Source organism: Oncorhynchus mykiss, chromosome 27 (assembly GCF_013265735.2).
Source record: "Oncorhynchus mykiss isolate Arlee chromosome 27, USDA_OmykA_1.1, whole genome shotgun sequence".
NCBI classification, from domain to species: Eukaryota; Metazoa; Chordata; class Actinopteri; order Salmoniformes; family Salmonidae; genus Oncorhynchus; species Oncorhynchus mykiss.
This window is the reverse complement of record NC_048591.1, coordinates 22,722,542-22,979,124: the sequence shown is the minus strand read 5'-3', so window position 1 is coordinate 22,979,124 and position 256,583 is coordinate 22,722,542. Positions and strand designations below refer to the sequence as shown.

General features: G+C 42.5%; 6 protein-coding genes across 27 annotated transcripts; 5 read left to right on the top strand and 1 right to left on the bottom strand.

Annotated features, from left to right (window-relative positions):
• The first annotated feature begins 60,634 nt into the window (after positions 1-60,634).
• On the top strand, positions 60,635-168,458 carry ncam1b (neural cell adhesion molecule 1b). Of its 12 annotated transcripts, XM_036964746.1 has the most exons (23): positions 60,635-60,915; positions 135,850-135,924; positions 136,284-136,493; positions 137,782-137,925; positions 138,391-138,528; positions 138,723-138,840; positions 139,857-140,017; positions 140,309-140,451; positions 141,901-141,924; positions 147,847-147,876; positions 152,760-152,910; positions 153,245-153,432; positions 153,852-153,948; positions 154,093-154,263; positions 154,550-154,678; positions 155,278-155,292; positions 156,830-156,832; positions 158,098-158,222; positions 159,314-159,494; positions 163,928-164,120; positions 164,603-164,719; positions 165,714-167,117; positions 167,915-168,458. In XM_036964746.1, the coding sequence occupies exons 1-23, from the start codon at positions 60,864-60,866 to the stop codon at positions 168,021-168,023; spliced, it is 3,978 nt and encodes a 1,325-aa protein (XP_036820641.1). In that variant the 5' UTR covers positions 60,635-60,863; the 3' UTR covers positions 168,024-168,458. The 12 variants fall into 12 exon arrangements, with proteins under 12 accessions (XP_036820641.1, XP_021443727.1, XP_036820642.1 ...); XM_021588052.2 differs by lacking the exon at positions 155,278-155,292; XM_036964748.1 differs by lacking the exon at positions 165,714-167,117 and having other exon boundaries at positions 60,638-60,915.
• A 2,483-nt stretch (positions 168,459-170,941) lies between these two features.
• zbtb16b (zinc finger and BTB domain containing 16b) lies at positions 170,942-198,814 on the top strand. 2 transcript variants are annotated; one of them, XM_021588035.2, is made up of 8 exons: positions 170,942-171,119; positions 171,539-171,652; positions 174,335-175,616; positions 180,389-180,489; positions 183,136-183,222; positions 194,822-194,992; positions 196,401-196,568; positions 196,735-198,814. In XM_021588035.2, exons 3-8 carry the CDS (start codon positions 174,430-174,432, stop codon positions 196,962-196,964), a joined length of 1,944 nt encoding a protein of 647 aa, XP_021443710.1. In that variant the 5' UTR covers positions 170,942-171,119; positions 171,539-171,652; positions 174,335-174,429; the 3' UTR covers positions 196,965-198,814. The 2 variants fall into 2 exon arrangements, with proteins under 2 accessions (XP_021443710.1, XP_021443711.1); XM_021588036.2 differs by lacking the exon at positions 171,539-171,652 and having other exon boundaries at positions 170,943-171,119.
• A 1,633-nt stretch (positions 198,815-200,447) lies between these two features.
• LOC110507792 (G protein-activated inward rectifier potassium channel 3-like) lies at positions 200,448-204,770 on the top strand. Of its 2 annotated transcripts, XM_021588033.2 has the most exons (4): positions 200,448-200,544; positions 201,721-201,869; positions 201,988-203,083; positions 203,300-204,770. In XM_021588033.2, exons 2-4 carry the CDS (start codon positions 201,723-201,725, stop codon positions 203,641-203,643), a joined length of 1,587 nt encoding a protein of 528 aa, XP_021443708.2. In that variant the 5' UTR covers positions 200,448-200,544; positions 201,721-201,722; the 3' UTR covers positions 203,644-204,770. The 2 variants fall into 2 exon arrangements, with proteins under 2 accessions (XP_021443708.2, XP_036821680.1); XM_036965785.1 differs by lacking the exon at positions 200,448-200,544 and having other exon boundaries at positions 201,267-201,869.
• A 508-nt stretch (positions 204,771-205,278) lies between these two features.
• LOC110507791 (transmembrane protease serine 5-like) lies at positions 205,279-224,951 on the top strand. 2 transcript variants are annotated; one of them, XM_021588031.2, is made up of 13 exons: positions 205,279-205,503; positions 206,725-206,875; positions 207,359-207,445; positions 207,730-207,843; positions 220,735-220,870; positions 221,109-221,222; positions 221,333-221,376; positions 222,868-223,030; positions 223,240-223,424; positions 223,610-223,708; positions 223,856-223,998; positions 224,362-224,514; positions 224,654-224,951. In XM_021588031.2, exons 1-13 carry the CDS (start codon positions 205,501-205,503, stop codon positions 224,660-224,662), a joined length of 1,401 nt encoding a protein of 466 aa, XP_021443706.1. In that variant the 5' UTR covers positions 205,279-205,500; the 3' UTR covers positions 224,663-224,951. The 2 variants fall into 2 exon arrangements, with proteins under 2 accessions (XP_021443706.1, XP_021443707.1); XM_021588032.2 differs by lacking the exons at positions 220,735-220,870; positions 221,109-221,222; positions 221,333-221,376.
• A 948-nt stretch (positions 224,952-225,899) lies between these two features.
• LOC110507134 (PIH1 domain-containing protein 2) lies at positions 225,900-235,291 on the top strand. Its single transcript, XM_021586992.2, has 4 exons — positions 225,900-226,035; positions 233,979-234,207; positions 234,400-234,700; positions 234,899-235,291. Exons 1-4 carry the CDS (start codon positions 225,900-225,902, stop codon positions 235,013-235,015), a joined length of 783 nt encoding a protein of 260 aa, XP_021442667.1. The 3' UTR covers positions 235,016-235,291.
• Positions 235,292-235,380: 89 nt separating this feature from the next.
• Positions 235,381-251,934, bottom strand: LOC110507790 (dixin-A). 8 transcript variants are annotated; one of them, XM_036965182.1, is made up of 15 exons: positions 251,340-251,932; positions 246,612-246,769; positions 246,294-246,526; positions 243,401-243,490; positions 243,081-243,134; positions 242,922-242,972; positions 242,572-242,676; positions 242,364-242,417; positions 242,163-242,252; positions 241,983-242,057; positions 241,572-241,736; positions 241,338-241,404; positions 239,579-239,687; positions 239,202-239,310; positions 235,381-235,751 (listed from the first exon to the last, which is right to left on the bottom strand). In XM_036965182.1, the coding sequence occupies exons 1-15, from the start codon at positions 251,360-251,362 to the stop codon at positions 235,668-235,670; spliced, it is 1,467 nt and encodes a 488-aa protein (XP_036821077.1). In that variant the 5' UTR covers positions 251,363-251,932; the 3' UTR covers positions 235,381-235,667. The 8 variants fall into 8 exon arrangements, with proteins under 8 accessions (XP_036821077.1, XP_036821076.1, XP_036821078.1 ...); XM_036965181.1 differs by having other exon boundaries at positions 241,572-241,739; positions 242,163-242,249; XM_036965183.1 differs by having other exon boundaries at positions 242,163-242,249.
• Positions 251,935-256,583: the final 4,649 nt, after the last annotated feature.

The window sequence follows — 256,583 nt, the reverse complement described above, 5'->3', positions numbered from 1 at the left end:
CCCTGAGCGAAGCAGTTTGTAGTAGGCAGTATCCCTATAGGCTACACTATATGCGATTCAGTTTTAAATGTGTGTGTGTGTGTGTGTGTGTGTGTGTGTGTGTGTGTGTGTGTGTGTGCGCGTGTGCGTGTGCATCCAGTCATTCCACCCCAAACAGCACAATAGTCTGACCGAGTCCTACAGTCTCAGGGACTAAGAGCATCACCAGACCAGGAAACCTTGTTCAGTACAAAACAGGTAATTAATGTATTTCAAGCACATGTCTATCTAGAGGGTTAATCTCAAACAATGGTTTTGCTAATAGCTAGGCAATAAACAATCTAGTTCACCAGTTTGCTCTCTAAAAATAGCTGATAGAATATTCTACACAGTGCCTTTGCATCTCTCTCTCTCTCTCTCTCTCTCTCTCTCGCTCTCTCTCACTCTCGCTCTCTCTCTTCTCTCTCTGCAATAACTACACTTATCAGTCTTATCTTCAACAAATAGACCTGGGTGAAATAGTGTCACAAGGAAGTGTGCATGAAGGAGTCTGCATGATAATGTTGAATATCATTTATCTTTTATGGTGTCAAAAAGAAGCCAGGACAGCTAATCTATTCTCTGAGAGTTTGTGTCAGTCCTCATTTCAGGGGATGAGCAGATACCATTTTAGAACTTCACTCTAATGTCTGAGCCGTTTCTATTGCTACAGATTGAATTCCCTCCCATAAAATTCATTTCTGATGTCATTATTCCTGGCAGTTTGCCAGCCCTGCCTGTCACTCAGATATATACACAAGGTCTTTTCCTGCTGCTACTTTGTTTACTAGGAAATGAGATGATAGGCAGCTGTCAGGGATTGTATTGCACACATTATTCTGTAATAACCCTGCATTTACATTATTGGATTTATTAGAATATTTCTGGTAGAGTTATTCTGAGACAGTTTTGTGAGCTTGAACATAAACAAGGGACTTTGTTTATGCCCTAAAACAAACCATAGGGTTTAATGTATGTCAGAGTCTGTTGCCTACTTCTGATGAGAATCCAACATGATTTTAAATGATCTTTCATATATAACCTTGCAGAGTCCTAGAGAAAATTTTTGACAACAAAAGGCAAGTTTTGGACAGAACTATTTATTTGTTATTGCACTCCCAAAACTCACACATACATCCAAACGTATGTTGTACCGGCTTCTCTCTTTTGCAGTTTTGCAGGCTCCTGCCACTTGTGTGTGTCTTTCCTGCGCTCATGAGGATAGATGGGGTTCCTGGGTCTCTCTGAGGTGCCGACCGACCATCTTTCCACCAGCAAGATGAATAATGGATGGGACTGGATCAGATGACTGGCACTCTTCATGTGGGTCCTCTGTAGTAATGACCAGCCTCAGTCTACTGTGTGTGTGTGTGTGTGTGTGTGTGTGGTAGAAGGTGACCATGGTGTCATTGGGTTCTCTGGAGAGAAAAGAACCAACAATGCATACAAACAGAATTGGTTCAGAGTTTGTTTTTTGATTCTTGTGTCTATGGCTAGACATTATTGTAAATGTTTTATTTATCAGATCATCTCTATCAATGTTATCTATGCAGTGCAGTAAGTGCCATGTTCATTTGGATAGGAGCTAAAATAGTTGGTTGAAAACATTCTAGTTAAAAATTAATCTGACCCCTCCAATAAACATTTGATAAGAAATGCAATGCATTTTAAATTAACAAATTTCTGTTGTTTTTCTTGAAATCAATCAGCAAACATGAATTGAATTATTTGAGTTGGTTATCTTTTTAGCTAGTCAAACAGTTTTACCATGAAAACAAGTTACTTCTGAAAAAATGATTCAATCAGACCTTTAAGAGAACCCCAATAGCATGAGAGAGAACAGGGCTTATAGAAATGAAATGCACATTTTATCTTGCTTAAACCGTGTAAGTAGGTTGGAGGTGCATATGATACATTCAATTTGCAACGATTGATGTCACCTCTTTAGTAAGTATGTGTTACACCTGTGCTGGCTTGTCCATTTCATTAGTCAGAAGGTGTTTCACCTGTGCTAGCCCAGGTGATATTTAGTGTCTGGCCCAGTGTTTGAGAGCTTGAGAAATGTTGGGAGAGCTACACAGCTGAGTTGAGATTTCGAGCTCAACCTATTTAAGTTTGAAAGACGCCGGATTTTTGTTGTTTCCCTTGTTTGTTTTGCACCGTATTCCAGTGTTGTGAGTTTTCCTTTTAGTTTGTCTTTTCGGATGCAAACCTAGTGGGTTTAGTGTCTTGGTGTTGGGTGTCCTTTAGAACCCCTTACTAGTGGCTTTGGCAACTTTCAGTGGACACCCACATTAGTGCCTTTCAGAACCCCTTTCAAACATCTTTCTGTTTTGTTTTGGTTGTCTTTGTTAGTTCCCTTTGTTGTGAAAGACATATTGAGTTTGTCTTGTGGGAATATAACAATTGTACCTGAAAAAGGAATATGTGTGTGTGTGTGTGTGTGTGTGTGTGTGTGTGTGTGTGAGAGAGAGAGAGAGAGAGAGAGAGAGAGAGAAAAGGGGAGGGAGAGAGAGTAAAAGAGAGAGAGAGTGACATGTAGCATCCTATCTCTGATCAAATACATTCACTAAATATAATTTAATAAATAAATAAATAATTAAATCAATTCTAGTTGACCAACTGCTATACAACAACATTCAGCTGGATTTGATTACCTACCTTAGGTTACCCTTCTACTTGACAGTTGTCAATCATGTTAGATTAGCTCAAAGCCTGAACACATTTAAATAATCTCCCACATTTTCCACTACTGTTTCCCCCAAATGTAGTTGATTATTCCTGAAAACTCTGCATACATTTTTTTTATATAAAAGTAGGATTGATAGAAAGGTCAAACAACTCCTGGGCATTTATTCATTGGTTTAATTTGCATAAGAACATTAGCTCTATGTATAATGAAGTATCATAAACTATAATTACTTTAGTGTTCCGTCATATTCACTGCCACATTTTCCCATACTAATTGATTAAATCATTCTATAAAATTAGGATAGGAAAGGAAATCCCTTCAGACTTTCCCGTAGTCTGGTTTTATGACCAGTTGCAGAAACTCCGTTACAGATTTTTGAGAAATTATTTTACGGATTGGTAACGGAATTTAGAGTTTTAATCACTCAATAATTCATAAACAAAATTGATATCAGTAAAAACACTATAGCTAATTAACAGGTCTCCCTTTATTGTTACTTTTGTTTACTTTCATTATCCTCCCTCCACATGAGGGAGAGAAAATAGATTTTTGTAACGGAATTTCAAGGAGTAGATGTCCGGGAGGTCCATGGGGCGACGCACAATTGGCCTAGCGTCGCCCGGGTTAGTGAGGGTTTGGCCTGTAGGGATATCCTTGTCTCATCGCGCACTAGCGACTCCTGTGGAGGGCTGGGCGCAGTGCACTCTAACCAGGTAACCAGGTGCACGGTGTTTCCTCCGACACATTGGTGCAGCTGGCTTCCGGGTTGGATGCGTGCTATGTTAAGAAGCAGTGTGGCTTGGTTGGGTTGTGTTTCGGAGGATGCATGGCTTTCGACCTTTGTCTCTCCCGAGCCCGTACGGGAGTTGTAGCGATGAGACAAGTTGGTAACTACTAACAATTGGATACCACGAAATTGGGGAGAAAAGGGGGTAAAATTACAACTTAAAAAAACATACAGGTGTTATATATCAAAATACAGCTTAACTTCTTGTTAATCCAGCCACCGTGTCAGATTTCAAAAAGGCTTTACGGCGAAAGCAGACCATGCGATTATCTGAGGACAGCACCCCGCATACAAACACAAGAAAATACTATTTCAACCAACAAGGTGTGACACAAAAATCAGAAATAACGATATAATTCATGCTTTACCTTTGAAGATCTTATGTTAGCATGCCAAAATGTCCCAGAAACGTCATAAATGGTCCTTTTGTTTGATACATTTTTTCTTTATATCCCCAAAATGTCCTTTTATTTGGCGCGTTTGATTCAGAAATACAGAAATATACGTTATTTCAACTCCCCAACATGCCTACAAAGTATCTAATAAGTTACCTTTAAACTTGGTCCAAACATTTCAAACAACTTTCCTAATCCAACTTTAGGTAACCTAAAACGTAAATAATTGATCAAATTTAAGACGGGATAAACTGTGTTCCTTCTTAGCTAATCTGTGTTCCTTCTAAACTGTGTTCCTTCTTCTTAGCAGCCGAATTGATGTCGGACCACTTCTTTTTAACGGTGTCACTGTCCTTTGCCATACACCCAACGGCAGAAATAGACTCGGCCAATCTCGCACATCGTCTCTTTAGCGTCTGCAGTGACCCCGCAGTTATCAAGTCTCCCCAACAGCAACCTTTTCCTGGCTGCTATTTCCTTCACCATCACTTCAAGCTCTTGTTTGCTGAAGTTTTTATTGCGCTTTCCTTGGTTATCCGTTTTTGATTTTGATGTACAGTAGCTAATGTTAGTCTGCCTATAATGTGTGAAAAATAACTATTTATTTTGTGTGTATAAACGGTTCATGAGCCAACTAAAACATGTTTATCCTCTAGACATAAAGCAAAAAAAGAAATGTAATAAAATGTAAATATCAACACTTTATTATAGTGGGCCAAATCCTATCATCCCTGGCCCATAGGCTTATTTATTAGTTACAAGCACGTCACTAATGTCAATGCCACATAAGAAGATATTTACGAAGTTCTTAAGAAAGATATTTACAAAGTTCCTAAGATAACTACGAATTCCTAAGAATATTTACAAAGTTCCTAAGATAACTACGAATTCCTAAGAACATTTTGAGGAATAGCATTTACAAACTATCTTATGAACTTCTAATTTTTTGTCTTAAGCAGCTTCTTAAGTTTTTTTGTAAGTAATGTTTTGTGAATCTGGCCCCAGGTAATGTGGAAAAGTAATCTTTAGACATGTACTTTTGTTAAATGTAGTTTTGGAGTTGACTAAAATAAACAGACAATGGGGTAACCTAGGTAACAACAGGTGGTTTTCCCCACAGGCGGGCAGGGCCTCGACATTCTATCTAATAACGACTGGGACTACGAAGATAGACCAAAAATGCTTCTCCAATAGAAATTTCTGATCACACTTGTAAGTGATGTCATGTCAATGTTGGCTAGCTAAGCTTAAGCCGACTGCTCATGTGCAGGCAGTCAAATCAAAGGCACCCCTCCGATATGTTGTTTAAGACAAAAATGAAAACGCATCAGTTTTTCACTTTCACGAGGTTGGAGTAATAACATGTTCAACTACTTACGACATTGGCTCGAATCTAGGTTGTGCCTTTAGATATCGAGAAAATGAACAACTAAAGAAGATTTTTTCACTTCTCTCATTGACTTCTCAAACCTCAAACCTCGGCCTGGTCTTCTTCAGGAAGTTTCGCGATGTCGTGCCTCTGAGTTTCCAAACTCTGTGCTACAGCTGTGTTTGTCAGACAAGGAGACATCCCTAAAAATTAGTCTTCTCACAAAAAGGTCTGTCAATTCCGAATAGTTTGAGTTACAAAAGTCTCATCTGAAGTGCCTGGTACTTTTTCCTATAGCTTTCCAATATCTCTTAGATGCATTTTAGACACCTCAAGCCATACATCCTTTTGATTTATTTATGACCATCTATTTTGCCATGTATGAATGTGTTATTCAATATGTTTCTATGGGCTAATAGCAGTAAGGCCAAGCAAATTCAAAATCAAATAGCTAAATGATCCATGCTATGACCGTTTTAAAACAGTTCCATGTTAGCTTAGTGGAGGCTTAGACTCTTAGAGTCCCCTGATTGATTATAGACCCATAAATTTAATAAATTGTTCTATTAAAATAATAACAAAGCTCATAAGCAATATAATGGCAAAAGTCTTACCAGACTTGATACATATCAATCAAACAGGGTTAATTAAATTAGACACTTATAAAACAAATACAAGAACCAGTAGTGGTGTGTGGGTAAAATCGCTGGGGAAGCCAATCCTGAAAAAGAAAGCCATATTACAACCTATGTGTTGTGATCATTGCATTGTTTGCTCTATAACCTGTTAGTTCATATGTCTTGCGACCGTGATAAATATGCGTAAGGCAGAGACAATAAGAAGAGACAGTGTCAGAATATATTCAACGAAACTGGAAAGCAACCTCTTTGTCCAGTGAAGTCCACAAAGCATATTGCGTTTAACAGACAGTTACAGCAGTTACAGCACGGTCAAGCAAGTTGTTTCTGACATTTTGGGACTACTAAATAACTATTGATTAAAAACGACATAGATTTACTGCAAGTCATAAAGAAAACAGGAGCTGCCTCCACTATTCCAGCACCATTTCAACTTTAACATTTCAACAACATAAAAAACCTGTGATGGAAATGTGCTTTTCTTATAATTCATTTCTGTGTTCTATTCATGTGTTGTTCTAATAACCAATTTCTGTATTCATGCAAGTAACTGATTTAACTAAATCATGCAAATATTACTTGTCTGTGTATAGCCGTATATAAGACAACTGCTGGGACTTCCCAAGCAGAGCTCCTGATTGACATGTGTACTATGATGCATTGAGTTGGTTGGAACCTCTCCATCGCGCTGACAATAAACAATGATTCATATTAAGATTTACTTCAAGTGTCCCTGTGTAAGAATTTCCTCAACTAACCTATGCTTAGTCTAATACAGTGACAACTAAAAGATACCAAAAACAATTTAGTCCAATCAACGAAAGCTAAATATGATGTGGTTCCATGGTTCTGATTTGTGTGTGTGTGTGTGTGAGTGTGTATGTGTGTGCGTGTGTACATGCGTTCGTGCAAGTAGAAAAAACATGTCGACTACCCCTACCTATAGAGAAACACTGATGCCATCCCCTTCTCTTTCATGTTGACAAAACGGTCTATGACTCTGTCATACAGTACACACTTTTATTTTTTGTTGTCCAAGGCTACCTGGCTAAAATGCTTGCTTGCTAGCCTAACTTCCTTTCATGGGCAACATTAACTAGTTATTGGATCAGAATCGCCAGAATCGCCATTATAATCATTGGCCAGTACGGAGAATTAAGTAAAACCACAAGTCCAAATCTTTATCTCCATCTATGGTTAATTTAGGAAAGGGACAATTTTAGCTACCAGAGGACAACAACACAACGAGATGCAACAATTCAAGTTGTTTCTGTCAATTACATATTGCTCTCGATGTGATGTGAATCCAAACTGGCTTCCCTTGGCACATTTCTTGTTGCGCCCGGACCATTCACAGTTGAGCTCACTCAGTTCACCTCAATTCTGATTGGCTATTATTTTATTTAAAAAATGTATCAGGGGAAGCCAAGTGATTGCTGTATTCCCTTGAATTGAATGCTACAGGGGGCAACAATGTCATAGTCTTTTTGACCAGACAGCATTAGATAGATAGCCTACACATCGCTCAGATGCTTTTTCCGGTAAGAAACATTCAGCCTTTTGCGAATTGAAAAAAATGTATGAAACACAGATAGACAACAGACGCATTATTTTCTATGTGTTTTCTTTTTTTTCTTGTTAATTTCTTTGGCTTCCCTTGGCATCCATCAATACATGCCCCTGACAATACAATTTTTCAGCTTAATACAATACGCAAAAAAACAAGATATCGATTTATCAATAATGGCTGTTGATGCCGGAAAGTCTTTTGACCAACTTGAATGGCCTTTTCTATTCAAAACTTTGGAAACTTTCAACTTTACAGCTTAAATAATACATTTAATAAAAATATTGTATAAATGTCTTGAAGCAAAAATATTCACAAATAATACATTATCTGATGTAATTGCTTTAGAAAGGGGCACAAGACGGGGATGTCCCCTCTCTCCTCTCCTGTTTGCACTGGCAATTGAACCACTTGCAGAAAAAATTAGACAGGACCCAAACGTAACAGGTATCAGTGTTGGTAAATATGAATATAAACTAAACTTATTTGCAGATGATCTCCTGATATATTGAAAACTCAATTACCCCTTCGCAAAAAAAAAGATTTCAAATTACAGGATATAAAACGAACATGAAATAAATAAATAATGGCTATAGGATGAAAAACAAATTACTCACAGCGATCCTTTAAGTGGACAACCATTTTATTTTTGAAATACTTAGAATGCTTAATAAGTGACAAACAACAAATATATAAAGATAACTTTATTCCATTACTCAACAAAATGTTAACAGATCTAATTAAATGGAGTAATCTTCCCATAAATCTTACAGGTAGAATATAATTGTATTTTTTTAGTGCTAGATCAGCTTAAATATTGCAGATAGAATAGAGCTTCCATCAATGTAATTGTCTGCATAATTTCCAATCCCCCATATATTTTTGTAAATGTATATAATGTATATAAAATATCTTTAAAATATATTTTCCTTTATTATTTTCCTCTAACTCTACCACCCCTCCCCTAATTGATGTAAACTAATGGACAACAACACTTAGGCTTCTACTTCCAGCTTATAGAAGCTACATACATTTTACGAACACAATGTATTCTCTGAAGACTGTGCAGTTTGATTTCTATTTGCCATATACAAATATATATCTGTTCTGTTTCACAACATTTCTGAACCTATATACATTTTACAGACACAGTATATTTTACATTAGTTATCTTGTTTTTTTTGTCCCACTCTTCAGCTCCACTCAACCACTCCCATCTATCGCTTAACACCATTCATTTTTTATTTCTATTTGCCATATTTTTTTTTAACTGTGCTGTGATGTTTCACAAATGTTCTGAACCTTTCTATTCTCATAGTTTCACAGATTGGAAATTAAAGATAAACATTTTTGTTTAAAGCATTATTATATTATTGATAAATTGACTATGACTTTTCAAACCACTCAGCAGTGCTATTTGTACAGTTAGCTGTAATGCTTGTCCTCTTCTTCGGACGAGGAGTTGCAAGGATCGGACCAAAGCGCAGCGTGGTACATGTTCATGACGATATTTATTCAACTCAGAACACTAAAACAAAAATAACAACGAGAATGATACGAAACTAAACAGTCCTGTCTGGTGACATACACAAAGACAGAAAATAAACACCCACGAAACACAAGTGGGAAAAGGCTACCTCAGTATGATTCTCAATCAGAGACAACTAACGACACCTGCCTTTGATTGAGAACAATACCAGGCCAAACGCAAAAACACAACATAGAAAACGGAACATGGACAACCCACCCAACTCACGCCCTGACCAAACTAAAACAAAGACATAACAAAGGAACTAAGGTCAGAACGTGACATGTACCCCCCCCCAAAGGTGCGGACTCCGGCCGCAAAACCTAAACCTATAGGGGAGGTTCTGGGTGGGTGTCTGTCCGCGGTGGCGGCTCTGGCGCGGGACGTGGACCCCACTCCACCATAGTCCTTCTCCGCCTCTTTACCCGCCTCCGTGGCCTCATTAACTCGGCGACCCTCGCCGCCGACCTCGGACTGGGGCCCCAAGCCACGGGTCCCAAATGGATGGGAGATTCCGGCAGCACCAGACAGGCGGGAGACTCCGGCAGCTCCGGACAGGTGGGAGACTCTGGCAGCGCCGGACAGGCAGGAGAACCTGGAGGAAGGAGACGGAGACACAGCCTGGTGCGGGGGGCTGCCACCGGAGGGCTGGTGCGTGGAGGTGGCACCGGATAGACCGGACCGTGAAGGCGCACTGGAGGTCTCGAGCACCAAGCCTGCCCAACCCTACCTGGCTGGATGCTCCCCGTAGCCAGGCCAGTGCGGCGAGGTGGACTAGCCCGCACTGGGCTGTGCTGGCAAACCGGGGACACCATGCGTAGGGCTGGTGCCATGGCCCGAGGAGACGCACTGGAGACCAGATGCGCTGAGGTTCATGGAACCTGGCTCGATGCCCAACCCAGCCCGGATGATACGAGGTGCTGCTATGTACCGCACCGGGCTATGCCTGCGCACCAGGGACAACGTGCGCCTCACGGCATAACACGGTGCCTGCCCGGTCCCTCTCTCTCCAGGGTAAGCACGGGGAGTTGGCTTAGGTCTCCTACCTGACTTAGCCACACTCCCTGTGTGCCAGCCCCCCAATACATTTTTGGGGCTGCCTCTCGGGCTTCCAACCGCGCTGCCGTGCTGCCTCCTCATACCACCGCCTCTCGGCTTTCGCTGCCTCCAGCTCAGCCTTGGGGCGGCGATATTCTCCAGCCTGTGCCCAGGGTCCCTTGACTTCCAGAATCTCCTCCCATGTCCAGGAGTCCTGTGATCGCTGCTGCTGCTGCTGCTGCCCGTTACCACGCTGCTTGGTCCTTTGGTGGTGGGTGTTTCTATAACGCTCATCCTCTTCTTCTGACGAGGAGTTGCAAGGATTGGACCAAAGCGCAGCGTGGTACATGTTCATGACGATATTTATTCAACTCAGAACACTAAAACAAAAATAACAACGAGAATGATACGAAACTAAATAATCCTGTCTGGTGACATACACAAAGACAGAAAATAAACACCCACGAAATAAAAGTGGGAAAATGCTACATAAATATGGTTCTCAATCAGAGACAACTAACGACACCTGCCTCTGATTGAGAACCATACTAGGTCAAACACAGAAAAAAGAACATGGACTACCCACCCCAACTCACGCCCTGACCAACCTAAAACAAAGACATAACAAAGGAACTAAGGTCAGAACTTGACACATAGTGGCAAAAAAAATTCAATTTAGCAATTAAACACTGGAGTTTTGGATGTGCAGAAGATGAATAGTAGAAAGTAGAGATACTGGGATGCAAAGAAGAAGAAGAAAATAGGGGGATGAGGTAGTTGGGTGGGCTATTTACAGATGGGCTATGATCTGTAAGCTGCTCTGACAGCTGATGCTTAAAGTTAGTGAGGGAGATATGAGTCTCCAGCTTCAGTGATTTTTGCAGTTTGTTCCAGTCATTGGCAGCAGAGAATTGGAAGGAAAGGCGACCAAATGAGGAATTGGCTTTGGGGTGACCAGTGAAATATACCTGCTGGAGCGCATGCTACGTGTAGGTGCTGCTATGGTGACCAGTAAGCTGAGATAAGGCTGGGCTTTACCTAGATAAGACTTATAGATGACCTGGAGCCAGTGGGTTTGGCTACGAATATGAAGTGAGGGCCAACGAGAGCATACAGGTCGCAGTGGTGGGTTGTATATGGGGCTTTGGTGACAAAACGGATGGCACTGTGATACACTGCATCAAATTTACTGAGTAGAGTGTTGGAGGCTATTTTGTAAATGACATCGCTGAAGTCAAGGATCGGTAGGATAGTCAGTTTTACGAAGGTATGTTTGGCAGCATGAGTGAAGGATGCTTTGTTGCAAAATAGGAAGCCGATTCTAGATTTAACTTTGGATTAGAGATGCTTAATGTGAGTTTACAGGAGAGTTTACAGTCTAACCAGACACCTAGGGATTTGTAGTTGTCCACATATTCTAAGTCAGAACCGTCCAGAGTAGTGATGCTAGACGGGCGAGCAGGTGTGGCAGCGATCGGTTGAAGAGCATGCATTTAGTTTTACTTGCATTTAAGAGCAGTTGGAGGCCACGGAAGGAGAGTTCTATGGCATTGAAGCTTGTCTGGAGGTTTGTTAACACAGTGTCCAAAGAAGGGCCAGAAGTATACAAAATGGTGTCTTCTGCGTAGAGGTGGATCAGAGAATCACCAGCTGCAAGAGCAACATCATTGATGTATACAGAGAAAAGAGTCGGCCCGAAAATTGAACCTTGTGGCAACCCCATAGAGACTGCCAGAGGTCTGGACAACAGGCCCTCCAATTAGACACACGGAACTCTGTCTGAGAAGTAGTTGGTGAACCAGGTGAGGCAGTCATTTGAGAAACCAAGGCTGTTGAGTCTGCCGATAAGAATATGGTGATTGACAGTCGAAAGCCTTGGCCAGGTCGATGAATACAGCTGCACAGTATTGTCTCTTATCGATGGAGGTTATGATGTTGTTTAGGACCTTGAGCGTGGTTGAGGTGCACCCGTGACCAGCTCGGAAACCAGATTGCATAGCAGAGAAGATACGGTGGGTTTCGAAATGGTCAGTGATCTGTTTGTTAACTTGGCTTTCGAAGACCTTAGCAAGGCAGGGTAGGATAGATATTCTCTTCTCATCATTCATCTTGAAAAAATGTATACTAAAAACGTAGAAATCAATCATTCCGCCATCATTAAGACAATGAAAAAATCAAATGATTTATTATTCAAATATTTAAAGTGCGTGGGCTACGAGAGAATGTGAAGGAAAGTGATGCAGGCCTAGAGATGGGTGTGTGTGCTTGTGGGTCTGGGTAGGTGTGTTATAGTTGATGTTTGTATGATGTTGCCATTTGTATGTGTATTTTTTGTGTAATTTATCAAATTTAAAAGAAAATCAGGGCTCTTTACTTTAACAATATTGTGTTTTGATATATTTCTAATACCTTCTAACTGTAACGACGTTCGTCTGTAGAAGGAGAAGTGGACCAAAAAGCAGCGTGGTGGTTACTCATGTTCTTTAATGGAAAATGAACGATACATGAAATAACTTAAATCTACAAAACAACAAACGGAACGTGAAAAACCTATACAGCCTATCCTGTGACAACAAACACAGTGACAGGAACAATCACCCACAAACACACAGTGAAACCCAGGCTACCTAAGTATGATTCTCAATCAGAGACAACTAATGACACCTGCCTCTGATTGAGAACCATACTAGGCCGAAAACATAGAAATGCCCCAAAACATAGAAAAACAAACATAGACTGCCCACCCAACTCACGCCCTGACCATACCAAATAAATACAAAACAACGGAAATCAAGGTCAGAACGTGACAGTACCCCCCCCCAAAGGTGCGGACTCCGGCCGCAAAACCTTGACCTATAGGGGAGGGTCTGGGTGGGCGTCTGTCCGCGGTGGCGGCTCTGTTGCGGGACGCGGACTCCACCTCATCATTGTCTTAGTCCGCCTTATTGTCCGCCTCCGTGGCTTTCTCACCATGGCCACCCCTCTCAATGACCCCACTGGACAGAGGGGCTGCTTGGGACAGAGGGGCAGCTCGGAATAGAGGTGAAGCAGCTGCTCGGGACAGAGGGACAACTGCTCGGGACAGAGGGGCGGCAGCAGCTCGGGACAGAGGGGCGATAGCAGCTCGGGACAGAGGGGCGATAGCAGCTCGGGACAGAGGGGCGGCAGCTGCTCGGGACAGAGGGGGGGCAGCTGCTCGGGACAGAGGGGCAGCTGCTCGGGACAGAGGGGCGGCAGCTGCTCTGGACAGAGGGGCAGCTGCTCGGGCGGACCCTGGCTGACTGGCGGCACTGGCGGCCCCTGGCTTACTGGCGGCACTGGCGGCCCCTGGCTGACTGGCGGCACTGGCGGCCCCTGGCTGACTGGCGGCACTGGCGGCCCCTGGCTGACTGGCGGCACTGGCGGCCCCTGGCTGATGGGCGGCACTGGCGGCTCCTGGCAGACGGGCGGCACTGGCGGCTCCTGGCAGACGGGCGGCACTGGCGGCTCCTGGCAGACGGGCGGCACTGGCGGCTCCTGGCAGACGGGCGGCACTGGTGGCGCTGGGCAGACGGGCGGCACTGGCGGCGCTGGGCAGACGGGCGGCACTGGGCAGACGGGCGGCACTGGGCAGACGGGCGGCACTGGCGGCGCTGGAGAGAAGGAAGGCTCTGGAAGCGCCGGACTGAGTAGCTCTCGTAGCGCCGAACAGGCGGGAGATTCCGGCAGCGCTGGAGAGGAGGAAGGCTCTGGTAGCGCCGGAGAGGCGGGAGACTCCGGCAGCGCTGGAGAGGAGGGAGCCCCTGTAAGGATGGGCCGGAGAGACAGCCTGGTACGGGGGGCTGCCACCGGAGGGCTGGTGCGTGGAGGTGGTGACGGATAGACCGGGCCGTGCAGGCGCACTGGAGCTCTTGAGCACCGAGCCTGCCCAACCTTACCCGGTTGAATGGTCCCGGTCGCCCTGCCAGTGCGGCGAGGTGGAATAGCCCGCACTGGGCTATGCAGGCGAACCGGGGACACCGTGCGCAAGGCTGGTGCCATGTAAGCCGGCCCAAGGAGACGCACTGGAGACCAGATGCGTAGAGCCGGCTTCATGGCACTTGGCTCGATGCCCACTCTAGCCCGGCCGATACGCGGAGCTGGAATGTACCGCACCAGGCTGTGCACCCGCACTGGGGACACCGTGCGCTCCACCGCATAACACGGTGCCTGCCCGGTCTCTCTAGCCCCCCGGTAACCACAGGAAGTTGGCTCAGGTCTCCTACCTGGCGTAGCCATACTCCCTGTGAGCCCCCCCCCCCCCCCCCAAGAAATTTTTGGGGCTGACTCTCGGGCTTCCATCCGCTCTGCCGTGCTAGTTCCTCATAATGCCGCCTCTCTGCTTTTGCTGCCTCCAGCTCGGCCTTGGGGCGGCAATATTCTCCTGGCTCAGCCCAGGGCCCTTTCCCGTCTAGAATCTCCTCCCAAGTCCATCTCTCCAAGTAGTGCAGCCTCTCCCACTGCTGCTTTTGCTGCTGCTGCTGTTGCTCCTCCTGCTGCTGCTTTTGCTGCTGCTGCTGTTGCTCCTCCTGCTGCTGATTTTGCTGCTGCTGCTGTTGCTCCTCCTGCTGCTGCTTTTGCTGCTGCTGCTGTTGCTCCTGCTGCACCAGTCGCTTCTCCTGCTGCTGCTGCTGTTGCTGCTGCCTCTGTTTACCACGCCGCTTGGTCCTTGGTTGGTGGGTGATTCTGTAACGACGTTCGTCTGTAGAAGGAGAAGCGGACCAAAAAGCAGCGTGGTGGTTACTCATGTTCTTTAATGGAAAATGAACGATACATGAAATAACTTAAATCTACAAAACAACAAACGGAACGTGAAAAACCTATACAGCCTATCCTGTGACAACAAACACAGTGACAGGAACAATCACCCACAAACACACAGTGAAACCCAGGCTACCTAAGTATGATTCTCAATCAGAGACAACTAATGACACCTGCCTCTGATTGAGAACCATACTAGGCCGAAAACATAGAAATGCCCCAAAACATAGAAAAACAAACATAGACTGCCCACCCAACTCACGCCCTGACCATACCAAATAAATACAAAACAACAGAAATCAAGGTCAGAACGTGACACTAACACTTTTGCTGTTAGATGTTTTCTAAGACCCCTTTCCATACCTTAATTGAAATAAAATATAGATTTAACTTTCATTTGAGTCCCAATTTGACATTCTCTTATTAACTTCAAATTGCTGCTCATGGGTCCTTTTACATGGAACTGACCTATAGCAAATTAGTCATGGTGCAATGAGATGGGCTTTGAAATCAGAGTATGCACATCATTCACTGAGTCAGGGCCATTCATATTCAACCCATAAGAGCTTTGGTCATCCACGGGTATATAAGGCATTCCATGAATGGCATCCACAGATGAGTGGATGGAGAGGGAAATAGAGGATGCTACAGTGTATAACTAGACTACTACAGTGTTAACAAGACCACCATGATGATGATTAATTTAAAACCAGCCAGTTAACAATTGATAAGACGCTTGTAATAATTTCACTAGTTTGTTCTCATACAACACCAAGACAGCATCGCCCCTTATAATCCCAAAAGACACACTTCCTGCCTGCCTGCCCAGCCAATCAACACCTGCTCTGGCATTCACAGTCTGACCGTGTCTGTCTCTATGCAGCCCACAATCAATAAGGCCAACAGAAAACGTACGTGGCATTTCCTCATCATCACTCGAGAGAGCAATGAACCGGACACTAAATCAATGCAAATGAAGGAGGCCACAGCACATCAGAATGAGAGATATGACAACTAGGCATCACACAATCACTAGGTCTCATTACAATAACTAATCTGATATTGAATTATTCAGCTCGCTGGGACCAGATAGTAGACTTGTGTTTGGAAAGTTTCCATAATTATCCCAATCTTTTATTAGCAAGTTTGAACTCCTCTGTAATTGTTAAAATGGCACTGGAGAGGAAGGCAGATGTTTGACATGTCCCCAACCGATTGTGTTTTTTGTTTGTTTATTTGCGTTGATTTACTTATTTTGTACATAATGTTGCCGCCAACTTCTCTTATAACCGAAATACCTTCTAGACATCAGGACTGCGATTAATCACCACGGACTAGCAAAAAATATTTTTTTCCTTTCACGAGTCTGACGAGCCCAATGCGAAGGGTATACTGCTTTCTCGGGAACAGACCCAGATCCCCGGGATTTGTGTGAAGAGGAGGGGCCGAAGGGTGGGCTGACTTCTGAGAATTCGTAGGCGATTGAAGAAACCCCCACTTCCTTCCATGCTGCTAGCAAACATGCAATCTTTGGAGAATACAATCAATGACCTATGCGGAAGATTTAACATTAAAAACTGTAATATCTGAACAACGACACTATCAACTTACAGCTGGCTGGTTATACGCTGTACCAGCAGGATACGGACAAGGGGCAGCGGACTGTGTATTTTTGTAAATAACAGCTGGTTGACAATATTGAAGGAAGTCTCGAGCTATTGCTCACATGAGGTAGAGTATCTCATGATAAGCTTTAGACCACACTATCTACCTAGAGAGTTTTCATCTGTGTTTTTCGTAGCTGTTTACATATCACCACAGTCAGAGGCTGGCACTAAGGCAGCATTGAATGAACTGTATTCCTCCATAAGCAAACAAGAAAATGCTCACCCAGAGGTGGCGCTCCTAGTAGCCGGGGTCTTTAATGCAGGGAAACTTAAATCTGTTTTACCAAATTTTATTAGCATGTTAAATGTGCAACCAGAGGAAATACATTCTGGACCACCTCTACTCCACACACAGAGACGCATACAAAGCTCTCCCTCGCCCTCCATTTGGCATATCTGACCATAATTATATCCTCCTGATTCCTGCTTACAAGCTAAAATTAAAGCAGGAAGCACCAGTGACTAGATCAATACAAAAATGTTCAGATGAAGCAGATGCTAAACTACTGTTTGCATGCACAGATTGAAATATATTCTGGGATTCCTCCGATGGCATTGAGGAGTACACCACATCAGTCATTGGCTTCATCAATAAGTTCATCGATGATGTCATCCCCATGGTGAGCGTACGTACTGTGGCATACAGCAGGTCAGCCACCAGGGGGACATCAGGAGGCGATGGCTCCATCTGATGGACGTGTCAGGTCTCGACGGGATCTCCGGCCAGGACTAATTGGGGCTGATTGGGGATTGGTGAGTAATCAAGGGCTGGTTGCTCACCAGCTATACAAGTCCCATAAAGCTGCCAGAAGGGCAGCACACAGGGGAGAGAATGGGGGAGGAAAGGACTCCCATATAGTTGGGGACGGTACCAGAGGTAACAGGAGGGAGTACAGTTTTTGAACCCCACAGGATACAGCAAGACCCGAAGCCCAGAAGACGGTATCCGGGAGAGGGTCTCTTGGGGGAGACCTATAATTTTCTTTTGCACTATTATTTTAATAAACACCTTTGAAACTGAGCTAACTCTGTCCATGTCTGATCTGTATAAACGTTTCGACCCAACCCCCTGGTCTGCCACAAGTGGTGGAGAATGCGGGCACTCTGACAACGTGGTCAGATCAGGGTTGACGTTTACGCAGCATCCGGGCCCAACAAGCCCAACAGGCAGTGCAGGAAGGAACACTGGAGGAACAGCGGCTACAAAACGTCCACCTCATTGAGGAAATCAGGAAGCTACAAGGAGGAGCGTCTACTGAATCACATCCAAACCAGTTTTTAATCAAGCTAACAGAAGATGATGACATCAAAACCTACCTCTGTACTTTTGAATGGACAGCACTACGGGAAGAATGGCCAAAGCAGAAGTGAGCCAGTCTGCTGGCCCCGTTCCTCTCTGGGAATGCCCAAAAGGCATATTGGGACCTGAACGATGAACAGGTGGCTAACTACGACGGACTCAAATGGGAGATACTCAGCCGCTATGGGTACAGCCTGGCCCATCGGGCTCAACTATTCCACAACTGGAGGTTCGTAGCCGACGCATCCTCCCGAGCCCAGATGAGTGACCTACTATGCGTCACCAGGGGATGGCTCCTAACTGACTTACCCACCCTCTCCATCTTACACAAAGTGGTCCTTAATCGTTTCCTACGGCACTACCCCAGGACATGAAGAGGGCAGCAAGTCTATGCGCGCCCCAGACCTTGGAGGGCCTCCTGGAAGCAGTGGAGAGACGGCTGGGGTAGGGCCGACCCGCCACCGTCAACCCCAGATAGATGGAGACCAAAGGAGGGGTTCTGGAATTGCCCGGCTCGAGAGGAGTCAATGCCATCAGCAAGCCCTGGAAGCGAGGTGGGTCACGCAGTGAACTACGTCACCTCCTGTTGGGCACACCACAAATCAACTGCACCCATTGTCTCGGTGAAGGTTGACGGACACGACACAGAAGCTCTATTAGACTCCGGAGGTATGGTTACTCTCATAACCACGAGCCTGCTGAACCAGGAGACCGAACGGGGTAGGGAGATGTCCATTCCCTGTGTTCACAGGGACACCAACCGTATGGGCCAACATCATGACGCCACAAGGGAACTGCCAGATGATGGTGGGTGCAGTACCAGAGTTGCCGGTACCTCTCCTAGTGGGACGAGATTGTCCACTGTTCGCGGCCCTGTGGGAACACGAGCTGAGGAAGGAGGTACGAGCCATCCGAAGACGAGAGCAAGGACGACCCATCGCCTGTGTGGCCCAGAATCAAACGGTTGACCAACCTGTATCTATGGGTCCGGAGTTGGAGGGGGTGCCGGAACCCGACCCCCCTGGGGAACCACAGGAGGAAGAGCCCAGCCTCCCCCTCCTAGATTTTGAAGGGCCAGTCGAGACACCCCCTGGAGGCCAACTGAGGGGACAATTTGGGACAGCCCAGTGGGAGGACCCTAACTTGAAAGCCGTCGCAGCCCAAGTGATAGTGGTGGATGGACAGCTACTTCCGGGGGTGAGTGACTGGCGATACCCCCATTTCCAAATCAAGAATAACCTTTTGTATCAGATGTTGCGCCAACAGAGGGAACTTCGAGAGGTATTGTTGCTGCCCAGACAGTACGTGGGAACTGTTGTTCAGCTGGCCCACACCCACCTATTGGGGGCGCATCTGGGAATGGAGAAGACCCGGGAACGAATCTCCGCCCAATTTCACTGGCCCGGGATGAGGAGGGCCGTGGAAGACTACTGTCGCAGCTGCCCGGAGGGTCAAATAACTGCCCCAAAGGCACACTTCCGAAACCCACTGGTCCCCCTACCGATCATCGGGGTGCCCTTTGAACGCATGGCCATGGACATAGTGGGAACCCTGGTAAAAACAGCACGAGGACACTTGGTAATCGTAGACTATGCCACCCTGTATCCCGAGGCCATTCCCCTACGGGCAGCGATGTCCAAGGGAATCGCCCGGGAGCTGTTCCACCTCTTTAGCCGGGTGGGCATCCCGAACGAGTTCCTGACAGACCAAGGTACTGAATTTATGTCCTGTCTTTCACCCGCAGATGGATGGGCTCGTCGAGCGGTTCAATACAACGCTCAAACAAATGCTGCGGAAGGTCATCGAGCAGGACAGGAAGAACTGGGACCAGCTACTACCCCACCTAATGTTCTCAAGTACCCCAGTCCTCCACAGGGTTTTCCCCTTTTGAACTCCTCTATGGGAGGAGGCCACGCGGCCTACTGGACCTAGCCAAGGAGGTGTGGGAAGCCCAACCGACCCTCTTACGCAGCGTGGTAGAGCACGTGGAGACGATGAGGGAGCGGATAACAGCCTTATGGCCAGTCGTGAGGGAACAAATGGAGAAGGCCCAACGCGCCCAAGCCCAGGTCTACAATTGGGGAGCCCAGCCCCGAGAATTCCAGGTGGGAGACAGGGTGTTGGTCTTGATCCCCACGGCCGAAAGTAAGTTCTTGAAAACATGGCACGGGCCCTACGAGGTGATCGAGAAGCTGGGACCTGTAAATTACCGCGTACGGCAGCCTGGGAGACGGAAATCACACAGATGTACCACGTGTTGAAGAAATGGCACGAGAGGACATCCTTGGCCATGTTATGGTTGGGACCCAGGACGTCAACGTTACCAGTGGTGGTCCCGAGCAATGAGGACCTCGACCTGGCCCAAAAGCAAGAGCTCAGGGAGCTAGTCGAATGGAAAACGGCGGTGTCCTCCGAGAAGCCTGGCCGCACGACCCTCATTGAACACCACATCCATACCCGGGCTGTGGAAACTGTACAAAAGAGGCCCTATCGGATTCCGGAGGCCGTAAAACAGGAAGTGGAGGCTATGCTGAGGATGGGGGTCGTTGAAGAGTCTCACAGTGCATGGTGCAGCCCCATCACATTTGTGCCCAAATCAGACGGTAGCCTGTGCTTCTGTAATGATTGGGAAAGGCCCGGTACATCAGCACCCTTGATCTGACCAAAGGATATCGGCAGATAACGTTGGCAGCCTCCTCCCGGGAGAAGATGGCGTTTTCAACAACAGACGAATTGTATTAGTACAGGTACCAGGTGCTCCAGTTCTGTCTCCACAGAGCCCCGCCCACATTCCAGTGACTGATGAACAAAGTATTTTGACCACACCAGCAGTACGCAGCGGCATATTTGGATGATATCATCATCCACAGCCAAGGTTGGGAAGAGCACCTGACGTGCCTCCAGGATGTCCTGGACGCGCTCAGACAAGCCGGGTTGACCTCGAACCCCAAGAAATGCAAACTAGGGTTCGAGGAGGTGGAGTACCTGGGGTATTTGATCGGACGGGTAACGTCAAGCCCAGGAGAGGAAGGTTCACGCAATACGTGATTGGCCTGTTCCATGCACCAAGACACAGGTCAAGTCCTTCATGGGACTGGCAGGATACTATAGCCGGTTTATCCCCAACTTTGCGGCTATAGCTTCCCCCCTCACCGATCTAACCAGGGCCTGCGTCCCAAAAACTGTGAAATGGATGGACGAGACAGAAGCGGAGTTCAGCCACCTGAAGGAAGCGCTGTGCTCCCATTCGAGTCTTGTAATGTCCGATTTCCAGGTGCCGATGTGGGTCCAGACAAATGCATGTGACACGGGACTAGGGGCCGTTCTGTCCCAGATACACGATGGGGAGGAGAACCCCATCATGTACATCAGCCGAAAGCTGATACCCAGAGAGACAATATCTCTTTCATCGTCACTCTATGCACAGGTTTATCCCATTGTATTCACATCCTACCATACCTTTGTCTGTACATTATGCCTTGAATCTATTCTACCGTGCCTAGAAATCTGTTATTTTACTCTCTGTTCTGAACGTACTAGGCGACCAGTTCTTTTAGCCTTTAGCCGTACCCTTATCCTACTCCTCATCTATTCCTCTGGTGATGTGGAGGTTAACCAAGCCACTGCAGTGCCTAGCTCCACTCCTATTCCCCAGGCGCTCTCATTTGTTGACTTCTGTAACCGTAAAAGTCTTGGTTTCATGCATGTTAACATAGAAGTCTCCTCCCTAAGTTTGTTTTATCCACTGCCCTAGCACACTCTGCCAAATCAAATCAAATCCAATTTTATTTGTCACATACACATGGTTAGCAGATGTTAATGAGAGTGTAGCGAAATGCTTGTGCTTCTAGTTCCGACAATGCAGTAATAACCAACGAGTAATCTAACCTAACAATTCCACAACTACTACCTTCTACACACAAGTGTAAAGGGATAAAGAGTATGTACATAAAGATATATGAATGAGTGATGGTACAAAACGGCATAGGCAAGATGCAATAGATGGTATCGAGTACAGTATATACATACACATGAGATGAGTAATGTAGGGTATGTAAACATTATATTAAGTGGCATTGTTTAAAGTGGCTAGCAGGCCTTTCTAATTGACCTGGCCCGGGTATCCTGGAAGGATATTGACCTCATCCCGTCAGTAGAGGATGCCTGGTCATTCTTTAAAAGTGCCTTCCTCTCCATCTTAAATAAGCATGCCCCTTTCAAAAAATGTAGAACCAGGAACATATATAGCCCTTGGTTCTCTCCAGACCTGACTGCCCTTGACCAGCACAAAAACATCCTGTGGCGTTCTGCATTAGCATCGAATAACCCCAGTGATATGCAACTTTACAGGGAAGTTAGGAACCAATATACACAGGCAGTTAGGAAAGCTAAGGCTAGCTTTTTCAAGCAGAAATTTGCATCCTGTAGCACAAACTCAAAAAAGTTCTGGGACACTGTAAAGTCCATGGAAAATAAGAGCATCTCCTCCCAGCTGCCCACTGCACTGAGGCTAGAAAGCACTGTCACCACCACTAAATCCACTATAATTGAGAATTTCAACAAGCATTTTTCTACGGCTGGACATGCTTTCCACCTGGCTACCCCTACCCTGGTCAACAGCCCTGCACTCCCCACAGCAACTCGCTCAAACCTCCCCGATTTCTCCTTCACCCGAATCCAGATAGCTGATGTTCTGAAAGAGCTGAAAGAGACTGTTCTCTCTGCTACCGCACAGCAGCCGCACCGGAGTGCCAAGTCTAGGTTCAAGAGGCTTCTAAACAGCTTCTACCCCCAATCCATAAGACTCCTGAACATCTAATCAAATAGCTACCCAGACTATTTGCTTTGCCCCCCCTCTTTTACACCGCTGCCACTCTCTTTTGTTATCATCTATGCATAGTCACTTTAACAACTCTACCTACATGTACATACTACCTCAACTAACCGGTGCCCACGCACATTGACTCTGTACTGGTACCCCCCTGTAACGGAATTCTTCGTCCTCCGCCGACGAGGAGTATGAAATGTCGGACCAATGCGCAGCGTGGTATTTGTTCATGATGTTTATTAACTGAACATCAAAATACAAAATAACAACGTGAAATAAATGAAAACCGAAACAGTCCTGAAAGGTGCAGAAAACACTAGACAGAAAATAATCACCCACAACTCAACAGTGAAACCAGGCTACCTAAATATGGTTCTCAATCAGGGACAATGATAAACAGCTGCCTCTGATTGAGAACCATCCCAGGCCAAACACAGAAATCCCAAAACATAGAAAAAGGAACATAGACAACCCACCCAACTCACGCCCTGACCATACTACAACAAAGACATAATAAAAGAACTAAGGTCAGAACGTGACAGTTACAGCTCCGGGCTGACTGGCGGCTCTGACAGCTCCTGGCTGATTGGCGGCTCAGGCAGCTCCTGGCTGATTGGCGGCTCAGGCAGCTCCTGACAGGCGGACGACTCTGGCAGCTCAGGACAGACGGGCGACTCTGACAGCTCAGGACCGATGGGAGACTCTGGCAGCTCAGGACAGACGGGAGACTCTGACAGCGCTGAGCAGGCGGGAGCACCTGTAGGAAGGAGACGGAGAGACAGCCTGGTGCGGGGGGCTGCCACCGGAGGGCTGGTGCGTGGAGGTGGCACCGGATAGACCGGACCGTGAAGGCGCACTGGAGCTCTCGAGAACCGAGCCTGCCCAACCTTACCTGGTTGAATGCTCCCCGTAGCCAGGCCAGTGCGGCGAGGTGGAATAGCCGCACTGGGCTGTGCTTGCGAACTGGGGACACCATGCGTAAGGCTGGTGTCATGTACCCCGGCCCGAGGAGACGCACTGGAGACCAGATGCGCTGAGCCGGCTTCATGGCACCTGGCTCGATGCCCACTTTAGCCCGGCCGATGCGAGGTGCTGCTATGTATCGCACCGGGCTATGCCTGCGCACCGGGGACACCGTACGCCTCACGGCACGGGGAGTTGGCGCAGGTCTCCTACCTGACTTTGCCACCCCCCCCAATACATTTTTGGGGCTGCCTCTCGGGCTTCCAGCCGCGCTGCCATGCTGCCTCCTCATACCGCCGCCTCTCAGCTTTCGCTGCCTCCACTCTGCCTGTGCCCAGGGTCCTTTGCCTTCCAGGATCTCCTCCCATGTCCAGGAGTCCTGAGATCGCTGCTGCTGCTGCCCGTTACCACGCTGCTTGGTCCTTTGGTGGTGGGTGATTCTGTAACGGAATTCTTCGTCCTCCTCTGACGAGGAGTATGAAATGTCGGATCAATGCGCAGCGTGGTATGTGTTCATGATGTTTATTAACTGAACAACAAAATAACAACGTGAAATAAACGAAAACTGAAATAGTCCTGAAAGGTGCAGAAAACACTAGACAGAAAATAATCACCCACAACTCAAAAGTGAAACCAGGCTACCTAAATATGGTTCTCAATCAGGGACAATGATAAACAGCTGCCTCTGATTGAGAACCATACCAGGCCAAACACAGAAATTGGTTCGGGGCTCGCAAGTAAGCTTTTCACTGTAAGGTTGTATTCGGCGCATGTGACTAATACAATTTGATTTGACTTGATTTGAATTGGGTTCTGAGAATGTAATGTTGGCAAATACCTTTCTAGACCTATTATTATAACATCATGCATAATGCCTTACTCAGTACAGGCCGTGATTAGGCATAGACCGATTTAGCATAAATTAGCATCTCTAAAACATTGGTCATATGCACACTGTACTGTTTCTACAATATGAACAAAGGAAACATACTTATACTGAACAAAAATATAAACGCAACATGCAACAATTTCAATTATTTTACTGAGTTACAGATCATATAAGGATATCAGTCAATTGAAAGAAATGAATTGGGCCCCAGTCTATGGACTTCACATGACTGGCCAGGGGTGCAGCCATGGTTGGGCCTGGGAGGGCACAGGGCCACCCTCTTGGGAGCCAGGCACATCTACTGGGGTGCCAGGCCCGGCCAATCAGAATGAGTTTTTCCTCACAAAAGGGCTTTATTGCAGAATTAAATACTCCTCAGTTTCATCAGCTGTCCGGGTGGCTGGTCTCAGATGATCCCACAGGTGAAGAAGCCGGATGTGGTGGTCCTGGGCTGGCGTGGTTACATGTGGTATGCGTTTCTGAGGCCGGTTGGACGTATTGTCAAATTTTCTAAAACGATGTTGGAGGCGACGTATGGTAGAGAAATGGAAATTCAGTTCTCTGGCAACAGCTCTGGTGGACATTCCTGCAGTCAGCATGCCAATTGCATGCTCCCTCAAAATTGAGACTGTGGCATTGTGTTGTGTGACAAAACTGCACATTTTAGAGTGGCCTTTCATTTTTTACAGTTGCACCTGTGTAATGATCATGCTGTTTAATTAGCTTATTGAAATGTAAACACATTTGTGCACAAATTTGAGAGAAATAAGCTTTTTGTGGAACATTTCTGGGATCTTTTATTTCAGCTCATGAAACATGGGACCAATACTTTACATGTTGCGTTAATATTTTTGTTCAGTATACATGGGAAAATCACTAGCTTAATTCAGTTAGGAAGCAATGTTTCCCCGTCTATTGACATACTTTCAGATTATTTAGATGTGCCATCATTATCTGAGGAAAATTATATTGAGATGTTTTTATCTCAAATATTGATCAGAGTACTTGAGTCTGGCAGTTTCATCATAACGTGGAAACATGGTAGATTCTGTTTGGTATCAGGGGATGCACTGTATGTGCAAATAAAGGGAGGGAATTAGTTTAATATTATCTCAATGAGCTGTCAAAATGAAAATTCTAACTCCCAAAAACAATACTTCCTTTGTATAGTATGGCACCTTTCCCAGTAGATGAAAGCACTACAGGGTGATTTGAATGAGGTCAAATAGAAATAATTCTGTTTGATTTTACCGTTGTTTTCTTCTGCACATTTCTTTAGTGTCTCAACACTTCAGCTGGAGCGCTCACTAAACAGTTCTGATGCTCTTCCTCTCTCTCTCTCTTCGTCTCTCTCAACCTCTCACTCTCTTCCTCTCTCTCACCCGCTCTCTCTCTTTCTCTCTCTCGCTCTTCCTCTCTCTCTCTTCCCCTATCTCTCTCTCGCTCAGTTATTCTTGATATGATTTTTGTACAAATATGAATTTGGACGAGTGATTTTTATGTTTCTGCACTTGCATCAGTGGAGGCTGTTAATAGACATCAGTTTTAGAGCCTCAATAGAGAGCCTCAACAAGAAAACCATGTTTCAAATGACTATTATTGACCTGTTTCTTTACTCTACTCTCTATTTTGTCTACCAAACGCAGCTAACTTCACACAGTTGACTGGGGCGTTGTGAAATATTTATCATCATCATGGTAACTACCCCTGCTGAGCTTGTCAGCCCTTCACAGTGGAGAGGAGACATGTTTTATCTCTTTATCAGCAGTCTCATACACTGAATTGGAAACGGTTTACACACATACTTATAAACAAATAAACAAGGCCAACAAACAACATACAGAATCTATGAAAATATTATTTACTAATCTGCAAATTGCTAAATTATTACAATGCAATGAAGCTCACTGAGATTCTGTGAAATTAGATGGCTGGTTTTGGCTGGTTACGTGTTCACCTTGATAACACGTTGCCTTCATTGCCTCTTCACGTCAACAGTGAAGAGGCGACTCCAGGATTCTGGCCTTCTAGGCAGAGTTCCTCTGTCCAGTGTCTGTGTTCTTTTGCCCATCTTAAGCTTTCATTTTTATTGCCAGTCTGAGATATGGCTTTTTCTTTGCAACTCTGCCTAGAAGGCCAGCATCCTGGAGTCGCCTCTTCACTGATGACATTGAGACTGATGTTTTGCGGGTACTATTTAATGAAGCTGCCAGTTGAGGACTTGTGAGGCGTCTGTTTCTCAAACTAGACACTCTAATGTACTTGTCCTCTTGCTGAGTTGTGCACCGGGGCCTCCCACTCCTCTTTCTATTCTGGTTAGAGCCAGTTTGCGCTGCTCTGTGAATGGAGTAGTACACATTGTTGTACGAGATCTTCAGGTTCTTGTCAATTTCTCGCATGGAATAGCCTTCATTTCTCAGAACAAGAATAGATTGACCAGTTTCATTAGAAAGTTATTTGTTTCTGGCCATTTTGAGCCTGTAATCGAATCCACAAATGCTGATGCTCCAGACACTCAATTAGTCTCAACTAGTTTTTAATCAGCACAACAGTTTTCAGCTGTGCAAACATAGTTGCAAAAGGGTTTTCTAATGATCAATTAGCTTTTTAAACTTGTATTAGCTAACTCAAAGTGCCATTGGAACACAGGAGTGATGGTTGCTGATAATGGGCCTCTGTACGCCTATGTAGATATTCTATAAAAAATCTGCCATTTCCAGCTACAATAGTCATTTACAACATTAACAATGTCTACACTGCATTTCTGATCAATTTGATCTTATTTTAAAGGACAAAAAAAATATGCTTTTCTTTCAAAAACAAGGACATTTCTAAGTGACCTCAAACTTTAGAATGGTAGTATAAGTATAACTCAACTCAAATAACTCAATAGGTCTGCTTCAATAGCATTCTCCAGATTGACCAACAACCCAATAGTGAGATATTCTCAATTGGTACTTGGCCATTTCAGAATGCATCTTTGAGAGGAAAACATTCCTGAGTGTCTGACTAGCTAGTTAATCCACAGGGACAAAGAATGACTTGCACCCCAAGGAAATGTTGATCTGTTGTAAGCTCTTGTATTAAGGGTCCACTGAGATTTTGCTCTCTAAAGTCATTATGTTTCTTCTTTGTATAAAATTGAACTCCACTCAACTGTGAGGCACAGAGCAAATTGACTGAAATATACACATTCAATCATAATGATAGATTGTGCAACACCACCTCCATTCTCAAATGGGAATTATAGTACACGTTCATTTTGGTTCCATTTTTAACATATCAATCCAAAAGCAAACTGTTTTTCTCAACATTGCTTGGTCCCTCCCTAGATCAAGTTATGGGAGTTGTTTCTTGTTCTGGTACTACTGGTGATTGCTTTTGAAAGGGGGTTGCCTCTCTCTGGGGTTTTTGTCTCTCTGTCACTCTGACAATGTGACAAAATTGTGAGACGTCTAAAACATGTCAAACTCAACACAATTTAAATTGAATTGAACATGTCCTTCCCTCCTCAGGGAAGTTTGATGAAATCAATCTTTAGCACCCATGCTATGGATGAATGTTAAGTTGGTGATGCGTCTTGCTTCATATTTCCCCAGTGAGATATCAGGTCCCAGTGGAACATATTGATGAAGCCCCTATGCCCATCTCACTCTCTATCCCTGTTCACATGTGCGTGCATCCATTGATGATGGATAAAGCAATTATAGTTCAATCTGAACGATCCATCTGCCATACAAAAAAATAAAGAATAATCTTTCCAAAAAAAAGTAATGTAAAGTCACACAAAAACATTCAAGTGTAACAGTCTGTGATATGTGTGTTGTGTTGGAAGTGGATGGATTGGACAGTAAATTATGCCAAATGCCTCTAACTTATCCTAAACATGAATGACCTCACCTACAGCTGATGCTATATGGCATAAACACAACAGTCACAGACACTAAGTATTAGGGTTGAATATTTTCCTGGTATTTTACAAATGTTCCATTCCGAGAACAAACCGATAGTGTCATTCAAAAGCATTATAAAGCATATAAATGTCTGGATTTGACTAGAGCATTAAAACCTGATGCTACCTGAGTCTGATGAGACCTATATCAAATACTGTTATGAGCCCCACATTAACAACATTTAATGAGCCCTACATTAACAACATTTAATGAGCCCTACATTAACATCATTTAATGAGCCAAAGTCCAAAAAAGCCCAAATGATCGTGCTTTTATCCAATACATGTATGATATTTGTATGGTTTGTTGTTTTTTGTCAGCGTCATTCTTTAATAAAGTCATATGTACGCTCACTACGCTGCTCCTCACCCTTCAACAGCCGTGACAACACATATATAAAAAATACATAACTCATACAAAGTCAAGAGTTGACTATAACATGAGTACAAACAAAGTAAGTGTTTGTGTGTGTATTATAATTTCCCATGTATCCCCATTCCTTAATTTAATACCTTCATCGATACCACAAAATAAAAATCAGTCTTTTTCTCCAATCTGGCAACCCTCATAAAATGCGACATAACCTTTTATAAAATGCATTATGAAAGAAATGATGTAATATACATGAAAAAGTGGAGCCTTGTATTAAAATATGTAGAAAGAAAATTGTTCAATGTAGGCTCCACAAAATATGAAATACTTTATGAAGAAAATTGGCAACAGTGGCCTACTGTAATGTGTGTGTCACACTCTGACCATAGTTTGCGTTGTTTGTTTCTAGGTTTTGTTTGGTCAGGGTGTGATATGAGTGGGCATTCTATGTTGTATGTCTAGTTTGTCTGTTTCTATGTGTTTGGCCTGATATGGTTCTCAATCAGAGTCAGGTGTTAGTCGTTGTCTCTGATTGGGAACCATATTTAGGTAGCCTGTTTTGTATTGTGGGGTGTGGGTGATTGTTCCTGTTTCCAGTGTTCCTGGTTTGGTATTCACGTTACGGGACTGTTTTGTCTTCGTTCCTTTTGTCGGTTCATTGTTTTTGTTCGTTGTTTAAGTATCCCATTAAAAATGGATAATCATCACGCTGCATTTTGGTCCTCCTCTCATTCACCCAACTAAGATCGTTACACGGTGCGTGTTGGTGACAGGGAAGTCAGGCGCAGGAGAATGAACTTGGTATAAAAGGAGTCATTTAATAAAAGTTAACAAAACTCCAAAAAACAAAATATATAAAATATTCAAAGTGGGTACAAAACCCGTCGTGCACCAACACATAACTTACACAATCAAACAATCACCGACAAGGACGAGGGGAAACAGAGGGTTAAATACACAACATGTAATTGATGGGATTGGAACCAGGTGTGATGGAAGACAAGACAAAACCAATGGAAAATGAAAAATGGATCAGTGATGGCTAGAAGATCAGTGATGTCGACCCCCGAACACCACTCGAACAAGGAGAGGGGCCGACTTCGGTGGAAGTCGTGACACCTACACGAAAAATGGGCCTTTCTGACTACAAGTGCACCGGTATCCCAAAGTATTAAGAGAAAACAAGCAAAGAAAACAAATATGGGACACAATAAAAAAGCCAGTGTGGCACACCATTGCCCGTTATGCATTGCTCTAATAACTTTCAAAATATTGTTCTGAAGTTTTTCCAACGAATTAAGTCGCACAAAAATATGTCTTTTCGCACGAATTAAGCGTTAAAAACATTTGAAATCTGCTGAAATACTCTTTGCACAGATTTGCATGAATTGAGTGTGAGATTGTGTTGTTGTGTGACAAAACATTTTAGAGTGGCCTTTTATTGTCCCCAGTGCAAGGTGCACCTGTGTAATGATCATGCTGTTTAATCAGCTTCTTGATATGCCACACCTGTCAAGTGGAGGGATTATCTTGGTAAAGGATTAATGCTCACTAACAGGGATATACAAAAATGTGTGCACAAAACTTGAGAAAAATAAGCTTTTTGTGTGTATAGAACATTTCTGGGATTTTATATTTCGGCTCATGGGACCAACACTTTACATGTTGCGTTTATATTTTTGTTCTAAATATAAGGCTAATACTGCATTGAATATATTACCTGAAAGAAGTATGCTAGGAAATCTAGGCCTATATATAGGGCTATAGTTTATTGATTATCAATCTAGAACACGATTATCTATTTTGGATGCAATTTGAATGTAGTTGATGGAGAGAGAGAGAAAGACTGCGAGAGAGTGCTCAAGCGTGCACGGATTTAAAGCAACCATATTCGAGTGATAGGCTGTTTTAAAACTCTACAGCTGCAAGGAAAAAATAATCTCTACAATTAAAAAACAAGGTGACCCCCGAAAACCAGATGGAGGTGGATAAATTAGACGCGCATTCAGTCTTTATATTAATGCAGCATAGGCTATGCTGCATCAAATCTAACCTACTTGTCACAAGAAAAAAAGTTATCATGAGATGATAGGTCTACATACTGTACATTGTGAACTGCACGCTCCATACTGTGATGGGTCTGTCCCCACAAGTGTTGATTCATCATGCAGAGACCGTAGAGAAGCCAGATTTAGACATCGCATAAAAGCTGTTTTTTTTTTGTGACTTGAATTGAGTATACTGTATACTGTATGGATATTGTTAGTATGCCAAAAGTTCCCAGATGTTGTACTAAATTCACCAAAATATGAAGTATACAGGCAGAGGACACTATTTCCATACTTTAGGGCCCATAATGCCATTCTTCAGGAAATGGGCAGGGTTCACAACGTTTTCAGATTTGAAGAAAATGGCAGAAAATATGCAGCTGAAGTACAACGAGAGCAGATACAAATTCATTGCTTTAACTAATTATGACAAATGTTAAGAAAATGTTGAGCAATGTAATATAGTAATGACTTCAAATAAGTTACCTTACACGTTATGTTGGCTGACAATTTGATAGCTACGCTGTCCTTACAAAGCACATAGCATATCATTACAGCAGTATGTACCGGTATGTTAGCTAGCTACCTAATTTTAGTTGGCTACTTATACATCAAACTTGCCAGTATATTAACTATAGGCTATCTAATTACCCAATGTTTATTGACTTGATTATTCCCATCATTCTTATCTTAGCCAAATGGTATAGTTGTTGTGCGTTCTCAATGGACATTTGGGTGCTTTTGTAAAGATCAGAATATTGAATTTACAGTGTTTCAACACCCGTTGAAAGAGGCCAGTGTCAGTAAATTATGGCAAAAAAAAAGCTAAATTAAATTGTTGCCATTAGCACAGTCACCAACGCTCTGGGTAACATAAAATTGCCTAACCAGCTCTGCTAGGGCGAGTAAAATGGTCAGAGTGGTCTCTTTTGTGTCTGGAAGTAGCTTGCAAGCTAGCCAACTTTAGCTTGGGTGCTTGACTGCCGTTGTAAGGCCAGAATGCTCAAATCATCCCTTCTCCTTGGCCCAAGTGTCCCGAGAGCGAAACTCTCTGAATTTACAAACGGACAATCTGACAATGCTCTGAATTTACAAGCTGACTCTGGCACACCACATTGAATTTAAGAACACACCCGAAGTCCTAAAATGTATAGCTAGTAATTTGTTATGCTAACTAACTAGCAAGAGGTTGCATAACAGCAGCATCAACTTCCGGTAGACAGGTGAAGAGCTAGTACGCTCAACTGAAAGCATACTGTTCGTTTATAGTATACTAAAAGTAACTAATAGTATATGATATGTAGTATATACTCATGAAGTATGTAGTATACAGTATGTTAGTATGGGTATTCAAACACAGCTATAATTTAACCGTTCCATTTCACGCCATGCTGTTCACATAAATCATTTATAATAATTTCCAGGTTTCTTGCAGTTATTCATCCCGGGGAAAAGGGAGTTGTTTTGGGTAGTAAATCCTGGTAAATATTGTTAACCGAGCTCCCGCCATTCAACTAAGCATACTAAGCATACACAACCACACAATACTGAGTTACCATATTGCACCTGTAATTGCATCCTTTGAGGCGCTACCATAGAGAGCTCCTTATTAAACAAAACATTATCAATTGATTTGACTTGAAGATAACCTTGAGCTGCTCTGTGGCTGTGGCAATGTTCCTTTACTTGAATGGAAATGCAGGGGAAGATTTCAGAAAGGGACAGGCATGCACCCCCTAGATAAAGGTGACCTCAATTTGTTAACTAAATTAACTTATAACAGTAAACTATTAATTAGAAACATGCTTTGCTTTAAGGTATGTAACTGTTGGCTGCCCAGACTCTATTCCCAATGGGAAGACAATAAAATACATTTAAATGCAAATGAAATGCCTAAGCTAATCAGAGGTATCCATGGTTAAGACCAAAATAAGCTGCACATTTTTAATTGCAGTTTTTACAACTGGTGTTAAAACATAAACCTACAGAAGTTAGTTTTTTCTTCAGATGGGCCTGATCAAAGCATTCTGAGTTTAGTCTTAACGTTCTGATAACACAAATGTAACCTTTATTTCAGACTGATAATTGATTAATTATTTGTACAACAGATATATTAATCGGTTGAATTTCCAACCATCTTTATGTTGTTCTGGTTTACTAGTGTCCCACTTCTTATTGGGCTATATTTTCTCAGAATTTACTTGTCTATTATCCTAATAATTATACAAGCCTTATTCTTTCATTTATCCATTATAAAGGTACTCACAGCAGATCTTAAGTATTATCATTCAATCTGAATAGCTGAATGTTGACTAATATGAAACATCTTTAGGGCCCTGGTCAAAAATAGTGCACTACATAGGGAATTGGGGGCCATTTGGGATGCAGTCATAGATTTCTGTAAAATCTAGCATTTTTCCTTTCTCACCAGTCTCTTATTAAGTCTCCCTGTTAGTCTGTCACTCATATCTCATACGAGACCAGAACTCAGTGATGGACAATACTGATAATGACACATCACAGGCCTCCTATGAGCCTCCTCAGTTGGTTTCAGCATATTCTCCATCCTTAATATCTGGATTCTTATCCATAGGATAATGGTTTTGCCTGTATTATCCTGAATGGGATGAATCTGATGAGAACTGTCAGTTTGCAGCTCTGCTGGTGTGTTGTTTAGTATACTCTCAGTCCCAGCCACTGATGAGAAGCTCTGCTCTACAGGTTATTGGACCACACAGGGACTAGAAGTACTTCACAGTCACATACTGTATATATCATTTATTTTTGTAAATAATTGAGAACATGGTCAAGGGAGAGATTGCCTTAATCACTCTCTTATTACACACTACCAGTTCAGCTAATTCTGTCACCGTACAGTAGCCACATGAGAATATGCCATTGCACTTCATCAGTATTTTACACCCATCGTTCTTCATCAATCTCTCTCTCTCACCTAAGAGCAAATATGCACCCTTTAGTGTTCAATATGTTGAGTTAAAGTTTTTCTCAATTGCTAAAACACAATTTCTGAAACCTTGCTCCATTTCATGAAGACATTAAACACAAAACCTCATCTTCAAGCACTATTTACATTACCTCTGACTCCTCTTGCAAAATTAAACATTCGCCTCAAAACAGTTTTACCTGTGTTCAAAATCAAACACTGCTCTCAAATCATAAACAAAGTGACCAAAATGATATACACTCGCAAGCAGTCAGTAAACAATACACCGAAAAATAGAAAACACATTGTTCAAAACATACAATTCTCAGGGAGAAGTACATTTTTAATCTAAAAAAATATTCATATGTTTCCGTCATTGTCTTTTGATGAACGAAAACATGTTCTATCGTAGTAGCTCAAAATTGATCAGAAATTACTACTCTGCTTTGCTCTTTGCAATTTTGTTTTTTGTTCTTCATCCTCCTTGTACCCCTATTTTTACAGTACTGTACCCTGCATCTCACAAACTTGTCCTTTGTCTCTGTGATACTGTAATTCTTGTTCTTTGTTGATATGAACCTGCAACCAGTCAAAATCTATTGAGCAGTCAGTACTGTTAAATGGAAAGCACAATGTTCAGGGCCATACAATTTGTCCATTGTACAGTATACAGTCTACAATGCACTGTACTACAGTATCCATTCTCAGACTTTCTCCTTCCCACCTTCAACAACCTGTTTGCTCTCTGAACTGGCTTATATTGGTTGTGTTGCATCATTTGAAACAGGTTAAATCAATTTTGAGTGGTTGTGTTCAATCAATGACATACGTTCTCTATTTGTATTTGATTGTTGCCACTTGTGTTTACCAGTATGGATGACATGTGCATTAGAGTGAAGAATGTGTTTTGAGAATGAGAATGTGTTTAGAGTTTTGCTGAAAAGTCTAAATGAGATCTGCAAATTGTGTTTTACCATGTGAAATGGTTTAAGGTATTAACAACAGACTGCATAATTAGCTAAATGAGTCCAGGCAACTGAGAACTTTGTTCAGCCAATGGGTTTTCATGTTTTAGCAATTGAAAAACTGTAATACAGATGGTTTAATATACTGTTATATATTTGCAATGGAATCATATTGTGGTAGGTTTGACTAAAATTGAGAACTAGACTTTAATATCTTGAGGAAGCAAGCTGAAGGTGATGTGAATAATAAAGCCATTAAACGGTTCATTTGTGACACATCAGTTAGCATATTGTTCACCTGACACACAACTCATATAGGTCTTTGTGCTACTGTACTGTATTAACAACTTCATTGAAGTTGTCTGACAGGACATTAGAAATAGTTTAGTATTTTATTCTGTGATGATCATTGAATTTCTCAGAAAAAGCATGAAAGGCTGGATAGACATAATTGATGGGGACAGAGCTAAATTCTAGAACACACCTTAGGTCTAGAAGACAATGAGTTCTCATTAGAAAATACAGCATCAGCGATTTGTTTGTATTACTACTGTTCGTTATGGAGGTGATTGACATTTTTTATCCATTTACTATAGGCCTATATGGAGAGAACACTGATATTTGTATAGGCAGACACTTGATAGGATAAGATAAAAAATAAAACAATTGGATTTAAAAAATGCATGTGAGGATGATGAGGATGTGGATATGCTGACATAAGATGGTGTAGCTAGCTGACTTCAATGTAAGTTTTTGTTTTAGCAAGGATCGGACCAAGATGCGGCGTGGTAAGTGCCCATGGTTGTTAATTTAAAAACATAAACTGAACACTCAATGAATACAAAACAATAAACGTGAACTGAAACAGTACCGTGTGGCGAACAAACACAGACACGGAAACAATCACCCACAAAACAACGGTGCAACCCAGGCTACCTAAGTATAATTCTCATTCAGAGACAACTAACGACACCTGCCTCTGATTGAGAACCATACTAGGCCGAACACAGAAAACCAACCTAGAAACACAAAACATAGAATGCCCACCCAACTCAAGTCCTGACCAACTAAAACAAACAAACAACACAAGAACTAGGGTCAGAACGTGACATTCAAAGAGCAAAGTGACACAAAGTACTTTGTCCATGTCCAATATCCATTCACTGTGAAATGAAACATAATCTAGTCTTACATAAAATACTTACAGGATCAGGATCACTTACAGAAGCAGTCTTTTTCTGACTTCAAGTTTATATTAATACTTTTTAAATGGGTACTGATTTCACTGACCTCTCTGTTTCAACATTTCAAACAAAGAGATTTGATCATAGTGCTCGCCTCCAAATAATGAATTCCTTTTAGTGTTCGACAATGCTTTCAGAGAAATTACCCATGACCAACCAATATCCAGCCACTGATGTTGATAATGTGTCATCATGCAGCATGAACTAAAATACATAAAAATATAACACATTAGGTAGGGGTTCTGTTCAAGTTAACACATTTGAAACAATGTAACTTTTCACACGCAAGCAAGCAAGCACGCACGCACGCACACACACACACACACACACACACACAGGTCCTCAGTACCTCAGTTGTTAGAGCATGGCCTTTGCAATGACAGGATAGTGGGTTTGATTCCCAGGACCACACAGTCTTAAAAATTTTATTCACTCATGACATGACTGCAAGTTGATTTGGGATAAGGGAGTGTGGCTTAATTTGTGTGAAAAGACACATTTTTGTGTGACTTCATTCACAGGAAAATGCATTTTTCTGGGGCAAACTTCTGAACAATCGTTTGAAAGTTATTAGAGCAATGCATGATGGGCAATGGTGTTCTACACTGTCTTTTTTGTGTCACACATTTAAATAAATAAATAATAATATGTTTTAACAACCCAATATTGTTAATCAACCAGGTTGTCACGGAATTAATTATAATGTAATAGTAGCCTTTTGTTAATGTCAATACTGTTTTCTATGCTTGTTTGTTTTAATACTTTTGGATACTAGTGCATTTGTAGTCACAAAGGCCCTTTTTTTCATGTAGGCAACAGCAGGTCAACACGATTTTCTTCATAAAGTATTTCATATTTCGTGGAGCCTACATTACACAATTTTCTTTATAATGCATTTAATATAAGTCTCCACTTTTTCGTGTACATTACACCATTTATTTCATAGTGCATTTATACAAGGCTATGTCGAATTTTATGAGGGTTGACAGATTTTGTTTGGTATTGATGAAGGTATTTGATTGGGAAATGGGGATATATTTTTATGATGGGAAATTATAATACACACCATAATACACACACGCACACACTCACTTTGTTTGTACTCAGTTTAGTATTTAGTTGTCATGTATTCATTATCTTCAACAGGTGAAATGTTAGTAGTTTGCATGTTTCAGTAATGATTAACATGGTTAACATTGCTTTTGGTATATTTAGCATATTTAGCATTTTTATACATATTCTGTATTTCCACTGAAGAAAGCAATAATTGATCAATACACTACTGTAAAACAATTGACACTACCGGTTATAAAATGGAAATTTCTCTCTGTAAATAAATGGTGAGAAATTCTGTCTGTAGCCACTTGGCTATGTGTTTAACAGCCCTACAGTTGCAACTGTCACACCAGCCTGCGCTTTGGCTCCCCCTACTGTTCGTGACTGAGGGTGATCTAGTTTATTTCTATGTGGTGTTCTAGTTTATTTTCTATGTTGGTGATTTGTATGATTCCCAATTAGAGGCAGCTGGTAATCATTGTCTCTAATTGGGGATCATATTTAAGTAGCTGTTTTTCCCACCTGTGTTTGTGGGATATTGTTTATGTGTAGTTGCATGTTAGCACGCAATTGTCGTCAAGGTTCGTTTAGTCTTTATTGTTTTGTTGTGTGGTTCACTTATTTCTAAATAAAGATGTGGAACCCAGATCACGCTGCACGTTGGTCCGAGTATGCTTCCAACGAACGTGACACTGTCCAGCTCAGGCATTCCCCTCATAATTTAGCCTACTGTTCTGACTTAGTGGTGCACATGTAGCCTATAGCCTGTTTTAGAGAAACGGAATCATTGAATATTGTAAGAGCCTTCATTGTCTGCTTATATGCCCCCTTTATTTATCCTACGGTTCTGACATGGTGTAAAGGGAGAATACTGTAAGAATGGCCCATGTTCTGAATTCTATTGCTGAATATTTCAAAAGTGCTGAACAAATAATTATATTGATTACGTTCGTTCTAGCTTGTTCATTAATGCATTAATCTAAATTACAGCTTGCTTTTTATCCACTCGTCATCCCCTTATGCAATAGTTTTTACATCTCCATTGTCAGTAGATATCACATTTGTTTAAGCAAGTCAGCCATATCAGCTATGTTTTTTTTAAAGGCAGTAAATGAGGCTGAATGAACTGCTTCGCTGCCAAATCAAACCAAATCAAATTTATTTATATAGCCCTTCGTACATCAGCTGATATCTCAAAGTGCTGTACAGAAACCCAGCCTAAAACCCCAAACAGCAAGCAACGCAGGTGTAGAAGCACGGTGGCTAGGAAAAACTCCCTAGAAAGGCCAAAACCTAGGAAGAAACCAGGCTATGTGGGGTGGCCAGTCCTCTTCTGGCTGTGCCGGGTGGAGATTATAACAGAACATGGCCAAGATGTTCAAATGTTCATAAATGACCAGCATGGTCCAATAATAATCAGGCAGAACAGTTGAAACTGGAGCAACAGCACGGCCAGGTGGACTGGGGACAGCAAGGAGTCATCATGTCAGGTAGTCCTGAGGCATGGTCCTAGGGCTCAGGTCCTCCGAGAGAGAAAGAAAGAGAGAAAGAGAGAATTAGAGAGAGCACACTTAAATTCACACAGAACACCGAATAGGACAGGAGAAGTACTCTAGATATAACAAACTGACCCTAGCCCCCCGACACAAACTACTGCAGCATAAATACTGGAGGCTGAGACAGGAGGGGTCAGGAGACACTGTGGCCCCATCCGAGGACACCCCCGGACAGGGCCAAACAGGAAGGATATAACCCCACCCACTTTGCCAAAGCACAGCCCCCACACCACTAGAGGGATATCTTCAACCACCAACTTACCATCCTGAGACAAGGCTGAGTATAGCCCACAAAGATCTCCGCCACGGCACAACCCAAGGGGGGGGGGGGGGGGGGGGCGCCAACCCAGACAGGATGACCACATCAGTGACTCAACCCACTCAGGTGACGCACCCCTCCCAGGGACAGTATGAGAGAGCCCCAGTAAGCCAGTGACTCAGCCCCTGTAATAGGGTTAGAGGCAGAGAATCCCAGTGGAAAGAGGGGAACCGGCGCAGGCAGAGACAGCAAGGGCGGTTCGCTGCTCCAGAGCCTTTCCGTTCACCTTCCCACTCCTGGGCCAGACTACACTCAACCATATGACCCACTGAAGAGATGAGTCTTCAGTAAAGACTTAAAGGTCGAAACCGAGTTTGCGTCTCTGACATGGGTAGGCAGACCGTTCCATAAAAATGGAGCTCTATAGGAGAAAGCCCTGCCTCCAGCTGTTTGCTTAGAAATTCTAGGGACAATTAGGAGGCCTGCGTCTTGTGACCGTAGCGTACGTGTAGGTATGTATGGCAGGACCAAATCAGAGAGATAGGTAGGAGCAAGCCCATGTAATGCTTTGTAGGTTAGCAGTAAAACCTTAAAATCAGCCCTTGCTTTGACAGGAAGCCAGTTTAGGGAGGCTAGCACTGGAGTAATATGATCAAATTTTTTGGTTCTAGTCAGGATTCTAGCAGCCGTATTTAGCACTAACTGAAGTTTATTTAGTGCTTTATCCGGGTAGCCGGAAAGTAGAGCATTGCAGTAGTCTAACCTAGAAGTGACAAAAGCATGGATACATTTTTCTGCATCATTTCTGCATGCATTTTTGGACAGAAAGTTTCTGATTTTTGCAATGTTACGTAGATGGAAAAAAGCTGTCCTTGAAATGGTCTTGATATGTTCTTCAAAAGAGAGATCAGGGTCCAGAGTAACGCCGAGGTCCTTCACAGTTTTATTTGAGACGACTGTACAACCATTAAGATTAATTGTCAGATTCAACAGAAGATCTCTTTGTTTCTTCTGACCTAGAACAAGCATCTCTGTTTTGTCCGAGTTTAAAAGTAGAATGTTTGCAGCCATCCACTTCCTTATGTCTGAAACACATGCTTCTAGCGAGGGCAATTTTGGAGATTTACCATGTTTCATTGAAATGTACAGCTGTGTGTCATCCGCATAGCAGTGAAAGTTAACATTATGTTTTCGAATGACATCCCCAAGAGGTAAAATACATAGCGAAAACAATAGTGGTCCTAAAACAGAACCTTGAGGAACACCAGACAAAGCTCCTCTGATAACCAGGTATAGCAGTGGTAAGATGTTGGGACTGCTGTTGGGACTCTGCTGTTGGGACAGCTGTATGTAGGCCCTAACAGTTTGTGGGAACCGTTTGTCACCGTTATAGTCCAAATAATGTATTGTTTAGTGCTGTGTTGTATAGTGTCTTTGCTAGCATGCGTAAAATCTTGTTTTTTTTGGTTTGTCCCACCAAGGTGTACATGTTAAATCGCCACTGCAGCCCTATAATAATTATACAAGTAGGAGAGTCTGAAATGAATTAAATACCTTAACCCTAAGCTATGTTCAATGTCAGCAGCAATTCCCAGTGAGAAATGCTCAGTCTGAAGCCATTTGGCTATGGGTTTCACAGCCCAATAATAATGATGCAAGTTCTATCACCTTATAAAAATGGTTTATTTATAACCTCTGGGGTATAACATGATGGGAAAAGTGGTACAGGAGAGTGACATATAACCCCTAACTTGAGTTCAGTTTTAGCCAACCAAGAGGGGCCTAGCTTGATCCTTTATGACTGGGAAAGGACTTGATTCTAGGCCATATAAAATCCTACATCCATCTCATTAGATCAGAACAGGATGGATCAACATATTACTGGTTTACATCCTAAAAAAAGGCTAGTTGTGTTTTGCTGCATAACACACTTACATTATCTGTCTACCCATATGATGTGGATCATTGAAAGGATATTAGATGTATAAGCTTCAGTAACAAAATAACACCATGGTTGTAATAACACTTTATACAGATCGTTTGTAAATGTGTAGAATGTGTTTGTTTTGGGTCCATGCTGGTATGGCAACTATGTAAATTAGAAAGTCACAGAGGATTTTCTTCTGAATAACTGGTCAGGGCATACCACTTTCCATTTAGCTTCAGGCAACTTTGATGTAAGGCTTGATCACACCTGTAGTGACTACTTCTATCAGTCATGTCCATTGTTGCTTATCCATTGTTCACTAGATATATTAATGTAATTACACCCAACACAATGTTGAAAAACAGAATGCTTCCAACCACTAGTTCACATAACTAGACATGAGCTAGGCATGATCCCAACACTTCTACCAATGTAGCGGAAGAAAGTGAAAGCTGCAACAGGGACTCTAACCAGAGCTCATACGTAGCAAAGTGAGCTCTAACGGCCGTTGACATGAAAGCCCAGTCGGCCTCTGGGCAGAGGCAGTAGGCCTACAATGCTGTCATATGCCTTGTTACAACAGCCTAAGTACATAACATGATTGATATGACCGTAATAATTATCATGAAATGGCCTTGGAAGTGCCATAAATGTAAGCCAACATAATTCATTATTTTCCATGAACCTGTTTAACTACATTGATATGGCTTAATTGATCATAATCCAGACTCGTTATAGTTGCAAATACCATGCAGTTGTGCCTGGGGAATTTAAACCAAACAGATTGTTTTTGCAGGTCTTCTTTTCTCCCCACATTTATTGAGGAATTAACTTCCCATCATGAAAATGTATCCCCATTCCCCAATCAAATACCGAAATCGATACCACAAACAGACAGACAAATACAGGTTTTCAATCCAATCTGGCAACCCCCATAAAATCCGACATAATACTTTGGGATACTCGTGCTAAGTGAAACAAGCATAGAAAACAGCATTGGCATTAATAAAACAATTATATGACGTAAAGCTACTTTATATAATAAGTATTTCGGTGACAACATGGTTGATTAACAATATAGTTTTTTTTAAATAGAAATCCATGTGGAACACAATAAAAGTCAGTGTGGGAAACCATTGCCCAAAATGCATCTGCTGATATCATTTTTGTACATATTTGCACAAATTGTGTGAGATTGCGATGCAATACTGCATCTGCTAAATATAATCTATTAACATATAACACACAAGATCATGGTGTGCATTTATCAATAATGAAGGTATCAACCGGAGCCCGCATTCCCACACATAAATCCAGTCTGTCAGATTGTTTGAGTCATGTTAAACTTTGTTAGACTTTTGTTTATTGTGTTCTCACAAAATATTGCAGTAGTAGAAAAGCAGAGAAAAGCTTTTTTTCAGAAGAAAGATGAGAATTGGAAATAAGAAACAAATGATATTTTTACCTGCCCACAACATATCACACAATCAATGGAATTGAACAGAGGAAAAAAGAGGTCCCTTCAAAGTCCGGCTTATGCTGTTTGTAGCCTTTATTGTACTCTGAAGACTAGAGTTATGCCAGGGCACATGAATGAGTCATCACAGGCTTGTCTCTGACTTTTGAGTATGGGTATGGTTGAGCATGTATAACGTGTCTTCACATTCCCAGATGAGGCCTATCAGGGTTGGGTTTGGTTGCTTTCTAAACGTAATACGTTACAGTTAATAGTTACCTGTCCAATGTTGTAATCAGTAATGTAACTTTTGTATAACCCAAACTCAGCAACGTAATCTGATTACTTTCAGTTACTTTTGGATTACCTTCCCCTTAAAGGAAAACTCCACCCAAAACTATATTTTGGTGTTGGTTTCCTTCGTCCATGACATAGTCCCAAAATATTTTTTTTTGTCAGCAAACAAGTTTTCAAGATATGTCACTTTCAAAATACAGAACTCCTCCACATTTGATGCATTTTGCGCGTTTGCGTCATATGATGCAAAATGGATGATGGATGATTTCTGTTGTTGATTTCTGTTGTTTTGAGGTTGAAATTTCAACCACAGAATTATGTCATGGTAACCAATTTTCAACATAGACAAACTTTGTATAAAATGTTGAATTTGTACCTTTGAAACCACAAGGGGTTGGTGACACCTTAATTGGGGAGGACGGGCTTGTGGTAACGGCTGGAGCCGAATTGGTGGAATGGTATCAAAAACACAGTAGCGTGCTGTGGGCCTGGGCCTTCAGTGAAGTCCTACACAGTCCCACCCGAATTAATCCACCTCTTATTACCATCATTATGGTAATCATGGCTCTAGACACTATACATTTAAACAGAAACGCAGTATAACCAGGCGTTGCGTCACCTTGAAATTGACATTTTTATTCAGGGAAGAGTACAATACCTTTTCATTGTGCAGCTTCGTTGCCCTGCGCGCTTGTTCGTTGAGCTGTAGATCCACTCGGGTGTCCCCAAAAGTTTTCAAAAGCACCATTGCTTGTAAGTGCCCAGCAGTACTTTGGTGTCTCGTTGCTGCCTTGGTTAGACAACTCAAGTTGCAAAGCCAGTGTGGCTCCAAACACCAAATCGATCACTTGCAAATAATAGGCATTCCCAGCAGTACAGTTTGCAGTGCTTCTCGGAGCCTGTGAGCCATTGATAGCGCTCGTAGTTAGAACTTTGAAAGTGGCGAACGAACCCCTTTCCCGCCTGTGACAGGCTTTGTAGCGTCGGCGTCGACCTCTCCTGACAATGTCTAACTTTTCTTGAAAAGTTTGTCTTGAGAATGGCATTATAATTATATCCTCGACCAAATCGATATCTTCTCCTTCCGCCATTGTGGGTTGAAAAAACAGCTTAGTAGTACGCAAATTAATTTGTTTATCAAATTCAGTTTCCTAGTTCGGAGATTCTGCATAGACCTGCCCATATAGGACCTGCCTCTCAATATTGGTAATCCAATCAAAAGACGTGCACGCACTACGCCTGCTAGCTGGCTCCTCTGTAACACTGGAGCCAGCCAGCAGGCGTACAATAGCCAACTCTAAAGCTGATTGGTTGACACTAAATTTAATTTCCATTCACTTTAAACTACAAGCGCCCGCACTGTTGATTCTGAAGGCCTGAGGGCAGATTTTAGACCCCTGGCAACACATGATGGCTGAATATGATTGGATAAAAGATCTAACATAAAGACCAGCCCTCCAAATCTCAACCTGGGGCTGGAAGCAAGTGCAACCAAGAAGAAAGCTATGAAATGAAGAGTATAACTCTTACTCTGGGGAATAATTTAATACATATTTGTGGGAAAATATATTTAAAAAAAATATATATATTCTGATGATGTTTAGGCCAGCAGAGAAGGCCTTGCTGGCCCTGACGGCCCACCACTGCAAAAATATCAAACACATGGTTTCCATGTGTTTGTGCCATTCCATTTGCTATGGTTCCGGCCATTATTATGAGCCTTCCTCCTCTCAGCAGCCTCCACTGTTTGAAACAACATCAGATCTTACCCATTATATCCACTATCAGAAAAAAAACAATAGGCTGGGCAGCACCTTCTACTGGAGAGTTGATCTATATACAGATATCCATTTGGTCTCCCATCCAGGGTTTTAACCAAGCCCAGACCTGCTATGATATTTGTCTTTGACTACTACCACTACCAATGTGCTATCGTGATAATCATTACTGAGAGATCTCTTAATAATTAAATAGATTCACTGTTGCCATCAAATTCAAATCAAATCAAATCAAACTTTATTTGTCACGTGCCGAATACAAGTGTGGACTTTACTGTGAAATGCTTACTTACAAGCCCTTAACCAACAGTGCAGTTCAAGAAGAAGAAAATATATACCAATTAGAATAAAATAAAAAGTAATAATAAAAAGTAACACAATAAGAATAACGAGGCTATATACAGGGGACACCGGTACCGAGTCAGTGTGTGAGGGTACAGGCTAGTTGAGGTAATCTGTACATGTAGGTGGGGGTGAAGTGACAATGCATAGGTAACAAACAAACAGCGAGTAGCAGCAGTGTACAAAAGGGAGGGGGTGAGGGGGTCAATGTAAATTGTCCAGTGGCAATTTTATGAATTGTTCAGCAGTCTTATGGGGATAGAAGATGTTGAGGAGCCTTTTGGTCCTAGACATGGCACTCCGGCACCACTTGCCGTGCGGTAGCAGAGAAAACAGTCTGAAGTCCCTGACAATTTTATGGTCTTTCCTCTGACACTGCCTATTATATAGGTCCTGGATGGCAGGAAACTTGGCCCCAGTGATGTACTGGGCCGTTCGCATTACCCTCTGTAGCGCCTTGCGTTCAGATGCCGAGCAGTTGCTCAGGCGGTGATGCAACCGGTCAGTATGCTCTCGGTGGTGCAGCTTTAGAACCTTTTGAGGATCTGGGGATCTATGCCAAATCTTTTCAGTCTCCTGAGGGGGAAAAGGTTTTGTCGTGCCCTCTTCACGACTGTATTAGTATGTTTTGACTATGATAGTTCATTGGTGATGTGGACACCAAGGAACTTGAAACTCTCGACCCGCTCTTCTACAGCCCAGTCGATGTTAATGGGGGCCTGTTCGGCCCACCTTTTCCTGTAGTCCATGATCAGCTCCTTTGTCTTGCTTACATTAAGGGAGAGGTTGTTGTCCTGGCACCACACTGGCAGTTCTCTGACCTCCTCCCTATAGGCCGTCTCATCGTTGTCGGTGATCAGGCCTACCACTGTTGTGTCGTCAGCAAACTTAATGATGGTGTTGGAGTCGTGTTTGGCCACACAGTCATGGGTGAACAGGGAATACAAGAGGGGACTAAGTACACACCCCCTGAGGGGCCCCAGTGTTAAGGATCAGCGTGGCGGAAGTGTTGTTGCCTACTCTTATCATCTGGGGGCGGCCCGTCAGGAAGTCCAGGATCCAGTTGCAGGGGGAGGTGTTTAGTCCCAGAGTCCTTAGCTTAGTGACGAGCTTCGAGGGCAATATGGTGTTGAACGCTGAGCTGTAGTCAATGAACAGCATTCTCACATAGGTATTCCTTTTGTCCAGGTGAGAAAGGGCAGTGTGGAGTGCGATTGAGATTGCATCATCTGTGGATCTGTTGGGGCGGTATGCGAATTGGAGTGAGTCTAATTGAAGTGTCCGGGAGGATGCTGTTGATGTGAGCCATGACCAGCCTTTTAAAGTACTTCACGGTTACCAACGTGAGTACCATGGGCGGTAATCATTTAGGCCTAAATAGCATTTGCGAAGTCATCACCAGCTGTTGTTTCAATTCATCCCAGGGTTCAACTAAAAATAGACAATACATTCATGCCTAGGGTTTCAAGCTTTGGTTGATGTCAAATGTAGTCTTCAAGTTAATAACGAATATGTTGGATTCGCGTCTTAATTTCAACCGAAAATCTAAGTTAAAGAACAGGACAAAATCAAATATAAACTTTATTTAAAGTGAATTTAAAGTTTGATCTGATTTGATTTAGTCCTAATAACCATGTATCTATCTGGTCTAGGAACAGATTTACAAAGTCCCAATCCTGAAAATATGAAAAAAACATGATCCTTCATCAGTGGTTATGATGCACCATCCCCTGCAGATTGGAGGCCAACAAAAATTCCAGTAACTCATCAATATGGAATTAGCAACAGATATAATTGCCACCTACTCTGCAATCCCATCTGCTATCTTATCCATAGAGATGAAATGTTGATACAGTGGTTGCTACAAATGTGAAAGGTTGCTTTAAGATTTTGGTAAATACAATTCAAGAGCAAGCATGTAGCTGTGGCCAAAGGCATCATGCCCATAGGGGGCAAAAGGGCACCCCCTCACATTTGTCCTGTTAAAGAATACATACAGTACCAGTCAACAGTTTGGACACACCTACTCATTCAAGGGTTTTTCTTTATTTTTATTTTATTTTCTACATTGTAGAATAATAGTGAAGACATCAACACGATGAAATAACACATGTAATCATGTAGTAACCAAGAAAGTGTATTTTAGATCTTAGATTCTTCAAAGTAGCCACCCTTCGCCTTGATAACCATTTTGCACACTCTTGGCATTCTCTCAACCAACTTCATGAGGAATGCTTTTCCAACAGTCTTGAAGGAGTTCCTACATTTGCTGAGCATTTGTTGGCTGCTATTCCTTCACTCTGTGGTCCAACTCATCCTTAACCATCTCAATTGGGTTGAGGTCGGGTGATTGTGGTCAAATAGCCCTTACACAGCCTGAAGGCGTGTTTTGGGTCATTGTCCTGTTGAAAAACAAATGATAGTCCCACTAAGCGCAAACCAGATGGAATGGCGTATTGCTGTAGAATGCTGTGGTAGCCATGCTGGTTACGTGTGCCTTGAATTCTAAATAAATCACAGACAGTGTCACCAGCAAAGCACTCCCATACCATCACAGTGGGAACCATACATGCAGAGTTCATCCGTTCACCTACTCTGCATCTCTGTGTTGGAACCAAAAATCTCAAATTTGGACTCATCAGTCCACAGGACAGATTTCCACAGGTCTAATGTCCATTGTTCGTGTTTCTTGGCCCAAGCAAGTGTCTTCTTCTTATTGGTGGCCTTTAGTAGTGGTTTCTTTGCAGCAATTCAACCACGAAGGCCTGATTCACGCCGACTCTTCTGAACAGTTGATGTTGAGATGTGCCTGTTACTTGAACTCTGTGAAGCATTTATTTGGGCTGCAATCTGAGGCTGGTAACTCTAATGAACTTGTCCTCTGCAGCAGAGGTAACTCTGGGTCTTCATTTCCTGTGGCAGTCCTCATGAGAGCCAGCTTCATCATAGCGCTAGATGGTTTTTGTGACTGCGCTTGAAGAAACTTTCAAAGTTCTTGAGATTTCCCATATTGACTGACCTTCATGTCTTAAAGTAATGATGGACTGTTGTTTCTCTTTGCTTATTTGAGCTCTTCTTGCCATAATATGGACGTTTGTCTTTTACCAAATAGGGCTTCTGTATACCCCTCCCTAACTTTTCACAACACAACTGATCAAACGCATTAGGAAGGAAAGAAATTCCACAAATTAACACATTTAACAAGGCCAACCTGTTAATTGAAATGCATTCCAGTTGACTACCTCATGAAGCTGGTTGAGATAATGCCAAGATTGTGCAAAGCTGTCATCAAGGCAAAGGGTACTCTGAAGATTCTGAAATATAACATATATTTTGATTTGTTTAACACTTTTTTCGGTTACTACATGATTCCATATGTGTTATTTCATAGTTTTGATGTCAATCAAGTTAGAATAGCTACCATAGTATGAATGTAAAATAGTGCAATAAGTGTACAAGCATGTAAAGTACTATTTGCACATGTAAAATATGAGTTGCACCTGTATAATCAGTTTTGTAGTTGCAAAAAAGATTTGAAAACACATATTCTCTTTTGAGAATAAATGCAACAACACTTGCAAGCACATAATGGGATGTGTGAAGAGGAGCACATGGAGCGCTGTGCGGCCCCCCAAAGAAATGCCACCCCACACCAGCAGACTTGTTTACGAGTTGCTGTGCGTTTTGTTGCCAACCTATTTTGCTACCTGACAACTTTACGGTTTTTACTTTTTAATTACCGTTTATATTTTTGTTTTTTCCCTCAACTTTTTCACTCCGGACGCTTTATCTGGACACGGTTCGACAGGACCTCCAACAGCCGAAGCTAAGTAGTAACATTAACATGATGCCTTCTAATTGCAGTCGCTGTACTCATAATATACAGGAGAATGATCGCCTTACGGCGAGGATAGCTGTGCTACAAGCCCAGCTTCAGACGCAATCGTTAGGCAAGGGTAAGTACCAGTAAGCCACCAGTAAGTACAGATAGTAGTATAAATCCCCTGGCACAGTCCCCGCAGCCGGACAACTTTCTCACGGTTTCTGGAAGGAAATGCTGTAGGAATGCTCAACCGGTGTCGCTCATTCAGCCGACAGAAACTTTCAACCGGTTTTCCCCATTAAGCAGCGAGACGGAGTCAGAGGCCGAGTCTTCTCTGGTCTCTACTCCTCCCGTTACGGGGTCTGAGACGCCGAAGCTTCCCACCATTAGCTCTGACAAATTGAAAACTCTAGTCATTGGCGACTCCATTACCCGCAGTATTAGACTTAAAACGAATCATCCAGCGATCATACACTGTTTACCAGGGGGCAGGGCTACAGACGTTAAGGCTAATCTGAAGATGGTGCTGGCTAAAGCTAAAACTGGCGAGTGTAGAGAGTATAGAGATATTGTTATCCACGTCGGCACCAACGATGTTAGGATGAAACAGTCAGAGATCACCAAGCGCAACATAGCTTCTGCGTGTAAATCAGCTAGAAAGATGTGTCGGCATCGAGTAATTGTCTCTGGCCTCCTCCCAGTTAGGGGGAGTGATGAGCTCTACAGCAGAGTCTCACAACTCAATCGCTGGTTGAAAACTGTTTTCTGCCCCTCCCAAAAGATAGAATTTGGAGATAATTGGCCCTCTTTCTGGGACTCACCCACAAACAGGACCAAGCCTGACCTGCTGAGGAGTGACGGACTCCATCCTAGCTGGCGGGGTGCTCTCATCTTATCTACCAACAAAGACAGGGCTCTAACTCCTCTAGCTCCACAATGAAATAGGGTGCAGGCCAGGCAGCAGGCTGTTAGCCAGCCTGCCAGCATAGTGGAGTCTGCCACTAGCACAGTCAGTGTAGTCAGCTCAGCTATCACCATTGAGACCGTGTCTGTGCCTCGACCTAGGTTGGGCAAAACTAAACATGGCGGTGTTCGCCTTAGCAATCTCACTAGGATAAAGACCACCTCCATTCCTGTCATTATTGAAAGAGATCATGATACCTCACATCTCAAAATAGGGCTACTTAATGTTAGATCTCTTACTTCAAAGGCAATTCTAGTCAATTAACTAATCACTGATCATAATCTTGATGTGATTGGCCTGACTGAAACATGGCTTAAGCCTGATTAATTTACTGTGTTAAATGAGGCCTCACCTCCTGGCTACACTAGTGACCGTATCCCCCGTGCATCCCGCAAAGGCGGAGGTGTTGCTAACATTTACGATAGCAAATTTCAATTTACCCCCCCAAAAATGACGTTTTCGTCTTTTGAGCTTCTAGTCATGAAATCTATGCAGCCTACTCAATCACTTTTTATAGCTACTGTTTACAGGCCTCCTGGGCCATATACAGCATTCCTCATTGAGTTCCCTGAATTCCTGTCGGACCTTGTAGTCATAGCAGATAATATTCTAATCTTTGGTGACTTTAATATTCACATGGAAAAGTCCACAGACCCACTCCAAAAGGCTTTCATCATCGACTCAGTGGGTTTTGTCCAACATGTCTCTGGACCCACTCACTGTCACAGTCATACTCTGGACCTAGTTTTGTCCCATGGAATAAATGTTGTGGATCTTAATGTTTTTCCTCATAATCCTGGACTATCGGACCACCATTTTATTACGTTTGCAATTGCAACAAATAATCTGCTCAGACCCCAACCAAGGAACATCCAACGTCGTGCTATAAATTCACAGACAACACAAAGATTCCTTGATGTCCTTCCAGATTCCCTCTGTCTACCCACGGACGCCAGAGGACAAAAATCAGTTAACCACCTAACTGAGGAACTCAATTTAACCTTGCGCAATACCCTAGATGCAGTTGCACCCCTAAAAACTAAAAACATTTCTCATAAGAAACTAGCTCCCTGGTACACAGAAAATACCCGAGCTCTGAAGCAAGCTTCCAGAAAATTGGAACAGAAATGGCGCCACACCAAACTGGAAGTCTTCCGACTAGCTTGGAAAGACAGTACCGTGCAGTACCGAAGAACCCTTACTGCTGCTCGATCATCCTATTTTTCTAACTTAATTGAGGAAAATAAGAACAATCCGAAATTCCTTTTTGATACTGTCGCAAAGCTAACTAAAAAGCAGCATTCCCCAAGAGAGGATGGCTTTCACTTTAGCAGTGATAAATTCATGAACTTCTTTGAGGAAAAGATTATGATTATTAGAAAGCAAATTATGGACTCCTCTTTAAATCTGCGTATTCCTTCAAAGCTCAGTTGTCCTGAGTCTGCACAACTCTGCCAGGACCTAGGATCAAGAGAGACGCTCAAGTGTTTTAGTACTATATCTCTTGACACAATGAGGAAAATAATCATGGCCTCTAAACCTTCAAGCTGCATACTGGACCCTATTCCAACTAAACTACTGAAAGAGCTGCTTCCTGTGCTTGGCCCTTCTATGTTGAACATAATAAACGGCTCTCTATCCACCGGATGTGTACCAAACTCACTAAAAGTGGCAGTAATAAAGCCTCTCTTGAAAAAGCCAAACCTTGACCCAGAAAATATAAAAAACTATCGGCCTATATCGAATCTTCCATTCCTCTCAAAAATTTTAGAAAAGGCTGTTGCGCAGCAACTCACTGCCTTCCTGAAGACAAACAATGTATACGAAATGCTGTGAAGGACCTCGGCGTTACTCTGGACCCTGATCTCTTTTTTGAAGAACATATCAAGACCATTTCAAGGACAGCTTTTTTCCATCTACGTAACATTGCAAAAATCAGAAACTTTCTGTCCAAAAATGAAAATGATGCAGAAAAATGAATCCATGCTTTTGTCACTTCTAGGTTAGACTACTGCAATGCTCTACTTTACGGCTACCCGGATAAAGCACAAAATAAACTTCAGTTAGTGCTAAATACGGCTGCTAGAATCCTGACTAGAACCCAAAAATTTGATCATATTACTCCAGTGCTAGCCTCCCTACACTGGCTTCCTGTCATGGCAAGGGCTGATTTCAAGGTTTTACTGCTAACCTACAAAGCATTACATGGGTTTGCTCCTACCTATCTCTCTGATTTGGTCCTGCCGTACATACCTGCACGTACGCTACGGTCACAAGACACAGGCCTCCTAATAGTCCCTAGAATTTCTAAGCAAACAGCTGGAGGCAGGGCTTTCTCCTATAGAGCTCAATTTTTATGGAACAGTCTGCCTACCCATGTCAGAGATGCAAACTCGGTCTCAACCTTTAAGTCTTTACTGAAGACTTATCTCTTCAGTCGGTCATAGGATTGAGTGTAGTCTGGCCCAGGAGTGGGAAGGTGAACGGAAAGGCTCTGGAGCAACGAACCGCCCTTGCTGTCTCTGCCTGGCCGGTTCCCCTCTTTCCACTGGTATTCTCTGCCTCTACCCCTATTACAGGGGCTGAGTCACTGGCTTACTGGGGCTCTCTCATGCCGTCCCTGGAAGGGGTGCGTCACCTGAGTGGGTTGATTCACTGATGTGGTCATCCTGTCTGGGTTGGCGCCCCCCCTTGGGTTGTGCCATGGCGGAGATCTTTGTGGGCTATACTCAGCCTTGTCTCAGGATGGTAAGTTGGTGGTTGAAGATATCCCTCTAGTGGTGTGGGGGCTGTGCTTTGGCAAAGTGGGTGGGGTTATATCCTTCCTGTTTGGCCCTGTCCAGGGGGTGTCCTCGGATGGGGCCACAGTGTCTCCTGACCCCTCCTGTCTCAGCCTCCAGTATTTATGCTGCAGTAGTTTATGTGTCGGGGGGCTAGGGTCAGTTTGTTATATCTGGAGTACTTCTCTTGTCCTATTCGGTGTCCTGTGTGAATTTAAATGTGCTTTTTCTAATTCTCTCTTTCTCTCTTTCTTTCTCTCTCTCAGAGGACCTGAGCCCTAGGACCATGCCCCAGGACTACCTAACATGATGACTCCTTGCTGTCCCCAGTCCACCTGGCCGTGCTGCTGCTCCAGTTTCAACTGTTCTGCCTTATTATTATTGGACCATGCTGGTCATTTATGAACATTTGAACATCTTGGCCATGTTCTGTTATAATCTCCACCCGGCACAGCCAGAAGAGGACTGGCCACCCCACATAGCCTGGTTCCTCTCTAGGTTTCTTCCTAGGTTCTGGCCTTTCTAGGGAGTTTTTCCTAGCCACTGTGCTTCTACACCTGCGTTGCTTGCTGTTTGGGGTTTTAGGCTGGGTTTCTGTACAGCACTTTGAGATATCAGCTGATGTACGAAGCGCTATATAAATACATTTGATTTGATTTGAAATGACTGACCCACCGCCAAACCGGTCATGCTGGAGGATGTTGCAGGCAGCAGAATGTTCTCCACGGCGTCTCCAGACTCTGTCACGTCTGTCACATGTGCTCAGTGTGAACCTGCTTTCATCTGTGAAGAGCACAGGGCGCCAGTTGCGAATTTGCCAATCTTGGTATTCTCTGGCCAATGCCAAACGTCCTGCACGGTGTTGGGCTGTAAGCACAACCCCCATCTGTGGACGTCGGGCCCTCATACCACCCTCATGGAGTTTGAGCATGGAGTTTGAGCAGACACATGCACATTTGAGTGTGGTGTCAGGAAAACAACCTCACACTCAACGTCAACAAAACTAAGGAGATGATTGTGGACTTCAGGAAACAGCAGAGGGAACACCCCCCTATCCACATCGATGGAACAGTAGTGGAGAGGGTAGCAAGTTTTAAGTTCCTCGGCATACACATCACAGACAAACTGAATTGGTCCACTCACACAGACAGCATCGTGAAGAAGGCGCAGCAGCGCCTCTTCAACCTCAGGAGGCTGAAGAAATTTGGCTTGTCACCAAAAGCACTCACAAACTTCTACAGATGCACAATCGAGAGCATCCTGGCGGGCTGTATCACCGCCTGGTATGGCAACTGCACCGCCCTCAACCGTAAGGCTCTCCAGAGGGTAGTGAGGTCTGCACAACGCATCACCGGGGGCAAACTACCTGCCCTCCAGGACACCTACACCACCCGATGTCACAGGAAGGCCATAAAGATCATCAAGGACATCAACCACCCGAGCCACTGCCTGTTCACCCCGCTATCATCCAGAAGGCGAGGTCAGTACAGGTGCATCAAAGCTGGGACCGAGAGACTGAAAAACAGCTTCTATCTCAAGGCCATCAGACTGTTAAACAGCCACCACTAACACTGAGTGGCTGCTGCCAACACACTGACACTGACTCAACTCCAGCCACTTTAATAATGGGAATTGATGGGAAATGATGTAAATATATCACTAGCCACTTTAAACAATGCTACCTTATATAAATGTTACTTACCCTACATTATTCATCTCATATGCATACGTATATACTGTACTCTATATCATCGACGGTATCCTTATGTAATACATGTATCACTAGCCACTTTATACTATACTATGCCACTTTGTTTACATACTCATCTCATTTGTACATACTGTACCCGATACCATCTACTGTATCTTGCCTATGCTGCTCTGTACCTTCACTCATTCATATATCCTTATGTACATATTCTTTATCCCCTTACACTGTGTACAAGACAGTAGTTCTGGAATTGTTAGTTAGATTACTTGTTATTACTGCATTGTCGGAACTAGAAGCACAAGCATTTCGCTACACTCGCATTAACATCTGCTAACCATGTGTATGTGACAAATAAAATTTGATTTGATTTGATTTGATTTGATTTGTGTCCTGCTGGAGGTCATTTTGCAGGGCTCTGGTTGTGCTCCTCCTGCTCCTCCTTGCACAAAGGCGGAGGTAGTGGTCCTGCTGCTGAGTAGTTGCCCTCCTACGGCCTCCTCCACATCTCCTGATGTACTGGCCTGTCTCCTGGTAGCGCCTCCATGCTCTGGACACTACGCTGACAGACACAGCAAACCTTCTTGCCACAGCTCGCATTGATGTCCCATCCTGGATGAGCTGCACTACTTGAGCCACTTGTGTGGGTTGTAGACTCCGTCTCATGCTACTACTCGAGTGAAAGCACCGCCAGCATTCAAAAGTGACCAAAACATCAGCCAGGAAGCATAGGAACTGAGAAGTGGTCTGTGGTCACCACCTGCAGAACCACTCCTTTATTGGGGGTGTCTTGCTAATTGCCTATAATTTCCACCTGTTGTCTTTTCCATTTGCACAACAGCACGTGAAATGTATTGTCAATCAGTGTTGCTTCCTAAGTGGACAGTTTGATTTCACAGAAGTGTGATTGACTTGGAGTTACATTGTGTTGTTTAAGTGTTCCCTTTATTTTTTTGAGCAGTGTATATATATTTTTAGATAGAATTAAGCAATTGATTACAGCTCTAGATTGCAAGAAAAAGCTGTTTCATGTGTTTGAAAAATGCAAAATTCCCCAATTCACGCACTTAGTGCCCCCTCAGATTTTTGGGTGCATGACACACCTGGCTGTGTCTCGACGTTTGTGAATGAATTACCAGTATTTGCAATGTAAGAATAAGCAATCAGCAAACAAAAATACCTGCTGAGCATGAATCAACATGAGAAACATTAAAACAAAGAGATGAATTTAAATTAAGTGAGTGGCTTGTCATACATCAGGAATAAACTGACAATCCCAGACAACATTCTAGAGAGATTGAAGACGTGAAACAAACATAATGACATTGCACATTAGCTATGAATACTGAGTACAAATACCATATTTCTGAGGACTGTCGCATCTCACCAAAAAAAAAAAAGATAAACTCCACTGCATTGTCCGTTAATCAATAATGTCTGTTATGTCCTTCATCCAGCTAGATCGGATCATTTGGATGCTTATGTTTTGACAGATTTACGATGCTAGGCAGTTCTTCACCACCTGTTCAAACAACACAGCTGTGATGACGCCATTTTATGTCATTATCAGATTGTAATTTGGATCTGTATTTCAGTTAGTGTAATTTGGATTTATATTTCAGTTATCCATCACAATAATCGAGTGGCAAAGAATTACTTTTTTTTCTCCTCTGGTATGGCTGCTGCTGTGTGAGTGAGTGACTATGATTGTGTGGTAAGAGTGTTTGTACTGTATGAGTGTGTTTGATTCAGAGGCACTCGCAGTAAGTTGTCCTGTATGGCTCAGTTGGTAGAGCATGGTGCTTGCACTGCCAGGGTTTGATGTTCACTTCAAGCGGCCACCCATGTGTTAAAATGTCTGCTAAATTGCATATATCATTATGAGGATACTACATATGGAAACGTGAGAGAGAAATTAAGAAATTATTTTTTATATAATGACATTGTTCTTGTTGTAAGGGGACAATGCACTAAGTGTATTTTTGTATCAGAGAAACCTTTATATTGAATTTAATCTTGGCTACACTCTTGATAATCTGAGGTAGACTTGTCAACGAACAGCAGTTATGTCTCTTCATATTCCACTGATTAGTAATTGGATGAAAACAATGCACATTTTCATTAGCTTTTTAATTTATGGACCCTATGATGGTGTCATGTGTTTTATTGTTTTGTTTTCAGACCAAATCAATGCTGCCAGTTAATTCAGTAGCAGTCTCTCTCGCTCATTCATTTGTCACTCCAAAGTAATTATTTTTTTGTAAAGCATGATAAGATTGCAAGGTTGTTTCAAACAGAGTGTGTCATTTATTAAATGGAAAATAGAATGCATTATCAGAAGGTAAGCTTTTTAGTCTCTCTTATTTAGAGTGCCATTTTGTCTCTCACTCTCTCTCACGTGTGTGTGTGTGGGTGTCAGACAGAAGTGGATGTTCATTTTGTTGGGATTTTTCAGATCCAGGGGTAAAGTGTAGAACCAGAGATGAGATCAGACAACAACGTGAAAGAAAAAGTAAAGATTTAATGCATGGTAATGGAGAAAGTACATGGAACCACTATCTTTCAAGACAGCAGGGCTGTTACAGTGGGTGGGTCTACAGTATATTTGTCTATGGATGTCTCTGTCTCAGGACTGTCCTAAATGTACCTTGTATTTATCATTGAAACCTATCAGTTTTCTATAATAAAAATGTAGACAGTTGCTGCCCCCAAAAGACATCAAGGCAGCATTGCAGGAACATTGTAGATCCCTGCTGAATCCTATGGAAGCCCAGAGAGGACATAAAAAAACAATTCCCTTGTTATGTCGAGATCACTAATTATTTATCTCACGGTCACTACATAACATGACAAAAGTTGTTTTGTCGAGCTCACAATATAAACTTTACTGGATGTACTGATGATAGATCGACAGTATGGCTGAGGCAGCTGAGACCACAGTAGATTAGCACATACGTTTTATTGATTGCTACACTAAGGGATGGTACATTTCATGTTAACATTAGGCATTCATTTGTATTTATCAGTTTATAAGTTAGAATGTTAGCAAGCTAAATGTCCCCTACCTTGAGCTAAGAGTTCATGGGACAGCTAAGCTCTTGTGGGGCATTTAAGCCTTGACAATGCTTGACGGGCAAACCAGTCTCCCAGGCTGTGTGCCACTCCCAAGACCACTGCCAATCGCATGCAAGCAACAACTCAGCTAACTTGGTAAATCTTGTGAGTGAGCGAGCTAGCTAGTTCGTTATAGTCTTGTTATCTATTCTGGCTGTTTGCTTGCTTCACTGATATGTATATAATTTACAGTGGGTGAGCTCCATTCCTGACAGGCAGATCAGATTCAATAGCAGCCTCAGAGGCTGATAATTCACCATGCTGCCTTGTAGGATGTTTCATATGTAAAGCTCCTTGCATGCAGATTAGGACTCAGTGCATTATGTATATGATCAAGAGAGGGTGTGATCTATTCCTGGCAGATGGATCAGACTCAATAGCAGCCTCAGAGGTGGATAAATCAGGATGCTGCCTACTGCAAGGAGCTTTACCTATGAAACAGCCTAAAAGGCAGCATCCTGACATCAGTTTTTTGAAGCTGCTATTGAATTTGATCAGCCTTCCAGGAATAGAGTTTACCCCCTGGATCATATACACATCTGCCAATAAAGCACTCTGACAGCTAATCTGCCTGCAAGGAGCCTTACCTACGAAACAGCCTGCAAGCATCCTGAAATTGAAGGCTGAAATGTAATCTTATCATCCTGTCAGAAATTGAGCTCACCCACTGTGAATGCAAATATTATCCACAAAATACAAAGTGACACATAACCGTTATGCAAACAACCAGTATAGATTTCAAGCTAGCTTGCTAGCTAACTAGCCAACAAGACTACCTAGCTAGCTCACAATAGCTGCGATGTGCCTTGCATGTGATTGGCTGTGGTCTTGGTGGTGGCACACAGCCTTGGAAACAGGCAACGCCAGGCAATTGCCAGACAACGCTCTAACCATTAGGCTACCTACCGTCCTGAACAAATGAATGGCTGATGACAACTTTTGTTATGTAGTGATCATGAGATAAATGGGTCATGATCTCGACATTACAAGGGAATCGTTTTGTTTATATGTCATCTCTGGACTTCCATAGAATCCGAGATTCTCGACATGTTTATTTTCTGCAACAACATCTGTGGCATTATACTACCACTAGATGGTAGCAGATACTCAAAATTATATCTAAGTGCTGTTGAGTCGAGTGAGAAGCAGGCTCAATAGTAGTTCCTCGGTGCCTCTGTCCTCTGATTCTTCCTGTGCAAGGCCTGTCATATTCTTACGAGTTTTAATTAGGATGAAACACAGAATTCAGACACAAACAAGAGAGTGGATGAAGGGTGATATAGTTTCAGTTGAATTGCCTTCAGATGTCTCATAGGTAGCTAGCTACATTGCTTTAAGATATTAAGATTATATTAAGATATAACAAACAACAATGACAATCATAGTGGCAGTCTACTGTTTGGTGTAGCTTACAAAGTAGGGCACTGTATTTGGAGAAGGACATAGGATGTCGGGACCATGGGCGTGATGAGGTCACAATCATTGCATTAAGCTATGGGCATATTAACACAGTACCAGAAAATAAACTAATACAAAGAAGCTCATAAAAACATGAGATGCTCAAAGCTGCTGAGAGAACAGGTCATCTAGGCACTGAAAGATCAACTTAATCATCTCTCTGTTTTGCCAGATTTGTTCAATGTTTCCCATGTAGATTTCATGTAATGAAAACATGCGCAGGGCAGACCACACCAGTTGATGATTTCACATCGAAGTACCATAGGGTTATCAGTAATCTCTCAAAATAATATCCAAGCTACTTCACCAGTTCCGGATCAAACTGTAATGCATGCTTTTAACCTCTGCATTAACTGTGTCATGGGAGCCAAGCTTGTGTGCAAGTATTTTGGGCAACATTCATTATCAATGTAGGATAGAGCAGATTGGTTCCATAGAGGTCTATCTACAGCCCTGGGCCCGTATTCAAATGTAAGAGTGCTGATCTAGGATCAGGTCTCCCTTGTCCATGTAATCTTATTCATCATGATCTAAAAGGCCAACTGATCCTAGATTAGTACTCATACTTACGACGCTTTATGAATACGGGCCCTGGCACTGACCCTTTCACACAGCATTCATAAAGACAAACCCATGCTCTGTCTTCTAAGACGTCATCTTACCAACGGATACAATAGCTCTGGTAAGATGTAAAGCATTCACAGAATGTCTGAACTGTACTTTACACAACAACCCCAAACATGCTAGATAGGAGCAAAGGTGATGACATGTTTGGCATCATTATGGCTGACCAGTGAAACACTGGCCAACTATGTAGTGTAACGAAGAGCCCTCTGTCGACTGGGGTGATAGCTCTGGTAAGGGTTATCAGTAGGTAGCTTCCACCCGGTTACATAACCCTGCAGCTTAAAAGCTGCTTCCCTATATACATAGACTTGTAATCACTAGCCACTTTAATAATGGAACATTAGACACTTTAACATGAAAATACATAGTATAACCTCTAATGACATAAACATATATAACTCCTTGAGCTAGATACGACATCTCTAATTTGATGGTAATAACAAGCCAGTTGCAGTGATACCAGCTTCTCATTTCCTTTAAAGACTTAGGAGAATTGCGTTTGTGTTTGTGTGTGCATGCACGTCAGTGTGTGTGTGTATGTGAGACACAAGCAGTCTCCTCCAGTTCTCTGCCTTCCCAGATTAATATCAGGCCTGTACAAAGGGGCCCTCTATGCCCCGCAGGACGACTCCCAGGACAATGACTCCACTGTCTGACAACACCATCGCTAACTCCTGCTAACTGATACATGTGCAGATATCGCAGCTCTGAGATCACAGGGAATCTTATCCTTCAATTATACCTGTTCTTCCTGTGATACATAGTGATAACAAGGTTCATGATGATGGCGTGACCAAACCTTTCACTAGCATATCAATTAATCAATTTGATTTGACAACAATACACGGAGCAAGTTGACTTATAGCACTTTGTGACATCTGCTGATGTAAAAGGGGCTTTATTAATACATTTGATTGATTGACTTTCTTTTTCATATGTATTACTTGTGCATTGTCTAGAAATACGAATTTTGAGGTGGAATAAGAGATGTATTCTGTTTTCTGTCAGAGATGACAAAGAGAAAGAATTTGACTTCACAGATAGAGATAAGATATGTCTATCTAACCATCTGATCTGCTTGAACTTCAGCTGCTGTATGTATGCCTGCTATGTTTAGGCTTTTACAGATGTTTTATATTAATACAGCAGTTGTTCCCGAAATCAACAGTAGCTGTTGGAGAACGTGTGACAATCCTCCTTGTCTGCTCAGCAGCAGTAGCCTACACCTGCACACAAATCTACAAGAAATAAAGTGCATGAACTCAGAAAGTGTCAGTCTAGATCTTCCCTCTGTTAGCATCATATCGCAGCTTTGTAGTTTGATTTGAAATGGATATTTTGAATACGTCAAAATGTTGAATAATGGTATGCCGATTCGAATAGACGTTTAGTTTATGTTCGACCTATTTTGAATAAAAATGTAAGAGGTCCACGGACTACTGCGCATAGCGCACTATTTTACAGCAAATCCTTGTGATTCAGATTGGGCGGATTAATTCATGTGTGTATGGAGGCAGTGGCTTTGTCACTCATTCGTTGAACAGTGTGCTGGCGCAGGTCTTCTGCCGTTACTACATCGATAATAAACTAGAAATACTACCAATTTGCCATACAAAAAAATAAATAGCTAGCAATATGGGAATGTATTGTTTTTGAAAATATCAAGAACAACCACATCCTACAGGGACCACATTCTTTATTAAGCCATTTGCGTGGTCTAATCAAGGAGTTGCAATGATCCACGCGAAGGATATCATTTTAGCCTTCCTTCTCGTGGGCTCTACAGGTAAGATGGCTAAGCTAATGTTACTGTTTTTCCTAATGGCTGCTATTCAGGCCATGTATTTGATAAAATACTCGAATCAGGAAAAAGGTGGACTGTGCGTCCATGACAATCCCCATCCATTGAAGGACTGTGTACAGTACATGTCCCTCCCTCGGCAGTAGCAGGTGGATGGATGGATGAAGGAAGATTGTACAATAAATACAACGTTTTTGAATGAGATGCTATTTTAATGTGAATTGGCTGGTTAGCTGCTGCCACGCAGTTAGGGATGTTGTTAACATATTCTGCCATGGTGTACACGATTAAACATTTTCTTAGTTAAAAATGCATTACTTTATTTGATATATATAGCAGGTTGTTTTATCATATTCTTAGGACAAGTGTAATTTTTACAACTGTTAGCTAACTAGCAACCCATCAGCATTGCTCCTTCCAGCAAGGCATTTACATTCTGCTAAAACAATTTGGCATGCACGTGTGATAGGTTGAAGTTAATCTCATTACATTAAGGTTTATATTTTATCGTCATATCACTAGTAATTGCATTGATATAGAATACAGTATGGATGTGTCTATTGGATGGATAGCGTTTAAGACACTGCTTACGTGCGTACATCAATGCATATGTTGCTACTCAGTAACTCTCCTCCTGGTCTTCTCTCCCAAACATCATCATGACTCTGGTCCTCGAGCCTAGTATCCGTCCGTAGGCGGGAGAGCGACTGCACGCAAATAGAAATTTTGCCATCACTGAAGGATTGTGTGAAATTGAGATTAAGCTACTGTCACAAGTGTGGCTACTTTCACTCGCTTACATTTCATCAGCATCCATTTAACCTATGGTCCAGATCCACACCTGTGTGGTCCAGCCCTATCAGCAGTTTTAACAACAATTTCAAAGATTTACAGTTCATATAAGGAAATCAGTCAATTTAAAATAAGTAATTAGGCCGTAATATATCGATTTCACATGACTTGGAATACAGTTATGCATCTGTTGGTCACAAATACCTTAAGGTAGGGGCATGGATCAGAAAACCAGTCAGTATCTGGTGTGACAACCATTTGCCTCATGCAGCCAGACACATCTACTTCGCATAGAGTTGATCAGGCTGTTCCACCTGTGGCCTGTGGAATGTTGTACCACTCCCCTTCAATGGCTGTGCGAAGTTGCTGGATATTGGCGGGAACTGGAACACACTGTCCTACACCTCAATCAAGAGCATCCTAAACATGCTCAATGGGTGACATGTCTGGTGAGTATGCAGGCCATGGAAGAACTGGGACATTTTCATCTTCCAGGAATTGTGTACTTATCCTTGCGACATGGATGGGGCATTGCATTATCATGTTGAAACATGAGGTGATGGTGGCAGATGAATGGTACAACAATGGGCCTCAGGATTTCGTCATGGTATCTCTGTGCATTTAAATTGCCATCAATAAAATGCAATTGTGTTAGTTGTCCGTAGCTTATGCCTGCCTATGCCATAATTCTACCGTCACCATGAGGCAAACAGCGCGCCCACACAACGCCATCTGCAGATGAGCTTCCCTGAGACGGTTTCTGACAGTTTGTACAGAAATTCTTCGGTTGTGCAAAGCCACAGTTTCATCAGCTGTCTGGGTGGCTGGCCTCAGACAATCCCCCAGGTGAAGAAGCCGGATGTGAAATGATGTTGGAGGCAGCTTATGGTAGAGTCATGAACATTCAATTAAAAGGAAACAGCTCTAGTGGACATTGCACGCTACCTGTGTTGTGTGACAAAATAGCACATTTTAGAGTGGCCTTCTATTGTGCCCAGCTCAAGGTGCACCTGTGTAATGATCATGCTGTTTAATTAGCTTCTTGATATGCCACACCTATCAGGTGGATGGGATTATCTTGGCAAAGGAGAAATGCTCACTAACAGGGATGCAAGCATTTGAAAATAATATTTTTGTGCGAATGGAACATTTCTGGGATCTTTTATTTCAGCTCATGAATCATGGTGCCACTTTACATGTTGCGTTTTATATTTTTGTTCAGTATAGATTGTGAATAAAAAAATTGTACTTCAATGGGTTGATATCACTCATGATGGTCAAGCAGAGATAACTCTTTCGATGTTACTGAGCTATGAATCCAGCAAGGCTTCTCATTCAAAACAAAGTAAAGCCCCTAAGATTACGATTAAGATCACTTTATTGGTCAATTGCACGCACACAAGGTCCAACAGAAATTTGACTTCAGCTTTTAACACACCCCCTCCGAAAGACACACATACTGTACACTACCGTTCAAAAGTTTGGGGTCACTTAGAAATGTCCTTGTATTTGAATGAAAAGCATATTTTTTGTCCATTAAAATAACATCAAATTGATCAGAAATACAGTGTAGACATTGTTACGGTTGTAAGTTACTATTGTAGCTGGAAACGGCTGATTTTTAAATGGAATAACTACATAGGTGTACAGAGGCCCATTATCAGCAACCATCACTCCTGTGTTCCAATGGCACGTTGTGTTAGCTAATCCAAGTTTATCATTTTAAAAGGCTAATTGATCATTAGAAAACCCATGTTTGAAAACTGTTGTTCTGATTAAAGAAGCAATAAAACTGGCCTTTAGACTAGTTGAGTATCTGGAGCATCAACATTTGTGGGTTCGATTACAGGCTCAAAATGGCTAGAAACAAATAACTTTCTTCTGAAACTTGGTAGTCTATTTTTGCCTTACAAGTCCTCAACTGGCAGCCTCATTAAATAGTACCCGCAAAACACCCGTCTCAACGTCATCAGAGAAGAGGCGACTCAGGGATGCTGGTCTTCATTCAGTGGGGTGAAAATCTGTTCAAGTTAGTATACAGACACCCTTGTATGTTTTTATAGCCTACCCAATCTATTGGTGGTGCATAGGTGCAGGAATCCCAGTATTTCCCTACTTGATTACAAAACATGGCCCCTATTGTCGTGTGTTATAATAAAACATAGGCCTATGTATCGATAAATAGGCTTCTTATCTTGGGAATCTGTGATTGCATCTCTCTTTGTGTCTCACTTTGGCTATAAAATCATGTTTATGATGGTCATATACATGTAGCTAGAAGTGTAATAAATGCTTAGTGAACATACTAGATCGTTACTGAAGGTTTCAGTGGTGATGCTCACTCAACAGTACACGCTGTGTGTGACTCATCTCTGTGATGTCACCTCCTGATATGGTGACGAGTTACGGTCCTCAAGCTTTAGCTGGGATGGAGGCTGAGCCTGCTAATAATGCTACTACATGCCTCCCAGGAGCAGAACACTGTGTTACTCCCCTGAGATTCTATAGTAGTGCGAGAAGGAGATGCTAATTGGAAATAGACCTTTGCTTATCATGTCAACAAGCAATGCTGTTGTTCCTCTCAACATATCCACCATTTGAATATACATTTAGGCTAGAATATCCTCAAATGCTGTTAACTTTACTGTAAAAAAGTAGGCCTTTTGACGCTTTTCCACATCTGTCGATGGTTTCATATCAATATAATCTCATAGTTTCACGTTGGAATTTGCTTTAATTGGATTTTTGAACGGCGAATTATGCGTGGTTACAGGGTTAATTCCATGTGGTTACAGGTAGGGATGCACGATATATCGGTGAACATATCAGAAATGGCCAATATTAGCTAAAAATGCCAACATTGGTATCGGCCGATGTCTAGTTTAACGCCCCGATGTGCAAAACCGATGTCAAAGCTGACGTAATTACGCCACGTAAAATTTTGCTCTATATGTGCAACACAGCATTCCTAAACTAGCCCACAATGTCTGCTGTGTGGATCGAGCAGTCAACAAGTCGAGTAGTCATTTGAAAGAGTAAGAACATTTCAGCGAGACAACTCAAAGGTGAAATCCGTTAAAGCCAAGATAATGGAATTCATTGCCCTTGACAATCAACCCTTTGTCGTGGGTGATGTTGGCTTTCGCGGACTGGTCGAGCACCGGTACACACTACCAAGTGAGCTATTTTTAAGATGCTGCCCTACCGGAGTTACACAGTAATAGCGTCACTGCTATTAGCTTCACGACATACATACTATGGTACGCCATTTGTGTCTTTGCGTGTCAAAAAAGATACAGTAGCACTGTCAAAGCTGTACAAAAAAGTTTGCAAACAAGCAAACACCGACCACGAACGATGTGTTTACAATACCGCATTGGTAATAAAGCATCATTTGTTTGACCGCAACTTCTAGGGTAGCTAGTTTTAGCTTGGTACCTAGCTAGCACCAACACAACCAGCCTGAAAACAATGACCAGTGGAACCTGCAGTCATTTTCATTATTCTTAGCAATGATTTAGGAATCTTCGTGAGTAAGTACTCACAAAGTACTCACTTCAGTTCATGAAAATAAATAGCTAGTCAGCAACTTAACCCTGTTGCCCAAAGCTAACGTTATAAGCAGCCAGCTAGCTTCATCTGGCTAGTGAGGCTCGACCGCACTGGGTTTGTTGTTGTTGAAGTAAGCCACAATAAGGGTTAGCCACAATAAGGGTTAGCCACAATAGTGACATTTGCAGTTTGCCTTCAAAATAAAAGTATGTAATTGACAGTGATGCAAATGAATACAAATTGTAGAATAATGCCATACTTTTATTTTGAAGGCTAATCGCAAAGTCCACTATAATGGCTAATCAAATAAGAACTGTCTTATAAATTAGGGTTATTTTAGATGATGACACCAAGCTCTATAGTTAGCTAGCTAACTATAGCTACTGAAACAGATGTTGTGTTATGTTGCATCTTTTTTGACATGCAAAGACCCAAACGGCGTTTGGGTCTGCATGCATGCATGCATGCAACTGAGGTGTGGATCTTGTGAGGCTGGCCAAATAATCCACAAGGAAATCCTGGTTGAGAATGAAACGACTGAACAAAGGAACAATGAAACGACACACCAAGTAAGTGAAAGAAATAGGTTTTGATTATGTTTTACTGGTAATCGGGACATACGTGAATGCCAACAAAATAACTTTTTGGTGTGTGTATGTGTGTGTGTGTAACCTTTATTTAACTTGGCAAGTCAGTTAAGAACAAATTCTTACTTACAATTGACGGCCCGGATGACGCTGGGCCAATTGTGCGCCGCACTATGGAACTCCCAACCACTGTCGGATGTGATACAGCCTGGATTCGAATCAGGGACTGTAGTGACACCTCTTGCACTGAGATGCAGTGCCTTAGACCGCTGCGTCCATGTGTGTGTTAACTATTTAACCGTACTAGAATGCTTAAAAGGCTGCTAAAATTGTAAATATCGGTATATCGGCGAGGAAAATATTGGATATCGGTATCGGCCAAAAATGTCATATCGGTGCATCACTAGTTACAGGGTTAATTCCATGTGGTTGCAGGGTTAAAACAGAAACAACTCAAAAGGTTAAGTTTAGGTATTAATTCCAAGTGGTTAAGGTTAGGGCTATGGTTTGGGAAAGGTTTAAAACAAAATAATTGTTTCCATTAAGTACCATCAAGTACTTTCCCTGCTTGCTAGGGAGAGTGACCATTGGGTTCTTGGTCACCTCCGTGACCAAGGCCATTCTCCCCCGCTTGCTCAGTTTGGCTGGGAAGAGCTCTAGGAAGAGTCTTGGGGGTTCCAAACTTCTTCCATTTAAGAATTATGGAGGCCACTGTGTTCTTGGGGACCTTCAATGCTGCAGACATTTTTTGGTACCCTTCCCCAGATCTGTGCTTCAACACAATCCTGTCTCAGAGCTCTACGGACAATTTATTCGACCTCATGGCTTTGTTTTTGCTCTGATGTGCACTGTAAACTGTTGGACTTTATGTAGACAGGTGTGTGTCTTTCCAAATCATATCCAATGAATTGAATTTACCACAAGTGAACTCCAATCAAGTTGTAGAAACTGCTCATGGATGATCAATGGATACAGGATGCACCTGAGGTCAATTTCGGGCCTCATAACAAAGGGTCTGAATACTTATGTAAATAACGTATTTCTGTTTTTATTTTTTAATACATTTGGGGGAAAAAAATCAAAAAACTTGTTTTCGCTTTGTCATTATGTGGTATGGTGTGTAGATTGACGAGGAAAAAATGTTTATTTAATCCGTTTTAGAATAAGGCTGTAACGTAACAAAATGTGGACAAGTCAAGGGGTCTGAACACTTTCCGATTGCACTGTAAGATGGAGAGAGGAGGTTGGAAATGACAGAAAGAGTCAATACGTAACCTGACTCATAATGCTTTTGGAGTAACATCTCCATTTCGAGGTTTGTGTTTAGATAAATCAGCGGTATGGAGGTTGAAGATTACAGTCCTGAACTTGGTGATGCTGGTTAGCCTTCTCTCTATCCAAGAAAGAATATCCAAGAAGTAATATCTCAAAGTAGAATATTGGCAGAGGCAGACACAGACGTAGGCTATGCCTCATCTCTCCATGGACAATTTTAGTTCCTGCTGTGACTGTCTGCACTGTCTTATGAGTGGTGATTTTGACAACAACACTACAGCCAATCATGTGAGTGGATGTTATACTCCAATCTCAGTTGCCATGGAATCATAGGATAATCTTTATTCAGATCATAGCTGACCACTTACCAGCATTATCTACTAAAGCTGTGTTTGTTTGTAAACAAATCAGGACGCAATGGCCAGTGCTCTTTCTTCATATTGAACAGCATGGACATACCTGCAGTGAGCTTTCACCCAGGGCTCCTCCATTACAACCTTCTCTGAGAAGAATAAGCATATGCACAGAACGTTATAACACACTTACTAGCCTACACTTAGTTGCTGGACTGCTATCTTTAGTTCAGCTGGTGTTTGAATAGCATGTGTTACTTAAGCTGTTTATGGCTGGGATCCCTCTCAGACCAGCTGGTTGGCACCTTGGAGCACTTAGCATGTACAGTGAAACTTTTCTTTCAATATGGCTTTTAAGTAATGTTTATTAATCCTATTTTATGGCTGTATTAACAATATACCTTAATACCTGTATATTTGATGTGTTGTGGACTAAGTTGTTGGATCAAGCCAATATTCATATCTGCATTTTATCCTTAAAGCCCAGTTGGCATCTGCCTTTATTCATCCTCAACCCTGTATAGGCAGCTGTGAGTGTGTGTGTGCGTGTGTGCAACTGAGGTGTGGATCTTGTGAGGCTGGCCAAATAATCCACAAGGAAATATTTACCAGTACAAAATGATGATGATCTCAGATTGACGACCAGACCCAACTGGGACCATGGGGTGTTTGAATTCCTCTTGGATGGAGGAGCTACAGCAATGGATGGATATGGATGAAGGATCTAGGAGGACTGTATGGATGAAGGATTCATTAAAACCAGAGTATGCACTGTTTGATATTCTGGATATCCAGCAGAGCAGAGCCTCTCTCAGAGGGGTAGGAGAGGACTGCTGCAGCCTTCCTCAGCCTCCTCTTTGATGGTGAGTGGAGCAGACAGATCCGGGCCTCTGAGAGATGAGAGATGCTTGGCCCTAGGGGACTAAAAACATGACGTTACACATGCACACTAACTCAGTGTTCTGACTAACTCAGTGTTCTGACTACACACAAAACAACACTCACAGTGACTAGGGCTGTGATGGTCATTTTATTTTGGATGACAGTTATTGGTCAGTCAAATGATCGCGGTCACCGTTATAACTGTTAGAATAGCAAAGACGCACATTTTCTCCTCTCCTTCGCTCCTGACTGCATGTGCTGCTGCTGCAGGGAGTTTTTTTTTGCCTAGGCAACCAAATACTCATTTGCTACAACATCTTGCTTGTTTCAGCAAGGAGCAACAAAGTTTCATCACTTTGTTAATATTCCATGTTAACGCAGAAACAGACTCAAATGCCATCCCATCTTTAGTCAGCTGTTTGTTTCACAAAACAATATATATATATATATAATAGAGGTTGACCGATTAATCGGAATGGCCGATTAATTAGGGCCGATTTCTAGTTTTCATAACAATCGGTAATTGGCTTTTTTGGACATCGATCATGGCCGATTACATTGCACTTCATGAGTAGACTGTGTGGCAGGCTGACTACCTGTTATGCGAGTGCAGCAAGGAGCCAAGGTAAGGTGCTAGCTAGCATCTTATGTAAAACAATCAATCTTAACATAATCACTAGTTAACTACACATGGTTGATGAAATTACTAGGTCATCTAGCTTGTTCTGCATTGCATATAATCGATGCGGTGCCTGTTAATTTATCATTGAATCACAGCCTAATTCGCCAAACTGGTGATTTAACAAGCGCATTCGCAAAAAAAGCACTGTCGTTGCACCAATGTGTACCTAACCATAAACATCAACGCCTTTCTTAAAATCAATACACAAGTATCTATTTTTAAACCTGCATATTTAGTTATTATTGCCTGCTAACATTAATTTATTTTAACTAGGAAAATTGTGTCACTTCTCTTGCGTTCTGTGCGACAGAGTCAGGGTATATGGAGCAGTTCCTAACAAAGACAGCCAACTTCGCCAAATGGGGGATGATTTAACAAAAGCGGATTCGCAATCGTTGCACGAATCTACCTAACCATAAACATCAATGCCTTTCTTAAAATCAATACACAGAAGTATATTTTTTTTAAACCTGCATATTTAGTTAAAATAAATTCATGTTAGCAGGCAATATTAAACTAGGGAAATTGTGTCAGTTCTCTTGCGTTCATTGCATGCAGAGCCAGGGTATATGCAACAGTTTGGGCCACCTGGCTCGTTGCGAACTAATTTGCCAGAAGTTTACGTAATTATGACATAACATTGAAGGTTGTGCAATGTAACAGGAATATTTAGACTTATGGATGCCACCCGTTAGATAAAATACGGAACGGTTCCGTATTTCACTGAAAGAATAAACGTTTTGTTTTCTAAATGATAGTTTCCGGATTTGACCATATTAATGACCTAAGGCTCGTATTTCTGTGTGTTATTATATTATAATTAAGTCTATGATTTGATAGAGCAGTCTGACTGAGGGGTGGTAGGCAGCAGCAGGCTCGTAAGCATCCATTCAAACAGCACTACTGCGTTTGCCAGCAGCTCTTTGCAATGCTTCAAGCATTCAACTGTTAAAAGGAACCACCAGCTATCATATATTCTCATGTTCTGAGCAAGAAACTTAAACTTTAGCTTTTTTACATGGCACATATTGCTCTTTTACTTTCTTCTCCAACACTTTGTTTTTGCATTATTTAAACCAAATTGAACATGTTTCATTATTTATTTGAGACTAAATAGATTTTATTGATGTATTATATTAAGTTAAAATAAAATTGTTCATTGTTCATTCAGTATTGTTGTAATTGTCATTATTACAAATATATATATATAAAAATCGTCCGATTAATTGGTATCGGCTTCTTTTGGTCCTCCAATAATCGGTATCGGTATCGGCGTTGAACAATCATAATCGGTCGACCTCTAATATATAATGGTTCCTCGTTTACACGTTTATATGGTAATTGTGCCAGTCCTAACAGTGACCCTCTCAGGAGTGATGGGGGAAACAATGGATTCTGTTACATATTGGGATATTATTTTTGATGATATATCATATCGTTTTGACAATAGCACATAATAATGCTTGTGCTAATTGGCTGTACCGGCACCAAAACAGTATTTTTCCATCACAGCTTGTTCTCCATCTTCTTTAAGTAGGGAGCCAATTTGTTTTCAGCACTTTTATTTCCATGATTGACCAAAACTAGTTTTCTCAAGGGTCTCTCTTGTCCTTCTGCAGCAGATACAGTGCATTTGGAAAGTATTCAGACCCTTTGACTTTTTTCACATTTTGTTACGTTACAGCCTTATTCTAAAATGTATTAAATTACAAAAATCCTCATCAATCACACAATACCCCATAATGACAAAGAGAAAACAGGTTTGATATTTCTTTGCAAATTTTTCAAAAAACAACAACACAGAAATACCTTATTTACATAAGGTCCCACTGTTGATAGTTCACGTCAGAGCAAAAACCAAGCCATGAGGTCGAAGGAATTGTCCATAGAGCTCCGAGACAGGATTATGGAAAAAGTCAAGCGGTCTGAATACTTTCCGAATGCACTGAATATGATGAGCAATATGTTTGAAACATCGAATCTCAATATAATCACAGTATCGGCACTTAGGTATCGTGATAATATCATATTGTGAGGTCCCTGGCAATTCCCAGCCCTACCTCTCAGACACTATCAGAGGGATGACTTCTGACCCCCAGGGTTGCTGTGTGCTACACAGTGCCTGCTGCTTTTGCCACTGATTAGAATAAGAATAGTCTAATCAGTGACTAATCCCCTGTCATTTTCATTAATAATATTATATAGCAAGGGCTAGTTTTCCATTGATCAGCAGCTATTATAAATACAGTTTCTTGTTGTACTCTTTTCTACCTTTCTACATAGTTGTCTTGTTTCACTGTTTGCCCTTCAGGCTGAAGGGAACATAAAGTATATAAAAGCTGTCTGACTTGGTCGATGTTTTGTCAAAGCAGCAGCTGGCTGCTGATATAGTCTAGTTGGAGCACAGATTGGGTTTTAGCGCTTCAGATAATACAATTAGACATAAACGTATAATGGTATTCGCCATTTCACAAGTAATGGTTACCTTGGTATTGGCAGATCATTTGGCATTAGATCAGGATTTCTAATCAGACTTGGCAATGGGGCGAAAACAACCTGTCTTTTCAGAATAGCCACTTTCTTATTACCTGTTTGAGCTGTTGATTAGATGGTATTCTTATCCGACATAACTCATTGACGGTGTCAGTCAGATTGGTCATGTTCTTGAGCTTTGGGTTAGGGTCCACCACCATCTCTGTCCTTTTGCGGCTTGTTTTGATGAGAGCATCCCATCAGTCCATATTACATAATCGTATGATGATGGTTGTTATAGAGGAGCAATTAGAGAAGTATGGGCCATGATTAGGGCTGTTGCAGTGACCGGGTGGCGGTGACCGTATTACCGGCGCACCAGCAGTCATGAGTCATGACCTCAGTAAAATTCCACGTGACCATTGAGTCATGGTAATCTCCTTTTATGCACCCTGGACATGCTTTGGTAGTACCCAACTTGCTAACTACCATCAGGTCCTAATGGCCTGCTACTCAGGGCTCTATTGTCCCTCTAAACACTCTGACATCATTGCAAATGAAATGGAAAATCACATCAAACACTTATCATCAAAACAGTAGGCCTATCAAACTCACCTCACTGTGTTGATCAATTTGAAGAAAGCAGTTCAAAAGCAGGTTTAAATGTTGTGGATGTATTTTCAAACCACAACACAACGAAGTGGACAACGCTTTCTAAGGTGATGGTTATTTCAAAACACCCATACGCATATTAGAGCTTATGCATATGCATAGGTTTGTGAGCCCAAGCCCCCAAAAATGTCCCTGAATTAAAATTAGGATTGTGCCCTTTTACCATACATAACCTGCCGCATATTGCAGATGGCAGAAAAACATAAAACAAAAATGATTTAAGAGGTATTTGGTACATAATTGGTCTAGCCTTTGAGTGTGGACTGTATTATTATGTACACTGGATGGACTGGTTACCTTATGCTACACTCCAACATTTCTATCCATGAGTCTGGGAGAGAACGTATAGCCCTAAGCGATGCTGTTGGTTCAAATTTGTATTTGATTTTGAATAGCCTAGGAATAGGGATTTTTTAAAATATTTTAATAATTAATTGGGTGACACATTACCTTTAGCTATACAGAATATCTCAACACCGTGCATTTCCATCTCCTCTCTCTCCTTTATTCCTTTCTCAAGCGTGCAGACGGTCTGTCAACAATGTGTTTCTTTGAGAAAACATGTTACTATCAATGTTCCCAAACAGACTTCACTTGGTTTCCTAAATTAAGCACTGGGTAGCTGCAGGAACAATGTTGGAGAGGCCATGGCATACAGAGTTTGGGTGGAATATCCCCTGTCAGGCAGTGAGAGCATTCTACTCAAACAGGAATATCCCCTGCCGGGCAGTGAGAGCATTCTCCTCAAACAGGAATATCCCCTGCCGGACAGTGAGAGCATTCTACTCAAACAGGAATATCCCCTGTCAGGCAGTGAGAGCATTCTCCTCAAACAGGAATATCCCCTGCCGAACAGTGAGAGCATTCTACTCAAACAGGAATATCCCCTGTCAGGCAGTGAGAGCATTCTACTCAAACAGAAATATCCCCTGTCGGGCAGTGAGAGCATTCTCCTCAAACAGGAATCAGTGAGAGCGTTCTCCTCAAACAGGAATATCCCCTGTCGGGCAGTGAGAGCATTCTACTCAAACAGGAATATCCCCTGTCGGGCAGTGAGAGCATTCTACTCAAACAGGAATATCCCTTGTCGGGCAGTGAGAGATTTACATTTAACTAGGCAAGCCAGTAAAGAACACATTCTTATTTACAATGATGGCCTACACTGGCCAAACCCAGACAACACCCTATGGGACTCCCAATCACAGCTGATTGTGATACAGCCTGGATTTGAACCAGGGTGTATGTAGTGACACCTCTAGTACTGAGATGCAGTGTCTTAGACTGCTGCGCCACTCGGGAGCCAAGCAGAGAGGAAGTCCAGTCCAAATCTCAAAGTTTTTCAATAAAAACTTCAGCGGCAGTCTCTCAGTTTCTCTCTGAGCTAACATAATAATGACTGTGTGTCTCATCTAAGCTAAAATAATCCAGTGGGCTAATCTTCAGGTTGATGATGAGCGTTATGCGTCATTTATGTGGTGCTAGGTAGGGCTGGGAATTGCCAGGGACCTAACGATACTTAGGTGCCGATTATGATAGTATTGCGACTCTCAAGATTCTATAAGTATTGCGATCAAAGTTCCCTCTAATTTCTTTCGGCACTGAGCCTAATGTAGGCCTACCAGAGTGGCCTAACATCAAAAACAATGGAGAAAATGCATCCCATAACATTTTAACATGGAAATAGCTATTCTAGCCATTCAACCTACAGTAGCCATTCAACCTACAGTAGCAGCAAATGTGTGGTGCTCAATGTAGGCCTATATGCCATGAGACGTTGATTATTCAAGCCTGTCTCAAAATACAACACTGCCGCTTTATGACAGAAAAAAGCTTTTTAACTGACTTGCTTTTCAAAGATGTCTAGAAATATACACACTTTGTGCTGTAGTAGGAAGCAATCCCTCCCTAATTGCTGACTACAAATGATCTATAACTGGGATAATAACTCACTAACTAGCAAAGGATATGAAGAAAAATTTGCACGTGGCTACATGCAGCTCTTGCTTTGATCTCAAAACAAGCGCATCTACTCAAGATCACAGCTGTAAACACAGTCCAGTTCATAGTAAATGGCACAGATCCATATATGGCAATGGTCTATTTGTACAGTGCCTTGCGAAAGTATTCGGCCCCCTTGAACTTTGCGACCTTTTGCCACATTTCAGGCTTCAAACATAAAGATATAAAACTGTATTTTTTTGTGAAGAATCAACAACAAGTGGGACACAATCATGAAGTGGAACGACATTTATTGGATATTTCAAACTTTTTTAACAAATCAAAAACTGAAAAATTGGGCGTGCAAAATTATTCAGCCCCCTTAAGTTAATACTTTGTAGCGCCACCTTTTGCTGCGATTACAGCTGTAAGTCGCTTGGGGTATGTATCTATCAGTTTTGCACATCGAGAGACTGAAATTTTTTCCCATTCCTCCTTTCAAAACAGCTCGAGCTCAGTGAGGTTGGATGGAGAGCATTTGTGAACAGCAGTTTTCAGTTCTTTCCACAGATTCTCGATTGGATTCAGGTCTGGACTTTGACTTGGCCATTCTAACACCTGGATATGTTTATTTTTGAACCATTCCATTGTAGATTTTGCTTTATGTTTTGGATCATTGTCTTGTTGGAAGACAAATCTCAGTCCCAGTCTCAGGTCTTTTGCAGACTCAATCAGGTTTTCTTCCAGAATGGTCCTGTATTTGGCTCCATCCATCTTCCCATCAATTTTAACCATCTTCCCTGTCCCTGCTGAAGAAAAGCAGGCCCAAACCATGATGCTGCCACCACCATGTTTGACAGTGGGGATAGTGTGTTCAGGGTGATGAGCTGTGTTGCTTTTACGCCAAACATAACGTTTTGCATTGTTGCCAAAAAGTTCAATTTTGGTTTAATCTGACAAGAGCACCTTCTTCCACATGTTTGGTGTGTCTCCCAGGTGGCTTGTGGCAAACTTTAAACAACACTTTTTATGGATATCTTTAAGAAATGGCTTTCTTCTTGCCACTCTTCCATAAAGGCCAGATTTGTGCAATATACGACTGATTGTTGTCCTATGGACAGAGTCTCCCACCTCAGCTGTAGATCTCTGCAGTTCATCCAGAGTGATCATGGGCCTCTTGGCTGCATCTCTGATCAGTCTTCTCCTTGTATGAGCTGAAAGTTTAGAGGGACGGCCAGGTCTTGGTAGATTTGCAGTGGTCTGATACTCCTTCCATTTCAATATTATCGCTTGCACAGTGCTCCTTGGGATGTTTAAAGCTTGGGAAATCTTTTTGTATCCAAATCCGGCTTTAAACTTCTTCACAACAGTATCTCGGACCTGCCTGGTGTGTTCCTTGTTCTTCATGATGCTCTCTGTGCTTTTAACGGACCTCTGAGACTATCACAGTACAGGTGCATTTATACGGAGACTTGATTACACACAGGTGGATTGTATTTATCATCATTAGTCATTTAGGTCAAAATTGGATCATTCAGAGATCCTCACTGAACTTCTGGAGAGAGTTTGCTGCACTGAAAGTAAAGGGGCTGAAGAATTTTGCACGCCCAATTTTTCAGTTTTTGATTTGTTAAAAAAGTTTGAAATATCCAATAAATGTCGTTCCACTTCATGATTGTGTCCCACTTGTTGATTCTTCACAAAAAATACAGTTTTATATCTTTCTGTTTGAAGCCTGAAATGTGGCAAAAGGTCGCAAAGTTCAAAGGGGCCGAATACTTTCGCAAGGCACTGTATATAGGCCTACTAGGGTTGCCCATTTTGGGGAATATTCAGAGGTGGAAACTTTCCGTGGGAATTAACGGGAATATATGGGAATTAAATGGATTATATGGGAATTTACGTGAATATATTGGAAATAACAGAAATATATGTAAATTAATAATAATTCTATTGAAATGTTAATGTTTTTTTGCATTGGATATATTTACCATATCATATGGAGACAGAAACATAAACCTTTTACCTTATCATAAGGACACATAATTGCAAATGATTAAATTCTTCCAATAGAAATTTTAAAAACAATTTTGTTACGAATTGAACTTTAATTAAATGAGTTGACTCTTCACAATGGATGATTTCACTGAACAACAAAATAAATTGAATATTGAATGATCTCCAATTATCCATCGCATCTCCCCCAAAAATGTTTTCAACATGAAAACTAAAATGAAACTAAAGAAACTGAAGCTTTGGTTGTCTTCCTCTCAAGCTTCCATGTCTTCTCCCTGGACCTCCTCAATGTCCACCTCTTGAACATCATACTCTTAGGCCTCATCTTCACTGTCCCTTTCCAACCTTGTTGAGGATGGCTCGTTTTCAGACTCAAAAAGCCTCAAATTTGCACTGATGGCCACCAATTTTTCAACCCTTGTATTGGTCAGCCTATTGCGTGCTTTGGTGTGTGTGTCCCCAAACAAGTACCAGTTGCGCTCTGAGGCGGTTGATGTTGGTGGGATTTGGAGGATGATGGAGGCAATAGGGGAAAGAGCCTCAGATCCATAAAGTCTCTTCCACCAGGTGGCTGATGAGATATGTTGGCATGACTGCCATAATTGCATCTCCATCCCAAAGCCCTTGCTTGGAGGTGTACTTCGCCAGACTGCCAAAGAACCTTGCCCTCATGCAAGCCAAAGTGGCGAGACATGGTAGTGATGACACCATAGGCCTTGTTGATCTCTGCACCAGACAGGATGCTCTTGCCAGCATACTTGGGGTCCAACTTGTACGCTGTAGCGTGTATGGGCTTTAGGCAGAAGTCTTCACGCTTTTTGATGTATTTCAGAACTGCAGTTTCCTCTGCTTGGAGCAACAATAAAGTGGGCAGGTCAGTACGGATTTCTTCTCTTACATCTGCAAGCAGAGTCTGAACATCAGACAAGAGGGCATTGTCTCCCTCAATCCTTGCAATGGCTACTGCTATAGGTTTCAGGACTGTCAAACATGATGACAACGTCATTCTTCTCACTTTGCTTGGTGAGGTAGATTGCTGCTATAACTGGATGACCCTTCATATTCCTAACCATTTCCTTGGCTCTCTTGTAGAGTGTAGCCATTGTTTTTTGTTCCATGATGTCCTTGAGGAGCAGATTCAATGCATGAGCAGCACAGCCAATGGGTGTGATGTGAGGGTAGGACTCCTCCACTTCAGACCAAGCAGCCTTCATGTTCGCAGCATTGTCTGTCACCAGTGTAAATAGCTTCTGTGGTCCAAGGTCATTGATGACTGCCTTCAGCTCATCTGCAATGTAGAGACCGGTGTGTCTGTTGTCCCTTGTGTCTGTGCTCTTGTAGAATACTGTTTGAGGGGTGGCGATGATGTAGTTAATTATTCCTTGCCCACGAACATTCGACCACCCATCAGAGATGATTGCAATACAGTCTGCGTTCTCTATGATTTGCTTGACCTACACTTGAACTCTGAACTCTGCATTCAGCAAATTAGTAGATAAAGCATTTCTGGTTGGAGGGGTGTATGCTGGGCAAAGAACGTTCAGAAATCTTTTCCAATACACATTGCCTGTGAGCATCAGAGGTGAAACAGTTGCATACACAGCTCGAGCAAGACATTCATCAACATTTCTCTGACTACGTTCCTCCATTTAGTCAAACAACTTCTAATTCCAGGAGGACAATGAGCTGTTGCTATCAATAAGGTGTAATTTTCACCTCGAATAGAAGTAGAGGGACTTTTTTCAGAGGTTGCTTGTTGAGGGAACTTTTTAAAAACCCTAGAAGAACAAAACCAACCCTAGATGAACAAAACTAGAATACCCACTCTAGTCACACCCTGCCCTAACCAAAATATAAAGAAAAAACATAAATATCTAAGGTCAGGGCGTGACAGCGAGATCTTGAGAATCAGCTGTGCATGTGATGGAAGAGTGCACTGTGCATGTAGAGGGTTGCAATTCCATTGAATTGGGGATAGTTTAACCAAAATATGCCACAAGACCTAGAATTGCCTTGTGTATCCCACAAAAAAAGGTTCACTGTTATAAGATAACTTTTTTTATGAATTTAAGCAAAATTCCCATAGAAAATGTCCAGAAATTTACTGGAAAGTTTCTGACCCTTTGCAACCCTAAGGCCTTCTGCAGATCTGATTGGTTATGCCGCACCTGGTCTGTGTAGAGTACGGGATGAGTCGTGCACAAAATAATCCTACTCCGGTGTGTTCTGCCTACCACAAAATCTCTTGAAATGTTGTTTTGTTTTGGTACAGTGGTTGCTCCACTAAATGTTTTGTGATTATGCTGCGGTACTTAGATGTAATTTGTTGTTTAGTACGGTACCCTGCGTCACCACTTCATTGCTCCAGACCAGCGGAAGGGGTAGTTAGAGCTCTGATTATGCTTTTGGGTCCTACTGTGTCTCTAACTGACAATGAATGGGTGACATAAACCTAAATAGACACTGATAATTGTGCACGACTTCAGCATTACTTACTAAAACTGTTGTTACACTAAGGTTTTTATTATTTTATTTTGTTAGGATTACTTGCTTAGATGGAGGCTAGGGGGAGAATTCTATTTTCAAATGTATTTCTAAGTTAAGTATTATTATTATTATGTATCACATCCAACTGTGATTGGGAGTCCCATACGATGGCACACAATTGGCCCAGTGTTCCTCTCCCTCTAAAAACATACATTTTTTTGGGGCCTTTATTCAGATTACAATCGCTCACATTCATTATAAAAAAAAAAATGTTTAAAAATACCTAACGTTGTATTACAAAAGTAGTTTGAAATATTTTGGCAAAGTTTATAGGCAACTCTTGAAATATTTTGTAGTTTTTGTAAGTTGTTTTTTTCTGGATCAAACGCTCTTTATAAATGGACATTTTCAATATATATGGACGGAATTAATCGAACAAAAGGACCAATTGTGATGTTTATGGGACATATTGGAGTGCCAACAAAAGAAGCTCGTCAAAGGTAATGCATATTTTATATTTTATTTCAATGTTTTGTGTAGCGCCTGCTATGCTAGCTCCTTTGTTTACTGCTGGTGCAGATGGCACAGGCTATCAGATAATAGCTTCTTATGCTTTCGCCGAAAAGCATTTTTAAAATCTGACATGTTGGCTCTATTCACAACGAGTGTAGCTTTAATTGAGTATCTTACATGTGTGATTTAATGAAAGTTTGAATTTTATAGCATTTTATTTGAATCTGGCGCTCTGCACTTCCCCCAGCAATTGACCAGTTGAGACGCTAGCATCTCCCCTATCCATAAGAGGTTTTAAGAACAAAGTCTTATTTACAAGGACAGCCTACTCATTCCTCCCCATCAGGGAAATGAATCCCGGTCTCCCGCATGCCCACGTACGATACAGGGATTCTTTGGCTAAATAGCCCAGTAGTGTGTAGCCTATCCTGACCGTCACGTTGTACAGCGCCATATTTCACGTTCCATCCCATCGGAAACCCAGAGAGTTTAATAGAATAGAAACACCATAATAACCATAGAATAGAAACACCATAATATTAATCAAATGAATCCCAAACTCTAAAAGTAATTGGAAAGGTAGATACAAATTATTTGTGACATTGTGGTTACAATAAGAATGTAAACCAGATGTAAACAAGATGCTGTGTTTTTATTTACAGTAGTGATGGACAGCTGGTGGCATTTTGAAAACAGGTTTTCAAACACTTGTAGCCTAATTAGCAGAACAATACTCTTTCTATCCCGGCTACTGTAGGTGTGAACATCCCCCTACCTGCAATTCGATGCTTAACAACTCTGAAGTCTAACTCAAAACAGCGGTACAGTATTTCTTCATCAACATCTTTATGCTTTCGTTAATAAAATAACTAGAAAATAGACATTCAAAATGCAGATGGTTATTTAAACTACAGTTTAGTTGCACTTCCACCCTGCTCCACAACAACACAGGTAAAACCTTGCTGAGATGATCAATATATTATCGTCAATTTCTCTAGCCAAAACGTCTTGATGGCCTCAAAAGTTTGGACACCTACTCATTCCAGGTTTTTTTTCTTTCCTTCCTCCACATCAGGGAATTGAACCCCGGTCTCCCGTGTGCTCGAACAACAAGGGGATTGTTTAGTTAAATAGCCCAGCACTGTAGCCTATTCCCGACCATCACGTTGTACAGCGCCATCTTTTCCATTCCATCCTAACGGATATCCAGAGGGTTTTTAATTTTTCTTGGAATAGAAACACCATAATATTAATCAAATTAATTAAGCAAAATGTCTTAAAATCAGTCCCATATACTATGTTCTTACAAAAAAGGTTTTAAATTCTCAAGTACAGCCATTACTGAAGGCTATCAAATGCTTCTCAAAGATGCCCTCTGGTGGTCAAACTAGCACCAACGAGCATTAATGGTACCAGTGGTTGGCACTTAAATAACGTGCCATAGAATTCTGTGGCACCACGCAAGCTGTGCTGTGGAACGCTGCAATATTTAAAGGACGAAACACTGTATGTTGCATTGGAAGTGGCTAAAATTGCTTTGATTCCTTCAAAATTGCCTCAGTAAAGGGAAACGTTGATAGTGTTAACTAACAGGGAAAACTCTAGAAGGTTAAGTGAAGTTCTATCTTGTGCTTCTCTCCATGGGCTGATATTTGTTCGGAGCTCTGCGGCAGTCCTCTGAGGGAGCTGCGTGGCCGTCTCTGGCTACTGTGCATGTGCAGCTTAGAGGGAACATTGATTGCGATTCGATACTGTGATTTTTTTTGCGATTCGATGTTCCAAACGTATTGTTCACCATGTGTCTGCTGAGAAAGATCCATGAGCAAATTGGCTCCCTATTTAAAAATAACATGGAGAACAAATTATGAAGGAAAAATACTGGAGTTTTGGTTCAGGTACAGCCGACTACTGTCTTTTGTATTCATGCATCCATGCACAATACTGCTTTTATGCATTTAATAATAAAACACTATAGAAGATAGTACTGCCAGCCCAGCTGCCTGTACACAGGAAACATGGAAAATAGGGATTGTTCCCCCTCAGGCAGTTACACAGCAACATCCTACCCATCATCCCAGAGCTAAGATTAAACCTTTAGTCATCCCTTGTCAGTGTATATTTCCTGTATATATACTGTAAACTAGCCATCCTAAACATGTTCAGGATTTTGCACAAGGCTTATGCTAAACCCTGAACATGTTTAGCATGACAAGTACAAAATTAGAAAATCAGTGAAGCTGAAAGCGCATATTAACTAATGGAAAATAACAGTGTATGTGGGCGATGTTGGGCCCTAATAATTAGGGTTTATTAGAGCTGCTGGGTTCTGGGAAGGCCATTCTAGGTGTTGACAGACAGGGCATTATCTCCAGAGGAGCAATAGTGTAGAGACTCTGCCCATCATTAAACATTAAAACACAATTATCCAGGCACACTAGTCACTCCAGCTGAATCCTAAATGAGTGTAAAGCTTAATAAGAAATTGCATGAACATTCATCTTGGTGTCTTTGAGAGACTTGGCAACTAATAATCCTGAATATCTTAGCAGGTCAACTCCTGATTTAACTCAATAATAACAGTGAAATTAATGATTAGGCCCCCCCAAAAATGGCACAGTAATTTATTCACAGTTTAATTATTCACACGTTTCAGTAAAACATTCTTCAGCATTTGGTCAAACTTCATCATGACATAACACAGGGCCACCGTAGACCTTCAGGGTCCACTTTGCCCTTTTTCGTTTCTAAAACACAACCATGGCTGTTGTGTTCCCAATGAATAATGAATGACGGTTGTGGTCCTTCTCTCTCTCACCACCACCACTGTTTGCCTCTGTGCTTGACCACTCTGCAATGCTCAGGAGAAATACTGCTGTCACACTGAAGCTGTAAGAAAGTTTTTACTCACTGCCTGTTCATTTCTCATGCAAGCCAAGTGTGTGTATCAGCGTTTAATGCTCTTAGGAGAGTTGTGTACAGCTAGGTGCCAGAGAATAACAAGGTCCCTAAAATAAACGAAACGTTACCTTGCGGCGGCTGTACGCTGTGGCATTTCAGATTTTTGCTACGTCTGACCTTGCACACTCCATTAACAACATATGACATTGTTGAGGAGAAAGAATGGCTTTGAATAAATGAAACGAACAAATGGAAAAGTTACTTTTTTCCATCTGCCTGAAAATTGGATGTCCATGTGGAGGCTTTGTCGGGCTGATGAAGTGTTCATAGTTCTGCTCCACACACCCATGTTTGGCTGACTCAACCTTTCATTTGGCAGCTGAACCTCATGAATTATGAAGTGATGCTGGAAGCTCATGGCAGCTAAATGAAAGGAGAGAGGGAGATGTGGGAGAGAGACATAAGGAGAGGGGATGCTCGCAGAGAAGGATAAGAAAGTGGTAAGCCCTACACTGGTAAACCAGCTAGCATGGAGTAGATAGATGGAAATCTTCTCCAATCCAATCTTCTCAGACCTTCTTCTCAATCTTCTCAATATCTCAACCAACCAGAGGCTATTCTAAACTAGCATATTATGTTGTATATGCTTACAGTACTGTGGTTTGTGTGATACAGTACACAGCATTTATTTGACAGGAAAAGCATAGCATCTTTTAATGCCTTTTTAACTCTGAGAAATACTTGCTTAAACTCTGGAGCAGACATCCTCTACTTAACGTGGGTTCTGGGTTTTTGCTGTGTAGATGACAAACGCCTGCAGCATTCAAATCGCCGTGCAAGAAGTGGAATGTGATCTCTCATCTGAGTCATACAGGGCCAATAAATGCAGTATCATTGTCTTATCGCTAAAGGCCAAACATCTAACTTAACCTTTACTTTCATGTGTATATTTATTGATTGAGTACAACTCAAGTGACTTCACTCAAGTGACTCCCCTGATAGGTATTTTTAAGTTAATATGCAAGTCTAGAGTAGAGCATCAAAGCATCTTGTCTATTAGTTATTCATGTTAATAAAACATCCCACAATTTGGTTCCATGCAGGCTTAAATGAACTGTGGTCCCCCAAACTAGATTAAAAAAGCTTTATCATGATGACCAAACCGATGTAATATTCTCTATGAGGACTAGGTTCCATAGACCTGAACACCAGCAGCCCAGTGACTGAGATGATGTCTGAGAGCTTTTTAGTGAGACTGCTTGAGGGGCATTAAAGTCTGTTTTTTCTGCCTGATTATAGGATGATTCCATGTTTTTCATAATTCTAGTTCCCTATTTAGACTAAATAAATGCTTTGTTCAGCTGGCATGTCTCATCACCCCTCTTTTCCCCTCTCTCTCTCTCTCTCTCTCTCTCTCTCTCTCTCTCTCTCTCTCTCTCTCTCTCTCTCTCTCACTCTCCCCTGAAAAGTCTGTCCTCAGTGTGACTCATTACCCTGCTCTGCCTGGAAGCCCTCTTGCTCTCCCCTCGCTCTCCCCTCGCTCTCCTCTTGCTCTCCCCTTGCTCTCCCCTCACTCTCCTCTCGCTCTCTTCTCGCTCTCCTCTCACTCTCTCCTCTCCTCTGGCTCTCCCTTCCTCTTGTTCTCCCCTCGCTCTCCCCTCGCTCTCCTCTCACTCTTCTCTCCTCTCGTCCCCTCTTCTCTTGCGCTCCTCTCACTCTCCTCTCGTTCTCCTCTCGCTCTCCTCTCGCTCTCCTCTTGTCTTGCTCTCCTCTCGCTCTCCTCTCACTCTCCACTCCTCTTCTCTCCTCTTGCTCTCCACTCGCTCTTCTCTTCTCTACTCTCGTTCTCCTCTTGCTCTCCTCTCGCTCTTCTCTTCTCTTCTCTCGCTCTCCACTCCTCTTGCTCTCCTCTTCTCTCCTCACTCTCCTCTCCTCTTGCTCCCCTCTTGCTCTCGCTCTTCTCTCCTCTCGCTCTCCTCTTGCTCTCTTGGCCAACATGAACCGGATGTGTCATGAACCCCATTGTTCTGCCTTTGCACAGATGCCATGGAGTGCAAGATAGGCTGATGACAGCTGACAGCCAGGGCCATCTGAGGGAAATCAAACTATCTTACAGACAGTCACAGATCAAGCGACCACTGAGAGATGCCAGGGTCACTGCCTTTTGTCTTAGACGAGTGGAGCTCAACACAGTGAGCCCTACTGTTACTAAGTCACTCTGAGATATGCACTAAGTGGGAAAGTTTCCCACAAGTTTCCCTTTTTTTCTCCTCCTCACATCTTTTATTATGGAAGCTAGTTGGTTTGAGGGAGCTGTATGCGGCAGTCACAAATGTGCTTCTTGGTCTGCTGCCAGCGTAGTAGGAAGCCCTTCCATTTCTATGAATGGCCACCCGGAGTCCCTACATCCGCTGCCACGAGAGATTCCTTGGTTCATCAGGACCAACCCACATCCCCATCAAGAGGCAGAGGGACAGGAAGTCCCCACGTCAGTCCCTTTCTGACCAGATCTAGTACAGCAGTCAGAGCACAGTGCTGTTCCTTCTGCCTCTCTGCCCAGACTTTTGCACAGTGGAAACTTAATATAACTGAACAGGATCAACTTTATTTCTCCTTGACTAGAGTGTTGATGATGTAGACAAACTGTTGGGCATGGTTTATGCTACTGAAATGCTATGAATTCATATGGAGGAGGATGCATTGTGTCTGTAATGTGGCTATTTATAAGTCTAGATGCATTTGGTCATTAAACGCAATGAAAAACCCCTGGCATCACAGCATGAATGCATTTGAGGCATATGCTTGAGACCAGAGCATATATGTATGGTTCTACTTAAGACTAGCTTCTGTTGTGACTATCCTGCTGGGTAGAATCGATGGAACAGTAGTGGAGAGGGTAGCAAGTTTTAAGTTCCTCGGCATACACATCACAGACAAACTGAATTGGTCCACTCACACAGACAGCATTGTGAAGAAGGCGCAGCAGCGCCTCTTCAACCTCAGGAGGCTGAAGAAATTCGGCTTGTCACCAAAAGCACTCACAAACTTCTACAGATGCACAATCGAGAGCATCCTGGCGGGCTGTATCACCGCCTGGTACGGCAACTGCTCCGCCCTCAACCGTAAGGCTCTCCAGAGGGCAGTGAGGTCTGCACAACGCATCACCGGGGGCAAACTACCTGCCCTTCAGGACACCTACACCACCCGATGTCACAGGAAGGCCATAAAGATCATCAAGGACATCAACCACCCGAGCCACTGCCTGTTCACCCCGCTATAATCCAGAAGGCGAGGTCAGTACAGGTGCATCAAAGCTGGGACCGAGAGACTGAAAAACAGCTTCTATCTCAAGGCCATCAGACTGTTAAACAGCCACCACTAACATTGAGTGGCTGCTGCCAACACACTGACACTGACTCAACTCCAGCCACTTTAATAATGGGAATTGATGGGAAATGATGTAAATATATCACTAGCCACTTTAAACAATGCTACCTTATATAATGTTACTTACCCTACATTATTCATCTCATATGTATACGTATATACTGTACTCTATATCATCGACTGTATCCTTATGTAACACATGTATCACTAGCCACTTTAACTATGCCACTTTGTTTACATACTCATCTCATATGTATATACTGTACTCGATACCATCTACTGTATCTTGCCTATGCTGCTCTGTACCATCACTAATTCATATATATTTATGTACATATTCTTTATCCCCTTACACTGTGTGCAAGACAGTAGTTTTGGAATTGTTAGTTAGATTACTTGTTGGTTATTACTGCATTGTCGGAACTAGAAGCACAAGCATTTCGCTACACTCGCATTAACATCTGCTAACCATGTGTATGTGACAAATAACATTTGATTTGATTTGATTAGATGTACATGGAATATTGTCTAGATATGGGACATTTTTCAGCTACCAGACCCATGTGACAACCACGACCCTCTGAAGGCGCCTCTCCTCTCCTGTATAGAATCTGCCTGTCTGTGTAATGCAGTGCGGTCATGATACATGGCACCATACAGGCATGCCAAATGCCAGGATTTATGGTGGTACCATATAAGGACATTTCTGTACTGGTGCCCAGGTACAATGCTGTGCCAATGTGGGAAGGAATTGAAAAGGATTCTCTCTTTGTGGCCCAGACTCATGATAGTTGCTGGGGATTTTAGGTTGGTCTTAAAAGGGTCTGTGAGGTGATTTTAGACTGCAGTTTGTTTGATGTACGAGGACTCTGTATGAAACTTCAAAAGCAAAGCTTCACATCAAAGTCAAAACCAAGTAGCAACCAAGAGAAATTGGGGAGGAAAAACCTGTTTAAATGAATATCTTGCTACATGATGCGTTGGTTATTTGTTGTTTTTCACAGCTGAATATGGAAACAGGCTCTGAGATCCGTCGTTTGATCGAGGCATTTACAAAAATCACTTCTGAAATGGAACAGAACTTCAATTTCAAAACTTTGTGTTGTTGACTGAAGCCTCCTCATGTTTCTTTACCTTCTGATGTTTTAGTTTTTTGACATGCAGCCCATGACTTTTTCCTTACCCACCTGCTTTTCCCTCTCGCTGTAATGAGCTCAGAATGTGTGTGTGTGCGCGTGCATCCTGTCGTGCATGTGATCTCTGCTGTGGGCATTGTGTAATCCTCCTTCTCAGGCACATCTTTTTCTTATTCTGTTTGATCAGTTTATATTGGCTAGCTCCTACAATAAGCAGAGCAGACCCATACTGCTGCTATGAATCCTAGCAGGCAGCAGTCTAATCCTGGGATAAAACCACCTCACAGACCTCCCCACTAAGACCTCCAATGTGTCAGTTGAGTCATCACGCTGCTCTGTAGTAGACTCACTAGACTAGTCAGTCAGTATTAGACTGATGTGCAGCTCAAATGGCACCCTATTCCCTATGTAGTGTACTACTTTTGAACAGGGCCCATAGGGTTCTGGACAAAATAGTGCATATATACTGAAGAGTAGTGATGCACCGATATGATATTTTTGGCCGATACCGATATCCAATATTTTCCTTGCCAAAAAAAACGATACCGATATTTAACATTTTAGCGGCCTTTTAAGCATTCTGGTACAGTTAAATAGTTAACACACACATGGACGCAGCGGTCTAAGGCACTGCATCTCAGTGCAAGAGGTGTCACTACAGTCCCTGGTTCGAATCCAGGCTGTATAACATCCGGCTGGGATTGGGAGTCCCATAGTGCGGCACACAATTGGCCCAGTGTCATCCGGGCCGTCATTGTAAATAATAATTTGTTCTTAACTGACTTGCCTAGTTAAATAAAGGTACACACACAAACACACACACACACACACACACCACACTGACCAAAAAGTTATTTTGTTGGCATTTCCGTACGTCCCCATTACCAGTAAAACATAATCAAAACCTATTTCTTTCACTTACTTGCTGTGCTGTTTCGTTGTTCATTTGCTCAGTCGTTTCATTCTCAACCAGGATTTCTATGGAACGCCATTTGGGTCTTTGCGTATCAAAATAGATATCAAATAAGCTTGTTGACCAATCAAGACCTGAACTTGACTGCACGTCACATAATAATGTGACGCATTCATACATTTTTACGTAGTTATTACACATTGATTACACTATAACTCGTATTGTATATGTCACAACGATACCTATGCTATGATGCTGGTAAAGTTGTCTCGCGCACCTACAGTGCTGGTCATAAAAAAAGCTAGCTAGCTCATAGATGCAAACAATGTTCTTCCCCAAAAACATAGCAAAACTACATAATCTAGGTGTCGTCATCTAAAATAACCCTAATTTTATAAGACAATTCTTATTTGATTAATGGTGGCCGGACCCATCTATGTGAAGCTAGCCACAAAAAGGATTAGCCACAATAGTGGACTTTGCGATTAGCCTTCAAAATAAAACTATGGCATAATTCTACTATATGTATTAATTTGCATCACTGTCAATTACATACTTTTATTTTGAAGGCTTACTGCAAATTCCACTATTGTGCCTAATCCTTATTGTGGCTAGCTTCACAACACATAACCCGGTGCGGCCGAGCCTCACTAGCCAGATGAATCTAGCTGGCTGCTTATAATGTTAGCTTTGGGCAACAGGGTTCAGTAGCTGGCTAGCTATTATTTTCATGAACTGAAGTTCAATTTCAATAGTCGAACAACAAGTGGCAACCTAGCTAATACTTACTCACAAGGATTCCTAAATCATTGCTAAGAATAATGAAATGACTGCAGTTTCCACTGGTCATTGTTTTCAGGCTGGTTGTATTGGTGCTAGCTAGATACCAAGCTAAAACTAGCTACCCTAGAAGTTGCGGTCAAACAAATGATGCTTTATTACCAATGCGGTATTGTAAACACATCGTTCGTGGCCGGTGTTTGCTTGTTTGCAGACTTTTTTGTACAGCTTTGACAGTGCTATTGTATCTTTTTTGACACGCAAAGACCCAAATGGCGTTCCATAGTATGTATGTCGTGAAGCTAATAGCAGTGACGCTATTACTGTGTAACTCCGGTAGGGCAGCATCTGAATGATAGCGCACTTGGTAGTGTGTACCGGTGCTCGACAAGTCGGCGAAAGCCAACATCACCCACGACAGAGAATGGTTGATTGTCAAGGGCAATCAATTCCATTATCTTGGCTTTAACGGATTTCGCCTTTGAGTTGTCTCGCTGAAATGTTCTTACTCTTTCAAATGACTACTTGACTTGTTGACTGCTTGATCCACACAGCAGACATTGTGGGCTAGGTTAAGAATGCTGTGTTGCACGTCTAGCGCCAAATTTTACGTGGCGTCAATATGTCACGTTATGTAGGTATGCACGGTAGCTTTGACATCGGTTTTTACATCGGTGTTAAACTAGACATCGGGCCGATACCGATGTTGGAATTTTTAGCGAATATCGTCCGATTCCGAAATGTTCACGATATATTGTGCATCCCTAGTGAATAAAAAAAATAAAAAAATGTATTTCACCTTATTTAACCAGGTAGGCCAGTTGAGAACAAGTTCTCATTTACAACTGTGACCTGGCCAAGATAAAGCAAAGCAGTGCGACACGAACTACACAGAGATACACATGGGATAAACAAAACGTACAGTCAATAACACAATAGAAAAATCTATATACAGTGTGTGCAAATGTAGTAAGATTAGGGAGGTAAGGCAATAAATTGGCCATCGTTGCGAAATAATTACAGTTTAGCATTAACACTGGAGTGATAGATGTGCAGAAGATGAATGTGCAAGTAGAGATACTGGGGTGCAAAGGAGCAAAATAATAAATAACAATATGGGAATAGGGTACAATTTGGGAAGCACCCTCTGACTTTTTAGTCAGTTACTGGAGAGACAGTTGATGTAGATCTGACTACAGACACAAGCCCAGTGGGACCTAGAGTGTAGCCTACAACTCTCTGGAGGAAAGCCTTGTTCCCATTACAGACTATTTTTATCGCCCAGCTTCTGATTGGTCAGTAAGGTGTGTGTGGCTCATGTTGTGTGATGAGGTGCTTCTCTGCCATCTGTCGTCCTGCTCTCAGCCACACTGACAACAGACCATGTCTAGTCAGTCAGTCTCAGGCCTGCAGGGAGGGCAGGGAATCTTTTTGGGTTTCCCTTGTTACTTGTTACAAACATTGTATTAAGAAGAGTGTAGAACAATTTAGTATTGTAACGCTCATGGCAATGTGATGAATGTTATAACCCCATGTCACTCAATATCATGATATGTTTGGCTTGACAATAACAGCAATGGAGTAATCAAGAGCAGGAAGGTCTGGGACCAGGCTAAGGTTTAGCTGCTTATTATAAGCCAACCTGGGGTTTGTTTGGCAGTGACCGTGTATTACAAAGTTACAGTAGATGTCTTACATTATACTACAGTATGTCTAATCCAGACAGGGACAAAGAAACCTCTTCTCAGTAGCACTGCATTGATCTTCAGGGTTGCAGATGAAGTGGAGGGCAAGGCAAGCCATCTGCTGTGCTAACAACAGAGCAGCTCAATATGTCCCATCTGTAGCATGCTGCCATTTTGTACACACAAAGGGATTAGAAACCTTAACCCCAGCATGACTTCACTGAAATCTCTATCACAATGAATCTATTGTTGCATTCTAACCAGCAAAATAGATTCACATTTTACATTTTAGTAGATGTTCTTATCCAGAGCGACTTACAGTAGCATTTAGGGTTAAGTGCTTTACTCAAGGGCACATTGACAGTGTAGGCCGTCATTGTAAATAAGAATTTGTTCTTAGGGCTGCAATCCTGTTAACGGGATTGATATGACAACAGCCAGTGAAAGTGTAGAGCGCCAAATTCAAACAACAGAAATCTCATAATTAAAATTCCTCAAACATACATGTATTTTATACCATTTTAAAGGTAATCTTGTTGTTAATCCCACCAAAGTGTCCGATTTCAAATAGGCTTTACAGCGAAAGCACCACAAATTATCATGTTAGGTCACCGCCAAGTCACATACAAATTCTGCCATTTTTCCAGCCAAAGAGAGGAGTCAAAAAAAGCACAAATAGAGATAAAATGAATCACTAACCTTTGATGATCTTCATCAGATGACACTCATAAGACGTCATGTTACACAATACATATGTTTTGTTCGATAAAGTGCATATTTATATAAAAAAAATCTCAGTATACATTGGCGTGTTACGTTCACTAGTTCCAAAAACTTCCGGTGATATTGCAGAGAGCCACATCATTTTACAGAAATACTCATAAATGTCGATGGAAATACAATTGTTAGACATGGAAATATAGATACACTTCTCCTTAATGCAACCACTGTGTCAGATTTCAAAAGAACTTTACGGAAAAAGCAAACCATGCAATAATCTGAGTACAGCTTTCAGACAACAAAGCAGCCAAAAAGATATCCGCCATATTGGGTAGTCAACAGAAGTCAGAAATAGCATTATAAATATTCACTTACCTTTGATGATCTTCATCAGAACGCACTCCCAGGAATCCCAGTTCCACATTAAATGTTTGATTTAGTTCAATAATGTCCATCATTTATGTCCAAAGAGCTACTTTTGTTAGCACGTTTGGTAAACAAATCCAGAGTCATGCAGCGCGACTCCCATGTTCCAGACGAAATGTCAAAAAGATCCGTTACTGTCCATAGAAACATGTCAAACGATGTATGGAATCAATCTTTAGGATGTTTTTAACATAAAACGTCAAAAATGGTCCAACCGGAGAATTCCTTTGTCTGTAGAATAGCAATGGAACGAGAGCTAACTCTCTCGTGACCTCACCTCAGATCCTGTGGCAATCTGCCAGACACCTGACTCATTCCTCTCTCATCCGGTCCCACTTCACAGTAGAAGCCTGAAACAAGTTTCTAAAGACGGTTGACATCTAGTGGAAGCCTTAGGAAGTGCAACATAACCAATCCCACTGTGTATTCAATAGGGGCTGGGTTGAAAATCGACCAACCTCAGATTTCCCACTTCCTGTTTGGATTTCTTCTCAGGTTTTTGCCTGCCATATGAGTTATGTTATACTCACAGACATCATTCAAACAGTTTTAGAAACTTCAGCGTGTTTTCTATCCAATACTAATAATAATATGCATATGTTAGCAACTGGGACTGAGGAGCAGGCCATTTACTCTGGGCACCTCTGGGCACCTTTCATCCAAGCTACTCAATACTGCCCCTGCAGCCATAAGAAGTTTTAACTGACATGCCTAGTTAAGTATTATTATTATTTTTTAATTTACAAATTTTTCACTTAGTTGGCTCAGGGATTCAAAACAGTGACCTTCTGTTTGCTGGCCAACCACTGTAACCGCTAAGCTACCTGATGCCCATACACAACACAGCAGCTCTGTTGACCCAAGCTACCTACGATTAAAGGGATATTTCAGGATTTTGACAATGAGGCCCTCTATCTACTTCCCCAGAGGCAGATGAACCATGTTTATGTATCTGCGTGCAATTTGAAAGAAGTTGCTAACTAGCTCTAGTGCAATTAGCAGATTAGCATACCCATGCCAAATATTTCCAGTCATTGCACTAACGCTAGTTAACATTGGCTCACAAACTACCTCTAACTTCCTTCATACTGGACACAGAGACAAAAATTGTATCCAGGAGTTCAGCTGACTCTGGGGAAGTAGATAACGGGCCTCATTGCCAAAATCCCCAAGTATCCCTTGAAATGGGCAATCTGCAGTTGCCACGTCCATTATTCAAATCAAATCAAATTGTATTTGTCACTTGCGGCGAATACCACAGGTGTGGTATTCACTTTACAGTGAAATTCTTACTTACTTACGAGCCCCTAACCAACAATGCAGTTTTAAAAATACAAAAAAGTAAGAGATAAGCATAACAAATCATTAAAAAACAGTAGTAAATAACAATAGCGGGGCTATATACAAGGGGTACCGGTACAGAGTCAATGTCAATGTGCAGGGGCACTGGTTAGTCGAGGTAATTGCGGTAATATGTACATCTAGAGTAGAGTTATTAAAGTGACTATGCATAGATAATAACAGAGAGTAGCAACAGGTTCTGGGTAGGGGGGGGGGGGGGGGGGCAATGAAAATAGTCTGGGTAGCCATTTGATTAATTGTTCAGGAGTCTTATGGCTTGGGGGTAGTAGCTATTTAGGAGCCTCTTGGACCTAGACTTGGCCTTCCGGTTCTGCTTGCCGTGCGATAGCAGAGAGAACAGTCTATGACTAGGGTGGCTGGAGTATTTGACCATTTTTAGGGCTTTCCTCTGACATCGCCTGGTATTGAGGTCCTGGATGGCAAGAAGCTTGGCCCCGGTGATGTACTGTGCCATTCGCCCTACCCTCTGTAGTGCCTTGTGGTCGGAGGCCGAGCAGTTGCCATACCAGGCAGTGATGCAACCCGTCAGGATGCTCTCGATGGTGCAGCTGTACAACCTTTTAAGGATCTGAGGATCCCGTGCCAAATATTTTCAGTCTCCTGAGGGGAATAGGTTTTCTCGTGCCCTCTTCATGACTGTCTTGGTGTGCTTGGACCATGATAGTTTGTTAGTGATGTGGACACCAAGGAGCTCTCAACCTCCACTACAGTCCGGTTGATGAGAATGGGGCGTGCTCGGTCCTCCTTTTCCTGAAGTCCACAATCATCTACTTTGTCTTGATCACGTTGAGGAAGAGGTTGTTGTCCTTGCACCACACGGTCAGGTCTCTGACCTCCTCCCTATAGGCTGTCTCATCGTTGTAGGTGATCAGGCCTACCACTGTTGTGTCGTCAGCAAACTTAATGATGGTGTTGGAGTCGTGCCTGGCCGTGCAGTTTTGTACTTAAATTAGTGGTAGGGTTAGGGTTAGGGTTGGGCGGTATCTAGACCCTAGGGTTGGGCGGTATCTAGATTTTCATACCATCATACTGTTTCTGTACCATACTGGGTCATACAGTATTAAGTATTAAAAAAATAGCACCATCATTTTTCTCCTAGTGTTAGGCAACAGGGATTTAGGCAACAGCGATCTTGATCCAGGAGGGGATTGAATGTCTCTGCTGTGACCAATAAGATTCATCTTAACATCTACACACTTACTTAGCAAGTGGGAAAACCTGAGCTGGATATAATTTATTTGACACATTTTACTTTTCTTATAGTTATACTTAACTTATAGTTCTAATAAGTGGCGTAGTACTCAACCCCGCAAGGCTGTTTTTATAAATAAAACGGTATTGAAAATCATACCGTCGGTATTTAGAAATACCTGGGTATACGGTAAAAATGGGATGTGGCCCATGCCTAATGTACCCATTGCTAATGTACCCATTGATTCTTAAATAATCTATTTTACACTATAATATACACTGAGTATACAAAACATTAAGAACACCTGCTCTTTCCATCACATAGGTTGATCCAGGTGAAAGCTATGATCCCTTATTGATGTCCCTTGTTAAATCCACTTCATTCAGTATAGATGAAGGTGAGGAGACAGGTTAAAGAAGGATTGTTAAATCTTGAGACTATTGAGACATGGATTGTGTATGTGTCAGATGGGGAATGGGCAAGACCAAACATGTAAGTGCCTTTTGAAGGGGGTATGGTAGTAGGTGCCAGGTGCACCGGTTGTGTCAAGAACTGCAACGCAGCTGGGTTTTTCACGCTCAACAGTGATTGTACTGTATGCTTTTCAAGGTGACGCCAGTGTCACTGGTGGCTAATCAGTCCGAGCTCAACACATTTTTGAGGAGCATTGCAAAGTGGCCTAAGAGCACACATGGCCTGCTGTTGGGGATTAGCATAATGAGATGTGGCGTGGATTAATGAGGGTTGTCAAGGACAGGCTCAATTAATCCAGTGCAGGCAGCAGGCTAAGGTAACATGCTAGCGACAGTGTCACTCCAGTAAAAGTACAACAACACTAGAAGACATAGACATTAGCTGATTCATAGCACAGAATAGTGTAGTAATCAGTTGGTGTTAGCAGCAAGCTAACATGCTACAGTAATAGGTTGCATCATGTATTACAGTACAACAACACTAGGGCTAACCCCAATTACTCAACTGGTCTATTGTTTGGTCGACCAATATTTTTTTGGTCAAGCAGTAGCAAATATATGTATTTTTTTATGGCACTTGAGACACTTGTTTGAATCGCGTCCATCTCAGTCAACTAATCCATTGCGGAGGCCGAGACTAATCCATTGCGGAGGCCACTGGGATGGCACAGTCCAAGCAGAATGGGAGTGTGGCTAAAATATACAATGCATGTCTCTCTCCAGAATGTGCTCTCTCCCGCTAATTTGTGCACATTCATTGTTTCATAACTTCATTGTGTGAATTGTTTGCGTATTATTGTTAGTGTCTATTAATTCCCTGTTACATATATCACTAGCAGTACATCTATCATTCATTCCTATCATTTCTAATCTACAATGTTTGTTTGGTTACACAAATCTATGTTAATGCTTCAGTATATTACTATTCCAGTCTTTTGCAGTTCTCATTGTCTGATTGGACACATTGTTTTCAGAGTGCACAACCTATGCTTGTTGGAAACACGTTTTGGTTTATTTTTATTCCATTTACTAGTTTTGTCCATTTAGTCATTGTCTTTTGTTTGGCGTGCTCCTGTCAAGGACGTGCACCTGATTACACATAGAAGTAGGTATATAGGCTACATGGCCATTTATAGGCTACCTGCTCATTTAGGGATCTGATAGTATTTCTGATTGGCTTAATGCACCACCACTAATGAGCTGTGGAGCACCTCAAAGTAATGTTTTCTTCACCTCAAACAGCAAGCAAACAAAGTCTGTTTTTACATCCATTGAGAATGACAATAGTTCCTCAATGTATTTAAAACATATTTCAAGCTCTCTCCCTTTCGATAACCACTCAGCATGAATGGGAAAAACGTCATGCTCTGATCCAGTGGAAACGTCATAAAATAAACCTACCTTGATGACGTCTTATCCCTTGCGCAAATAGCCTACAGCTGTGTTTGTCCAGAGCTCACTGGCACGAGAAACTCTGGCCCTGTCTAGACTTGACAGTTCATGCAGATTTTGTATTCTGATCATAGAGTTCTGATCATGGAATTCCGAACGAGTCATGCATCTAAACCTACATTTAAATCTGTCTACCATGTCCACAGTGTGTCCGGATTCCCCTTTTCCCGTGCTATGTTCTAATGCCAGTATGCATTCTACAAATGGTGGAATAGGCAAAATATAATAACAGAACAACAACTGATAGCAGTAGCTAACTACTGTAGCTAACTAGCCAGCTAACCTCTGTAGCTCCAGCCAAATATTTTTTTTATTCTAAATTTTAGCTAGCTGGCTACCATTGTTTGAGGCCAGCAAACACTTTCCTCACACACTAGGAACGTATTTCCACCAACATTATAATGAACGGGTGCCTCTCGGTCCCAAACACACAAGTTTTCTGGAGACTTGTGGGAGGAGTGCTGATGATGTCATCCAGTGTATACTCTTTCGGTAGTCTGAATGCGTCCAGACTGAGGATAAATCCATACACAATGCATCCCTGACCACCTCCTGAAGTTGTCAGCCAGATCTGAACACAATCAGACCACAAAGCGACTTCTGCGTGTATAGACCCGTCTTTTCAAAGCGATCTTCATATTCTGATAGCAGAAGTAGCATGTAAGTGTAGACATGACCTCTGACTGAAGGCCCAGAATATTTCATACAATGTTACAAGTTTGCTAGTGCAAATTTCCAGCCAGGCCCAAGTTGATAATTTATACAATGTTTAAAGTTCATTGCAGGCAGGCCATGCGAAGCCAATGTGATTTTTAGGATATATTTTTTTATCTGGATATTTTTATCTGCAATGTTTTTATTTATTGGCTTTATGTCTGCTATTTTTTACATAGTTGTCAATGGCAATAGAAGTACTTTTTAGATTTGTATCATTTTAATTTAGATTTGGATCGAATTTTGATTAAAGGAAAGGTTAACACATTTTGAGTGTTATATTGTTTTTGTGCATCTCTGAGTGATGTTCTATTGATTCCCTGGGTCATTTCATGTTTTCATGTGTATCTGAGTTATTGTCGTTCAAAGCAGGCAGAAATCCGGCCGGTATGACTTAACACTGTGATAACGTCGCTCTCACTACACTGGAAGTTATTAGGTATACGACTTTTAGATCTTGAAAATGTCTTATCATACATGTCTTCTCTCGAATGAGCAATTAATCATATTTTTGTGATATTCCTACCTCGAGAAATGTGAAATTTAACGGAGAGTCTAGCACATTTTTCCTATTTGTCTGCCTCTTTAGTCCAGGATGCATTGCATGGTGCCGTTGCCAGAGATATTATAGAAAGGAGATAGGAATCCAATGAATGAAGGAACCTATAACGCCCCACCCAGCAGACTGTCGACCGATTACATTCACGTTGTCAAACTGCGTCACGCGGTTGCTAAGCTAATCGTCATGCAATCCCTTCTCAAAGTCAGTGTATACAGTGCCTTCGGAAAGTATTCAGACCCCTTGACTTTTTCCACTTTTTGTTACGCTGCAGCCTTATTCTAAAATGTATCTAGTAAAATAAAACAACTCAGCAATCTACACACAATACCCTATAATGACAAAGCGAAAATTGTTTTTTATTTTGCAAATGTATTAAAAATAAAAAAGTGAAATACCTTATTTACATAAGTATTCAGACCCTTTGCTTAGATGCATCCTGTTTCCATTGAACATCCTTGAGATGTTTCTACAACTTGATTGGAGTCCACCTGTGGTAAATTCAATTGATTGAACATGATTTGGAAAGAAACACACCTTTCCTTATAAGGTCCCAAAGTTGACAGTGCATGTCAGAGCAAGCCATGAGGTCAAAGGAATTGTCCGTAAGCTCCGAGGCAGGATTGTGTCATGGCACAGATCTGGGGAAGGGTATCTACAAATTTCTGCAGCATTGAAGGTCCTCAAGAACATAGTGGCCTCCATCATTCAAAACAATCATAAGTTTGGAACCACCAAGACTCTTCCTAGAGCTGGCCACCCAGGGCCATTTCTGCAGAAACCATTTCTGCAGAACTCCACCAATCAGGCCTTTATGGTAGAGTGGCCAGATGGAAGCCACTCCCCAGTAAAAGGCACATGACAGCCCGCTTGGAGTTTGCCAAAGGGCACCTAAAGACTCTCAGACCATGAGAAACAAGATTTTCTGGTCTGATGAAACCAATATTGAACTCTTTGGCCTGAATGCCAAGCGTCACATTGGGAGGAAACCTGGCACCATCCCTACAGTGAAGCATGGTGGTGGCAGCAAAATGGTGTGGGGATGTTTTTCAGCGGCAGAGCCTGGGAGACTAGTCAGGTTCAAGGTGAATATAAACGCAGAAAAGTACGGAGAGATCCTTGATGAAAACCTGCTCCAGAGCTCTCAGGACTTCAGACTGGGGTGAAGCTTCACCTTCCAACAGGACAATGACCTTTAGCACAGCCAAGACATTGCAGGAGTGGCTTCGGGACAAGTCTCTGAATGTCCTTGAGTGGCCCAGCCAGAGCCCGGTCTTGAACCCGATCAAACATCTCTGGAGAGACCTGAAATTACCTGTGCAGCGACTCTCTAATCGCTGCCAAAGGTGCTTCACCATAGTATTGAGTAAAGGTTCTGAATACTTATTTAAATATGATATTTCAGTTTTTCTCAAAAGAAGCAATGTCACGATTCCAGAGCTGACCGATACTACAGATAGCAAGTTAATTGTCTCACATCTCGGAAAATATTTGTAATGATGTACTTCTAGTGGACGGAATTCGTACTAATGATGGGGTTTTGAGCTAGCAACCGATACTTCCATTCACTCCTTGAAGGAGAACACTCCTTGTCCTAGAATCTCCCAGAATGCACTGCACGACCCATTGACATAATATGGGCAACGCTAGACTCTACTGTGAGGCACATTGATCTCCAGGTTGAACATGGTGAGATTGTAGAATCCTAAATTGATAGTGCAGTTTGTTTAGGCGATTTTACAGCTTACTAACTTCATTACATGCTGATATTGTCTTTGATATTATTGTGTGTAGCGACATTTTCTAGCTAGCTAGCCAGGCAGCCCATAGAGAGAGCATTGCATGGATTGTGGATGTTGTAGTCGAATTGAGCTGCAACAGATTTCCAAACCGATTTTTGCTTTAACCACATGACAATGATTTTGAGATATGAAGACTGTTCCATGAAAATGTGCATATGAAAACCATAACTGGAATGCAGATTGGTAGAAATTGTAAGATAAATTGAGAAAGGTTGCCGACTCCTCGTGTAGCCTATTACTGGAAACTTCAGGAGAGTAACGGCGGAATCTGCCAGCAGAAGCGAGAGGAGCATGGTTGGGTCAAGTTACGTTTTTTTTATTCCGGTTATCTTAATCTTTGGCTCCCTCTTCAGTCATTTGTGTCTTATTTCATCAAACAGTGCTTAAACCATCAAACAAGCTCAATACATATAGTTGATTTTATTAAAACACATAGGGTGTATCTATATATAGAAATCGGTTGGTCAAAAGAACAGACGACTTTCGGTCAACCAAGATTTTTTTTGTCGGGGACAGCCCTAAATAACACACAGATTTACAACACAGCATGTAGTAATCAATTGGTGTTATGCTCCATGTTTGCAACATTATGTCACGCTCTGACCTTAGAGAGCCCTTGGTTCTCTATGGTGTAGTAGGTCAGGGCGTGACTAGGGGATGATCTGGTATATCTAATTCTATGTTGGTGCTAATGTGGTTCCCAATTAGAGGCAGCTGTTTATCGTTGCCTCTGATTGGGGTTCATATTTAGGTAGCTATTTCCCCACCTGTGTTTTGTGGGATATTAATTGTTTGTTAGTGTGTTTGGGCACCACGTCCTCACGGTCTTTGTAAGTTTTGTTATTTTGTTTTGTTAGTTTCACTTTAACTTCTTACGGCTGAAATTCCGTTAACGGGATCGTTTTGACAACAGCCAGTGAAAGTGCAGGGCGCGAAATTCAAATAACAGAAATCTCATAATTAAAATTCCTCAAACATACAAGTATTACACACCATTTTAAAGATAAACTTGTTGTTAATCCCACCACAGTGTCCGATTTCAAAAATGCTTTACGACGAAAGCATACCATGCAATTATGTTAGGTCAGCGCCTAGTCACAAAAAACACAGCCATTTTCCAGCCAAAGAGAGGAGTCGCAGAAATTGAGATAAAATGAATCACTAACCTTTGATGATCTTCATCAGATGGCACTCATAGGACTTCATGTTACACAATACATGTATGTTTTGTTCGATAAAGTTCATATTTATATCCAAAACTCTCAGTTTACATTGGCGCATTATGTTCAGTAATGTTTTGCCTCCAAAACATCCAGTGATTTTGCAGAGCCACATCAATTTACAGGATTACTCATCATAGACATTGATGCAAGATACAAGTGTTATGCATAGAATTAAAGATATACTTCTCCTCAATGCAACCGCTGTCAGATTTCAAAAAAGCTTTACGGCAAAAGCACACCATGCAATAATTTGAGTACAGCGCTCAGTCACCATACAGATACCCGCCATGTTGTGGAGTCAACAAAAGTCAGAAATAGCATTATAAATATTCACTTCCCAGTTCCACAATAAATGTTTGTTTTGTTCGATAAAGTCCATAATTTATGTCCAAATACCTCCTTTTTGTTCGCGCGTTTAGTCCAGTGATCGAAATGCACAAGGCACGAGCACTAAATCCAGACGAAAAGTCAAAAAAGTTATATTACAGTTCGTAGAAACATGTCAAACGATGTATAGAATCAATCTTTATGGTGTTTTTATAATATTTCAACCGGACAATTCCTTTGTCTTTAGAAATGAAAAGGAACACAGCTCGTGCTCACGGCCGTGCGCGTGACTAAACTCAAGTCTTTCTGTCAGACCCCTGATTCAAACGGCTCTTATTCTCTCCCCCTTCACAGTAGAAGCCTGAAACAACGTTCTAGAGACTGTCGACATCTAGTGGAAGGCTTAGGAAGTGCAATCGTACCAGATTTACACTGTATATTGGATAGGCAATCACTTGAAAAACTACAAACCTCAGATTTCCCATTTCCTGGTTGGATTTTTCTCCGGTTTTTGCCTGCCATATGAGTTATGTTATACTCACAGACATCATTGAAACAGTTTTAGAAACTTCAGAGTGTTTTCTATCTAAATCTACTAATAGCTTCTGGGCCTGAGCAGCAGGCAGTTTACTCTGGGCATGCTGGGCATGCTTTTCATCCGAACGTGGAAATAGCGCCTCCCAGCCATAAGAGGTTAATAAATATGTGGAACTATACTCACGCTGTGCCTTGGTCCGCTCATTTCCAAGATCGTGACACGTTGAATGATCTCTGTGACATATACAGTATTACCCACGTCATGTGCTACAGTACACATACAACAACACTAGGAGAAATTACACACAGCGGCACAAAACAGCATATAGGAATCAATTGGCGTTATGCTCCATGTGAGCAGAATAGAATGATCCCCTGTGACTACTATTTGTTCCATAACCTTGAGATGCTATAGCAAAGCCACAAGCCACCAGCAGTGTGTCATACTGTGTCATACTGTGTAGGCCCATACTGTATAGGGGCTATATATAGTTTTTTCCTGGTTAGGTCACGTGTGTAGCCAGGAACAATTGAGACCCTGTACAATTCTGAGTGAAGATATTACATGTACCGTACAGAACTGTCCTATCATTCCTGTGACTGCTCATTTAACAGTTAGCTTTTCAATGTGTTTAAATCTAATGGATGTTATGTTTTAATGGTGGAAGAGATGAGCCCCATTGGAGATAACCCGAGATCTGAGGGCCAGCGTACGGTACTGTGGTACAGTCAGACTCAGTCTGCCTCCCAAATGACACCCTATTCCCAATTGAGTGCACTATTTTTTACAAGGGCCCATAGGGCTCTATTCAAAAGTAATGCACTATATACAGAGTGTAGTGCCATTTGGGACAGAACCTGAGAGGCATATTTCCAGGCTTATAGATCCAGAGATCATGAAGATGAATGGAGCTCATTAGAGAGGGACTCCACGACTCTGTAGAGATGGGGAGATTCTCTTCTCTGCTCTTCTCTGCTCTGCCTGAGGTGAGACTATCATTGGCCTCAACTGCCGGCAGAGGAAATGCAGCATCTCTGCCTCAGAGACAGGGTGTCAAATCTAAAATCTATATCAAACATGAATCTCTAGCAGGGAAGCGAACAGAAACAACACGCCACATTACCTCATATTGCGTGGGGTTTTACGTGGGAATGAGGATTGATTACTGACTAAGTAGGATCGTACACTGCTAGGGCTGTCAGATTTTTTACTATGTTTGTCTTTTATCTCTCAAATTGCACCACAGAGAATTGACATGCCAGACATTGACATGCCTTTCGTCTAAAATTGAAATACGGCAGATGGTTCTCCCTTTCATTTTGATTACCAATCTGTTCACCTCCATCAAAATCAATTGTTGCGTTTGCAGTGGATGAGTCACGGCCTTAATAATACACATACACTGAGTGTACAAACATTAGGAACACCTGCTCTTTCCATGACAGACTGACCAGGTGAATCCAGGTGAAAGTGAGGATCCTTTATTGATGTCACTTGTTAAATCCACTTCAATCAGTGAAGATTAAGGAGAGGAGACAGGTTAAAGAAGGATTTTTAAGCCTTGAGACAATTGAGACATGAATTGTGTATTTGTGCCATTCAGAGGGTGAATTGGCAAGATAAAAGATGTAAGTGCATTTGAACAGGGTATGGTAGTAGGTGCCAGGCGCAACGGTTTGAGTGTGTCTAGAACTGCATTGCTGCTGGGTTTTTCACGCTCAACAGCTTCCCGTGTGTATCAAGAATTGAGGCTGTTCTGATGGAAAAATTGGACGCAACTCAATATTAGGAAGGTGTTCCTAAAGTTTTGTCCACTTTTGTGTATTTAGCAAGTGTGCTCTGCTCTGCTAGATCTGGCCTTTAAGATGGTTCTCTTCAGTGCTTCATGTTGTTCTTCACTCCTTGAAAAAGGGATTCTGTTTGCTCTTCAGTTGGCAACCTAAGTGGCATTCAATGATTCACCAATGACTGCTCGCAGTCAATCATCTTTCATCACAATCGAAGCACTGTTTAGGACTAATATAAAAGTATGACTCAGGCAGAGAAGCAGCAGACTGTGAAACCTTGAACTGAACTGTTGTTCTAAGGCAGACTGTGATGTTGTTCTTTTTTATTTATTTTTATTTATTTCACTTTTATTTAATCAGGTAGGCTAGTTGAGAACAAGTTCTCATTTACAACTGCGACCTGGCCAAGATAAAGCATAGCCGTGTGAACAGACAACAACACAGAGTTACACATGGTGTAAACAATAAACAAGTCAATAACATAGAAAAAAATATCTATATACATTGTGTGCAAAAGGCATGAGGAGGTAGGCAATAAATAGGCCATAGGAGTGAATAATTACAATTTAGCAGATTAACACTGGAGTGATAAGTGATCAGATGAACATGTGCAGGTAGAAATACTGGTGTGCAAAAGAGCAGAAAAGTAAATAAAATAAAAACAGTATGGGGATGAGGTAGGTAAATTGGGTGGGCTATATACCGATGGACTATGTACAGCTGCAGCGATCGGTTAGCTGCTCAGATAGCAGATGTTTAAAGTTGGTGAGGGAGATTAAAGTCTCCAATTTCAGAGATTTTTGCAATTCGTTCCAGTCGCAGGCAGCAGAGAACTGGAAGGAAAGGCGGCCAAATTAGGTTTTGGCTTTAGGGATGATCAGTGAGATACACCTGCTGGAGCACGTGCTACCGGTGGGTGTTGCCATCGTGACCAGTGAACTGAGATAAGGCGGAGCTCTTCCTAGCATAGACTTGTAGATGACCTGGAGCCAGTGGGTCTGGCGACAAACATGTAGCGAGGGCCAGCCGACTAGAGCATACAGGTTGCAGTGGTGGGTTGTATAAGGTGCTTTAGTAACAAAACGAATGGCACTGTGATAAACTGCATCCAGTTTGCTGAGTAGAGTATTGGAAGTTATTTTGTAGATGACATCGCTGAAGTCGAGGATCGGTAGGATAGTCAGTTTTACTAGGGTAAGTTTTGCGGCGTGAGTGAAGGAGGCTTTGTTGCGAAATAGAAAGCCGACTCTAGATTTGATTTTGGATTGGAGATGTTTGATATGAGTCTGGAAGGAGAGTTTGCAGTCTAGCCAGACACATAGGTACTTATAGATGTACACATATTCTAGGTCGGAACCATCCAGGGTGGTGATGCTAGTTGGGCGTGCGGGTGCAAGCAGCGAACGGTTGAAAAGCATGCATTTGGTTTTAATAGCGTTTAAGAGCAGTTGGAGGCCACGGAAGGAGTGTTGTATGGCATTGAAGCTCGTTTGGAGGTTAGATAGCACAGTGTCCAAGGAAGGGCCAGAAGTATACAGAATGGTGTCGTCTGCGTAGAGGTGAATCAGGGAATCCCCCGCAGCAAGAGCAACATCATTGATATATACAGAGAAAAGAGTCGGCCCGAGAATTGAACCCTGTGGTACCCCCATAGAGACTGCCAGAGGACCGGACAACATGCCCTCCGATTTGACACACTGAACTCTGTCTGCAAAGTAGTTGGTGAACCAGGCAAGGCAGTCATTAGAGAAACCGAGGCTACTGAGTCTGCCGATAAGAATATGGTGATTGACAGAGTCGAAAGCCTTAGCCAGGTCGATGAAGACGGCTGCACAGTACTGTCTTTTATCGATGGCGGTTATGATATCGTTTAGTACCTTGAGCGTGGCTGAGGTGCACCCGTGACCGGCTCGGAAACCGGATTGGACAGCGGAGAAGGTACGGTGGGATTCGAGATGGTCAGTGATCTGTTTGTTGACTTGGCTTTCGAAGACCTTAGATAGGCAGGGCAGGATGGATATCAGTAAGTCTGTAACAGTTTAGGTCCAGGGTGTCTCCCCCTTTGAAGAGGGGGATGACCGAAGCAGCTTTCCAATCCTTGGGGATCTCAGATGATACGAAGGAGAGGTTGAACAGGCTGGCAATAGGGGTTGCGACAATGGCGGCGGACAGTTTCAGAAATAGAGGGTCCAGATTGTCAAGCCCAGCTGATTTGTATGGGTCCAGGTTTTGCAGCTCTTTCAGAACATCTTCTATCTGGATTTGGGTAAAGGAGAAGCTGGGGAGGCGTGGGGGGGGTAGCTGCGGGGGGGGGGGCGGAGCTGTTGGCCGAGGTTGGCGTAGCCAGGAGGTAGGCATGGCCGGCCGTTGAGAAATGCTTGTTGAAGTTTTCGATTTTCACGGATTTATCGGTGGTGACCGTGTTACCTAGCCTCAGTGCAGTGGGCAGCTGGGAGGAGGTGCTCTTGTTCTCCATGGACTTTACAGTGTCCAGAACTTTTTGGAGTTGGAGCTACAGGATGCAAATTTCTGCTTGAAAAAGCTGGCCTTTGCTTTCCTGACTGACTGCGTGTATTGGTTCCTGAACAGTTGCATATCGCGGGGACTATTCGATGCTATTGCAGTCCGCCACAGGATGTTTTTGTGCTGGTCGAGGGCAGGTCTGGAGTGAACCAAGGGCTATATCTGTTCTTAGTTCTGCATTTTTTGAACGGAGCATGCTTGTCTAAGATGGTGAGGAAGTTACTTTTAAAGAATGACCAGGCATCCTCAACTGACGGGATGAGGTCAATATCCTTCCAGGATACCCGGGCCAGGTCGATTAGAAAGGCCTGCTCGCAGAAGTGTTTTAGGGAGCGTTTGACAGTGATGAGGGGTGGTCGTTTGACCGCGGACCCGTAGCGGATACAGGCAATGAGGCAGTGATCGCTGAGATCCTGATTGAAGACAGCAGAGGTGTATTTGGAGGTTGGTATTTGAAGTTGGTAAGGATAATGTCAATTAGGGTGCCCATGTTTACGGATTTAGGGTTGTACCTGGTGGGTTCCTTGATGATTTGTGTGAGATTGAGGGCAGTTCTAAGGCAGACTGTTCTATTGTTCTAAGACAGACTGTAGACAGACTGTGATGTTGTTCTAAGACAGACTATGATGTTGTTCTAAGACAGACTGTGATGTTGTTCTAAGACAGACTGTGATGTTGTTCTAAGACAGACTGTGCTGTTCTAAGACAGACTGTGCTGTTGTTCTAAGACTGACTGTGCTGTTGTTCTAAGACAGACTGTGCTGTTGTTCTAAGACAGCCTGTTCTGTTGTTCTACGGCAGACTGTAGACAACCTGTGCTGTTGTTCTAAGACAGACTGTGCTGTTGTTCTAAGTTGGGTTGCACGTTTTGAGGAATATTCAGAGGTGGAAACTTTCTCTGGGAATTAACGGGAATATATGGGAATTAATATTAATACTATATAAATGTAGATGTTTTTTGCATTGGATGGTCCATGGTCATTGATGACTGCCTTCAGCTCATCTGCAATGTAGAGACCGGTGTGTCTGTTGTCCCTTGTGTCTGTGCTCTTGTAGAATACTGGTTGAGGAATAGCGATGATGTAGTTAATTATTCCTTGCCCACGAACATTCAACCACCCATCAGAGATGATTGCAATACAGTCTGCGTTCTCTATGATTTGCTTGACCTTCACTTGAACTCTGTTGAACTCTGCATCCAGCAAATGAGTAAATAAAGCATTTCTGGTTGGAGGGGTGTATGCTGGGCGAAGAACGTTCAGAAATCTCTTCCAATACACATTGCCTGTGAGCATCAGAGGTGAACCAGTTGCATACACAGCTCGAGCAAGACATTCATCGGCATTTCCCATGACTACGTTCCTCCATTGAGTCAAAAAACTTCTGATTCCAGGAGGACAATGAGCTGTTGCTATCGATAAGGTGTCTGATTCATCATTTTCACCTCAAATAGAGTAGAGGGACTTTTGTCAGAGGTTGCTTGTGAGCCTGTGGCATTTTTTTGTAAAGATTACGGGAAAAATGTGTTTAAAAAAAACTAATACAATTCCATGTACAGATAAATATTTAAGCAGTTAGATGTTTTAAAATGAAACATGTATGGAAACAGGCAAATTAACTATCCTCAGATAAATCAAATCAAATCTAATTTTATTTGTCACATGGTTAGCAGATGTTAATGCGAGTGTAGCGAAATGCTTGTGCTTCTAGTTCCGACAATGCAGTAATAACCAATGAGTAATCTACCTAACAATTCCAAAACTACTACCTTATACACACACAAGTGTAAAGGGATAAAGAATATGTACATAAAGATATATGAATGAGTGATGGTACAGAGCGGCATAGGCAAGATGCAGTAGATGGTATCGAGTACAGTAAATCAAATCAAATCAAATTGTATTTGTCACATACACATGGTTAGCAGATGTTAATGCGAGTGTAGCGAAATGCTTGTGCTTCTAGTTCCGACAATGCAGTAATAACCAACAAGTAATCTAGCTAACAATTCCAAAACTACTACCTTATACACACAAGTGTAAGGGGATAAAGAATATGTACATAAAGATATATGAATGAGTGATGGTACAGAGCGGCATAGGCAAGATGCAGTAGATGGTATCAAGTACAGTAAATCAAATCAAATCAAATTGTATTTGTCACATACACATGGTTAGCAGATGCTAATGCGAGTGTAGCGAAATGCTTGTGCTTCTAGTTCCGACAATGCAGTAATAACCAACAAGTAATCTAGCTAACAATTCCAAAACTACTACCTTATACACACAAGTGTAAGGGGATAAAGAATATGTACATAAAGATATATGAATGAGTTATGGTACAGAGCGGCATAGGCAAGATACAGTAGATGGTATTGAGTGCAGTATATACATATGAGATGAGTATGTAAACAAAGTGGCATAGTTAAAATGGCTAGTGATACATGTATTACATAAAGATGCAGTAGATGATATAGAGTACAGTATATACGTATACATATGAGATGAATAATGTAGGGTATGTAAACATTATATAAGGTAGCATTGTTTAAAGTGGCTAGTGATATATTTTACATCATTTCCCATCAATTCCCATTATTAAAGTGGCTGGAGTTGAGTCAGTGTGTTGGCAGCAGCCACCACTCAATGTTAGTGGTGGCTGTTTAACAGTCTGATGGCCTTGAGATAGAAGCTGTTTTTCAGTCTCTCGGTCCCAGCTTTGATGCACCTGTACTGACCTCGCCTTCTGGATGATAGCGGGGTGAACAGGCAGTGGCTCGGGTGGTTGTTGTCCTTGATGATCTTTATGGCCTTCCTGTGACATTGGGTGGTGTAGGTGTCCTGGAGGGCAGGTAGTTTGCCCCCGGTGATGCGTTGTGCAGACCTCACCACCCTCTGGAGAGCCTTACGGTTGTGGGCGGAGCAGTTACCGTACCAGGCGGTGATACAGCCCGACAGGATGCTCTCGATTGTGCATCTGTAGAAGTTTGTGAGTGCTTTTGGTGACAAGCCGAATTTCTTCAGCCTCCGGAGGTTGAAGAGGCGCTGCTGCACCTTCTTCACGATGCTGTCTGTGTGGGTGGACCAATTCAGTTTGTCTGTGATGTGTACGCCGAGGAACTTAAAACTTACTACCCTCTCCACTACTGTTCCATCGATGTGGATAGGGGGGTGTTCCCTCTGCTGTTTCCTGAAGTCCACAATCATCTCCTTAGTTTTGTTGACGTTGAGTGTGAGGTTATTTTCCTGACACCACACTCTGAGGGCCCTCACCTCCTCCCTGTAGGCCATCTCGTCGTTGTTGGTAATCAAGCCTACCACTGTTGTGTCGTCCGCAAACTTGATGATTGAGTTGGAGGCGTGCGTGGCCACGCAGTCGTGGGTGAACAGGGTGTACAGGAGAGGGCTCAGAACGCACCCTTGTGGGGCCCCAGTGTTCGAGGATCAGCGGGGTGGAGATGTTGTTGCCTACCCTCACCACCTGCAGGCGGCCCGTCAGGAAGTCCAGTACCCAGTTGCACAGGGCGGGGTCGAGACCCAGGGTCTCGAGCTTGATGACGATGGTGTTAAATGCCGAGCTGTAGTCGATGAACAACATTCTCACATAGGTATTCCTCTTGTCCAGATGGGTTAGGGCAGTGTGCTGTGTGGTTGAGATTGCATCATCTGTGGACCTATTTGGGCGGTAAGCAAATTGGAGTGGGTCTAGGGTGTCAGGTAGGGTGGAGGTGATATGGTCCTTGACTAGTCTCTCAAAGCACTTCATGATGACGGAAGTGAGTGCTACGGGGCGGTAGTCGTTTAGCTCAGTTACCTTAGCTTTCTTGGGAACAGGAACAATGGTGGCCCTCTTGAAGCATGTGGGAACAGCAGACTGGGATAGGGATTGATTGAATATATCCGTAAACACACCAGCCAGCTGGTCTGCGCATGCTCTGAGGGCGTGGCTGGGGATGCCGTCTGGGCCTGCAGCCTTGCGAGGGTTAACACGTTTAACTCACCTCGGCTGCAGTGAAGGAGAGTCCGTATGTTTTGGTTGCGGGCCGTGTCAGTGGCAGTGTATTGTCCTCAAAGTGGGCAAAAAAGTTATTTAGTCTGCCTGGGAGCAAGACATCCTGGTCCTTGACTGGGCTGGTTTTCATTTTGTAATCCGTGATTGACTGTAGTCTCTGCCATATACCTCTTGTGTCTGAGCCGTTGACTTGCGATTCTACTTTGTCTCTATACTGACGCTTAGCTTGTTTGATTGCCTTGCGGAGGGAATAGCTACACTGTTTGTATTCGGTCATGTTTCCGGTCACCTTGCCCTGATTAAAAGCAGTGGTTCGCGCTTTCAGTTTCACGCGAATGCTGCCATCAATACATGGTTTCTGGTTTGGGAATGTTTTAATTGTTGCTATGGGAACGACATCTTCAACGCACGTTCTAATGAACTCGCTCACCAAATCAGCGTATTCGTCAATGTTGTTGTTTGACGCAATACGAAACATATCCCAGTCCACGTGATGGAAGCAGTCTTGGAGCGTGGAATCAGATTGGTCGGACCAGCGTTGAACAGACCTCAGTGTGGGAGCCTCTTGTTTTAGCTTCTGTCTATAGGCAGGGAGCAACAAAATTGAGTCGTGGTCAGCTTTTCCGAAAGGAGGGCGGGGGAGGGCCTTATATGCGTCGCGGAAGTTAGAATAGCAATGATCCAAGGTTTTACCAGCCCTGGTTGCGCAATCGATATGCTGATACAATTTAGCGAGTCTTGTTTTCAGATTAGCAGTGAATGCAGCCTCAGGATATGTGGATTCCAGTTTGCAAAGAGTCAAAAAAAGTTTGTTCAGAGCCATCGATGTGTCTGCTTGGGGGGGAATATATACGGCTGTGATTATAATCGAAGAGAATTCCCTTGGTAGATAATGCGGTCGACATTTGATTGTGAGGAATTCTAAATCAGGTGAACAGAAGGACTTGAGTTCCTGTATGTTGTTGTGACCACACCACGTCTCGTTAGCCATAAAGCATACGCCCCCGCCCCTCTTCTTACCAGAAAGATGTTTGTTTCTGTCGGCGCGATTCATGGAGAAACCAGCTGGCTGCACCTACTCCGATAGCGTCTCTCGAGTGAGCCATGTTTCCGTGAAGCAAAGAACGTAGCGGGCTCAAGCAAGCTAAAACCCACATGGTAGCAGAAATTGTTAACAAGTTAGAAATGATTTAAACACACTTTGCTGTAGGCTACTATTTACTAGTTAACAACAAATCATGTATTTCGTATAAAATATATTCACCCCACTCAGTATTGTAATCAAAACTTACCAGAAAGTATGTAGTCCTAGGCTCAGACAGTAGTGTGGGCTCAATAGCATCTCATTAGTGTGCAAGATCTTGAGAATCAGCTGTATTTGTGATGGAAGAATGTACTGTGCATATTTTAATTATTATAATTTTTTTTTTTAATTACTTCCTTTTTTCTCTCCAATTTCGTAGTATTAAATTGTTTTTAGTAGTTACTATCTTGACTCATTGCTACAAATCCCGTACGGGCTCGGGAGAGACGAAGGTCGAGAGTCATGCGTCCTCCGAAACACAACCCAACCAAGCCGCACTGATTCTTAACACAGAGCGCATCCAACCCGGAAGCCAGCCGCACCAATGTGTCGGAGGAAACACCGTGCCCCTAGCAACCTGGTCAGCGTGCACTGCGCCTGGCCCGCCACAGGAGTCTCTAGTGCACGATGAGACAAGGATATCCCTACCGGCCAAACCCTCCCTAACCCGGGCGACGCCAGGCCAATTGTGCGTCGCATGGACCTCCCAGTCTTGGCTGGCTGCGACAGAGCCTGGGCTCGAACCCAGAGTCTCTGGTGGCACAGCTGCACCACCCTGGAGGCCATCACTGTGCATATTTTAACCAAAACATGCCACAAGACCTAGAATTTCCTTATGTGTATCCCACAAAAAAGGTTCACTGTTATAAGCTAACTTTTTTGATGAATTCCCCAAATTCCCGGGCTTAACTTACCATGGAAATTTACTGGAAAGATTCCGACCCTTTGGGACACTAGTTCTTCTGTTGTTATAAGACTGATCTGTTGTTCTAAGGCAGACAGTTCTGTTGTTCTAAGACTGGTCTGTTGTTCTAAGGCAGACAGTTCTGTTGTTCTAAGACTGGTCTGTTGTTCTAAGACAGACAGTTCTGTTGTTCTAAGACTGGTCTGTTGTTCTAAGGCAGACAGTTCTGTTGTTCTAAGACTGGTCTGTTGTTCTAAGGCAGACAGTTCTGTTGTTCTAAGACTGGTCTGTTGTTCTAAGACAGACAGTTCTGTTGTTCTAAGACTGGTCTGTTGTTCTAAGGCAGACAGTTCTGTTGTTCTAAGACTGGTCTGTTGTTCTAAGGCAGACAGTTCTGCTGTTCTAAGACAGACAGTTCTGTTGTTCTAAGGCAGACAGTTCTGTTGTTCTAAGAAAGACTGGTCTGTTGTTCTAAGACAGACAGTTCTGTTGTTCTAAGACTGGTCTGTTGTGCTAAGGCAGACTGGTCTGTTGTTCTAAGACAGACAGTTCTGTTGTTCCAAGACTGGTCTGGTTTTCTAAGGCAGACAGTTCTGTTGTTCTAAGGAAGCGTAGAGCATCAGCAGCAGCCAGAGGGGAGAGTGTGTCATGCTACACCCCATAATGAGTGCTCAAGTGCTCCACTGCATTCCCATGCCCTCCTCAGTCCCCTCCCTGCCCGCCTCCGTTCTCTCTCTCTGTCTGGCTACATCTGAATCAGTGCTTCCCCTCCTATTGATCCTCTCTCTGGTGGACTCCCATTCTGGCTTAGCCGACACGCCCCATCCTCCAGCTTCCCTGCCTGCCTGTCTGCCTGCCTGCCTGCCTGCCTGTCTGCACACGCAGAGAGCCATAAATGGTACCATGTTCCCTACATAGTGTAGGGACTAGGGTGCCATTTGGGACGCAACCAAGGCAGCTTGTGGCTGAGTGGTCATTGTCCTTTCTCTCTCTCTCCCTGTCTGTGTTTTTGTTAGTCACCAGAGGTACAATAGAAACTGGTCAATCTGTAGCTACCTACATGCTTGAGAGGACAGCTGCTGCGTGGGCTCATTGTTTTGCCCATGTGATGGTGTCGTGACTCATGAAGAGGGACACTTTGATTACATTTTGGCAATGAAGAATCAGATGAATATTTTTATGTCTCTGCGTGCAATTTGAAGGAAGTTGCTAACTAGCGTTAGCGCAATGACTGAACGTCTATAGTAACTGCTAGCATGCTAGTAGATACCAAAGACTTCCAGTCATTTTGTTAACATTAGTTAGCAACTTCGTTCAACTTCCTCTAACTTTCTTCATACGAGATGCAGCGACATAAAAATAGTATCCGTGAGTTTATTGGATTCTGGGGAAGTAGATAAAGAGCTTCACTGCCAATATACCGAAGTATCCCTGTAAACCTCAGAATGACTCATCTTCTATAGCCAGAACAGATTTGAGCCGGCAAGGTGAACAAATGTGCTGTCCTACCCTAGAGCAAGGCAGTTAACCCCCAACAACAACTGCTCCCTGTGCGCCGATGACGTGGGTGTAGATTAAGGCAGCTCCCCACATCTCTCTGATTCAGAGGGGTTGGGTTAAATGTGGAAGACACATTTCAGGTGAATGCATTCAGTTGTGCAACTGACCTTTCAGGAGCTCTATCTCTATAAGTGCCATTTCCTGCCTAGCCTACCTATCATGGCCTGTATTCAGCCTACTAAATGTTGTCTCATTACAGAAGAGCTCATCGTGCCATGATGGGCTACAGATGCTCTGCTCCCTCCCTGCTCTCTCCCTCCTCTCTCCCTGCTCTCTCCCTGCTCTCTCCCTGCTCTCTCCCTGCTCTCTCTCTGCCTCCCTGGGCTTTTGTTGTGCTGTGCACAGCTGAGGCAGATGCTGAGGGGCACTCACACTAAATTGCCTGATTATTGGTGAATCTCATTGGCTACAAGCAGCAGCTCACAGGGCATTGAGTCACTGCTAATCTTCAACAATGAGGAGAAAAATAACCTGGCAATTATTCAGAGACTTCGAGGGGTATTGCTAGCTCTGATTTCTGTTAGTTTATTTGAACCTGGTCTGGCTCATGATACGCTACACAGCCAAAGTATGTGGATTCGGCTATTTCAGCCACACCCGATGCTGACAGGTGTATAAAATCGAGCACACAGCCATACAATCTCAAAAGACAAACAAGTGCTGTTAACGTGAAGTGGAAACGTCTACGGCTCAGCCGCAAAGTGGTAGGCCACACAAGTTCACAGAACAGGACTGCCAAGTGCTGAAGCGAGTAGCACGTAAAAATCGCCTGTACTCGGTTGCAACACTCACTACTGGCTTCCAAATTGCCTCTGGAAGCAACATCAGCACAATAACTGTTCATCAGGAGCTGCATGAAATGGGTTTACATGGTTGAGCAGCCGCACACAAGCCTAAGATCACCATGCGCAGGGCCAAGCGTTGGCTGGAGTGGTGTAAAGCTTGCTGCCATTGGACTCTGGAGCAGTGGAAAGAGTGATAAAGCACTCTTCACTATTTGGCAGTCCGACGGACAAATCTGGGTTTGGCGGATGCCAGGAGAACACTACCTGCCCGAATACGTAGTGCCAACTGTGAAGTTTGGTGGAGGAGGAATAATGTTTTTCATGGTTCGGGCTTGGCCCCTTTGTTCCAGTGAAGGGAAATCTTGAATCTTGAAGTTACTGCAGGAGGTTTATGATACAAGCGGGTAAGGCTGGGAATTTCTGGGACCTCACAATACGATATTATCACAATACTTAGGTGCAGATACGAAATGTATTATGATTCTCCCGATTCTATATGTATTGCGATTTGATATTGCGATTCGATGTTCCAAACATATTGCTCACTATATGCCTGCTGTAGAGGGACAAGAGAAAACAATTTTTTTAGATTTTACTGAGATGGAATGGCAATAGAAATCAAATAGACAATCCTACACAATGATAGGGCTCAAAATGATCCACCTTGGGGCAGAGCAGTGCTTGGTTTTGACCCTCTTCCTTATTCTAATGTGCACAGCTAGGTTACATAACCTATACATATGCTGCCCTGTTATGTCAACTGTTGTTTTTATGCTCTCTTTCACTTACAGTACATGCAACATCCAGCTGCTACTGCAAACAAGATTGGTTGTCTGCTGATGATTGTAGTAGAAAATAATCTCTCTGAATGTAGTATTTTCATGTGTAAATATGAAAGCTTTTTCATGATAATGGATTTACTGTTAACAAATAACGTCTTCCTGGAATGAGCAGGCTGGGAAGCCTCGGGCGGTTGCTTTTATATGTAATGACATTAAAGAGATTTGTTCTCTGTGCAAAGCTGTCATCAAGGCAAAGGGTGGCTATTTGAAGAATCTCAAATATAAAATAAATGTTGATTTGTTTAACCTCTTGGAACCTACCCATCCCGGATCCGGGAGAATTGTCATCAACTACACTAATTAGCATAGCGCAACGGTCAAATAATATTACTAGAAAATATTCATATTCATGAAATCACAAGTGAAATACAGTGAAACACAGCTTAGCCTTTTGTTAATCACCCAGTCATCTCAGATTTTGAAATTATGCTTTACAGTCAAAGCAAGACAAGCGTTTGTGTAAGTTTATCGATAGCATAGCATTATGTCCAGCTAGCAGCAGGAAGCTTGGTCACAAAAATCAGAAAAGCAATCAAATTAACCGTTTACCTTTGATGATCTTTGGATGTTTTCACTGACGAGACTCCCAGTTAGACAGCAAATGTTCCTTTTGTTCCATAAAGATTATTTTTATACCCAAAATCCCTCAGTTTGTTTGTCAAGTTGTGTTGAGAAATCCACCGGAAAAAGCAGTCACGACAATGCCGGAATTTAAAAAAAAAATGATATCCATAATATTGACAGAAACATGGCAAATGTTTTTTATAATCAATCCTCAAGGTGTTTTTCAAATATTTATTCGATAATATATCAACCGGGACAATTGGCTTCTCAGTAGGAGCGAGAGGAAAAATGACTACCTCTGTCTTTTACGCAAGAATCACTCTGAGAGCCCTCAGCTGGCCACTTACGCAATGTAGTCGTTTACGCTCATTCTTCAACATAAAGGCGTGAAACTACGTCACAATGCTGTAGACACCTTAGGGAATACGTAGAAAAAAGGAATCTGGTTGATATCCCTTTCAGCGGCCAATAGGGGTGCATAGGAACACAACGGTTTCAAAAGATGAGTCACTTCCTGATTGGATTTTTCTTAGGCTTTCGCCTGCAATATCAGTTCTGTTATACTCACAGACAATATTTTGACAGTTTTGGAAACTTTAGAGTGTTTTCTATCCTAAGCTGTCAATTATATGCATATTCTAGCATCTGGTCCTAAGAAATAGGCGGTTTACTTTGGTAATGTTATTTTTCCAAAAATAAATAATAGTGCCCCCTAGTTTCAAGAGGTTAACACTTTTTTGGTTACTACATGACTCCATATGTGTTATTTCATAGTTTTGATGTCTTCACTATTATTTTACAATGTAGAAAGTAGTAAAAATACAGAAAAACCCTTGAATGAGTAGGTGTTCTAAAACCTTAGTGTATATTATTATTATTTAAATGTTGTTTAAAGATTTTCTTCTCAGCTTCTGACTGCATGTGCTGCTGCAGCGACTGGGCATTGCCTAGGGAACCAAAGTCTCAATTGCTACAACACCTTGCTTGTTTCAGCAAGGATCAACAAAGTTTCATTACGTTGTAGAGTCCATGTTACCGCAGAAACAGACTCAACTGCACCAATTCCCGGCTGTTCCTTCTTTAGTCGGCTGTATGTTCCACACACAAAAAAGACTGGTTATTTATTTTTTCGTTATTTTACCAGGTAAGTTGACTGAGAACACATTCTCATTTGCAGCAACGACCTGGGGAATAGTTACAGGGGAGAGGAGGGGATGAATGAGCCAATTGTAAACAGTTATTTTATGTTATGGCTGTCTTCATCCATAACTGTCGGTTACATGGCTATAGTTATAGAGTAATTGTCCCGGACCTGTTAATGCCGCTCATATTAGAAACCCAGTTATATGTTCTATCCTGCTTTCTGTTGTGCCACTTCTGTTTTTGGCTAAGAGTAAATGCACTAATTAAATGTCCTGGGTTTGTTTTGAGCCTGGTAGATATTGATGCCTGTGATTTCAACTGAAGGGCACAGTATGTATTGACAGCACCGGCTGAGCCTCAAATGATACGTAAAGTATTGCACTTCTTCAAAGCGCATCGCACCCAGATTACATGTTCTTCAGAGTAATGGACCAGTGTGTTTTCTCCTGATCAACTTGTTCAGACTTTGGACCATGAATCAACCCAATGCCCCATGATGTTGACCACATGAACACACACTATCTACTAACACCCTGGCCATGTCGATGTTAATCCACTTCCTTGGAGGCCGTGTCCTTGAATCAGACATGGCTGTGGAGTGAGAGGGAGGAGTGAAGGCGGATGAGAAGAGCGAGCTGGGAAACATGTTTCCATAGCAACTGGTAGCAGTGAGTATAACTGTGGTTGAGAAGCATGAGCAGCAAGCAAATTCCCATCCGCTGGCTCCCTCCCTAACCTACCCCTTTTAATACAGCCAACTAACTGCACTGTCAGATGAGCTTTGGGAGGCAAATGTTTACTTGAAACCTATGAGAGATCAGTGCAGTGGTTTTATTATTTTGTTAAACAAAACCTTTTGTAAAAGTCAGAGGAGTTCACTTCAAACAGTAACGATATTGCTTCTTTGCTGGTGTGCAGTGACAAATTGATGGTATTTTAGCCTATTTTACAAGTCAGTAGCTACAAGCTGATATAACACTGAATTATCTGCTTCACAGCTGAGTTGAAAATAATTGCCCCAAAAAGCTGTTGAGATTGGATGCCCACATCATCCACACTGTATTAATTGGTGTCTTGTAAATTGATTTGTTTGATGGGCCACCCACAGAGAGGTTCCATCCTCCTCTCCCTGCTGTTGTGTGACAATTTGTGTTCCAAATGGCACCCTATTCCGTATATAGTGCTCTACTTTTGATCAGTTCCCAATGGGCCCTGGTCAAAATAAGTGCACTATAAAGGGAATGGGGTGCCATTTGGACATACCCATGGAGTTCTGTGGATTAGAGTCTGTTTGACAGACAGAGTTATGTGACCTGGCTGTGACAGTCAGCCTGTCACACGAAGGTTTAGTCCGGTGAATCTGGGTGTCCCTGTCCCTGACCTGTATGCCTGAAAGGAGGCAGTGAGGCACATAGATAATAAGATTCATCCCAGCACACACAGCCAAGGGAGCAAGACGGGAGGAGAGTTCAATGCAGAATCCTAATAACAACATAACTAGGGCCTGTATTCGTGAAGCGTCTCAGAGTAGTAGTGCTGAATCTGATCCGGGATCAGTTTAGCCTTTTATATTATAGTGAATTAGGGCTGACCCCATTTAGTCGACTGGTCGATTGTTTTGTTGATAGGCTGTTGGTCAACCAAGATTTCTTTAGTCAAGCAGTAGCAAAAATAAATAAATCACGCCTGTCTGAGTGGAGGCCATGGGGATGACACAGTCCATCAGTCTAAATCAAAGCCTTTTTTTCATTAGACCAGCCTCTCTTATCAGGAATCAAGGTAAGACCCAAGTGCAGGCTGTGTGAAGTAACAATGTTTATTGTAACAACAGGGGAAGGCAAACGACAGGTCAAGGCAGGCAGGGGTCGATAATCCAGAGCAGAGGCCAAGGTACAGGACGGCTGGCAGGCTCAGGTCAGGCAGAGGTCGGTAATCCAGAGTAGAGGCCAAGGTACAGGATGGCAGGCTCAGGTCAGGTCAGGCAGAGGTGGACCAAAGGTACAGGACGGCAGGCAGGCTCAGGGTCAGAGACAAACAGAGGTCGGTAATCCAGAGCAGAGGCCATGATACAGGATGGCTGGCAGGCTCAGGGTCAGAGACAAGCAGAGGTAATGAATCCAGAGGTAGACCAAAGGTACAGGACGGCAGGCAGGCTCAGGTCAGGTCAGGCAGAGGTCGGTAATCCAGAGGTGGACCAAAGGTACAGGACGGCAGGCAGGCTCAGTGTCAGAGACAAGCAGAGGTTGGTAATCCAGAGCAGAGGCCAAGGTACAGGATGGCAGGCAGGCTCAGGGTCAGAGACAAGCAGAGGTCGGTAATCCAGAGCAGAGGCCAAGGTACAGGACGGCAGGCAGGCTCAGGGTCAGAGACAAGCAGAGGTCGGTAATCCAGAGCAGAGGCCAAGGTACAGGACGGCAGGCAGGCTCAGGGTCAGAGACAGGCAAAGGTCGAAAACCAGGAGGACGAGAAAAAGAGAGACTAGGGTCAAGTAACATCAATCCAAATATGGAGTTGATTTGAATAGATTTATGGTGATTGGACATTCTTTTTTAAAACATACTCACATGCCCCTATCACTTCCATTAATTGTTAGCTTGTGGTGGCTAAAGTTAGCTGAAGTTTATAGTTGCTGTTTAAGGAAAACTGAACCATGCATTACAGTTTATCCTGGTCCACAGACTACGTTCTAACATCAAGTTGTAAAATAGTGAACTTCTCCTTTTAAGCTAATTTCCTGCAATTCTACATGTTTTGCCATGGAGCTGAAATAAAATGTTGCTGTTTTAAAGCCACATTTCCTGCAATTCTATGCTTTTTGCAATACTTTGTTCTTATGCTTTGTTCTTATACTCAAACATAATCACAAAATCAATGGGGGCCTGACTGTCTAGCTTTTATTTTGTTTATTGTAAATTGTAAATTATACAGTGCCCTCCGTAATTATTGGGACAGTGAAGCATGTTTTCTTCATTTGGCTCTATACTCCAAAATACTCCATTTGAAAATCAAACAATGACCACGAGGTTAAAGTGCGGACTGTGAGCTTACCTTTGAGGGTATTTTCATCCATATCGGGTGAACCGTTTAGAAATTACAACACTTTTTTGTACATGATCCCACCATTTTAGGGACGCAAAAGTATTGGGAAAAATTCACGTATACAGTGCCTTCGGAAAGTGTTCAGACCCCTTGACCTTTCCACATTTTGTTACATTACAGCCTTATTCTAAAATGTATTAAATAAATAAAAATCCTCAGCAATTTACACACAGTACCCCATAATGACAAAACAAAAGCAGGTTTTCAGATAATTGTTAACAGAAATATCTTATTTTCATAAGTAGTCAGACCCTTCACTATGAGACTCGAAATTGAGCTCAAGTGCATCCTGTTTCCATTGATCATCCTTGAGATTATTCTACAACTTGGATTGGAGTCCACCTGTGGTAAATTCAATTGGGTGGGACATGATTTGGAAAGGCACACACCTGTTTATATAAGGTCCCACAGTTGACCGTGCATGTCAGAGCAAAAACCAAGCCGTGAGGTCGAAGAAAGTGTCCGTAGAGCTCTGACACAGGATTGTGTCAAGGCACAGATTTGGGGAAGGGTACCAAAAAATGTATGCAACATTGAAGGTCCCCAAGAACACAGTGGCCTCTATAATTCTTAAATGGAAGAAGTTTGGAATCACCTCTTCCTACAGCTGGCCGCCCGGGCAAACTGAGCAATCGGGAGAAGGGCCTTGGTCAAGGAGGTGACAAAGAACCCGATGGTCACTCTGACAGAGCTCTGGGGTTCCTCTGTGGAGATGGGAGAATCTTCCAGTTTGACAACCATCTCTGACACACTCCACCAATTAGGTCTTTATGGTAGAGTGTCCAGACTGAATCCTCACCTCAGTAAAAGGCACTTGACAGCCCGCTTGGAGTTTCCAAATGTCACCTAAAGGACTCTGTCTGATGAAACCAAGATTGAACTCTTTGGCCTGAATGCCAAGTGTCACTTCTGGAGGAAACCTGGCACCATCCCTATAGTGAAGCATGGTGGTGGCAGCATCAAGCTGTGGGGATGTTTTTCAGTGGCAAGGACTGGGAGTCAGGATCGAGGCAAAGATGAACGGAGCAATGTACAGAGAGATCCTTGATGAAAACCTGCTCCAGAGCGCTCAGGATCTCAGACTCGGGTGATGCTTCACCTTCCAACAGGAGAACAAACCTAAGCACACAGCCAAGACATCGCAGGAGTGGCTTCGAGACAAGTCTCTGAATGTCCTTAAGTGGCCCAGACAGAGCCTGGACTTGAACGCAATCGAACATCTCTGGAGAGACCTGAAAGTAGGTGTGCAGCGCCACTCCCCATCCAACCTGAAGAGCTTGAGAAGATCTGCAGAGAAGAATAGGAAAAACTCCCCAAATACAGTTGTGCCAAGCTTGTAATGTCATACCCAAGAAGACTAGAGACTGAAATTGCTGCCACAGGTGCTTCAACAAAGTACTGAGAAAAGGGTCTTAATACTTACACTACCGTTCAAAAGTTTGGGGTCACTTCATCTGACTCTGGGGAAATAGATCAACCTCATTGCCAAAATCCCAAACTACCCCTTTAAGATTATAGCACACTGCATATCCCTAAGCCTGCCTTTCCCTGATTAGTGCTCCTCCGTTGGCCATCTACTGCCTACGAGCAAGTTTTTCTATTTGCCCTCCAACTGGACTCTAGCTAGCTGGAGATACTTTAATTTATTTTAAGTGAACTGTTGATAGGAGAACAATTAGTATGCCCTCCATTCATCACTGTCTATGCAGTGGAGCTACTGTGAACGGAGAACCAATTAGCGCTTGCAGTTTAGAAGTATTTAAAATCCCAACTCTGGGTAGACTACAGCAGGTGTGATGGTGTTTCTGTATGTTAGTGCAATGGGGAATTGGGGGTGGAGAGAAAATCTTCAGATGCAATTTCTGTCATTGCAGTGTGTTTGACATGCAGTCCATACAGCAGGAGATGAAAAGTGTTACTAATGAATAATCTTAGAACATTTGTTAATTGATGAATAATGTTGAGGCAGAGGGCTAACATGTTGCTTCCATGTTGGCAGTTTGGCGTCTCTGCTCCACTCCAGTGGTCTTTCTTTACAGTAGTGAGAGGGAGGGAAGAGCAGAGCTAGCGCCATGGGGGAGAATTTACTTGGCCAGCTGTTAATGGATTATTAAGCATGCACATAACCATTGTCAGTAATTGTGAATGGGATGAATTCCTTCCAAGTGGACTTTTTGTTTAAGTTGTTAAGAGTTATTGTATCACACTTTAGGCTGACAGGCATCATTCATTTCTTGGAGCTTTAAAACACATCTTAAACATAATCCCTTCACAGAACAGCGCAAACTGGCTCTAACCAGAATAGAAAGAGAAGTGGGAGGCCCCGGTGCACAACTGAGCAAGAGGACAAGTACATTAGAATGTCTAGTTTAAAGGCCAGCATCCCGGAGTCACCTCTTCGCTGTTGACGTTGAGACTGGTGTTTTGCGGGTTCTATTTAATGAAGCTGCCAGTTGAGGACTTGTGAGGCATCTGTTTCTCAAACTAGACACTAATGTATTTGTCCTCTTGCTCAGTTGTGCACCGGGGCCTCCCACTCCTCTTTCTATTCTGGTTAGTGCCAGTTTGCACTGTTCTGTGAAGGCAGTAGTACACAGCGTTGTACGAGATCTTCATTTTCTTGGCAATTTCTCACATGGAATAGCCTTCATTTCCCAGAACAAGAATAGACTGACGAGTTTCAGAAGAAAGTTCTTTGTTTCTAGCCATTTTGAGCCTGTAATCGAACCCACAAATGCTGATGTTCCAGATACTCAACTAGTCTAAAGAAGGCCAGTTTTATTGCTTCTTTAATCAGGACAACAGTCTTCAGCTGTGCTAACATAATTGCAAAATAGTTTTCTGATGATCAATTAGCCTTTTAAAATGATACACTTGGATTAGCTAACACAACGTACCATTGGAACACAGGAGTGATGGTTGCTGATAATGGGCCTCTGTTCACCTATGTAGATATTCCATAAAAAATCTGCCGTTTCCAACTACAATAGTCATTTACAACATTTTGATGTTATTTTAATGGACAAAAAATGTGCTTTTCTTTCAATAACAAGTGACCTCTTTGATTTGTAGCGTTTGTACATTTGATATTTAAATTTTTAATTTTTAATAAATTAGCAAACATTTCTAAAATCCTGTTTTTGCTTTGTCATTATAGTGTATTGTATGTAGATTGATGAGGAAATAAGGCTGTAACCTATCAAAATGTGGAAAAAGTCAAGGGGTCTGAATACTTTCCGAAGGCACTGTATGTGTATTAAACTAGTAAAAAGTGAAGTATTTGGTCCTATAATCATAGTACTCAATGACTACATCAAGCTTGTGACTACACGCATTTGTTGGAAGCATTTGGTGTTTGTTTTGTTTGTGTTTCAGATAATTTTGTGCCCAATACAAATTAATGGTAAATTATGTTTTGTGTCATTTTGGAGTCACTTTTGTTGTAAATAAGAATATAATATGTTTCTAAGCACTTGTACACAAATGCAGATGCTACCACGATTACGAATAATCCTGAATGAATAGTGAATAATGATGAGTGAGAAAGTTACAGACACACAAACGTCACACCCCCTGCAAAAATGCTAACCTCCCCTATAGTTGTAATGGTGAGAGCATGTCTTGGGGGTTTGATATTTGTGCATCTACGACTTTCTCACTCATCAATATTCACGATTAATTCAGGAATATCCGTAATCATGGTAGCATCCCCATGCTTTCTATTTGGTTTTAGTCATTTAAGTTAACTCTGAAAGCATTTTTCAAAATATTATTAAATGATCATCCCATGACCCACCTGGACCCCTGTCACGACCTGCAAGTGGGTCCTAACCCACAGTTTGTAAGCCACTGGCCTAGACTTTCTTCCTAGTACTAAATACTGAATCGTATGGGCCTCTCAAAGAGGACATACACCATGGTAATCATTAGTTCATTACCATACTCTATAGGGTACACACACACAGGGTGCCACCACTTAGCTGCTGCTAAGTAACAGAGGGATCCCAAAGGGAATGTGGGAGCTTGGAGCAGGGCATCGATTAACTTGTCCTTGTACAATAGAAGGAAAGAAACCCTTGGGTTAAAACGTAGGCTACTTTACTCTCTCCTCTGTTTCTAGAATGGAGGAGGTACGCTATGACAGTCAATTGATCAATTACTGCTGCAAAATTACTTTTACAATATAACAGGATACAAAGTAATATATTTAGTTATTTTCTGATATAAACTAAGCCCTCCTCAATCCAATATTGGAATGGAAATGCATGTCGTGCCTATTCAGAATTCAGATGGAGATGCATGTAGTGCCTATTCAGAATTCAGATGGAGATGCATGTAGTGCCTATTCAGAATTCAGATGGAAATGCATGTAGTGCCTATTCAGAATTCAGATGGAGATGCATGTAGTGCCTATTCAGAATTCAGATGGAAATGCATGTAGTGCCTATTCAGAATTCAGATGGAAATGCATGTAGTGCCTATTCAGAATTCAGATGGAGATGCATGTAGTGCCTATTCAGAATTCAGATGGAGATGCATGTAGTGCCTATTCAGAATTCAGATGGAGATGCATGTATTCATAGAACCCTGAATTATTACAGCTCGCCAACTGTCAAGTAGGGGTTGCATGATCTGGCTGGATCCAAATGTGTCAATCCCCGTAGCTAAAGTGTTATATCACACTGCCAAGTCCTCTCGTGTTGGGATTCTTCCTGTGTTACTGTTTTACAGTATCTCTGTTCTGTACCTACAAGAAGCTCTTTACTTTACTTTACTGTCCTTTGCCTAGATTTCTCTGAAGGCTATGAAGTTTAGCCTAGCCCTCACTGTTAACAATCTATCTCAATATTCTCAGTCTGCTAACATGGGTCGATAGAAAACAAGTCTTAATTTGTTCTTCAGGAGATCAGGACCAGAATTATTCATTTCTGTGTGGATGATAGGCTAGATCTCCTAAAATGTTCATGCTAACCACAGGTTTGTGTACTTGTTTTTTATTTTTATTTAACCTTTATTTAACCAGGTAGGCCAGTTGGGAACAAGTTCTCATTTGCAACTGCGACCTGGCCAAGATAAAGCAAAGCAGTTCGACACATACAACAACACAGAGTTACACATGGAATAAACAAACATACAATCAATAATACAGTAGAAAACGTCTATATACAGTGTGTGCAAATGAGGTAAGATAAGGCAGGTAAGACAATAAATAGGCCATGGTGACAAAGTAATTACAATATAGCTGTCACGTTCTGACCTTAGTTCCATGGTTTTGTCTTTGTTTTAGTATGGTCAGGGCGTGAGTTGGGGTGGGCAGTCTATGTTTGTTTTTCTATGTTGGTTTCTATGTTCGGCCTAGTATGGTTCTCAATCAGAGGCAGGTGTCGTTAGTTGTCTCTGATTGAGAATCATACTTAGGTAGCCTTTTCCCACCTGTGTTTCGTGGGTGTCTATTTTCTGTCTTTTTGTATGTCGCCAGACACGACTGTTTCGGTTTTCGTTCGTTCACTTTATTGTTTTTTGTATTTCAGTGTTCAGTTTTGATTCATGAAATATTACATCATGAACACTTACCACGCTGCAAATTGGTCCTCCGATCCTTCTCGCTACTCCTCCTCAGAAGAGGAGGACGAGATCCGTTACAATAGCAATTAAACACTGGAATGGTAGACGTGCAGAATATACAGTGCCTTGCGAAAGTATTCGGCCCCCTTGAACTTTGCGACCTTTTGCCACATTTCAGGCTTCAAAAATAAAGATATAAAACTGTATTGTTTTGTGAAGAATCAACAACAAGTGGGACACAATCATGAAGTGGAACGACATTTATTGGATATTTCAAACTTTTTTAACAAATCAAAAACTGAAAAATTGGGCGTGCAAAATTATTCAGCCCCCTTAAGTTAATACTTTGTAGCGCCACCTTTTGCTGCGATTACAGCTGTAAGTCGCTTGGGGTATGTCTCTATCAGTTTTGCACATTGAGAGACTGAAATTTTTTCCCATTCCTCCTTGCAAAACAGCTCGAGCTCAGTGAGGTTGGATGGAGAGCATTTGTGAACAGCAGTTTTCAGTTCTTTCCACAGATTCTCGATTGGATTCTGGTCTGGACTTTGACTTGGCCATTCTAACACCTGGATATGTTTATTTTTGAACCATTACATTGTAGATTTTGCTTTATGTTTTGGATCATTGTCTTGTTGGAAGACAAATCTCCGTCCCAGTCTCAGGTCTTTTGCAGACTCCATCATGTTTTCTTCCAGAATGGTCCTGTATTTGGCTCCATCCATCTTCCCATCAATTTTAACCATCTTCCCTGTCCCTGCTGAAGAAAAGCAGGCCCAAACCATGATGCTGCCACCACCATGTTTGACAGTGGGGATGGTGTGTTCAGCTGTGTTGCTTTTACGCCAAACATAACGTTTTGCATTGTTGCCAAAAAGTTTGATTTTGGTTTCATCTGACCAGAGCACCTTCTTCCACATGTTTGGTGTGTCTCCCAGGTGGCTTGTGGCAAACTTTAAACAACACTTTTTATGGATATCTTTAAGAAATGGCTTTCTTCTTGCCACTCTTCCATAAAGGCCAGATTTGTGCAATATACGACTGATTGTTGTCCTATGGACAGAGTCTCCCACCTCAGCTGTAGATCTCTGCAGTTCATCCAGAGTGATCATGGGCCTCTTGGCTGCATCTCTGATCAGTCTTCTCCTTGTATGAGCTGAAAGTTTAGAGGGACGGCCAGGTCTTGGTAGATTTGCAGTGGTCTGATACGCCTTCCATTTCAATATTATCGCTTGCACAGTGCCCCTTGGGATGTTTAAAGCTTGGGAAATCTTTTTGTATCCAAATCCGGCTTTAAACTTCTTCACAACAGTATCTCGGACCTGCCTGGTGTGTTCCTTGTTCTTCATGATGCTCTCTGCGCTTTTAACGGACCTCTGAGACTATCACAGTGCAGGTGCATTTATACGGAGACTTGATTACACACAGGTGGATTGTATTTATCATCATTAGTCATTTAGGTCAACATTGGATCATTCAGAGATCCTCACTGAACTTCTGGAGAGAGTTTGCTGCACTGAAAGTAAAGGGGCTGAATAATTTTGCACGCCCAATTTTTCAGTTTTTGATTTGTTAAAAAAGTTTGAAATATCCAATAAATGTCGTTCCACTTCATGATTGTGTCCCACTTGTTGTTGATTCTTCACAAAAAAATACAGTTTTATATCTTTATGTTTGAAGCCTGAAATGTGGCAAAAGATCGCAAAGTTCAACGGGGCCGAATACTTTCGCAAGGCACTGTATATACATGTATGCATATATATATACATTTTTTATTTCACCTTTATTTAACCACCTTTATTTAACCAGCTTCGACCTGGCCAAGATAAAGCAAAGCAGTGCGACAAAAACAACAACACAGAGTTACACATTTGCAAATGTAGAAGATTAGGGAGGTAAGGCAATAAATAATTACAATTTAGCATCAACACTGGAGTGATAGATGTGCAGATGATTATGTGCAAGTAGAGATACTGGGGTGAAAAAGAGCAAAAGATAAATAACAATATGGGGATGAGGTAGTTGGGTGGGCTATTTACAGATTGGCTATGTACAGGTACAGTGATCGGTAAGCTGCTCTGACAGCTGATGCTTAAAGTTAGAGAGGGAGATGATTTTGATTTTTGCAATTCGTTCCAGTCATTGGCAGCAGAGAACTGGAAGGAAAGGCGGCCAAAGGAGGTGTTGGCTTTGGGGATGACCATTGAAATAAACCTGCTGGAGCGCGTGCTATAGGTGGGTGTTGCTCTGGTGACCAAAATCCCACTAAAGCAGGTGTGATGGTGTTTCTGTATGTTAGTGCAATGGGGAATTGGGGGTGGAGAGAAAATCTTCAGATGCAATTTCTGTCATTGCAGTGTGTTTGACATGCAGTCCATACAGCAGGAGATGAAAAGTGTTACTAAAGAATAATCTTAGAACATTTGTTAATTGATGAATAATGTTGAGGCAGAGGGCTAACATGTTGCTTCCATGTTGGCAGTTTGGCGTCTCTGCTCCACTCCAGTGGTCTTTCTTTACAGTAGTGAGAGGGAGGGAAGAGCAGAGCTAGCGCCATGGGGGAGAATTTACTTGGCCAGCTGTTAATGGATTATTAAGCATGCACATAACCATTGTCAGTAATTGTGAATGGGATGAATTCCTTCCAAGTGGACTTTTTGTTTAAGTCAGTAAGAGTTATTCTATCACACTGTAGGCTGACCGGAATTATTGATTTATTGGAGCTTTAAAACACATTTTACACCATGGGCTTGGACTGTAAAACTCCAGTTGTTGCCATGGAGATGCCTTCTTTAGCCTAAATTCTGCTGTGTTGTTGAGCAGTTCTGATGGGCTGACCTTATTTCTGTATAAATACACTGCTAGCAAAATAGGGAGGAGATATGCTTGTCTGGGCATTGCTGAAGCAGCCATCTCTTGCTCTCGCTCTCTCTATCTCACCCCCCCCCCCCCCCCCCCCTCTCTCTCTTTCTCACCCCCGTATCTCTCTCTCTCGCTTTCTCACCCCGTCTCTGTCTCTGTGTGTGTGTGTGTGTTTGTGAGATAACATTTATCTGCTGGCCACTGTGCTCAGCCAGGGCTTGACTTCATATTGTATTTGGATCTTGTCTTTAAAGCCCCCTATCTACTGTAAACTATAAATTGCTCTCCTCTCTCAATCCAACACAATCTCACACTCAATTCGTATCAAAAGTATTTCAGCAGATATTGTGTGTTTTTGTGCGTTTTTGTGTGGCTTAATTCGTGCGAAAACACTCATTTTGTGCAACTTAATTTGTAGGAAAAGACACACATTTTTGTGCGACTTCATTCATAGGAAAACCATTTTTGGGGGGCAAACTTCGGAACAATCTTTTGAAAGTTATTAGAGCAATGCATGATGGCCAATGGTGATCTACACTGCCTTTTTTTGTGTCCCACATTTATTTACCAAAGCACTCACTTCTGTCATCATGAAGTGCTTTGAGAGACTAGTCAAGGATCATATCACCTCTACCTTACCTGACACCCTAGACCCAATTAAATTTCCTTACCACCCCATTTGATCTGCAGATGATGCAATCGCCATCGCACTGCACACTGCCCTATTCCATCTGGACAAGAGGAATACCTACGTAACAACGCTGTCCTTTGACTATAGCTCAGCCTTCAACACCATTGTACCCTCCAAGCTCATTATTAAGCTCGGGGCCCTGGGTCTGAACCCCGCCCTGTGCAACTGGGTACTGGACTTCCAGATGGGCCGCCCCCAAGTGGTGAAGGTAGGAAACAACACCTCCAATTTGCTAATCCTCAACACAGGGGCCCCACAAGTCTGCGTGCTCAGCCCTCTCCTGTACTCCCTGTTCACCCATGACTGCGTGGCCACGCACACCTCCAACTCAATCATCATGTATGCAGACGACACAACAGTAGTAGGCCTGATGACCAACAATGACAAGACAGCCTACAGGGAGGAGGTGAGGGCCTTGGAGGAGTGGTACCAGGAAAACAACCTCAATGTCAACAAAACGAAGGAGCTGATCGTGGAATTCAGGAAACAGCAGAGGGAGCACACCACTAACCATATCAACAGGACTGCATTAGAGAAGGTGAAATGGTCCACCCACACAGACAGTGTGGTGAAGAAGGTGCTTTACTCACCTCATATGTACATACTGCATTCTATTCTACTGTATTTTAGTCAATGCCACTCCGACATTGCTTGTCCTAATATTTATATATTTCTTAATTCCATTATTTTACTTTTAGGTTTGTGTGTATTGTTATGAATTGTTAGATACTACTGCACTATTGCAGCTAGGAACACAAGAATTGTGCGACACGGGCAATAGTATCTGCTACATATATGTATGTGACTAATACGATTTGATTTGATTTGAAAACAAACGTGTTAACAACCCAATATTGTTAATCAACCAGGTTGTCACCAAAATAATTATAATATAATAGTAGCTTTAGATTGATAGTTTTTATTCAGAAAGGCCCTTTTTTCTCTGACCATCGCCCCTGGTGAGACAAAACGCGACTCGTCAATGAAGAGCAGCTTTTGCCAGTCCTGTCTGGTCCAGCGACTGTGGGTTTGTGCCCATAGGCGACGTTGTTGCCGGTGATGTCTGGTGAGGACCTGCCTTAAAACATGCCTACAAGCCCTCAGTCCAGCCTCTCTCAGCCTATTGCGGACAGTCTGAGCACTGATGGAGGGATTGTGCGTTCCTAGTGTAACTCGGGCAGTCGTTGTCGCCATCCTGTACCTGACCTGCAGGTGTGATGTTCAGATGTACTGATCCTGTGCAGGTGTTGTTACACATGGTCTGCCACTGCGAGGACGATCAGCTGTCCATCCTGTCTCCCTGTAGCGCTGTCCTAGGCGTCTCACAGTACGGACATTGCAATTTATTGCAATTTATTGCCCTGGCCACACATGCCTCCTTGCAGCATGCCTAAGGTATGTTCACGCAGATGAGCAGGGACCCTGGGCATCTTTCTTTTGGTGTTCTTCAGAGTCAGTAGAAAGGCCTCTTTAGTGTCCTAAGTTTTCATAGCTGTGACCTTAATTGCATACCGTCTGTAAGCTGTTAGTGTCTTAACGAACGTTCTACAGGTGCATGTTCATTAATTGTTTATGGTTCATAGAACAAGGATGGGAAACAGTGTTTAAACTCTTTACAATGAAGATTTGGATTTTGGATTTTTACGAATTATCTTTGAAAGACAGGGTCTTGAAAAAGGGACGTTTCTTTTTTTGCTGAGTTTAGTTGTCATGTATTCATTGTCTTTAACTGGTTAAAGTTTGTAGTTTGCATGTTTCAGTATTGATTAACATTGTTAAATAGTTGTAAATCTCTGCTTGATTTATCTTTTGGTATATTTGGCATTTTTATCCATATTCTGTATTTCCACTGAAGAAAAATAATAATTCATCAACATGCTACTGTAAATAAATGGACACTACCTGTTATAAAACAGAAATTGCTCTCCGTAAATTAATGGTGAGAAATGCTCAGTCTGAAGCCATTCGACTATGGGTTTCACAGCCCTATAATAATTATACAAGTTATATCACCTTAAAAATGGCTTATTTACAACCTCTGGGGTATAACATGTTGGGCAAAGTGGTACAGGAGAGTCTGACATATAACCCCTAACTTGAGTTCAGTTTTAGCCAATGAGAACCAAGGGGCCTAGCTTCGTCCTTTATGACTGGGAAAGGACTTGATTCTAGGCCATATAAAATCCTACATCCATCTCATTAGATCAGAACAGGATGGATCAACATATTACTGGTTTACATCCTAAAAAAAGGCTAGTTGTGTTTTGCTGCATAACACACTTACATTATCTGTCTACCCATATGATGTGGATCATTGAAAGGATATTAGATGTATAAGCTTCAGTAACAAAATAACACCATGGTTGTAATAACACTTTATACAGATCGTTTGTAAATGTGTAGAATGTGTTTGTTTTGGGTCCATGCTGGTATGGCAACTATGTAAATTAGAAAGTCACAGAGGATTTTCTTCTGAATAACTGGTCAGGGCATACCACTTTCCATTTAGCTTCAGGCAACTTTGATGTAAGGCTTGATCACACCTGTAGTGACTACTTCTATCAGTCATGTCCATTGTTGCTTATCCATTGTTCACTAGATATATTAATGTAATTACACCCAACACAATGTTGAAAAACAGAATGCTTCCAACCACTAGTTCACATAACTAGACATGAGCTAGGCGTGATCCCAACACTTCCACCAATGTAGCGGAAAAAAGTGAAAGCTTCAACAGGGACTCTAACCAGAGCTCATACGTGGCAAAGTGAGCTCTAACGGCCGTTGACATGAAAGCCCAGTCGGCCTCTGGGCAGAGGCAGTAGGCCTACAATGCTGGCATATGCCTTGTTACAACAGCCTATGTATAAAACATGATTGATATGACCATAATAATCATCATGAAATGGCCTTGGAAGTGCCATAAATGTAAGCCAACATAATTCATTATTTTACATGAACCTGTTTAACTGCATTGATATGGCTTAATTGATCATAGTCCAGACTCGTTATAGTTGCAAATACCATGCAGTTGTGCCTGGGGAATTTAAACCAAACAGATTGTTTTTGCAGGTCTTCTTTTTCCCCACATTTATTGATGAATTAATTTCCCATCATGAACATTTATCCCCAATCAAATTCTTTCATCGATACCACCCCAAAAAAACTGACAAATACAGATCTGTATTCCAATCTGGCAACCCTCATAAAATCTGACATAGCACAAGTATCCCAAAGTATTATGCGAAAACAAGCAAAGAAAATAACTTTGGCATTGAACAAATGTAAGGCTTCTATTATATAATGTGTTTTTCAGTGACAACCTGGTTGTTAAACAATATTGGGTTGTTAACACATTTGTTTGTTTTTTACTAATTAATAATTGTGGGACACAAAAAAAGGCAGTGTAGAACACCATTGCCCAAAATGCATTGCTCCAATAACTTTCAAAAGAATGTTCTGAAGTTTGCCCCCAAAGAATGTATTTTTCTATGCATGAAGTTGCACAAAAATGTGTGTATTTTCTCATGAATAAGGCTGCACAAAAACGCATGAAACACTTTTTGTACATATTTGCACGAATTGAGTGTGAGATTGAGTGACACAATCTTACATTGGCTTCAAGTTCCCGTGGCCAGAGCAGACTTCACGATAACTTACAGTATCTGGAGCCTATATTCTCTCATGTATTAGAGGCTATCTCTCTCAGAAATCTGATCCTTCCCTTCCCTTGTGGGGTGCCTTAGTAAATTGACTTCCCCTAATCCAGTCTACTGCAGCCTAGACAGCCAGATCCTTAATATCACCCATTTGGTAATAATGCCCTCTGCAATTAGACATATTTACATTTCAAAAGCAAGCTAATCTTGCATGCACAAATGGATATCGCCATGATACCTAGCTACCGTTGTTTTTGTTTTGATGGGACATTCCATGCTATGCGCTTATACTGGATGACAGAGTGAGAGAACCTAATCTTACTGAACATCTGTAGCTAATACTCTACTGGTCATCTGGAGCTTTGATGTTTGCACACAGAGATACAGTATGTATCACAGAGGCAAGGATTACATGTCTCACTCTCCATCAGAAACCAACCGGATATGCATAGTTCATCTACTGCTTGGTACTTGATGTTAGTTTTGCTTGGCTTATGATGTTTCTGCTTGCCCTATATTGAAAATGACTACTTACTTGCTATTCTTGGTGGTGGAGACCCCATTATAGCTGTGTATCTTCCATACGGGCTGGCCCAGACAGAGGCTCCTCAGAGAAAACTAGCTAATTCAGGAGCCCTTTTGATAGGTCAGGGCTGAGTCCCAAATGGCAGCCTATTCCTTATATAGTGCACTACTGTTGACCAGGACCCATAGGGAATAGAGTGCTATTTGGGATGCAACCCCAGGTCTCATATTGGCCCTCTCATCAGGCTCCTCACAGCATCACTCTGGATAACCAGACAAAAGGCTGGTGAATGAGACGATAGCTGCCTGGCCTCGGAGGGCTGTCTTCTCCAGTCAGAAGTGGGTGGTGCTTATGGTGTGTGGGAGAACGCTGAACGTATGAATCTATCCTGTTAAGTGGAATGGAGACAGACATTTGCTATGAGTTTATTTTCTGGTGTGATGTTGTTTATTTCCAAATGGCTCTATGTAAATTTGATATTGATGTGTCTTAATTTGTTCTTCGAAGTGGACGAATATGTCATGGGATTTGTCTAATTGAAAGCTGCAATATAAGTAAGGTGTTTTCCCCAAATAATTGATATGAAATCGATTAGCACGAGGTTCTTCCAAGGGGCGGCTAATGAGTTTGTATAACCAGTTTGTTTTTATGCCGCTCGTTGTCTTCACGATTCCAGGATACTTGGAATGTCGTTGATGTTTTGGTCAATTATCATTTTCCATACTCAGTGGACTATCCCAATCTGCTAATGTTTGGCTCTTAACTTCTATTTGGAGCTTTATAAATCTGATATCAGAGCTGTTGACAGTGTTATAAATTAGTAGTGCCATTTCCAGAATGTTATTTCTCTGGGTTGATACATTTGGCTTATATGGAAAGTAGATACCATCTCACATCAATCACCTCTGATGCAATCAAATGTTTTATAGGAAATATCCAACAAATACAGACTGATATGCTGCAGGCCTTTAATACCGTGTCGCCTTCTCTTTTCAGCATATTACTATCAGATGGTTGATGTCTATTCCCTTGTCTTTAAAGCCTTGTTCACAGTGCAGACCTTAATGCTCAAATTATTTTTGTTTTTCAAATCCGTTTTGGAATACTGACTTTCCAAACAGCAAGTTACGAGTGACCAGATCAGATATGTTTTCAGACTGACATGGCTACGCTAGTTGTCATAGTGATGTCAAGTGTGTGTGTGTGTGTGTGTGTGTGTGTGTACTCAAAAGTTGTAGTGTAGCAAGCTAAGGTGACAACAATGCCTGCCACTGAAGTCTCCCTGTTGCTTTGAATGTTTGAAATCATAGTGTAAGAGCAGTTTTAAAGCCTCAAAGGATAAGATGATGCAAATTTGTAAAAAGGAAAAAGGAGAGGCAAAAGTCGAGAGCCGTGCGTCCTCCAAAACACAACCCAGCCAAGCTGCACTGCTTCTTGACACAATGCCCGCTTAACCCAGAAGCCAGCCGCACAAATGTGTCAGAGGAAACACTGTGCACCTGGCAACTGTGTCAGCGTGCATTGCATCCCGCCAGCCACAGGAGTCTCTAGTGCACAATGGGACAAGAACATCCCTGCCGGACAAACCCTCCCCTAACCTGGACGATGCTGGGCCAATTGTACACTGCCCCATGGTCTCCCGGTTGTGGCCGGCTGTGACAGAGCCTGGACACGAACCAGGATCTCTAGTGGCACAGTAGGCACTGCAATGCAGTGCCTTAGACCACTGTGCCACTCGGGAGGTCCAACTTTCAAAACATGTCACTTTTGGCTAGCCACAGCAGTCAACTAGCTAACTAGGTATCTGTTTAGCCTGCTAGCACATTCTTTCATTGTTTGTAAACAATTAACAAGCTACCTCGTGTTCTTGTCAAACTGTCAACAGTGTAGCTAGCAAGCTACAAGGTATGCCAAATAACAGTACAAATCATTTAAGGGCAATTAAATCAGATTTGACCATTCAGACACAGGTGACATGGCCATGAAGGTGGTTTAAAATGTGGTTTGAAATATTTGATTCCTTCTTGTCTGTTTAGACTGCAAAAATATGAGATTCAAATCAGATATGCAAAAGAAAATGTGTCACTTCATACTGCCAGTGTGAACAGGGCTTTACTCTCTGCGGGTGTCAGCCAAGTGCATCGTCTTAACGTGGTCTTTCAATAAAGCAAAGCCTCAATCAATCTGCCAGAGGTGCTTCTCTGAGACATGAGCCATGGCTTAGAATAGATTTCTGTGTTGTGATTGAACTATTGATTTGGAAGGGGCATTTTTTCTCCCCCCTTGCCTGCTCCACTGTCAATAAGAGCAGTAGAACCTTACCTACCTACCTACCTGCTTGCTGCTATCAACACCTCTGAGATGGAGGCTACTGTTTCACCTCTGCAGACAGTTTTCTCTTTGCTGTGTTTTGTTTACCATTTCCTTTTCTTCCTACTGGTTCACCCGAGCTTGGTTTACAGTAGGATATTGTTGCTGTGGAGGGGTCAAGGACTGCGTCCCAAAATGAATTATCCTATGGGGATAGCCGAAGAACCCTTTTGTGAGCCTTTTTTTCTAAGTGTAGTGCACTATATAGGGAATAGGGTGCCATTTGGAACTCAACCCAGGTGATATACAGTAGACCCAGAGTAGTAGCCTATGCCCATGTGGTTGCAGTAATAAAGCCAACTAGCTTTCTATTTCGTCTGTCATGGTTTGCTGTGGCAGAACTGGAGGTTTCCATCAAATCAAATCAAATTAATTTATCAAGCCCTTTTTACAGCAGAACTCAGCCTAAAAGCCCAAAGAGCAAGCAGTGCTTTCCATAATGACAGGCTGCTGTACTAGCAGAGAGGATAAGGAGACTACTGATAAGGAATGAATGAAGAACACTGGGAGACACAGGCACAGCGCCTGAATTATAAATTATAAGCAGCACTGCAGACATAAGCTTTAATATCACATGTCATTAATGGAATGTTGTCTCACTCTGTTCTCTATCATTCCCCCTCACACACGTGCATGCACGCACACACACACACACACACACAGACACACACACAGACACACACACACACGCACGCACGCACAGCACACACACACACACAGACACACACACACACACACACAGACACACACACACACACACGCACGCACGCAGGCACGCACACACACACAGACACAGACACACACACACGCGCATGCACGCACACACACACACACACACACACACAGACACACACACAGACACACACACACACGCACGCAGGCACGCACACACACACAGACACAGACACACACACACGTGCATGCATGCACACACACACACACACACACACACAGACACACACACAGACACACACACACACACACACACAGACACACACAGACACACACACACACACACACACACACACACACACACACACACACACACACACAGACAGACACACACACACAAACGTAACATATTGCTTCCAAGTACTGCTCTGTCTAATCTGATATCTATTTTGTTCTGTTGTCAGTTTGTCTGGAAGTGGAGATCACCCCCACCCAGGGAGAGATCAGTGTCGGAGAGTCCAAGTTCTTTCTGTGTGAAGGTAAGCTTGCCCTTGTATCATTATACTGTAGTAGTCTACTGTCTCTTTGTAATTGTTTAGATCCCATTGTGCAGTACTGCATATACACTGACCTTTTGTGTCCTGTCCTGATATGCTGTGCGTAGACAACAGTTGTCAGGCCACTAGACAGGAACAAGGTTGCTGTAACCTTCTCTAGGATAACAGAGTACTATTTCCTAATAAGGTGTATAGGTTGTTTCCTAGGTTGATACTCTTCTTTGTGGCTCTTTATTTGTCTTGTAGAGCGACTCAACATTGTGAAACCAATATGTGATCGTAATGATTTTCTAGTTAGATACAAAAACAAACACATTTAACTGTCTCTTGTCTCTGTGCAGTTGTTGGGGTAGCAAAGGAGATTGACTGGTATTCGCCGAGCGGGGAGAGGATAGAGCCCAACAAACCAGAGATCACCGTAACCCGAAACGACGAGTCCTCGTCCACACTCACGCTCTACAAGGCCGGGGTGGACAGCGCTGGGACCTACAAGTGTCTGGCCACCAACGGAGACCAGTCAGCAGAAGCCACCGTCAACGTCAAGTTCTACCGTAAACTGCTCCTCCTTCTTCATTCTCTAGGGATGTGTCCAAAAGGGCATCCTAATCCCTCCCTATAATGTACACTATTCCCTATATTGCGCACAACTATTTTTCTCTTCTACCCCCAATTTCGTGGTATCCAATTGTTAGTAGTTACCAACTTGTCTCATCGCTACAACTCCCGTACGGGCTCGGGAGAGACAAAGGTCGAGAGCCATGCGTCCTCCGAAACATAACCCAACCAAGTCGCACTGCTTCTTAACACAGCACACATCCAATCTGGAAGCCAGCCGCACCAATGTGTCGGAGGAAACACCGTAGCATATTACACCTAGCGACCTGGTCAGCGTGCACTGCGCCCGGCCCGCCACAGGAATCGCTGGTGCGCGATGAGACAAGGATATATATCCCTACCGGTCAAACCCTCCCTAACCCAGACGACGCTAGGCCAATTGTGCGTCGCCCCATGGACCGCCCGGTCGCGGCTGGCTGCGACAGAGCCTGGGCTCGGACCGAGAGTCTCTGGTGGCACAGCTAGCACTGCGATGCGATGCCCTAGTCCATTGCGCCACCCGGGAGGCCTCTAGCGCACTACTTTTGACCAGAGTCCCATCGGAGTTCCGTGTACTATTTAGGGAATAGGGTGCCATTTGGGACGTAGGTTAGATGTCCCGTTCAAAACCAGTGTGTGTTTCCTTTATGAAATAGTATAATCTCAGGGGGATGTCCTGATCACAGAGCGTTAAATGGTTATATTAAGAACCCCAAGCTTTCTTTAAGGAGAATTAGATGATTACATTTCCTCAACCTTCAGTATAGTGTTGACGGAAAAGCTCGAACATTTTATTGAGGGCTTGAGGGCAAAATGTCTATTATTTTCTGTTTTTCAGCTGGAGATGGATTTTTCCATCAGTCAATAAACCCCTCCAAAGAGCATTAAAACAAGGCCTAATGAACCTGTCTGTGGTGCATGTCTTCTGACTAATGGTTTCTACAGCTAGACGCTGCCAAGCATCAGAAGACGTCCATCACTTCAACCCTTTATGGTTTCCCACCAGGCACAACATGTTAATGTGATCAGAACGAAGGCAGTTAAGAGGCTGAGGTGTAGAGGAAAACAGTTAAATGAACCCCTTGCTACATCTCTAATGGCACACTATTCCCTATGTAGTGCACCCTATGGGTCCTGGTCAAAACTAGTACACCATGTAGGGAATAGGGTGCCATGTGGGATACACCCATTATGTTCTTCATGGTTTTAAATGGTTGACTAACATTCTTGTATTTTGTCTTGTAGAAAGGATCACCTTCAAGAACGCCCCCTCCCCCCAAGAGTTCAATGAAGGGGACAACGCCAAAATTGTGTGTGACGTCATCAGCTCCCCTCCCCCCACCATCATCTGGAAACACAAAGGAGCTAAGATTCAGATGGAGAAGGATGGTGAGATAGATGCCATTTAGCCAGGAGTAGGGTTGCACAATTCCAGTAACATTCCCAAAATCTCCATGTTTTCCAGAAATCCAGTTTGAAGGAATTAGGATTTCCTGCTTAAATCCAAAAGCAGGATTTGTGTAAAGTCTGTGAATTTGGGGAAAGTTATCAGAGTTGTGTAACCCTAAAGGGTACCTACATTTTTCCTGTTTCCACTTTTTTTTTGTCTTTGACTGTCAGTCTTGTCGCCATTTTTTACTCAACCATGTCAGAAAGTCCCTCTACAGCTGTCAGACAGTGTTCCATTTGAGCGATTCTCTGACTAATATTATAACTGCTGGGTATGAATATGAAGCTGTTTAATTAAACAATTTACATAGAAAGGGAGATTTTCTGGTGTACAGGGATCTCTGTCTGAAATCCCTTTTTTCCCTCATCCATTACATATTCATTCTGATTTGATTCTCCTCTCAGTCCGCTTTAAGATCCTTCCCAACAACCACCTGCAGATCCGAGGCATCAAGAAGACAGACGAGGGGTCGTACACCTGCGAGGGCCGCCTCATGGCCCGGGGAGAGATCGACCTCAAGATCATCAGGGTCATCGTCAACGGTCAGCCTACTTCTTCCTCCCTCTCTATTCCCTTGTCACTTTATTCATGGGTTTGCCAACATTTTGTGGTGTTAAGCCATCTATCAACATCCTAGATAGCAGACGACTGTGGGCTGGATTTCTGCAGTAGTAACTTTGCTGACAGGTAGTCTTATGCATGGTCTCAGGTGTGTTAATATGTCTCCCTCCCTCAGTGCTCCCTACCATCCGGGTGTGGCAGTCTGAGGTGAATGCCACAGCAGGCGTGGGCCAGTCTGCCATGTTGACCTGTGCAGCTGATGGATACCCAGAGCCCATGGTGACCTGGGCAAGGTAAACTGGAGCACATATTCTCTCTCTCTCACACACACTCACACACACACACACTCACACACACACACACACACACACACTCGCACACACACACACACACACACACACACACACACACACACACACACACACACACACACACACACACACACACACACACACACATACACACACACACACACACACACACTCACACACACACACACTCACACACACACACACACACACTCACTCACTCACTCACTCACTCACTCACTCACTCACTCACTCACTCACTCACTCACTCACTCACTCACACAACACAATACACTCACACTCAAGCCTGGTAGACTGATATACCACTAACCACTGTTTTGCAGATATCCATCTGACCATGGAGCCCATAGGCTACCAACACCAATGCGAGTGATAGTCCCCTGCCCTTGGTTTTCTGTTGGCAGTGTAGTGTGTTGTTCTCACCTTCTTAAAAGAGTTAGAGGAGCTGTTTCCCTTGTTGCTAGGTGATGGAAAGGACTGGTGTGAACTCCATGTGACACTTGTCTTTGGATTTGAGTCTTAGGTAAAGGGGGAGGATCTATTTTAACTCACCAGTCAAGGTGATAGGCTCTGCCCTCACTCTCACAATCTCTCTCTTCTGCTCAAGGTCCAAGAGACTACAATGTAATTATCTGTGGTCAAACCTTGACCTTAAGGGTCATTGTCATTGCCAAGAAGTAAATGGTTCTCTGTTGATTGAAGACTGGAAGAAAAATATTCATTTGGAAAGAGCGATTCAATGTCACACTGAAACATTATTTTGATAAAACTGAATTGTGCTAATATGAATTAAGTCTGAGTTAATTCAAGGGGAAAAATACTTGTTTTGAAGTCTTTTATTATATTTATTTGATACAAATGATCATCAAGCGTAGTTAGCAACTTAGTTGTGTCGTGAAGGTCGCTTCTTATCGTTTCATTAAAGCTGATTGTAAATCAGAGTGTGTGTATGTGTGTGTTCCCCATCTCTTCTCCCCCAGGGCCGGTGTTCTTCTGGAGTCAGGAGACAAGTACAGCTTTAATGAGGACGGTTCAGAGATGACCATCATGGAGGTGGCCAAGCTGGATGAGGGAGAGTACACCTGCATCGCTAAGAACAAGGCTGGGGAGAGCGAACAGGAACTCAGCCTCAGGGTGTTTGGTGAGGGACTCCTCTCACTTGGTACTGACAGATGATTGACTGTGTGATGGGTTTCTGGTGGTTTATCAATGGTTTATCTATATTCACTTTGGGAGGATTTTAACAAGGGATTTTTTGGGGGGGTTATGTTGTGCTGATAGCCATAGGTAATAAGTACTAGCATCAGATATAGCAAGTGCTGCTTGTAATGGGTGTGTGCACACTGTGAATGTAGCTCTACTGTAGGTCATACAGGTGAGTGTCACTGCAGGTTGGTTATAATGGCTCTGTGTGTGTCTGTCTTTGCTACAGTGAAACCTAAGATCACCTTCCTGCTGAACCAGAGCACGTCTGAGATGGAGGAGCAGGTGACTCTGACCTGTGAGGCGTCAGGGGACCCCACCCCCACCATCAACTGGAGCTTCGGCCTACGCACCTTCACTGAGGGAGAACAGGTACAGTCAGCACACAGAGAGAGGCCAGCCTGTGGCTGTGTCCCCACTGCAGAGGGACACTCAGAGGATGTGTTTCACCTAAACATGGCAAGGTTCCCATAGCCAGGTTCATCTCTACTGATTAAGTATGGCCCCAGAGCAGCAGCTAGCTAATAGAAGGTCACACAGTAAAGTTCATATTACTACCTCGTAGCTAACTAGTTACCATCCCACCTTAGACCTTGTCCCTATAGCACCTTAGACCTACACTACATGACCAAAAGTATGTGGACATCTGCTCGTTGAACATCTCATTCTAAAATCATGGGTATTCATATGGAGTTGGCCCCCCCTTTGCTGCTATAACAGCCTCCACTCTTCTTGGAAATGCGTTACACTAGATGTTGGAACGTTGCTGTGGGGACTTCCATTCAGCCTCAAAAGCACTAGTGAGGTGTGGCACTGATGTTGGGCGATTAGGCTTGGCTCGTGGTTGGCGTTCCAATTCATCCCAAAAGTGTTCGATGGGGTTGAGGTCAGGGCTCTGTGCAGGCCAATCAATTTCTTCCACACCGATCTCGACAAATCATTTCTGTATTTGCTTTGTGCAGAGGGGCATTGTCATACTGAAACTGCCAGATGGTGAAGAGTGATTCATCACTCCAGAGAACGCGTTTCCACTGCTCCAGAGTTCAATGGTGGCGAGCTTTACATCACTCCAGCTGACGCTTGCGTATGGTGATCTTAGGCTTGTGTGTGGGTGCTCGGCCATGGAAACCCATTTCCTGAAGCTCCCGACGAACAGTTCTTGTGCTGACGTTGCTTCTAGACACAGTGTTGCAACCGAGGACAGATGATTTTTACACGCTATGCCCTTCAGTACTCGGCGGTCCCGTTCTGTGAGCTTGTGTTTCCTACTACTTCGCGGGCTGAGCCGTTGTTACTCCTAGACGTTTCGACTTCACAATAACAGCACTTACAGTTGGTGGGGCAGTTCTAGCAGGAAAGGTGGAAAGGTGGCATCCTATGACACTGCCACATTGATAGTCACTGAATTCTTCAGTAAGGCCATTTTACTGACAATGTTTGGCTATGGAGATTGCATGGCTATGTGGTCGATTTTATACACCTGTCAGCAATGGGTGTGGCTGAAATAGCAGAATCCACAAATTTGAAGGAGTGTCCACATACTTTCGTATATATAGTATATGTTCCTGTAGCAGCCTCTGCTTGTCCCCTGCAGACTGCTCCATACAGTAATCAATGGATCTTATATTTTCATATAATGCCCCATTGTCCACATAGCTAGTTCCCTATAGTACCAATGACCTCATCTAGTCCGATAGACAGGTAATGGTGGGGCCATTCCATCAGAGACAAGCTGTAGGGACCTGTACACTATAGGGGGAGTGTAGATAGGCGGAGCCGCCGGGAAGGTCGGTTTACATCGCTACATTCTCTCCCCTGCAGGCGCATCTTAACAGGATCTATCAGGTATGAAATCAGCGTGGCACAGAAATGGAACAAAATCAATTGATAGAACAAATCACGTATGGGGTATGAGATTCAACAAAAACCCTGATAGAATGTATTTTTATGGAATTTTCTTGTCTGCTCTTCAGTCAATATTCCTTGAAAATCCTCAAGATATGATCTCATCAGGGTTTATGAAATCGATTCAAAGTTGCATGTTTTCCAAATATAGCCTGACTATTGCCTGACTGTTGCGTTGCAAGAGAGTGGTTCTGAATGGTTCAACTTTGGGGGTTTCCTCTGCCTTGTCTATTGAGGTCAGAAGAAAGCATGGTTACCGTAATGACATTTAAAAGAGGACCTCCTCATTTCTGTGTTGCCATTCCTGGTCCGATCATCTCCGTCTCCTTCCATCCACCGGGGCAGCCTCATGCCCTACTGCTGCTCAGTCTATGTCTCTCTCTGTCCTCTCATGTAGACGATCTGTCTCACTGCATATCTGTCATCAATTATCAATCATTCTGTCAAGGTTGAAGCTAAAATCAAAATGCCTAAGTCTGTATCTGTATCTGGTCTGTGTTGTACTACTACAGCCGTCTCTCCACGGTGGTGGGTGAAGAAATTATTAGCAGCCTCCATTGAATTATCATTAGGAACAGGAGCTTTAATAGAAACCCCTTCACAACGGTGGTCTGGCACTGTGGGTCTCGTGGGCAATGATCCTGAGGTCATGTCTTTACTAGCGAGAAGCCAGGATAGTGTGATTTGGAAAATGGCTGCTAATTGTTTTTGAACCTGGCTGTGGCTCATCTGCCATGCTAGCAGCACTAATCATAGGACAGGTGAAAGGGTAAGCTAATGATCAACTCTCACATGAAATATGTGCCATAGTCTTCTATCTATCCAGCTACTATGGTGACTTGTTTATATGGGCCTATTATTTGAATCAGTGCTGTTGTTTTGGCTCATTGGCTATCAGCATGACAATTGCAGTTTTGTTTTCCCCGTGTGGAATTGGTGTTGAGGGATATTTGTGAGAATCGTGTCTGTGTTACAAGTGTGTGTGCATGTGCATGCTGTGGTGTGCTATTTCGCTAGTGTGTCATGCTACATATATCATTACCACCTCTCTCAGTGCTTAACGCTCCTTTACATTCTCCAGTCTGCTGACTGTTGTACTCATAGACATGAACGTATTCATAATTCCTGCTGTAAAGAGGTGCTGAATTACCATTATCTCTGTTGACAGGGCATTCCAGTGTATTATTCCCTCAGCTATCTTCCACTCGTCTTCTGAGTCTGACTGTTGTCTGAGGAAATGTAGGCTATAGGCTGAAAGGTTTTTATAAAGGATAGGGTTTCTTTTTTATTCAACACAGCATATTCTCTCCCTATACGTTTACAATAGTGATGGCAGACAAATGAACCCTGTCACATGTTTATAACTACAGAGATATTGAGATGTCAACAGAGAGGATCAGATTGACAAAATGATTGAAACCATAGAATAGCCTAAATGTGGGTAACACATGCCATGGTAACATTGTGTTCCAAGAGGACACTATGCTTTAGCTATTACATAAACACGTTTAAACCAGCTTACTCTTCTATTCTAGTGCTCTCATACTCATATTTGTTTTTGAGGAAAGGTTTTTGTTTGCAAGGTTTTTCATTACATTGTTGTTTCAGCCCCCTTATTTGTTGTAACAATTCTTAATAACTAAAATGTAAATGAAATGTGTATGCGTGCTTAGGACATTATCTCGCAAAATGAAAGGCTGGGTTATTTGAATATATATGAAATATTCTACTTGATTCACAAGGTTTGCGAGCTGCAATTATCTGAGAACATTCAGGCTCTGGAAAGGAGCAGCAAACGTGCTTGAAAATGGGTTTCTTCAAAGCTCATCAGAGCTCAAACGTGGTACAGATGACCAGATATTGAATTGTTCAGTTGACAGCATATGCTGTAGATTACTGTGTATTGAATCTTACTGGAGCTGCCTAATTTATGATAATGTGCTCCACTGAAGCACAATGAGATCGGTCTAGTATTCAGATAGTTGAGCGTAGGAAAGAGAGTAGGAAAGTAGCTATTAACTCTTGGGAGTGAACATTTGAAGGTGAAGTGTTCTGAATGATCAGAGAGCTCAATCATGTGGTGCTGCTGGCTGCTGTTGGCTGTAGCACTATAACGTGATTGGTTCAGGGAGGGGTGTTGAAACAGAACAATGCTTTCAATCCAAGGGCCTGCTTTACTAAGCACTGGTAGAGTAGGGACCTACTATAGAGAGGCTCTTGTTCTCTAGCTACTGTTCCAACACAATGCTCATCAACAGTGGGCTCCAAAATTACTGGCACTTCTGACTGGCAATGCACAAACAATACTTAAAAAAAATATCAACAATATAATTATAGAGATAAACTCAAAATACCAACATGTGAGAAATACTGTACTTTATTAATGTTTCAATGGAACCCACCAAAATAATTTATTGATTTAATTAAAAATCAATTTCCTCCAAATCAAGATTTCACAATTAATTGCACCCTTAAAGATTATTGTAAATAACATCTACCAAAATTAAACCAGGAATTAAATTCCACTTATTGAAGTTTATCTAAGTCTTAAGGAACTATATTGAGCCATTACATCACTTCCTGTTCCACTAAATGAGGTAACACGCGTGCAATATCCCTTTGTCATCCAACACCATGAAGAAAACAAAAGAACTGGCATTTCAAAAGAGACAGATGGTTGTAGACCTTCATAAACCTGGTAATGGCTACAAGAAGATCCACAAACGATTGAATATACCACTGAGCTCTGTCAGGGCAATTATAATTTTTTAATCCAAAGATATGGAACAGTTGAAAACCTCACGGGTAGAGGACGCAAATGCATTAAGCCCCTCAGGATAGAGAGGAGGATGGTGAGAGAAGCAACAAAATCCCAAAGAATCACTGTGAAAGAATTGCAGGCCTTGGTGGCGTCTTGGGGTCACCAGGTTTCAAAAAGCACCATCAGACGCCACCTCCACAACCACAGGCTCTTTGGAAGGGTTGCCAGAAGAAAGCCCTTTCTGACCCCAAGACACAGACGTCATTTAAAGTATGACTGGAAGAAGGTGCTCTGGTCAGATTAGACCAAAATTGAATGTTTTGGTCATATACAGCATCGGCATGTTTGGCATCGAAACAGAGATGCATACAAGGAGAGGCACCTCATACCCACGGTAAAATGGTGGTGGGTCAGTGACGTTTTGGGGCTGTTTTAATTCCAGAGGTCCAGGGGCACTGGTTAAGATTGATGGCATAATGAATTCCAACAAGTATCAGGCAATTTTGGCTAACAATCTGGTTGCCTCTGCCAGAAGGCTGGGACTTGGCCGTAGGTGGACTTTCCAACAAGACAATGACCCAAAATATACCTCAAGATCCGCACAGAAATGGTTCTGTGACAACAAAATCAATGTTCTGCCATGGCCATCTCAGTCACCGGACCTCAATCCAATGGAAAACCTTTGGGCTGAGTTGAAGAGTGCAGTTGACATGCGCAAACCCAAGAATGTGAAGGATCTTGAAAGGATCTGCATAGAGCAATGGTCCAAAATCCCTCCAAATGTGTTCCCTAACCTTGTCAAGCATTACAGGAAAAAATGCTGTTATCCTTGCCATAGGTGGTTGCACTAAGTACTGAATGAGGAGTGCCAATAATTATGAAACCTTGACTTTGGTTAAATGTATTTTCTATTAAATAATTGTGGGATTTTGGTTCGTTCCATTGAAACATTAATACAGTACAGTATTTCTCACATGTTGGTATTTTGAGTGTATCTCTATGATTATATTGTTTATAATTTTTTAAGTATTGTTTGTGCATTGCCAGTCAGGGGTGCCAGTAATTTTGGAGACCACTGTATGTGCCTGTCTGGTCAGTGGTGGTACAATGTGGTTCTCTGGACATTGAATGGCAGTTTGTTCTCATGGTATGACAGTTGGAATTCTGCTAGCCAGGATAAATGATGGAGAGCTTCCTAACTGATCCTAGTCAGGGGTTATCAAAAAACACTTCCCCAGCCCAGTCCTGTAACCTTACCCTGCTGTTGGGCTGTTTATGACTATAGAGAAGATGCCTTTTGTGTGGTGCTGGGTGTGATAGTTATGTGAGTGTTTCCTCTGGAGAATCTCCTCTACAACAGTGCATCTCTTCCTCTCCCCTCCATACCTTCATACTCTAGAGGGAGAGAGAGGATCGCTGCTCACTGCTTACCCAGGGGATGAGGAGTGCTGCCTGGAAATTAGATTTGTCTGATGGGATGTTATTTAGTGCTGGTTGCACTAAACTGATTAGATGCATGGTGTTTACAGCTCTCACCATCATTTGCTTTTGGTCCACGTCCCATTGTTTAAACAAAAATAAAACATGGGTCTGACAGTGATGTGTCAACTCAATTGCATACCTCACAGTGCTGTGTCAGACCAGCCAGGACCAGGGGTGCTGTTAGTTATGCGTCCTGTAATAATGAGCAGCAGCTCCTCCTCTGCGCTGTGGGGTCTGGTCCCTGACTGCTTTTCTGACATCAGGTGTTACATGTGCCTGTCTTGCTATGTGTGTCTCTCCTGTCTCGCCACACCCAGGTGGACCGTGAAGAATAGTGATATCATATGACCCGTCCAGGGCGGACACAACTCTTGTTGTTAATACATTCACTATCTACATTAGCTACATGCCATGGCTAAATATACAGTACACCCCTCCCTACTTAGGATGACTCTTCACTCAGGATATTTTACTTGACATATTATTAGTTTGTTCTGTTAATGTGTCTGGTTCTGCCCTGCAGTGTGACTGAAGCTTTCCCAGTGTTAACTAGTCTCTTGAGAGATGTGTCTGTTGTGTTTCTCTGTGACAGGCAGTGATTCTACAGTGGTATAGGTAAGCCCTTATTGAAGATAGAATCCAGATGAATTCACTCATTATTCACTCATCTGTGAGTGATTGGAAGGCGTCCAGCTCGAAACGAGAGAGGATGGTCTGGAAGGAATGTTAAGATTGACTGGATTAATAATGAATTGGGTTCTGGGCCTTTTTGCCTGCAGTACGTTTCAGCAGATGGGACACTTGGTTGTTTTCTGTATCTGATGGAAAGCTGTTTACCATTTTGCTTGTCGTCTGGCTTCCATACTCCATTCCATTCATCACTACGTCGTCGTCCATTATCAATTATCTCTCCTTCATGCCTCTTGTTTCTCCTTAACATTAGGAAACCCATAAAGCATGCTTTTTATAATATGTATCATGGCAGAATTCAGAGAAAATAAATCCTCTGTAAGTAAATGTATTTCAGGTGGACAATACTTTTTAAAATCACGTTTAATTATCTTTTGTTGGACTGAATTAAGTGTTAAATGTTGTGTTGATTATATAACTTCATATTAAATGTGGATTCATTATAATTCATAATCATGAAAACAATTCTTAATAATTTGATTTTGAAGATGATATATGGAGAAATGTTTCTATGATTTTTCTCTCTTTCAGCATCCCTCCATGCTAGCTAACTCCAATGTTATGTCTATTATTTGCACATGAACATGTACCCAGCAGGCTAAAGGGGTTGAAATGACGTCATTAAAACCTGTTTAGCTCGCTGGCTAGGCTATTTATAGGTTCATGCTGAGTAGTTTAATACCACTGAGGAGCGTAAAGGTTGATGAGTCAAATTGTGTCAAAAACAATGGAATGGCGTGTTTGGGTTATAGTTTTAGCCCATTTCACTGGACTACAGCAGCACGTTCTGTACAGGAGTGGGGAAGTGTTGTTCAGTTGCATGCTCGTGCAGTGTTGTTTGTTCCATCTGTGAGGTACTGGATAAGGATTCCTGTCCAAGGATTGCTTTGCTTTTTGTTGTTGTTCTATTCTGTCTGTGTCCTCTACAGGCCTCTTGGACTCGGCCCGAGCAACACAAGGTATAGCTTCTATAGTATACCCAATACCCATCACTATCTACCATATACCATGCCCATGCATCCTCTTTCACTCTATTGAATTCTCTTCAACACTGTTTTCTATGGTTGCTGTAGTCATGGAAACTGATGGAGAAACTCTTATCAGTCCTTTTTGGTTTGTTAGAGTGGCTTTGCTCTGTGAACCATCATGCTGAAAAATTATCCTTGAAACCTGAATGTTCTTTTTCCTAGCTCATCCATTTTGTAGCCAGGTATCAGAGAACTGGTGAAGGATGTTTGTTCCCTTTCTTTCCAGGGAATAAGGTCTAGGGTGCACAAATGATCGAGCTAAGCAAAAATTGCTTGATGTTTCCAATAGGCACCACCACCCTGCATTATTAATAAACTCTCTGTTGTTGAAACCCATAGTTATGAAACTTTAATGAATCTATGTTCTCACGTTGCATATGAACAGAAGGAGATGCTCTTCCTCTGGACAGAATGAGATTGTATATCATGGTCTGGTCTGCCATGTGGTTGTCCAGTCTTTGGCCACGATGATGATTTGCAGTTGACCCTCTTTGACCTTACAATACAGCCCAAAAACAGGGAACTGAATGTTCTATCTACACTACAACAAGATTGTATTAATGTGCCTGGTCTATATTTCTTCATCAAGAAACACAATAGGACCTGCCTGTACATAAGGGGTGGCATATGTGAGAGCAGCACAAGGCTGGCGGGACACTGTCACACTCTCTGGCCACCCTTTCAGCTCTGATGTAATTATCCCTGTCAGTGTTTGGAGAAGGTGGGGGGTGGAGGGAGGAGGAAGATGGGGGTGGAATGAAAAAGGGACTGACTGCCGTGTCTGTGTTATGTAAGCGTTTCCTCAGGCATACTTAATGCCCCAGACATGCTGCTTCTGTTGAGTTTGAATACAGAACTAATGAGCGCTACTCCTCTCTTAGTTAGTTTCCCAAATCCCACCATATCCCCTTTGTAGTGCACTACTTTTGACCAGGGTCTATAGGGCTCTGGTCAAAAATAGTTCACTATGTAGGGAATAGGGTGCTATTTGAGCCACAGATTTAGTTTGTCCCCCAGACTGGTCCCTACTGTAGCTAATTGAACAGCATGAGATGGTTCACTTGCAATGTGTGGGTGTTGAACTTCAAAGCCATGCAAAATAAAATGCAGAGGTCCCCAGAAGTTCAGCTCTTCTACGACACCTAACATGAGTTAACAGTGGTTTGGACTGGTGTGAGAGTAGCAGACCCAGACTGTTCAGTGTCAACAACAACAAGAGTAGCAGACCCAGACTGTTCAGTGTCAACAACAAGAGTAGCAGACCCAGACTGTTCAGTGTCAACAACAACAACAAGAGTAGCAGACCCAGACTGTTCAGTGTCAACAACAACAACAAGAGTAGCAGACCCAGACTCTTCAGTGTCAACAACAAGAGTAGCAGACCCAGACTGTTCAGTGTCAACAACAACAACAAGAGTAGCCGACCCTGACTGTTCAGTGTCAACAACAACAACAAGAGTAGCAGACCCAGACTGTTCAGTGTCAACAACAACAACAAGAGTAGCAGACCCAGACTGTTCAGTGTCAACAACAACATCAAGAGTGGCAGACCCAGACTGTTCAGTGTCAACAACAAGAGTAGCAGACCCAGACTGTTCAGTGTCAACAACAACAACAAGAGTAGCCAACCCTGACTGTTCAGTGTCAACAACAACAACAAGAGTAGCCGACCCAGACTGTTCAGTGTCTACAACAACAACAAGAGTAGCCGACCCAGACTGTTCAGTGTCATCAACAACAACAAGAGTAGCCGACCCAGACTGTTCAGTGTCAACAACAACAACAAGAGTAGCCGACCCAGACTCTTCAGTGTCAACAACAAGAGTAGCAGACCCAGACTGTTCAGTGTCAACAACAACAACAAGAGTAGCAGACCCAGACTGTTCAGTGTCAACAACAAGAGTAGCAGACCCAGACTGTTCAGTGTCAAAAACAACAACAAGAGTAGCCGACCCAGACTGTTCAGTGTCAACAACAACAACAAGAGTAGCAGACCCAGACTGTTCTGTGTCAACAACAACAAGAGTAGCAGACCCAGACTGTTCAGTGTCAACAACAACAACAAGAGTAGCAGACCCAGACTGTTCAGTGTCAACAACAAGAGTAGCTGACCCAGACTGTTCAGTGTCAACAACAACAACAAGAGTAGCAGACCCAGACTGTTCGGTGTCAACAACAACAACAAGAGTAGCAGACCCAGACTGTTCAGTGTCAACAACAACAACAAGAGTAGCAGACCCAGAATGTTCATTGTCAACAACAATAGTAGCAGACCCAGACTGTTCAGTGTCAACAACAACAACAAGAGTAGCAGACCCAGACTGTTCAGTGTCAACAACAAGAGTAACTGACCCAGACTGTTCAGTGTCAACAACAACAACAAGAGTAGCAGACCCAGACTGTTCAGTGTCAACAACAACAACAAGAGTAGCAGACCCAGACTGTTCAGTGTCAACAACAACAACAAGAGTAGCAGACCCAGACTGTTCAGTGTCAACAACAAGAGTAGCAGACCCAGACTGTTCAGTGTCAACAACAACAACAACAAGAGTAGCAGACCCAGACTGTTCAGTGTCAACAACAAGAGTAGCTGACCCAGACTGTTCAGTGTCAACAACAACAACAAGAGTAGCAGACCCAGACTGTTCAGTGTCAACAACAACAACAAGAGTAGCAGACCCAGACTGTTCAGTGTCAACAACAACAACAAGAGTAGCAGACCCAGACTGTTCAGTGTCAACAACAACAACAAGAGTAGCAGACCCAGACTGTTCAGTGTCAACAACAACAACAAGAGTAGCAGACCCAGACTGTTCAGTGTCAACAACAACAACAAGAGTAGCAGACCCAGACTGTTCAGTGTCAACAACAACAATAAGAGTAGCCGACCCAGACTGTTCAGTGTCAACAACAACATCAAGAGTAGCCGACCCAGACTGTTCAGTTTCAACAACAACAACAAGAGTAGCAGACCCAGACTGTTCAGTGTCAACAACAACAACAAGAGTAGCCGACCCAGACTGTTCAGTGTCAACAACAACAACAACAAGAGTAGCCGACCCAGACTTTTCTGTGTCAACAACAACAACAAGAGTAGCCGACCCAGACTGTTCAGTGTCAACAACAACAACAAGAGTAGCAGACCCAGACTGTTCAGTGTCAACAACAACAACAAGAGTAGCAGACCCAGACTTTTCAGTGTCAACAACAACAACAAGAGTAGCCGACCCAGACTGTTCAGTGTCAACAACAACATCAAGAGTAGCCGACCCAGACTGTTCAGTTTCAACAACAACAACAAGAGTAGCAGACCCAGACTGTTCAGTGTCAACAACAACAACAAGAGTAGCCGACCCAGACTGTTCATTGTCAACAACAAGAGTAGCCGACCCCGACGCTAAAGGTTACGTACATGACTGTTTATTTGGACCTTGTGTATCTGGCGTTAAGGAATTAAAGTAGTGTATTTTGAGACGAACATGAATCTTATTTGCCATTAGCAGGGTTTCTGCTCTAGTTTTAATTGGCAAGGACTTGAATGTATCGGCACGCTATGTTTTTGCCCTCTTCCCCATTTCACATGCTTTCGTTCTCCTTCTGAACCCTTATTGTTCTACTTCTGAGTCTTAACCCTTATTGAATTTAGTCAGCATGGTATTGCTTTAGAGTTACAGAGACAGTGACAGTTTGCACTGCTCTGACTAGGTAGCTAGTTAATTCCTAGGAATAGAATCATTTTAGTGAGTTGACATTTCATGGATCAACCACGGGTTTTGTACAGTACTAGAATGCCTGCCCTATAATATGTATACAGTAGATGTATGAACTATACATCAGACAGTATGTTGCTGTTGGGAAACACAAATAATTCAACACTTAGTATGTCAATATATTATTAATGTCTAGTTGAATTTCACACGATAAAGTGAACCACTCAGCAGGCTGTGTGTGTAAAAGTACAAGCTAGGCATGTTATCCTGTCTACAGGAACCACTACTATACACCAGTAGCGTTTAACAGGCTGAGACCTATAAAGCTAGGCATGTTATCCTGTCTACAGGAACCACTACTATACACCAGTAGCGTTTAACAGGCTGAGACCTATAAAGCTAGGCATGTTATCCTGTCTACAGGAACCACTACTATACACCAGTAGCGTTTAACAGGCTGAGACCTATAAAGCTAGGCATGTTATCCTGTCTACAGGAACCACTACTATACACCAGTAGCGTTTAACAGGCTGAGACCTATAAAGCTAGGCATGTTATCCTGTCTACAGGAACCACTACTATACACCAGTAGCGTTTAACAGGCTGAGACCTATAAAGCTAGGCATGTTATCCTGTCTACAGGAACCACTACTATACACCAGTAGCGTTTAACAGGCTGAGACCTAAATAGCCTGCAGTATCTGATTTCAGCCACCTCACTCTACAGCCATTGTGTGAAAAGCTCTTGATGGCTCCATCCATACAGCTTCTTGAACCATTAGTGATGTGCTCTGCTACTGTACACATCTCTACTGTACAATACAGAGGGTTGTGATCTTTCTCTACAGTATATCTGTCTCTCTCGTAAGGGCAGGCCATGTGTTGTGTCATCACCTTTTGATGTTACAGCCATAGGAAAAGCACTCAGTGCTACAATGGTTTGTCTCCAGGCTCCAGTTCAATGTTACTATTATATAACTACAGAGTGTTATAATGTATTGGTTCTCAATAATGCATGGATCACAATGGGGTATGAGGTTAACATTGATGTACTGAAACAGAGGTCCTTTGTTGCTTGCTACCCTGTGATTTCCTGCCCTATAGAGTCTGGATGGGAACGTCGTAGTGAGGAGTGATGCTCGTGTGTCCTCCCTCACGCTGAAGTACGCCAAGTTCACCGACGCTGGCCAGTACCTCTGCTCTGCACGCAACGCCATCGGAGTGGATTCTCAACCCGCCTACCTGGAAGTCCGCTGTAAGAGCTCTACATGTCACAGGGCTGCATCTGAAATGGCATCCTATTCCCTATAGTTCACTACTTTTGACCAGAGCCCTACACCCTATAGTGCACTACTTTTGCCAGGGCCCTACACCCTATAGTTCACTACTTTTGCCAGGGCCCATAGGTTCCCAAAAGTAGTATACTATATAGGGAATAAGGACGCAACCACTGTCTCTAGTGTTCAGTCTTCATCAGGCCTGGCATACTGCCTGCAGCTTTCAACATTTGAGCCAAAACCTACTCTTTTAAATATTTAAGACAAAAGACAGAAATCTCTTATTCACATTGCTGGTTCATTCCTCCATAGATGCTCCTAAGATCCAGGGCTCAGTGACAGTGTATACCTGGGAGGGAAATGCAGCTAACATCAGCTGTGAGGTCCTGGCCCACCCCAGTGACGTGTCCATGCTCTGGCTGAGGGACGGGTTTCAGCTTCCCAACGCTAACGTCACCAAAGCCAAGGTTTTCCAGAGCCCCACAGCCAGCTACCTGGAGGTAGAGACCCACTCAAATACACACACACACTCGCATACACATAGGCATACTGCACACACACACACACACACACACACACACACACACACACACACACACACACGGATGCATGAGCACACACACATGCTTGAGCACACACACACACATGAATACACACACAGAATTAAGAACACTCTACATGTCATAAAGATTTAATGTGTGACAGCTAGTATTTGCAAGGTTCTCCCCCAGTTCCATTGTGGGGAGACTGAGTGTGTTTTCATTATTCAGTAGAGGGAAGCACAGAGACAGAGGAATACAAACAGGCATCTCTAATGGACAAACAACAGTGGAACAAACTGACTCATGCATCTTAGTCACCTTGTGTTTGTAATGCTTTTCTGCCCACTTTCATGCATCGATTCTCTCCTCTGTTCCAGGTCACCCCAGAGTCTGAGAATGACTTTGGGAGCTACAACTGTACTGCTTCCAATGAGATGGGCACAGAATCCAAGGAGTTTCTCCTCATTCAGGCTGGTCAGTCACAACCACAATCTGTAGCTAATTATCCAAAATCGTAATGCTTCATTACTGTGAATCTAATATTTAATGCCGTCATCGAATGAAATGTACTGTAGTTCTCTAATGAGTACCTTTATGTGTGATTCCTCTCCTCTCTAGATGTCCCGTCAGCCCCGTCCCTCGGGGAGGTGGAGCCGTTCTCCAGCTCAGCCAGGGTGGAGTTCCAGGAGCCTGACGCCACCGGGGGTGTACCCGTCCTCCGGTACCGGGCTGAATGGAAGACTGTGGGCAGGGGCAGCTGGGTGCAGAAGGTCTATGAGGTCCAAGGAGGTGAGTACAGGGGCAGGACGGGGGTGCTACGAGGGTAAAGAGAGAGGGATGTGAGGGATAAAAAAAGGAAATGTGCTTCTTTATGTTTATTTTTCTCATTCATTGGCCTTTTTTAAATGAAACATGCGTCCTATATAATAATTTAGCTAGTTGGATTTACCCTCTAATGAGGAAATAAAGCAAATGTTGTTGTCTGTAATCATTGCATCCCTGTTACTTGTCAAATGGATTGAGTGCAGTTTGTTGTGGATTTGTCAGTAATTGTAATTCTCACTTGTATCCTCAGGAACTCTGAGTGAAGTTACCATCATAGGCCTGAAGCCTGAGACCAACTATGAGGTGAAGATGTTAGCCATCAACGGCAAGGGAGAGGGTGAAACTAGCCCCGCTCTGGTCTTCAAGACAGAGCCTGTCCGTAAGTCACACTTCCCACCTCCCTTCTCACCTCCCCAACAACCACCTTGCCACTGCCCATTGCACTTCCTCATTAGAATGAATCAATACATTCAGCCCTGTTGATACAGTCTGTTTGTCAGCTCCACCATAGACATATTGGTCAGCACTGACTTAGAACCTTCAGATCAAACATATTTGCCCTATGCTTCGCTTGTAAATCTAGGAAGAAGCTTTTACTGCACAACTGGCTTGATTTCTCACTGCTAGGATGATGAGACAACCCTTGTTCTCTCTCTCTCTCTCTCTCTCTCTCTCTCTCTCTCTCTCTCTCTCTCTCTCTCTCTCTCTCTCTCTCTTTCTCTACCGCTTGCTCTCTCCTTACCCTTGATCGCCCCCTGTTGGTTGTAAATGTCACTGGAAGTGGAATGTCTGCCCACTCCTAACTCAGGAATATTATTGAGTTGAACTGATCGTTTGGTATCCGAGGACATTCTGATTGGTTGATGCTGCTATCATAAAGCCTTGATCGTTTATTTTCTTTATTTTTTGTCACACTCTTGTTGTGTAGTTTTCTGTTTATTCATTTTCTCTCATCTGTTTTTCTGTCGGACCGCTCAGGTTATTCTTACGCAAGTAAGTGCCTCATCTTCATACACACTCATCATCATACACACTCATCACCATACACACTCATCATCATACACACTCATCATCATACACACTAAGCATCATACACACTCATCATCATATACACTCATCATCATATATACTCATCATACACACTCATCATCATACACACTCATCACCATACACACTCATCATCATACACACTCATCATCATATACACTCATCATCATATACACTCATCATCATACACACTCATCATCATACACACTCATCATCATACACACTCATCATCATACACACTCATCATCATACACACTCATCATCATACATACTCATCATCATATACACTCATCATCATACACACTCATCATCATACACACTCATCATCATACACACTCATCATCATACACACTCATCATCATACACACTCACTCTGAGTATTAGTTTGAACTTTGGACAAACTTTCTAAGTGTTTGCAAAACAGTCTGTCTCCAGTTCTAAAACGGTCTAGTCTATTTATACAGTCAGTGGATTTCATGTGGCTTTCATTTGCCTCTGCATTTTCCATTGAGATTTGGCAGTCATGAACTATTGTTTCATGTTTCTTTTGCTTTCTGTTCTCTCAATTTCACCTAAATAGTTGAATACCTTTAATCTGCAGGAATATTATATTGCAGATAACAGATTTGTACAGACATACTAACAATTTGTTTATATATATGACTTCTTAGATGGCATTTTTCATTTTTTCACTGAGGACTCAGGTTTGTTAGGCGGTTATTAGGGATTACGACAAAGATCATAGTTATTATGAGTAGTTAGCATGTGACTTAGACTCTGTTATACCAAGACAAGTAGCCTAGAACACCCCCTATTACCTGCTGCTCTTCTTACTGAACAGTACCTACATGACCTATGGTAATTTACTGATACAACTTAACTCTCCCTAAATATTATTGTGTTGTCGTGTCATGTGTAGGTTGTACATGTACAGCTGATACTACAATGTCCGTCAGTATTAGCAATACTAAGTAGTATTAGGAATACGTCTGTGTTTTTGTCCCCTTTTTCAATGCTGCTGTTTTCTGTCAGTATTTCCAATATGTATGTCTTTGTTGGAAATACCGCAGCGTTTCCTCTGTTGTCAATCATTTTGTCTTGCAGGAGAAGGATGGTTTGGGATGTACCCTTTTCCATTTATTACCATATTTTGAAAGTTATTTTATTTGAAATTACTGTAAATCTAGAGCATTAGCCACAGTAGCTGAAGTCATAATTTCTCTCAGAGGAAAACCTGTCATTTGTCCCTGCTTGTGTTTTCAGTGTTGTCAAAAGTTCACTGTTGTTTTGTGTTAGTCTTCAGTTTCTGTTTTGTTTAATTTTGTCTTCAAGTCTTATAACTGTGTTTTTCCTGTCCATGTTTACGTTGTCTATTTTTATATCTTTCATGTTTCCACTTTGCTTTCAACCAATCACATGCGTGCGTTTCATGTGACTGTTATCATGTGGCTTGCATGGCGCTGATGATGTCATCACTCTGCAGAAGGTAACTTTTCGTTCCCAACTTTCATCAGAAGAATCTTAGTTTTACTGGAGAGTCATTCATAACATAAATACTAAATGTCCCAATTCAATAATGTCCCATTTATTTCCATTTATTTTCCATCTTGTTAACCCATCATGTGTAGCCATTCACCTGTCGAGACTGATTGTAGCTCCCTGTAACTGTCAGTTATTTAGCAAGGAAGTGTTCCTACTGTAACTCCTCTCAGTACTGTGAATGACTGACCTGCAGAGCTGTTAGCTCAGTGATATATTTTACTGGATTCTCTATCCACAATACTCATTTGTGTTAGCTACTGTATATATCTGCAGAAATCCCATGTATTTCATTTTGTGCCACTCCAAAAAAATCCTTCCTGCTTTGAACGAAGCAGGCCTTTTTTCAACTCCAACAAATACATTTAAAATATGAGCCTGTCTTAAATGATTTTATCCTAAGCAAGTTTGTAATCTCAGAAGTGCATGTCATCCTCTCCTATGAGCGTGGACTTTTCATCCAACTTGTCTAGCAGTAATTATTGACTTGCAAGGCATTTGTGAAGTAAAATTGGCTTCTACACATTTTTTTGAATATCATTAGGCCACTGACTTAGATCTAAATCAAGTTTCCTGAAACTAGCTCTGATAGTCTTACATTTTGTCTCAATTAACTTCCTTGTTATGCACCCCCCTATTCCCACTTTTCCTGTTTAGTGTGCTGGATGTTTGTTTCAGTGGCGATCACTCTCACAGATTGTAATGGGAGTTATTCATCCGAATAACGTATTTATTCATTCATTCAACAAACAAATACACCTTCTGATATAACTTTGAATTTATCCCAACAATTTCACCGATTTATCACATTGTATTAACTTTTTTGCACTAACCCTCATTTGTCCCCCTCAAGTAGTTGTACAGTGTACAAACATCCCCCCTACTGGCTGTGTCCTGACCAATCATGTGTAATTGCTGTATAAATGCTACTTTCACTTTAGCACTCCACAGTAGTCTCACAGCTTGTTCATGAGCACTTTTAGTTGGAGAGGCAGACAAGTGCCTCTAGTAAAACAGTATGGAGGAATGGTGCCATCTGGAGAACACTAGGACAGAATATTAACAGCTTTCTTCACGTCTTTGAAACAGGTTTAGGAGAAACCAGTTAAGGGTTTAACAGCAGCTGCTGACCAGCTGTAATACATTCTACGTCTTCAGAATGACCACTTCAGCTCACCAACTAACCTTGATATCACTCATGTGTTTGTTTAGGGGAACCTGAACCGCCTAAGCTGGAGGGAACACTTCAAACCAAAGGCAACTCCCTCAAAGTCAACTGGATCAAGCAGGACGATGGAGGCTCCCCCATCACACACTACCTAGTCCGCTATAAACCAGTGAGTACTCACACTACCTAGTCCGCTAAACCAGTGAGTACTGCTACTACCTAGTCTGCTATAAACCAGTGAGTACTGCTACTACCTAGTCTGCTATGAACCGGTGAGTCCTGCTACTACCTAGTCTGCTATAAACCGGTGAGTCCTGCTACTACCTAGTCTGCTATAAACCGATGAGTCCTGCTACTACCTAGTCTGCTATAAACCGGTGAGTACTCACACTACCTAGTCTGCTATAAACCAGTGAGTACTCACACTACCTAGTCTGCTATAAACCAGTAAGTACTCACACTACCTAGTCTGCTATAAACCAGTAAGTACTCACACTACGTAGTCTGCCAAAAAGCAGTGAGTACTCACACTACCTAGTCTGCTATAAACCAGTGAGTCCTGCTACTACCTAGTCTGCTATAAACCGGTGAGTACTCACACTACCTAGTCTGCTATAAACCAGTGAGTACTCACACTACCTAGTCTGCTATAAACCAGTAAGTACTCACACTACCTAGTCTGCTATAAACCAGTAAGTACTCACACTACGTAGTCTGCCAAAAAGCAGTGAGTACTCACACTACCTAGTCTGCTATAAACCAGTGAGTACTGCTACTACATAGTCCGCCATAAACTGGTGTGTACTCACACTACCTAGTCTGCTATAAACCAGTGAGTACTACCACTACTACCTAGTTCGCTATAAACCAGTGAGTACTCACAATACCTAGTCTGCTATAAACCAGTGAGTACTCACACTACCTAGTCAGCTATAAACCAGTGAGTACTCACACTACCTAGTCTGCTATAAACCAGTGAGTACTGCTACTACCTAGTCTGCTATAAACCAGTAAGTACTCACACTACCTAGTCTGCTATAAACCAGTGAATACTCACAATACCTACAGTAGTCTGCTATAAACCAGTGGGTTTGGGGCACTGTACAAAGCACCATAGACAGTTGTAGACAATGTGCATTCTTATATGCAAAAAAATGATGCTTATGTACCCATGTCCTTTCAAGGAATACATTCCTAAATGAGGCTGTCAGGTACTGTATTGTATCATTAAGTTGACCATGGATTGTGTGTGTCCTTTAGAAGCATCAGACCGACTGGAAGCCAGAGATCCGGCTGCCCAGTGGCAGTGAGTATGTGGTTCTGAGCGGACTGGAATGGAACACAGAGTACGATGTGTTTGTGGTGGCAGAGAACCAGCAGGGGAAGTCCCAACCTGGAACCCTGACCTTCAGAACCTCTCCAGAACCCGCTGCCATCCCAGGTACCCACACCGTGCACAGGGCACTCACAATGGCACTGCCACACACAGCTGAGGCAGCAAACTCGATCATGTCCCAAACAGGAGCATTTTCTGTTCTCCCAACCACATAAATCTGACAGTACACTTAATAAGAATTAGACGTCTAGATGTTCTCAGCAGGCAAAATTAAGAAAATCGAAAAACAAGCCAGCTGTTGATCAGAGATGTTCGTGGGTGTTCGCTGTGCAGCAGGAAATGTTCGAACTAGAACTCTCCACCGTTAGTCCCAGAGGGTATGTGAAGAAGGTATTGTCTGTCCCAGAGGGTATGTGAAGAAGGTATTGTCTGTCCCAGAGGGTATGTGAAGAAGGTATTTTGTCTGCGAGGACCACCCAAACTAACACTTATTTTTGACCATGTCCAGAGTTTGTTTTTAACAGTTTATTTTTTGTGATGTTGGCATACATCGCACAATTTGTTTCTAATTTCCAATCTGTTAGATTTAAACTCCTTCACCGAAGTTGTGTGTGACCCACTGTATGAGTTTGCCTTCTCAGTGTAACAACAGGCTGCCTCCGCTATGGACAAATGCTATCCTCCTACAGTGATGGGTACAGTATGTAGATGGATGGTCTATCCTGCTACTGTGATGGGTACAGTATGTAGGTGGATGGTCTATCCTGCTACAGTGATGGGTACAGTATGTAGATGGATGGTCTATCCTGCTACAGTGATGGTTACAGTATGTAGATGGATGGTCTATCCTCCTACAGTGATGGGTACAGTATGTAGATGGATGGTCTCTCCTACTACAGTATGTAGATGGATGGTCTATCCTGCTACAGTGATGGGTACAGTATGTAGATGGATGGTCTATCCTACTACAGTGATGGGTACAGTATGTAGATGGATGGTCTATCCTGCTACAGTGATGGGTGCAGTATGTAGATGGATGGTCTATCCGGTACAGTGAAGGGGACAGTATGTAGATGGATGGTCTATCCTACTACAGTGATGGGTACAGTATGTAGATGGATGGTCTATCCTGCTACAGTGATGGGTACAGTATGTAGATGGATGGTCTATCCGGTACAGTGAAGGGGACAGTATGTAGATGGATGGTCTATCCTGCTACAGTGATGGGTACAGTATGTAGATGGATGGTCTATCCTGCTACAGTGAAGGGGACAGTATGTAGATGGATGGTCTATCCTGCTACTGTGATGGGTACAGTATGAAGATGGATGGTCTATCCTGCTACAGTGATGGGTACAGTATGTAGATGGATGGTCTATCCTACTACAGTGATGGGTACAGTATGTAGATGGATGGTCTATCCTGCTACAGTGATGGGTACAGTATGTAGATGGATGGTCTATCCTGCTACAGTGATGGGTACAGTATGAAGATGGATGGTCTATCCTGCTACAGTGATGGGTACAGTATGAAGATGGATGGTCTATCCTGCTACAGTGATGGGTACAGTATGTAGATGGATGGTCTATCCTACTACAGTGATGGGTACAGTATGTAGATGGATGGTCTATCCTGCTACAGTGATGGGTGCAGTATGTAGATGGATGGTCTATCCGGTACAGTGAAGGGGACAGTATGTAGATGGATGGTCTATCCTGCTACAGTGATGGGTACAGTATGTAGATGGATGGTCTATCCTGCTACAGTGATGGGTACAGTATGTAGATGGATGGTCTCTCCTACTACAGTGATGGGTACAGTATGTAGATGGATGGTCTATCCTTCTACAGTGATGTGTACAGTATGTAGATGGATGGTCTATCCTGCTACAGTGATGGGTACAGTATGTAGATGGATGGTCTCTCCTACTACAGTGATGTGTACAGTATGTAGATGGATGGTCTCTCCTGCTACAGTGATGGGTACAGTATGAAGATGGATGCTCTTTGTCCGTGTGTGTGGATGCAGTCTGCTTCTACATATTTTGGCCTTAACTGTTACAGCAGCGTTCCTGTTCCATAGCAGGTCTTAGCTAGCTGAAACTGACTGCTGACACCCACAGACACCTGTGTTGCAACACTACACAGCTATGATGCAACAAATCCCTGCCAGGCCTCAGGCGATGCAGAGTGCTTTACTGAAACATAGCAGGACTTATCCCTCCTCCTCACTTCTCCTGTTTGTGCTTTCCTTTCTAACTCATCTCCCAGACAAACTCGCATCCCATTCACAACCGTTCAACCCCCAGTTTCTTTACTCATGGTTTGGGGCGTAGTCCTCTCTCACATGCTGTGCTTTTGCTTGAACTTGCTTTAAAGCTAGAATCCTTAGTTGCTACACACATTTTTTTGACTTATAAATGAATCATATATACCCATTGATTCTTGACGAATATAACTTGCCTCATGAGCTTAGTTCAACAGTTGTAAACCATCAGAACCCAAAATATATATTTTTTTTTTACTATACTTTTGTAGACAACTTAAATGTGAAAACAGTGTTTAGCCTCAAAACATGGTTAAAACTATAATTTTGATATAATGGATGGTCAGGTCAGTCCTTGCATCCATAGCTCTGTCTATGAATTTAAGAGTGGTTGCTTTTCTCTAGGCCCATCCCTTAGATTTTTACCAAAACAGAGGCGGGGTGCCGCATTGTTATTGTTTGTGGATTCCAGATTTAACTGCTTGTCAGTTTAAAACTACTTCTTTAACTTTAATTTTTTTCTTGATTCAGTTTTGTTTTCAAACTTGACATTTTCTCTTCTCTCTCCTCTCCTCCCTCGTCCCATTTTCCCACCCTTCTGTCCATTTCCACTCCGTTTCCCTCTCTTCATTTCCCTCCCCCTTCCCCCTCTCTCTTCCCTTGTCTCTTTATCTCTCCCTATGTCTCTGCACTCTTGCCTGGTTTTGGAAACTGGTGGACTTCACTACATGAACATTTTCCTCATTACGTATTCGTCTTTTCTGAATCTGTGTCGCTTCTTTCGGTTGGTTTTGACTATATTTGGTTTGAGCAGCGACCCAGGGCTGTTCGTCTGTGACATACACTCTGATCTCCCTCGTCATGTCCATCGTAGCTGTTTTGCTGCTCTCATAGCTAGTTATATGAGACGATGCTGGTCTCTCTCTCTCACACACACATGGAGGAAAGAAAGCTAGCCTTTCTCTGCCCTGGCTGGCTGTCTCTCTGGATAGATGCCTAGACAGACATGTCTCTCAGTGGGTGGGGGAGTAACTACAGAACAAACCAGCCCGATTGGCTGAACTAAACCAAAGGCAGTGGTATCAGCTTAGCTTGGTTCCAGATCTGTTTGTGCTGTATAGCCAATTCCTATGGTCGCTGACGACAACCATAGGAGCTGGCTAAACAGGACAAACAGATATGGGACTAGGCTAGTATCAGCTGTCTCTTACAGCTCAGTACAGTACCACTCTGCTCAGCAACATAGCACAGCTAGTAGCAGCACTCCAGTTGACATTAATGAACACTAGGGTATTGAATGAGTGGTAATGCTATTTTGAATACTGTGGTAGAGTACTGAGTGAATGGTGGTGAGTACCAGACACTTTAGGTAAAGAATGTGTATTATTTTTTCACTACATTGTATTGTAAAGATTTGTAATAACATTCATTTTTACATGGACAAAAGTATAGTCATTTAATTAACAAATAACCAAATTATAATATGCTAATATTCATATTGTTGTTTTTATGACACATTGTGTACATACATATAAGTGGTTTTGAAGCAGTTGATTGTTGGTTATTGATTCCTTGAACAACTACAAATGTCATTGAAAACTAGCAATTGATTTTTTAATCAAATGAAATTGTGATTATGTTGTTCCACAACTGGGTCATAAATAGACCCTGAGGTCATTATTGAATTGTTAATAGTATTTTTTTGTAAATGAAGCAGACTTTCCAGAGAGTTGACGTTCAGGTTGCTTTCTTTAGAATGGAAACTAGACAGATAATGCTAGAGATCATGTATTGTGTGGGGTAGTGACTAGCTAGTAAATGGTTGTTTACAAAAGATCTCTTGAAGCACATATTATGTATTTTCTTCAGGTGTTTTTGGTTATGACTAATATCAAATAAAGTTGATTTAATGCGTCTTAATGGGTTTGCATTTACTGGAGGGCAGGTGATTTAGATAGATGCCTTTACTGTTCCAAAGACAAGGTACAAGTCACATGTGATGTCTGTTGAACCTTGTCAGGGAGACATTGATCTCCCAATTTGAGCACGTCAAGGTACCAGTATGCAGTTAACATCTACAAAACATTCGATTAGATGCTGTGATATCTTGAAACTATGAAACTGTGCATGACAGGTGAGTTGTCTGTGTTTTATGAAACCATTATGTAGAAAACAGAGATATTTCCATATTCTAACAGTATGTCCACATGCATTCAGCTGTCTAACTGTGGTGCTATATGTTCCTAGTGAGTCATGCTGTGTCTGTACTGTAGATATAGACGGGGAGTCTGCCCTCTCCACGGGCATCATGGCAGGGATCCTCATCTTGGCCTTCGTCCTGCTGCTCCTGGCTGTGGACATCACCTGCTACTTCACCAACAAGTGTGGCCTCATCATGTGTCTGTGTGGCAAGCCAGGCAGCGGGGCCAAGGGACACAACCTAGAACAGGGCAAGGCTGCATTCATGTGAGTGTCTATTGTCTCAATATGGCACCCTGTTCTCTATATAGTGCACTTCTTTGGACCAGGGCCCGTAGGGGCGGAAGGTAGCCTTGTGGTTAGAGCGTTGGACTAGTAACCGAAAGGTTGCAAGATTGAATCCCTGAGCCGACTAGGTAAAAACCTGTCGTTCTGCCCCTGAACAAGGCAGTTAACCCACTGTTCCTAGGCCGTCATTGAAAATAAGAATTTGTTCTTAACTGACTTGCCTAGTTAAATAAATGTAAAAAATAAAAATAAAATAGGGAGTAAGGTGCATTTGGGATGCAGTAAGCTGAAAAAGGAGTCTGCACACTTCAATCAGATGCAATTTCACAGTTTAAATTTGCGAAACTTTGGGTCCGTAATGACCTTTGTCTAAGATTTTTCTAATTGTGTCGTCCTCATTATGCAGTAGTTCTGTGTCATGGTGTCCATGTAATCATCCCAGAATCCTCTTTGGTCCACAGAAAGGACGAGTCCAAAGAGCCGATAGTGGAAGTGAGGACAGAGGATGAGTGCACAGCCAATCACAATGCAGGAGGACCCACAGAACCCAATGAGACCACACCCCTTACAGAGCCAGAGTGAGTAAAGCTTGACATACAGACACACATACACACGGGTGCGCACATACACACACACACACACACACACACATATATAATTGTTAGGCTAAAGAATAGTTCACTCTTGTTAAAATCACAATATTCTTGCACAATTTTGAGTACATTGTAATGAATGTTTCTGACGTTTTGAGCATAGGTAGTTGGTTTATACATATGTCTGTGATTCCTATAAGCATAGTGCACTGTCGTGTGCTCATGTGTTTATGCTTTTTGTTGAAATGTTTCTAGTCACATTCACACTGCACTTAGCCCAGGGTTAACAAATGATTGAGTAAAAGGAGGGTTAGCTAACCCTAGGCTAGTTTTAACCCTGGTCTAACAACATGCAGTGTGAAAAACCTTGTGTGTTGTTGTTTCCTCTGTGGTTGTTTTGGGGAGGGGGGGGGGGTGAAAGGGTTTTTGCTGCCATAATACATTTTTCTCAGGAGGATTTTCTCAGGAAATTTCTCAGGAGATTTAGCTTTTCGATATCAAGGTTGAATCGCTACCAGTCAAAGACGTGGATAGATCCACTGTGCTTTTGTCCTCCTGTATATGGTGAACTTGATGAAACCAGTCTAAAAACTGAGACATTAAAAACTGAAGTCACATGAGATGAGTGTCTGGTACTATTCAACCCTTCAGGTGGTTGTGTGTAGTGATCCTTTCCTTTAGAAAGACCTCTGTGTTTTCAGTTCATTAGACCCTACATGTTCTCCTTGTTAGTCTGTGCATGGACAGTGTCCTTTGATATTTGATGTGCCTCACTGCATGGAATCCCCTGGTGTGTCCTTTCTCTCTAGTTGATGTTGGCTGCTCTGTGTGTGTGTGATATCTAACTGCATGCCTCCCCTAACCCTAACCTCCTGCCTGCTCCTCATGTCCACCCCTCCTCCCCAGTCCCCACATCGGGTCCCAGTCACCTCAGTGTCTAGTGTGTGTGTCTCTGCTCTCTCCCTGCTCTCTCTCCCAGGCTGGCTGCCCTGGCTCTGGACACCCTCTCATCTGTAGCCACCATCTCTGACACAGCCAACACAATCTATGACCCCGCCCAGGACAGCCCCTCTAGCGAGAGCACCGCACTCACCTGTAGCCTGTCTGCCCCCTCTACTGACCCCCTGTCTACCCCCGTTACTGACCCCCTGCCTGCCGCTGCCCCCGCCCCGGCACCCACCTCAGAGTCCAACACAGCCCCCCCAACCCCCCTCATCTCCACTTCTGACATCACAGCAACCCCCCTGTTAGACCTTCTAGAAGACAGCTCTCCTAGAGCAGAGGACAAAATGTCTGCCACTGCTGTTAGTGCCACAGATTGCCCTAAATCTCTTAAAAAGTCCCCTATTCCAATACCACCTAGGCGTCGAAACTCTAACAGACCTGCTCCTTCTCCTCCCACTCCCAAGAGCCCCACACCTACCCACTTCACCACTGTGGCCTCCAGGAAATCTGCCCCAGACAGTCCCTCTCTTTCCCCCTCCACTGCCTCTCCTATCCAAAACACGAGGAAAGCTGCTCCCTCTCCTGCTCCTATGGCGTTCACTTTCCCAGCCTCTGACACCTCCACCGATAAACCTGCACCTACTGCCACCAGCACTGTTACCCCTGTCCCTGGTACCCCTACTGTCCTGGGCTCTAGTACACCAGCCCCTGACCCTGACAAACCTGACTCTACTACCAAAGACACTCACACCCCTGCCCCTAATATAGACCCCACTACCACTCCCACATCTGTCCCTAATATAGACCCCACTACCACTCCAACATCTGTCCCTAATATAGACCCCACTACCACTCCCACATCTGTCCCTAATATCAACCGCACTACCACTCCCACATCTGTCCCTAATATAGACCCCACTACCACTCCCACATCTGTCCCTAGTGCTCCTACTACTGCCTTCAATGCTGATGTAACTGCTGCTATCGTTCATGAGGACACAACCAAATCTGCCCTTGTTTTCCCAGACATTCTCACTCCCACTCCTGCTCCCACAAGTGCCCCCACACCTGCCCCTAATGCTCCCACTGCTCCGAGCTTTGCCACACCTGCTGCCCCCACGGTCACTATCACACCTACCTCTACTACCTACGACACCCCAACACCAACCCTGACCCCCCACATACCCATCACCACAGAGCCCCAAGCCCCAGAGATAGAGTTTGAGTTGACCAATGGGGTGGTGACTAAGAGCCCCTCCCTGCCCCCAGCAGGGTCCACTGGGTTTCAGAGTAGTCCCACTCCCTCCCCTGCCCCTGTCCCTTCCTCCTCCTCCTTCCAGGCTAACGGAGACGGGTTCGGGGCAGACCTCCAGGCCTCAGGCCCTCCTGCTCTGGAGGAGTTAGACAGTCTGGCCAAGGCTGCTCCACTCAACAACGAGTATGGCTCCCTCTAGAGGTTTATACGTGTCAATGTTTTTGTGTGCCCATTTAACTTCTATTCTATTATCGCTCAGTCACCAACCTTCCATTTGTCCTGTGAAGTGAAATTGTAGTAGTCAATTGTGGTAACAGTGGTGATAATTGTTAATTAATGAGACTTGTGTAATGGTGACAGAAGTGCTGTAGTCATTGCCATGGTAGTGGTTGTGTGTAGGTAGCATCATGTGGAGTGTACAGTGCTGTGTAGTAGTATGGTACTCCTTGTAGAGTGTGTTGTGGAGGTTGTGCAGTAGCAGTGTTGTAATGACAGTGCCGGGCATTATTACTGCTCTTAGGCTGGAGAAAGGGCCAAAGACTAGATCTGGCCTTTCACTCACCCAGACACTGCAACAGACGATCATTTGGTTATTATGTGGTCCTTAGTACTGCTCTATCGCTTTGACTCAGAGGTGCTCTGTAATTATATTACTTGTGCTGGTATCAATCGTCTAACAATTACTACCTATGGCTATTGTCCAAAAATATATTGGAAAAGTAGCGTTAAGAGAGTTGGGCCCGTATCCAAAAGGTCGCTGGTTTGAATCCCTGAGCCGACTAGGTGAACAATCTGTTGATGTGCCCTTGAGCAAGGCACTTAACCCTAATGTATCCTGTAAGTCTCTCTGCATAAGCGTCTGCTAGAATGTAAATGTGTATTTGGGGTGTTTTTTGTTTGAACGCAGCTGTTGTTGTTTCTCTATTACATTGCAGATAGACTGTAATGACTGTTCATTTGTAATATTCTCTCCATTGCAGGAAGATATTTGGAGATGAGAAGAGTAAAGTGGAGGAGGTGAAGACAGCCCAGTCAGAGGTGACCACAGAACACAACGATGTCACACAGACAAGCGACAGCAAGGCATGATTGGGCAGCCTCAGCCCACCCAAGATGGCGGCGGCAGCAACACTCATTACAGTCTGCAGCAGTTTTTCTTTCCAGTGCCCTTTCTGCATTCTCAGAACAACAACATGCGTCTGTGCAATAGAGTCCATTAGAGCACAATCTGATTGTGCAAAAGTAAAATATTGTCACATATGATTTGTTTTGCTACACCCATTGAGCACTAAAGAACACAATTTGAGTGATCTCAAGTGGTATAGGAAACAACATTTCTCAGAGTTATAATTGTTTTCAGTGCGGTTGCAGATAAACAATGGATTATTCAGGAACATAACACTGAGTGTACAAAACATTAGGAACACCTTTCTACTATTGAGTTGCACCCCTTTTTGCCATCAGAACAGCCTCAGTTCTTCGGGGCATGGACTCTACAAGGTGTCGACAGAATTCCACAGGGATGCTGGCCCATGTTGACTCCAATGCTTCTTACGGTTGTGTCAAGTTGTCTGGATGTCCTTTGGGTGGTGTACCATTCTTAATACACACGGAAAGCTGTTGAGTGTGAAGCGTTGCAGTTCTTGACACACTCAAATCAGTGTGCCTGGTAAATACTACCATACCCCATTCAAATGCACTTAAATATTTTGTCCTCCGCAGTCACCCTCCGAATAGCACACATACACAATCCATGTCTCAATTGTCTCAAGACTTAAAAATCCTTCTTTAACCTGTCTCCTCACCTTCATCTACACTGATTGAAGTGGATTTAACAGATGACGTCAATAATAGCCTTCACCAGGATTCACATGGTCGGTCTGTCATGGAAAGAGCAGGTGTTTCTAATGTGTTGTACACTCAATGTATAATATATATATATATATATATATGAAGAGATTGACTATATAGACATTACTTTATTATTTCCATGTTACATTGTTCAAATGTTTGAGGGCTAGTCTCATCGAATAGTCTCATCGAATAGTTTGTTTGCATGTCTGATTTGCAAATGGTTCATAATGTTTTGTTTGAAACATTTGACTGTTTTACTCTTTATGTCTGTATTAGGGTGGGTTATCATACAGATTCTTTTCATGTTTCACTGACAGAGACTGACCTGTAGCAGCCCACAGTGCTGGGAATGCTCTGGTTTCAGAGAAACCACGTATCAGGAGTTATCATATGAGATGTCTTCAACTCACTGTACCTGGGGGTTCATAAAATGAATACTATATTGTGCTAAATGGAGAAGTGCGTATTGAGCAGCTAATATTGTACCGGTATTCACAATGGAACACAAGATAGAACAAAGTGCAACAGATCCAATGGTTCTCACAGAGAAAGGTTGTAGAGAAGATCTTTAAGTGATCTAAGTGAATGTCTCATCATGGCCCAAGCTTCACCACTTCCGTGTTTTAACATCAACTATGATGAGTATCTTATCATATTCACAAGAAAACAAATCAAATGCCTGACTTTTATTGTTTAACATCGTGTTTTTGAAGCAAAAATCTTTAAAAAGCATTTTTGTACTCTCTATATGGAAAGGTTTCTTTTCCACTCCTGACTGCGAGCTTGTGCACTGTGACTGTGTCAGTGGATTGTCTTGTCGTCACTTTCAATAATATCTACATAGCTTTGTCATGAAAGGTTTACCTATATATTCTTTTTAAAATGGTATCTATGAAAACAGTACAGCAAATGACTTAATATGGTCATTGTGACACATACAGTATATATACAGTTGTTGATCTCTCCCCGTCACACAGCGGTCTACTGTGGCCTGTAACACAGCCTGGGGAGATATGTTGAGTTTTTGGCATGATGAATTCAAACTGTACTTTATAAAATATGTGTAACAGAAACCCAAATAGACATACCTATATTTATTTAGGCAATGTGAGTTTCATATTGAGTTATGAGAGGGAGTTATCAGAATGAGGTCTGTTCAGGCCTATAAAACGCTTTATTTTAGTCCCCAGTTGTTGTTCAAGTGTTCTGTAATGTTGTCTTTGAATTTATTTAGTTTTTGTACAATAGCAGGCATCATGAGCTTGTTGCCTGTTGACTTTATAATGCCAGAGACAGAGGGCAGGTTGGTAATCTGACAACAGAAGAAAACAACACTCCAAAATGCTAATATGTTGTACTGCCACTTTCATGTAAACAATCATTCCCCTCAGTATTTCAGTGGCATAGAACAGTCATACCAGAACCTGTACAATACAACCCTCTGCTGTTGTCATCCTCCCACCCTGTCCCTTGTCTCTGGAGCCTCTTGTTCTTATTGGGTCAAACCCAGTGGACCGTTCTGCTCTCAGCGGTGTACAGTCTGAATACTAACCCATTTACAAAATAAAACAAGGTTTTGGAACCTCACGCTGTTTACCATTGTTTTCATGGCAAATCCTTGTTTTATCTCATTATATTAGTCTGCCTTATTCCCCCATCTTGTTTGTGGATATAGTATATAAGTGTGAGCACTAGGTGGCATGAAATGACAATTTACAAGTGTAGTATTTTTTTGCCAGCCTATATCAATGTCCTTGATGATAAAGTAATATGACTCCTTGATGAAGGTATTAAATTATTACATTCTAGATTAGGTGAAGAAGTGGGAGAATGTTAGATGGTAACAGAGTATAATAATGTGTTGCTGTTGCTGTATTCCCAGAGTCCCTGAGTTAGTGACTCCTGTTGCTCCACTCTCTAGACTAGAGTGACTAATAAAATTGTAATGAGCCAAGGTCAGATCCATATCACCCAGGCAGATCTACCAGTATTTTTTAAATCTGAATTTATACTATTTCAGTAAGTGATTAATAATGGTTCATTGAACTAATTGGTTTCAATTGCATCTGGATCTAAAGACTACTGACTTTTATTCACACTGCACAAAACCTAGGTTGTGAGGACTGTTGCCCTGTAGATGTCTCTCTTTCCAGCCTTGATAGAACCGGGAACAGAGGACAATCATTCAAAGCTGTGACGTCGCCTGGGTGATGATTTGCCTACTTGGAGTGTGGATGAGTTTGGAGCGGGTTCTGTGAATTGCCTTGCCATTATGTTGCCTGAATGTTAAAGCAATCAACCGGCTAAGTGAGGACATAACAGGCCACTAAGGTAAGGGGAATTATAGTGAAAAATATTGCAAGAATACTGCCATTGCACAGGTGATTCGAATATACTTTCTGAAATAGCTATTATTCAACCTATTTGCAATTCATGGACAATGTTAAATTATTCGTTGACATATTTATTAAATGGCATTCCCTTTTTGTTATTGTATACGTGTTCGCATTTCCGAAAATGTTATTGAGCCTAAAGTTTCTCCGCAGTTAGTGTAACAGGGATTTAAAAACTTGACTGCTTAGTATGCTCGCGGTACGATCAGACAGAGAGAGACGTGACTGAGCCGTGATGTGCGGTGCGCCCAGGCTATATGTTGTTCCTATACAGTTTAACATTATGGCGATAGTGAATTATTTCATGTTTAGAGATTTAGTGACTATATCATTTTAAATGCTGGTGTTTTGGGGTAGGAATTCGTGATTCCATCAAAGCTCCGTTTGCACCTGATGCGCTCTGTTGCTGAACTACCCAGGCTGAGTTTCAGCATTACCCATCAAGTGGATATGGGTCAGTGGTCACTGAAGGTCAGAAAATACAACCAATAATCATGTAACTATTTGTTGTAGCATTTATTTATATGAGCTATATTGGTTTAAGAGTGGCCACCCCTAAAAACATTACGCCTTGATCACACCGACAGTGTCTGCGCAAAATGATACCATATCTCGATACACAGTACCAGTCAAAAGTTTGGACACACCTACTCATTCAAGGGTTTTACTTTATTTTTACTATTTTCTACATTGTAGAATAATAGTGAAGACATCAAAACTATGAAATAACACATGTAATCATGTAGTAACATAAACAGTGTTAAACAAATCCAAATATATTTTATACTTGAGATTCTTCAAAGTAGCCACCTTTTGCCTTGATGACAGCTTTGCAAACTCTTGGCATTCTCTCAACCAGCTTCATAAGATAGTTACACGGAATGCATTCCAATTAACAAGTGTGCCTTGTTAAAAGTTAATTTGTTGAATTTCTTTCTTTAATGTATTTGGGCCAATCAGTTGTGTTGTGACAAGGTAGGGGTGGTATACAGAAGATAGCCCTATTTGGTAAAAGACCAAGTTAATATTAGGTCAAGAACAGCACAAATAAGAAAAGAGAAACACCAGTACTTTATAAGACATGAAGGTCAGTCAATCTGGAAAATGTCCAAAACTTCGAAAGTGTCTTCAAGTGTAGTTGCAAAAACCATCAAGCGCTATGATGAAACTGTCTCTCATGAGGACCGCCACAGGAAAGGAAGACCCAGAGTTACCTCTGCTATGATGAAACTGTCTCTCATGAGGACCGCCACAGGAAAGGAAGACCCAGAGTTACCTCTGCTATGATGAAACTGTCTCTCATGAGGACCGCCACAGGAAAGGAAGACCCAGAGTTACCTCTGCTATGATGAAACTGGCTCTCATGAGGACCGCCACAGGAAAGGAAGACCCAGAGTTACCTCTGCTATGATGAAACTGTCTCTCATGAGGACCGCCACAGGAAAGGAAGACCCAGAGTTACCTCTGCTATGATGAAACTGGCTCTCATGAGGACCGCCACAGGAAAGGAAGACCCAGAGTTACCTCTGCTATGATGAAACTGGCTCTCATGAGGACCGCCACAGGAAAGGAAGACCCAGAGTTACATCTGCCGCAGAGGATAAGTTCATTAGAGTTACTAGCCTCAGATTGCAGCCCAAATAAATGCTTCACAGAGTTCAAGTAACAGACACATCTCAACATCAACTGTTCAGAGGAGACTGTGTGAATCAGGCCTTCATGGTTGAATTGCTGCATAGAAACCACTACTAAAGGACACCAATAAGAAGAAGAGACTTGATTTGGCCAAGAAACACGAGCAATGGACATTAGACAGGTGGTCTGATGTCAACATTTTGGTCTTTGGTCTGATGAGTCAAAATTTTGTTTCCAACCGCCGTGTCTTTGTGAGACGCAGAGTAGGTGAACGGATGATCTCCACATGTGTGGTTCCCACCATGAAATATGGAGAAGGAGGTGTGATGGTGTGGGGGTGCTTTGCTGGTGACGCTGTCTGTGATTTAATTAGAATTCAAGGCACAATTAACCAGCATGGCTACCACAGCCTTCTGCAGCGATACAACATCCCATCTGGTTTGCGCTTAGTGGGACTATCATTTGTTTTTCAACAGGACAATGACCCAAAAAACACCTCCAAGCTGTGTAAGGGCTTTTTGTCCAAGAAGGAGAGTGATGGAGTGCTGCATCAGATGACCTGGCCTCCACAATCACCTGACCTCAACCCATTTGAGATGGTTTGGGATGAGTTGGACCGCAGAGTGAAGGAAAAGCAACCAACAAGTGGGAACTCCTTCAAGACTGTTGGAAAAGCATTCCTCATGAAGTTGGTTGAGAGAATGCCAAGAGTGTGCAAAGCTGACATTAAGGCAAAGGGTGGCTACTTTAAAGAATCTAAAATAAAGATATATTTTGATTTGTTTAACACTTTTTTGGTTACTACATGATTCCATATGTGTTATTTCATAGTTTTGATGTCTTCACTATTATTCTACAATGTAGAAAATAGTAAAAATATAAACAAACCCTTGAATGAGTAGGTGTGTCCAAACTTTTGACTGGTACTGTATATCATCCAGCAGTGCTAATTTCTCGATCACACCGACAGGGTTTGCATTTCGGGAACACCAGAAGTACATTCATTTCCAATGGAGTGTTACGTTTGCCTTACAGCATTACGTTGCAGAGGCAGTTGCAGTGCATTCTGTTTGGTGCATACTTTCGACAGAAATGGTAGCAGAAGGTGAATGTTTAACTTTTGTATACTATTTTGCGCAATTAAGCTGTAGGTGTGATCGAGGCATAATGTCTGCTAGCAGCCTATGGCATGTAGGCATATGTAACCAGTCTCAAACAGACTTCATGGGGCATTGCTGGATTTGGGGAGCCTATAAATCCCCTGTGTTTGCTTCCAGTGTATTTCCTTATAGTGACATATTACTTACTATACAATATCAACATTTTAGCCCAGTCCCTGACATTTGGTCATCCAGTGCTAAAGTATTATTACTTTTCCCTCTACAATTGTGGAACATGCAAGATATTGACACACAACATAATTCTAATGTTTTTACAAACACCATGGCAATCAACCAGACCATTCTTCATTACCATGGTCTGAGATGTAATATTTCATGTGGTTTCTCCTCTATCTAGACTTATAGACACACTGAAGGAAAGCAGGTGGGATAGAACACACCTCATGCGTGGGCTCAGAGAGGGTCCGAGGCTGTACGGATCATCTGACTAAGATGGGTGTTCTCCAGCTCCACAACCCCACCCTCCCCGCCACGCTCCTGCACAGGGCCAATCATATGCGTCTGTCGGGAACGCTGTGTGACGTCATCATCACGGTGGATGGCCAGGAGTTCCCGGCCCACCGCACCGTCCTGGCCTGCACCAGCAAGATGTTTGAGATTTTATTCCACCGCAGCAGCCTGCGCTACGCCCTCGACTTCCTCTCCCCCAAGACCTTCCAGCAGATCCTGGAGTATGCCTACACGGCCTCCCTGCAGGCCACGGCCGAGGACCTGGATGACCTGCTGTATGCCGCTGAGATCCTGGAGATCGAGTACCTGGAGGAGCAGTGCCTCAAGGTCCTGGAGACCATCCAGTCAGAGGAGAAGCAGGACCACCTGAGTCTGAGTGGGAGGAACCACGGGTCTGGAGAGAGTGAACAAAGCAGGGCAAGGCACTGGAGGAACATGCTAATCTCCAAGAAGCATTCCATGCAGGAGGGTGGTATCAACCCCACCGCCCTGCACCACCTGGCACTGTACCACATGACTGACAGGAGTCCCTCTGGGCCAGGGGGACTACCTATGGGGCTCCCTGTAGCCAGCCCAACACAAGATGGAGGGGTTAGTCTGGAGGGCCTGGGTCAGTCTCCACTGCAGTACAGCCTCAATGGAGCCCAGGAGCCCTTCCTGCCTCTGGCTAAGAGGATAAAGACAGAGGACAATAACATGCAGGTGGATGAAGCCAATGGCCGGTCCAACAACGGAGGGGAGGGGGGCTGTGAGTCGGACCAGCCAAGAGAAGAGGGCCCGGGGACCCCCCAAAGAGGCAGTGTCATCACATCTGCTAGAGAGCAGCACTCGGGCCAAGAGGAGGGGGGCATAGTGGGGAACAACTCTCCTCTGGACAGTTTCCCTGGGCTGGCTGAGAAACACCTGGCCTCCCTCTACTCCTCCATGCCCTCCAACCACATAGGGGAGGTGGGGCTGCCTATGCCCATGTCGGTGGCCCCTTCCCTGGCCATGTCCCTGGACCTGAGGGCCTATGGGGGGCTCCTGAACCAGGGCCTGCTCCACAGGGAGATCCTCAGCAGGCTGGGACAGTTTGCAGCAGGGATGAGGCGGGAGGGCCAGAGTCAGACTCAGAACATTGGGGACTGTGGTCTCCAGCTGCACGACAGAGAGGTCATGGAGCAACACAGGTAGAGCACATAGTTTAGCTGACTGCATACACCACTCACTGTTATATTTCTAGGGGTATACAGGTATAATGGATATCTAGGTATTATTGAAGGAGGTATTTTGTTGGAGAGTGAAACAGCATTTATTTTAGCAGAATGCAAATTATTATAATGTTGTGATAATTTAGTAAATGCTGGTAATCAAAGTAAATTGCAATTCGCTTATGTCACCTCTTCACCCACAAAGTGTTCTGTCTGGTCACTCACTATACACTAGGAGGTCTGTGAGAGACAGACGGAAGGATGTGGAATGTGTATGTGTGTGTGTGGTGAGTCTGGAGTCGCCATGCTAAATGGTTAATTGTTTTGTTAGGATGTGAAGGAAGAGATAAATTGTAGTGTACAACTTCTAATTTAAAGGTTGCCGTTTTTTTTTTGGTCTTAATTAACTTTTAACACATTAAAAGACTTCAAAGGAAAGAGCTGGGAGCAATGATATTAAGTATGTTAAATATGTTTAAAAAGACACCTGCTCTTGTGCCTGAATAGAAGGATTTCATAAGAGGTATGAAATAGGTCTTTGTTGGCAGCTTAGCAGACATGGTGTGGCATAATGAAGCTGTTTACAAAGTTGCAAACATTTTCGCAATTCTGTAAGATAATTTTTTATTAGATGTGCCTCGTACTTAAAACTGTCTCTGAGTGCATTTGGTATGCATTCCTTTGCATTAGTGAGGAGGGAGGAAGGAGAGTAGCTTGCCTGTACAGAGATCTAAAGGCTTCTCAGCATGTGAAGGTAGACGCCACTGGTTGATGGTTTAACCAGTGGCTGAGGGTTTAAATAGGTTTGTGGGTCTGGACTAGTGTAACGGTTTTCTTCTTCCTCTGACGAGGAGTATGAAATATCGGACCAATGCGCAGCGTGGTAAGTGTCCATAATATATTTAATAAACTGAACACAGAATACAAAAGAACAAGAGAAATAAATTAAAACCCGAAACAGTTCTGTATGGAAAACACAGGTACAGAAAACAACTCCCCACAACTCATAGTGGGAAAAACAGGCTGCCTAAGTATGGTTCTCAATCAGAGACAACGATCGACAGCTGCCTCTGATTGGGAACCATACCAGGCCAAACACAGAAATACAAAACATAGAAATACAAAACATAGAATGCCCACCCCAACTCACGCCATGACCAAACTTAAACAGAGACATAAAGGAACTAAGGTCAGGACGTGACAACTAGAGATTGGTGGGTTTAAACTAGAGCTTGGTGGGTTTAAACTAGAGGTTGGTTGGTTTAAAGAGGATGGTGATTTTAGACTAGAGTTGGTGGATTTAAAGAGGTTGGTGGATTTAAAGAGGTTGGTGTATTTAAAGAGGTTGGTGGGTTTAAAGAGGTTGGTGTATTTAAAGAGGTTGGTGGGTTTAAAGAGTTTGGTGGGTTAGACTATAGGTTAGTGGGTTTAAAGAGGTTGGTGGGTTTGAAGAGGTTGGTGAGTTTGAAGAGGTTGGTGGATTTAAAGAGGTTGGTGGATTTAAAGAGGTTGGTGGGTTTAAAGAGGTTGGTGGGTTTAAAGATGTTGATGGGTTTAAACTGGAGGTTGGTGGGTTTAGACTAGAGGTTAATGGGTTTAGACTCGAGGTTGGTGGGTTTAAAGAGGTTGGTGGGTTTAGACTAGCGGTTGGTGAGTTTATAGAGGTTGGTGGATTTAAATAGGTTGGTGGGTTTAAAGATGTTGGTGGGTTAGACTGTAGGTTGATCAGTTTAAAGAGAGTGGAGATTTTAAACTAGAGGTTAGTGTGTTTAGACTAGAGGTTAGTGTGTTTAGACTAGAGGTTGGTGGATTTAAATAGGTTGGTGGGTTTAAACTAGATATTGGTGGGTTTAGGAGGCTGGTGTATTTAAATAGGTTGGTGGGTTTAAACTAAATGTTGGTGGGTTTAAGAGGTTGGTGTATTTAAATAGGTTGGTGGGTTTAAAGATGTTGGTGGGTTAGACTATAGGTTGGTCTGTTTAAATAGGTTGATGAATTTAAAGAGGTTGGTGATTTTAGACTAGAGGTTGGTGGGTTAGACTATAAGTTGGTTAGTTTAAATAGGTTGGTGTATTTAAAGAGGTTGGTGTATTTAAAGAGGATTGTGATTTTAGACTAGAGGTTGGTGGGTTAAAGAGGATGGTGATTTTAGACTAGAGGTTGGTGGGTTAAAGAGGTTGGTGTATTTAAAGAGGTTGGTGAGTTTAAAGAGGTTGGTGGGTTTAAAGATGTTGGTGGGTTAGACTAGAGGGTGGTCAGTTTAAAGAGGTTGGTGATTTTAGACTTGAAGTTGGTGGGTTTAAAGAGTTTGGTGGGTTTAAAGAGGTTGGTGGGTTTTAGACTAGAGGTTAGTGCGTTTAGACTAGAGGTTGGTGGGTTTAAATTGTTTGGTGGGTTTAAACTAGATGTTGGTGGATTTAAAGAGGTTGGTGGGTTTAAAGATGTATAGTCTAACCCACCAACATCTTTAAACCCACCAACCTATTTAAATACATCAACCTCTTAAACCCACCAACATTTAGTTTAAACCCACCAAACAATTTAAACCCACCAACCTCTAGTCTAAACGCACTAACCTCTAGTCTAAAACCCACCAACCTCTTTAAACCCACCAAACTCTTTAAACCCACCAACGTTGGTCAGTTTAAAGAGGTTGGTGATTTTAGACTAGAGGTTGGTGGGTTTAAATAGGTTGGTGGGTTTAAAGAGGTTGGTGGGTTTAAAGAGGTTGGTGGGTTTAGACTAGAGGTTGGTGGGTTTAAACTGGAGGCTGGTGGGTTTAGACTACAGGTTGATGGGTTTAGAATAGAGGTTGGTGGGTTTAGACTAGAGTTTGGTGAGTTTATAGAGGTTGGTGGGTTTAAAGTAGATGTTGGTGGGTGTAAACTAGAGGTTGGTGCGTTTATTGAGGTTGTTGGGTTTAGACCAGAGGTTGTGGATTTAAATAGGTTGGTACGTTTAAACTAGAGGTTGGTGGGTTTAAACTAAAGGTTGGTGAGTTTAAAGAGGATGGTGAGTTTAAAGAGGTTGGTGAGTTTAAAGAGGATGGTGAGTTTAAAGAGGTTGGTGGGTTTAAAAAGGTTGGTGGGTTTAAAGAGGTTGGTGGGTTTCGACTAGAGGTTGATGGGTTTAGAATAAAGGTTGGTGAGTTTAAAGAGGTTGGTGAGTTTAAATAGGTTGGTGAGTTTAGACTAGAGGTTGATGGGTTTACACTAGAGGTTGGTTGGTTGGTTGGTTTAAAGAGGTTGGTGGGTTTAAACTAGAGGTTGGTTGGTTTAAAGGGGGTGGGAGGGGGGTCCACAGGTCTACAGACAGGTGCACAGGTCCCATAACTAAATCAATCAACCAAGCCATCATCAGTATCAGAGCACCAACCTCTACCCTTTCTCCTCCCACGCAGATGGCATTTCAGGCCTGTGCCACTCCGGGTTTTGAATGAGCCTGATGACACAGAACATCCAGTAATGTGTTAGCTAGCCAATGCTCAGTCATGGATATAGGCAGAGGTTTGAAGGTTGGAGGAGTTGTAATGAAGTTAGTCAATGTCAGGAGACAGGTCACTGAGCATCATCCACCTCAGTCACATTGACATTTCTGAGTGAAGAGAACAGGGAGAGAGAGATTAAGTGAATTATCTAAAGGAGAAAGCTAGGAATTGTATGAGGTGTCTGGTTTATAGTGAATCTCTCTAGTTTTCTGTTGAAAATCCTCTTTTCTGTTTTATATTTTGATGTACTTCGTGGGTGTTCTTGATTTAATTGAAGAGAGTTTTGTTGACATAATATTTTATTGGTACTATATATTAGATTATCTGTCCTTTGACTGTGGTCTGTTTATAACTGTCTAGAGGACTGCTGTCTGGCCATTGTGCTGCAGAGGGGAATATTAGGATAATAGTACAGATGATGCCTCGCATGACTGAACGTGTGTGATATGATATGATGGGGTTTGCTGCAGGCAGAGCGGCGAGTCCTTTTTTGTACTTGTTATGAGAGGATTGCCTGTCTGGTTTGCATGTGTATATGTGTGTGTCTGTGTTTTTGTCTGTGTGTGTATGTGTACGTGTGTGTTTGTTTTTTTGTCTGGGTCTGTATGTGTATGTGGGTGTTTGTGTTTTTGTCTGGGTCTGTATGTGTATGTGTATGTGGGTGTTTGTGTTTTTTGCACGTGGGTGTTTGTGTTTTTGTCTGTGTCTATGTGTACGTGTACGTGGGTGTTTGTGTTTTTGTCTGTATGTGTACGTGGGTGTTTGTGTTTTTGTCTGTATGTGTACGTGGGTGTTTGTGTTTTTGTCTGTATGTGTACGTGGGTGTTTGTGTTTTTGTCTGTATGTGTACGTGGGTGTTTGTGTTTTTGTCTGTATGTGTACGTGGGTGTTTGTGTTTTTGTCTGTATGTGTACGTGGGTGTTTGTGTTTTTGTCTGTATGTGTACGTGGGTGTCAGCACGTTTATTTGTATTGTGTTTCTAAAATTATCCCTGAAATTTCTATTGTCTGTTCTCCTTTTGCATTCGTACAGTGTGATACCGTGTGACTCACAACTCTTAGAGACCTCTCAACTCTAATGATGCAGCAGTACAAAGAGAGGGTTGCTTTCATGATGGAATGAAACATGCTTTTCTCTACAAGGACAATGATGCCTCTGCCTTTTGAAAACACTTCAGAGAAAAGCACCAAAACGTTTTAGAGCCCAATGTCTGCTATTTGTGTGACCTCAGTCATTGGTTCATCCCAGTCCTTTCTCCCCACAGGAAGCTGCACAGTGAAGGAGAGAAGGAACACGGCTGTGAGTTTTGTGGCAAACACTTCATGGACAGTGTACGGCTCAGGATGCACATGCTCTCTCACTCAGGTAACGCTGCCATATCATGCCAATAATAGAGTACATTCCATTTACAATACCCATAACAGGACTGTGCTGTTTTCACATGCACCAGTTCATGATGTCACACGTATATTAGAAGAGGGAGGAACATGAGATATGTGTTAAAGGAAAGAGGCTTCTTCCTGTCTGTCGCCTGTCTGTATGTGTCAGTTCTTCAGGGTCTCTGTCTTCTCTTTGTCTTCTCTCTGTTGTATCTGTCTGTGTGTGTGTGTGTTTTCGGAGAGTCTGTCTGGCTCCTCGCCAGCTCTGTCCCTCTGAGTGATGACATCATCAGGTGCCGGCAGGCCTGGGTGTTCTGCCAGTGTTCCGAAGCGTGTGTGATGGCTCGCTCGCAGATGTGTGTCCAGGAACACACTGTACCCAAACTGCGACTTAATCAGACTTGACTGCTCTCCCAGCCACTTTATCCAAAATAGAGCAGGAGAAGGGGAGGGGAGAAGGCGGAGAGAGGGGCTAAAAATGAAACTAAAATATAAACAGAAACTCCACTCTGATGTTAGGAAGAATAGACACAAGGAATGCTATACCTCCCTGGCTTTCCTCTCCTCTGATATCTGTAAAAGTGTTAGGAGATGACAGACGGCTGACAGATGAGAGGTTCCCTTTCTCCAAACAGTGCTCATAAACTACCTGACCTCCTCACAGTAGACATATTTTAAATCCAGGTGTAGATTTAATGATGAGTTTGAAATTCCATGTTTGGAACTCCGTGATGGGAACACAATAGCTGCATCAGGTCTAGACACATTCTACTAGTTGGCTAACGGCTACTCTCCTTTACTCATCCTGTCTGCATCGGTATGACCTGATGAGACATACTGGCTATAGTGTGTGTTATATAGGCCTGTTACACATCATTTAGATACTTTGATCTTTCATTACAAAATAGATTTCTGAAACCTTCTTTCATCTGGTTTGTATTCACACACAAAATATATAGCCTCTGTATTGTACAAAGAAAGAGAGTTTGATCTTATTTCATTGTCATTGTGTGTTGCCGTATAGCCCATAGCAGCCTTTAGATCCTCTGTTGGTTGCTAAGGAGCCAGTGCGCCACAGCTCTAATGGGCTGATTTGGTATTCAGCTCGATGCTGGCTCGTATTTTGGTATGCCAGACAAAGTGTTTTGATGGAGGGCTATTGCAGCCGCGTCTGGAGACAGTTTGATGGTTTATGGATGAGAGCACACTCCATGCCTTTGACGGCACAAGACAATGTTCTCTTCTTCCCTAATCACACACAATCTCCCAACAGCACAACATGACACACTGGACACACTGTCACAGAACGTAACACATTGGACACACTATCATAGAACATAACACAGCCAAGGACAGCCCTGCAGTACATCACAATACACCTAGGTAAAGGCTACATAGTATGCTGAAATGTTTTGTTTTCACGAAAATGTTCAAGGATCTGAAATGAGGTGAAATCTGTGGATGAGGTGGTTGTAGCTAGCTACAGCACTGGGACTAGTGCAGCTGTACAGGGAGGTGGGGAGAGTTGAAAGAGGACTACATTTAGGCTGTAGCGCTCCCAGTTTCCAAAGCTTGTGGGCGTTTTAATGAGTCATTTTAACTTCATTTAAAGCCAGCTGAGCAGAAAATAGATCAGTGAATAAGCCCTGGGCCAGTATGGATCTGAAACCGATTTACATCTCACCGAGAGCCAGCCCACATCCAAACAGCTGGGAGTGTATATTCAGAGTGTGTGTGTGTGTGTGTGTGTGTGTGTGTGTGTGTGTGTGTGTGTGTGTGTGTGTGTGTGTGTGTGTGTGTGTGTGTGTGTGTGTGTGTGTGTGTGTGTGTGTGTGTGTGTGTGTGTGTGTGTGTATGCATGTACTCGCCCTCACCCACTGTGTGCAGTATCACTATTTGTCAGAGCAACTGGCATCTCCTATAGCTGAGTGGTGTCATTGCCCTTGTCTCCTCTGATCTCTTCATAGGAACAGACAAGGGCATTCTAAAGGTGAGCAGGGTGCTGTGTGTTACTGAGGGAGATGGCTAGGGAGTGTTGACTCTGGAGGGTTTCTGATAAAGGCCTATGCTGCGGGCTCAGAGCAGAGCGTCTGCTGTGCACAGAACACCCAGTCCTTTTGTGGCAACTCAGGTAGACAGGCTGCACACTGTTCAGAGCATGATAACAGGGTAAATACAACTCTTCAGCTAAGCTCCTCACTGTGGAAGAGAGAGGCCACGGAACACTGTCTGGTGCCTTTGTTTGGCCAGAGTTGTGTTTTTTCCACTGGGTTTTGTTCTTTTGTACTGTGTGTGACTCCTTATGTAACTGTAAACAACCAAAAGTGTTTACAGAAGAGAATGGGTACTTAGGGACTTTTAAATAGAGCAGCTTTCTCACCTATAAAAAATGTGGTTTGATTCTGAAATAAAAGTGCAGCTTTTATAGCCATCTGAGATTCAGATGTTGATTGATTGCCATAACCATAAATTCAAATTCAGTTGCACCCTCTACAACATGGTTCAAATAATTTTGTACAAGTTGCTGGCTGTTTTCTCATACTGTATACTTGAATGTTTACATCTCACAAAATAATGTACACCAAATGTTGAGCGTTTGATGATGACACATGACTGTGATTTCCCCCTGCAGCTGGAGCTGAGGCCCTGGTGTGTGATCAGTGTGGAGCTACATTCTCTGCTGAAGATGCTCTGGAGGCCCACAGACAGACACACACAGGTACTGTCTTTCACACACACACACACACACACACACACACACACACACACACACACACACACACACACACACACACACACACACACACACACACACACACACACACACACAGGTAACACCCACAGGCAAACATAGCTCACGGATGAAAACGTGCAGGGACCCAATGACAGACACTCATTCACCGCCCTTAAACAAGCAGGCTACAATTGACAGGATACTGTTTGAGGTCCGTATTTGTAATGTATTCTGTCTCTCCTGCTGCTCATTCAAAAAACGTTTAATAAATATATGGCTATGGGGATGAACATTCTTGTCATTGTGCTGGCAGGGTTAAACTGTCCCTGTCATGTTGCTCCATAATTGATCAACGAGGACGGGAAGGCCCTCTCAGATATCACCCACTTATATCTCCTGGCATCCCATCTGGGTGCGTGCCTATTTACCACAGGGCTGGCAAGCCTGACACACCAGGCACGCCTAGGCCACACTGCAAGTACATGATATTGTCATAGATATGCCATGCATCTAGGCTATGTGCGTGAGGAGCTGAGAGGGTATTTACTCTATTGCTCAGACTCACATCAACAACTTGAATCAACACATTTTGTTTGGGAATGATCTCATGGTGATAGACTCTAGTATTTATCCTCTACAGCTCAGAAGATAATGGACATCAGTGCCTGTGAAGTATTCTGAAACACAATGGTTCTAAATAGCTAGACGCTCCTCTAATCAACTGACTGAGTATCTCCTATTGAAGTTATACAAGTGAAGTTGAAGTCAAAGCTGCCTGTATATATTCCAAATATTCAGACCCTCTCCCAGTGCCTGAATCCTAGTCATTGCAGTATCTAAATCAAACTCTACCTTTAATGATCTTAAACTAACCCTACAGTCGATCCACGCTGAGTGTCTGAATCCACACCTTTGCTGCTACTGTCAGAGAAAACTGATAACCCGCTTCGAAGCGTTGGGATGTAACTGTAACTCCAGGTGCCACACACAGTATGAATAGTTAATACCTGGAGACATGGCGGGGTGTTAACGAGTTTCTGCCTCCTCTCCCTCAGGTTGTAAACATCCAGGGCTCAGTTGTTGGCCTGGCAGCGTATCTAGTACAGGGTACAGGAGGGCATTACTCACTCATTTTGTCATCATCTCAGCTTGGTCTGGTGTGACACATGACCTTCTTACTGCTACTTTGTACTCACAGGCTGTGCACTGACCAGAATAGTATGGTTTATTTGAGCTGTTTGGTGGTTTTAGGGAATTCAGTTCCAGTGGGCATTCTCTTTTACAATATGCATTCAATGTACATTATAATCCTTCAAGTGTTTTTATACTTTCAACTTCTGCACTCAAAAAGATGTTGCATAAAGCTTATTTCTTAAAATATATATATATATATATTTATATTCTGACGTTTCTGCTTATTTCAGTGTGTAACCTATGAACTGAAGAAGGATTCATGGGTTTTACAGACCAACCAAACTTTTGGGAGAGCGCTATGGTCCTCTTTTGATTATACTTTCAACACATTCTAGGTTTATAACCTTTGAGATCATTGGCTGAATGAATCTTGTTACCATGGCTTTGTATATCGCCATGTGACAGTATGCCAGTAAGCCAAACAAGTTTCCTCTTGGCACATTATCACAGGTCAGACCTTAGCAGCTGTAGCCCTTTAGTTTACTGATCCAGCCTCCTCAAGAAGGAAGACACCCCTACTTGACAAAGACCTTGTTGGCTCTCATATCGATCACACTACAGGGACTGCAATGCAGAACCTAGCTTATTTCCAGTGAGTGAGAGTGTGTTTTGGCAATGTGAATGTCAGAGGCGAGTGGCCGTGGGTTGGCGTTATGGGAAGGGGGTGAGACCGTGTGGAAGGGGCTGGTTAAGGGGGAGTTCCTGAGGGCATTGGTTGCGAGGGTTGGTGGCATTGGATGCAAGGACTCCCAGGAAAACAACATCATGTGCTGCTGTTTACTCAGTCCCCACCACAGCCCTCTCTGTCACAGTCTCCGTTCGCTCTGCCTCTGACCTACTTGTGAGTGCCCAAAATAAAATAATGGAACCGTCTCAAAACCTCTCACCCAACAATGACTTTATTTCATCAGACCATGTTAGCAAAGTTCTCTGTGGTGTCATCTTGTTTGAGCAGTTTTGGAAAAACCGAGGAATTTGAGCAAATCATAGAGCATAGAAATGGACTGGATATGGTGCAGAAGATAGTGGCTAGCCATTCTGCCAAAATGCCTGCAGGAGAAGGCCCTAAGAGTGCTGTCTTTGTGTGTTCTTACAAACAGCTGCCCTTAAACTACACGTTAACACTTCCTCTGCTGAATGTGGCGATTTTAACATGAATGGCGATTTTAACATGTAAATCTTGGTGGAGCAAAAAAACAAATGTGGGATGCATGCCAGCAAAGCCACTACACAACACAACACAACACTAAACAATACATTAATTGTGACAAACAGTGCCCACAAACTGTTAGGGTCCGTATAGCAGTCCCAACACAATACCACTGCTAAACCTGGCTTTCAGCGGAGCCTTATCTGGCAGCGAAACAGTTCATTCAGCATAATGCACTGCTTTAAAAAAAACAGCTGATATGGCTTACTTGTTTAAACAAATGTGGTTTCTACTGACAAATAAGATGTACAAACTATGGCATAAGGGGACAACAAGCAGATAAGAGGCAATCTGTAATGTCAATTAAGACATTATTGAGCGAGCGACGACGGACGTAGTCAATATAACTATTTGTTCAGCACTTTTGAAATGTAGAGCGACAGAATTCAGAACATGGGCCATTCTTAGTGTTCTCCCTGTACACAAGTCAGAACTGTAGGATAAATAAAGGGGGCAAATAAACAGACAATGAAAGCTCTTACAATATTCAATGATTACATTTCTCTAAAACTGGTTATAGGCTACATGTGCACCACCAAGTTAGAACAGTAGGCGAAATTAAGAGGAGAAAATAGACCAAATTATTAGGGTGAGGCACATTGAACGCCATTTGGGTCTTTGGGTGTCAAAAAAGATACACGTCATATAACACCATTTGACCCTTAAAGCTGTACAAAAAAAGTTAGTAAACAAGCACACACCGGCCCGGAACGATGTGTTTACAATACCGCCTTGGTGAAAATAGACCAAATTATTAGGGTGAAGCACATGAGCTACATGGGTATTCACCCACTTGGCATTTTACCTATTTTATTGCCTTACAACCTGAAATTAAAATAGATTTTTGGGGGGGTTGTATTGTTTGATTTACACAACATGCCTTCCACTTTGAAGATGCAAAATATTTTTTATTGTGAAACAAACAAGAAATAAGACAAAAAAACTGAAAACATGAGCATGCGTAACTATTCATGTTTCCCCTTAAACCACTCTAGTGTTGCTTTAGCAGTATGCTTGGGGTCATTGTCCTACTGGAAGGTGAACCTCCATCCCAGTCTCAAATCTCTGGAAGACTGAAACAGGTTTCCCTCAAGAATGTCCCTGTATTTAGCTCCATCCATCATTGAAAAACATCCCAATGCTGCCACCACCATGCTTCACTGTGTGGATGGTGTTCTCGGGGTGATGAGAGGTGTTGGGTTTGCACCAGACATAGCATTTTATTTGATGGCTAAAAAGCTACATGTTAGTCTCATCTGACCAGAATACCTTCTTCCATATGTTTGGGGTAGTCTCCCACATTATTTTTGCTGAACACCAAACATGTTTGCTTATTTTTTTTTTTAAGCAATGGCTTTTTTCTGGCTTAAAGTGGTCCTATGGACAGATACTCCAATCTCCGCTGTGGAGCGTTTGCAGCTCCTTCAGGGTTATCTTTGGTCTCTTTGTTGCCTCTCTCATTAATGCCCTCCTTGCCTGGTCTGTGAGTTTTGGTGGGCGGCCCTCTCTTGGCAGGTTTGTTGTGGTGCCATATTCTTTCAATTTTTTTTATAATGGATTTAATGGTGCTCTGTGGGATGTTCAAAGTTTCTGATATTTTTTTATAACCCAACCCTAATCTGTACTTTTCCACAACTTTGTCCCTGACCTGTTTGGAGAGCTCCTTTGTCTTCATGGTGCCGCTTGCTTGGTGGTGCCCATTGCTTAGAGGTGTTGCAGACTCTGGGGCCTTTCAGAACAGGTGTATATATACTGAGATCATGTGACAGATCATGTGACACTTAGATTGCACACAGGTGGACTTTATTTAACTAATTATGTGACTTCTGAAGGTAATTGGTTGCACCAGATCTTATTCAGGGGCATTGCAAAGGGAGTAAATACATATCACTTTTCAGTTTTTTATTTTAATCTTTTTTTAAACAAGTTGTGTTTTGTTCATTTCACCAATTTGGACTATTTTGTGTATGTCCATTACATGAAATCCAAATAAAAATCCAAAATAGGCAAAACACCAAGGGGGACGAATACTTTTGCAAGGCACTGTACACTTAGTATTACCTTCTTAGCTACAGTATACATATCTCCCTGGCATATTACATCATTTATGCAGCAGCATACAGTACATTTTTGGATTAACGTTGTTGTGCTGTGCTTGAACATGAAAGTGGCGAGGTGGTCCTTCCAGGGCAAATTTTGTCATTAAAGAGAAAGATGCCAGATTTACAATTCTGAGTTGAATGACCGTTCAAAACATATTTTCCCAGTTTGAGCTGTGCATTCCTGACTTCCCAGTTGCAATGCTTGCAGTTAGCCACTGTCACTGATTCCTTCCAAACCACTCATTGTTGAATTTGCAATCTCCAAACTTTTGTGATATGTTTATGTCCAATGGCCGATGAGCACTGATACGTTTTATCTATATTTTCTCTTCATTATTTCTCTTCATATGACAAGGATTAAAAAGCATTTGCCAGTAGACTTGATTCATGATGATGACTGCTAGCTAATGAACTTAAGCCTTCTTGGAAGGGCACTTGTAATATAGCTTTATGGCAGCACCCAAAGGGCTGAAATGTTGGATGTCTACCCTTTCTAAGGACTTAAGCTTGGCGATTGAGTAAGGTCCCCATGAGTGACAGAACACTGAGCCAATTACGGCGCAATGCTCCTATTTTCTGCTGGCCCGCCCCACCACCACAGAAAGCACTGAGCTAGGCTGAAACACCTGTATTTGGAGCTGCTTTACTCAAGAAAACAAAAAAGAGACCATGTTTCTATGTAGCTTTGTTAACGCAATTATATATATTTTTTACATTGTTTGCAAACTGATATTTGACACGTATTAATGCCAAAATAACATGCAAAACAGGCAAGCCCCCCCAATTTGTATATATATACAAGTGTATATATATATATATATATATATATATATATATATATATATATATATATATATATATATATATATATATATATTTTTTTTTTTTTTAACAAAAAAAATTGTCTCTGCCCCACCTGCCCTGAGTGACAGGTCGCCACTGCACATAACCCCTATTATACAGAGAACACATCCTACTCCATCACACGTTATTGTTTATTCAATACTGCCTCAGTGCATAATGAAATAGACCTCATCTAATTGCGCAATAATTATTGTGCAAGCTGCTTTCACAATAATGAATATGCAATCGGTTGAAATGTATACCCCTTATTCCACTTAGAATAGCTAATCAGTGGTACAGATCTTCATCTACTGAGTCATACTGTACTCTACTTATACACCAGTCTATTTTCCTGGCCTCTAGCTATTTTGGGTTGTGTACACAGTACACACTGCCTAGTGCTGGCCTCTACTCTGTCTGGTGAATGCTATTGGGAAAATATGCAAAAAATGTTTGAATCCAAACTATAGATTGGAGACAGCAGGTGACCTCAATGAAATGGGCCATGGAAGATGGAATGGTGGTTAAACACCAGCAACGTATCTCTTGTTGCATTAATTATTGAGCTGGTTGTTCCTCTCTCTGGTAGATTAGCAGTCTGCTGACCAGTGGCTGGCCTACTTGGAATCATCTGAGGTCCTGTATGGTTACTGTCTGTCTTTAGGCCTGTCATAACATTTAGCCTACGGGACCCAATCTGAACTAAGTGAGCAAAATTGGTTGTAAAACATCTTTCCTGTGTCTTTTCAATGTCTTTTTTAACCACAAAGACATATTTCCAACATATTGAGCTCATAGGGAAGGCACAGGGTTTTCCCCCTGCAGGTCTGGTGCTCATTGCTCAGTGTAATGTACATAGTGTATATGTGTAACTGGGTCACAGGGGCAGCTAGTGAGTGAACATGCTCAGGCGAGCCATACTAGGAGTTTTACTCATAGCACCTTCATGTTGAGCCAATCAGTTATAGCTCCTTTCAGTGAATCTGACTTAATCCAATAAACATGCTCTTTGAAGAGTGTGACATAGTACTTACAACTCTTTCACCGTTCTTAAGAAAATGAGCTCTATAACCATTCACATCTTCTTTTGTATACGGGTTTAAAGGAGCAGTCCATGGTTGCTTTGTAGTTATGGTGAGACCTGCACAGAAACGTGCTGTTAACACAGACCAATGAGGTTAGATGGAGATCTGTGGTGCACTAAACCTAAAGACAGAGAACGTTGCATAGATCTGTATAAACATTATGCAATCCCTTGTTCAATTTGTACTGGGGTTACTGTAGGATTCTCAGGGTGAGGAAACCTTTGTTGGTCTTTAGAAAAGGAATAGGCTTTGCTTATTTGTGAATGGAGGGATTAGTTTGAACACTTCACCCCAAGGAGGACCATGATTCAATCTGGTTGCCTAGAGACATGTTTTTGTCTGTTAAGCCACTTCGTCTGTGTTCCCTGCCTTAGTTGGACTATTGACTGGCTGTTAAATGCTCCCATGTCATGTTCTGATCTGATGTCTGATCTGATAAACGATTGACGTTTAATTAAACTACCAGGCTGATATTCTCTTCCCTTCTCCTAGCTAGACATTCTCCTGGCTCCTTTTTTTTCAGATTGGAACATAGGAACTCTGGAATTAGTTTAGTTCTGTGTACACTGTCTAAAGTTTACAGAGAGAAACTCAACTGAAGTTAAATAATCTTTCTCTGTGGAATGTCTGCAAGGTCCCTCCCCTGTGTGACTCAATAGTGAGGCACAATGCTCAGTCAGCCATCCAGCCTTTGAGGAATACCATTGATTACATGGTGTTTACCACATTGAGGACCTAGGGTCAAGAGGTCAGAACACCAAATCCCATTCTCTTTGTCTGGTTAAGGTTGAGAAAGCAGGCTGCAGTGGGGGCAGTGGGGGCAGTGGTATGCCTATTTGAGATCGTGTTTTCTTACAGAAGGGCTACTCTGCACTAAGGAGGAAAGCCTTCTGGAAAAGGCTGCTGTGAAAGCAAGTGTTTTTGTGTGAAAATGAACAGGGTGCACTGGTGCAGGTAGTCATCAAACTAATGAAAGTCAGCATATATTATTATATTATACATACTGTTTGTGCTGCACTTCTGTCTCTGTCACTTTTATCTACTGCTGTTATTTAAGGGACTACATTGCCTTGCAAATGTATTCATCTCGTTGGTGTTTTGCCTATTTTGTTGCATTACAACCTGTAATTGAAATGTATTTTTATTTGGACTTCCTGTAATGGACATGCACAGAATAGTTCAAATTGGTGAAGTGAAATGAAAAAAAAGACTTCTTTCAAAAAATGCAAAAAAATATAAACTGAAAAGTGGTGCGTGCATATGTATTCACCCCCTTTGCTATGATGCCCCTAAATAAGATCTGGTGCAACCAATTACCTTCAGAAGTCACATAATTAATTCAATAAAGGCCACCTGTGTGCAATCTAAGTGTCACATGATCTCAGTATATATTCACCTGTTCTGAAAGGCCCCAGAGTCTGCAACACCACTAAGGAAGGGGTACCACCAAGCAAGCGGCACCATGAAGATGAAGGAGCTCTCCAAACAGGTCAGGGACAAAGTTGTGGAGAAGTACAGATCAGGGTTGAGTTAACTTTGAACATCCCACGGAGCACCATTAAATCCATTATTAAAAAATGGAAAGAATATGGCACCACAACAAACCTGCCAAGAGAGGGCCGCCCACCAAAACTCACGGACCAGGCAAGGAGGGCATTAATCAGAGAGGCAACAAAGAGACCAAAGAAGGCCTGTGGGAGACTCCCCAAACATATGGAAGAGGGTACTCTGGTGAGATGAGACTAAAATGTAGCTTTTGGCAATTAAGGAAAATGCTATGTCTGGCGCAAACCCAACACCTCTCATCACCCGAGAACACGATCCCCACAATGAACCATGGTGGTGGCAGCATCATGCTGTGGGAATGTTTTTCAATGACAGGTACTGGGAAACTGGTCAGAATTGAAGGAATGAAGCATGGCGCTAATAACAGGGACATTTCAGTCTTCCAGAGATTTGAGACTGGGACAGAGGTTCACCTTCCAGCAGGACAATGAGCATACTAAGCATACTGCTAAAGCAACACCAGAGTGGTTTAAGAGGAAACATTTTTAAATGTCTTGGAATGGCCAAGTCAAAGCCCAGACCTCAATCCAATTGAGAATCTGTGGTATGACTTAAAGATTGCTGTACACCAGCGGAACCCATCCAACTTGAAGGAGCTGGAGCAGGTTTGACTTGAAGAATGGGAAAAAAAACAGTGGCTAGATGTGCCAAGCTTATAGGGACATATCCTAAGAGACTTGCAGCTGTAATTGCTGCAAAAGGTGTCTCTACAAAGTATTGACTTTGGGGGGGGGGGGGGGGGGGGGGGTGAATAGTTATGCACAATCAAGTTTTCAGTTCTTTTGTCTTATTTTTTGTTGTTGTTTCACAATAAAAAATATTTTCCATCTTCAAAGTGGTAGGCATGTTGTGTAAATCAAATTATACAAACCCCCCAAAAATCTATTTTAATTCCAGGTTGTAAGGCAACAAAATATGAAAAATGCCAAGGGGGGTGAATACTTTTGCAAGCCACTATTTGTATTGGTGCTTCTGTAATTGTCTTTCAATGAAGTTGAGTTGTTACTGGTAACTAGTGTATTATTCAAGGTGTTGTCACTGGATGTGGGACTGAGATCATTGTTAAGCGAGAGCATTTGTTTTGACAGTTTTACATTATTTTCATGGCAGTGGGATGAGAGGCTATTGACTGAGCATCTGAGTGTCTTGAAGCAGGAAATGACAAGCAGAATAAGAATGAATCCAGACTGTTTAATGGTTTAGTTATCAAAATAGGCCGAACACAGACTTATGGGAATGGTCATTAAATTGACATTTTGAGAATGAAGGAATGAGAAGATTTGAGGAATGACAGCGCATGTCAGAATGTTGATACTGGGTGAGAAAATGTACTAAGGAAAACATTTGATCATACAGAAGTAACTGATGGTGCTGTATCACTTGGGGTCTCCTCCAGCATGTTGGAGAAGAGTAGAGAGCACTCCCCCTGCTGGCTGCATTGAGATTGTATGGCTTGACACTTGTCTTAGATTATTGTTCATGTTATACCACCGGGTAAAGCAGCACAGAATGGATTCAGTAGTTCCTAAAGGTCTTTTTGCTTTTTAGGATACATCTCTATTTAGCGTAGACTTTTGGTGCATTCCAGTCAAGGCTATTCTTCTTTAGAAATAATCAGAAACCAAAGAAAGTAGATTGTCAGCTGGACAGTGAGACTTGACAGAGAAACGTTCCTGTCTAGTTAGGGTTTGGGGCGGTACAGGGAAGATCTTTTGTCCATCAGTAAAACATTGTGATCCGTGGATGAGAAAAGCCCTGATCATTAGGCTTATACACAAAGCCTGGGAGTGTAGGAGTTGCATGAGGAGCCTATGACTAATGGGCCGAGCCATTGGGGGTCTGTACCACATTGTGTTTCTATTGTGAAGATAGATGGCCACTGGAATAAAGCTAGTGAACAGGTGCAGTGCATTCCAGTAGGCTCGCTCTCTGATGTATGGTGTGGAGTGGAGAACATCTCTCATCTTCTCTCTTCTTTGTTAATGAGTAGAAATAATGCTAAATTCTCTTAGTGCCGTTTAGGGCAAACCACAGCAAGCTCATAGCCTACTTTAATTCCATCAAGTCCCATGATCAATATCTAATAACGAGAGAGAAAAGAAAAATAACACAGATGCATGTAATCTTAGAAATATCCTGAATATTAGTAACACAATTCATCCTATAAATTAGGCCTGATGTAAGCGAGGCCTTTCACGTTGTGTATTCCCAGTCATTTGTGAAGAGGACCACGTGTAATGTGAGGCACTTAGATACTGACTGACTTCTTCAGAGTAGGTTATGTAGTCATTCAATAAGTGAAGTGTACCTATGAATCATCATGACTAAAATAAAAGGAAAATGTTGGATTTTAAAAAAAAATGTATATTGCAGGAAAATGGTAAACAATAGAGAGATGATGTGATTTATTGATGAAATTAAATTAATGATTGAATATAAATATCCTTGTCTGTTAACTTGATTGAACTCAAAACACTCTGAAAATCTCCTGTCTTAGTATGAGTGTGCTGTATCTCATTCCCTGCACTAATTCCAATTTAATTGCCAGTTGCCTCAAGGCACTTCAATAACAGTAACAAATGATTTGATTTAGTGGACCTCATCAGACTGCATTTTAAATGCAACTCAGCAACCCCACTTGAATTCCAATGAAACGCTGGCATAGCCTCCTGTTTACTAATGATCCACCGCTGGAGATGTCTGATTGAATCCCAGTCGTGAGCGATGGGACCTGCGTTGTAAATGATCCTCAACCCGAGCAGACAGAAATACCGACCTCATAACCTAACATTAACCACCTCTCTGCAAGACTCGTACATTATTATCAGTGGAATTGATTACTGATGATTCAGTCCTACCTCACATTTGAATTTTCATGAGCGGGATAAGCAAAGGGGTCATTGAATTGTGATAAGAAAATATAAGAACCCTGTATATTGTGTGTGAGAATTTAATGGTGGTTCTTCACAGATCCTGTGTGAGTAAAACTAGCCTGTGTTTTCCTATCTGTATTCCGCTCCACTCTCAGCGCAACAGGAGAGCAGCCCCAAAGTGATGCCAGGTCACACACGGGATTAAAAGGATTGTGTTTTTCCTGCAGTCCTGCCTTTAATGGCTTGATATCGCTACTTAACATTCAGCACATAGCTCATAGTGTAGGCATCGTTCAGGGTGGAGCTGCTATCAGCCTCTCTCTGTGAACAGACACAGACGACTCCAGAGGCTGCTGGAGCACAGGCTTGATGGGGATTGAAAATAATAATTCCTCTTTTAACATCAGATAAGGAGAAGGCATTGATTATGTGATTGACAGTTCTAGCATCCTGTGTATTGCGTAAAAAATACATCTCTCAAAGACAATGACTTCCAAGCCAACGTCAATCAGAAAAGTGTATAAAGTCAAACTGAATGTATTTCACGCCTGTCAGGGGGGTTAGTTTAGGTAGAAACACTTTGCTCTTTGAAAGAAGCGTTCTCCTCAGAACACTCAGAGTCTCAGGCTCAGAGTTGAGTGACCCAGTTTCCCCACTGAGTGTATGTTTGGTCCTGAAATAACTGTGTCTGTGTCTCTGTGTGGTCTCCAGGGACAGACATGGCAGTGTTCTGTCTGCTGTGTGCCAAGCGGTTCCAGACCCAGAAGGCTCTGCAGCAGCACATGGAGGTTCATGCAGGGATGCACAGCTACATCTGCAGCCACTGTGACCACCCCTTCCCCAGCCACACCACCCTCAAACGCCACCTGCGGTCACACACAGGTAAGGACTGCATCTGTGTCCATTGTCATCTTCATCATCCCCATCATCATCACCACTACTGTTTTCATCATCATCATCATCACTGTTTTCAACATCACCATTATCACTGTTCTCATCATCATCATCATCGTCACTGGTTTCATCATCATCATCATCACTGTAATCAACATCATCATCATCACCACTGTTCTCATCATCATCATCATCATCATCATTACTGTTTTCATCACAATCATCGTCATCACTGTCATTTCCATCAACATCATCGCCTACTCTAACACACAATCCAAAGCTGCAATGAGATTCCCATAAACCTCAAGCCTTTAATCCTTAAATACCTTGAACTACTACTTCTCTCTTGGCACTAGACTGAAGTAGCATAAGACCATAGTTTTTCAATTACAGTCAGTTTCACTAATTTGATCATGTCTACATTCACTTAACGTTAATAAACTCCGCAATGATTCACTTTCCTGATGACAGCAATGCTCCAATATGGCCAGTATTATGTTTGAGGCTATTTTATCCGGTGGATGTTTTTAGGTTCTTAGACACAGCCTTCTAGGCCCCTGTGATTCATGTCTGTCATTTCTACTGCAGTTCACCCCAAATGACAGAGCAAACCGAAATAAATATCTAAAGAACAGCAAATGTCTGTGTTATTCTCTGAGAGTTAGTCAGTGGTGCCCTAAGGGTGGGGGAGAGGGAGGGGGGGGGGGGGGGGGGGGAGGTTTTTACTGAAAGGTTGCCCCCTTCTTCAGATCCACGTCTATATTGAATAAAAACATAATTGATATGAAGAGACAGAAGGGAATCGGAGTTTGCCCATCGTTGTGTGTCTTGTTTATACCACGGTCATCTTGGTAGTGTCATTGTGTAAATGTCATGTGTCTTGTAGCATGGGGGGGCTTTGTGAAGCACCAGGCTATAATGAGCAGTGCAGTGTATTGTCCCACTTGGCTGTTGCTGTGGACACTGAGCTAATGAGACACATAGGTCATTGCAAATGACTCAAAGCCACAGCCTCAGAGAGAGATGGATTAACTATGGAGACCCACATGTCTGGAAGACTTTAGCTGTCAGCAAGCAGCCAGATGGAGTGCCATTATTATCATAACATTATTATATACAGTATATTATATTATACTATATTATTATTAAATATATCTGAAAGCACAATCTTTTTTTCAGCCTGATATGCAAGAAGGTTCTGATTTTATAGACCTGTACAGCTACATCTATCATATGCAAGTAGTAGTCACGTTAAAATATCTTTCTATCTGTCTTTGATCCCATTTCTTTGCTGATGAGTGGAGGCCTACCTGAACCGTTTGATACTGTTTAGCATTATGACACCTGTGATGTGTGTCCAACCTTTACCCAACCTGTGTCTAACCTGTGTCTTCAGGTGACCACCCGTTTGAGTGTGAGTTCTGTGGGAGCTGTTTCAGGGACGATGGCATGTTGAGGGGACACAAACGCATCCACACGGGAGAGAAGCCATACGAGTGTAATGGCTGTGGCAAAAGGTTCAGCCTCAAGCACCAGCTGGAGACCCACTACCGCGTGCACACAGGTTAGAGAGCAGTGTCTGGCCGTAATAATAACACACTCCCACTTTAGGTTGTTTTGTGTTCATAACAGCATACACACAGGTCAAACCAATGTGTGTCAGATAGTACCACCGGTTTTAGCATATAGTCAAGGAAAGGTTTCACGACTATGCCGTTGTATTCCTATAGGCGAGAAACCATTTGAGTGCAAGATCTGTCACCAGCGATCCAGGGACTACTCTGCCATGATCAAGCACCTGCGCACCCACAACGGAGCATCGCCCTACCAGTGTACCATCTGCCAGGACTTCTGCCCCAGCCTGGCAGCCATGCAGAAACACATGAAGAGCCACAGACCCGAGGATGTGCCCCCGGACTGGAGGATAGAGAAGACCTACCTGTACGTATGCTACGTCTGAGCAGGTCTTAGACACTAAGACACACTATCCTAGGAGTGGACAGGTTTTTCATCGTATTCTTTCCTCTAAAGAAGAGTAAGTTGATCATTTCTGTGGTTTGATTGGTTTTATCACTGCGTATGTGTTGAAGACTGAAAGACTACTGGTCAGGTTACCACAGCAGTGAAAGTGTTATCTGTTATTACATCAAACCTGCGTATGTGTTGAAGGCTGAAAGACTACTGGTCAGGTTACCACAGCAGTGAAAGTGTTATCTGTTATTACATCAAACCTGTGTATGTGTTGAAGACTGAAAGACTACTGGTCAGGTTACCACAGCAGTGAAAGTGTTATCTGTTATTACATCAAACCTGTGTATGTGTTGAAGACTGGGAGACGACTGGTCAGGTTACCACAGAAGTGAAAGTGTTGCACTAGAAGGGATATTGAGTTCTATCTGCTGTGACTGTGATTGTGAGATGTAGAACCCAACTTCTCTGGTATAATTGCAATACTATACTACATAGATTGATTGCGATAAACAATAATTTCCTGGCTTATTATTTCCTGTTATAGATTTTTTGGGGTGTTGTTTGTTTTCTGCATGTTTTACTTGAATGTTGTCCATATGCTTGATTTAATTTGTGTCTTATTTTTCAGTGCGCATATTACGCATATGATTTTCCTTACCTGTCAGTTAGTCTGTCTGCTCATGCTGATTGACAAGCATTAAGGTGCAACAGGTTTTGATATTTATGTTGTGCATCGTTTTTGTTACCAAATAGGTGTTGGTTATTTTGACCCAACCTCAAGGCCGTTTATTTTGTTATTAGAATAAGTGCTACCTCTTCAATCTTCAACTTTTGCACAGAGGCAATAGCACATCTTACAACTGGTGTTTTTCATCGTGTTTTCATCCATCATCTGTAGCTTTAACTTCAAATGTCCTTTTATATTGGCGAAGCGGCTTGAAATGTTCTGAGAATGAATTAATGGAATTGATTCGGACGGTTGCCTGTTGGGTGGAAAAAAAGATTTGAAAGTCTTTAAAGTGACTTTTCTGTGTATCATTTTTTATAAGTTGAATTATAGCAGTCTGTTAAATCACAGAATTCGATTTTTCTCTAAGTGATGAAAAACACATCAAATCTGAATAAAAGTGTTGGCTTTTTTTACTAAACGTGAAAAGAGTATTCTGTAAAGTTAAATGGCTAAAAGCAGGTTATCGTCAGTTGTCTGTTGCTGTAAATGTGATTGTATCTTATTCCTAGACGAGAGCCAGATGAGGGATTCTCTGATTTAAATATGTTGTATTTTTGTATTACAGTGATCTGCAATTTGTTTACATTTGATTTGATTTAGGAAACATATTTTCTTGTGTGTTTTGTAAGTCTCTGGAGTCTGATTTGAGTAAGAGCCCTCCCTGTGCCTCTTTTATAAATGGAGAATAGATGTGCTGAATACATGAACACAGTACATGTATGTTGTATTGATCGTTGTTGTTCCTGGTTGTTTGTTTATTGCTAGTGAAGAAATGACTTTCACTGCCATGCCGTAGTAGACCCTATTGTCTAAACATTGTAATTTGAAACAAGATACTTCTAATGACTATGGTATTATGCCCCAGGCACCTCATGCCTCAAAGCAACGAGTGAGATTTTCTTTCAAAATGTTCTGTCATGTCAAAGTAAAATTTGGATTGTGAATTCATCAAATGGGAAAAATGCACAGAAAACACAGAATACATAGTGGTATTGTTAATCATCTTTATAAAGCTAAACGTTGGGCATAATATGGGTCTAACACTATGGCCTTCTAGAACAAACAGCCAGCACTCAGTGCCATGAAAACTATTAAAAGTATCAACTCATCTTCACTGTACTGCTTTCTATTCTATACTGAACAGATACATAAACGCAACATGCAACAATTTGAATGATTTTACTGAGTTACAGGTCATAGAAGGAAATCAATCAAATACATTCATTGGGCCCTAATCTATGGATTTCACATTGCTGGTCAGGGGCGCAGCCATGGGTGGGCCTGGGAAACCATAGGCCCACCTACCTGGGAGCCAGGCCAAGCCAACCAGAGGTTTTTCACCACAGAAGGGCTTTATTACAGACAGAAATACTCCTCAGTTTCATCAGCTGTTCGGGTGGCTGGTCTCAGACGATCCCGCAGGTGAAGAAGTCGAATGTGGAGGTCCTGGGCTGGTGTGGTTACACGTGGCCTACGGTTGTGAGGCCGTTTGAAATTACTGCCAAATTCTCTAAAACGATGTTGGAGGCGGTTTATGGTAGAGAAATTAACATCCAATTCTCTGGCAACAGCTCTGGTGAACATTCCTGCAGTCAGCATGCCAATTGCATGCTCCCTCAAAACTTGAGACATCTGTGGCATTGTGTTGTGTGACTAAATGGAACATTTTAGAGTGGCCTTTTGTTGTCCCCAGCACAAGGTGTACCCGTGTAATGATCGTGCTATATAATCAGCTTGTTGATATGCCACACCTGTCTGGTGGATGGATTATCTTGGACAATGAGAAATGTGTAAATAACACGGATGTAAAACTATTTGTGCACAACATTTGATAGAAATAAGCTTTTTTGTGCATATGGAAAATAGCTGGTGTCTTTAATTTCACCTGATGAAACATGGACCAACACTTTACATGTTGCATTTATATTTTTGTTCAGTGTACATACACATGCACTATAAGGATCTTAGGATTTCCGTGGTGGACCAAAACTAACAGAGCACTTTGAAAAAAAGCTTTTCTTTGATCTTTCTATGTTGTAACAAAACGGAAGTTGTATTATTTGGTGTGTGTACTATAAGGATGTGATGATCATCATTTAGGTAGATATTATGTAAATGTTTGTCTACCTCAGCGCCAGTTCAGTCAGTGCTTGTCCTGGTGTCCAATCAGGGTTGTTCTTCTTGCCATGTGTGTTAAATCCTTTTGCATCACAGCTTTGTAACACTGTGTGTGCAAGTGTTTTCTCAGTGTGGTTTCAGGCACAGCTCTCTTTACGCATCAGTGTTCTGTGGCATGATGAAAAAAATAATAAAACAATTTTACAATGCAGGTCTTTATTGTGTCATCAGTCAAGTAAAGTGAGTTCTTACTGTCTGTTTTTTTTCTGCATACTATTCACATGCACTGCAGGAAAATGTTCAATATTTGAATATGTTAGAAAATATCCAAATGTAAATCCATGACGGTTGAGTTAATAATAATAATAATAATAATAATAATAATAATACATTTTATTTGCGCCTTTCAAAATACACCAAGGAAACATAAAATAGCAAAAATAAACATGACAATAAAAAAGGGTTGTGTTTTCCTGTCTCAGTGTAGCATGCAGCTGAAGTCATGACAGGCGGTTTGGTGACCCTTAGTGGCACGATGCCAGACTAACAGCTGGGTGGGTTTGACTAGCTGCTACAGATGAGGGAAGGGATAAGTCGCTGCCTCTCTGCCCTCCCTCCCTCTGCTCTACCACACACACTCTGTTGTGTCCACCACTAAGCAGAATGGCAGCCATACAGTAACTGAATCCTGTCAATAACAAGAGGGAATTCTTCATCACAGGTACTACCTTTGTTTATGTTCTTGTTTCTATGTTTATTTGTGGGTTTGGGATATGGTGGTATAGACCATAGCAATGCTGTGTTTACATTTTATAATGGAAACTCAGTAAAAATGTAATTCTAACTTACTGAATCGAAAAACCAGTGGTGTAAAGTACTTAAGTAAAAATGCTTTCAAATACAACTTAAGTAGTTTTTTGGGGTATCTGTACTTTACTTTACTATACTACTACATTCCTAAAGAAAATTATGTACTTTTTACTCCATACATTTTCCCTGACACCCAAAAGTACTAGTTACATTTTGAATGCAGGAAAATGGTCTAATTCAATATTTATACTTTCACTTTTGATACTTAAGTATATTTATAACCAAATACTTTCAGACTTTTACTCAAGTATTATTTTACTGGGTGACTTTCACTTTTACTTGAGTCATTTTCTATTTAAGTTACCTTTACTTTTACTCAAGTATGACAATTGGGTACTTTTTCCACCACTGCGAGAAACAAAATAAAAATGGAAACACAGCATTGCTATGGTCTACACCAACACATATACTTCCACCAGCAGAGCATAGTGACAAGACAACATGACTTGGATAGAGTAAAGAAGCTCCTACATTGTTTCCAATGATGGAAAAGTCCACTAGTGTATTATGATTGTGCTGACATAGAACTATCCTGTCCTGTTTATGTAGTTGATGAGCATGAGATCCACCAAATGTAATGGAGCCATTTTGAAAAGATGAAAGGTGGGCTAAATTTAGTTACACATTTGCAAAAAGGATTATCTCCTCTGTAATCTCATGAAATCCATGGTCATGCTCTGTAGACGAGCAGATTGATTAAGAGCTGGTGATAATGTAATCTCCTCTGTTTAATTAGTGTGAGCATGGTGGGCAGCTAAAGCAAACCACATTACACACCATCTGGACTGGAGACTGACTGGAGCAGCAACCCTGCTCTTATCCACCCTCTCCATCGTTAGTTTTTACAACAAGACACAAACAAGGACATGTCAACGCTTGCTCTATGTTCTCAGACTGGATACAAGTGTCATCCTGCACACATCATAACACACATCATTAAACCTGCGCAGGTGATAAACTTTTTTCTAGTTTGTCTTGTTGACGGTATAAACGGTGGACACTCCTGTCGGTTTGTCTCGGTTTCCAGCCATGTTCTCAACGGTGATCTCCAACAGCTGTGCACTCTATGGGGACTATGGCAACTATGGACCTCCCCCATACCCCAGGAAGAACATCAGACCCAGAGCTTCACTTCGACACAACCCATATAACCCATACAGGCCATACCTGAGGAGGGTCAGTATAACATCCCAATATTCACTGCAAAGATGACTGGTTTGTTATTGTGTTGTTATCAACATCTTCACTGTTCGATTTCAGATGACACCTTACTGTCTTGATGTCTTCATTGCAGGTGGACACAAGAGTATCTTTAGCCAATCCCAATAAAATCTCCAGGACCACCAGTAGGGGTCAGTATGTCACCATGCCTGTTCACCATCCAAAGCTGCATCCACTGCCGGTCAGTCAGAGGATCATCCAATCACAGCACAAAGCAAGACAGACCAAGAGTGCTGAGAGGTTCTCCAGTTATGATACAAGCTCCTGGATTGAGAAAGGCTCCAGTAAACCTAATAGAGGGAAGAAAACACAGAACAAGGCCACATCTTCTTCTTCCAAGAGTACAGGAGACATAAGACACAAGAGTTCCAGTTCTAATGTTCGCCAGCACCATCGCTACTTCACCAAGGATGGCATGTGTCGTGGCTCATCATACAGTTCCAAGAACAAGATGTGTGACCTGATCGGCACCCTGGTGGATCTGAAGTACAGCTGGATCCTATTTGTCTTCACCCTGTGCTACATCGTCACCTGGGCAGCCTTCGCAGAGCTCTACTTCCTGGGTGCCTGGCTGCGTGGTGATATGGAACACATACAAGACCCGCAATGGCAGCCATGCTTTGAGAAACTGAACAGTTTCCATTCGGCCCTCTCTATCTCCATGGACAGCCAAATCATCAACGGCTACAGCTCTAGAGTGGCCTCAGCCAACTGCATGGACGGGCTGGTTCTCATGATGGCACAGTCCATCATTGAATCAGTGTTAGACACCCTGATGCTGGGCTGCATCCTGGCCAAGCTAGCCAGGCCTAAGAGGAGGCTGCCCACTCTGTTATTCAGTCAGCACTGTGTGGTCTCTGAGAGGGATGAGAGGCTGTGCCTGATGTTCAACGTCAAGACTCTGAAAGAAACACACATGCTGGTGGCAGAGATAAGAGCCAAGCTGATCAAATCTCACCATACCAAAGAGGGAGAGTTCATCCTGTTGGAGCAGAGAGAGCTGACTCTGGGGATGGGGCCAGATGGAGCCAGGCTGTTCACAGTGGAGCCCCAGACCGTGGAGCATGTCATTGATGAACAAAGTCCTCTCTGGGGCATCAGCGCTGACTCTTTAGAGTGGGATACCTTTGAAATTGTGGTCATGGTGGACGGAGCCGTTCAAGACGCAGGTTTGTGCTGAGAGGTGGGGAAATCTGGAGTTGGAATAAAATAACTGTTTGGGCTATTTCAATCAGCGCAAAATGGACACCTGTCATTTTTCTAATTAATGGTTGTGAGTTATTTATATGTTATCATTATCAAAACATGAGTAAAGGGACCTACAGTATCCTTAATGCCTGGTTCGGACAGCAGATGTATATAATATAATATGTATTTCTTCTCAGGCACAGCCTTCCATGTGAGGACCTCCTACACAGAAGATGAGATTTTTTGGGGACAGCGCTTTAAGTCACACAAGCCACTAGAAAAGAGGGGGATTGGTTCCAATCACAAGACCTCTGATAAGAACTATAAGGTCCAGACTGCCACACACAGTGACAGAGAGATGGCAGTGAGACAAAGACATGAGAGATCTCCTGGACATGACACAGACTCTGTCCCCTCCAATATGCCTACAAGGAAAGTACATTACCAGTATTTATCTGATCAAATGTTACTGTGCAACTCAGTCACTAATAACATTGGCACAGGAACTAGGAAACTTAGTAAGAATGAGTTCTTTATATAAATATTGACATTTGACATGTTGGCATAGAAGTGTCAATCAAAGTTTATGAAATCAAGCCACACTTTACATATCCATCAGAATGTTTAAACAATGTAAATAAACAAATGCTGATGACCAATATCTAAAGCTGCCATTTAAACATCTAATTGATCAAACTAATTTGTAAACGTGAACTAAAATACTAATTTGTAAGCGTGAGAACAGCACTTGTGTGATATACAGTTACAATTATGCTGATTGTATTAGTTCTTATTGGTCTCCTTACAGTATGCGAGAAATAACTTAAGGTATCTCACTGCCCATACATCAAGCTCTTCCAATGAAGATTTAAATGATGAGTGTAATTTAATGATTGTATTGCCATGTGCTGTGTCGATTTGATAAACGGACAAATGAATGTCAGTATTACTATCTATTCACCAGCAAAGGAGATATCAAAATCACATACCATCATAGACTCTTGCCAAAGTTGATATTTATGTAAATTTACAGCATGTGTTACAATTCCCTTTAATCAATCCATTATGTTTTTGGATGTAAACCCACACTCATTCCCAGTCTGCATGTCAACACACAGTATAAGTCTGCCACATCCACCTCAGATCCCAGTATTCAGACAGACGGACGGACGGACGGACGGACGGACGGACGTATTAGAGTGGGTTTGACTTGTACATCATTTCATCTGACAGTGATTCAGATGAACCAAAGAGATGCAGGCCGTTTCCGGGATGCTGCTTGGACAGTCCGAGTGTAAGGAATGTTTTCGCTGGCAGTTATCCTCCTCACCTGGCTCTCCCCAGGCCTAATCCCATACCACGCCCATGGGAGACAGTGCATATCAAAGGTACCTTCTGCTGGCTGCCATTCTAGATGGCAGATTAAATCTACAATTAAATCTTCTGCTGGCTGCCATTCTAGATGGCAGATTAAATCTACAATTTTTTATTAGGAACACCTTGATGTTCCCAACTTAAATAGATGAGACTGGATTAATTAAGCTTGCTGTAAGGTAGAAGATACATTTTCAAAAAAGACTTCTTACCCATACTTAACTGTAAACAGATGAAAAAGTCCAAATTGTATCATGTTTTAATTAACATATTTATTTGTATATCCTTATCAAATAAAATATGATTCACTCATAAGAAATGTCGTCGGTTGGTTATTTTTTGTACTGCACCTGATGCAGAGTAAATTGTATATACTGTAACAGGTATCCAGAAATAATTGTTTTTTAATAATTCAGAACAAAAACTGTACAAATGCATTTATTTGTTCATTTTGAGAGAGAAACTGAAAATCTGTCACCTCACCAGCAGGCAGAACAGTGTTCATTTTGTTCTGGAGTGGCCTGGTGAGAGATGTGTTACCTTTGGATTCCAAATGAGTCTGACTGGGATTGACGTGATATGAGGCTTTTCAACAATCTGTAATTATGACCTTTGCTCATGAAGCTACAACGTTCAGCCAATAATGTTCTGTCTGCCAAGTGGATGCTCTGTTGGCACAGGTAAGGGTGTTACTAAGCAACCTGTGCCTCTGCCTGCCCTATCAGTGGCTTGTGGGGTATCTCTGGAGATGTTCCCTCCTACAAATAACTGGTTGAGCCTGCCTCCATAGGCCCCATGACCCCCTTGGCAAAACAACAGGTTCATTCAGCAGCACAGCACCACTGCTGACCTCACTGTCTCTTTGTGAAGGGAAAATCCAGAGTTGCATTCTGTGAAATGGCAAATGGTCGACCAGCTGCGAGCGGAGTGCATCTCTGTCTCTAACCTAACACAGGCCTACAGATGAGCGCTGAAGAGCCCACTGCCACACTCTCCTCTGGACAACAGAACATACAAGGAAAACATGGTAAGTCTCCAGGCATATATCTCTGTCTCTCTCCTTACCCCTATTTACTTTCATTATCACCTTGATACCTTCTCTGTTGCCCTCTGTCTTTAGGCTATGGACTCACTCATTGAGTGTCAACATCACTGATAACAGATGGTGTTTTCATAATGCCTCTGTCTATTTCCTTTACATGTACTAGCTGTTGTGCGTGTTGTTTAACAACAACTATGATGATTTATTAATGGGTTTTAATAATCTATTGTCAATCCTCATAATGTATTTCAAGTACATGTACATTGTGTACTTTTTACTAATGTACATGTATTATCTACTAGACAGCTAGAGGATAACTTAAAGAGAAATATATACATCCAGTGCATGTGTTAACATACTGCTGTTGATTCTAGGGGTAAATTACAATGTTTCAGCATCATGTTGGAGTAGATGGTTTTTAGATGGGATTTGTAAATATATAATGCCATCCTATTTTCCCACAATATCTCATTGCTTGAGCTAGAAATACCCTGTAGTATTTAAAATTTTTGGTTTTAATTATGTCTTGCAATAGAAAACAATTGTAGGTAGTCTGATTCACCTGCATGTGAAATACCTTCTGCATAGGTCTGGTACTGCGTAGAGTAAATTTGATTTATTTATTTTATTTAACCTTTATTTAACTAGGCAAGTCAGTTAAGAACAAATCCTTATTTACAATGACAGCCTTTCCAGGTCAAACCCTAACCCGGACGACTCTGGGCCAATTGTGCGCCGCCCTATAGGACTCCCAATCACGGCCGGTTGTGATACAGCCTGGAATCTAACCTGTAGTCTGTAGTGAGGCTTCTAGCACTGAGATGCAGTACCTTAGACCATTGCGCCACTCGGGAGCCCCAAATCCATATGTCTGCAGCACAAGTATGACACATTGGCTGGGATTCTCACACATGGCTATGAATGATACATTGTGCTTCAGTTCACACACCTGGACACCTGTGACATTATCTACGCACCGTTACACACCTGCCATTCAAATTCCATACACCTGGACAAACCCTCCGGAGATCTCTTGTTTCACAGTCATCCTAATTAAATATGTTTGATAAAGGGGTTGAATAAGGAGGCGTCCGTGTGTGTAGAAGGGGAGGGGTAGTCAGCCAGGAAGAATAGGTTATCTTCATATCCAGTGTTCCAGAAGAATGATGTGAATACTGTGTGTTCTATTCATCACATCTGTTGCAGAATCTTGATGGAGATACATTATCTGTGATTGAGAATCCTGTGGCTGTCAGTCATTCTTTCCACCCAGAGAAGACAGGAGTGGGAGAGGCCCGAGGAGCTCAGAGCCAGAGCTGCCATGCCTGGCTGAGAGGAATCCATTCGACAAACCACAGTAAGGTCAATGCCTGGGTGGTGCACTGTCTAATAGGGCTGAAACCACAGGCTATCATTAGTTGACAACATTATCCAATTAGTACACAAACAAGGCATGCTATATAAAGTCTTATCTAATTAGAGTATATAGCAGCATTAAGCTTTAGTACTTTAGTATCTCATGGTCTTAAGTTAAAGTTGTACAGTACACATCTACAACTCACAGCTGCCATGCAGACTTTATATACTGTAAATCAGTTGATTATGACACTGCCTGTGAAATGTTAAGCGCTCATCTTTGTCACTGGTCAAGTTCCCTACATGTGGTATGCTTTGTTCACATCCTTAGTTGTGTGCAAGTTGTAGACTGTGTAAGGGCTGTTACATGCTGTGTCGCTATCTCTTCCACTCTATGTCAGTGTGACAGACAGCTAACATGCCTTTTATCAGTATACACAGGCCAGTTAATATCTTATCAGTGTCTAATTCAGCTGTTCTCCAGTGTCAGCCAATAGACTGGTGAGAGTACTGGCTGCTGTGTGTGCAGTAGGACTTCTCGGAGGCTTAGCAGTCGGAGTGTGGTTCCTAGGTGAGACATCCTTCAAGTGTCAAATCATGGAGTATGAAGAGAATGATGGCATGTTCAATGTTCTAATGTTTGTGCAATACAAATTCCTTGCTGTGGTGGATGAAAAACAGAAGTAACCCCACATGTCAGAATATAGAACACTGTATTTGAATGAGTCTGTTATAGCTGATTAACTATGCATGATAATCATGTCTCACACAATGACAGAGCTAGATTAAGAACATCTGTTTTACATCCACTACGACTATAATTCACTCTGCATGTTGTTGTTTTCCCTCCCACAGTCAGGTTGTTGTTGAGGCCTACCTCTTCCCAGAGCCCAGCTGGGCTAGGGGACACCAAGGAGACGTCCTTCTGTAACGTGACTGAGGACATCTCTGTGGCTGACCCCAGGAAAGGTCTGTGCCTCTCAGCCCCTCACTCACCACAGAGACTGTCATCTTGGCTGTGTGATTGTCTATGTCCCAAATAACAGCTTATTCCTATGTAGTGCCCCATAAGCTCCAGTCAAAAGTAGTGCACTAAATAAGGTATACAGCGCCTTCAGAAAGTAGCCCTTTACTTTTTCCACAGTTTGTTGTGTTACAGCCTGAATTTAAAAGTGATTAAATGTAGATGGTTTTTGTCCCTCGCCTGCACACAATAGCCCATAAAGTCAAAGTAGAATTATGTTATTCAAAAAAATATATGTTTATTACAAATAAAAGCTGAAATGCCTTGAGTAAATATGTATTCAACCCCTTTGTTATGGCTAGCCTAAATAAGTTCACGGGTAAAATGTGCTTAACAAGTCACATAATACGTTGCATGGACTCACTCTATGTGCTATGATAGTGTTAAAAAGGATTTTTGTTATGACAACGTCATCTCTATACTCCACACACATTTGTCCCTCAGTCGAGCAGTGAATTTCAAACACAGATACCACAAAGACAAAGACCAGGGAGGTTTTTCAATGCAGTGCAAAAAAGGCACATATTTGTAGATGGGTAAAAATTAAATAGCAGAAATTGAATATCACTTTGAGCATGGTAAAGTTATTAATTAGGCTTTGGATGCTGTATCAATAACCCAGTCACTACAAAGATACAGGTGTCCTTCCTAACTCAGTTGCCGGAGAAGAAGGAAACCGCTCAGTGATTAACGTTCCCGCAGGCTAAGCTCCAATTGTTGTCTGCATTGTGCACCTGAAGCCTTAGTAGGTACAAGTACTCTGGTGAGTCTGACTGGGAACCCTCTGTCCCATTACCGAAACTCCTTTATGTGAGCTTGCTGTTGGGAGACCAGTCTAAGACTCTCCGGGAGCTTATTGACTCTGGGCCAGATGAGAGTTTCATGGACGCTACTCTGGTCTCAGAACTAAGTATCCCAACTCAACTCCTCTCTGTTCCCATGGATGCCAGGGCACTAGACGGCCGCTCCATTGGTAGAGTCACGCACAGCACAGTTCCCATTAATATGCGGGTATCTGGAAATCACAGTGAGTCAATTCAGCTCCTCCTCATTGAGTTCCCTCACATACCTGTTTTGGGTTTTTCTTGGCTCCAGAAGCACAACACAGATAATGACTGGACTAGGGGTTCCATCCTGGGTTGGAGCTTGTTCTGCCATTCACACTGCCGGGCACAGCCTTCTCCGAAACATCTGCTTCCAGGGTTAAGTACGTTCTCGGATCTCTCTGCCGTGCCCGCAGAGTATCATGGCCTCATGGAGGTTTTCAGCAAGGCTCGTGCTACCTCCCTTCCTCCACATCGTCCTTACGATTATGCTATTAACCTCCTTCCAGGCACCACACCGCCTTGAGGCCAGCTATATTATCTTCTGGTCCTGAGACCAAGGCCATGGAGGAGTACATCGAGGACTCACTGGTTTTTGTGAGCATTCGCCCTTCTGCCTCTCCTGCCGGCGCAGGATCCTTCTTTATGGGGAAGAATGACAAGACCCTGCATCCATGTATTGATTACCGGGCCCTCAATGACATTATGATTAAAAATCGGTACCCTCTACCACTCCTCTACTCAGCTTTCGAACCTCTCTACTATCTTTTCCAAACTGGACCTTCGAAATGCCTACCACCTTGTGCGGATACGCAAACGAGACGAGTGGAAGACAGCTTTCAACACTACCAGTGGACACTATGAGTACCTGGTTATGCCGTTTGGACGGCATAACCAGGTACTCATAGTACCCTGGTCAACTATGTGCTACGGGACATGTTTTGTTTTTGTTTACCTCGACGACATCCTGGTTTTCTCTCGTTCTGCCCAGGAACACATTCTCCATATTCGACAGGTCCTTCAGCGTCTCCTGGAGAATCAGTTGTTTGTAAAGGCTGAGAAGTGTGAGTTCCACAGCTCCACCATCTCCTTTCTGGGATACATTATTGTTGAGGGGAATGTTCAGATGGATGAGCACAGTGCTGGATTGGCCCTAGCCCACATCCAGGATGCAGCTACAACGGTTTATGGAATTTGCACATTTGCACAGCAATCTGGCAGTTCCCCTCTCTGCACTCACCTCTCCCAAGGTACCATTCATATAGTCTCCAGCAGCGGACAAGGCTTTTGGGGATCTAAAGCAACATTTTACTACTGCTGCCATCCTTTCGACGTGGGAGTAGGGCCGTTCTTTCTCAGCGATCCGTCCAGGACCAACATCTTCATCCCTGTGCCTTCATGTCCCATCGTCTCAACTCTGCAGAGAGGAACTAGGATGTTGGGAACTGAGAACTCCTAGCTGTTAAGATGGTTCTGGAGGAGTGGAGACACTGGCTGGAAGGGGCGGAACATCCATTTCTGGTATGGACGGATCATAAGAATTTAGAATACCTCCTCACTGCCAAGCGCGTCAACCCAAGGCAAGCATGTTGGGCTATGTTAGTTATCAGGTTAAATTTCACTTTCTCTCGCCCAGGGTCAAAAAACGTGAAGCAGGATGCTCTATCCCGTCTGTACAGTTCCTCTGCCACTCCGTCTGAATCAGAGACCATCCTCCCTGCCTCTTGTTTGGAGGCTTCTGTTGTTTGGGAAATTGAGGCTCTGGTCCGCAATGCACAGTGTTCCCAGTCAGACCCTGGGGGGGGGGGGGGGGGGTGCTAACCGGCTGTTTGTTCCTGATTCAGTCCAGTCTTAGGTCCTGGAATGGGCTCACTCCTCCAGGCTTACCTGTCATCCTAGTACTCGTCGAACTCTGTCTTTCCTCCGTCAATGCTTCTGGTGGCCCACCATCGTTCCTGATGTCTCGGCCTTCATTGACGCATGCATGGTGTGTGTGCAAAGCAAGAGTCCGCGGCAAGCTCCGTCTGGCCTCCTACAGCCACTCCCTGTCCCTCTTTGCCCCATGTCCCATATTTTCCTGGATTTTGTCACTGGGATTCCTCCATCAGATGGCAACACCACCATCCTGACAGTGGTTGACAGATTCTCCAAGGCCGCCCATTCCATCCCTCTTCCGAAGTTACCTTCAGTCAAGGAGACGGCCCAGCTTATGGTAAAGTACGTCTTCCAAATCTATGGACTCTCGGTTGACATTATCTAGGACTGGGATCCTGAGTTTTCGTCCCAATTCTGGAAGGCGTGTGCACTCTTATCGGATCATCAGCCAGCCTGTCCTCTGGGTTTCATCCCCAATCTAATGACCAGTCGGCGCGAGCCAATCAAGACATGGAGACGGCACTCCGGTGTCTTGTTGCCAGTAACCCCACCACCTGGAGTCAGCAACTGGTCTGGGTGGAATATGCCAGGAACATTCTCCCCTGCTCGGCTACAGCACTATCCCCCTTCGAATGCTCCATGCGGTGTCAGCCCCCGCTCTTCCCAGAGCAAGAAGTTGAGTTCAACATACCTTCAGCCCAGATGTTCGTCTGCCGCTGTCGGCATACCTGGAAAAGAGCTCGGGTGACTCTTCTCAAGACCACCTCCAGGTATCGTCGACAAGCGGACCGCCACCGGACTCTGGCTCCTCGCTGTTGGGCAAAGGGTATGGTTGTCCACTCGGGACCTACCCCTCTGGGTAGAATCCCGTAAACTTTCCCCTCGTTTCATTGGTCCTTTCCCCATTCTAGAGTCATCAGTCCCACTGCTGTCCATCTGCTGTTGCCCCGTACCCTTCGTGTTCACGCTACCTTTCAAGTGTCCAGAATTAAGCCCTTGTCTCACAGTCCTCTGTCTTCTGTTTCTAGGCCCATCCCTCCCTCCTGTGTCATTGATGGCAAGCCAGCGTATACGGTGAGAAGCCTCCTGAAGGTTCAACCACGGGGCAAGGATTTCAAGTACCTGGTTGACTGTGCGGGTTATGGCCTGGAGGAGAGGTGCTGGGTTTCTGCTAAAGACATCCTGGACCCGGCCCTCATCGCCTATTTTCACCGCCGACACCCCAGTTAGCCAGGTATGCATCCAGATAGGACGCCTATTGGCGTCCCTAGAGGGGGGGGGGGGGGGGGGGGGGTCTGATAGGTATGCACCCTGATAGGACGCCCTGATCTGTTTTACCTGTCCTTGTGACTGTCTCCACCCCCTCCAGGTGTCGATTATTTTCCCCGGTGTATTTATCCCTGTGTTTCCTGTCTCTCTGTGCCAGCTCGTCTTGTATGTTCAAGTCAACCAGCATGTTTTTCCCATGCTCCTACTTTTTCTATTCTCCTTTTCCTCCCGGCTTTGACCATGGCCTGTTTCTGGACTCTGTACCAGCCTGCCTTGACCTTGAACCTGCCTGCCACTCTGGACTCTGAACTGGTTTCGACTTTTTGCCTGTCCATGACCATTCTCTTGTATACCCATTTGGATTATAATAAATATGAAAGACTCAACCCATCTGCCTCCCGTGTCTGCATCTGGGTCTCGCCTTGTGCCCTTATAGTTATGTTCGGTACAAATCCAATACCGCACATTACTGAGTGCCACTCTCCATATTTTGGTGGCTGTATCATGTTATGGGTATCATTAAGTTTTTCAGGATAAAAAATAAATGTAATGGGGCTGAGCACAGGCAAAACTCTGAGAGGAAAACCTGGTTCAGTCTGCGTTCCACCAGACACTGGGAGATTAATTCACCATTCAGCAGGACAATAACCTAAAACAAGGCCACACCTACACTGGAGTTGCTTACAGTAAGTGTTCCTGAGTGGCCGAGTTACAGTTTTTACTTTAATCTTCTTGAAGAATTTTGAAAAGAATAATGGGCAAATGTTGCACAATCCAGCCGTGGAAAGCTCTTAGAGATTTGCCCAGAAAGACTCACAGCTGTACTCGCTGCCAAAGGTGCTTCTATAAAGTATTGACTCAGGGGTGGGAATACTTATGTAAATTAGATATTTCTGAATGACATTTTCAGTAAATGTGCTAACATTTCAAAAAACATGTTTTCACTTTGTAATTATGGGGTAATTGTGTGTAGATGGGTGAGATTTGTTTTTTAATTCATTTGGAATTCAGGCTGTAACACAGCAAAATGTGGAACAAGTCAAGGAGGTATGAATACTTTCTGAAGGCACTGTAGGGTATGATTTGGGACGCACTTGATTGGTCAGGCAGAAAGCCCTTCCTAGTAGTTTTATGGTTTATCACAACATTTGTTGTGATTTATTTCATTCAACATTTATTTAACTAGGCAAGTCAGTTAAGAACAAATTCTTATTTACAATGATGGCCTAATCAAAGGCAAAAGGCCTCCTGCAGGGACAGGGCCTTGGATAAAAAGAAAAAGTAAATACAATAAAAATATAGCACAAAACACACATCACAACAAGAGAGACAACACAACACTACATAAAGAGAGACCTAAGACAACAACATAGCAACACATGACAACACAGCATGGTAGCAACACAACATGACAACAACATGGTAGCAACACAATATGGCAGCATCACAGGGTACAAACATTATTGGGCACAGACAACAGCACAAAGGGCAAAAAGGTAGAGACACCAATACATCACAGAAAGCAGCCACAACTGTCATTAAGAGTGTCCATGATTGAGTCTTTGAATGAAGAGATTGAGATAAAACTGTTCCGTTTGAGTGTTTGTTGCAGCTCGTCCAGTCCCTAGCTGCAGCGAACTGAAAAGATGAGCGACCCAGGGATGAGTGTGCTTTGGGGACCTTTAAGAGAATGTGATTGGCAGAATGGGTGTTATAGGTAGAGGATGAGAGCTGCAGTAGATATCTCAGATAGGGGGAGTGAGGCCTAAGAGGCTTTTATAAATAAACATCAACCAGTGGGTCTTGCGATGGGTATACAGAGATGACCAGTTTACAGAAGAGTATAGAGTGCAGTGATGTGTCCTATAAGGAGCATTGGTGGAAAATCTGATGGCGGAATGGTAAAGAACACCTAGCCGCTCGAAAGCACACTTACCTGCCGATCTATACATTTCGTCTCCGTAATCTAGCACGGGTAGGATGGTCATCTGAATCAGGGTTAGTTTGGCAGCTAGGGTGAAAGAGGAGTGATTACGATAGAGGAAACAAAGTCTAGATTTAACTTCAGCCTGCAGCTTTGATATGTGCTGAGAGAACGACACTGCACCATCTAGCCATACTCCAGCTGAGTATAAGACTGTATCATCTGCATATAAATGGATGAGAGAGCTTCCTACTGCCTGAGCTATGTTGTTGATGTAAATTGAGAAAAGCGTGGGGTCTCGGATCAATCCTTGGGGTACTCCCTTGGTGACAGTGGCAGTGGCTGAGACAGCAGATTTTCTGACTTTATAGACTGCACTTTTTGAGCGAGATAGTTAACAAACCAGGCCAAAGACCCCTCAGAGACACCAATACTCCTTAGCCAGCCCACAAGAATGGAACGGTCTACCATATCAAACGCTTTGGCCACGTTAATAAAAAATAGCAGCACAATATTGCTTAGAATCAAGGGTAATGGTGACATCAATGAGGACCTTTAAGGTTGCAGTGACACATCCATAACCTGAGCGGAAACCAAATTGCATACCTGAGAGAATACTATAGACATCAAGAAAGCCAGTCAGTTGAATAAGGTATTATTTAAGTTTTTCCAGCACTTTTGATAAACAGGGCAAAATAGAAATAGGCCTTTAACTGTAAGAATCAGCTTTATCTCCCCCTTTAAATAAAGGATGAATCGTGGCTGCCTTCCAAGCAATGGGAACCTCCCCAGAAAGGAGAGACAGGTTAAAAAGGTCAGAGATAGGCTTGGCGATGATAGGGGCAGCAACCTTGAAGAAGAAAGGGTCTAAATCATCTGACCCAGATTTTTTAAGTTTAAGGAGCTCCTTTAGCACCTGGGACTCAGTGACTGCCTGCAGGGAGAAACTTTGTAGTGGGGCAGGGGGAAAAGAGGGAGAAGCATTGGGGATAGTCACATTAGAAGGGGTGGGAGATGAGGAAATGTTGGACGGGCAAGGAGGCATGGCTGAGTCAAATAGGAATCCCGACTTAATGAAATGGTGATTAAAGAGCTCAGCCATGTGCTTCTTGACAGTAACAACCACATCATTAACATTAAGGGACATGGGAGGGTTAATTCTCCAGGTCTTTAACCATTTTCCAGAACTTCTGTGTAACCCTTGTGTAGTCTTAACATTCTGCATACTTCCCTTGTCCAAAAGGTTAAAAAAATGACCCGCCTTCACGTATCCCCTAAAATAAAGCATCTTCATTTAATTTTAAACCCCAAATCTAGTTTGCATGAAGAAAAAACCTGTCATTCATTACAAACTTTGTGAATATCTGCATTTTCCCTCTTCACAATGCCGAAAGACTGCATTTAATCAGTGGACACCACTCGTTTTTATTACAACACACCTGTCATAATTGTTTTCTTTACTAAAGTAGAGGTTTATTATTATTATTATTGCTAAAGATACTGCATAGGTGTAAACATACTTTTTTTAGCAGGCGATAGCACTTGTATAGCTTAAGAAAGTAGCAGAAATGTGCAGAAAGTAGTTTTGAATGCATTTTATTGAAGGGAAACAATAACAGTCTTGAACTTTTTTGGCAACATAGTGATATATTCTTATATACTGTACAATGAGGAATTCAACTACAAAATACTAGTCTTCTCCCATTTGTTTAACCATTGCCCCCACCCACAAGGTGTATAAACAACAATAAATAAGGATAAAACAAGATAATAGATACAAAACAAAAATGTGAAGAACATAAATCAATCAACTCTAATTATCACATGTAGGACAGTATGCAAGTGTGTGTGCATGGACTTTGCAGATGTATTTCTCACATGTGTTTTACAGTCCTTCTTTGGGGGGCAGAATTGGCATCTCCTCCTCTTGCAGCCTCAGGTGGATCAGGACAAGATTCAGTCCCCTGAACAGCTTTCACAAGTGCTGCAGAGGCTGCTGTGGGGGGAGGCGCTCCCTTCTTTGAATGTGTGGGGTTACAAGTGCCTTTTCCAGCTTTTCCAGGAACACCATCCTCTTGTTCCGCTTATCTGGCCTCCAGGTAGAGTTGACCTTGTTCCATATCACAAAGGCATTGCATGAGGACACATCAATGATGTTATGGAAAATGACCAGGGGCCAGTGGCAGTCATCCTCCTGCAGCTGTAAGTTCCATTCACCTTATCCAGGTTGTCCACATCTCCTTTGTTGTGGTTGTAGTCCAGGATAATGGCTGGCTTCCTGTCCTCACCATCACTGATCTCATCCATTTTGTGCAGTGTGCTCAGGAGGACCACATTCTTGTTCCTCTTTGGGAGGTAAGAAACTAGAGTGGTGGTGGGGGTGTAGGCAAACGTTGATGAGAAGGCCTCTCTCTCCCTTGTTGCGAGGAGTGCATGGGAGAGCTCAGGCTCGTTCTTTCTAACTGTGCCAACCATGGTGATCTTCCTCTGCAGGAGCTGCTGGCTGAGTTCATAAGAGGTGAAGAAATTGTCACACGTGACATTGTGCCCCCTCAGTCCATTTGTCACATCAAGCACAACCGGCATCCCCTGGTTCTTCTCCGGGCCTCCACTGGTCGGCCTTGTGTAAACTTGCATCTTCCAAGCGTAGCTGGATTGTGCGTCACAGGCCACCCATATCTTGATGCCATACCATGCTGGCTTGCTGGGCATATACTGGCGGAAAGGACAGCGACCTTTTGACAAAAGAGATTACTATCAGTAATTTGTACCAGTGTCACAGAAAACAATCAGATAAATCAATGATATTACAGCAATACATAATAAAATTTACATTGAAAATCATTTACATTACAGATATTAAAATAAAAATGTACCTCTGAACGGAACCAGTTGCTCATCTACTGTTATTTCAGGCCCAGGGTTGTAGAGGTATGGCAGACGCTCCAACCACTTCTCCCAAACCTCTCTTATGGCTCCACCCACTTCTCCCAGACCTCTCTTATGGCTCCACCCACTCCTCCCAGACCTATCTTATGGCTCCACCCACTTCTCCCAGACCTCTCTTATGGCCGCCAGTTTGTCTCTCACACGTCTTGCAGGTCTTGACTCACGGTTATCAAATCGTAGCATTCTTGAGAAAGTGTCAAAGACTGTCAGTGGCATCAGGGCACGGACAATCACCCTTCCACTCTCTGCATCCCAGAGACTACATGTAACCTCGCCTCGGTGCCTATACACACCCGCTAAGATTAGCAGCCCTATGTAGGCATGCAGGTCAATCTCATCCATCCTTTTCCAGTTGTCTCCATATTTACGGAAACGCTCCGAATTTGTCATCTCCAGGATGATTTTTTCGATGGCTGGTGTGATGAACATGTAGAATGTTGAGGTGATGTCCTGAGCATGGGCAACTGCATGTCTTGTGGGCCCTGGAGTCATCGTTATGACATTTTGCACTGCCATCCTGTCCTGGTTGACATATGGTGACAAGGACCATGTTATTTTGCTGTTCTTTGACAAAAATGTCTCTCTTTCAGCTTGGGGGATTTCTTATTCATCTGAAGATGATGCATCGTGCTCTGGGTTACATTCTTCCCCGTCTTCTTCTTCAGATACCTCCTCCTCTTCTAAATCATTGTTCTCTTGTTCCTCCTGGACATCTGAAAAAATCAGATCTACGACCTGTTGGGCACTGAAACGTGCACTCATGGCTTCAGCAAAGGGAATACTGGGGGAACTGCCATCTGCATAAACTTTATAGCCTCTGACCATTCCCCATTAGTAAACAATGCTTTCAAGAAATGTTTATTTTGTATGAAATTGTTTTAATTTTTTTCTGTGAACTTGGGTCATGTGTGGGGTCGTGGAGGGGAGATGCTGCTTATGCACAAGAAAATGTTTGTTTTGTCTGAGTTCAATCTTTGTGGTTTTGTGGTGTGTAAATTATTTTATAACTGCCAGGTCACAAATTACCCAAAGACAATATTTGTACCCTGTACAGCTTTCATGGAAATATGAACAAAGGCGATGTTTCACTTTTTCTAATGTTGGGGTCACTCTAGCAAAAGTCATAAAATTTCAAATTGAAAAATATAATTTAGGGGGTTTTCTCTGCTGTTAAACATAGTAGTGCGTCATGTTTTACCCTTAAGACAACACAAGGGTTAAAGTAACTAACTTTCTCCTTCAGGATAGCCTGAGTGCACTTATTTCTCATTTGCCTGAACGATAGCCAGTCAGCCTGAGTATGTGTGTGCCGAGCCTTTCGCCAAATGCAATTCTTGAGGTGGAGTAACTCGGCAAGATCACGGTCGAACCAGGGGCTGAACCTGTTTTTAATTCTCATTTTCTTTATGGTGGCGTGTTCGTTAAAAACACCACTGAAAATATCAAAAGAAGGTCCAAGTGTCTTCGACAGAGCTGATTCTATACCATTTTACAAAGGCCAGTTCATGAAGGAAGGCTTGCTCATTGAAGTGTTTTAGCAAGCATCTATGACAAATCACTGAGCAGCCATTATGAACACAGGCTGTAAAACAGTGATCACTAAGGTCATTACAGAAAACACCAGACTGATACCTATCAGGATTATTTGTGAGGATAACATCGAGGAGAGTAGCCTTTTCTGGGTGTTTGGAGTCATACCTTGTGGTAATAATCTGAGAAAGATTTAGGGAGTCCCATTGCTTTAGGACTTGATCAGGTGTTATTTGTATGTCCCAGTTTAGGGAACATAGCACGACAAATTCAGACTTCAAATCAAAATCAAATCAAACGTTGTCACATACACATGGTTAGCAGATGTTAATGCGAGTGTAGCGAAATGTTTGTGTTTCTAGTTCCGACAATGCAGTAATAACCAACGAGTAATCTAACCTAACAATTTCTCAACAACTACCTTATACACGGCCTCCCGGGTGTCGCAGTGGTTAAGGGCGCTGTACTGCAGCGCCAGCTGTGCCATCAGAGTCCCTGGGTTCGCGCCCAGGCTCTGTCGTAACCGACCGGGAGGTCCGTGGGGCGACGCACAATTAGCCTAGCGTCGTCTGGGTTAGGGAGGGCTTGGTCGGTAGGGATGTCCTTGTCTCATCGCGCACCAGCGACTCCTGTGGCGGGCCGGGCGCAGTGCGTGCTAACCAAGGTTGCCAGGTGCACGGTGTAGCCTCCGACACATTTTTTACATACATTTTTCCATTATTAAAGTGGCTGGAGTATGTTGGCAGCAGCCACTCAGTGGTGGCTGTCTAACAGTCTGATGGCCTTGAGATAGAAGCTGTTTTTCAGTCTCTCGGTTATTATTGGTATTGGACAGAAAACACTCTGAAGTTTCTAAAACTGTTTGAATGATGTCTGTGAGTATAACATACCTCATATGGCAGGCAAAAACCTGAGAAAAATCCAACCAGGAAGTGGGACATCATGTTTCTAAAGGACTGTAACAGAACTTTTTGAGTTTTTGTCTGGATGAAGTGCCTGCGCCTCGGATTACTGGGCTGAACACACTAACAACAAGTGGCTATTTGGACATAAATTATGGAATTTTATGGAACAAATCAGTAATTTATTGTCGAACTGGGATTCCTGGGAGTGCCTTCGGATGAAGATCATCAAAGGTAAGTGAATATTTATGGTGTTGTTTCTAACTTTGTTGATTCCAAAATGGGGGATATTCCTCTGGCTTCTGAGCGCCGTTCTCAGATTATGCTTTTTCCTTCAAGTTTTTTTGAAATCTGACACAGCGGTTGCATTAAGGAGAAGTCTTATGTTGTCGAGGGGTTCCTGCGGTAGAAAGGTTAAACACGACTCACACCGTACCTAAACCGGCTGCAAGTGTGCACTATCGTGTGCCATTGTGCGCAAATTGATTTTGTCCCCCCACACCAAACACGATCACGACACGCAGGTTAAAATATAAAAACAAACTCTGAACCAATTATATGAATTTGGGGACCGGTCGAAAAGCATTAAACATTTATGGCAATTCAGCTGGCTAGCTTGCAGTTGCTAGCTAATGTGTCCTATTTAGCTAGCTTGCTGTTGCAAGCTAATTTGTCTTGGGATATAAACGATGAGTTGTTATTTTACCTGAAATGCACAAGGTCCTCTACTCCGACAATTAATCAACACATAAAATGGTCAATTGAATAATTTCTAGTCATCTCTCCTCCTTCCAGGCTTTTTCTTCTTTTGACTTTATATGGCGATTGGCATCTAACTTTCATAGTTACCACGACGACCAACCAAACTCAGTTCATCTTTCAATCACCCCCGGTGTGTATAACCAATAAGGAGATGGCAAGTGGGTATCTGCTTCTATAAACCAATGAGGTGATGGGAGAGGCAGGACTTGCACCACGATCAGTGTCACAAATAGAACTTCTATTTTAGCCCTTTGCAACGCAGACACTCGTTGGCGCGGGCGGCAGTGTGGGTGCAATAATTGAATAACGTTTGTTTACATTTATTTTGCAGCGCTCGACACATTAACGGTGTGGTCAGCATGTTAGCCCTTGGCAACGCAGACGCTTGTTGGCACGTGTGGGTGCAATAATTGAATAACATGTATGTTTAAATTTATTTTGCAATGCTCAGGCACGCGACGCAAGCGGTGGGGTCAGCATGTCAGTAATGACCAACACATCTGGATTGGAGCTGTGTAATATAAACCATATGTGTTTATATAACAGCTAAAATTGTCTTTATAACAGTACATATGTTAATTAATAAATTCTTTAACAACTTCTACATGGTCACAGTCAGTGGAAAGGAGTGGAGGCTGTCTATCGACCGACATCAAAACATGAAATAATGATCTGTTTATATTGACTACATTATTTATTGGATATAAGCTGCTTAAAATGTCCCTCTCAAACAAGACCACAGTTCATTACTGTTGATCTAGTTGGTCTCTGGAGGGATTATTTTCTATCAATCAGGTTCAGTGTTTTACAGAATCAGCCCGGAGAACTCTCTCTTGGAGATCCAGCTAGAGAAGGTGCCCACCTGGCTGCCTGTGTGCTATGAGAGATGGAACTCTTCCCTGGGGACCCTGGTCTGCCGCCAGCTGGGATATCTAAGGCTAGTCTACTAAGACCATTTTCTTACTACATAGCCCAAGCATCTTGGGAACATACTAGGCTATTCATCTAACCATAAGGCTGATTGCTCCCAGTTAATGATGGATTATTTAATGCTCTGTTAATACCTCGTTTATAGGCTTGCCTTATGCCCCATAGATCAGACATTACTTTTTAAAAGGAACACTCCCATCTTGCCTGCTTTTATAGAAGATATAACTGATTTATTTTCTTTTCAGACTGACCAAGCAAAAGGGGGTGAACTTAACCGACATCGGACCAAACTACACAGATGGCTTCATACAGATTACCTCCGAACACAATAGTAGCCTGGAAAATATATGGCAGTTAAGGTATGGCAGCTGTCTGAGGAGATAATGCATTACCTAATGATGCAGAAAAAATGGATGTGCTATCACAAAGTTATCAAGGTTTTCTAATGTACCTACTTGTTTTTATTTAGGGGGAGTTGCGTCACAGGGAAGGTTATAGCTTTGAAATGTTTTGGTAAGTTTCTGCAGGGTACTAACAACACTAACATAATAGTGGATTAACTACATTGTACATTTGTGCATCTCACACACCGGTAGGACCCAATGACCTTCATATGACCTCTCAGTCATGACTTCATAGTGCTACACATTGGTAGGAAATCCTTCTCGTTCCATGACATAGACTGATCAGGTGAATCTAGATGAAAGCTATACTCCCTTATTAATGTCACTTGTTAAATCCAGTTCAATCAGTGTAGATTAAAGGGAGGAGGGTTAAAGAAGGATTTTTAAGCCTTGAGACAATTGAGACATGGATTGTGTATGTGGGTGAATGGGCAAGACAAAATATTTAAGTGCCTTTGAACAGGGTATGGTAGTAGGTGCCAGGCGCACGGGTTTGAGCATGTCAAGAACTGCAACACTGCTGGGTTTTTCACTCTCAACAGTTTTCCGTGTGTATCAAGAATGGTCCACCACCCAAAGGACATCCAGCCAACTTGACACAACAGAAGGAAGCATTGGAGTCAACATGGGCCAGCATCCCTGTGGAACGCTTTCCACACTTTCGAGTCCGTGCCCTGACGAATTGAGGCTGTTCTGATGGCAAAAGGGGGTGCAAGTCAATATTAAAAAGCTGCTCCTAATGTTTTGTACACTCAGTATATACTGTACGGTGATGAGTTATCTCAATACAATGTACGTAAAGTGATCTGGGTAAAATATGTTCTTCACCATTCGGCCATCAGATTTGCCACCAATGCTCCTTACAGGACACATCACTGCAGTCTATACTCTTCTGTAAACTGGACACCTCTGTATACCCGTTGCAAGACCCACTGGTTGATGCTTATTTATAAAAACCTCTTAGGCCTCACTCCCCCTATCTGAGATATCTACTGCAGCTCTCATCCTCTACATACAACACCTGTTCTGCCAGTCACATTCTGTTAAAAGTCCCCAAAGCACATCCCTGGGTCGCTCATCTTTTCAGTTCGCTGCAGCTAGGGACTGGACGAGCTGCAACAAACACTCAAACGGAACAGTTTTATCTCAATCTCTTCATTCAAAGACTCAATCATGGACACTCTTACTGACAGTTGTGGCTGCTTTCTGTGATGTATTGGTGTCTCTACCTTTTTGCCCTTTGTGCTGTTGTCTGTGCCCAATAATGTTTGTACCCTGTGCTGCTGCCATAATGTGTTGCTACCATGTTGTTGTCATGTTGTGTTACTACCATGCTGTGTTGTCATGTGTTGCTGCCATGCTATGTTGTTGTCTTAGGTCTCTCTTTATGTAGTGTTGTGTTGTCTCTCTTGTTGTGATGTGTGTTTTGTCCTATATTTTTATTTAGTTTATTTTTAAGTTTTAATCCCAGCCCCTGTCCCTGCAGGAGGCCTTTTGGTAGGCCGTCATTGTAAATAAGAATTTGTTCTTAACTGACTTGCCTAGTTAAATAAATATAATTTTAAAAATGCCTTCATGTTTGTTTCCTGTGCCTGTGTAGAGTGTGGGACCCGGGCTAAGCTGCCCAGGATAATTGGGGGAGTTGAGGCTACCTTGGGAAGGTGGCCCTGGCAAGTCAGTCTCTACTACAGCAACCGACACACCTGTGGAGGCACCATCATCACCAGCCAATGGGTGGTCACAGCAGCCCACTGTGTGCACAAGTAAGACCCCCAAGGACCCCTCGGGATAAGAGGTTAGATGTTTGAGGTCAAAGGTCACTGACTCATGACTCATGACAGTGTAGTGATGACTAGGGACAGTAATAGCTCTCACTTTATTTTGCTCAAAGTCAGTTATACTTTATGCAATTGAGAATTGGAGAGACATCTATTCGATATAAATTGCTTCGTGTCTTTTTTTCACATTCCAGCTATAGGCTACCACAGGTGTCCAGTTGGGTGGTCTACGCTGGTATTGTCACACGCAGTTCAGCTAAAATGTCTCAGTACATTGGATATCCAGTGGAAAAGATCCTCTACAACAAGAACTACAATCCCAGGAGCCACGACAATGACATTGCTCTGATGAAACTGCGAACCCCACTGAATTTCTCAGGTGACAGGGAACTTGATTGCTTCTGTTTTGAATGCACCACATAGTCCTTTGGCTGACTGGAACACTCAACTATATTATTACAGCAATCAGTTCCAAACCATGTTCCAATATTACTGAAATTATCTTCAAAATTACCTACACTGTTTTCTAATATTCTTAATATTCTCTTAAATTGTATTTTTTAGATACCATCAGGCCTATTTGTCTGCCACAGTACGAGCGTGATCTTCCAGGAGGAACACAGTGCTGGATCTCTGGCTGGGGCTACACTCAACCGGATGATGGTAGGACTATGTTAAATGAATAATAGAACTTAAATAGAATAATTTAATGTATCTCTATCAGTGGTTCAATGTTTTTTTCATAGCACAAAGTCAGTCACGTCCTAAAAATAAGAGGTATATTTACATTAGTTTGACTTTCTTTGACAGTTCTCATCCCTGCCACGCTAAAAGAAGCTCCGGTTCCACTGATAAGCACCAAGAAATGCAACAGTTCCTGCATGTACAATGGAGAGATCACCCCCCGCATGCTCTGTGCTGGATTTACAGAAGGCAAAGTGGACGCATGTCAGGTTAGTTCATAAAACATACCTGAGTTCTTCCTCCTGTGGCTTGTTTTATGAAGAGATTTACCAAAGGTCAGAGAGTTGTTTCTTACAAAAGTAGAATTGGTTCTTGATGATGAGAATATTTTCCCCCAGGTGTCCCCATTACTGTTCTGAATTATCAAAGACAAATCTCATTAGGCATGCGGGCACACCAGCTTTATTCCTAGGCCTAACCGATCAAATTCAGTTGAGCTCAGGTTTCAGTATTTCACAATATCCCCTAAATCACTGTGACTTAACAATATCTCAAACCCTAGCAATCAGTGTGGTGGTCTGGTAACCAGTGTGATTGACAGTAGTGTGTATCTGCTCCTGTCCTCTTCCCAGGGGGACAGTGGGGGTCCTCTGGTCTGTCAAATTGACAATGTGTGGAGACTGGTGGGTGTGGTGAGCTGGGGTACAGGCTGCGCTGAGCCCAACCACCCCGGAGTCTACACCAAGGTGGCCGAGTTCCTCGGCTGGATCTACGACATGATTGAGGCAAACTTACACTAACTCTTCGTTGCATAGGCCTACGTGTTGATTTTCTACATATTAGGAACACATCTGCTGTGCACTTCTGTTTCACCTCTTGAAATTGCATAATACTGTATGTTACATTTTATTTTTCCATCCGCAGAGCTACTGAGGAGGAAGAGGAATAAGACAATGGATGATCAGGGAGACTCATGTATGACCAGAACAGGCCTAGAGCAAACTGAAACATAAGATGCTCCTGACATTCTTCCTCCTGTACTATATCTGTCATTTTACCTCCTTATAATGGCCATGTGTATTGCAGAAATTCATACATTATTTAGGAAATAATTTTATACTATTTGTTTGTCATGCATTTTATTTTTAGCACCTGAATGAGAACATATTTATATCATATATTTGTCTTGTAATGAAAATAAATTGTGCTTCATATCTAAACATGTCATTTGTTTCCTCTGGTGTGATGAAACAGGTTTATGTGTCTGGGCCATCATGTCTGAAGGATGCAGACACTGTTCACCGCTGAGTGCAAAGTAGTAGCACCTCTCTCCTGTCAGGAGAGGGCGTGCATGCACCCCTATCATCTCTTTTCTATAGTAAAAGAGGACACTCGCGACAAAAGTTGAGTTTGTCAACATTTAGTAGTAACGTTAGAACAAGGGTCGCAAAACCTTGAAGCAAGTTTACTGTGAGTATTTCCATGTGTTTTGTGTTAAAAGGATAACTACTGTTCTCCGTCTGATTCACAGCATTCGTACCAAATGGTTTGATTGTATTCCAGGCATTGCTGGCTGGTGTATTGGGGTAGCTATTTAGCTACACTACTGTAACGTTAGCTAGCTAACATAAACATTATTTAACCTAGCAAGGAATTATCTTGTTCATCTATAGCTAGCGTGCCTTGCCATACCATAATCAAATGCACAACTCCAATGAGCTGTGTGTATACTGAACTAAATCCCTCAACATATTTTCAGAAATATGTCTTCATCCCTGGTAGTACAAATTACAAAACAGGAAGTTTTGCAGCAGTTCAGCCAGTTCTGGTCCATGTTAGACGACCTGTCACAGAATGACCCCCAAAGCTACCAGATGTTTATCGAGGAACAAATAAAACAGGGAGCTAATAATAATGCACTACCTCAGCCTGACTCCTGCCTACTCACTGAAATGCTGGAACCACAAATGACCTGCTTTCTAAGAGCAGCTACACCCACACTGTAGAGTTTATACGTTAAAAACACACTTAGAACACTGGCCTACATTTAAAAAAAGAACATAACTAAGTGTGTTGATAAGAGAATACTGGTTCATTTGTTTGACTGTGCAATGCTGGCTAATAATATGGAGGTGTGAACTATAAAGAGGCTGAACAGTTGCTTTATTGTATGTGTCAGGAGACAAAGAAAGGGTTGCTGTACATCAATGTGTGTGGCTGGAAGCACATCCCTAACCCTGGTGATGAGAACAAGCCTGTGCCTGTATGTGGAGGGAAACTGGAGACAGACATTCATGAAGGAGGAGGTACCAAGAGTCACTGTTGTCCTGCAGAACACAAACCTGTATTTCTGCATAATTACCTGGACTGTAACCTGTTTCATAAGAGGTGCAGGGAAAAAAAGTTCAGATTGTCCCCAAAAAATATTTACAGTTGAAGTCGGATCGGAGGTTTGCATACACCTTAGCCAAATACATTTAATCTCAGTTTTTCACAATTCCTGACATTTAGTCCTAGTAAAAATTTTCTGTTTTAGGTCAGTTAGGATCACCACTTTATTTTAAGAATGTGAAATGTCAGAATAATAGTAGAGAGAAGGATTTATTTCAGCTTTTATTTCTTTCATCACATTCCCAGTGGGTCAGAAGTTTACATACACTCAACAGTATTTGGTAGCATTGCCTTTAAATTGTTTAATTTGGGTCAAACGTTTCAGGTAGCCTTCCACAAGCTTCCCACAATAAGTTGGGTGAATATTGGCCCATTCCTCCTGACAGAGCTGGTGTAACTGAGTCAGGTTTGTTGGCCTCCTTGCTTGCACACACTTTTTCAGTTCTGCCCACACATTTTCTATAGGATTGAGGTCAGGGTGTTGTGATGGCCACTCCAATACCTTGACTTTGTTGTCCTTAAGCCATTTTGCCACAACTTTGGAAGTTTACTTGTGGTCATTGTCCATTTGGAAGACCCATTTGCGACCAAGCTTTAACTTGCTGACTGATGTCTTGAGATGTTGCTTTAATATATCCACCTACTTTTCTTTCCTCATGATGCCATCTATTTTGTGAAGTGCACCAGTCCTTCCTGCAACAAAGCACCCCCACAACATCATGCTGCCAACCCCGTGCTTCACGGGTGGGATGGTGTTCTTCGGCTTGCAAGCATCCCCCTTTTTCCTCCAAACATAACGATGGTCATTATGGCCAAACAGTTTTATTTTTGTTTCATCATACCAGAGGACATTTCTCCAAAAAGTACGATCTTTGTCCCCATGTGCAGTTGCAAACCATAGTGTGGCTTTTTTATGCCGGTTTTGGAGCAGTGGCTTCTTCCTTGCTGAGCGGCCTTTCAGGTTATGTTGATATAGGACTCGTTTTATTGTGGATATAGACACTTTTGTACCTGTTTCCTCCAGCATCTTCACAAGGTCCTTCACTGTTAATCTGGGATTGATTTGCACTTTTCGCACCAAGTACGTTCATCTCTAGGAGACAGAACGCATCTCCTTCCTTGAGTGGTATGACGGCTGCGTGGTCCCATGGTGTTTATACTTGCATACTATTGTTTGTACAGATGATCGTGGTACCTTCAGGCATTTGGAAATTGCTCCCAAGGATGAACCAGACTTGTGGAGGTCTACAATTTTTTTTCTGAGGTCTTGGCTGATTTCTTTTGATTTTCCCATGATGTCAAACAAAAAGGCACTGAGTTTGAAGGTAGACCTTGAAATACATCCACAGGTTCACCTCCAATTGACTCAAATTATGTCAATTAGCCGAACAGAAGCTTCTAAAGCGAATACATAATTTTATTTAATTTTCCAAGCTGTTTAAAGGCACAGTCAACTTGTGTATGTAAACCTCTGACCCGCTGGAATTGTGATAGGCTGAACAGGCTGAATTATAAGTGAAATAATCTGTCTGTAAACAATTGTTGGAAGAATTACTTGTGTCATGCACAAAGTAGATATCCTAACCGACTTGCCAAAACTATAGTTTGTTAACAAGAAATTTGTTGAGTGGTTGAAAAACTAGTTTTTAAATACTCCAACCTAAGTGGATGTAAACTTCCGACTTCAACTGTATACGACAGCTGATGTTCTTATCACTTTTTAATGGTTTTCATACCAATGTTATCTAACACTGTTTGACCTCAAAAGGTGTTTCATTGAAACAGTATTTTATTTATTTATTTATTTATTTTGTATTTATTTCACCTTTATTTAACCAGGTAGGCAAGTTGAGAACAAGTTCTCATTTACAATTGCGACCTGGCCAATATAAAGCAAAGCAGTTCGACACATACAACAACACAGAGTTACACATGGAGTAAAACAAACATACAGTCAATAATACAGTAGAAACAAGTCTATATACGATGTGAGCAAATGAGGTGAGATAAGGGAGGTAAAGGCAAAAAAAAGGCCATGGTGGCAAAGTAAATACAATATAGCAAGTAAAACACTGGAATGGTAGATTTGCAGTGGAAGAATGTGCAAAGTAGAAATAAAAATAATGGGGTATGAAAATTTCAGTATTATCGCGGTATCGTTAAAATGTGCTGGAAATGTGCCCGCTAGCGCTGAACACTCTCTCTGATGGCACGCTGGTTGCTTGGATGCACAAAAGCTTCCTGGCAACACTGGCAATTTGAGGCAGCTCTGATGCAGGGCCCCTCCACCACACCAGTGGATCCTCTTCTGCTGGAATGGTTGGCAGAGACAGGTAGACCTTGATCTCTTCTTTCACTCTGTCTTCTGGGGTGGTTGGAATCTGACCCTCTTCACCTCTCTGCTGCCTTGTTGAGGTAATGTTTCTCAGCAACCCAGCCAGGCCTTTCCCCTCTGATGCCGCTGTGGGGGTGTTGGTGGTGGAGGTGCTGCTGGTGCTTTGTGTTTCTTCCCTGACTTGTGCAGCTGCCAGCTTCAAGGCCTCCTGGACACAGCTGTCAGTGTCAACTTTTACAGCCTCAGGCTCATCTAAAAAGTGCCTTTTGAAGCGGGGGTCAATGAAACAAGCCATGTGCATGACTCTCTTTGCCTTCTCTGTGTATCTGTTGTTAACCTCTCTGCGCACCGAACCCCTTAGCGGGATTAAATTCGACAACATACGGTAATCGCTACATAAATAGTCATATTAAACATTCATGACAATACAAGTGTCTCAGATGGGTCGAAAGCCTACAATCATGCTAATCCAACTGCGTTGTCAGATTTAAAAGAGGATTTACATGCGAAAGAATACGATACCATTATTTGAGAACAACTATAAAAAAACTATTTCAACCAGCACAGGCGTAACAACATCACAAATTGCAATAAAATAAATTGTTTACCTTTGACGATCTTCCTCTGTTTGCAATCCCAATGCTCATTGTTACACAATGAATGGTATTTTGTTTGATAAAATCCATTTTTATAGCCTAACACAAAACATTTTGTGAACCGCTTGTGTCGTGAATTCCGTCTCATTCCATTTTCGACGACAAATTCGATGTAAAAACACACACTAAACGTGACTTTTCCAGTCATGTTTGGTTTCATTGCAATCAACTGGTTTGTTTGTAACACAACCAAACGTGATGGGTCATTTCGCGGGACGTATTGACTGAAAGAAACCGATTTGAAGACAACAAGTAATGACATCATTGTGCACCAATGATATGACCGCTGTTTCGTTGATTGACTGTATTTTAACCCAATGACCACTGATCGTCTTGAAATCTAGCTGGGTAGATAGCCAATGAGCTGAGGTAAACATCAATATGTAATGTTTATGTGTTGGAAGACCAACCCATGTAGTAAACTCCGGCGTAAAGAGGGTCATTCGCCATTGAAGTTTCATACCGGAAGGAGCCACGCATGTTACGCACAGCATTGTTTTGGTAAAGCGCATCTTCAGCTGTTTATAAATCAATCAGTATGGCGACTAAGTTAGGGAAAGCTAAATCTAAGTCTAGATATACAGATGTACACACAAAAAAAAAGTGAGACAGAGATTATTGGAGGACGATTCATTTAGCGATTCCCAAATGGAGGAATATTTTTTGAACGGAGAGAACATCGTTTTGGACTGGTGAGTTCTTCTCATGCTAATGCCTTTGTTTGAAATTAATAATATAAAATATTATTTGTGATTTTTACATTTTTTAGTAGCAATATATAAAAATGTAATGAAATGTGTAAAGTACACGTTGGCTATACATTGTGGGTGGGGGTATGTTTGAATGTATGTTTATGACACATAGCCTATGTTTGTGTGTGTATATATACATATTGTGGATTAGAGGGAGCATGGCCGAGATGCGTGTGTCTGCCGCTCCACCCCACCCCACCCCGACATGAAATAGCCTATTTGAGGCTGTTGAGGGGAGGGCAGGCCCACAACAATGGCCAAAGTGAAATGGAGACAGTAGATACAGCTGGTCTGTTGTAATATAATAAAGACAGTAGATCTAGCTGGTCTGTCATAATATAATAGAGACAGTAGATCTAGCTGAAATGTCATAATATAAAATAGACAGTAGATCTAGCTGATCTGTCATAATATAAATTAGACAGTAGATCTAGCAGGTCAATAATAATATATTCAACCTTATGTTCCCTGTACTCTCTATATATATGTATGTTTATTATACCTGTTGATACAGGGCTCATATGTGAAACTATTCTAACTGAACATTTTCTTTCACAGTGACACTGACTCCGAATGGGAGCCCCCAGTGCCAAGGTGTCCATCCCCCACTGAAGCTGGTCATCCAGCTCCTGCCACAAGTGGTGTTCATCTGCCCAAATTTATTTCTGCAGGCATGGATGTGCCTCAGGGCCAAAAGGGCACAGCATGGAGGCGTCGCTGTGTTCTTTGCAAAATGAAGTCCCCCATCACCTGCACCACATGCTTGGTGGCCATCTGCTTTACAGCAGAAAGAGACTGCTATGGCACCTGGCATCAGCAGCACAATATTGTGTGAGGACTGAGGGTCTTCCAAATATTGAAAGTGTTATTTTGTAAATGTGTATATATGTATATTTCTTTCATGTTTTTTCTCAATTTTATTGGGGGGGGTTGTTAGAATACAGTTATTCCATTCAAAATGTATAACTTCAATAATTTGGCCACTTGTGTGGGACACCTGGGTGACTTCATGATAAATGTCATGTAGCACACTGATTTAGGAAGTTATCATTCTGAAACTTTGCACAAGTACTGTTGCCCTCTTATGTTTTTCACTGAAATTGTCCCCATCATCCTATCTGAATGTTTGTTTTGTCTTGTTCATTTTAAAGATGATGATACAACAATAAAAATGAAAAAACATAAGTTTTTTTCATTGTATTATCTAAACCAGATCTATTGTGTTATATTCTCCTACATTCAATTCACATTTACACAAACTTCAAAGTGTTTTCTTTCAAATGAAACCAAGAATATGCATATCCTTGGTCCTGGGCCTGAGCCTGAGCTACAGATTTGGGTATGTCTTCAGGTGGAAATTGAAAAAAGTAGGGGGGTAGCTGTAAGAGGTTTTAAGGTATTCTCTCATTACCCTTTTCATCTCCTTGGCCACCAGAACATCACAGGTGATGTGGTCTAGGACAGGCTTGATGGCTGACAGTGTCACTCGTGTCTCTGAGGCTAGTGCATCTGTAAACTTGCTCAGAGGTTCAAGGAGCTGGCACAGTTGCTCCATGACACTTATGTCGGCATCCTTGGGCATCAGATGCCATGTTCCTCTTTCTCCAGCCAGTGTCACTGGCTGCTGTTGGCTGAGGAAACGCTCAAGCATCTTGTGTGTAGATCCCCATCGGGTCACCACATCATGGATCAGAGCCTTCTGTGGCATGTTGAGGGCAGCTTGCTTTTCTCTCAGTTCTCTCCTTCTCTTCCAGCTCCGTGAGAAGCCTTGGACCAGATGACTGCAGGCCTTGACTGCTGTGTCAACTCTCTGAATTTTCAGAGCCTTTGAGATGGCCAGGTTCAAATTATGGCCAAAGCACCCAAGCCACAGATCTGGCAACTCTTCAAAAGCCTTGATCATGTTTGTTGCGTTGTCTGTGGTTATGCAGACCAGGTCTTTCTTGTTGATTCCCCCCCACTCTCCCAGCATATTCTCAAAACACTATTTGATGTTGTGAGCCGAGTGATCTTCTGGGAATAACTGTGTTTCCAGGCAGTTTGATTCCAGTTGCCAGTCTGGGGTGAGGTAATGGTTAGTGAAGCTGATGTAGGATTGACCACCCCCAGCTTTCACTGGTTCAGAGGTCAGTAGTTGCAGCAAACCATGTGCCTTGAGTCAAACTTTTTCCAACATCAGCTTTAACCTGGTTGTACAGGTTTGGGATTTCAGGCTTGACAAAGAATGTTCGTGATGGCACTTCGTAGTGAGGCACGGCATCCTTCATCAGCCTCAGAAAGCCAGGCCTCTCAACAATTTGAAATGGCATCATGTCCTTTGCAATGTAGTATGAAAGGGCTGCAGTGAGGTCTTGAGCATGTTTTGATGTGGGTGCATAAGCAGCCTGTCTTTGAAATGCTTACTGGACTGTCCCTTGTAAACAAGGGAATAGCAAATGTATTATTGGTGTTGTTACATTGTAATTATTATTACACACTCACCTCATTCTCACACACACACACACACACATACATACATACATACATACATACATACATACATACATACATACATACATACATACATACATACAGGTCCAAACACTTAAAAGACACACCTACCCCCACAGCCCTCAAATTAAGTGGACACTTCTGATGACGTATCATGACCTCTGACGAGTAAACAAGGGGTGGGGGAAGAAGGAATCATTTTTAAATGGCCACCCTTCATCCCGCAACGATTGTGTTTTCAGCCTCCAGTAGCTTGTGGGTGCTTTATATGCGCTACAGTCAATTATGAGTGCATGCCTACTTATATTAAAAATATAATTATTAATATAAGTATGATAGCTAGAAAATAAATGAGCTAACTAACGTCAGCCTGCCTAGCTGGAACTTCTAAAGAAAAATGTTTTATTTCTACAAAAACATATTTACTTTTTACGAGACGTGTTTGTGCCATCATGTGCATTAGTAGCACAATTTCTAACTTATTTGCATTTGTTTTTACTTACACTTGTATGTTGACTTCTCCATTGATTTTGTTTTTAAGTTTTCGCTGACTTTTCTTAGAGGATGTGAACATAATTGTACACTCGCAAAGCCGACTAAAAATGAGGGCTGAGGGGCTTACATTGCAAACTTCCTTTGCTTGGCTAATCATTTGGACCGTCCTCCAAGATGGCGACAGGGATTCCCCCAAGGGCATAAGGCGAGGGTGAGTGGACGAGTGTGTGTCTTAAGTGTTTGGAACGCAGCCCCTGTCTGTCTTCTGTGTTGCATTTGAGTATATGCAATGACCCCATGCTCAATTTACAGAAATACAAATGTGTTTTAAGAAGACAGTTATAGTAATTGCAATGAGCCCAACAATTGACATAAATATAGGAGTATATAGTGTTTTCCTGTTAGAACACTTTTACAACCAAGTCGACGACTGACAGATTTTAAATGAACAAAATATGTTGGTTGGGTGACTAAACTACCATGTGCAATGGGTGAATAGAGTCTGCAGACACACAATGCATACATCAGCAGAACAACGTGTAGTCTTTTTACAAGAGTAGGTAACACTGAAAGCTTCAGTTTACTTTATTGACAAGCTATTAGCAAGTTAGACAGACAAACCATCACATTTTCCTCCATTCCAAAGTCCCCACATCATGCATTGAGCTAAAAGTTAACTTACCTTGCATTCGCTATAAAGTAGTGTGTGGTGGTCACGAAGATGACTCAAGAGATTTGAAGTGTTGTCCCTTTTCGCAGCAATTTTCTTTTGCTTGTTCTGCAGACAGGGTGACCATCTTCGATTAAGTTTCCCTCAGCACTTTTGTAAAACCCAAAATACGACCACACTTCAGATTTGGTCCTCTTAGAAGGCTGAAAAATCTCCCAAGCGCTGTCACTGCCTTCCGCCATGTTTTTACCCAGAACAAAACCCACGTTGCATTCTGCGCCTGCGTCAGACTGTTGCTAACTTTGGTTGATGCTGGACAGTATTTACCGTGAGTTTTTCAAACCGTGTTTTAATGATAATTCAAATTTGAACTGGTAATACTAACCGTTGGGAATTTGACCATGGTTTACCGTGAAACCGGTAACTGTTTCATCCCTTACCTGTCTTCCCTGTACTGTAGATGACTACAGTAAGGTGGATGTGGCGTTCAGTCCTGCAGTGCTGCAGCAGGCTCAGAAGGACAAGAGGGAGAAGGACCAGGTCCACCTGTTAGCCCTGAGCTTCCCCCAGCAGCAGCATGGCCTGCGTCTGGCCCAGCAGTACAATGTCAGCAGCAGTAAGCTAAAGGGCAGCCTAGAGGACAAGCAGTGCCGCCTGGGTTCTCTAAAACAGTCCAGCCACCAACACAGGTAAGGCCTCTACGTAATCATTCCTTGGTTCAAGGGAACAGTTTTATTTTTTATTAAGGGGACACCATCAAGATAAAGGCAAGATTATTTAGCCATAATGTATTGAGCAATACCTACTAACTATGTAGTATGAATATTTTTTTTAAGGGTGTACTGTAGCTAAAGATGAATGTTTTGACATTCATTTCCCAGCCTCCCAGACCCCAGCTTCCCTGTTCCAGCAGATCTCCTTCTGCGTGAAGGGCAGACCGAGGACAGTACACCTGTGCAGCTCATCACATCTGTCCAGCTTTCATCTGGGCCAGGGGACCAAAGCAACAAGACCAAGAACCCGATCCAGGTGATCTCTAGCTCAATGACAGCCCAGCCTCAGCAGCCACAGCACCAGCTCACTGTTAACTCTGACCCCAGGGACCTCTCTAGAATCCTGGAGCTGACTGTGGAGCTACCAAATGTTCACTCCATCACAGAGTGCCATCTCATCATTTCCCAGGTCAGGGACCATTCTGCTTGCCCTTTCCCTTGTGCTATGAATAAGGCCCTGTGACAGATTAACAAAAATTATGTTGTTTTTGCTTAAGCGCTTCCTATGTTGACATAATAGCCTATGTTACATTATAAGTTATCCTTTCTGTGGTCTTGTTGGTCTAAAAGTATGTGTGTATTTCTCTATAATATGATATACTACTAGAAGTGGAGGAAATCAATCCATCTACACCTGGAGCTGCCTGAGACTGTGAATGAGGAGTCGGCCTCTGCCACGTTCAACAAGAAACGGACATTAACTTTGCAAGTGTCTATACTCTAGTGCCGTTACTGCAGACACTAAAAGCACACACGTTAATAGACAAAAAAAAACAAAACACTGTCTGCTCTGGCATGTCACACTTACACCCAGTAGGTGATTTGTCTCTATGAAGGGACACGGCACTTTGGAAATATAAGGCCATTAGAGAAGGCAGTAACTTCAGTTACCTCAAAGCAAATGGACCAAAATAAATGTAATTTCTGCTATGCATCCTACAAGCTGTGGGTCTGAACCTTTGTAGTAGTAAACAGTACCTCAGTAAAGACATTCATAGCAACAATAATGACTCAAGTGAAGTTATAGTCCTCCATGATCATGAGTTACATTAACTGCATGTCTAGGAAATAGTTCACAAATAGTCAATATTCATGCAGTAATCCATGTTTATTAAAACGTAAAAATTGTATTCATTCATATTTGGCAACTAGAACTTGTACTTCAAACAGTTACTGTAAGTCAAATGTCCATAGGAAAGAGACATTTTTGAAAGTATGGTTTCATCTCGAAACAGTAATAAATAGATTGATCCCAATTGTTATAATAGCTACCTCTGCAGGGCTGCTGTGAATACTGAGAGGGTGTTATGGCATCATAGTCCAGGGGTCACAGTTTGAGGCTAGTGGTTCCCTCTATGGTTGGTTGGTTCCCACTTCTACCGTCTCTCTCCATGGTCCTCCTCCACCCAGGCCACTATCTTCCCCTCCCAGCCAGGCACCAGCGCTCCATCCTGGAACACCTGAGAACACCAACCAGAACCAGACAGGCATGCTCTTATAATATAAACTATGACATATACAGGCACAGACAGTCTCTAAACACATACACTACATGACCAAAAGTATGTGAACACCTGCTCGTCGAACATCTCATTCCAAAATCATGGGCATTAATATGGAGTTGGTCCCCCCTTTTCTGCCAAAACAGCCTCCACTCTTCTGGGAAGGCTTTCCACTAGATGTTGAAACATTGCTGCAGGGACTTGCTTCCATTCAGCCACAAGGTCGGGCACTGATGTTGGGCGATTAGGCCTGGCTCACAGTTGGTGTTCCAATTCATCCCAAAGGTGTTCGATGGGGTTGAGTTCAGTGCTCTGTGCAGGCAAATCAAGGTCTTCCACACCGATCTCGACAAACCATTTCTATACGGACCTCTTTGTGCACAGGAGCATTATCATGCTGAAACAGGAAAGGGCCTTCCCCAAACTGTTGCCACAAAGTTGGAAGCACAGAATGGTCTAGAATGTCATTGTACGCTGTAGCGTTAAGATTCCCCTTCGCTGTAACTAAGGAGCCTAGCCCGAAGCATTATTCCTCCTCCAACAAACTTTACAGTTGGCACTATATACAGTGGGGCAAAAAAGTATTTAGTCAGCCACCAATTGTGCAAGTTCTCCCACTTAAAAAGATGAGAGGCCTGTAATTTTCATCATAGGTACACTTCAGCTATGACAGACAAAATGAGAAAAAAAAATGCAGAAAATCGCATTGTAGGATTTTTTATGAATTTATTTGCAAATTATGGTGGAAAATAAACTTTTGTTATTGACCAAATACTTATCTCAATACTTTGTTATATACCCTTTGTTGGCAATGACAGGGGTCAAATGTTTTCTGTAAGTCTTCACAAGGTTTTCACACACTGTTGCTGGTGTTTTGGCCCATTCCTCCATGCAGATCTCCTCTAGAGCAGTGATGTTTTTGGGCTGTTGCTGGGCAACACAGACTTTCAACTCCCTCCAAAGATGTTCTATGGGGTTGAGATTTGGAGACTGGCTAGGCCGCTTCTTACGAAGCCACTCCTTCATTGCCCGGGCGGTGTGTTTGGGATCATTGTCATGCTGAAAGACCCAGCCACGTTTCATCTTCAATGCCCTTGCTGATGGAAGGAGGTTTTCACTCAAAATCTCACGATACATGGCCCCATTCATTCTTTCCTTTACACCGATCAGTCGTCCTGGTCCCTTTGCAGAAAAACAGCCCCAAAGCATGATGTTTCCACCCCCATGCTTCACAGTAGGTATGGTGTTCTTTGGATGCAACTCTACAAACACTACGAGTTGAGTTTTTACCAAAACGTTATATTTTGGTTTCATCTGACCATATGACATTCTCCCAATCTTCTTCTGGATCATCCAAATGCTCTCTAGCAAACTTCAGACGGGCCTGGACATGTACTGGCTTAAGCAGGGGGACATGTCTGGCACTGCAGGATTTGAGTCCCTGACGGCGTAGTGTGTTACTGATGGTAGGCTTTGTTACTTTGGTCCCAGCTCTCTGCAGGTCATTCACTAGGTCCCCCCGTGTGGTTCTGGGATTTTTGCTCACCGTTCTTGGGATCATTTTGACCCCACGGGGTGAGATCTTGCGTGGAGCCCCAGATCGAGGGAGATTATCAGTGGTCTTGCATGTCTTCCATTTCCTAATAATTGCTCCCACAGTTGATTTCTTCAAACCAAGCTGCTTACCTATTGCAGATTCAGTCTTCCCAGCCTGGTGCAGGTCTACAATTTTTCATTTCATGAAGCTCCCGACAAACAGTTATTGTGCTGAGGTTGCTTCCAGAGGCAGTTTGGAACTCAGTACTGAGTGTTGCAACCGAGGACAGATGATTTTACGCGCTACGCGCTTCAGCACTTGGTGGTCCCATTCTGTGAGCTTGTGTGGCCTACCACTTTGCGGCTGAGCCGTTGTTGCTCTTAAATGTTTCCACTTCACATTAACAGCACTTACAGTTGACTGGGGCAGCTCTAACATGGCAGAAATTTGACCAACTGACCTGTTGGAAAGGTGGCATTCTATGACAGTGTCATGTTGAAAGTCACTGAGCTCTTCAGTAAGGCCATTCTACTGCCAATGTTTGTCTATGGAGATTGCATAGCTGTGTGCTCAATTTTATACACCTGTCAGCAACGGGTGCGGCTGAAATAGCCAAATCCACTAATTTGAAGCGGTGTCCACACACTCTTGTATATATACAGTTGAAGTCGGAAGTTTACAAATCAATCCAGAACAACAGCAAAGGACCATGTGAAGATGCTGGAGGAAACAGGTACAAAAGTGTCTATATCCACAGTAAAACGAGTCCTATATCAACATAACCTGAAAGGCTGCTCAGCAAGGAAGAAGCCACTGCTCCAAAACCGGCATAAAAAAGCCAGACTACGGTTTGCAACTGCACATGGGGACAAAGATCGTACTTTTTGGAGAAATGTCCTCTGGTCTGATGAAACATAAATAGAACTGTTTGGCCATAACGACCATCGTTATATTTGGAGGAAAAAGGGGGATGCTTGCAAGCCGAAGAACACTATCCCAACCGTGAAGCACGGGGGTGGAATCATGTTGTGTGGGTGCTTTGCTGCAGGAGGGACTGGTGCACTTTACAAAATAGATGGCATCATGAGGAAAGAAAAGTATGTGGATATATTGAAGCAACATCTCAAGACATTGGTCAGGAAGTTAAAGCTAGGTCGCAAATGGATCTTCCAAATGGACAATGACCCCAAGCATACTTCCAAAGTTGTGGCAAAATGGCTTAAGGACAACAAAGTCAAGGTATTGGAGTGGCCATCACAAAGCCCTGACCTCAATCCTATAGAACATTAGTGGGCAGAACTGAAAAAGCGTGTGTGAGCAAGGAGGCCTACAAACCTGACTCAGTTACACCAGCTCTGTCAGGAGGAATGGGCCAAAATTCACCCAACGTATTGTGGGAAGCTTGTGGAAGGCTACCCGAAATGTTTGACCCAAGTTAAACAATTTAAAGGCAATGCTACCAAATACTGTTGAGTGTATGTAAACTTCTGGCCGACTGGGAATGTGATGAAAAAAATAAAAGCTGAAATAAATCGTTCTCTCAACTATTATTCTGACATTTCACATTCTTAAAATAAAGTGGTGATCCTAACTGACCTAAAACAGGGATTTTTTAATAGGATTAAATGTCAGGAATTGTGAAAACTGAGTTTAAATGTATTTGGCTAAGGTGTATGTAAACCTCCGATTTCAACTGTTGTTTATCAACTATAGAGAATCCTCGTCTCTATGATCTTAAAATAGTTATTGGGTTTCGGAACTATTGCCAATTCCATGTGTTTTATCTTTTCATTTTGGTCATTGTCATTTCTGCCTCAGTGGTTGACCCTATCTAAATGTAACCCCAAAGCTGTAATCCAAAACATGCCTACCTCCTCCTTCACAGTCCCAAACTCTGGGTCGAGGGCTTTGAAGTGGTACCTGAAGCTACCCTGGCGGTCCACCGCTGCCTTGAAGTCTCTCAGAGTCACCTCCCCCAGCCTAACAGCACAGCACAGTCCCACTGTCAGATGGCATCATGGTACATTGATCTGTGCAGAGACACAGACATGCACATTCCCTCACAACGCTACTGCACATAGACACACAACACACACACCAATGACACACATGCATGCATTCAATAACCTAAAAATATACATGTGTACTAACATACACATTAACATCCAGACAGCACGCAACCATACAACACAAAGATACACGTGCAATGGATATCTTCAAGACCCAAAGAGGGATTCTGGATTCGTACCTTTTGGAGATGTTGACCAGGAAAGGAGTGAGTGAGCGATCAGTGAAGTAGAGGACTTTAGTGGAGACTGTGGAGTCCAGGCCAGGGCTACTGTGGGAGTGAGCTATTTCTGAAAACAAAAACATATTGGTCGGCTTACTGGCTACAGCTTAAAGACAGGATTGATTGATTTAATTTGCCAATTAAAAAACATACACATAGTCCATATATGAAAATAAAAATGACAGGGCCATCACAAGAAAGTCATACTTATTTCCATGGTGCTAAAACAGTATATTACATAGATACAGACACATGACATAGATACAGACACATGACGTAGATACAGACACATGACATAGATAGACTCATGACATAGATACAGACACATGACAGATACAGACACATGACATAGACAGACACATGACATAGATACAGACACATGACGTAGATACAGACACATGACGTAGATACAGACACATGACGTAGATACAGACACATGACATAGATACAGACACATGACATAGATAGACTCATGACATAGATACAGACACATGACAGATACAGACACATGACATAGACACATTTTTTATTTCTGTTTCTATTGCTCGATCATTAGCCAGCATAAGATACTTTTTGAATGAAGTTGTGATTTTGATTTGATTTATTAGGATCCCCCATTAGCCGACACCGATGGCGACAGCTAGCCTTACTGAGGTCCGACACATTACGAAAAATACATTACAGGCAAAATACCTTACAATTTGCATGCATTTAAAAACATTAACATGTAGTGTGTGCATTGAATTAGTTATACATGTCAGTACATACACAAAACAAGTAGGTCACATGGGGAGAGGCGTTGTGCCTTGAAGTGTTGCTTTATTTGTTTTTTGAAACCAGGTTTGCTGTTTACTTGTGCTATATAAGATGGAAGGGAGTTCCATGCACTGTTTGCTTGACGTACATGGTGGCATGTCTGGTGGGGTAAGTGTGTGTGTCAAGCTGTGTGTAAGTTGACCATTCAAACCATTTGGAATTTCCAACACAAGAAGTGACACAGTCAGTCTTTCCTCAACTCTTAGCCAAGAGAGACTGGCATGCATAGTATTAATATTATCTTTCTGATTACAACAAGAGCAAGATGTGTCACTCTGTTCTGGGCCAGCTGCAGCTTAACTAGGTCTTTCTTTGCAGCACTTGACCACATGACTGGACAATAATCAAGATAAGATAAAACTGCAGGATTTGCTTTGTGGAGTGTGGTGTCAAAAAAGCAGAGCACCTCTTTATTATGGACAGACCTCTCCCCATCTTTACAACCATTGAATCTATATTTTTTGACCATGACTCTTTACAATCTAAGGTAACAACAAGTAATTTAGTCTCCTCAACTATGGTCGGCATGGCTTTGAGTTGCTGTGATAGTTTGTTCCACTCAACAGCGTCAGTATATAAAAAGGTGTTCTTTCCAGATAGACTATTACATTTAAAACGGGCAATATCAGGGTCTATTGCTGTGGTGTTGTATTGGTGGAAATCTCTAATATAAGTAAAATCATTTGATAGGTACCTGGAGGCTGAGTCTTCAATAATTATGTGGACCAGACCAAGTTGGATTAATATGACTCTTTTCTCTACAGATAGCCAGCCTAGCTAATTCAAATCCTCAATACCTCCTAACATGTGCTCAATGTAATTGAATTACACAATTATATAAAGTTGCATGAAGAGAATTAGTAAGGTTGTTGAGAACGACAAAACAAACGGTACATCTTACTTGAGCTGGGTGGCCATGAGTCCCTGTCTGTGGGGTTGGCTCTTCGTCCTGGTGACTTGTACTGACCCTACAAGAAGACAGAGTCTCAGTTACTAAGAGAAATGCCAATTCAATCAGTCACGATGTGCACACGATGTGCACACGATTATCACATCAGGTGCATAATATCACGCTAACAGCACCCTTCTCTGTGGTCCTCTGTGTGTATTGCTGTGTGTGTGTGTGTGTATGTACCCCTCTGTCCTGCTGCCTGCGGCGTGTGTCGAGTGTGTATAGGCGGTCCATGAGACTGGCCACCCCTTGCTCCAGTGTGTCCAGGGTGTGATGCTGAGGGTCGTGACCTGAGAAGCCATCCCTCAGACTACGCAGGGCCTCCCTTACCAGCTGCAGTTCCTCCCCCTGCTAACACACACACAAACCCACACACACACATAATGACATAAACCACTAGAACTGGTGTCCAGGCACATTTGAAGGTTGTTGATCATTTGGCCACGGCCTTCACCTCTATTAGGTCTCTAGCTCTAGAAACAGCTATAATGATGACATGAAACATATCTAAAACACACATTTAATGAATCACCCCCTCCCTCCAACCAACATGTAAACACATGTAGGAAATGTTCATAGGTGTGCATGACTCACCGCTGTGTGTTGGAAGGCCGGACCAGGGGGTGGGCCCACAGAGTTACTGTACCCACTCTTTTCACTCCTAGATGACTGAAGAAAAACAGACATAACATATCTTACCAACTTCACAAGCTACAATGAATACATGTCATTTACTGTAAGTGCAGTGGAAACAGTTTGATTATGGTACCATACCCTATGGCTTCCTTCATTAGAGTTGTGCCGAGCATCGTCCAGTTTCAATTGCTGTTGCTGAAGTAGTCTATCCTTTTTTCCAAGTTTCTGCTGGTTTTATAGACATATCACTGTGATATCTGTGATACTTTCATACATTTCAACCACATAATCATATCCAAATGTTAAAGTATGTTAAAATGGAAAATGTTCTGATCTTACCTCATATTCACTGAGCAGTTTGTTCCGATCGCTCAACTTCCGTTTGAGCTCTGCCTACAAATATACAAATATATACTTATATTTGTAATGTGGATGAACAAAACATTTTGTGAATATTTGAATACATAAATAGATAGAGCCATTGAATATAAAGGTCAAATATTTATTCTAAATGTCAACGTGTGTATTATCATATAATCTGACTCACGTTCTCCCCCTCCAGTTGTTCTTTGCCCATACTGCACCTCAGTAGCTCCTGCTTCAGCTGCAGCACCGCAGCCTCCTGTACAGACATACGCTGCTGAAGAGCATCCTAATGAGGAAAGGCAGATCAAAGACAACGCTAGAGAGGCCGGCTTGCCTACCAAAGAGTAAGGACCCACTAATATGGATCATTATGAAGCCTTAAACAGAGCACAACTCTTCTGTAAAGGAACAGTGGAGGCTAAAAGGGTTTGTTTCTCTACCCAGAGCTGGCATGAGAACTGAATAAAAGCCACTAATCTATGTATAAGTAACAATCCAAACAAACTGAAGGGTTTGACTGGCAGGTTTTACCTTAATGGCCTGAAGGTGGCGTGCCTCCTGCTTGTGCCTCAGAAGCTCCCTCTGAGATGACAGAGAGACAGACAGACTCAGAGACATTTCATTAGGGGAAGGTATGTGCTCTTAAAGCAGCTCATCCACATTAAGCCCAATTACTTTTGCTTACTGTACCTTCAGATCAAGAGCCTCCTCCATGCTTTGGTCCAGACGACTGCGGATTAGAACCTTCAAAGCGAGGGGATGAGAGGCATTATGAGAAAATAGAGAAATGCCAGAGCTTATAAAGAGACAGTGGCCTGGCATGAAAGCAGGCTAAGCAGATAACAGACTCATTCACACTTCTACAGTATCTGCGTCTTCTCTGGACTGTAGAGTGACAGTAAAAACATTATAGCGTGCCAGGGTCTGACGCTGCTACATCACAGTGAGTGGCTGAACATGCCATACTATCTAAAGTGAATGTAGAGAGAGGATGGGGGCGGACACAGTACCAGCTGCTGCTCAGAGTTAGCCCTGCTATCCCCGAAGCCCATGGAGACATCCTGCTCGTCCTCAGGGAGAGAGCCGTGCAGCAGTAGAGCCTGGAGAGAGAAGAGAGGGATGGACACATACTGTACACATAAGATAAAGCCTACACACCCAGAATACATTTCACAGTATAAACACACACCAGAGAGAAATAAAGCCTGTTGACCACATCACATGCGTGCATAAAAACATGTCAGACACACACACACACCGATATGGACGTACAACCTCACGTACACCACAAGTCTGCCAACCTGAACTGGAGAGTGAACATAGAGCAAATGCTTGGCTTGGACATGATCATGTGATCATCCTCAGTTGGGCAGGGTGGGGTAGAGGTGGGGGGTGATTTTTATACCTGACAGGATAGATTAGATTGTGCTAGATTAAGAGCACTCAGATCCTTGATACCAGATTATGTTTGGATGATCACAATCTCATTGTCCTCATTGTCTCACCTACCTTAGCTGGAGTCTTGGAGGGATACATCTTATACATACTAAAGATGTTCACATAAAGCTATGTTTGTATGTCTGACAGTGTATCTATCTGTGTGTGTCTGTAGAGTGTGTGTGTTAAGGTTATTATAGTTTTGTGTTTTTCTTCTATTAGTTTAAACATTTTCATTTGAAATCAGTTTAGTTTCAGTTAGTTTTCAGTTCCATTTTACTCATTTTTATTTAGTTATTGTATCATAAAAACATTTCTATTTCGTTTTTATATTATATAGTTTTAGTGTTAGGGACAGAACGAAGCCTATGCGTGGGAGGCTAGGAGCCATTTATGTGTTGCAAAGTGTTTGGTTTTTTTGGGAGGTCACTTCTTGACCCTTTGGGGCAGTAATGCATAAGGTGCTGGGTCAGGTCATAGGTTAGGATAGGTTTAAAGGTAGACTCAGCGAAATGACGTAGATGCACCAAGTAACAGTAGTACAGTAGTACTTCACTCCTCGACTTTCGTCTTGGTTTAGCCTTACCATTCAAACGCACCCAATATCTGTGGTGCTGCTCGTGGCAAAGTCATCTCACTGAGTCTATCTTTAAATGATTAAGTAAATGTCTAACCCACCAGATTCAGAAGCTTGAAAACCCCATTAGAAAAAAAGCTTGTAAATTCTAAATCTGAACATACAGTGCATTTGGAAAGTATTCAGACCACTTGACTTTTTCCATATTTTGTTACATTACATCCATTATTTTGTTACATGTTTTCCCTCTTCAATCATCAATCTACACACACATAATGACAAAGCGAAAACAGGTTTTTTGAATACTTATTTACATAAGTATTCAGGCCCTTTGCTATGAGACTCGAAATTGAGCCCAGGTGCATCCTGTTTCCATTAATCACCCTTGAGATGTTTCTACAACTTCATTGGAGTCCACCTGTGGTAAATTCAATTGACTGGACATGATTTGGAAAGGCACACACCTGTATATATAAGTTCCCACAGTTGACAGTGCATGTCAGAGCAAAAACCAAGCCATGAGGTCGAAGGAATTGTCAGTAGAGCTCCGAGACAGGATTGTGTCGAGGCACAGTTCTGGGGAAGGGTCCAAAAATAATTCTGCAGCATTGAAGGTCCCCAAGAAAACAGTGGCCTCCATCATTCTTAAATGGAAGAAGTTTTGAACCACCATGACTCTTCTTAGAGCTGGCCACCCGACGAAATATAGCAATCGGTAGAGAAGGGCCTTGTTCAGGGAGGTGACCAAGAACCTGATGGTCACTCCTCTGTGGAGAACCTTACAGAAGGACAACCATCTCTGCAGCACTCCATCAATTAGGCCTTTATGGTAAAGTGGCCAGAGAGAAGCTACTCCTCAGTAAAAGGCACATGACAGCACGCTTGGAGTTCAGGACTGTCAGACCATGATTAACAAGATTCTCTGGTCTGATGAAACCAAGATGGAACTCTTTGGCCTGAATGCCACATCTGGAGGAAACCTGGCACCATCCCTACGGTGAAGCATGGTGGTGGTAGCATCATGCTGTGGGGATGTTTTTCAGCAGTAGGGAGTGGGTGATAAGTCAGGATTGAGGGAAAGATGAACGGAAGAGATGAAAAAAGAGATCCTTGATGAAAACCTGCTTCAGAGCGCTCAGGACCTCAGACTGGGGCGAAGGTTCAGCTTCCAACAGGACAATGACCCCATTAGCACACAGCCAAGACAACACAGAACACAGGAGTGGCTTCGGGACAAGTCTCTGAATGACATTGAGTGGCCCAGCCAGAGCCTGGACTTTAACCCGATCGAACATCTCTGGAGATACCTGAAAATAGCTGTGCAGCGACGCTCCACATCCAACCTAACAGAGTTTGAGAAGATCTGCAGAGAAAAGTGGGAGAAACTCCCCAAATACAGGTGTGCCAAGCTTGTAGCGTCATACCCAAGAAGACTCCAGGCTGTAATCACTGCCAACGGTGCTTCAACAAAGTACTGAGTTAAGGGTCTGAACATTTATGGAAATGTGATATTTCAGTTTTTTTTATTTGTAACAATTTTTTTTTTTAAACAGTTTTTGCTTTGTCATTATGGGGTATTGTGTGTGGATTGATGAGGGGGGAAAACAATTTAATCAATTTTAGAATGAGGCTGTAACTTAACAAAATGTGGAAACAGTCAAGAGGTCTGAATACTTTCCGAATGCAATGTAATTCATGATGGTTTTTATTTATTTTTTATTTTAGTTGGTTTTGGAGTCAAATACAATAGTTTCAGAATAATTTTTGTTTTTGAAACAGGTTTGTTAATTATTTTATTTCAGTTTACTAAATTGTTTTAGTTTTAGTTTACTACAATATCGTGTGTGTGTGTGTGTGTGTGTGTGTGTGTGTGAGGAGTCTTTAGTTACCTGTAGACGGAACACCATCCTCCTGGCCTCCTGCATCTCCTTTTCCAGCTGCTCCTGGTGACACTCCAGCTGCTCCTCCCATGATCTCTCCTCCTCTGGCCCACTATGCCCCGGGGTCGGACACAGGCCACAGAGAGACAACACCTCTTCTGGAGGGCACAGACACACAGACGGACAGCCGGACAAACAGACAGAGGGAGAGATGGAGGCATGGACAGATAAACAGAGACAGACTGGGCATGATAAAACGTCATTTTTGTAGCAGATAAATCAAATGGAAACAGATTTCAGGAACGAGCAAATGAATGTGCAGCCAACCTGTATCAGATTTCCTTTCCGTCAACTCTGATTTGTCATCTCCAGGCTCGGCGTGGTCTTCAGATTGAGCTGAGATAAATACTTCTTTAGGAGTGTCTGTGGACTGAGCGATGATGTATTCTTCTTTAGGGGAGTGTGCAGGGCTGGCTGAACTGAGGCTGCAACAGTTTGTGGGAAAGACAAGAATAAGGAATGAGTTTGTTTGCTGCTGAGCCAAATTAAATAAATACATATTCATGGAAGACATTCTTCTTGAAATTACATATACTGTAAATGCCATCTAGACTAAGCAATATTTCAACAGAATGATACACTGTGAACATACACTCCCTCTGTATTTATTTGGACAGTGAAGCTAAAACTTTTAATATGGCTCTATACTCCAGCATTTTGGATTTGAGATCAAATGTTTCACATGCGACAGACATTATGTTTTAAAATACACTCAAATAAGAGATGACATTCTGTATAGTGACCGAATAGTGGCCCAAAATGCTGGAATATAGAGCCAAATTAAAAGTTTCACTGTCCATCAACCAATCAAATCAAATGTTATCGCCAAATATAGCAGGTGTCGACCTTACAGTGAAATGCTTACTTACAAGCCTTTAACCAACAATGCAGTTTTAAGAAAAATAAGTATTAAGAAAGTCTTTACTAAAATAAACGGAAGTAAAATAGAAAAATAAGAAAAATAACAAATAATTGAGCAATAATAAAATAACATTAGCGAGGCTATATACAGGGGGTACCGATACAGGGTCAATGTGCGGGGGCACCGGTTAGTCGAGGTAATTGAGATAATATGTTAATGTCGGTAGAGGTAAAGTGACAACGCATAGATAATAAACAGAGTAGCAGCAATTTTTTGGGCCTTCGAATACGGAGGGGGTGTAAGTAAACATATAGATGGAATTTGTTTGTTCATTTATTCATTCATTCATTCAACTTAATTGACACAAACATAAGTGACTGTCCAAAATATTAAGTTTTACTTAAATTAAAATGCACTTTACAGGCAACTTCAGACAAATGGGACACATTTCAGTCAAACAACTAACTATTTCCTTTTTCAAACAGTCAGATAGGGGCGGGATTTAGAAACATGCTGTTTTAGTTTTTGTAACAACGCATTCTTAGGATTGTTTTTTCCTCCGGAGACATCAGTTCAAAACTGGCAATGATTTCAATGTCTCTGAGAGGATGATTTCCTCTTTCAGAATGTCCTGAGTCTGTTATGTACTCAGTCTGTATGTTATGATGATCTTTGTCTGTTCTGAGTACATTCCAAGCACCCTGAGGTCTGGGCCTCTTGTCATGTTCCCTCATGTGTTTTTTAGAAATGGGATCCAGCCACATGTTTTCTATAACCCCAGGCATTAGATATGGCTCCCAGAGGGGGGATTCCGTGATCCCTTTCTTCATATCTGTGGGAAAACAACCATGCTTCTGTCTGTGTGGACCAAACAGACCACCATTTGGAGATGGGCAGTATTTCTGTTACATGTATTTGAAATGTATTTTGCATATTTATTCATTTGTATTTCACTGGCCTAGACTACAGTCCAATGTATTTTCTAACAAGATACTTCAGAGAGCTGCATTTTGTATTATCAAAATACTTTTCAACAGTCCTGCTAGACAATTATATAGAGCATGTTTCTTACAAAATAAGTTGAAATTTCAAAAATGTTGTGTTCACACATGTATTTGTTTGATTTACAACTGCACAGGACATTTGACTGAAATAGTCTATGATTCCTTTTGTCTTTTTTTGCCTACTTTAAATGTATTTTATTTTCATACATTCTTTAGGGTATTTTATAACAAGATACATTTCAATGTATCTTTGCCTATCTCCACAGTCATTCACATTTTTATTCAAATTTGGTCTCGTTCGGGGGTGGAGCTCATTAGAATAATAATATTTAGCATGCTTTGCAAGTGTGTCACTCACTCCCTGATCTGTTTCACCTGTCCGTGTGCTTGTCTCCACCCCCCTCCAGGTGTCGCCCATCTTCCCCAATATCCCCTGTGTATTTATACATGTGTTCTCTTGTCTGTTGCCAGTTCGTCAGGTCTTACCAGCGTGCTTTCCCGTCTTCCTTTTGCTCAAGTTCTGTTTCCTAGTTTTCTGGGTTCTGACTATTCTGCCTGTACTGACCCCGAGCCTGCCTGCCATCCTGTACCTGCCTGACTCTGACTTGATCACGAACCCCTGCCCTTTGCCTGCCCCGTGTGTACAATAACTCATCTGAGATCTGTACTATCTGCCTCCTGTGTCTGTATCCGGATCATATCCTGAGTCGTGATAAAGTGTTTATTTTTACATCTACATTAGCATTTGTTATTTAGCATCGATAGCAACTTACAGTCAGTGCATTCAATCATAGTAGAAACAACCACATTATCACTGTCATGGCATGTAAAATGCTTTTGTTACCATTACTGAAAATGTTGAGTGTGTACTTGCAAATTTATTTTGTATTTGAAAATACAAGATACTTGTATTTTAATTCAATACAATACTTTGCAAAAGTATTATGTATGTTATTTTGATACATTGGTTTTTAGGGTATTTTGTAATTAATTGTATTTTGTATTTATATTTTATAATTGTTGCCAGTTTCTGCCACTATTAAACCTAAAACCCTTAGACATTACATGTTGAAAAGGGGAGAGAGACTATGCTCAAATCTTTCTTAAGAGAAATGCAAGATGGGTGGATTATGATGGATTGCATTTATGTAACCATATGTTAATTAGTGTGAAGCGTAATGTTGACATGAGTAATTAGACTCCCATTACAGTCTGTGTGAGATTAATGTCTGGTTTAATGTAGTTAGGATGGCATCCGTCTTCTTTAAACAAACCATACAACTCTATGCACAAGGACTACTTTTAAAAATGTCTACTGAAAATATATATATAAAAACACCTTTATTGAAGAACAGAATGAATGTTTGTATCGTCATTCTGTTCCCAAACTTTGCATCTGCACTGTTCTTCAAGTAAAGGTGTTTTTGTAAAATGTTCAGTGGAAATTGTGAAAAGTAGTCCTTGTGCATATAGTTGTATGGTTTGTTAACTTTGCAATCACTGGTTTTTGTTTGACATACATTTTAAAGTGAAACATCTGAGTCTCAGCATCACTCTGCTACCATGGAATTACCCTTTATCCACCCTTTATCCATTCACTAACACTGTGAACAGAGGGGGATTAATTAGGGTTAATTGGGCCACAGGAGGGTCTGTATGTGCTCTCTTACTGTGCCTCAGCTGTAAATGATTAATACTGTATGTGGAGGCAGGTACCATATGATGCTCGCTTGGATTGATATGTCATTGAGTTGGTAGGGATGTATGGTAGATACAGTATTATGACTTCAATAGAGTTGTGACAATTAGGTTATATACCATTTAGATATCATATTCAGGAAGTTTGGGACGTTTTCTGTCATAAGGGGCCTACTTTGTTGATTCTACTGAACTGCTGAGAAAAAGGGACAGTAGGTTACATAAGCAGAGCCTCTGTGGTCTGGTGGCCATCTTATCTGATTCAACTGAAGTGGTTATGCCTAAGTACTCCCCATTGATAAACAATGCAAATCATTTCAAATCATCTTGTAATAAGAACTACAGGCAAAGAAGTATGGAGGACATGCCAACCAATGTTCTGTGTAAATCTCTCATCGTGGCACCGCCCTTCCTTTGTCCTGGGTAGTTTTATCGCTACATATTCTACTTTCTGTGGATTTCCCTTAGAAGATGTAGCCTGCTGATCTGTTGTGCCAACTGAAACAACAACATACAGTAGAGATACATAAATTAGCAAGAGATTAGCCTTTGAATCTTTTTTAATCCCTTTATATCAAATAAAGTAAATCTTCTTGAAATAACATGTTTTTAATTCAAATATGTCTTCAATTTAACTGAATGAGCATTGATTTAACTTTTCAGTTGTATATCTGAAAGAGGATCACATGCACCTGTGGCCTATTTTACAGTATAATGTAATTTGTGTATTTACTGTAAATATATTTTGGGTTGGAAATAAAACCTCCACTATGGTGGGCAAATATTAAACAGAAATGATCCTAATCTCTGGAACTAAATACTGTATAACACTAAAACACCATGTGAGATTGGACAAGCCCATATACAGTGTGATGCTAATCAGCCTGATCAAAGTAAATCTGAGATGTAAACCGATCTGCAAATGGAAATCACAGCAATGCCAAACACTGTAGATAGCCGTTGCTAGGCAATATCACTCATTCAGCTCACATAGACTATAGATTCTGTTCCAGACAAACAACTACACGGACGCACAGTATCCATACCAGAGAGGCACGCCCACACCTACATTCAGACAAAAGCCGAAAATGATGTGAACTACTCCATTTCTACGAGCTATCACACTATGATTAGTTTCTCTAAAACGTGTTACATAAATATATATTGTAGGAACATAGGATAATATTGATTAGACAAATAAATGACATCTTCTAAATGACATAGTGCTTGCACTGTATCGAGGTGTCATAACCACTCCCGTCACTGTAAAGGTAGCACCATACTGTCAAGGCACATGTAGAGGCACTGGTCAATGAATAAACACTGCATTTCTATATTACAACCACTGATTGTAACAACGAGAAGGAGAGAGACAGTTATGTTTTGTAAATCAAGAGATAATGCAAATCATTTGTGAAATCCAACTCTTACCATTTCATCTGTTTGGCTCCCATGCTGGTTAGTTGCACTCTTTACCTCCCATTCAGCCTCTGCCCTGCATGTGGGTGATCCTGCCCTAGTCAGTCAGAAACATAGCCCCCAAACAACCCCAGCAGCAGGGGTGGGTGCAGCACTGCCAACACTAACCAGCAGACTGAGCCTCCACGTCGCAGACACTACTGTGTGCAATTTGCAATAACAGCAAACAGCATACTCAAATCCTCTCAAGCATATTCCCTACATAAAGCTACAAATCCTAATCAACAGCCCTGGGCTCTTCTCTAAATCACTCCCTGGAAGAACCCAATGGAAATCCTGTCTCAATCCCTCCCAGCCTGTGGCAGAAGGGAGAGGATTGGTGTTCAGGCTCACCAGCGGCTGAATTCTGCCTGGTTTTTCAGAACACACTCCCCCTGTGGCTGAGCTCTCCTCCTCCATATATTTTCTCTATTTTTTTCTCTCACCCTCACGCTATATCTTCCTTCCTCCGCCTCACAGTATTTCTAGTGCTCAGCCGCACAGACTTTTTTCTCTGTCCCTTGTTCTTTCAGTGAGCAGCAAGGCTGTCATACATAACTCTGTCAGAGTGTTACCCTCCCCCTCCCACACTCTCTTTCATACATCCCCCTCCCACACTCTTCCCCTCTCACAGAGGAGGGGGTTTGTATGTGCTGCTACTGTAGCTGAAATGGGACATATCTCCTTTACATTGGGCTGTTAATCTATAGTATATTCTAGGCTAACACTGTGTGGTTTGTGGTTTCCAACTGAACCATTTTGGCTGATTCTAAATCACAGGTTTGCATGGAGCCACATCAAACAAGTTGAAGCATGTGTGAGTGGGTAATGATATATTATCTTATAGTGAGTACCTCGAACAACCAGATCGAGGATACTGGGACATATAATGCTTAAGCATGGATAATAATAGTATTTTAAAGCTATAATCACAGCATGTGACATGAACTATATGATTTGGATAAATAAGCATCCGTTTTCTATTAAATCAAATACTCACACCCTGAGTTTAAATGCATTTTGTGTTGATTGGAGACAGATATAGCACTTGCACAACACAGTATTATCAGCCTGACCAAAACTGTGGGAAATTTGGATCATCTTGGTTTGAATAAGGGAGGCAATGAAGACAAAAGGCTTTGTTTGACATGGAATGCTAATGGTAGGTGTTTACTCTTTTGGGCCCTAGCAGCATCAGCAGGGGAAAGGGATTGAGTTGTATCATATTTACCCCATTAAATCAAATCACATTTTTATTTGTCACATGCTTCGTAAACAACAGGTGAGACTAAGAGTGAAATGCTTACTTACGGGTCCATTTTCCAACAATGCAGAGTTCAAGATATAATAGAAAATAGAAATATTGACACAAGGAATAAATACACAGTTAATAACAAATAACAATGACGAGTAAAAATAACATGGCTATATTAATATAGGAAGTACCAGGTGATAACATGGCTATATTGATATAGGAAGTACCAGGTAATAACATGGATACATTAATATAGGAAGTACCAGGTGATAACATGGCTATATTGATATAGGAAGTACCAGGTAATAACATGGATACATTAATATAGGAAGTACCAGGTGATAACATGGCTACATTAATATAGGAAGTACCAGGTAATAACATGGCTACATTAATATAGGAAGTACCAGGTAATAACATGGCTACATTAATATAGGAAGTACCAGGTAATAACATGGATACATTAATATAGGAAGTACCAGGTAATAACATGGCTATATTGATATAGGAAGTACCAGGTAATAACATGGATACATTAATATAGGAAGTACCAGGTAATAACATGGATACATTAATATAGGAAGTACCAGGTAATAACATGGCTACATTAATATAGGAAGTACCAGGTATATACATGGCTACATACAGGGAGTACCAGGTAATAACATGGCTACATACAGGGAGTACCAGGTAATAACATGGCTACATACAGGGAGTACCAGGTAATAACATGGCTACATACAGGGAGTACCAGGTAATAACATGGCTACATACAGGGAGTACCAGGTAATAACATGGCTACATACAGGGAGTACCAGGTAATAACATGGCTATATACAGGGAGTACCAGTACCGTGTCAATGTGCAGGGGTACGAAGTAATTTAGATAGCTAGTGTGAAAGTGTGTGTGAGTGAGTGAGTGAGTGAGTGAGTGAGTGAGTGAGTGAGTGAGTGAGTGAGTGAGTGAGTGAGTGAGTGAGTGAGTGAGTGAGTGAGTGAGTGAGTGAGTGAGTGAGTGAGTGAGTGAGTGAGTGAGTGAGTGAGTGAGTGAGTGAGTGAGTGCGTGCGTGAGTGAGTGAGTGAGTTCAAGATATAATAGAAAATAGAAATATTGACACAAGGAATAAATACACAGTTAATAACAAATAACAATGACGAGTAAAAATAACATGGCTATATTAATATAGGAAGTACCAGGTGATAACATGGCTATATTGATATAGGAAGTACCAGGTGATAACATGGCTATATTGATATAGGAAGTACCAGGTAATAACATGGATACATTAATATAGGAAGTACCAGGTGATAACATGGCTACATTAATATAGGAAGTACCAGGTAATAACATGGCTACATTAATATAGGAAGTACCAGGTAATAACATGGCTACATTAATATAGGAAGTACCAGGTAATAACATGGATACATTAATATAGGAAGTACCAGGTAATAACATGGCTATATTGATATAGGAAGTACCAGGTAATAACATGGATACATTAATATAGGAAGTACCAGGTAATAACATGGATACATTAATATAGGAAGTACCAGGTAATAACATGGCTACATTAATATAGGAAGTACCAGGTATATACATGGCTACATACAGGGAGTACCAGGTAATAACATGGCTATATACAGGGAGTACCAGGTAATAACATGGCTATATTAATATAGGAAGTACCAGGTATATACATGGCTACATACAGGGAGTACCAGGTAATAACATGGCTATATACAGGGAGTACCAGGTAATAACATGGCTATATTAATATAGGAAGTACCAGGTAATAACATGGATACATTAATATAGGAAGTACCAGGTAATAACATGGATACATTAATATAGGAAGTACCAGGTGATAACATGGCTACATACAGGGAGCACCAGGTAATAACATGGCTACATACAGGGAGTACCAGGTAATAACATGGCTACATACAGGGAGTACCAGGTAATAACATGGCTACATACAGGGAGTACCAGGTAATAACATGGCTACATACAGGGAGTACCAGGTAATAACATGGTTACATACAGGGAGTACCAGGTAATAACATGGTTACATACAGGGAGTACCAGGTAATAACATGGCTATATACAGGGAGTACCAGGTAATAACATGGCTACATACAGGGAGTACCAGGTAATAACATGGCTACATACAGGGAGTACCAGGTAATAACATGGTTACATACAGGGAGTACCAGGTAATAACATGGCTACATACAGGGAGTACCAGGTAATAACATGGTTACATACAGGGAGTACCAGGTAATAACATGGCTACAGACAGGGAGTACCAGATAATAACATGGCTATATACAGGGAGTACCAGGTGATAACATGGCTACATTAATATAGGAAGTACCAGGTAATAACATGGCTACATTAATATAGGAAGTACCAGGTAATAACATGGCTACATTAATATAGGAAGTACCAGGTATATACATGGCTACATTAATATAGGAAGTACCAGGTATATACATGGCTACATTAATATAGGAAGTACCAGGTGATAACATGGCTACATTAATATAGGAAGTACCAGGTGATAACATGGCTACATTAATATAGGAAGTACCAGGTAATAACATGGCTACATTAATATAGGAAGTACCAGGTAATAACATGGCTACATTAATATAGGAAGTACCAGGTAATAACATGGCTACATTAATATAGGAAGTACCAGGTGATAACATGGCTACATTAATATAGGAAGTACCAGGTGATAACATGGCTACATTAATATAGGAAGTACCAGGTGATAACATGGCTACATACAGGGAGTACCAGGTAATAACATGGCTACATACAGGGAGTACCAGGTAATAACATGGCTACATACAGGGAGTACCAGGTAATAACATGGCTACATACAGGGAGTACCAGGTATATACATGGCTACATACAGGGAGTACCAGGTAATAACATGGCTATATACAGGGTGTACCAGGTAATAACATGGCTACATACAGGGAGTACCAGGTAATAACATGGCTACATACAGGGAGTACCAGGTAATAACATGGCTACATACAGGGAGTACCAGGTAATAACATGGCTACATACAGGGAGTACCAGGTAATAACATGGCTACATACAGGGAGTACCAGGTAATAACATGGCTACAGACAGGGAGTACCAGGTAATAACATGGCTACATACAGGGAGTACCAGGTAATAACATGGCTATATACAGGGAGTACCAGTACCGTGTCAATGTGCAGGGGTACGAAGTAATTTAGATAGCTAGTGTGAAAGTGTGTGTGAGTGAGTGAGTGAGTGAGTGAGTGAGTGAGTGAGTGAGTGAGTGAGTGAGTGAGTGAGTGAGTGAGTGAGTGAGTGAGTGAGTGAGTGAGTGAGTGAGTGAGTGAGTGAGTGAGTGAGTGCGTGAGTGAGTGAGTGAGTGAGTGAGTGAGTGTGTGTGTGTGTGTGTGTGTGTGTGTGTTGTGTGTGTGTGTGTGTGTGTGTGTGGCGTCAGTATGCATTTGTGTGCATGTTATGTGTGTGTGGGCATATGTGGTGTGTGTGTTGTATGTGTGTGTGTTGTGGTGTCAGTGTAAGTATCTGTGAGTGTGTGGGTAGAGTCCAGTGTGTGTGTGCATAAAGTCTGTGCATGAGAGTTGGTGCATAAAGGGTCAATGCAGGTAGTCTGGGTAGCCATTTGATTAGCTATTTAGCCGTCTTGTTTAGAAGTCTTAAGGCTTGGATGTAGAAGCTGTTCAGGTTCCTGTTGGTTCCAGACTTAGTGCACTGGTACCACTTGCCATGTGATAACAGAAAGAACAGTCTATGGCTTGGGTGGCTGGAGCCTTTGACCATTTTTTGGCCCTTCCTCTGACACTGCCTGGTATAGGGGTCCTGGATGGCAGTAAGCTCGGACCGGGTGATGTATTAGGCCGTACTCATAACCCTCTGTAGAGGGTTATTACGGTCGGGTGCCTTA

What these genes read in the sequence shown, in the direction of transcription:
- zbtb16b (XM_021588035.2), top strand. Translation starts at nt 174,430, where the DNA reads ATGGGTGTTCTCCAGCTCCACAACCCCACCCTCCCCGCCACGCTCCTG. An exon ending in GAGGTCATGGAGCAACACAG is followed by an intron (nt 175,617 to 180,388) that starts GTAGAGCACATA and finishes TTCTCCCCACAG; the next exon opens with GAAGCTGCACAGTGAAGGAG. An exon ending in CCACCTGCGGTCACACACAG is followed by an intron (nt 194,993 to 196,400) that starts GTAAGGACTGCA and finishes CTGTGTCTTCAG; the next exon opens with GTGACCACCCGTTTGAGTGT.
- ncam1b (XM_036964746.1), top strand. Translation starts at nt 60,864, where the DNA reads ATGATCCACGCGAAGGATATCATTTTAGCCTTCCTTCTCGTGGGCTCT. An exon ending in CCTTCTCGTGGGCTCTACAG is followed by an intron (nt 60,916 to 135,849) that starts GTAAGATGGCTA and finishes TTCTGTTGTCAG; the next exon opens with TTTGTCTGGAAGTGGAGATC. An exon ending in CAAGTTCTTTCTGTGTGAAG is followed by an intron (nt 135,925 to 136,283) that starts GTAAGCTTGCCC and finishes GTCTCTGTGCAG; the next exon opens with TTGTTGGGGTAGCAAAGGAG.
- LOC110507792 (XM_021588033.2), top strand. Translation starts at nt 201,723, where the DNA reads ATGTTCTCAACGGTGATCTCCAACAGCTGTGCACTCTATGGGGACTAT. An exon ending in ACAGGCCATACCTGAGGAGG is followed by an intron (nt 201,870 to 201,987) that starts GTCAGTATAACA and finishes TCTTCATTGCAG; the next exon opens with GTGGACACAAGAGTATCTTT. An exon ending in CGGAGCCGTTCAAGACGCAG is followed by an intron (nt 203,084 to 203,299) that starts GTTTGTGCTGAG and finishes ATTTCTTCTCAG; the next exon opens with GCACAGCCTTCCATGTGAGG.
- LOC110507790 (XM_036965180.1), bottom strand. Translation starts at nt 251,362, where the DNA reads ATGGGAGCCAAACAGATGAAATG. An exon ending in AACTGCTCAGTGAATATGAG is followed by an intron (nt 242,253 to 242,363) that starts GTAAGATCAGAA and finishes CTATAAAACCAG; the next exon opens with CAGAAACTTGGAAAAAAGGA. An exon ending in GCAGGCAGCAGGACAGAGGG is followed by an intron (nt 241,405 to 241,571) that starts GTACATACACAC and finishes GTCTTCTTGTAG; the next exon opens with GGTCAGTACAAGTCACCAGG.
- LOC110507134 (XM_021586992.2), top strand. Translation starts at nt 225,900, where the DNA reads ATGTGTCAGGAGACAAAGAAAGGGTTGCTGTACATCAATGTGTGTGGC. An exon ending in AGACATTCATGAAGGAGGAG is followed by an intron (nt 226,036 to 233,978) that starts GTACCAAGAGTC and finishes CCTGTACTGTAG; the next exon opens with ATGACTACAGTAAGGTGGAT. An exon ending in CAGTCCAGCCACCAACACAG is followed by an intron (nt 234,208 to 234,399) that starts GTAAGGCCTCTA and finishes TTCATTTCCCAG; the next exon opens with CCTCCCAGACCCCAGCTTCC.
- LOC110507791 (XM_021588031.2), top strand. An exon ending in AGTCGGAGTGTGGTTCCTAG is followed by an intron (nt 207,446 to 207,729) that starts GTGAGACATCCT and finishes TCCCTCCCACAG; the next exon opens with TCAGGTTGTTGTTGAGGCCT. An exon ending in GAAAATATATGGCAGTTAAG is followed by an intron (nt 221,223 to 221,332) that starts GTATGGCAGCTG and finishes GTTTTTATTTAG; the next exon opens with GGGGAGTTGCGTCACAGGGA.